General features: G+C 40.5%; 9 protein-coding genes and 1 long non-coding RNA gene across 22 annotated transcripts; 5 read left to right on the plus strand and 5 right to left on the minus strand.

Moving 5' to 3' along the window:
• The first annotated feature begins 12,600 nt into the window (after window positions 1-12,600).
• On the plus strand, window positions 12,601-31,469 carry LOC101483749 (desmoglein-2.1). The gene is made up of 14 exons (XM_004569337.4): window positions 12,601-12,683; window positions 12,936-13,061; window positions 13,691-13,846; window positions 14,911-15,049; window positions 15,499-15,668; window positions 16,030-16,164; window positions 21,580-21,765; window positions 23,179-23,750; window positions 24,734-24,876; window positions 26,077-26,298; window positions 27,207-27,452; window positions 27,764-27,897; window positions 28,110-28,418; window positions 28,534-31,469. Exons 1-14 carry the CDS (start codon window positions 12,642-12,644, stop codon window positions 29,293-29,295), a joined length of 3,342 nt encoding a protein of 1,113 aa, XP_004569394.3. The 5' UTR covers window positions 12,601-12,641; the 3' UTR covers window positions 29,296-31,469.
• A 218-nt stretch (window positions 31,470-31,687) lies between these two features.
• b4galt6 (UDP-Gal:betaGlcNAc beta 1,4- galactosyltransferase, polypeptide 6) lies at window positions 31,688-59,898 on the minus strand. Of its 2 annotated transcripts, none has more exons than XM_012924171.3 (9): window positions 59,135-59,898; window positions 53,815-53,931; window positions 48,497-48,610; window positions 48,199-48,380; window positions 47,049-47,165; window positions 42,224-42,411; window positions 41,980-42,102; window positions 39,940-40,041; window positions 31,688-36,609 (listed from the first exon to the last, which is right to left on the minus strand). In XM_012924171.3, the coding sequence occupies exons 1-9, from the start codon at window positions 59,247-59,249 to the stop codon at window positions 36,462-36,464; spliced, it is 1,206 nt and encodes a 401-aa protein (XP_012779625.1). In that variant the 5' UTR covers window positions 59,250-59,898; the 3' UTR covers window positions 31,688-36,461. The 2 variants fall into 2 exon arrangements, with proteins under 2 accessions (XP_012779625.1, XP_004569393.1); XM_004569336.4 differs by having other exon boundaries at window positions 48,199-48,323; window positions 59,135-59,897.
• A 10,010-nt stretch (window positions 59,899-69,908) lies between these two features.
• LOC101482674 (polypyrimidine tract-binding protein 1) lies at window positions 69,909-96,987 on the minus strand. 6 transcript variants are annotated; one of them, XM_004569334.5, is made up of 15 exons: window positions 96,881-96,973; window positions 93,245-93,275; window positions 83,619-83,679; window positions 82,945-83,117; window positions 82,559-82,705; window positions 82,339-82,467; window positions 81,696-81,806; window positions 81,441-81,615; window positions 80,842-80,919; window positions 80,262-80,404; window positions 78,722-78,755; window positions 75,169-75,261; window positions 73,679-73,895; window positions 73,502-73,579; window positions 69,909-73,063 (listed from the first exon to the last, which is right to left on the minus strand). In XM_004569334.5, the coding sequence occupies exons 1-15, from the start codon at window positions 96,886-96,888 to the stop codon at window positions 72,931-72,933; spliced, it is 1,611 nt and encodes a 536-aa protein (XP_004569391.1). In that variant the 5' UTR covers window positions 96,889-96,973; the 3' UTR covers window positions 69,909-72,930. The 6 variants fall into 6 exon arrangements, with proteins under 6 accessions (XP_004569391.1, XP_004569390.1, XP_076731549.1 ...); XM_004569333.5 differs by having other exon boundaries at window positions 93,245-93,278; window positions 96,881-96,969; XM_076875434.1 differs by lacking the exon at window positions 96,881-96,973 and adding an exon at window positions 96,740-96,852 and having other exon boundaries at window positions 93,245-93,278.
• A 1,261-nt stretch (window positions 96,988-98,248) lies between these two features.
• stil (STIL centriolar assembly protein) lies at window positions 98,249-110,218 on the plus strand. 3 transcript variants are annotated; one of them, XM_024805697.2, is made up of 16 exons: window positions 98,249-98,897; window positions 99,725-99,832; window positions 100,177-100,292; window positions 100,408-100,583; window positions 100,898-101,145; window positions 101,221-101,304; window positions 101,630-101,716; window positions 101,788-101,929; window positions 102,009-102,112; window positions 102,208-102,316; window positions 102,920-103,651; window positions 103,874-103,976; window positions 104,046-104,265; window positions 104,535-104,607; window positions 105,445-105,722; window positions 109,102-110,218. In XM_024805697.2, exons 1-16 carry the CDS (start codon window positions 98,833-98,835, stop codon window positions 109,676-109,678), a joined length of 3,222 nt encoding a protein of 1,073 aa, XP_024661465.2. In that variant the 5' UTR covers window positions 98,249-98,832; the 3' UTR covers window positions 109,679-110,218. The 3 variants fall into 3 exon arrangements, with proteins under 3 accessions (XP_024661465.2, XP_024661464.2, XP_024661463.2); XM_024805696.2 differs by having other exon boundaries at window positions 102,012-102,112; window positions 104,532-104,607; XM_024805695.2 differs by having other exon boundaries at window positions 98,250-98,897; window positions 104,532-104,607.
• A 1,913-nt stretch (window positions 110,219-112,131) lies between these two features.
• Window positions 112,132-123,335, plus strand: serpinc1 (serpin peptidase inhibitor, clade C (antithrombin), member 1). Of its 2 annotated transcripts, XM_076875814.1 has the most exons (9): window positions 112,156-112,202; window positions 113,777-113,848; window positions 114,608-114,968; window positions 118,243-118,458; window positions 119,069-119,206; window positions 120,077-120,295; window positions 120,876-121,050; window positions 121,643-121,707; window positions 122,294-123,335. In XM_076875814.1, exons 3-9 carry the CDS (start codon window positions 114,609-114,611, stop codon window positions 122,468-122,470), a joined length of 1,350 nt encoding a protein of 449 aa, XP_076731929.1. In that variant the 5' UTR covers window positions 112,156-112,202; window positions 113,777-113,848; window position 114,608; the 3' UTR covers window positions 122,471-123,335. The 2 variants fall into 2 exon arrangements, with proteins under 2 accessions (XP_004576429.3, XP_076731929.1); XM_004576372.6 differs by lacking the exon at window positions 113,777-113,848 and having other exon boundaries at window positions 112,132-112,202; window positions 122,294-123,063.
• A 215-nt stretch (window positions 123,336-123,550) lies between these two features.
• On the minus strand, window positions 123,551-145,452 carry zbtb37 (zinc finger and BTB domain containing 37). 3 transcript variants are annotated; one of them, XM_076875813.1, is made up of 4 exons: window positions 145,358-145,452; window positions 133,611-134,549; window positions 133,389-133,488; window positions 123,551-131,244 (listed from the first exon to the last, which is right to left on the minus strand). In XM_076875813.1, the coding sequence occupies exons 2-4, from the start codon at window positions 134,528-134,530 to the stop codon at window positions 130,723-130,725; spliced, it is 1,542 nt and encodes a 513-aa protein (XP_076731928.1). In that variant the 5' UTR covers window positions 134,531-134,549; window positions 145,358-145,452; the 3' UTR covers window positions 123,551-130,722. The 3 variants fall into 3 exon arrangements, with proteins under 3 accessions (XP_076731928.1, XP_004569386.1, XP_076731927.1); XM_004569329.5 differs by lacking the exon at window positions 145,358-145,452 and adding an exon at window positions 141,895-142,272; XM_076875812.1 differs by lacking the exon at window positions 145,358-145,452 and adding an exon at window positions 141,783-141,853.
• Window positions 145,453-151,650: 6,198 nt separating this feature from the next.
• On the minus strand, window positions 151,651-156,848 carry s1pr1 (sphingosine-1-phosphate receptor 1). The gene is made up of 2 exons (XM_004569328.4): window positions 156,596-156,848; window positions 151,651-155,059 (listed from the first exon to the last, which is right to left on the minus strand). The coding sequence occupies exon 2, from the start codon at window positions 154,947-154,949 to the stop codon at window positions 153,819-153,821; it is 1,131 nt and encodes a 376-aa protein (XP_004569385.1). The 5' UTR covers window positions 154,950-155,059; window positions 156,596-156,848; the 3' UTR covers window positions 151,651-153,818.
• Window positions 156,849-172,181: 15,333 nt separating this feature from the next.
• Window positions 172,182-177,505, plus strand: LOC101481228 (uncharacterized). Its single transcript, XR_191698.2, has 3 exons — window positions 172,182-172,256; window positions 172,493-172,588; window positions 176,085-177,505. It is a non-coding gene; the product is annotated as an uncharacterized LOC101481228 (long non-coding RNA).
• Window positions 177,506-179,726: 2,221 nt separating this feature from the next.
• Window positions 179,727-193,373, plus strand: dph5 (diphthamide biosynthesis 5). Its single transcript, XM_004569327.3, has 7 exons — window positions 179,727-180,028; window positions 181,976-182,100; window positions 182,680-182,788; window positions 188,528-188,648; window positions 190,661-190,700; window positions 192,272-192,375; window positions 192,667-193,373. The coding sequence occupies exons 1-7, from the start codon at window positions 179,894-179,896 to the stop codon at window positions 192,897-192,899; spliced, it is 867 nt and encodes a 288-aa protein (XP_004569384.1). The 5' UTR covers window positions 179,727-179,893; the 3' UTR covers window positions 192,900-193,373.
• Window positions 193,374-193,497: 124 nt separating this feature from the next.
• On the minus strand, window positions 193,498-205,302 carry slc30a7 (solute carrier family 30 member 7). 2 transcript variants are annotated; one of them, XM_014410287.3, is made up of 11 exons: window positions 205,122-205,302; window positions 204,743-204,844; window positions 203,065-203,178; window positions 202,892-202,979; window positions 201,462-201,591; window positions 200,479-200,697; window positions 199,933-199,983; window positions 198,477-198,612; window positions 194,725-194,815; window positions 194,138-194,287; window positions 193,498-193,957 (listed from the first exon to the last, which is right to left on the minus strand). In XM_014410287.3, exons 1-11 carry the CDS (start codon window positions 205,199-205,201, stop codon window positions 193,910-193,912), a joined length of 1,209 nt encoding a protein of 402 aa, XP_014265773.1. In that variant the 5' UTR covers window positions 205,202-205,302; the 3' UTR covers window positions 193,498-193,909. The 2 variants fall into 2 exon arrangements, with proteins under 2 accessions (XP_014265773.1, XP_014265776.1); XM_014410290.3 differs by having other exon boundaries at window positions 203,065-203,173; window positions 205,122-205,279.
• Window positions 205,303-210,230: the final 4,928 nt, after the last annotated feature.

Genomic DNA, 210,230 nt, shown 5'->3' on the forward strand with positions numbered 1-210,230 from the left:
TGAAGGACCAAAAAGCTCTCCAGAGAGTGATCCGTACCGCAGAACGCTGCTGCAGGATTGCTCTCCCCCCGCTTCAGGACACCTACACCAGGAGATGCCGGACTAGAGCAGCGCAGATACTGAAGGACCCGTCCCATCCTGGCAACAAACTGTTCCAACTTCTGCAATCTGGTAGAAGGTTCCGCATCTTCCGGGCAAGGACAGAGAGACTCAAGAGGAGCTTCTATCCCCAAGCCATCCGTGCCCTAAACACACACACCCGCCCTCTCACATCATCTATAATTGACTGAGACAGGACTCTCTTCCAGACACTAAACCAAGGCACAATGTACATTTCAATTCCTTTAATTTTAAATATGTTTATATTGTCTATCCTGTAAAATAGTCAGATGTCTATTCATATTAATGTACAAAATTCACCTGCTTGCTGCTACTACTGCACATTCACCCAATGTATATACTATATATATATATAGTATATAGTATGTGCAACGATACACAAAATTCACGGTTCGGTTCGGTTCGATACTTTGGTGTCACAGTTCGATATTTTTTCGATACAAAAAAAATGTTCATGCCTTTTTAATTTGTCATTTATTAAAATTATAAATATATATTTTAACTCAAAAGTACAGTTTTTAAATTTAACCCTAACCCTTGTGCGTGTTTTTTATTTTGACAGCGAATGCGCACCTGCGGACCACTTATGTGCAGCCCTGGTTATTTAGCTCGTCATATTGCAGCCACAGAAATTCTTTTGTCCATGAAACCATAAAGCTGCACTTTCTTTTTGCCTTATAGTCTGATTTGTCATAACTTCTCCGTTTTGTGGTAAGCTTTTCTTTGGCTGTCACTTCTTCACCCTGACCTGTCTTATTTGGCTCAGCAGAACTGAAATATATATCCTGCTGCTTTTACACACGCACTCACATAAGCTCAGCGATTCTCTGCGCGATCAACCTCTCACATGTTTAAGCTGTGGGAGATTTCACTTGTAATGTTTGCATAGTAAGCTAACGATTAATAAGACGATGTCAGAGGAATTGGTGCACAAATTATCATCACTCACAGATCAGTGCTGTCGCTCTCTATACACAGTTCGCGCGATTGCAAAGTGAAAGCAAAAAACAAGCGCAAATTCAAACGCGATTTCAATATGTCACATTAGAGCTGGGCGATATATCGAGTTTTTAAAACATATCGATATATTTTTATACGAGATATAAGATGTGACAATATCCTTTATATCGATATAGTCTATGTTACGTTATAATTATAGTTGTGGAGCCGCAAGTTTGCCTCTCTTTCGTCCACTTTTGTCTCTACACAACGTTACTCCGCCTCGCCTTCACTGAAGACAACTCCCCCTCCTCCCCCATCGCTTCACGTGCAGGCAGCGACAAGACGGACACGGCAAATCTCCGTTAACGAGTTACTGCGCATCGCCCCATGCGTGGGGCTGGACGGCGTCAACGTGTTAACGAGCTAAACATGCTAACGAGCTAACCGCGCTAACGAGCTAACCGCGCTAACCCTAAAATCCTTTCATTCTCTCAAAAGTTGATAGCGCGCCTTATGTATGAATTCTGGTTGTGCTTGATGGCTGCGAACCGATTTTATGTGGTACACGGCGCTCAGCAATCTGTCAAAAATGTTTGAGTACGACTTTGGTAAGCTACGGAGCTGCACCGCTTGATAGATTGTCGGCGCATTACGGCTACCGAGGAGCTTCGCGGAGTGATACGTACTGTGCATCAACGTAATATTACCATATTGTGTGTGTATAAGGACCATAAATGGCACCTGTAAGAGACGTGGTTATGAAGCGGATTTCAAACTCCAGGCTGTCAGTCACGCAGTAAAACTTGGAAATAGAGCTGCTGTGAAATCTGTCTGTCTTTGTTATTACGCTCAGCGTCTTTTAGTTTACATTTTGACTGCACAATTGTGAGCTCTTTGTTTAGCACAAAAACAACCTTGTTTTCTTTTATTTATGGAGCATTATTATTTAATGAATGCTCATAATTTAATTTTGAGTAATTTTTCATGTACATCTGTGCTGTATGTTAATAAAAGTGCCTGTGTGACATCTGGGACACAGCTTTGACTAAGAACTCTCTTTTTGTTCTTACTTTATGGCTTAAAAAAAAATATCGAGATATATATCTTATATCGCCATCCAGCTAAAAAATATCGAGATATGAATTTTGGGTCATATCGCCCAGCCCTATGTCACATATTGACAGTGGCTCACCGATGCCAATGACATAACTACCCAGCTACATTTCTGAAAGAATGCAAAAGCATTGACATATATTTTTCCTTCCTACAATAGCCCGACGGGCAGGGCAGAGATAGATTTTGGTAGCCCGACTGAAAAAATCGCTAGCCCCGGGACGTCGGGCTAGCGATATTGCGAGCCCGGTATCTGATTGAGGAATCACTCATCTTTGGAAAAGAGAGTTTATTATAGAGAAATGGCTCTTTCCAAAATAAAAGCTATACTATACGCTTCTTCTGGGCTATATTCTCAGCAGCATATTAAACATATCAGGACCCCATAAGGAGAATCATGTGCTAACAGCTGTCTAAATGACTCGGCTAAAGTTAGTAGCATGCTTGCTTGTTTTTTTTCTGTTTCCACTTGTCTTTGCACTAAGATGATGTCGGCGTAAATGTGCAGTCATATTCGTTGTGTTCCCACTAGTGCTTTCAGGTTAATCTCGTTGAAATGACCTTAAAGCCACAACACGGCAAATCTCCGTTAACGAGCTACCGCCGATCGCCCCGTGCATGGGGCTAGACGGCCAACACGTTAACGAGCTAACTGCGCTAACACACTAGTTCCCACCCATGTAATTGAGCATTGCATGGCACATCCAACATACTGTTTTACTTTAGTCCATGACTCGCTTACCTTCAGGGTCATACGTCACATGAAAACCAAAATAATTCCAAACGCCAGATCTGAATGAGGGTGGGGGAGGTCCATGTTGCAAGGAGAGCTTAACTTCTGTCTCACTAGCTTGCCCTGCGCTCTTCCTTCTGACGATGCTGTCTGTGTTGAGCGCTCAGTGAATCTGCATTCGACTACTCCGCCTAGGCTGCACTGTCGAGCCTAGGCGGAGTAGTCGAGCGCAGATTCACTGAGCGCTCAACACAGACAGCATCGTCAGAAGGAAAGTTGATAAAATAAATTACAAATTTTGTATTGTTCGATACATATGCGTACCGAACCGAAAGCACTGTATCGAACGGTTCAATATCGATACGAATATCGTTGCACCCCTAATATATACCGTAATTGTCGGGCTATAAGCCGCTACTTTTTGCACAAGCTTTGAACCCTGCGGCTTTTAGTCAGGTGCAGCTTTTCTATGGATTGTCCGTGATTTTTGTCATATCGTAAGACGATTTGTTTTGTTTGTTCCGCTGTTGTACGGCACTACGTTGCCTGGCGGAAGGGCATGTGATCAGACACACAGTATCTGGGTTCAAGAGTGGTATGTTGGTCACGTATCCATCCGCCAGGCAACATAGTGCCGTACAAGTAGCGCGAAAAACAAACTTCAAATTAACGCTACGCGTTCAGCGGGAGTCGTGGATGACGAGCGGCGATAAACTTGCGAAAAGCAAGTTATGCTCAACTCCACCGGTGGAATCTGACAGCGTGGAAAAGTGTGAAAACATCCACGATCACCAACGGATTTCGAAGGGCTGGACTGCTGCATGATGGAGAGGAGGACACCGCCACGGCCCTTCTGAGGGTGTTTGACTCTGACACTGACAACGAGGATTTCTTTGGTTTTGTAAGTGACAACGAAGGAGAGAAGCGGAGAGTGGATGACGAAGCCATCCTGAGCCTGTTCGTATCCGACACTGGAGAAGAGGACTTTGGTGGTTTTTAGTGTGCAGGAAGAAGAGGAAGATGGTGGTGAATGACTGACTTTTCTTCTTGTTAAAGCCGTGTCACTGCACCTGAGCCTAAAAGGTAGTCTGAATCTATTTTTCTGGTGTGCTGTAGGTTATTGTTATGTACTACATTTGTTACTCATTTATGAAGCACAGTACATGTTTCGTACTTGTAATTACCGCTACTTGTACATATACCTAAAAAGTTATGCAAATATGTACCCATAACTTGTTTTTCAAAATATTAATAAAAGGGGTGTGTCTCCAAACAGCCATCTCTTTCCTGACAATTCCCTTTGTGCATATTCTCTTACATATGATGAGTCAACATTGAAACACCTGCGGCTTTTGGTCAGGTGCGGCTAATGTATGTACAAAACAGGATTTTCCCCTGATTTTAGCTTGTGCAGCTAATATTCAGGTGTGCTTTGTAGTCCGGGAAATACGGTATATATATATATATATATATATATATGTTCTTCCTCTACACCCCCCCCCCCCCCCAATTTTTTTGCACATGTCGAGGAGCGTGTCAGGCTACATTTCACTGTGTGTTATACTTGTATAACTATGCATGTGACAAATAAAGAACCTTGAACCTTGAACCTACTCCACACTCAACCAACGTGGAGACAGACATAAAGACACGCTGTACACACGATCACACTCCCCAAGCGTACTCTACGAACCGGGTCTAGGTACCCTTGCCCCTGGAGGGGAGAACTGCACCCAGACCCAGGTGGTGTTACCCTTTTCCCTGCGGTGGGGGGAGGCAGACCGCCCCGACTCCGCAGCAGCAGGGAGGCCCCACACTCCAGACCGCAGTCGGACGGCCAACTCCTCCTCCTAGCCCCCCCGCTCCAGCAGGCCGCAGAGAATGGGGGTGAGAGAAGACTCCAAACCTCCCCCCACCCGCTCATTGTAGTGTTGATGCATGTGTGTTCTAAGGTGCATTTAAAACCCAGGAGGGCATGGAGCTACCTGCCAGAGAGCAGCAGGTAAGCGCATGGTCCCTCCTGTTAGCCCTCAATGTCTACGTGTATTTAAAATTGAGAGGTGGGCAACGACGCCAGAGGTGAGGAGACAGGGTTCTCTCCAAAGAAAGGTTTTGGATTAAAGACCAAGGACCATGACTGACAATATATTTAAAGTAGTTTTACACATTATGAAGCAGAAACTTATCTCCATATTACACAATATAGTTCAATTAAAAGCATTTCATAAAGTTTAAAGAGTTGGCAACAGAACATAACATCACTGCGAAGGTTTCTTTAAAGTTGGAGAATGGCCTAAGGGCTGAACTCTTACCTTGGATGCAAGCCAGTTTCACTATTTTGACAGAGAAACATGTCTATAGCTCTTTATATGAAAATATAAGAACTGGTGGTTGCCTGCTAGACCCTGAGCAGCTGGCTCCTTAGAGCAATGACCCAGCTCCCTCTGAACTCCTAATCCATCCAAATAAGCTGTGTCTGTGAGGTAGAAATAAAGTCTGCATGTGAAGTATGACCTCACATTGAGGAATTCAAACTTCATGAACAAGCCATTGTTAATAAGGAACCTGATCTGTTTTGCCCAAAGGCAAACTGTGTACATTGCAGTGTCACACTAACGCCGTCATTTGCATAGTTCCAGTAAAAACACATGGATATCAACATCAGTCAATGTCTGTCAATCTGTTCTTCTCACTTTACTTTATTATTTTGTTATAGTTGATTGATTTCCATTTATATGCTTATTTCTGCTGTGTTATTGTTAATAGTAAAATTCCATACATCCATCTTCTTCCGCTTATCCGGGGCTGGGTCGCTGAGGCAGCAGCCGTCCTTCTCCTTAGCCACCTCCTCCAGCTTGACACCAAGGCGTTCTCAGGCCAGCCGAGAGATATAATCTCTCCAGCGTGTCCTGGGTCTGCTCCAGGGCCTCCTCCTGGTGGGACATGCTCGGAACACCTCACCTAGGAGGCGCCCAGGAGGCGTCCTTGTCAGATGCCCGAACCGCCTCAACTGGCTCCTTTCGTTGTGGAGGAGCAGCGGCTCCACTCTGAGCCCCTCCCGGATGGCGGAACTTCTCACCCTACTTCTGACAGTTTGCCAGAATCTCTTCGAGGCAGTCCGGAAGTCTTTTTCCATGGTCTCTCCGAACTCCTCCCACACCCGAGTTTTGCTTCAGCCACTGCTGCGTGCTGCTCGGCCTGTCGGTACCTATCAGCTGCCTCCAAAGTCCCACAGGCTAACCAAACCCAAAAGGACTCCTTCTTCAGCTTGATGGCTCCCCTCACCTCTGGTGTCCATCATTTGGTTCGGGGGTTACCACCATGGCAGGCACCAACTACCTTGCGGCTGCAGCTCAGTGCAGCTCAGTGCAGCTCAGTGCAGCAGCCCAAAAATCGATCATCGACCTGCGGCCTAGAGCATCCTGGTGCCACGTGCACTTATGGACACTCTTATGTTCAATTATGGTGTTCGTTATGGCCAAACTGTGGTTTGCAATGAAGTCCAATAACAAAACACCGCTCGGGTTCAGATCCTGGAGGCCATTCCTCCCAATCACGCCCCTCCAGGTCTCGCTGTTGTTGTCGTTAATAGTAAAATTATTCATGAAAATTCAAAGACCTGAAGTGTGTGTGTGTGTGTGTGTGTGTGTGTGTGTGTGTGTGTGTGTGTGTGTGTGTGTGTGTGTGTGTGTGTGTGTGTGTGAACAGTTGGTATGCCACTGATCTTGGCCTCTCTAATTGGTTGTGTGTGTGCGCCAGTGATTCTTCTTGGGGTTTTTTACATTTGGTAAGGACACACGCAGCACTTTCTGGACAGTTTGAATTATGAGGACAGGGTTGATGTCCTCAATCCAGGGCCGGGTCGTGGGGGCAGCAGCCCAAGCAGAAGACATGGCACGGGAGCCAGGGGAGCGCGCAGGGATTTATTGTTGGATTATTCTTTACCTCACTGTAAATAGACACATTGTTGTGCACAGAGTCCTGCATTTTGGGTCCACCTTCCCCACATCCCTACGGCTTGCACTGGCAAACCGTGACACTGATACTCTCTTTCTGGCCAGACACATGGCGGCACTTCTGCTATAATTTTGTTTGTATTTAACAAAATAAAAACGCTGACATAAGTGTACACAGTTTTTGACTGATAGTGAAAATTGTTTTTAAAGACCTTAATTTAACATTTCACTCAACAACAAACAAACCCTCCCTAACAAAAAAAGGAACTTCGAAGGCTAAATTACATCATATTTCTTCACGTCAATATACGGGCTGCAAGTAGGGGTGACGTGGGCTACAGGTGGCTTCTCGGACTGTGAGTTTGAGACGCCTGCTCAATTGATAAATTGCAGGATTTAGGTTATAAATACATGTTCATATTTATTTTACAATCAGAAAGAAAGAACAAGAGAAGGGAAAAGTGCAGGACAGACAGAAAGGTGACAGGTTCAGATTGTATAAACTACTACGAAACTGGCATTATATTTCCTGTTTGTGTTATTATTTGTTATAATAGGGGTACTAAATAAGGCGAGAGCTAAATTTAACCACAGTGTGGATAAGTTAGCACACTGGCCAAATGTGTGGCTCATGTGAATAAAATACCATTATGTAACTTAATGAGTGAACTGTCTGCACGTTTCTCCTTAAGACAGGGGTGTGGGAACTCCAGGCCTAAAGGGCCGGTGTCCTGCAGGTTTTAGATGTGTCCTTGATCCAACACAGCTGATTTAAATGGCTAAATGACCTCCTCAACATGTCTTGAAGTTCTCCAGAGGCTGGTAATGAACTAATCATTTGATTCAGGTGTGTTGACCCAGGGTGATGTTTAAAACCTGCACAAACCTGATCCATCTAACTTGAGTCCTCTCTTTTCACAAGCTAGAAACAGAGTTTACCCCTCATGTGAAAGAGAAAGTAAAAAGTGAGCTGTTGGAGCTACTATCCATGATGTAAAGACCCATCAGGATATCCAAGATGATGGCCCCATGTGATCAGCTACTTATTATATCTATAACTGGAAGTTTAGTAGAGGTTGGGGTCTGCCACACCAGGCAGGATGCCCATGAAATAGCACAGCATCTCTCAGCACCGAGTGAGATGTTAGCAGCCCAACTGGTCGCAGCAGATGGCCGCTCCTCCCTGAGCCTGGTTCTGCTTGCTCATAGGGGTTCATATGATTAGTGGGGTTTTCTCTGTTTACTGTGTATTATTGTAGGGTCTTGACCTTGTAATATAAAAAAAACCACCTTCAGGCAACTATTGTTGTCATTTGGTGCTATATAAAATTCAATTGAATTGAACTGAAAAAAACGGCTCATAAATAGTTTGTCTAATGTGCGGTTTGGTGTGCATCGTAATTTCCCTTTCATGTATCTTTCTCTCCCTGCTAAAGTATTCTGTTCACTCAAATGTGAAACCCACCTCTCATGGTTTGTAGAACACCCTTCTCTCCTTCTCTGCCGTCTGTCTGTCTTGGCTTCCTGCCTGTCCTCTTACAAACCCTACTTAGGAAATACCTCCCCAGATCTCAAGCAATGCTTCTAAACTCACAACCCACAATAATTAGTTTCAGCTTCACAGCTCCACATAAACTATGCCTCACCCTTTCCACAGACCCTCCCTTACTATAAGTTTTAAGTTTAGTGCCAGGTCAGAATATACTTCTCTGTTGATATATTTTATAATTGTAAATAAACCGAGTGAACACCAGCTCACTGAAGCCGTAGAGAGCAGGCAGACAAGTAATCATGTGGAGTGTAAGAGTCCTTTTCAGGGAAGGTTTTGAGAAAATGGGCACTGCAGGACTCAGAAGACATCAACATGAGGTTCCTGGCACACTTAATGAGTGAGGTAAATGAGGTATGTACAATTCAATTTTATGTTTACAATGCCATACGTTACCTCAATGTGCTATATATTGTCGAGAGAGCTCTAACAATCAAATGACCCACTATGGGCAACTGCTTGGCAGTGGGAAGGAAAAACTCTCCTTTTAACAGGAACAAACCTTTGGCAGAACCAGGGAGGTGCAATGACTGTGGCAATACAGAGTGGTGTATTAATGCATCATGCATCATGATAGGCCCCCAGCAGCCTAGGCCTATTGTAGCATAACTAAAGGAGGGTTCAGGGTCACCTGATCCAACCCTAACTACTCTATCAAAAAGAAAAGTTTTAAGCTGATATTAAAAGTAGAGAGGATGTCTGTCTCCCAAATCTAAACTGCGATTCAGGAGACAGGGTTCTCTCCAAAGAAAGGTTTTGGATTAAAGACCAAGGACCATGACTGACAATATATTTAAGGTCAGTAGTTTTACACATTATGAAGCAGAAACTTATCTCCATATTACACAATATAGTTCAATTAAAAGCATTTCATAAAGTTTAAAGAGTTGGCAACAGAACATAACATCACTGCGAAGGTTTCTTTAAAGTTGGAGAATGGCCTAAGGGCTGAACTCTTACCTTGGATGCAAGCCAGTTTCACTATTTTGACAGAGAAACATGTCTATAGCTCTTTATATGAAAATATAAGAACTGGTGGTTGCCTGCTAGACCCTGAGCAGCTGGCTCCTTAGAGCAATGACCCAGCTCCCTCTGAACTCCTAATCCATCCAAATAAGCTGTGTCTGTGAGGTAGAAATAAAGTCTGCATGTGAAGTATGACCTCACATTGAGGACCTTCAAACTTCATGAACAAGCCATTGTTAATAAGGAACCTGATCTGTTTTGCCCAAAGGCAAACTGTGTACATTGCAGTGTCACACTAACGCCGTCATTTGCATAGTTCCAGTAAAAACACATGGATATCAACATCAGTCAATGTCTGTCAATCTGTTCTTCTCACTTTACTTTATTATTTTGTTATAGTTGATTGATTTCCATTTATATGCTTATTTCTGCTGTGTTATTGTTAATAGTAAAATTCCATACATACATCTCCTCCTGCTTATCCTTTTAAGTGTGTGTGTGTGTGTGTGTGTGTGTGTGTGTGTGTGTGTGTGTGTGTGTGTGTGTGTGAACAGTTGTTACGCTACCTATCTTGACCTCTCAAACTGGTTGAAAGATATACCACCGAAAGTATGTGAGAGCGTTCTTGTCTGTACCTGCATGTAAAAATAAGAGTCTTAAACCAGCAGTATGCTGATTTTATCTTTTTGCCTGAGGCTAAAACATTAATGAGAAGGACTAGCATTTTCATTTAACACACTACGCATTGACGATAGCGTCCCTGGAGTCATTTGACTTGATTTATTTATTTTGCTTTATTTTGGAGAACGCCTTAAAGTGCCCAAAGGCAAACTGTGTGCATTGCATTGTCACGCTAACACCGCCATTTGCATCATTTCAGTAAAACTTTATGGATATCAACATCAGTCTAAATGTTGATCCATGATTGAAATGGAGTATTTCACAGTATGTGTGTAGGCACCAGTCATTTGATCAAAATACAAGGTTCCAACAATGATATAAGTTCATATGAATTAATTTTCAGATGACTTGCAGATTTACAGATGACTGTCCAACAACAAACTACAGAGATTACAAGACTACAGTATGAAATGGTGACATCATAGGCGCCATGGTCGATGGACTCAAAACTAGAGCAGGGCGATATGGCCAAAAATATTTATCACGATATATATTTGAAAATTTGCGATAACGATATAACCGACGATATAATTGATGCGAGACAAAATACAACTCCACAACATTACTAGCGCAAAAAGACAACCTTCCATTTATTTTCACTTAAACAAGAAGCTGGTTTTTATGTACATTAAAGCTTTATAAAAATGTAACAGTGCAAATGCAAATTCCTTGCTGAAAGTTTAACCAAAAGGCATTTCCAGTAGAAATGGGGCTGACATATCCTGAGCATAACCATGTATAATATCCACTGAAGTTAAAAAGAGGTGCTTTGCAACATTAAACTGCAGTGTGCAGTACGTATTTTTCGGACCATAAGGTGCACGGGATTATAAGGCACATTAAGCGAAACAAAGCAGTCAGATAAATCAAACTTTATTAAACTCATTCTTCTTGCTTCCTCCACTTCTGTACCATTGATTCATTAATGTTGAATTCTCTGGCAGCTGCTCTATTCCCATGTTGTTGCAGTATATTAATGACTAACCTCGTATTGTGGATGGATTATCTCAGTTGTTCTCCTGACTGAAGTTTGGTCCGTTTACAGTATCCTGCCATGCGATTGCATTTGTCTCTAACCATGAAGAACCTTCACGTTAACTTTTATAAGTGGAAAAGTGTTAGTGTTCGTCCTCCAGCTTCACTGTTTATGTTATGCTAACATAGCTGTGTCGCTAGCGATCACGTAGCACATCATTATATACCAGCTAGCCCAACTTCAGTAACCCTACAAACGTCACTGCTGTTTAGTTTCCTGTCTTCATTTATGTTGGAAGTGATAGCAGAGCTGTACGTTTGATTTTTTTCAGAAATCTCTCCGTCAGAACATGCTATATCATGCTTAGGTAACTAGCGAAACTAGCGAGCTAACTTCCGCTAGCTTCCTGCTAAATTCTAACTCCGTTAAATGTAATAACTTTTGTTTTCATGGATGCCTGGAAGTTAAACTTTATAGTTACACCTGGTAAAGCAGCAATGCTGATCGTTTTATTAAAGATGAAAGAATTTAGACAGTTTTTAACTCTAAGTGATGCTGCAGTGTTGTTTGACCTGAAGCATACGGAGTTTAGGACCCAGATTACTCCCAGATTTAAGAGCATCTTAGTCCGACAAATACGACAATAACAACGGCCGCTTGCATGTTCTGCAAAAAAATGTGCTTTGTCGTGTATCTGACGGACAAACACCAAACCAGTTCCACATCACTGAAGTTGCACCATTTTTACAAACCAATTCTGGTTCATCTGTTTCACTCAACAATCGGCCATGTGCGTATGAAAACAAAGGCACTGCGCATGCGCGTTTTACTCCCATTCTATCGCGATATTTCATTTTCCTATCGTTGCCTAACATTATACCGGTATTACCGTGAACGGTATAATATGGCCCAGCCCTACTCAAAACCCCTATACATGAAACAGTCCCTCATCTGATATTGCAGTTTTCTTTTATGAATGTTCTAGATTGATGATTTGGCCACTCACAAAGTCTAAAGTCTCTCTCTCTGATAGTTTTCAGCCCAGTTGATCCTTTACTTGAATGTTAAATGGTAACAAGTATTTAGTGGAAGGCCAACATCTGGAATCAATCTGGCGGAATTAATTTTCCATAAACTGCACAAAGACAGTCAGGAAAACTCAAAATTCATTTTGCCAGACTCTCTTCCCAAAATCAAAGAACTTATTTAAATTTTACCATGGAAAACACTGAAAAAAGCTAAACTAGTTATTCATTTATCTTTTTGAAAAGTAGCCTCTTCTCACGGAATGCCTTTGAAGTGTGCTTTAGGTGTGGATTACCTTTAAAATTATTGTGCTGATAAGACACACCTTTAACTCTCAAAAGTACATGCTGTACATGCTTGTGTTAAATAAGGACGCTAAATAGAAAGGGCCTGCACATCACAGAGTGTGTTGGCAGCACATTGTGAGGTAACATCATGTTTCCAAGCCCTATAGAGGGACGGACTTAAACGTGATGTGGGTGTGTCTTTACATTATTACATTATTAGATTACATACAGCCCATCGGTTTGTTCTTTTTTGAAAACCTGACTCAACACATCCCAACGCGTCTCTGCACTCATGGCGGAGTTAAGACTACTACTTCTATTTTTACTGGCCTTAGTGAGTATTCAGTCTTAAACTATTATCACATTAACATGCTAGGGCATCCTTCTTCTTATTTAAAGCGACAAAACAGCACCATGAAGTGGTGCGGTCAGATATTATTTATTTTACTGCCTAACACAGATTATTATTTATATGCTACAATCAAAGTTGGCGGTTCGCAGATAACACAGTGTAAGGAAAATAAGAAAGCCTCGCCCAGCGTTTTGTTGTGGACTGAGGGATTTAACTGTACTATTGTCATTACAGATGATGAGTTCTGAGGCCAAAGAGAAGAAGGTAAAGAAACTGAGGAGGAATCGGAGAGAGTGGATTCCTCCTGCTACAAAGCTGATGGAGAACATCGACTACACCCATTTGGAACACATTGCAAAGGTCTTCAGCTCATTGAAATCTTTATAGCATATACACATGTTATATGCACGTTATATTTTTAAGCAGTGGCTGAGTGGCTTCTATCACATCATTTGGTTATCTTCCGCTACTTTAGGATAGCATGTCATGAACATTCCTTTAAAAAAGTCCAGTTGTACTCACAGTTGAACACTTGAAAACAACCACAAGTCATAGGTTTGCTGTCAGTGCAGATTTCCTATTAAAAACTAATTGTTAAAGGATTTGCAAATCCAATATGATCGCAGTGATACATTTCAGGTGCAGACATTTGTAAAGTTCTGCATATACTCTTTCTTTTCAATAGTAAAATTAAAAGTTTAGACATCATCTATGTCTGTGCAGTATCTGTTGTACCTGCAGTGCTTTGGCATAGTTTTTGTATTATTACAAAAACAATTCCAGTAGAGAGTGAAAAACAGTTCTTGAACACATACTTGCTCTTGCTAAAAAGTATAACAAGGAATATTTAAGAAGCACCCCAACCTGACATCACTGTCTGAGACTTAAGTTCAACTTCAATAGTAGAACAATTTTTTACATGTTTACCATCTATTTTACCAAGTCTTACTATGTAATTTACAGTAAATGCTCCCCCTGTTTTATTTCAGATACGCTCTGATAAAGACAAATTTGAGATAGTTCAATATTTCCTTTCTGGAGAAGGGGCAGATAAAAATCCATTAAGCCTCTTTGTGGTGGACCGAGAGACTGGTTTTGTACGTATCACTGATCTGCTGGATCGGGAAAGCTGCCCATCCTACAATGTAAGTTTGTTTTGATGTTTGTTTGTTCATTTTTTCTTTTCTGTTTTTTACTCTGCATAGTTTTCTTTCACCATTTTCTCTATTATGTAACACCAAACAATATCATGGAATTCCATTCCTGGTCTCAGCTCCACTTCTGTGAGATACAGACCTCAGGGAACGTATCCACAGCAATCGCAGAAAAATAGAGTTAGCATTTTTGTATGGTTGAAGGAATGTACATTAGCTGCTACCATTAGCTACTAGCAGCTAAAATATATATTATGAATGTCAAACAGAAGTACAGTCATTGCATTTATTTCTGGCCTTTGTATTTCACCGAAACTATTAGAGTCAATCATTGCCATCCATTAGCTGGTGGCCAGGACTGCTGGTCATACTGCTGTTGGATGACAGGCAGCTCCAGCTGATTTGTCATTCTTACAATTGTAAGTCAGTCCCTTCTTCATGGCTTATCTTAAGCTTACACAATTTCTGATTGCTAATAGCTGGTGATAGCTCACTGATGCCAATTTGCAAACTTGCTTTGCAGCTTGTTTTATGAAGTAGGCCACAAAACCAACAGTTTCCAGTCCAGTCTTTTATCACAACAAGTCCACATAAATCCAATCTAAAATCAATCCTCCTTCTGATAAAATGTAATTATTTTTAAAAGCAAAACTACTCAGGCCAGGTTAAAAGTATTTTCCTTTAAAATGTCCTTTTCTCTCACCGGAGTGTTTAATTTCAACCACCTTCAACCTGCCACAACTGTGTCCAATAGCCTCCTTCCTTCCTGTTTTTCTCCCTAAACTCATTCTTACTCTCCCCTTTATAGAGAAGGGCCCTATCGCACCAGATTAATACCAGATTGCAAATTTTACTGAAGAAAAGAAATGACTTTTCTTCAGTAAAAGTTGAATTTTAAAGTTGAACTTGAAGGATCAATTTTAATCTTAGGCCATAGAACTCCAGGTACGATCTGAAATTCCGAAGTCATTAATATAGTTTCTATATATAATTGTATTACATATTAAAAGTTACATTTTAAAACTATCTCAGTCTGTCATTCACAATTTACACAGCTATCAGGGATCGCTAGATACAGGAATGGGACCACGGCAGAGGATAACATCCCACTGATTATAACAGTCCAGGACCAAAATGACAATGCTCCTTCTTTTGAGCTGCATACTGGAAACATTAATGAGGCAAGCGAAAAAGGTAATGATGGATTTTAAACACAGTTTTCTATATGTGATGGGATACAAATTGCATTTTAGCTTTTATGGAGTTCTTGTGAGAAAATCCCTGAAATCTGTCCTCTTCTGAAGATATTTCTTCAGCCTAGGAGTAGTGAGATGATATTGCACGAGCAATAGAGAGAGGGGGAGTCATGACAGACAGGGGAAAAGAAGAACAGAAGAACTCTGGGGTAGAAGCTTAACATTTCACAGACGACCTTCGACTTGCTTAGTCACAGCCGTCCGCATCATATTTACATCTTAAAAACTGTTAAAATATGTCTGCGTTCTATAAGATCCAGTTGACATTCATTTTGCGAATCAGCCTCTAACCTTCTTTTTTGTCGCATATAAACACAGTCTGCATATATTATGTATGTGAAAGTTGTTTGTCAAATGATCATGTTGAGCTGTTGTGCTCCACTGCAGGAACCTTTGTCATGCAGCTTAAGGGTAAAGACAACGATCAAGCTGGAACAATTAATGCAGAGATCTCCTACAGCATCGTCAGTCAGAAGCCAGAAGGCACAGGTCACATGTTCCATTTAGATGAAAAGACTGGAAAACTGTACGTCAAAGAGCCCACGCTGGACAGAGAGGTGAGGCTAGCAGTCACTGCACGTACAGCAAGACACATATATGCTTCTGCATTTTTGCACGAATTTCTTTCTTAGCTTTCTTAATATATTTCTTAAATATATACATTTTGGTTCAGGCAATCTTTGTCAGGTACAATAAAACAATGTTCCTGGACTGAAAATGTAATTAAAATAAAATATTCTTAAGAGAGACAGTGTGCAGATGTCATAATTGGACCATACCTGCTAAACGCGCAAAAGTGATTTTCTCATCGTGGAAGGAAAACGGGACCGACTGGTCCGACTCATCTTAGCTTAGTATGATTACAATTCTTCTGAAGTATTTGGATATAAGTCATGCGTTTTCACCTCCTTTTCACAGACTTATGACTTCTACAGCCTGGTTATAAAACTAACTGATATGGGAGGAGCAGCAAGTGGACTAACAGGAACTGGAACTGTAGAGATCAAGATCCTGGACATCAATGATAACATGCCTACTCTGGAAAAATCTGAGGTGATGAATATGGCCTTTACTTGTTCTTAAGGCATCCAAATTTATTCTTATATCATTAATCACTTTCAAAACAACTGTACATAGCTGTGTCTGTCTCATTATTTATGGATGGCTTGAGTTATGCACTTTACGTTAGTGGTATCAAGTGTGCTTTGGTGGCCCAAGCTGCAGGGAGTTTAGGAATATCCAGTAGCAGTAAAAGGCTGTTACTTCTGCACGCTACCTGTTCCCAGAGTTTTGAGAAGGAGTCGTAGATTCATTTCCATCTTCGTAGTATGAAAGTATTCATCTGCGTGTCAGACAAATTGTGGCAAAATGGTGTTTAAAAAATTCTTAAACTGTGTTGGCCCATTTTGGAAAGCTCTGGAGTTTGCTCCTTTGGACTGTCTATGTAATTTAGACATAGCTTATGGATTTGAAAAATAATACAGGAAGAAAGTTACCCTGCATTCTTTCTAATTGCCATGGGGTAAGTCCCTTGGTAGCAAAAACCAGTTTCAGTTGTTGATTTATTACTTCAGAAAATATTTCTGTCACAGTCTGTCTGAGGCAGACTGCATGTATTGTGAAAAGGACTCAAATGCAGACCAAAACAGAACGTGAAAAGTGACGTGGATAAACAAAAACAAGCCGTTTATTAAGGCCTGGGTGAAACTAAACAAAAACCTAAACTGGGTGAACTAAAACATGGAAAACTGGCATGGATACCTGGAAACACAACGTGGACTAGCAGACAACCTAACAAGGAATGACTGAAAACAAACGGACTAAGTACACACAGGAGGGTAATGAGGGAAGTGGGAACACATGGGGAAAAAAGCTGAAAGAAATGAACATAACCAAGGGGAGAGTAAAACTAAACACAATGAACACAGGAACACAGGACCGCTTCAAAATAAAACAGGAAACATAATGAAATACAGACATGAGAACATGAACTCAGTGGCGTGTCTAGAAACTTTTTGTTGGGGGGGGCAGGTAGGGACACAGATTTGGAGAAGGGTGGCAGATGTAATTGGCAGATAATGTTTAAAAAAAAAATTCTACCAACCATTAACCACAATTCAATAATCCTATAAACCTAATAACCGAATGAGCTTTTAACTCTTATTAGAATGAGATTTTAACCACTACGGTGCAAAGTTTTTAGATACTGCGTTGATAAAGTACAAGAGATACAATCAGTGCTTTGTCAGTGTTTACTCAGCATTCAAGGACAGCAATATTTGCATAGTATTTTTACTGACATGTAGTGCACATACGTATGTTTTGGGCAAAAACATTTTTGAATATTAAAATACGAACATTTGTAACAAACAATTGACAAATTAGCCAGTTCCAATGCAAAACTTTCTCTGCCTGTTAAAAAAAGAAGATAATCTTCTCACAAACTGGTGTTTGATTTTGAAACAGGAAAAAAGTGGGGAAACAACTGAAAAGACTAACATTTGAATGAAACCTGAAAGCAAGTAAATACTTTCTATGCTGCCTTATGGTAAACTTTGGTAATATTGATAAAGAACAACACTGGCTGATGATGAAATACAGTCAGCTGGCATGGTGACACTGCCAGTATTAACCTGCAGGGCTGGACTGGGACAGAAAATCGGGCATTTTGACTACAGACCGGCCCACCAGGTATTAAAACCATAAAGCCTTTGAATGAAAACAAATGCTGTTGTGACAGTGATGTACACTGTCTTGTTGGTATATGTATGATTTCTATACATTTTACATCAGATAAAAACTTTGGTTGTAAGATTTAGATAATTATTTAATAAAAGCGAGATATTTTAAATGAGAATAAGAAAGAAAAGTATTTCTTTGTGCCCCACCTCTCCCTGTTAATGCCCTACCTGGCCCCCTGGCATAACTTTGCTAGACCCGCCCCTGCACAGTTACCAGCTGTCAGCTACGTAAAAAAGGATCCTGGTGTTATTTGTCTCTCAGAAACAGTTCATAACTTCCCTTCAACTCATTCATGTCACCTAAACCTGTTTCTCCATCACCTGTTCAGCTCTGATGATTCAGTAAGGACATCTCCTGGTTTCATCTTCATGTTTCCCTCTCACCACATATCCAAACTGACATCATGACCAGCAGCTTTACAGCTGTGGCTCCAGCAAACATCAGCTGATACTGGAAATTAATATTAAATAAATTCTAACAACAGCTGATCAAGCTTAAACGTGCTGCTGTTGTTTAGCGCGACATCTGCTGGTTTCCTCTTTCTGGCACAAAGTGGGCGATAAATAAACAAGAGAGAAAAGCTGATCAGCTGATCATTGATCAGTTTCATGATTGAAGTAGCAACAGAAGAGGGAGGGGGAGAGAATGAGAGAAGAGGCAGCTGTGCAGCGTAACGACAGAATAACTCCAGCTTTGTGTCTTTTTCCATTCTAGCTAAAGTTCGGGACAAACTGCGTCTCTTCTCAGCTCAATACCAAATGCATAATATTTTCTCTGAATGAGGGACCATTCCATTTTTAAGGAGCCGTTGGCAACTCTACTAACTAACCTTATGAATAAAATAAAGTTCACTATCAGTAACATCATAGCAACTGAACAGCTGTACAGAAACTCTGTCATGCTAGCTCGGGCAGTATGAGTTATTGCAACTGACGGTAAAAAGTCAGCACAACAAAAATAAACTCCACCTAAACTTGGTTTATATCTGACCCAGATAGACTGCAGGTCATAACTTCTTACCTGAAGTTCAGTTCACCTGACACTCGGACTGGCGGCTGCCTCGGGGCTCTCCTCCTGCCTCCCCTTCCCTCATCCACCTGCTGCCTCTGTGGAAACCCCGCCATAGCCACCACCAAACAACTGAGTTATTTTTACACATCGACCTGCATCTGGCCAATCCACCACCTCTCATTGTTCATGCCCTTACAAAATAAAAATAAAAAATAAGTCACCGGGCATATGCCCGGTATGCCCGATGGCCAGTCCAGCTATGTTAACCTGCAACCAAATCTGCAGCTCCATACAGCAATGTTACGACTTAGATGATATCTTATAACTCATGACTCTTATGTTAGCTCCCCTCAGTAGCATACTGTCTGAAATATTCGAGGGCTGCAATAATTCTTTAAGTGTTATTTTTTCCTTGGTATTCTAATTTCACCGAAGTTTACTAAACTCAACAAACTTAATATTACTTACCGGGACATTTATTCTGTCCTCATTTTCTTTCACCGAAAAATTGTTTCCTGCAGTGCCATCTTTCGCGCTTGGCTCTCCTACCTTTGCTAACGTGATGCACATAGCGCAGAAGCCGATGCTGCATTCACTTACACTCGGATATCTGAGCTTCACCGTGAAAACATAATCGGACATTTGATATTTGATTGAATTGTATTGTTTTGCCTTTGGGGTGGCACCTGGGGTGGCCAGTCTGGTTGGCCACCCCGCTGGACACGCCATTGCATGAACTTGACAACAAAAGACATGAAACACATAAAGGACAAGGAAGACTTAACACGGGTTGAAAACACAAGGGAATCTAATAAACACATGAACTTAGATAACCCAATGAACTTAACCATCAAAATAAACTCAAACTCAAAACGCTGGGTCCAAAGACCCAGGATCGTGACAATTTCTCTCCTGAGCTCAAGTTCAATATAGTTTTAATGTTTGTGTTGGGTCTGTGTTTCCACAAGCCCCGCTAATTCTAGAGACTTATTCATCATGAAGAAAACAAGACAGTCAATCGATCGATTATTTGCGCAAGGGAGGCCTCGACTGTGTCCACCATGAAAATGACCTCCAGATCTGACCTCCTCCTGCTGCCTTTTATTGAGAGACAGTTCACACAAAACACGTCAGAACAAAGCCACGCCCCCTTAGTTAGACAGGCATTTTATGTATATGTGTGAACTTCTGTATTTAAGTAAGAGTGTGTGTGTGTGTGTGTGTGTGTGTGTGTGTGTGTGTGTGTGTGTGTGTGTGTGTGTGTGTGTGTGTGTCAGACCTCCTGCTGACCAAAGGGTCGTAAACGCAGGAAGCTTACATCAAAAGCACAAGGATGTGTCTGTGATAAAAGACTACAGCCCCCCACCTAGAACCTCGAGAATCTGGGGGGAAGGACAGTGGAATTTCTTTCATCAGAGTTAAAACGATGTACAAATGGTAAACATAAAAATGACAAACATTTAACAATTCACTCTAAAAGTTTGCTTTGTTGAGCATGGGCCAATTTTCAATAAAATGGAAGGAGTGCATGTTTTCAAGCATACTTACATTGTAATGTCATGTGAGTTGTTCATGTTGTTCCAGGTTACTGTTATAAACAGTTTTTAAGTCAGCTCTACCTTATTACTTATTATCCCTATTACTTACTCAGTATTATAGTGTACTAAATATGTAACGATGTCTGCTGTTCAGTTTTTATAAAGCATGCATCGTGTTTTAACTTTTAACCAAAACTAGCATCCAAGCCAGGAGAAAAACTTCCAAGCAAGACAGTATTAGTGCCTCCTGCTATGGATGAGCACACCATAAGCTCAGAGATTCCAACAAGCCTCTTACAGCTCCATAAACCCTGCTCCCGAGTACAAACTACACTGTGTTCATTAAGGCTGTTGTCTTTAATTCTTTGCTCTAAAAATGCCCTAAAAAGGTCAGTGATCACTGTTTTATTACCACTATTAATCTGCAGCATGTTTTAAAGCAGACAAAGAGCGATTCAGATAACCCATTTACGTTGTAATAAATCAAGGGTCCAGTGTACACTGTGCGGGACAGGATTACCTGGGTCCTACCCTGGTGCCTGGCCTGTCAGGCCTGTAGAGTTGGAGAAATACTTTGAGAATCTCATCAATCTCATCTCAGGCCTTCTATAATAGAAGCAGAGTCTGAGGATGAGGGGACGGCTCGATTTCATCTTTGTTTTTTGTAGATGATGTAGTTCTGTTAGCTTCATCGGGTGGAGACCTGCAGCTTCCACTGCAGTGGTTCACAGCATGGCATTCTGAAGGATGGACTGATGGATCGCTTAACACTGGGGTTATGATAATTATTGGTGAAAAAACAGAACTGCCGTTTTTCATCTGGTAAATACAAAACATCCTGTTTCAGAATGACACTGAAAAAACGGTGCATGAATTTTTGGCAGGATTTCATTTAATCTAAAATTAACAAGAATGCTAACTGTGAGAGACCACCTTACAGAAAGCTATAGAAAATTTAAGAAGGAACTATGTACAGTTTATCATTTCATATAATTTCAATGTTTTTCTAGTCTTTTGAGCACTGTAAGCACAATGATAAAGAAAAAACAGTACAAGATGACAATAGGATAAGTTTGAATTACTAAAATCATGTATTATTTCCAGGCACTTAACATCGTATTATTACAAAAACATTTTCATAATGGGGTGTATCTTTATCACGCTGTTCTAATTTCAGTATTCTGGCTCAGTGGATGAAAATGTTGACAATGTCGTGGTGATGAAAATCAAGGCTTTGGACAAAGACCAACAATACACAGACAACTGGCTGACTCGCTTCACAATTTCCAAAGGAAATGAAGATAATCTCTTTTCCATTGAGACAGACAAGGAAACCAACGAGGGCATCTTAAAGTTGATAAAGGTATTTAATACAGCGGGTAAACAACTACTGAACGTGTCACCAAGTTTCAATATTTTCGATATTTCAGTTGCACCTTTGTTAGTTTTAAAGGAGCTATAAAAGCATTTTCACCAGATGTCAGTCGCAACCAGTGTTGGTCAAGTTACTTGAAAACAGTAATTAGTTACTAATTACTGATTACTTCTCCAAGAAAGTAATCCTGTTACTTTACTGATTAAATATTTTCAAAAGTAATTAGTTACTTTATTACTTACTTACAATTTAAAAAAAACATGATACACAACCAGAATATGTAATATTAGAGACACTATAACAAACACAATCACGGTTTAGTAGCGCAGTATCGCAGCATGCTCAAGGGAAAGTAACAGTACTCTTATTACTTTTTTTGCAATAGTAATCCCTTCAATCGTTACTTGAAAAAAGTAATCAGATTACAGTAATGTGTTACTGCCCAACCCTAAACCTGACCCATGCAATTCATACCTGCAAAGAAAACAAACCACAGATGCAGGGACACCGCGAAAAAAGTCTTGAGCACATGAAGAAAGGGAGGTGCAAAAAGGAATGGAAAGTCATGACACCAGCTGAAATCTGTCGGTACTTAGAAGCAATCCTGCCCGCCTGCCTGAATGTTTAAGTGAGCACTGCTAGGGCCATAACCAGGGAGTGGAAAGACCATAGACCGGCCATGACCAGGTGCTCCCCCACAAGATTTCAGACAGAGTAAAAAGAATTATCAGCAGAGTTGTCCACTTGTTGAGAGCTACAGAAAAACCTGGAATCAGCAGGTTGAATTGTTTTAAAGAAAACAAGTAATGCACTCGAACTATGGCCTGTAGGCATGCTCACTGAAGAAAAAACATCTTGAAGTGCATTTAAAGTTTGCTGACCAACATTTAGGCAAGCTCGTGAGATCCTGAGAGAATATCTTCTGGTCTGCCGATGCCATGTTTGGAGGTCAAAAAGCACTGCATATCACCACATATATATGTTATCACTGTAATATTATGGGTCTTTATATATTGAGCGGTTTGTATACACTAGAGCTCTTTCTTAGATTTAATATAATTTAGTTCAGTCTGTCACTGTTCTTATTGTTACCACATTTCTCATTTTTACACATAACTCAATACTTAAAACTTAAAACCATGAACATCTATAGTTTGATTTCTCTACACGTGTGGATTGGTGGATTGGTTGTTCTCAACATCTGGTGAGAATTTCATGACAGTAGCACCTTTAGAAATTGGTGACGTGTTCAATGTTTTACACTATGTATTTGTATAAACTCACTTCAAACATTTTAATTTGCAGCTAGTTCTGGGTTTGTCTCTTGAATGTATTTCATTTTTTGTGTGTGTCTGTTTTCTCTCAAGTAACTCATTTTATCTTTTATCATTTATTTTGCAGCCTGTGGATTTTGAAGAAGTCCAGAAGCTTGAGCTTGGCCTTTTGATTGAGAATATTGCTCCGTTTGTGATTGGTACTGCTGTACAGATGGATGTGGATGTTCATGTTGGAGAGGGTAACCCTCTAGTTACTGGAGCTGGTGCCGGGGCAGGAGCTGGTGCTGGTGCTGGTGCTGGTGCTGGTGCCGGTGTGGGTGCAGAGACAGAGCTGGGAGTAGATGTGGAATTGGATGTAGGCGTGAGTGTAGATGTGGGCCTAGATCTGAAAGGCGAGGGGGATATAGGGTTGGATGCAGGACTTAAACCTGAGGTGGAGGCTGGCCCTGGAGTTGGACCTGAAGTGGGCACTGATGTGAAGCTTAAACCAGGACCAGGAACAAAGCTGAAGCCAGATGCACCAAAAAGCTACCCCATTAAAATATCAGTTAATAATGTACCAGAGGGTCCAGCATTTATACCTGACACCAAGATTGTTCATGTATCCGAGGACCCAAAGGAAGCACCTAAAGATGGCAAGATCGCTGTGTTTGCTGCCACTGATCCAGATACAGGAAAAACAGCTGAAGATGTCAGGTTTGTCAAGTTACAGTAAAATCTGTGAGACTTATGTTCAGTAATTGAACAGTCATCAGCTTTTGACCTAGTCATAATGATCCAGTTTTCAGTAATTTCCATTAATGGCAAAGCTACCAATGATATGATTCATATAAAAATGTCACTCAACAAACACCTATTTCATTTGATCAAAGTATAGCAGAGTGTTGCAGTAATGGCAATAATAATATAATGGCTAATGCTTTACATTAAGGTTTTCTAAGAACAGGCAGTAATGTGGTTAAAATTCATTACAAGATATTTATTAACACATGTGTAAATATTATGTGTCAAAAAGACTATAACTGGTTAACTAAAGTATCAATGATGACATTTTTTAAACTTTACTAAATTATTTTTAAATTTGGTAACATTTTATGATTTTAGCTATAATATACAAGAAAAGTATCCTAGTGAAGTCAAGAAATAAATTAAAGTTTTAGAAAAATGAATAAAATATAGTTTCTGTTGTTACTTGGTGCTATTTGAACAAAAATGAATTGGAAGAAATTGAATAGCTGTATTAATCTTAATGAGGGCTCTTTCCTTACTTTTACTCTGGTAACAGCAAAAGTTGTCAATTGGTGTAATAATACATTAACTAATCGTAGCAGGTAGCAGGGGTAGCTGTAAAAACAATAAAACAACGTTAACAGCTGTGTTCTTCTTAGCATTTAAAATATCTTTGATGGGTCTGTTTAATCCTATCAAGACACAAATTATGTTAATAATATAAAGTCTTTAATGTAAAGCATTACCAGGTATGATTATTATTTATTATAATTAATAAAATAGTTAAAAACTACTTTGTGTTAGAGGTTTTTTGTTTGTTTTTGAAGGTTTCATCTTTATCATAATGTTGAGCAGGTGTTTTATGTAAATGGAAACTTTTACTTCACTGATGCTCGTTTTTACTTTACTGATGTTTTTTCTTCTTTCTTATATATATTTTTTCATTCCAGTTATGCCAAAGCTTATGATCCAGATAACCTGTTTACAATCGATGCAGAAACAGCTGAAATTAAACTCAAAAGGACACCAGACAGGGAGTCACCTTACTTGAAGAATGGTACCTATATCGCTAAGATTCTAGCTATACCCAAAGGTAATTCTCTTGTCAACACTAAGACTTCACTGCTGCTTCCTCCACTTCTTATATTTAGGTTTGAAGGTTATCTTTTTCCCTACTGAAGGATTTCATTTCAGTTAACTACCAATAAAATATTGGTAGCAACAACTTTTCAGATCTTACTTGAAAATTTTCATTGTGGAGGGCCAAGGAGAATCAGGTATTTAACCTATCAGGTTAACAAGCCCCTAGAATTACTGGGTTGTGCTTGTAGCCAAGATATTTAAGGCAGTCAAAACAAATGTGTAACCTGCCTTCATATGAAGCCCTTATGTCATCAAACATTTTGGATTTGATTTTAAAAGCTTTTATTATCTTATTTCATATGATCAACATATAAGTGGAATCTAATTAAAATATTAGTTTCACCAGTCTAAATTGAACATATGAATAATTAGTAATGGATTAAAGGTCATCAGGGAATGGGAAACCGGAGGGAGACACAGCTGGGAGCATAACCAAACAGAGTCCACAGAGACAGTTCAGGAGGCCGACCCAGAAACTGAAATACTAGTAGAATTCAAATCAACAAGAAAATGTTTTAAAACTCTACAAACCTAATTCAAAAATGTTTAGGTATAGTCCTGATGCATGCTCAATCATCCAGGTAAGGAAGTCCCAAAAAGCTGATTCTGTTGATCTGGACACTGAAAATGCTACGTCCAGATGAAAGAATCAACTTTTCAGGTGCTTAGGTATAAAGCATTTATATGTACCCATGACTGAAAATTAGAAAGTAGAAAGCACTTCCTTCAACTTAAGGAAGGGCGATCGTGGCTCAAGAGTTGTGTGTTTGTCTTGTAATCGGAAGGTTGCCGGCTCGGACAGTCTCAGACAGTCTCGGTCGTTGTGTCCTTGGGCAAGACACTTCACCTACCGCCTACTGGTGATGGCCAGAGGGGCCGATGGCGCGATATGGCAGCCTCGCCTCTGTCAGTCTGCCCCAGGGCAGCTGTGGCTACAACTGTAGCTGCCTCCACCAGTGTGTGAATGTGAGAGTGAATGAATAGTGGTATTGTAAAGCGCTTTGAGGGGTCCTGAAAGCGCTAAATAAATGCAATCCATTATTATTATTATTATTAAATGGAAAGGTGCTATGTATACCAGTCCAGCAAATGGCAATCACGGCATTTGCTTCAAATTCTTACTGACATTTTTACCATATCTGCTTTTCAGACATGCCATCAAAGACAGCAACAGGAACAATAGCCATTCAAGTCACTGACGGCAATGACCACTGTCCAACCCTGACTACAAACCATGCCAGTCTGTGCTCTGATCAGAAATCTGTTTACGTTACGGGCATTGATGAAGATGTTAGTCCCAATGCTGCTCCATTCACGTTCAGAATAATACCTGATGGGACACAAGGCAGCTGGGTTGTAGAAGTCATCAATGGTAAGAAAATCTGGTTTGGGTCAAAAGAAAAAATGGAAACGTTTATTTTCGCCTCTGTCAGTACGCAACAGGGCGGCTGTGGCTACAATGTAGCTTGCCATCATCAGTGTGTGAATGTGCGTGTGAATGGGTGGATGACTGAACATGTAAAGCGCTTTGAGGTCCTTTGAGGACCAAGTAAAGCGCGATACAAACACAGGCCATTTACCATTTTAATTTAATTTATTTATTTATTTTTGCCTTAGTAATTGTAGCACTAATTTTATTATTATAGTGATTTACCGTAAAGACTTAAGCCTTATCTATACAGTGGGGGAAATGAGTGTTTGATCCCCTGCTGAGAATATGCAAGTTTGCTCACTTACAAAGAAATGAACAGTTTTTCATTTTAATAGAGAGAGAGATCATAAACCAAACATTTAGATTAAGAACAATTCCATAAAAGTTGATGGGCGCAGTAAACACACCCCTAAACCTTGTGGAAAGCCTTCCCTGAAGAGTTGACACTGCAAAGGGTGGGCTAACATGATGTTAAACTCTGTGGATTAAGAATGCAATGCCACTCAAGTTCATATGTGTGTAAAGTGTTTGGGAAATATAGTGTACATTTTCAGTTACAATACAATAATTATTTCCTCTAATCCTATTACAGTGGCACCAATTCACCCTATTCTAATATCATGCAGTAAAATAAACTAGCTGCTAGTTTACAGAAAAGAAATTTGGGCAAATTTTTATATGTTGTTTTTACTAAATGTAATGTAATGTAATTGGTTTTTCCTTTCCAAAGTATTTGCTTTGTTTGAGGAGGCAGAATAAATCCTGAAGTAAAGTTAATTCGAAGCTTGAGTTGCAGTGTAGTGGAGGGAAATTGTCTTTGAAAACTTTTTGTGCTTTGTTATCTCCAGAGACAAGCGCTGCTATTCATTCTCATGTGCCACTCTGGCCTGGACAACATAATCTCCAGGTAGAGGTGTTGGATGCCCAGGGTCTGTCTTGTCCAACCAAGGAAGTTTTTACGGTGAATGTTTGTACTTGTTCGGAAACAGAGGACTGCAGCCTGAGCCTGAGAACAGCAAGACTAGAAACTACATCATCTAAGCTTGCTACACCAGCCATTGGCTTGTTGTTACTGGCATTTTGCTTACTGCTATGTGAGTTGATTTTAGAACATCCACTAATGATATGTATAACAGGCCTAGTTGGGAAAAACATGTGTTTAAGATTTTCAATACATATTCAGGACTATTTGGTGTCTGTACAGCTATTTATTCTATAGTATTATTAAGTTCTATTTAAATATAATACTAGTTTGTTGCAACCTATTGTATTTTTACCTATACTGAAAAAGTACTGTGCATAACAGAAAAAAGGTTTAAATACATGAAAAGCCCAAACTTTTATGCTTTAGTTTGAATCTTTACATTTGAATTTAAATGTTTTTATCTATGTTTTATTTGTGCAGTTATCCCATTTCTTCTGGTGGTCTGTCAGTATGCAGGGGCAGACAAAATCTTTCCTGACCAATTTAATGAGCTACCATTTCTCCCCAAAGAAAACCTCATATCCTATCATACTGAAGGCAGAGGCGAGGATAAGGTGGGCATTCACGTTTGTCTGGGAAAATTTTTTTGTTTTATTTAATGTGGATATGTAGAAAACAAACTGATTTTTAAGGAGGAATGCGATAGCTTGTCAGTCATCCCTGATTCAATTTTGTTTTAAAAACATGATTCTGAAAACTGAAATCAATGTCGTTTCGTACAGAAGTTGTGTTCAAAGATAATTTTTTCTTCTTCTTTTACTTTTAGGAAATGTCACTCCAAAGTTTACCTGTTATGCTCCAAAAGGTTAAGATGGGACAGTCATCAAATTTCAACAGGAAAAATTCAAACATAATGGAAATTGATGAGATACAAATCCGCAGCGAGCAGAAATATCAGGCAGCTGGCCAGACTGTAATGGAGGTTGACAATGCTTACACATTTTCAAGGGAATCAGTGAACCTTGGCAGAGGGCGTGCGTCATTCAACAGAAAAGTGATGGGTATACAACACACAGAAGCCCTATATGAGGACATAGCCCTTCCTGATGCTTTTCTCAATGATTACTACTCTCAGGTACTATGGTATAATAGCTATACATGCAATTATTTGTCACAGTATCTTCTCTTTGGACTCCTGTGTAATGAAGCTTTTGATGCCACTGACTGTTTTGTTTATTTGCCTCAAACAGAAAGCGGCATGTGCTGTTCCTGTGGAGGATTCCCATTTGGAATATGATTTTGAGGGCCAGGGCTCCTCTGCTGGCTCTGTGGGTTGCTGCAGCCTTCTGGAGGATGACAATGACTTAGATTTCCTCACTGAACTTGGGCCAAAGTTCAAGACTCTGGCTGAGATCTGTATGTTTTCTACAGTGTCCCCCAAACCCATATTGGCACAAAATGTTGCAGGTGCTATCAAAAGCACAGCTGATTTTGTCGAGCCAGTTTTTAAGAGCAGACAGGAGCACATTGTTGAAACAAAGCATGCAGACATAAAAACAGAAAGAGTAACGTCCAATACAAATATACTACAATCATCTGTCGGTACTGTAAGTACTGCTCGATCTATGACACTTCCTACCTCTAAGAGTACTAGTGTCAGACGTTCCTCTCATATTAGTCATTATGATAAACTACCCAGTCCAGTTCAGACTGTCTTACTACAACAGGAACCAATTTACTACACCAGCTCTGTATCACAACCCATACAATATGTAGTTCAACCACATCTACAGAACACACTTTTGTTAGTAGATGGCTCCAACGGAACCAATCGATTTTTTATCCAGGACATTGAGAGGTCAAGAAATCCTGCTAGCCACAGTGTTCCAACCAGCCCCATTGCCTTCCTACCCATAAGCCCACCTATGCCCCTGGGCTCTACGAAGGATAGGAAACTAATGCAGCTAAATGGTCATTGTATGCCGATTAAGGATAAAAGTAGTCAAAAGTAGGAATTAGGAAGGCCAATTGGAACCAATCTCATCTCAGGGCATTTTGACAAGAGGTGTTATTCTGGTTAAAGAACCCTTCAGAGTGTGTTAGATTTGGCAGTCCAGTATGCATCATAGCCTACAAGGACATCTTCTTGCCAAACAAAAAAAAACAAACAAAAAAAGAGTTGGTGGTGGTTGTTGTTGTTGCAGTATGTAGACACATGGAGTACACATGGGCAGATGTGGTTAGGACCATTCTATGTTTTAAGAGGTTTGTGATGGTGGTAGTAACAAGGCAGACTTGTCCAGACGTAGTTGATCAAATCAGCATAACACTGCTCCAAGAAAATCTGCCATTGGTGTAAACAATGGCTGTCAGTAGCTGTCAACTGTATTCCAAAAACACATGAAGGAGTGGTAGACTGTGTGAAAGTCAGTTTCAAGCTTAATAATTTGGTCATATGATCAACAACAGTATTTAAGCAAAAGAAATAAATAATACTAGTCACATCAAATATAGTAATATAAAAACCTTGCATGACAATTGCATTCATGTGAAAGTTGACACTGGAAGTTGGCTCATAACATCAACTTAAATCTTTTTTTAAAGGCCAGTCATGTTCATTGCAATTGTGCTCATGGGAACGAGTGGCCCCCGAGCAGGAATACCATATTCATATGAGTTGTTCGCACTAAAGTAAAAAGCACCATCACTTCACGTGGATACCCTCTCAGCGACACCCTGATAACAACTGTGTTTAGACTGTTCCTTCCCATTCCATGCAAGGCCACCTGGGTTGGCTGGAAGACTGTTTACTTAGCCTGGCAGGGCGAAGGACACTGTCTCAGCTGAACTCTGGACACACACACACACACATACATATATACACTGATATGCACACACTCATCCCCGCTCCCTTCCCAAACGCCTTCGATGCTTATTCCCTTCCGATGTTGACGGTGGATCATGGAGACCAGCGCAAAGGGTGCAGGCCCGGATGTACTGTCTAATTCAGCTGTCTCTCACCCTTTACCCACCCCTGTTGCTTGTCATGTGTTTCTTTGGTGTATTAAGAGTTTTTTTCATTTGCTATGTGCAGAGGTGTTTATTTCTGTTCTCAAACTGATCTCCCTGTTGGAGTTCAGTCTGGGGGGAGTTATTTTTTTCTCCTTATCTTTCCTCATGTGGTGCATTTTTCCATTGTTATATAAAACTAATAAAGGTATATCAAATCAAATCAAATATCAAAACGAGTTCATCATGAACCTGAGGCTTAGTGAAAATGACAGTGAACCCAGTGGAGTGTTGCTGAGCTAAAATCAATAAGCTTGATTGATTTTCCACTCTGTAATGCATGCGCAGGATGAACTGATCCCAAAAATATAAATGCGGGGGAAAAGGTGTGGTGATTGTTGCATTTAGCATGCAAAGGATAGATGGATGTTTCTTGAACCCAAGAGTTTGTTTTCTCATTATGTGATAGTGCTCTCATTTAACAGGGAGTCAATGAATATAGGACAAATATGATCTCTCTTTCTAGTCTCTGTCAGTACTCTCCAGCTTATGAGCTATCTACTTTAAGGTGCGCATTTGAGAGTCAAACCAGGGAGTCAAGTACGTCTGATTTGAGGTTCCCTTTTTTCATAAGAGCTACAGTATCCAGAGTTATAGGCAATGAAGATGTAAAATTATTAACAAAATAATCAACCTCTGTAGATTAGCTGCTCTGCACTCTGTTGGCACAAGGCACTGAAGAAGAGCAGATGAATGATATCTTTAAACTTGGTAAACTGACTGCTTCTTATATAGCGCGTTTCTACTCTGAGTACACACCTTGACTCATTCACCCAGTCACGGCAGCACTTTTTTCCTATGCTCTTTCTCTGCAAGTCCTTTCTTTCTTTTTTCATACTCAGATGGATGCATGAGAGAGCAGACTTGTGAGACGTATTGCTGCAAGTGTACTTATACTTTCTTTTATTAGAATATAAGGGATTAAATGTTTAGTTAAATATCTTTACATTGACCAAAAGAGGAATTTCACTGCTCTGGTTCACTTAAGAAAGTAAAATTAGTTTGATATCCCTGTCTTAGGGGGTTGTCTGATTATAAGTTGTCTTACAGTGTAAAGCACATTTAAGTGACTCTTGTTGGGATTTGATGCTATATAAATAAAACTGAATCGAACTGATAGCTGGGACAGACCCTGCCTCATTGTTTGATTTCAAATCTACTTTCATGTTGTACAAAGTCAAACACTGACTCGTTGTTAAAACACACACACACACACACACACGGATCTGCATATCTAAGTCCAATTAAAGTTCATTCTTCACCAAGGCAGTCTGGAGATAAATGTCACAACAAATACATGTAATGTTATGAGGACAAGAAAGCAGATGAGACAGCTCACTTTCCAGAATATGCTGATGTGTTTATTTACTTTTTGATTGACAGAAAAAAAAAAGCTTTCACAAAGTAACAACATAAAACACTTAAATTGTTTTATACTGTCTGGAACTAAAGACCGCAGAAATCTGACAATATGAAGGGCTCTAGCACTTGCTAGTAAGAGGCACAACTCCAGGGAGTAGGTGCTACATTAACATTTTAACAGGTTTGGCTCATTTGTTCTTTTATAGAGATGTGGGCATGAAAAACGTGACAATTAGACAGTTAGGATCAAAGAGCTACAAAGAACACAGGCTACTTTGTTTAGATGAAACTGGGATGAAATCTAAAATACTCAGACCAACTTGAGCATGGCAGGGAGTACGGAAGAGGATTAGGGCCACTGGAAAAAAAAAAGTGGGCACGTCTTTTTCTTTTTTCTTTTCCTGAATTCTGAGAAAAAAGTCAGAATTCTGACTTTAATCTCAGAATTCTGAAAAAAAAATAATTTTGATGAAAAAGTCAGAATTCTGAGAAAAAAGCCAGAATTCTGAGATTAAAGTCAGAATTCTGACTTTTTTCTCAGATTTTTTTTCCAGTGGCCCTAATCTTCTTCCGTACAGGGAGTGATTTTGTTTTCTTTCTAATATTTCAGTTATTACTCTTAGTTTCATGACACAATTGGGCCATTATTTAGAAAATGTCTCTACTTTATCAACTCTGAAATAACAACCACTGTAGCTATAAACAACAGCAACTTAACATATTTTGGGTTTTTTCACCATATGAACGAACTTGACGGTTTATCACTAAAATGGTGAACTTACTGGCAATCACCCAAAGAGGTATGAACGTCCCAAACTGTCAAGGTCATAAAGTCATCACATCAGGTTCTTAGTAACCGCTTTCTACACAGTGGAAAGTTACCACCTGTGCCAGCCATAAAAGCAACAAAACCTCGTTTCTGCTTGTCTTCATGCACATGGAAACTAGTTATGGCCTACAATATCTTGTGCACAGATGAATTTTAAGACCGAGCCATACAGAATGAAGAAAATAAAATATGTTTTAAGGTGTAGCCATTGTTTTGATTAGCCTCAAAGCTTGAGGATCTTTGCACAAAATATGTAGTTGCCTTCAAACTATATTGTCTTGGAAGGATGTGAAACACAGATTGTTTATTTATTTATCATTTTTAAAGGCACCTCAGCTACAAAGGACATGGATAAAATGTCCACTGCCCTGACAGCTCAGTCTTAGTGCATCGTTGGCAAGATTTTCTTAAAAATGACCCACAGTTAGTCATGGTAGATCATTAAAGGATGACAGGACATCAAGGCAAGAGAGGACAAAGTATGCAAAACATTCCATCAAAACCTTTTGGATCTGAAACATGAAAAACATACTGCATATTCTTTTAGACTTCATATAATTAATATGAAGGGTGAAAATCACTGATAATTCAGTAAAATAGAACATTTTCTAATATCTATGCTAAAAATGTAAAGTCCTAAAGTAACATAAAAACTCAAGGCACAAATACTACAAATAGAATAACCATTGCCCAATGGTGAACACATTACCTGAACAACCTTACATACTTTTAGACTACTGATAATCATGTGATGAAAAAGTCAGTTTCACCTGATACTGAGACCCAGTGAGCTGACAATCAAGAAAACTCTCACCTACTTCTGTATATGGATCAGTTTTGGCCAGTCAAGTCACCTCCTAAAGGAGCTATATGTTAGCTGCCCTGTCAGACCATCTCTTAGTTCATAATGGAAAATACTCTTATTACACAGACTGACTTAAAGCAAAAAACAAAACAAAACATACTAGAGACTTGCAATGGATTCAGCCAGCAACCACACCTACCTATAGGTCTTTAGTCTATCTGGCTGTTTGAACTGCATACAGTTTCCATTTCCTTCCAGTTAGCATGCTTGTGTTAGGCTTTAGCACCACAAAAAATATCCCAGCAAAGGGGTATAAACTTCAGTTGTACACTGATAATGGACATGGGTAATGTACCAGATGATCTAATCCAATCCCATGTGAAACAAGGTTTTTATTCTGAATACTGCTTCCCAAAATTTTAATATTTTTCTACAAGTTGGAAATTAAGGCATTAGTACTGTCACTGGAGGATCACATTAATACAAAATATAACCAAAAACAAAACATGACAGCAGAGTCACAAGAAAGACAAGTGCATGCCTTTAGATCCTGCAGATCCTACTGTGATAAAGCAGAGTGTTTCTGAAACCTGAGCCTGGATGGGATTGTAGGTTCTCACTAGTCTTTCCAGCTCAAAAACATGGAACATACAGAAAATATAAAACAAAATTCTCTCCATCAGTGGGATATTTTAATTTCAGCGATCAAGATAACTTTCTATGAACTTAAAAAAAATATAAATATGCAAACAATAATGCATCATCTGTTGCCAGTTGTTTTGATGTATTTTAATTTTTTCTTGTTTAAGAGTTACTTCTTAGCAAAAGTACCTTAAACATCTGTTACGCAGTTTATCTGCAGATTTCAAACTTTTAACATAATATAAGCCATCTCCTTCCACTTCCAATTTTACAAGAGGCAAACCTCACCAGCTGTTGAAAACCACATAGAAAAAATAGAACGCAACGATGTATATGTTTAAAAGTTTTAAACGAATTGATTTTCGTTTAAATGAATCTGATGCTGATGCGTTCTTGATTTTTCCCTAAATAATTGTGTGCTTTTATTGCAATATTGCCTGAGGATCTACAGATTGAAACATTCAACAATTTCCAGCCAACCAAAACACTAAAATTAGTTATACTATATGGATATGCCGTTGTACAATTTTGCATTAAATCCAAGTTTTAATTTGCAAATCACTGATTTGGTCTTTTTTCTTACGTGGTACCCATTTACACAAAATCAGGCTGGACAGTTTGTGTTCATATCTTATTCTGACTAACTGGTCTCTAGGTAGGCATGAATCGCAGTTACAGAGGTAAACATATTTGGTCACCAATGCTCTAAATTAGTGGGCAATCCAAAGCAGGAACACCATTTAGGCTGACAACCAAAAAACAAATTGACACATGTATAGGAGAGTAAGAGGTTCATTCTGAAGCTGTTTAACAGGATTCAATAATCAGCAAAAAGTCCAGGACAAACGTGGGCAGAGAACTATTTAACAACATAAAATCTCCAAACATACAAATCATGGTCAAATTTAAATCCTAGCGACACAGAATCATAACGGTCAACATGTCACCAAAAATTCTGTGTACACATTTCTATCATTACGCTCTCTAGTGCTTAGGTTTAGAAAAAAACCTGTTTTCACAGCATGAATACCTATGAGAAGCTCACACCAATGTTCTCTCGTTCTGGCTCTTCTCACTGCTTGGCAACTTTGGAAGAAATAAAAAAAAAAAAAAGCCCCAAAACATTTAAAGCCACAGTCCAGACACATCATCCACACATCAAATTGCCATGCTTCATTACATGGTACAGTACAATAAAGAGGTCTATCATCTCGTCCAGCACTTGGAAAAAACAAACAAACAAAAAAAAGCATAGAAAATCATAAAAAACAGAAACATCTGAGACAAAAAATATAGACTTATGTGAAACCATGAACCTGTACTGAGCATGTTGTGTGGACACGATGGCCAGCCATGCTCTTTTTACAAAGTCATGGAGCGCCTTAGTCATGCTTTATCTAACCTTTATTTGTACAGTGCACATTTAAAAAATAGAAATTAAATCATTTAAATACGCAGATCTCTACCTGATGAAATTAATTTATGTTTGAAAAAAAATGTAAAAAAAAAAATTAAGGCATGCAAAAGATGCTAACAAATAATGAGATGTGGATGCTTTTTGACCCAAACATCTTACATCGTTAGAACTTCCAGCTGGAAAGGAATGATTCACTCTTATTAAATACTCAAATCAAGGGTAGCTGCCAAAATAAAATTCATGTCCACTGGAATATCACTGTATTTGCTCAAGCATTCAAAGACTATTTACATATCTGTGTTCTGTGATCATTAAGAGGCTGATATTTACATACATGTTCATGCAGATTCAGCAGCAGTGCAGGAGAAAAAACAAGACAAAAGAGAAATACTAAACATCCTGAAACAGAAAATAAATACAATTTATCAAAATAAGAAAAAAAAATGTACATCATACATATATATGTATATAAATGTTAACAGTGTGTCCCTCTTTTAAAAAGATTACTGTTATAACAAAATGATATGTATCAAACAAATGAAATAAAAGTTGAGAAAAAAACAAACATGTTTATTGGCTTGTAAGGTGATGGTTTTATACATCAGACGTGAAGCAGTGCAGAGCCGAGAGCAGGGAGCTGTGGTTTTGCCACATTAAGGCTTTGCAGTAAACATTAGAGTTGAGATCACTGCTGCTCAAGATTAATGTCGACTTGTAGTTAAGCTGGTACAAACAAAATGACATGCAGCAACAAACCCATCAATTCACACTCAGCACACCCACACATTTTTCAACTGACACACAGAATGAATTGTTCATCTTTAGAAACTAGCCACTGCCTTTGAAACGCAAAAAAACTTTTTTATTTGGATTGGATTTTTTCCACAGCAAGATTTCTTGGCAGCATTATATGGCGCTTCTCTTTATCCCTCAGAGCCTGTGCCACCTCTTCTCCACAGCTTTACCTCTGAACTGCTGAAGATAACACCAGGAGGTCAGACTGGAAGAGAACAGGGTGAGCTCAGGGAGTGCAGGAAGATGTGGCTGGGTCAGTTCAGTACTCTGTGATAGGGGCAAGCTCAGGATAAAGGTCCACAGAGATGTTCTTGTAGAGACTACTAAGCGAGATGTGTGGACTGTAACGCAAGTTGTTGAGACCATCCAAGTGTTGCCGCTCTTTGGAATATCTTAGGAGTTTATACCTACAAACAAAAAAGTGACACAGTATCAGTACACTCTACCTGCTCTACTCCTATTTGGGCATTTACGAGATTGAAGCATCAGGTTATTAGACCCAAAGTGTCTAAACTGGTCCAACATTGAGGTAACGGTTATCTAAATATAGTCAGGTCCGGAAGTGCTTGGTCAGTACTTTTGTAATTCTGCCTCTCTACACCACCCCAATGGACTGCATAGCAAACAGGTGCTGCTAATCAAATATACTTGCGTAACTGATCATCAGCAAATGTGAACACATTTACAAAAGCAGATGTTTAGTCAATTTGCTGGTCTGGAGCACTCAGGTGCATCTTGGACTCCACAGGCCCCAGTTACTGTTAAATACCAGAGTTCATAACAGTACAATTACACAAAGACTAAACAGGTATGGCTTGTCTGGAAGGGTTGCCAGGAGAAAGCCCCTTCTCTCTCTAAAAAAAACCAAAACAAAACAAAAAAAACATGACTCGGTTTTGCAAAGTTAGATATAAACACACCACAGATAAGACCAAAAGTGAAGATGATTGGCTCTAATTCACAAGGCCAAATTTTGTGAAAACAGCATATTAACAAAAAACACACTATCAAGTACAGACTTGGAGGATTGAGGACTTGTGAGTCAACCATGAACTCCTCTGTATAGCAAAGTATTCTAGAGTCAAACATGGGGCTCTCTCCCTCTGACTACTAAATATAGAACAGAATGACTGAAAATGAAAGAAAGGAACCACGGTATTGCAACAGCCCAATAAAAGTCCAGATCTGAACTTGACCGAAATGTTCCGAACCTCAACAACGTCAGGTACAGACGGCCAAATTTCTACTGTACTTAGAGAAACTGATCATACTGAAAATGATTACTGGTTGCAGGCCTTTACTGCAAACAGCTTCAGTTGTTGACTATTTGAACTGTGTCGCTTTATTTTCAGTCACTGAAAATCATAAACTCTGTTGGACTGAGATCAGTTGACTTACTTGATCATTAAAGAATATCTCATTCCTTTGCCCTAAGAAACTCTTGGGTTACTTGTAGTAGACTTTTGGTCATTATCCATTTGTACTGTGAAGCACCATTTGTTACATTTTGCAGTATTTAGCTTAATCTGAGCAGGGAGTATAGCCCTGTATACTTCAGAATTCATCCTGCTACTTCCATCAGCAATCGCATTATTTTATTATGCGATTATTAAAAAATTCACATGGTTCCACATTCCCAGGCCATAACATTTCCGCCATGTTACACTGGTGTGTAGTTCAGATGGTGTGCAGATCAGCGTAAAGGCAGATACAGTAGATGTACTCTAAGACCTCAACACCATTACCAATGGTGTGACTTAAGAAAGTCTGAAGTTAATACAAACACCTCTTGTGGCAACTTTAAATTGTGCATACAGTTTCCTCTCATAAACAGACCCATAGACAAGTGAACACATCAGGGTACAAAGATACAGACCGGTGGAAACCATAATCCAACAAACCTATGTTTCAATTACTGGATGGCCTGCTCTGCTCTTTTTTCTAAATTATGTTTGTGTACAACATATTTGTACAGTGGGGCAAAAAAGTATTTAGTCAGCCACCGATTGTGCAAGTTCCCCCACCTAAAATGATGACAGAGGTCAGTAATTTGCACCAGAGGTACACTTCAACTGTGAGAGACAGAATGTGAAAAAAAAAATCCATGAATCCACATGGTAGGATTTGTAAAGAATTTATTCGTAAATCAGGGTGGAAAATAAGTATTTGGTCAATAACAAAAATACAACTCAACACTTTGTAACATAACCTTTGTTGGCAATAACAGAGGTCAAACGTTTACTATAGGTCTTTACCAGGTTTGCACACACAGTAGCTGGTATTTTGGCCCATTCCTCCATGCAGATCTTCTCGAGAGCAGTGATGTTTTGGGGCTGTCGCCGAGCAACACGGACTTTCAACTCCCGCCACAGATTTTCTATGGGGTTGAGGTCTGGAGACTGGCTAGGCCACTCCAGGACTTTCAAATGCTTCTTACGGAGCCACTCCTTTGTTGCCCGGGCGGTGTGTTTTGGATCATTGTCATGTTGGAAGACCCAGCCTCGTTTCATCTTCAAAGTTCTCACTGATGGAAGGAGGTTTTGGCTCAAAATCTCACGATACATGGCCCCATTCATTCTGTCCTTAACACGGATCAGTCGTCCTGTCCCCTTGGCAGAAAAACAGCCCCATAGCATGATGTTTCCACCCCCATGCTTCACAGTAGGTATGGTGTTCTTGGGATGCAACTCAGTATTCTTCTTCCTCCAAACACGACGAGTTGAGTTTATACCAAAAAGTTCTACTTTGGTTTCATCTGACCACATGACATTCTCCCAATCCTCTGCTGTATCATCCATGTGCTCTCTGGCAAACTTCAGACGGGCCTGGACATGCACTGGCTTCAGCAGCGGAACACGTCTGGCACTGCGGGATTTGATTCCCTGCCGTTGTAGTGTGTTACTGATGGTGACCTTTGTTACTTTGGTCCCAGCTCTCTGCAGGTCATTCACCAGGTCCCCCCGTGTGGTTCTGGGATCTTTGCTCACCGTTCTCATGATCATTTTGACCCCACGGGATGAGATCTTGCGTGGAGCCCCAGATGGAGGGAGATTATCAGTGGTCTTGTATGTCTTCCATTTTCTGATGATTGCTCCCACAGTTGATTTTTTCACACCAAGCTGCTTGCCTATTGTAGATTCACTCTTCCCAGTCTGGTGCAGGTCTACAATACTTTTCCTGGTGTCCTTCGAAAGCTCTTTGGTCTTGGCCATGGCGGAGTTTTGAGTCTGACTGTTTGAGGCTGTGGACAGGTGTCTTTTATACAGATGATGAGTTCAAACAGGTGCCATTCATACAGGTAACGAGTGGGGGACAGAAAAGCTTCTTACAGAAGACGTTACAGGTCTGTGAGAGCCAAAGATTTTCCATGTTTGAGGTGACCAAATACTTATTTTCCACCCTAATTTACGAATAAATTCTTTACAAATCCTACCATGTGAATTCATGGATTTTTTTTTCACATTCTGTCTCTCACAGTTGAAGTGTACCTGTGGTGCAAATTACTGACCTCTGTCATCATTTTAAGTGGGGGAACTTGCACAATCGGTGGCTGACTAAATACTTTTTTGCCCCACTGTATGCACTATCTAGAGGATGTTAGATCTGCTGCAGTTAGAATCTGAACAAAATAAACTCAAATTAAAATTAAAGGTTTAATGCTGTTTAAAAAAGATATTATTCATTAGAGTTAGGACATTTTGTAAATGTATTTTTTAATATGAAAAAAGAAACTTTACCTCCCAAGAAACTGCACCTCTCCTCTGTGATGGTGAGGAATTGATTTATACTTGCCAATCTCCCCCTCTGGTCGTGTCACATTCAGATCGGCATACTGAACCCTGCAAGGTAATCAAGCTGCATCACTATTTACAGAATTAAAACCAATATTAGTGTATACATAACATCAATAATAATTATGGGCTTTTAATTATTCCTGTTATTATTATTTTAATTATTGAGTGCACAAGTTTGAATTTATATTGGACTTTTTAAGCACGGGAATCAAAAATATGTTTTTCCGTTTTCTATCTCGTGCATGCAAAATGTATAAACATTCAGAACTTATGTCAACGACGTTGCTGAATTGTGTGAACAAATGTTTTTCAGTACATCACTGCAGGAGGGGCTTGTCAGTCGGAAGGTTGGTGGTTCAATCCCTGGTATAGAAACAGCCACTCAAAATTGCCGGTTTCAGCCAGACGTCAGTCGGCTGTCTGTTAACTGACAGCCGACTTTCAGCTAGCAGTCAGTGGTTGGGAGTCCCCTCCTCCGTCCTTTGGTGCGTATCTACTTTCCACTATAAACAAGCCCCTTTAACTTAATTGCAGAGTGTCACCAAGAGATTTCTTCCAAAAAAACTTTGACTTGGATAGTTAGCTGCAGATGATTTTCTCAGTATTACTGTAGGGTCTTTGCCTCATAATTAGGTCTGTAAGTGTTAACGTATCAATGCCATCATCATGATTAACGCGATTAAAAAATTTTTTTTAACGCAAACAACCCATCTGGAGCACAGAATGGACCAACTGCCCGAAATGCATTGACAGAGACTTCTCAGGGATTTTGAGTCATTCTGCACTCCAGATGGGTTAACTACGTTAAAATATATATTATATATATATATATATATATTATATATAAATATATATTAGGGGCGATTGTGGCTCAAGAGTTGGGAGTTCGTCTTGTAATCGGAAGGTTGCCGGTTCGAGCCCCGGCTTGGACAGTCTCGGTCGTTGTGTCCTTGGGCAAGACACTTCACCCGTAGCCTACTGGTGGTGGCGCCAGTGTCCAGCAGCCTCGCCTCTGTCAGTGCGCCCCAGGGTGGCTGTGGCTACAATGTGGCTTGCCATCACCAGTGTGTGAATGTGTGTGTGAATGGGTGGATGACTGGATGTGTAAAGCGCTTTGGGGTCCTTAGGGACTAGTAAAGCACTATATAAATACAGGCCATTTACCATTATTTACATTTTTTTCTTTTTTTACACACACACACACACACACACACACACACACACACACACACACACACACACACACACACACACACACACAGAGCGTTAATCACGATTAACGTGTTAATGCTGACAGCCCTACTTATAATAGAAAGCACATTGTGGCCACTGTTTTGAGTCCATATAAATAAAATTGAATTTCACATTCTTTTGACAGCTTTCGTTGTAAAAAAAGAAAAAAGAAAAAAAAAAGTAAAATTAACTTAACAGGCAGTTTGACCATTTTACACTGCAAATCACCAAAACTATTTCCAGTAAACAGCTTTTCCTTGTGTTCCATTTTAATTTAATCTAATGAACAGATACAATTTAAAAGAAAATTAAATACAGAAAAAATATATATTCTTGCACAGAAGCTTCCTCATAGATCCCAAACCAGATGTGGAGGTTATTTTTGAGACTATTGTTTGCTGGGCTGTTACTTCTTCAGACTTCAGTTTCAATTATGAGTATGTCCTTCTTTCCTTTTCTCTGTTAGGTTGCAATTTAATATTTTATTTTTTAGATTTCTTCAGACTCTTATATTGTGCAAAAGTCTTGAATGACCCCAAATTTCTCTATATTTTGCTACATGGAGGCCAGAACTTCACCTAGTTTCTTTAGGTGCTGTCCAGGCTTTATGAAGGCATTTCAAAGTCATTTTTTGGACAGTGGCTACTTGTCCAAGATTTTTAGTAGATCACACATTGCAAACTCAGCATTTTATCTAGCAGCTTCCTTGGTAGCTAGTAAAGTAAGAACACAACGTAGTTGGTAATTCACCTGTTCCATAAGTCATCATCCTCTCCACCCCAACCCCAAAATGCATTGGGAAAACCATTAATCTTCCAGAACTGATCCACAGTGAGCCCACTCACACCACCAAAGAACTCACTATATGGAAGACTGAAAACAACAAAAGAACACGTTTAATAAAAATCAGAAACTTTCTAGTTGGTTAATAATTCCAGGTCTGTTGCAATTAAATTATTATCCTACCAGTCTGGTAAATTTTCCACATACTCACATGTACATGTATTTGTCCAGCTTGGCAGCAAAGTGGCGTGGCATCTGACCACAACCATAGTAGTTTCTGTCATTTTCAGGGATATGGTCAACATCATGGAAAATCAAGCAGTCCCAGTCCAAGTCCTTCATAGCTTCCATGAATCCCACATTAAATAACATGGCTCTGTTGAATGGCTGGCTTCCACTCTAAAAAGTACACATTTCTGGTGAGCATGGTGCAGTTTTTTTATTTTTTGCCAATAACAATTCAGTTTAGTAAACTACATTAGCACTTATTTAAAGCAAGCACACTGAATTGCAAATGAGATCTGAAACAATGCAATTAGCAAATTGCATAGCTCACAGTAAAACAATAACTTTAACATATGAACTAGGCAAAAAAACATTATCAGTCCTAACTATATGTAACTTTTGCACTACATCAGACAAGTTATTGCAGACAGTACATTTGGTTTTTTTAACAGATATAAACGTAACAACTGATTATTTTCATCTCACTTGTACTCAAACTACTATGAGGATGGATGCATGGATTTTAACAGTATTTATAATAGTTGGGGGGGGGGGGGGGGGGGGGTCTCCCATGGCAAATTGGTCCTGGGTCAGGGACGACACAAAGAGCAGTTCATGAGAAGAAGTAGTAGTATAGCTGGTACTGATGAGGGAAAAAAGCAAAGAGGATGTTTGGTGTATCCTCTGGAGCAAAAAGGTGCTCTCCGATGCAACCATGGCAGCACTTAGGTAATGCTTACTTCTTAGATAGAACGGAGAGCAATCTACAGTAAGCCTCCAGACGTTGTATTGAAAAATGCAGATGAACGGTTAACAGCTTGCTATCCTGTTTCACATGGAAGCAAACAGGAGTAACTCTAAATGGAAGCATGGGTGTACTAGACCATATTTATTTCACAAGCTTTCCCAACATTTTTTAGATTGAAAGTGATATAATATAAAAATACAGCGTTAATTAAATTGCATTAATATTTAAATCTATGAAAATAAAACTTTCTTCACAGATCAGCAAAAATGCACATGGGCCAGTAAAACTTTGAGACACTGGGTTTTTAGGCTGGACACTAAATTATTATTAATTTTAAATAACATCTAGACTATCATAATGTCTTGCACAAAAACTTCAGAATACTGATATGCTCACTTTTCTTCACTGCAGCTACAACACACCTTTAAATGCTTACAGACACAAACTGACTCATTCACTAGCACACTTAAACAAATCTACCAGGAGATAAAACATTGTTAGAACACTTTTTGCCTTCTATTGAAGTAAGTAAGTCTTCCAAGAAGACAGAGTAAAGGTACATTTCTTTATGCCTTAGTTTAGATTGCATACATATCTAAACGACTTAACCACTCAGGAGGATTGTAAAGAAGACCTGGACAGTTTGCAGCAATTTATTGACGAGTGTTGAGTGCATTGTTATGGGAAAACCAGGTAACAAGGCACTGACTCCCTCCAGCAGCACAGGAACAGCGTCCTCGAATTGAAGCCCCCCTGAAAACTCACCAGAACCAGCTTCTCCACCAAATGGCGACATGGTGGACATTTTGGTGTCCATAGACCCAAAAAACAAAAAACAAAAAAACAGTCCAACTTTGACGCACGCTTTGCATTCCTGGAAATCCTGCATAAAGATTTTTAGACACTGCACGTGGAGTTCTGCCAGCAGCAGGTTTATCACTACTAAAACAACACGGCATGGCTGTATTGAGTCAGCTGATCTGTATCTACACATACGTCTCTTTCTACTTTTACATAATAGACATGTCTGTAGGACAATTACTAGGGGTGGGCTTTTACCAGAAACATCAGAATCTCAGCTTAAAGCTCACAAAACTATTTTGACAACCACTAAACAGCAAAAACAGCAAACGATTAAAGAGCAGGTAAACAGATTCTGCAAACAGATGTAAAAACAACTGTCGGGTCACGTACACGGACACGTCGTCGGTGCTGAAAGCAGATATCTCACACATTCTGAAGCTGCAGGTTTCATCACTGTGACCAGAATTCACTGAACCAGCAGCATTAGAAGATCAAAACTACGCTTTACATTTGAAAAACATTGTCATGAATTTTGTCTTCGCTGTTTTGCTTCCACCACAATAAAAAAAATCACACTTCTTGCACATCTCTCTCTCTCTCAGTTTACCATAAAAGAAATCTCTATTTTTTGCATTATTCACTTGTTTATTATGCACCAGTCTACCGTTGTGTACAGTTTTATGTGCAGTGCTGTCGGCCAAATTAACATTGGCCGACAGCACTGTGTGTTCAAAAATGGTATACTGGGGACAAACCAAGCCAATTCAGCGATACCTGGTGCGCAGGGAAACATTATCAATATGCTTTTTGCCACATTTTGGTTTGGTGGTGTGTCATGTGATTTTTCTAATGTGAAATATGTGCCTTGGCTCCAAAAGGTTGGGAAACACTGATCTATGTGACATGTTCCCTTACTTTCAGTTTTAGCAAAGTAGGCCTATTTCCAAGCTGCCTTTACTTTCCAAGATTTTAGAGAAGACTGTTTTTAGTCAAATGAAAGATTTTCTAGATGATAATGGCATCTTTGAGGTTTTTCGGTCAGGTTTTAAAACTATTCATAGCAAAGAATCTGCATTATTAAGAGTTTTTAATGACATCCTTCTGGCATGCGATTCTGGTAACCATGTTGTCCTTGTCTTGCTTGACCTAACTGCTGTTTTTGACACTGTAGACCACAATATTCTAATTTCTCGATTAAGTGATGTAGTAGGTATTGGTGGCACTGCACTCAATTGGTTTAAGTCTTATTTGTCAGATCGAACTTTCTCTGTCAGCCTTCTTGGTTCCGAATCATCCTCTGCTCCTCTGTCATGTGGTGTCCCACAGGGCTCAATTTCAGGGCCACTACTGTATTTATTGCCTCTGGGTTCTATCCTTAGAAGGCATGGGATCGCATTTCATCGTTATGCCGATGACTGCCAAATTTATTTGCCACTGGACCCAGTGGTCCCTGTGAGTCCTCCTCTGCAGATTTGGGACCTCTGGAAGTTTATTTTAAACTTGTTGTTACTGATCTTGGTTTTAAGTTGGACAACCAAATTAGAGCAGTGGTGAAGTCCAGTTTATATCATTTAAGGCAACTGGCAAGAGCAAAATCTTTTCTTTCGAGGCAGCACCTTGAAATAGTGATCCATGCTTTTATTTCTTCCCGCCTGGACTACTGTAACGCGCTTTATGTGGGGGTCAGTCAGTCGTTGCTCTCATGTCTGCAGCTGATTCAAAATGCTGCTGCACGACTCCTAACAGGAACTCGTAAAAGAGAGCACATAACCTCTGTCCTGGCCTCACTGCACTGGCTGCCTGTGTCTTTTAGAGTTCATTTTAAAATTCTTATGTTTGTTTTGAAATGCTTTCACAATCTTGCCCCACCTTACATCGCTGAGCTTCTTCATCCCCACACACCCTGTAGGTCTCTTAGGTCAGCTGACCAGCTGCTCCTGGGCATACTGAGATCCAGGACGAAGCTCAGAGGGGACAGAGCCTTTTCTATCGTGGCTCCTAAATTCTGGAATAACTTGCCCTTGCAAGTTAGAGAGGCCCCTTCACTGTCCACTTTTAAATCACGTTTTAAAACCCATTTTTATTCTTTGGCTTTTAACCTCAGTGAGACTTAGTTATTTAATTAATTATTTTTTTTTTCTTTTTATTTGGCTTTTATTTATATCTTATGTAATTTTATTTTATGGTTCCAATGTACAGCACTTTGTGTCAGCTGTGGTTGTTTTAAAGTGCTTTATAAATAAAGGTGATTGATTGATTTCTTATGCATTGCTAAGAAAACTATCATTATGAACTGGATATATAAAAAAATATGTACTCATAGATCACATCAGTCTGGAGAGAACATCTGCTTCCTCAAAAAAAGAAAAAAAGAAAAAAAAGAAAGAATTTGTTCCTCTCTGATCCCTACTGATCAATCCCATTACTTTGTGGAGGTGGTCGGCTGTAATATTTCCCTGTATGCCTTGCACATAGATGAAGGTGAGTATCAGGCAGTTCTTGTGCGCCTGGAGCCCTGGGACCCTGCTTCCACCAGGGTGGCCGGCCTCTAGTGTAGTCAGCTGCCCGTGACCTCTGGTTGTCTGGGACTCCCACCCTTTGGCTGTGGGCACCCGTCCTACTCCTGCTCAGATGCATGCGCACAGATATCGCCGAGATGCATGGCCTTAGGTTTTAGGTACTCTTGGGGGCTGCGGATTGCCCGGTTGTCCTTGATCTGTATCCATTTACCCCCTGCCACTCTACTCCCCCCCCCCCCCGTTCTGCCTTAGACAGACAGAACAGGATTTTGAAAAGGAAGAAAAAAATCTATTGCATATATTTATTATTATATTTGACTTAGACCTTTGACTGTACTTTATTTACATATTTTTGCATTTAAGAAAATGTTTTCTTTAAAAAAATGATATGGAACAATCAAGGAGTTTACTTTTCTGGCAGATGTATGCAGTTAAACATTGCAATTTCTAAAATGGAAACTAGTTTAGAAAACATTTAACCCAACAAAGTTTAACCCAACCAGGAAAGTTCACTTTGAAAGACTTTGAATATTTATTGTTGCTATTTCGATTACTACAATCAAAAGTTGCAATCCTAGTATCAAGAATGTCATGTGGTAATGGTTCATCCCTACAATTGGTTTTCATTGGGAGCTATTCCTTGGAAAATGCTTTTTGCACATGCTGAGCTCAGAAGAATCACATTCAGTTGAATAATAACCGTATACCCTTCAGTGCAATTAACAGACAACTCACTGTACCTGCTCAATGACGTAGAAGCCAAAATGCAGTCGCTGTCTCTGAAGCATGGGGATAAGGTGTTGGAAAAGGATGGGAAGATGTTCATGGCGATTTCTAAATGGAATAAGGATGGCCACCTATAGGTGTCAGGGTAAGAATCAGCACAACAATGTGCAGTTATTAACTGAAGTTAGTAGCCCAACAAATATTCTCAGTAATAGTTTCTCACTACTCATTTCCTCTTTCACCCCACCAAGTTTGTGGCAGATGCCTGTCCACCTTGAGTTTGGATCTTTCAGAGTTTTCCTTCAGTTAAAAGGGAGTTTTTATTGCCTGTTATCAACAAATGCTTTCTTGTAGGAAAATCATTAGGATTATATCTATAGTAGAATAAGGTATTAGCATGCATAACATGGATACCATCTTTACTTTTATTCTCTGTGAGAGTAAAATATTTCTTTGGTTATGTGACATGAACAACCACAAGAGTATTTACTAATAGTAACATACAAAGCAGGAATAACAATCTCTCGTGCCATGTAAAGAACATGCAGGATTTTGCACAGTTTGAACAAAAATTAATTTTACTGTCACTGATTTGCTGTTCATCGACTGTTTGAATGTTTTATTCCTTAATCTAATTCAATTTAATTTAATTTAATTTAATTTAATAGGAAAACACTTTCAATAGAGTCAAATAAGGCATCATAGACACTTCACATGCTTACTGTTACATATAGCCCACTTTAAGCCAAGAAAACTATCTGGACAAATTTGGAAATGGAAGAATTGGTGATCATTTTGGCTAAATATACCACCACAACTGAGGCGAATCAAAAAATTATCCAAAGCCAAAAGAAAAGCAGACTTCCGGCTTCCAACTTCCAGTCAAGATACAAAATTTATTTTTGAAAATTAAATTTTAATATGCCACATAAGCACAATCAAAAGGTTTGTTTTTTGTGACACATGCTGGATTCACTTATTTGTCATTAATGCCTTTCTTCCCGAATTACTCGATTAATCAATGAAATAGTTGATAGATTATTTGATTACTACAATCATCTATAGCTGCAGTTCCGCCAGAAGCCATACCAGCCAATACAAATGTTTTAGTACGTTTCATCATTAGTCTTTACAATATACAATTACGAGACTTGTAAAACCCACCTTCCAGCGAGGTCTACAGTCCTTTGGTTTCCACTGGCCTCCAAACTCGACGCCAAAAAACTTGGAGAACTTCATTTCTATCACCTCCATAGGGACCTCTGTCATATTTACTTCCATAAGGCCCTCTGAGGAGATTATTTTTAAGCGGGAGGTTATTCCACAAATATACTTGGAATGAAAAACTTAAAAAAAGAAGAAAAAAAAAAGAAAAAACTACAACAAAATATTTTTTCCCCTTTCCCCCCCAAAATCTTACTGAGCCACTTTAACACTTATCTTCTGATATCAATGTACTCACTCATAGAAGGTAATCGTTCTGGGCAAGGGAGGTTCTGAGCGTAGGTAAAGTTCTCAGGGAGGTAAGTAGTTGGTTGGGCCAGGTATTCACTGGAGTTAGTGCCATCAGGATAATCTGTAGTATAAACAACCAAAATAAGGTACAACTTTATCCCAGCTACATAGTAATATGGCCCCCGAAGCAAATGCTAAATGCGTCAGAGCAGTACCCTTTCACTGGCTCATTGATATACTTAATGTTCCAGTGAAGAAGTAAAAGCACTACTATGAACAACAATGACTGAGGCAATCGCAACCGGTTGCTGTTGTACAATTGTTATCCAGTACTACAAGTTTACTACCTCTTCTGTACTAAATGTGATTAGTGTTGCTTGTGTGACTCAATGAAACAGAGCAATACAATAGAATAGTTCGGCATCTTTCCTAGTCTTACTGGGGATTTTGCTACAGAGCGTTACACTACAGGCCACAGTCACCTTGTTCTACACATACTCTGGTATAACTCTCAAATGCACACAGTAAAGCAGATAACTCAGAAGTTGTAGAGAAAATGGCATATCACAATTTTAGAAGATCATAATTTAGCCTGGAGAAATAATTTTGTTCCATTATAAGGAAGCCCTCTTTAAAGCTCGAACCTTATACTATTTATCATTGATTGAAGAAAATAAGAACAACCCTAAGTGTCTCTTCAGCACTGTAGCCAGGCTGACAAAAAGTCAGAGCGCTGTTGAGCCAACCATCCCTTTAACATTAACTAGTAATGACTTCATTAACTTCTTCACAAATAAACTTCCAACCATTAAAGGAAAAAAAAACAACTCATAATCATTTCACAGATGTAACATTATCTTACAGCTACTTTCAGTACCATTGATATTTATTTACTCTTTTTCTCCAGTTGATCTTTCTGACTTTGAAGTAATTACTTCCTCCAAACCATCAACATGTCTTTTAGACCCCATTCCTACAAGACTGCTCAAATAAGTCCAACCATTAATTAATGCTTCAATCTCTATTAATCGTCTATGTGTCACAGGCCTTCAAGCTGGCAGTAGTTAAACCATTACTTAAACCATCTCTTGACCCAGCAGTCTTAGCTAATTATAGGCCAATCTCCAACCTTCCTTTCATTTCAAAAATACTTGAAAGAGTAGTTGTCAAACAGCTAACAGATGATCTGCAGAGGAATGGCTTATTTGAAGAGTTTCAATCAGATTTCAGAGCTCATCACAGAAACAGCTTTAGTGAAGGTTACAAATTATCTTCTTATGACCTCTGACAGTGGACTCATCTCTGTGCTTGTCCTGCTAGACCTCAGTGCAGCATTCGATACTGTTGACCATAATATCCTATTAGAGCGATTAGAACATGCTGTAGGTATTACAGGTACTTTGCTGCAGCGGTTTGTGTCATATCTATCTAATAGACTCCAATTTGTTCATTTTAAATGGAGAGTCTTACTAACACACTAAGATTAATTATGGAGTTTCACAGGGTTCAGTTCTAGGACAAATTCTGTTTACATTATACATGCTTCCATTAGGCAGTATCATCAGAAGGCATAGCACACATTTTCACTACTATGCAGATGACACCCAACTTTATCCATCCATTAAGCCAGATAACACACACCAATTAGTTTAACTGCAGGAATGTGTTAAAGACATAAAGACCAGGATGAACTCTAATGTTCTGCTTCTTAATTCAGATAAAACTGAGGTTAGAAAGTCATCATCAAAGATGATAACCCAAGCAAACCTGCTGCTGCTGCTGCTCTAGACCCACGATTATCTGGACCCACAAATAAAATAAAAACTTTTGCCCTGCATTCAATGGAAGCGAATATGAAAAACAAGATTGATGAAGCTACAACCTACAATCTACAATCAGGTGATAGGAGAGCTGATGAGCTCTTGAATCACTCTTGAATGGATGTGATTCAACAAAAAGCTCGAACAATTAACAGGATTCACACAATCAGTTGATAATTAATGAAGTATGATTTTTTTTCAATTGAAGTATTAGTGGTGCATATTAATGACCATTTAAAATCAAATTTAACATGTCATATTTAGCCATCAGGTTAATTTTCATCTGTTGTACCATGGCAGGTGCTGATCAGTTTCAAATTAATGTTTCATGGGTGATTACTTTAGTTTGCTGTGGGAAGAGACAATAAGGTTATTTTAACAGGTGGGCAGACTTGAAAAGGTGAGATAAAGTATATACTGGAGCCTAGAATAGGACTAATCGACTAATCAAAAATAAATAAATAAATAAATCAACAAGATTACTTTGGAACCAAAATAATTTTTAGTTGCAGGCGTGGCTGTAGCTCAGGAGAGCAGGCCATCTACAAATCAGAAGCTTGGTTTTGGTCCCCGATTGCTCCAGGCTGACAAAAGCTCTTGTGACCAAGCATTCCTTAAGGTTAACTAGTAATGACTTCGTGAATTTCTTTACAAATAAAATAGTAACCATTAGAGAAAACAAATACTCATCTCACAGACGTAACATTACCTAGAGCTACTTTCAATATCATTGATATTTATTTAGACTCCTTTTCTCCAATTGGTCTTTCTGAGTTAACTTCAGTAATTACTTCCTCCAAACCATCAACGTGTCTTTTAGACCCCATTCCTACAAGACTGCTCAAAAAAGTCCAACCATTAATTAAACCTTAAATATACCAGGTATTAGGGCTGGGCCATATCATACCGTTCACGGTAATACCAGTATAACGTTAGGCAATGATAAGAAAATGAAATATCATGATAGAATATGGGTAAAACGCACATAAGAAGTGCCTTTGTTTTCATACGCACATGGCGGAAAAAGCATGGCGGCAACGAAGAATGAGAAGGGTAAAAGCGGATCGTTGAATGAAACAGACGAACCAGAACTGGATTGTAAAAATGGTGCACCTTCAGTGGTGTGGAACTGGTTTGGCTTTCGTCCGTCAGATACACACCAAAGCACCGCTTGATGGACTGTCGGAGCATTACGGCTACCGTAGGCAGGAGCCTCGCGGAGTGATACGTACTGTGCTTCAACATAATATTACCGTATTGTGTGTGTATAACCTCTTTTTAAGTTTTGTGGATATATTATAAATGGTTATGAGGATCAGGATATGTTGGCCAATTTCCACTGGAAATGCCTTTTGGTTAAACTGTCAGCGAGGAATTTGCATTTGGACTGTTAAATTTTTATATAACTTTAATCCACATAAAAAGCAGCTGCTTGTTTAAGTGAAAATACATTGATGGGTTTTTTTTGCACTGATAAAGTTGTAAAGTTGTAAAGTATTTTGTCTCGCATCAATTATATCGTCAGTTATATCATTATCGCAAATTTTCAAATATATATCACGATAAATATTTTTGGCCATATTGCCCTGCCCTACCAGGTATATCTTGGCATCACTTGTCACCTTATAAGTGATGATTATGAGTTCTTTAGCTTTTGCCTCACCACCATGCCAGCTGAACAATGACACACTAGTGGCCCACAGCTACAATCTTAAATATAATCAACCGATCTATATTAATCAGCTATGTACAACAGGCCATCAAGCTGGCAGTAGTTAAACTGTTACTGGAAAAGCCATCACTTGACCCAGATGTCTGCTAATTAAGCCCCTTTTCCATTAGTACCTATTTGGATTGACTCGCCATGGATCGCTACAACTTCACTTGGATCAACTGGTTTTCCGTTATAATCCAGTACTACCTAACGCGCATGGCTTTTGTCATTGCAACCTCCCACGATGTAAATAATATGTGACACGAAGGCTACAAAAAAGGTGGAGGTTGAGGAAAGAATATAGCTCCTGATATACCTGCTTGATCTGTTGTTTTTTTGTCAATATTGAGGATCATGGCATAGTCTTTTGCAGCCTTTTCCCTCGTTGCCGGGTTTTAATGACAGTTTAAATTTTCTAACTCATCAAGTGATGCTAATGACCAGCCAATCGTCTGACGATATCAGATTTTCAGGGTTTTCCATTAGGTCACTTACTTTTTAGTACCTGCTTGCCTGGGGTTCCAAGCGATCCAAGCAGGTACTAAAAAGTAAGTGACCTAATGGAAAACCCTGAAAACTGTGGCTAACCATGCCAAGTCGAACAAAATAGGTACTAATGGAAAAAGGGCTTTATAGGCTATTCTCCAGCATTCCTTTTATTGCAAAAACTCTTGAAATGGTAAAACATGGTCGTAAAACAACTAACTGATCATCAGCAAAGCAATGGGTTATTTGAAGAGTCTCAGTTAGGTTTTAGAGGTCATCACAGTGCAGAAACGGCTTCAGTGAAGGTTACTAAAGTGTATGAATGTGAGAGTGAATGAATAGTGGTATTGTAAAGCGCTTTGGGTGCCTTGAAAAGCGCTATATAAATCCAATCCATTATTATTATTATTAAAGGTTTTATGGTCTCTGAGAGCAGACTCATAGTAGCATAGCAGTGCAGAGTTCAATAATGTTGACCGTAATATTTTATTACAGTGATTAGATCATGGTGTAGGTATTAAAGTTACGTTGCTGCAGTGCTTGAATCAAATCTATCTAACAGACTGTAATTTGTTCATGTAAATCGAGGGTATACTCTTCACACACTATGGTTAATTATGGGTTTCCACAGGGTTCAGTGCCAGGACAAATTCTATTTATATTATTACATGATTCCCTAAGCATACATTTTTCACTGCTATGCAGATGAAACCCAAACTTATCCATCCATGAAGCCAGATTTAAAACACCAAATAATGAACTGCAGGAATGTCTTAAAGACATAAAGACCCAGATAATCTCCAATTTAATATTACAAAAATAACACAAGTTGACACAAAATTCAGTTTCAAACTGAAGGCGTTTAGTATTAAGGGAAAAACACACTGGGTGGAAAACGTGATTGCTTTCTCCTATTCTCACATAAATTATCTGTGGTGTATCGCATCTTTGGAAAGCTGAGTTCAATTTCTCTAGCCACACTGAGGCCTGATTACTGCCACACTCGTTGTTAATCAAGAAAGTTTTAAAAGGTTATTGAGTTACTTCTAAAGCTGTGGAACTCATCATGTAGATCCAAGAAGTGGATAGAAAAATCCTGCTTATGTACCAGCCATGGATCAGCCAAGAATTGGGCAAGAATCTGTTAAAGTCCTGTCACAGACCACCCAGCAATTTTAAGTGGCTATGTCTGTACAGTCAGCATTATGCAAACAATTGCTCTACACTCTTTAAACTATATACTGATTTTTGACACGTCATTTCTTGGCTAGATACAAAGTCAAAGTGAGCACTTATACAACCCACCTGTCCCATTAAGAGTACTGTTCTTGTTTGTATACAATCTGATCATCTGGCCGATGGTCCTCACATTGTCCCTCAACATGATGCCTTGAGCCTGCACCATGAAGAAGTATGTGTTGGCTGATGGAAAGAGCAGACACATAGAATTTAGTGTTATTGACTTAGTGAATTACATAAATTCAAAAAAAATTACACATTCAAACTTTTAAATACTAATAATTACCATCTTGTAAATCTTTGCTTTCACTTTTCTTGGTATCCTTTCTTGCTATTGCCCACCTCTTACCTCCAGTGCATACTTCCACCTTTCCAGACTCTCATTCTCACTCCAGATCATAATGTTCTCTGCAAACATCATAGTCTATGGAGACTCACACCTGACCTAATCTGTCAGCCTGTCCATTACGAAGTCTAATAAGAAGGAACTTAGATCACTGATGAAATTCCCCCCCCCCTCCTCCACCATATATGTCTGCATAGGTTCTCAGTCATCCAAGTCATGGTAGTCTAAGGAGCTTTGAAAGAAAGCCACTGAAATCAAATCAAATCAAATCAAATCACTTTTATTGTCACATCACATGTGCAGGTACATTGGTACAGCACATGTGAGTGAAATTCTTGTGTGCGAGCTTCACAAGCAACAGAGTTGTGCAAAATACAATAATGTAAACAAGCAAAATACAAGAATGGCTACATCTGAAACTAATAAATATATGTACAATATATAATAGTATATGCATTTCTGGATGTGTATACTAAATATTTTTCTACGTGTGTGTGTGTGTGTGTGTGTGTACACATATTTTACAAATTAAATAGAGTAAACAATAAATAGAATATATAAAATAAATAAAATATACAGAGTGAGACATGTGCAAAACAGTGGCATTACTGTACAGTATGGAGTGCATAATGTTAAAGTTCCAGTAGTGAAGCTGAGGTGTCTATGAAGTGTTCAGCAGTCTGATGGCCTGATGGAAAAAGCTGTCTCTCAGTCTGCTGGTACTGGACCGGATGCTGCAGAACCTCCTTCTTGATGGAAGCAGTCTGAACAGTTTATGGCTGGGGTGACTGGAGTCCTTGATGATCCTCCCCGCTTTCCTCAGGCACCGCTTCCTGTAGATGTCTTGGAGGGAGGGAAGCTCACCTCCAATTATCCGTTCAGAGCACCGCACTACTCGCTGGAGAGCTTTGCGGTTGTAGGCGGTGCTGTTGCCATACCAGGTGGTGATGCATCCAGTGAGGATGCTCTCAATGGCACAGTGATAGAAGGTCCTGAGGATGCGGGGGCTCATGCCGAATCTTTTCAGTCTCCTGAGAAAGAAGAGGCGCTGCTGCGCCTTCTTCACTGTTTTGTTTGTGTGTACTGACCACGTAAGATCCTCAGCCAGGTGTACGCCAAGGAACCGGAAGCTGCTCACTCTCTCCACAGCAGCGCCGTTGATGGTGCTGGGGGTGTGTACTTCTCTGCACCTCCGGAAGTCCACTATCAACTCCTTTGTCTTTGCGACGTTGAGGGTGAGATGGTTGTCTTGACACCAGTGGGTCAGGGCGCTGACCTCCTCCCTGTAAGCTGTCTCATCACTGTTGGTGATAAGACCCACCACTGTAGTGTCGTCCGCAAACTTCACAATGATGTTGGAGTTGTTAGTCGCTGTGCAGTCGTAGGTGTAGAGTGAGTACAGGAGTACTGGACTTCTTTAAGCTGTTTCACTTCTTATCCAAGAAGCTTCTTCAGTTCTAAAACTACATGGTGAAGAGTCCCAGAAATCCCTAATGGAAGTTGTAATAATATAGTAATAATATAGTCAGTAAACCTTCGGGTAGTTATGGTAGTTCTGTTCAAGTCCTGCTGAAAAAGGAAATCACCATCTTAATAAAATTTGTCAGCAGATGGACACATGAAGTCTAAAATCTCCTGATAGCTCTACTTTTCTTCCAGATTCCATTACCTTGATTTCCAAATCGAACACAAAATACACTTTTATCTTAAAAAATGACTTTGGATCACTGAGCAACAGCCCACTTTGTGAGTGAGATACTTCTGATATCATCTGTTTCAGGAGTGGCTTGATATTAACAGCGTGACAACTGAAGCCCCTTTCCTGAAGATGTTTGAATGCAGAGAAATGAGTGAGAAGATCACCTTTCACTCAATCGGAAGTTGGCGTCAAAAGTCTTACCTATGATTTCGCTTTTCTCTATTGAGCAATTATTAGAGTAATACACAGAATTTATAAAATCTAGAAATGTATTCAAATTTGAAATAAAATATTCTAATAATAACAACAACAACAACCCAAAATCATCATAATTTTTTTTTAATGTTATTTTTATGCAATAGACAAGGAGTGCCTCCTTGTTCAACAACAACAAGTTCTATTCTATTGTAAGATATCAGCAGAGTCAGAATTAAACATGTAACATTAAAAGTAAACATTTTAGGGTAGTAGCTATCGATTAATAAAGTTCGTATTCTACAGATCAGTGGTTCTCTACCTGGCTTTTGGACCCACCATCACCTTCATATGACAAACTACGACCCCAAATTTTCCAACATCAAATTTTTTGAATGACAATGTTGTGCAGCTTGAACTGCACAGTATTACCAAACAGATCTGCAAGAGGCGAACTCTTCTACACCAAAAAGACCGCTATTTCCGATCGTAGTTCATAAAAACGGGACAGCACCTTTCCCCACCAAAGCCAGCATACCTCTGCATGATACAAGAGCTGCACATGCTCATTGCCAACATCTTGGCACAGTTTTAAAAACATCTTAAGCTCCATTTAATGTAGTCCACTTGGATGACATCATTTAATGTCTCTGGAAGCTCGGGAACCATATCCTTTGTTGCCAGGGCCTGCTGATGCAGAAAACAATGGTTCCGAGTTGCATTTGGACCTTCCTCAAGGATTCTCCTTATGACCCCAAGATTTTTTCTGTTATGGAGGCAGCACCATCACTTGTGATACTGCCGCACAAATGGGGCTTCTTTAACTTTGCAATGTCGTGTGCCACCAGGTTAGATGCATTGAGAGCCTGTTCATGCTTCAAGCATGAAGATTTGAGTCTGATATAATCAGACATGAAAGACCTTTGTCTTATTTATGAGCATGAACAAATATTCAAAAGAGAAAAAATAGATCTTTTAAAATAAACAATATTTTATATCCTGGATAAAACTGGTGTGTGTTCATGACATGTCTGTCAGCAGGTGTCATTGCGGCTGTCGTTGGCCTTCAGCTAATTTAAACATGGCATCAGATGAATCAGTATCAGTTGATCTGCATATTTTAATCCAACTTTTGTAGCTTTACTGTAGATCTTCCCTGTGTAAAACTAAACGTGGTGGACAGGACCAGCTACAAAGTTAGCTTTTTTAAATTTTACATTTGATAAAGGCCTACCACCACCACTAAACTTTAATGGTGATTACAGTACCCCTGTTTTGGACCCTAAAAAAACTGTTTTAGTTCACTCCACCTGAGCTCAACGTCTCAATACCTGCTTCACCTCTTTACTCTTCATGATGTGTATGTGTGTAGACACAATCATTGTGTTGTCAAAAACAAACAAAAACACAACAGAGGGATGCAATGGCTTAATGTTGTCATACTTTGCAGCCTCCAAATCACTGAGTGATCTGAAACTGGCATTGGGTATTGAACTTCAGTTCAGGTGACATTTTGACCATCTCATACTGAATGTACGTATTCATAAGAATCAACCTACTAGTAGTTACTTTTAAACCATAAACCACATTTATATTTTAGATAAAATAACCAGTAATATAGTTAATTGTGCACATGTGCTCTAGGTGGCTAACATAACTTACCTGGAGCAATGCCAGATGGACTACAAGGTAGGCAGTCAAAAACGACATTTCTCAGACTGAATATGATGGACATTCACTAAACGTTTCCACAGAATACTTGTGTTTCTGCCTTTACAAACAAATGACCTGTTGCATTTGAGGCAATAAGCACTGTCAGCACTGACTCCAGCTAAGCACAACCAAACTTTTGAACATTTAATTCTCTCCACCATCCTCACAAAGACCAGGGTCTGCGGGTGTGTGTGAGACAGAGCTGTGCCACACCCGCCCCTCACATGCAGGCTCTTTTATGCTGACAACTTTTATGTAGAGATAATATATCTGTTTTCTTAATTTCTCCACTAACAAAAGCAGTGCTTTCAATATAATGTTGGTTATTGATACTTTGGGTCTTCAATAATTTAGCCCATTCTCTAGTCAACACAGTTGTATTTAAAGCAAGCTGTAGTTAAAAACAATTAAAGCGAGGTAAAAATAGAATTTGTTCCCCTCAATAAAAACCACAGTGCATACACTAATGTATGCACTGCAATTTCTAAAATTCAAACATATGAGCAGCCGATTTTACATTACCCGTGTTTTTTCTCTTTGAATATTTATTATTGCTCACAAATAACACAAAAGTAATTCTTATCAGATTACTCAATCAATTGCATAATTGATAGAATACTATATTACTAAAATAGTCAATAGATGTAGCCCTACTACAGAGCAAGTTCAAAATATCCAGGATCTCTTTTCCTTAACTGGCTTCAGCTATGCCAACAGAAGTAGTTATCAACTTGTCAGCAAAGGGGGTTGCCAGCTTAGTAAGTTAAGTAAGGGTTTCCCAATCTAGGTGCGAGCATGTTAGCATGAAAGGGGTGGTGCTGCTACTATACAACCAGTCAGATACATAAAAGGACTGGAAATATGCTACTAAGTTGATTAAGTCTGGAATCTGCCTTCATTCAAAAGTAGATCTAAACAGAATATTGAAATGAGTTTTTTCAGGTAAGGCAGTTTTGGAAAGTCTTAAGCAATATTGCTCAAATGCTGGGATAAAATATAATCAGTTTAACAAACATTACAACACAGTTCCAGAATTCAGCGCCCATACCTAACAATACTTTTTTCAATTTCACCAAAATAACACTATGTGCAAAATAAATAGTACAAATAAAATAATAATCATTCCATCCCATTCATAAACCAGCAATGTAGTGACAATTAGTGTCAAAACATTACCCTCTTGTGCGTATTTTATTATTTCAATGTTTTAATTCAATAGACACATTTGACTGATTAACATAGCAAAATTATTAAGTCCAAATAAACCTAAGAGCCTGGTATCACACTTGAAACAGTGAGCCTGTTAGCGACCTTGTTTACCGTTAGTATCAACTACAACAGCAGCAGATGGTTAAGGTGCAGAGGGTATTTCAAACGTAATTAAATTAACTGTTACCGTCTTAGGTAGTTAGCGTAAACTGCTGATTACTAACCTATTCCGGGAGCCACGTAAATGAAGTAGAGACAAGTGGTGGACATGGAGAAGATGAATATGAAGGCCAAAAATGATCGGTTGGACATTCGCAGCAGCCGCCTCCAGTTCACCATTTTAGCTTATGCCCGCTTCTCTCTTCGCCGATAAGAATCCCATAAAAATACTTTTTGAAGTTAAATGTTCCTCCAGTTGGTAGATGTCAATGCACAGGTGTGGCCAGAGGAAAAAAACTGCACTATCAAAAACTACAGGTGCAGTGCGGAAAAGGCTAACGCTAGCAGTGCTAGCTGGCCTGCTCTCACCTGCCAAGAAATTTCGAGATGGTAAAAGCAGGCCTGTAACGTTACTATCAGGCTACTGTGAGCTTCCAGCTGTACCAGCAGCCGGGCATTGTGAAAGAGTTCCACGACCGACTTAGTGGCAGCAGTAGTTAAGGGATTTCATGGTACTGGCCCATAGTTAGAGTGTCGCCAGCGAGAACTTTTATCGCTAGCAGCTGAAGATGGTCATTGAGGGGGGCAGGACCGCTCTGCCTTCTCCATCAGTCTGCTCTCAGCCGGTGCAACGTTTTCCACACAGTCGGCACCCTGTTTCATCAAATCAAGCTGATAAGCCTATTCATTCCACAAACTGTCGACACTGTGATCTCGCACGGCTGGGGCATTCAACACTACTAAGTGCAGAATGATTTGAAAAATAAACTCACGAAAAAAGAAAAGTAATACTTCCGATTCATTTTCTGCTGGCACTGCACTGTTTCCGGGGGGTGTGCTCCTCCACATTTCCATGAAAACCAATGAGCGTGACGTGTCTGTGTCGGTTCTCAATCATCCAGGCCATAAGAATAAGAAATAATAAGAATAAGAAATAATAAGAATAACTATTGATCTCAGAGGGAAAAATCATATATCTGCTAACTGTATGAGAATTGAAAAGCCTGATGGCTGTGGGGGCGAATCATTTTCTGTATTTCTCCGTTTGACAACAAAAAGACGGGCGACTTCCAGTATTGATTTGGGGTTTTTTTTCGTCTATGAAGATGTTATAAATTGGGTTATTGGAGTTGTTCAGGATGGCATCAACTGTCTAGTTTGTTATCTAGGTGTAAACGTAGATATTTATACTTGTTACTGCTCAGAACTTTCCTATCATTTCCTTCGTCTTAGAGGTGTTCAAAATAATAGCAGTTTTTGTGACTCCAGTCACTGGAAGCTTTTACAAGATCCCTGTATTTAGATTCTGTCTATTCCTGATGCATGCCACTAATGGCAGCATCATCTGAGTATTTCTGGATGTGGCAGGAGTGTGCTGTATAAAATGTGAAAAAGAAATAGACCTGGAACGGTCCCCTGTGGCGCTCCCATACTGCTTATTAACATTCCAGAAACAAAGTTCCCCAGTCTCACAAACTGTGGCCTTTCTGTCAGGTAGTCTGTGACTTAGAAAACAAAGGAAGAATCTGTTCCCATCTCTGTGAGCTCGTCTTTGAGTATATTTGGTTGAATAGTATTGAAAGCGTTTGAAAAATGAACTCTCATAAAAGTGCCAGATTCCTCCAGATGAGCTAGGACATGATGAAGCATGTAGAGGACAGCATCATTCACTTCAATGTGTTGTTTGTATGCAGATTGCAGGGGAAGTCTGGTTTTTACCTCGAGTTTCAGTTGGTGTCATAATCAGCTGCTTTAAGGTTTTCTTGACTACTGGTCTGCAGTCGTTCAGTTCAGCTGGAGACTTTTTGTACCGGCACAATACAGGATGTTCTCCACAGTGCTGGCCAGAGTACAGACATTCTGTACTTAAGTAGAGGTACAGATACTACTGTTAAACAATACTCCAGTAAAAGTAACAAAGTATTTGTTACCGTACTTAAGTAGAATTTTCAGGTATCTTTACTTTACTTGAGTTTTTCTGACAGCTTTTACTTTTCTCTCTACATTTCTAAACAAATAGCTGTACTTTCTACTGCTTTAAAAGAGGCTCATTATTTTTGGTTTAAGGGATATGGGAGAAGTCATTATTTCACGTCACTGCGGGCCTTCAAAAATCAAACTGATTTAAGCCTGAACAGTAACACGTGAAAGTCAATCCTGTTCGTGTATTAATCACCAGGGGACGTCGCATAAAAAGAGATCAAAGACGCACAATCATGTGCTATAGTCAGGGGTTAAAGAGGGTGTTTGTGTTGTGTTTTCTTTTTTCTTGCACAGCACCAGAATGATTGCAGACAGAGAGGACAGGAGTGAAAGAAGAGAGGTTAGATTTAATGGTAAGGACTGCTCAGTGATGCTTGATAAACTGCATATGTTAAGCTTGCATGTAAAGCCATCAATTTAACCATGTACTGGATCTGTATATGGTGTGTTTTGATAAATTATGTATTTTTATGCTGTAAACAATTTTGCAAATCAAACTAAGCTATACCAGCTTTGTGTTATTCAAAAATATATGCAGTCCTGTGGTGAATTCACGGTAATGCTGTTTGTTTGACTGGTGCTCAGTGGCTGTGGTCCTCGTGGTCAGATTTAGGTTACATCAAGTGTAGCAGAAAAAAGGGGAGGGGGTAACCTGATCACAGCCTGTACACTAAGAAAATCTGCTGAAGCTCTTATAAGAAATTATTGGAGTTGTGATTCTTTTCCTTCTTTTGAACTACTACACAGATCTTAGGGTTCCCCTACCTGCTGAATTCCACTGTAGCCCTTGACTGTACTCATTTTACTTTTAAGGTGTGGATGCAAAGTCACCCTATACAATGTAGACAGCAGAAAATTGTTATTTTTTAAAATTCCCTTTCACTGCTTGTGTGCTACATTACAGATTCAAGCCGAGTACAGTCCTTAGAGTTAGAATTTAGATTTGAATAACATTTGTAGTATCATGTTCTATCTAATATTGTTTTATTATTATATTAACATAGCACAAAGTTAAATTTTTACAGAGATGTTTAGTAGAATTGTCCTTCAAGAAGCTACTTTTTACTTTCTTACTGTGAGTACATTTCAGAGCCTGTGCTTTTCACTTTTTTTGAGCAAAGAAGTTGCTTCAGTATTTCAACTTTTTACTGGAGTATTTTTTTAAAACAGCTATCAGTACTTCTACTTAAAGAAAGTCTGGGGCGATCGTGGATCAAGAGTTGGCAGTTCGTCTTGTCAATTGGAAGGTTGCCGGTTCGAGCACCGGCTCAGACAGTCTCGGTCGTTGTGTCCTTGGGCAAGACACTTTACCTGTTGCTTACTGGTGGTGGTCAGAGGGCCTGGTGGCGCCAGTGCCTGGCAGCCTCGCCTCTGTCAGTGCGCCCCAGGGCAGCTGTGGCTGCCACCAGTGTGTGAATGGGTGGATGACTGAATGTGGTGTAAAGTGCTTTGGGGTCCATAGGGACTAAGTAAAGCGCTATACAAATACAGGCCGTTGACCATTTTTTGCCACCTCCGTCATGTACAGAGTGAATTGACTATTGGCTACTTTGTTGTGTTTTTTTTAAGTAGTATTCAGGAATAATTCTCCAGACTTCTTGAAGGTTATTGAAAATCTGACCTTTGGAGGCTGACCACCTTTTGTTCTGTGTATTGTCAAGATGATCCCACACTGCTTTAATAATGAAGATGTCAGAGCTGTGGAAGTCCAGTCCATTAGTAATACTGTGCCTCTGTGTGATGTGTTTTACTGCATTAGTGGTGGGCTTGAGAATCTGAAGTTCCTCCAGATTCCCTGAATCTTTTAATTACGTTATGCACCGTTGAAGGTGAAATATCCAAATCTCTTCCTTCTTTCTTTGAGGAACATTGTTTTTACACATTTCAATAATTTTCTTCACGTATTTGTTGGCGATCCTCGGTCCATCTTTGCTCCTAAAGGGCTAGATGTTTCTTGAATGCTACTTTTGTACCAAATCATAGTTACAATCACCTGTTAACATCACCTGTTTCAAATCACATTATTATTTAACCAATTTACCTGATTACTAGTTGTAAATTGCTCCCGTCCCAACCTTTTTTTGGAATGTGTTACAGGTCTGAATGACAGGAAAGGATGAACATTTACAAATGAAGTTGACCAGGCAAAACTTTTTAAAGAAAAATTTGTGTTTACCATACTGTTCCAATGTTTTCTGATATTTAGTTTTTTTTTTTTTCTGTGCTGCATAATTCCATGTATCTTGCTTCACATCTTTGTCTTCAATATGTATCTACTATGTAGAAAGCAGTAAAAATAAAGGTCAGCTGTTTAAGGTTTGTATGGTGGAATAGTTTGCACTATTGTAATATTGTAATGCAGGTTTCCTTTGCATGAATCTTCCACTGCACCAAGGGCGTAGATTTGGTTTTGGCATTGGTGGGGACGGATGATTCAACCACCGAACCCTGCCCTGTTTCTTTTTTTTTTTTTTTTTTCTCCTTTTCGTCTTTGCTTCTTGATTTAATAAATAAAAAAAAAAAAAAGGAGAAATATACTTGCCTACATATGCTATTCTACGTGCTTTTAAACCATTTAAAATTACAATTCATAGTTTTATATGTGAATTATATAATGTTAAGTTACTATTAAACAAATGACTAAGTATTTTATACTTTAGTTTACTTCAACCATATTTCATATAAATCAGATATCATACAAAAATAAAAATAGCTTAAAATACAGTCATGGCAATAAAAGAATATGACTTTAAGGACTTAACAACATTACTTCAGTTATATTACACCAACATCTCTGATACATTAGCACTAAGGGAACACTGAATGACCTGGTGGTTTTTGTCCATAAAACTACTCATCTAAAATTACCACAAAGTAAAAGATCTCTTAGCAAAATTATGCAACATTTTAGGCACACTATTGCCCCTATCAAGTCAGTGAGCTGGGGTGTTTTACTCTAAACATGAACTACTGTTACAGCAACAGACATGGACTACTGGTGTCCCACACAACAACTCAATGTCCACTATGTGAAGGAGCCAAACACATGCCTGCTCCTCTCATTAACTGAGAAACTGCTGGCATATTTGTTTTACATCTATACTGTCCAGTCTCTCCTGGTGGACATGGCAACAGGTTATTCATGGTTACATACAATTTTAGACTGATGTGGGCCAAAGCCTAAAACGATGCGCCGGGAGTTTGCTGTTCTCCCCGGTTCAGATATTTGAAGTTTGCACAGCTACATTCTCGCCTGAAAATTTTTTAAAAGTTTATTTTGCAACCCAGAAAGAGTAGGGGAGACCGGGGATAGTTGTAACATTTTTGACATTTCTGTCTGTAAATTGAAGCTCTTTTAAGGTAGTGGATTCAAAATGTAATGCAAAGTATTTACATGTCTCTGCTATTAAATAATGCAGCTATTTTCTCTGCAGCACAATTACCCATTGCATGGTATGGTCTCAAACACAAAGAGTGAAATGTTACAATTAACCCCATAGTCTGGGTTAGTTGTAACACATCCTGGGGTGAAATGTAACACAATGAAATAAGGGTACTAACAAAACATTAACATGTAATCTTTGTTTATTCAACACATGAATGCACTTACATCCATTTATGTAGCTATGTGTGTGTGTGACAGAATGCAGAAATCTAGCTTTTGAACATATTCCAACCCCCCAAAAAAAACATATTATGGAATTTTCTGCAACTGAATATTTCATTAATTTTGGTTGGTCTTCCTTGAGTTTGGCCTCATTGGATCAGTGGGCATTATAACTTACAACTCTTGCACCAATTTTGAACATAACAATGAAGCTGAAAAAATGTAGTTGTTCACCAGCATCGCAATTCCATTACTTTTTATCATGGCTTACCTTGGTGTGGTTTGCAAAGTGCTTCAGAAAGATGAGGGAATCTGTTTCTTGCACCCATCCTGATTTATTTCCACTACCAGTACTTCCTACTGGTCCATCTCTGACACAGTGGTCTGCATAATGTATGCGTGGGAACACAAACAGTGGAGGAATTGTGTTGCCAATGGCATTAACCGCATATACAAATGCGACCAGTGAACCTCTCTCTGCTGATGTCGTTGCCCCAACTTGTTTAATATAAGTTAAAGTAATAGTGTGGCAAGTTGTAACATCTGCATTATTGTTACAACTAACCCAGACTGTTGCTGTTACAACTGACCCAGACTCCTATAGCCACGAACTAGCTAACATTACAGCCAACGGCTAAAACATTAGCACTAAAGACCTACACAGAATATATCCCCACAGACATACAAATAACATAATTTAAGTTTGATGAGTTTAACTGCAAAGCAGATAATGCTATCACAAATTGAAATAAAGTAGAAAAACTTACTTTTTGGCATACAAATTACTTTTTTTCATGTTAAATTGTCTGTGTTTGACAAAATGTGCTGATTTTTCACGTGTGATAGCAGAACTGAATTGGGCATGCACAGGATGAGTCACATCATTTGAAACTTAGCCCTGATTGGAGAAATTGGAAGTGTTACAACTGACCCACGTTACAACTATCCCCGGTCTCCCCTAATAAGAGGGGCACTGAAATTCGGGATTGTCCGAGAAAAAACGGGAGGGTTGGCATGTATTGCCTTGCATTGCCTGTAACGTTATTATGATGTACAGGTTTTATGAGTGAACTTTACGGTGGCCCCTAGAGACAAAGCACGTACAAACTCCAAAACACATGCAAATTCCAAAACACATGCAAACTCCAAAACACTTGCAAACTCCAAAACACGTGCAAAATCCAAAACACTTGCAAAATCCAAAACACTTGCAAAATCCAAAACACTTGCAAAATCCAAAACACTTGCAAAATCCAAAACACTTGCAAAACCCAAAACGCGTACAAACTCCAAAACACTTGCAAAACCCAAAACACTTGCAAACTAAAAAACACATGCAAATTCCAAAACACGTACAAAATCCAAAACACATGCAAACTAAAAAACACATGCAAATTCCAAAACACAACGGAAGTGCTCCAGGACGCTAGGGGCAGTGTTGAGCTCGATTTGCAAAATAAACGGCAAGTTTGTCTGTATGGGACGGTCTAGTCTCCGTCGCGCTTCCCAGGTTGCCTAGCAACCGTGATGCTAACCGCTGGAAACGTGTCATACAACTTGGTTTGACAGAAATGAGGGAGAACATATTTTGTTCATTTGTTTTTTTGTTTCTACATGAGCTTTGTGTGATTTGATAAGTATCTGAGGCTGAGACCACAGGACAGTAAAACATGATTTTTGGGCTTCATTTCTCTACTGAACAGTCATTTCAAGATTAATTAGTAAATAAGAATTAGCTGATGTTGTTCATGAGACTAAAGTCCTATCACTTTGGTAATGTAAATATAATATGGCCAATATTCTAGTTATTATATTAATCATTATTAGCTATTACAGCAGTGAACATGAACTCTGTGTCAAATACTGAGCTTCAGTACAGATTCAAGTTGCAGCTATTTATATGTCTTATCACCTTAAATCTTCACTCAAAGACAAGTATCTTTGACAGTGCATATATAGGTGTATCATATATAAGAGACAAATGTTGTTCCTTCATGCTGGCATTACTAAATTTGGCTCATTGCTTACATATATTTATAAAAAGAAAATGTACAAGCTGTGATAACTGTTTCTGATAAAATGAAGAGTAGACTGATATATGAAATATTCCTTTATTGGGTGAGAAAATCAGACCATGTCATAACTGCTTTAAGTCATACAGAATAGATATCAGAGCCTTAAACAGGCTGGCTTCTGCTAAATGGGTCAAACTGGGCAGAAAGTCTACAAACACATAACATCCTTACAGAATATGATGTAACACTATAGATCAACTTACCTCAGAATATATAAAGCATATAAACAATTACAGCAATATGATGCAACAAACACAGCAGTGCTACTGATCCAAAATACTCAAAGCTTCATAGAACTGAAACAAACATTTGTTTTTAGTTCCATTCTGCTGCTGATACATACTTTAGGTTTCTGAATATTACACTTGTTGCTGCCTTTCATAGTGTGTAACTTGAAGGCCCTGAGTACTTTCTCCCACACTGAAAACACTGGAATGATAAAATTATTTGAACATTACCTAATAAGACTGATTCAGGACAGACAATTAGTTATTTTAAACTGTCCTAGCAGTCCTTCACAAACAGGGAACAGTCTGTCTATTCTCTCCATCTGTCAGCTGCTGCTGGCTCTTCCTCCTCCTCTTCCTCACACACTGTTGAGTTTGTCCTGGTGGATCATTAGGGGTGCAAAGCCTCACAGATGATGTAATGCAGTGGGTCCCTCAGTCTGTCCTCACTCTGGACACTTGCAGTTGTCACACATGGAAATCAAATGTGTGATAAGCTGCAGGATTCAAACACAAGTGTAACTTATTAACACATGTTCATATTTTTATTACACAATCAGAGAGAAAGAAACAGAGAGAGAGTGCAGGACAGACAGACAGGTGACAGTCTCAGGTGTATACACTGCTACAAAACAGCACCAGAGAAGGAGGATTTAGTGTTTGTGTTATTACGAAACAAGAGGAGTTCCCAGATGGTACAGTGAACACATGTGTGACTCCTGTGATTAAAGCATCTTTCTTTCAGCTTAACGAGTGAACCGTCAGCTCGTTCAAACACACGTTAAAGTCCGTTTGGCTTGACACCACCGAACAGAGGCAGCAATATAACATAGCTAACATTAACAGTGCAGTGAATCTTCCTTGTGCTGTGATATTCAGGACTGCAAACCGAGCAGCATCACTGACTTTCAGCTTGTTGTGTTTGTGGATATATGACTGACTTTAATTATCCACAAAATCATCACAATCTCTGTAAGATTAAGATCGACTATATATATATTTTTTTAAGTAAAGGCTTTAAAACCAAGTTAATTCTGAAAGTACAGACATGACTAATGTCACATAACTTTCCCGACATGTGGCCAACAATAATGGTTTAATGTTCTTCATTAAAAAAATATTTGCGCATAAATAAGTGACATAATATTCAGTACTTACTTCTGAAAGTTTACACTTCCTCCGCTCCGCTTCCACCGTTTTTTTTCGGCAAAATTATCCACACCACCACCGCACTATGAAATCTGGGATATGTTGGGCCATGAAGGCTACACCGACCCATCCTTAAAATTCAGGGAAATTATGGACGCATTTGAGGGCCGCATTTCGAGCAGCCTTTGAATTGGGAAAGCCTTCTCTTGTCGCTGTGACGTAATCGGCCTTAAAATGCGGCCTTTAAGGCTGCAAACCCCAAATCCGGTCATTGGTACTTCCTGGCTTGTGTAGTTACTAGGTAACAAAAGCTCAACACTGCCCCTAGCGTCCTGGAGCACTTCCGTTGTGTTTTGGAATTTGCAAGTGTTTTGGAATTTGTACGTGTTTTGGAATTTGTACGTGTTTTGGAATTTGTACGTGTTTTGGATTTTGCATGTGTTTTGGAATTTGTACGTGTTTTGGATTTTGCATGTGTTTTTTAGTTTGCAAGTGTTTTGGATTTTGCAAGTGTTTTGGAATTTGTACGTGTTTTGGAATTTGTACGTGTTTTTTAGTTTGCAAGTGTTTTGGATTTTGCAAGTGTTTTGGAGTCTGTACGTGTTTTTTAGTTTGCATCTGTTTTGGAGTTTGTACGTGTTTTGGAGTTTGCAAGTGTTTTGGAGTTTGCAAGTGTTTTGGAGTTTGCAAGTGTTTTGGAGTTTGCAAGTGTTTTGGAGTTTGCAAGTGTTTTGGAGTTTGCAAGTGTTTTGGAGTTTGCAAGTGTTTTGGAGTTTGCAAGTGTTTTGGAGTTTGCAAGTGTTTTGGAGTTTGCAAGTGTTTTGGAGTTTGCACGTGCTTTGTCTCTAGGGGCCACCGTAGAACTTGACTTTAAGTGACTTACAGGTTTCTTTGAAAAATACTTTCTTATATCCAGGTTCTTTTTGCTGCCATCCTCCTCTCCTGCTCGCAGCGCAGGATTGCCGCTGCTAAAACTAAACTGAGCTCCCTGAAAGGCACAGCCAATCACATTGGCCATATTTGTCACATGATATAGGACTCCAGTAGAGAACGTAATTTAACTCTTTCTGCACCGCTGGGTGAATGAGACGTTTACTCGAAGAGATCAAATTATTGGTGGGGACATGTCCCTTCCGTCCATGCCAAATCTACGCCCTTGCACTGCACCCAAGTCTTAATCAGAATAATATGTGCACACTGCTCTACAATTCCTATCAGTCATTTCTTATATCAAAAGCATATTTATTTTTCTTCAGCGTCCTCTCATTTATTAGAATTGCCACACTGTTTTCAGAGAGAAATGCGTGAAACCTGCTCTAACACTTTGTTTTTCAGTCACTATGTTCTGCTCTTGGCATAATGGTTGTTTTTACTGATGTGAACTGGCTGAATCTTTGTATATGAATTCAAATGTATTATTAATGGCGACATTGCAGTAATTTCCCTAAATTAGTCCATCTCATAGAATATAAGTAAAATACAACTTATTTTCTTATATTTTCCTGCACTGATCCAGTGTAACCCAGTAACCTCCTGCCTGTTTAAGTAAAAAGTTAGAAGCACCCAGTGTAAAGCCAAAAGTTACCTTGGATCAGACTAAATTCTGGTTGGCAGTATAAGCTTCAGGTACTTCTATCAGAAGTCATATCATCAATAAACACTCATTAAAAAGCTGTTAGCCATGACTGATCAATGTCATCAAACAAAGTGATTAACATGAACAAACAACTCTACGCACACAAGACTTGTGAAAGACTGATATAAACCGCACTGATGACAGATAACAAAAGCTTAGAGGTTTAGATTAAAAAGTGATTTAATCTTTCTTTTAGACACAAACAATGTAAGGCTCAGAACCGATTTCACACTTTAATCAAAATATACAGATTTCATCAGATAGAAAACTGACAATCGCCTTTTAGACACTGAACTGTGGTATAAAACGTGTATGTACAGCTGAATGCCCCTCCCTCCTGTTACTGACTGGTCCCATTCCCACCTCACCTGACCAGGTTTTGTGATGCATTCCAGTCACCTGTGGGATCTGTCCCAATGGAAAGGCTGCAGTTATAGATTAAAGGGAACTGTGTCCTAATATGTCTCCCAGCCTCCATGTAGTGATGAACAGCATGCAGCACGTCTATCAGTTTGACAGGTGAAGGTCCCTGACACTGTGGTAACCGCAGTCAGGTTCAGCTCAGACTTGCACCTCACATAATCAGAAAGGTTTGAGCTTTACATTGTGTGAACTGCAATGAGCTGGTTTATCACAACCCTGAACTGCACATCACAGTCTGATAGTGGAAGAAAATGGACAGTTTAAGTTGATCAATCGCCAATACAAACACCCTCGTGTTCAGTGAACATGTGTCTTCAATATCTGAGTTGGGTTTTTTGGGATTTTTTTTTTTAACACGTGTGTTTAGGAGCTCAGACTTCTCTTGCCAACAATACGAACTTGAGTATTTTAATTCCGCAGTAAGAATTAAAGCCAATTGAAAAGTTAAATGAAAGAAGATGGTAAAAAGTGTCAGTACATGAGGGTTTGGTTGTTATCGTTGACATGTCTCAGAGTCCTGATGGACACATGTGCCCACCTGTTACGTATAGCTGTGAATTTTAGAAACCGTCTCAAATTCCTCGCACATCCATACAAACTCCGTAATCACAACGTGCAGGGACCTCGTAAGATGTACCTTTAGCCCCTTTTCCATTTGATTGACTTGCCAGGTTTTCCATTAGGTGATAGCTCCTAATGCCAGGTACTAAAATAGTACCTACTTGGCAGGGATTCAAAGGGATCCAAACAGGTACTAAATGTTATTTCAGACTGCATGCCACCGACTGGCTGGTCAGTGCTGTCATTTCATTTGATGAGTCATGAGACCGTCTCATTCACAAAAATCTAAACCGCCACTTTTGAAACCCAGCAACGAGTGACATAGCTACAAAAAAAAAAAACCAAAAAAAAAAACCAACATGTCGTGGTTCTGAGTCTGACAAAAGGCCACAGACTGACCAGCAGGTATACTGTTGCCTCAACTGCCACCTTTGTTGCAGCGTTTGTGTCGCATACTAATTACGTCACAGGGCCTTGGGAGGGGTTGCTATAACAACGATGACGCACATTAGGTAATACTCGATTGTAATGGAAAACCAGTCGATCCGAGTCGGGTTGTGGCGAGTCAATCCGAGTAGGTACTAATGGAGAAGGGGCAACGCGGCTAGTTTATTTGTTTGACTCTGAAATGACCCGCCCACCTGGACCTTTGGTCTGGGTATGTAGGGAGGGAGTAAACAGGGACACAATCACCATTTTCTCCTCACCTAGTGACAAAGTGAACACACAAACCCTCCCAGCTCTACTGAAGGCACCACAATGAACCTGTTTAAATGAACCATGGTCAGTGAAGAATCTTTGTCTTTTTGAAGTTCAGTTGAACATCTGAGCAGCTGGAATGACAAAATAACAATATTCATATTAAGACACAAACAGATCAAACCAGCATTTTATGGTTTCGGAGGACTGTGGGCTTCCTCCCTGCCAAACTGTCACATCAGTATACAGATAAATTAATGCCTGATTACAACTCAGTGCTGCGTCAAAGGCACTCCAAACATCTGGTTTTGCGATTAAGAAATGAATAAAAACGTTCCGCATTCTCACAGGAAAATAAGAAAGCTGAAAACAGCTTGCAGTCTTTCTGTAGTCCATAAAACCAGAAACCTGAGGCAGACATATTTGTTTGCATCCTGAAGGCCATTTTTGGTTTCAGCTGTAGTGGATCACAAACTTATAAATAAAACCATCCAGAAAGGCGACACACAAGACAACCTGACCAGATTCACCAACTAGACAAAACATTCGTCTGCACGCCGTGAAAGGCCGAGCTCACAAAAAAAAAACCTAACACAAAAACAGTTATATCAGGAATGATTAAAATATTGCTACAACATTTGATTAACACATGATTGCAAACACAGAAATATAGAAATCAAAAAGAAAAACAATGCATTTAGGACTAAAGACCCAACAAACCTGCTAAAAAGACAATCAGTTCTTGTTTCACACTACAGTAACACAGTGGTACAAAACACTAGAGACAGAAAACGCAGATATATCTGTAATACAGCTCATTAACAGTAAACCTTTTCACTTTTTTTTCCCTCTTTCTCTTAAACATGACATAATCACGGTCATTCACACTCCAGGAATAAGGCACAGGGATCATGTGAAGGTCTAGCCAGGCTTCTCTTTACGGGGCCACACTTGGACCTGCAGGCCTGAGCGGACATCTGACCTCTGATTGATCGTTTACAAGCAGAGCTGGAACTTTTAAAGAGAGCTAAAAAGGAACAGGGTCACGTGTAAAACTTGGGCTAATTTAAGATCAAAGTAAAAGTCTGAATCTGAAAAACGTAACATCTTTGGATAAGAAGGTCGACTTTGATCCCTCGGTGTGGGAACAAAGCCCAAAGACGAGATAAAAAAAGTACATTGCTGTCTGAATTCTGACTAACCGAAGAACTCCGGCTTTATTGCAGAAAGCCTGAACAGGTCAGAACTACAACTTTATTCTCTAGTTTATAAAATTTGAGAGAATAAAGTCAGATTTCTCCTCAAGAGACCTTAATTCTGTCAGAAGGCAAAGAATCAGAAAAAAAAAAGCAGAAGCATAATAATAATAATAATAATAATAATAATAATAATAATAATAATTTAACATTAATCCAGACTCTGTGTTTTCTACAGACATGTGGTGGAATGATTGGAGTGTGGTAGATACTGTCGTGCTGACTCTAAGGATTCAGATGGTGGCTCAGATTGAGGATTTGGAGAAGGAGACTCGCAGGTGGTGGTTCTCTCCCAAATCATGGTTGTGGAATTCTATGAGGGACTCGATGGCCTCCTCCACAGAGCCCACCTGGATTAGAGCCATTTTATGGTCCTTCCTGTATGAGAAATGAACAAGAGCTTCCATTCAGACTGTTTTGAGGCAAAGCAACAACAGGACATTCAGGGGAAGGATGAATAGTACCGCACACACTGAACAAGCTGCTTGGACACTCCAAGAGGAGCCTAAAAGACTGAAGGAGATTTTGGTCTTTTACTGCAAGGGGGCACAAAGTCCACAACCAAACCCATTTACTGACTGGCCAGCAATTACAGGCCATTTAAGAAATAAATAGGAGCAAACATCAGCCGGCACAATGTGTTTTCACAACATGTTCCTGAAAACAAGGACTTGTACATATGCTAATCAAACAGATTAACACGACGAGACAGACAAACAGACCGAAGGGTGTGCAGGGCTTTTTTTTTTTTTAAATGGATGACACGAATCAATAGCCACGAGTTTAAGAAGCTGAGACAGTAAAGGAGCGACTTACTGGAAGAATTTGAAGGCTTTGACCACGGCTCCTGAGCTGGCAAACAGCATCTTCAGATCATCTTCAACCACAGAGGGGCTACAAACACAAGCAAAGTAGATTTGAGGAATGCAGTTTTTTTTCCCCCATCTTGGGGTCAGCTGCACCTCTCAGTTTGGAGTAAGCTGAAGGACTTACGGAATGTTGGAAAGGTGTAAGGTGGCAGAAGGCGGGAAGATGTTGGAATAATTCTTGGAGCCGGGCTTCTTGAAGCGGTGCAAGGGGGAGTTGCTGTAGTCTTTGGTCAGGCCCTGGTCCTCGTGCCCTTCGCGAGGAAGCTGAACGCTCATGTGTTTGGACAGAGTGATGCGCAGAGGCTTCCCGTGCAGCCGCTGGCCATTCAGGTGGCTCATGGCTGTACACATACAAACACAGCCTTTTACAGCCTGAGTCTAGTTCTTCTGGTCTCCTTTTAGAGACACTGTTCCAATGCAATGAACACTCCTCATCTCTTCCTTTTGTTTTAGTCTGGAGTCAAGAGCATTTCTGATGAACTGAGGGGAAAATTAAATCTGAAGACTCATAAAGCACGGATAAAGGTTAAAACCTTTTGCGTTACCATTTGTGGGGTAAAACTGTGGAACAGTTTTCCTGTGGACCTACAGCAATGTTCAATCATTAGTCAGTTCATAAAGATGTTTCAAAAACTGCTTTTGGAAGAATATGAAACTGATAAAGTTGATCACCCATTGTATATGTAACTATACTAAATTGTATCTATCACTGTAGCTATGTTAATACATGTCCTTCATTCCTTGTTTATTGTGTGGGGTAAGTGATGATGGGAATTAGGGGTAACAATGAATAGTGGGATTCAATAGAATGTTGAACATGGGGTAGGGACTAATAAGTATATTATACTTCTCCCTACTTCATTTCAGACTTAATAATTGTAATTTCATGTCATTTAGACTATTTCATTATATTTATTTTCTTTTTTTTGTTTTGTCTGAGCACATATGTGCGTGTATTTACATATATATTTGTATTTGTACATTTAAATGCAAGTATGTGTACTTGTATATATCGTTTTTTTTCCTGTATGTCTGAAATAAAGATACAATACAATACAAAAACTGACTTTATAATGAAACACGTTTGCTTAACCCAATGCTCACGACAACATTTCAGATGTTGAATAAACTTTACACTTCAGTTTGGGAATGTGTTTTGTTGCCAAGCTGAGGTTGAGAGTCGTGATCACAGATCACAAGTTGATCACAACAATTATCAACTTGTATCAGTACCAGTTTATTTGACTGTCAGCCTTAGTCAGTTCTTCTTTAGTATGTTAAAATTGGGCAGGTAAAAAGACCTGAGGGAATCAGCAGAGGGCCTAATTAATGGCTGAGAGCAACGTCAACAAAATAGCAACAACCCATGACGTGCTCCCCGTCAGTGCACCAGCAGAGGTATGAGGGTATTAGTTTTGTAGACTCCAGACTAAGAATGGTTTTTATGGTAGATGAAAGACCACTGTGACAATCTGGGTTCATCAGTCATTTAAAATTAGAAGATGCAGAAACAACACATTTTTAGACATTTCTGCAACACTCATGTAGCAGCACTAACTCTTTTAATACTCTGCACATGTGTGGTTCTCAGGTGTCTCAAAATCAGAGTGTTACCTAGCTGAGCCTGTGTGCTGTCAGACATCTGAACCAGAGCGTTTTCTTTCTTGTTGAACAGAATCTTCACTCTCATGACATCTCCATAGACACCTTAAATAAAGAGGACCGGGTTATTTGGCACACAGGAAATAGAAAAGCAACCCTCCCTGCCACCAAGCCCTACAGGAAGATGTGTATTGGACTGACTGCAGCCTGCCAGGCGACTGACCCTCTGTCTCAATGCTCAAATATGGCTTTTGTGTTTGAAGGGCTGCATACAAACCCCAGAAGTGAGGGGAGCAGCAGCAAACATGACTAAAGGAACTTACAAATGCGTGAACTCAGCAGGAATTCCTGAATGGTTAAATACAGGAAAATTCAAGTGAGGAAAATTAAGGGTCAGAGGGGAAAACCCAAAACAAAACAAAATCAAACAAACAAAAACGTGTAGGAGCTATGAATTATGGGACAAAAACTAAATAAATAAAATAATAAAACAAAAGCACTGATTGAGCACTGAGGACATGCAAAATGTAAGAAACCCCAGCATGCAAAATTAAAAACAGACAATCAAATGACAAGACACAATAAATGCAGCTCCTCACAGTGTTAGGCCCAAACTAAAAATTACATTTTTTAAAGAATTAAAGCAAATATTTGCTTTCAAACTTTCTGACTCCAACTGAATGATAACTGTGTACTCAGAGCACAAAGTTTGAAAGGCAGCGCTCGTCTAAGAGCTGGACCCTGAACTCGAGAACAACACGACACATTAACGCAAAGTGTTTCCTGTTGTGTTGAAAATTCCCATTACTGCCAAAATGTCCTAGAAAACAGAAGAGTGCCCTCAGCTGATGACTGTCTCTTGAGCGATTTTCTTATGAAACTGTAAAAATGTTGCAAATCTCAAAAATATGACAAAAGTTCTTTGCAGAGTGTTCTGGCTAAATACAAGGATTATTTATCTGCAGAGAGTAAAACTACTCTCTGCAGATAAATAGTGCAGTAATGCAGCGCTGCATTAGTAATGTTCCAACTCTTATTACCACAGACTTCTTTTCAGCGTTCAGTTCTGTCTTTCATTGGCTTCATATCCATTTCAATGCTTTTTTAAGCATTCAGACTACAACTTAGTCACATATACACTAACCATCAAAAGTTTGGACACACCTTCTCATTCAATGATTTTCTTTATTTTAACTACTATCTACTGTGGAGATACAGAAATTCTTTTATTGCTGCCATATAATCTGCATCATTATACCTGCATTAATAACATTCTTTACAGCATTATTTCATCTAATAATATTTCTCACAGTATTGATACTGCATTACAGTTGTTTATTGAAGATGTCCATTTGAGGATCCTTCCATTATGTTAACTTTTATTACAAGTACGGTTGGAAGTATTTTATACACATTGCATATCTGTGCTTATTTTGAGTTGATGTTGAGTTCATTAAGGGTCTTAAGCTTCACTGGCGTGACTGTCCAGGTGATACATGCTGATGGAAACTAGAACATAGAAGGATAACTGCAATGCATGCTTACAGTACATATAATACATATAATCTAGGAATGTGTCTGGCCTGAGGCCTTAACTCATTTGGTGTCTCACTATATTTTATTCTACTTGGTAACAGATGATCAGAGTCAATAATTAGCCTCAGAGACCCTGAGGGCTTGAAGTTTATTACCTTGTATGGAAGCTGTTATAGAAAAGAGAAGTTCTATGTCTGCTTATAGCTATTAAAAATGTACGATTAACTGTGACTAATGTCTGGAACCTATTTTAATCTGTCATTGACGCCATGGGGGGGCGTGTACCCCACTGCTTTATAAGTGTCCACAACATGTATTTTGGTCAGAAGACATATGTTGATGTTTTCTCCGGGCTGTTAATAAACTCAACGTTTGATTGCACTTTTCTGGGGCCTCCGTGGTTTGTGACACTGCTCTACATTGATCGATTTCGCGACACTACATAGTAGATACATACTGAAGATGTCAAATATATGGAATTATGTAGCAAAGAAATACTAAATAACTCTAAATATGTCTTAGATTCCTCAAAGAAGCTGCCCTTTGCTTTGTTGACAGTGCTGCAAACCCTTGGCCTTCTCTCAATAAGCTTCATGATGTAGTCACCTGAAATGGTTTTCACTTCACAAGTGTGCCTTGTCAGGATCCATTTGTGGAATTTCTTGCCTTCTTACGGTAATCAGGTTGGAAATATCAGTTGTGTTCTGCAGAAGTCAGGTTGGTACACAGCTGACAGCCCTATTTGACAACTGTTAGAACTCATTGTGGCAAGAACCATTCGGCTAAGTAAAGAGAAACAACAGTTCATCATTACTTTAAGAACTGAAGTTCAATGCAGTGACATGCCATCCCATCCAGTTTGCGTTTAGTTGAACCATCATTTATTTTTCAACAGGACAATGACCTTAAACACACTTCCAGGCTGTGTAAGGGCTATTTGACCAAGAAGGAGAGTGTTGGAGTGCTGCACCAGTCACCTGACCTAAACCCAATTGAGATGGACTGCAGAGTGAAGACAAAAGGGCCATCAAGTGCTCGGCATCTCTGTGAACTCCTTCAAGACTGCTGGAAAAACATTTTAGGTGACTTCCTCATGAAGCTCATCGAGAGAATCCCAAGAGTGTGCAAAGCATGAATAAATATGTATGGAAATAAAGAAAAACAATTAAATGAGAAGGTGTGTCCAAACTTTTGACTGGTAGTGTATGTATAACAGAAAACTACTGCACACCCCTGATTCAAATCCCCAGGATTGAGCTGCCACACTGAAGACTCATTTTTTTGAATGGACTGGTATGTATATAGCTTGTATAGCTCCTTTCATACAAAGAAATAAAGTGCTTTGGTGAGTTATTGCTAGAAGCTGTAGACTACTGCCAGGTAAAGTCAGTTACAAAGAGGGTGCTGTACCACAAAGAGTCTCACGATCTTCCACATTTGGTGGTCTATTTGCATCGACGCTGGTCTTCAGTTTACCCCAAAACTTTTAAATGGGATTAAAGTCAGGGCTTTGTGTAGGCCAGTCAAAAACTTTACTTTGGCTCTTCACCGAGAGTGACGTATGTTTTGTTTCAATTCCAGATACACTGAAGCGTCTCCACATCATAATACTCCCCCCACGGTTTCATCGTGGGGACAGTGCTCTTCAGGTTGTATACGTTCTTTTTCCAAACACAAGCAGTGTGTAGTCTCATCTCATCTGACCAAAGGATGCACTTCCTGAAAATTAGAAGAGGCTTTAAAAGCCTCTACTGCTATTTAGTTTCTACTTGGTAAGAAATGAAGGGTTCTGTACAAACATGACCTTTTTTGGCAAGAAAACCACTGAGGAAAAGCTGCAAATATTGTGAAAATTTCAATTCAACACACAAAATCTGACAAGACCAGTACACACCATTTTTCATTAAACCAAAAATAATGAAAAAGAGGGGGAAAAAAAACCAAACAGAAACCAGAATTTTAATAAAAATTAAATCAGAACAACCATGTGGTACTGATAATTCAAAATAAGAAGCTAGTAATAACATACCGAAGAGAATAAAGAGGCAGTGGGGCGTAACTCTCTTTAAAGACAGCAGAGAAGGCAGCGGAGGGACAGGACAGGTAAAGGTGGGAGGGCAGGACAGGTGCAGGGTCCGAGGTGTTTCCATGGCAACAAATTAAAGGGGAAAAAAGACAGGTGCAGGGTCAATCAGAAGGTTAATTACCTTTGGAGGAGGGATCACATACAGATAATGTCAATATGAGAACAACATTTTTACATGAGTGCACAGGCGTGTGTGTGTGTGGTAGGGGAGGGGTCATGACATAGTTTAATATGAAAAAAAATTCCCGAATCAAAGGCAAAACCCATCTGTGAGCAAAACATCAGTGTCAGAGGAGACGAACAAACATGAAGTCAAACCGTTTAATGATGAGAATTCAGAAAGATTTCCCATCATTTAACAACCAGACTGAGGTGCACCGCTCTGTTAGTGGGGATTTCTGCTGCAGTGGCAAATCTACAACATTCCTATGCTGTAAGCGCAGGGGGTATCTGACCTGCAGCTCCCTGCAATGCCACTAAATGTCAGGTCAGGACAGCGATTGGCCTATTCAGTACCATGGATTCCTCCTTGCAGTACTTTGATGTAGGAGATGAACAGCTGGCTGAGTCACAGCAGAGGGACATAACTACTGGATCACTGCAGTGTGTACACAGGCACGTGACTGCTGCCACACACACATTTAAGAATGTGACGAATGCTTTTAAATGGATTTTAAAGACGGAGTGTCTGTATAGACAATGCTTAACCCCTTCCATTAGATTGGGAACATCCCTAACAGTGACACTCTGTTGGGGATGTTGGACTGTTAAGAACTTGCTTGACAATAGTCACATGTTTTCTATTTGGGCATATGAACCAGAGAGTGTGGGCTCCACATGACCAAGATCCTAATCCTAATCTGATCAAAAATGGACTGGAGTGGGAGGCAGACCCACCATCAGCATCCTGATGAGTTAGTCAACTGGTATCCCAACACTGCAGACTGGTGCATGTACAGCACTAGGCAGGTAGGTTTAATGTTGTGGCTCAACAGTCCATCAGCGTCATACTGGTCACAGTGGGCCTGTATGCTGCTCACAGCTGTGGATTATGTGGTAGCGTTTAGAAATAAACCGCAGTGGTGAAGAAACCACAGATGACATCAAGCCGTGTCAGAGAGAGGCGGTTCTGAGGACCACCGCTGTGCACGTTGCAGCTGAGCTGTGATCCAAGCTGCCTTTTTTTCCTTTTTTAATTCCTGTGCACTCACTGCTCCACTTCCACTAACTGATTCAAACATGAAGAACTTTAAAATCCAGGTGGAACAGAGCACTGAAAACACTTTACATCTCACTCCATGTCCAAAATACTGAATGTTCAGACCAACTGAAGCTTTAGAAAACAAAATCCTCTAAAAAAACAAAACAAAACAAAAAAAAACATGCAGGCTAGTCCAAAGCTGTAGCAAGACTGGTGACATCAGTGCAGGTTAGATACAATCAGATACATGAATTAACAGCCTGTAGGGAGACAATCACTAACCTCAGGATTGAGATTGCTGACCAGCAAGACAGAGTGTCCAGCAGGGATTGGATGGAATCCCAATCTGGTGGCCCCAGGGAGGGACAGAGAGGCCAGGGCTCCGGGCAGAGCGGGGACCGCAAGGCCTGGATAGGGGGAGGACACTGGGAGAGTTGAGACAAGTAAACAAAAATCTGCAAGCTGCCAGAGATGCGTCACACAACCCACAGTCATACACTAAGGCTTCAACACTTCTGGTATGTGGAGAACAAATGATAATTGCAGATGAACTGATATGGAAAATATTTGCATCCCTGAATTAAATCATGAGACCTAACTTCCTCAGGTGCAGAGGAAGGAGGGAATGCAACAGGTTTCCCATGCACAGTGATCCTGAACCTAACCATTATTTCCACACTGATAAGGAACGCGTAGACTCCTCCCTAAGGATAAGCAACTGAAAACCCTCTAAAGGCTTCATCACAATAACTCAGCTGCTGGGTCTGTCTGCAGCTGCAAAGGTCATTCTCAAAAAACAAGGTGATCACTTTTCAAAGTGTGTGTCATCTAACAGACATCCTCTCTTAGCACTGACACTCACCAGCAGGCTGCAGGGTGAAGGCTGGTGGGAAAGCGTGAGTGGCTCCAGCGTACGGTGCAGCAGAGATGATGCCTGGAGCTGCAGACAAGAAACACCGGCTGGATTTTAACTCAGCAAAGTAGTGAGATTCCACCACAAATCAATCATACAATTTTTAACCAGGATGTGTCCTTCAATGCACATATTAAACAAATATGTAGGACTGCTTTTTTCCCCCCATTCGTGCAGTATCTCTAAATAAAACTGAATTGAATTGATTTACTGGACTTTAATCAGTTTAGGTTATTACAGACAACTAGAATGATAATTTCAACTCAGTATTTTTATTCTTGCCATCTAGAGTAGTATTGCAGGATTCAGTTTGGTAATTGATCTTCTTTTGAGTTTCTGCTCATTTCACTGACTGAAACGAGCACTGAGAGCATTCTGATGCCCTTTTGACTCACATGTCATGTCTGCAGTGTCTCTGTGTGTGTCAGAGAACAACTTCCATACTAAATCTGTCCCTCAGTTCCACTGGTGTAGTACTTTTTTTTTTCCTCTTCTGCCTCAGCTGAGCACAGCTGTAGTGATGTTACATCAGTATGGTGGGATCTTACTAAAGGCTGCCATGGCCGTATGCTCCATGGTGGGCTGGCCGTCTCCAGTGGGAAGGTCTGGTCTGGTGAAGTCTCGGCTCTTCTCGTTGTTGTATTTGACGTTGAGACTGGTGAGTTTGGAGAAGCTGATCCTCAGAGTACAGCAGCCATTATAGATGTTTTGACCGTCCAGAGACTGAAACAGCGCAGCAGTAACACTCGTTACTTCTACCATTTAGTAGAAGCGACAAAAGCACTGGGAACCATCATGCTCACCAGTTTGGCCGCCTGGGCTGACGCGCCGTCCGGATACTGCAGCAGAGCCTGGAACTGATTGTTCTTTGTGAAGATGATGATCCTCAGCACGGTGCCAAACTTTGAGAAGATCTGAGGACCAAACAGCAGCTTAGTTTAGTCACTAAATAAACCAAATCCAACAGGCAGGACAACATCACGCTCAGCTCTTCCCCACAGATCAGCTGATCACCATACCGTCTGCACACCAAACTGCTAAATCTCATTTATGTTGTTTTAGCCTGCCAAGAGTTGCTGCACATCTGCAAGCCTCTTGCTAACCAACCTGTACTGCAGGTCATCATTTTATGCTGCATCTGGTTTGTTTGTGTTGTTGCTCTGTTTTGTGCCGAGTGTTGCTCGGGTTATCTTCTCTTTTCCTGCTAAAGTAATTTGTTACTTAACTACTTCTTAGCGGAATTGACAGCATGTCATTAGTGCAAACACCTGATGCTGGAGTAAAACAGGTAGAGCGAAGCACAGAAAAGGTGCGTGTTTAACTGCCGTTTTATTATAGATGAACTTTAGAACAGTCGGTTCACAGTTATTCTCCATCTGTCATGACTTTGATCAAAGCAGTGATCTACATACATGCACGCACACTGCTGTGGTGCACTACAGATACCTGGCACAGAGCATCCAGGGTAACGGGATAGATGAGGTTCTCCACCACCACCCTCAGTACTGTGCTCGGAGCCACCGCCGCCGTGTCCACGTGAGATGAACTCAGAGCCCGAAGAGCCGCCTGAGCCCTCTGAAAGAGAAGAGAGGAAAGGGGGGGGGGGGTTAACAAGGTGCTAGCAGAGGGACGGAGCTGTTAAGACGCTAACAGTAGTATGTGTTACCTCCTGGTTTGGGGAGTTGTCAGTCTTGAGCTCCTTGTGGTTGGAAAACTGTACATAGACTGGATGGTGCCTGATGATCGGCACCATGGTGGAGTAATAACCCACCAGGTTCTGAGCTGCTTCCTCTGAGTTCATCTCTAAAAAGGCCTAAGAAGAGACAAGAGACACAGAACATGTAAGTTCTGCTCACGATGCAGTTCCTCAACACACAGATCTGTAGACCTGAGAGCCTTAGTATTGATCAGTGTCTCTTTGTACATGTTTAAAAAAAAAACAACAAAAAAAAAACAACACACATCTCAATTTGAGACTAAGTTATGTTATCTGGATCCTGTGAACTGTGGATGGAAAAGAAATACACTCTCACAGGACGCTGTAGTGTGTACCTGGTTCTTGGCTTTGAGCATCAGCAGGTTGGTGACGTCTCCAAAAGGCACTCCGAGGCTGATCACCTCCGCCTCTGTGATGTCGCTGGGAAGCTTACGGATGTGGATGACCCTGGATGGCACGCTGGGACCTCTTATGTCACCTTTGAACTTTTTGCTGTCGTTGCCATTGGCTACAGAGGAGAGGAAACCGTTTTTTATTAAATGAATCAAAGCAGAGACAGGAGTCCTGGTGCTGAACACTCCCATCAGTTTGTGGTGTTTCAAACTTATTGTGTTAACACTGCTGATTCTGTCTTTATCATCCGCCTGTAAACCGGCATGAAACCATTTCTGTCCAATATTTTTTACATTTAAAAAAAAAAAAAAAAAAAAAGTATTTATATGAGATTAATGGATATTTCAATCTGTTCTTTCAGAGTGCAGATAGTCTGTCTGAAAATCTGAATAATAATTATTTTTCTGATCATTTTAAATACATATTTTCACTCCTGGACTCTAGAGGAGTTTTGTGTCATTCATAGTCAGGAATCTTAAGTCATCTTACACTATGAACCCCTTACTTCATCCCATGTCTGGAAAAACATATAACTCAAAACTCAATAAGCTAATATTGTCCATTAAAAGTTGTGCATTGACACAAACACCTTCGCGTGTGCAGAGTGGGTTCTGACCTGTGGTGCTCATGATATAAGGGCTGTTGGAGACGCTGGAGCAAAGTTCGTCAGATCCTCTCTGAAACAACAGAAGCACTTCAGTTTGACCTCTTCTCCTCAGTCAGTATGCACCTCATTTATACATGACAGGACAGAATTAGGATACCAAACAAGAAGTGATGCCTTTGCATTTTTGACGGGGACAGACGAGAGAAGATTTCATGAAGAGCAGTGAATGAATCTCTCTCAAACATGTGAAAAGCTCTCGCTTGCATGAGATCCTGTTTTTGCTCTTCATTAGCAAAACTTTAGAACAGTTCTGTGATTAAACTGCAGTTCCACACAAGTGAGGTCCAACGGCTTTAATTATAAAGACATCTCGCCATCAAACCAAAAAATTCGAGGATTCAAACTGTTTACAACTGTTGGGATTTTCATACATCTCAAGTTAAACTAAGTGGTGCATCGCTTAGATGTAATCCAAGCCTTCCTGGACAACAGCTGGTTAGCACAAGAGCACACAGACCCCAGCTGCTGCATTTAATTTATGCACTTCCTCTTCCGTCTACCTGCTCTGCAAAACAGCCATGCACCGACTTTTGGGATAAAATTCTGAGAGTCCTGGTACCAGGGCTTCATTTATATCTCCTTTATGATGATTATGGTGGTGGAAAATACTTTTGTTACAACAGTTGCAATAAAAATAATAAAATAAATGAAAAATACATAAAAATATTACAAATATATCATAAAATAATAGTCATCATATTTGGCAGATGGCTACAGCATATTATAGAAAGTAATGACATATTTGTTTCCCCTTTGTAAAACTGCCTAAATACAAACGAACATACACAGGATGTAAAACTATTTGCTAACATGTGACCCAAGCTGTCTCAGTGAAGTCCACATCCAGGTTTGTTAAAACCTGCTTTCCTCTGCAGAACCCTGAGCTGTACCTGACATCATCCAGCCCGGGGCAGGTTCTGGACTGCACTTCCACTGACTTCGTGTTTTAGGTTTAAACAATGTGATCAGACAGCTACTTCTTTATCCTTTGCACCAACTGTACACCGTGACATTAAGCTCTGCTGACAGGCTCAGAGTCTGATCCAAAAGTCGTTTAGTCCCCCTGCCGTGTAACTGATACATCGATTAACAGTTTGATTGTTTGTTTGTTTTTTTCCCAGGTCACAGTGGGTACAACATTTACAGCAAAAGGCAAAAGGGAAGAAAACTACACAACTTGTAGAAAATAAGCAGAATTGAGGGGCACAGTAATGCTGCTGCCACTAGATGTCAATAAAGAAACAGTCTATAGCGGCCATGTCTTAGTCTTAGAAAGCAAAACAAGATGAATGGTAAACGCACCTTTCTGCTGTAGGTCATATTCACCCAGTCACACACAATCATACAGCACCATTAACTATGCCTAAACACTTTCTAACACACAATAAAAGACATGCTAAGCTCAATCGTTGCCCTTTCCAGCACACAATGCTTTCATGCCATTATCACTTGCTGCCTGGACTACTGCAACTCCCTATACTTTGGTATTAACAGTGATCTTTTCACCACTTGCAGTTACTCCAAAATGCAGCAGCTCGGCCCTTAACAGGTGTTTAAATGCATGAACACATTACCCCGGTCCTGTCGTCCCTTCACTGACTTCCTGTACGTTTTAGTATTGATTTTAAGATTTTATTGCCTACTTTTAAAGCTTGGCACCTGGGTAGGGCTGGACCATATCATACCATTCACGGTAATAGGACTTTGGAGTTGACGTCACACCGCAATGCATTGTGGGAGTGCGGCGCCATTTTCGGGGTCTACGAATCAAAACAAACACACTGTGTTGGAACGACGACTACAAGAAAGATGCTTAAAAGCAGCTCAAAAGAGAATGGACTGTATAGAGACCGATTGCGTCCAGAGGCGAAGCAGCGGTACTTGCAGAAAATAATGTGCATTGGAAACATGGACCCGTATGAAATACGGCCGTGGAACCCCTGAAGACCAACCGCTATTGACGTAGTCTGACATATTTTCGTACCTTGTCCGTGGAGTCAACGCGTACAAGTCATCATTCAAACAAAGGTAAGTCAGCTCGAGTACTGCGTGTGAAATGCGTTTGATTTCATCTTATTTTATATCAGGGGCAGCACAGTGGTTAGCACTGTTGCCTCACAGCTAGAAGCTCCTATATACTTTTTTAATGTGCAGCACTTTGGTCAACTTCGTTGTTTAAAACGTGTTATATAAATACCGTCACCTTGACTTGAACTTTAAGCCAGAAAAACCAACACTGAAAGCTGGTTGCAGCTCCAAAATCCGTAAGTACCAACTTTGTGGAGTGTGGTATTAGTTATGCTAAAATAGAGCCTGCCTCTATCTATCTATCTATCTATATATTTTTTTTTTTTTTTATTAAATGCACTCACTGGGACAGATTTAACTGCTCACTGCCAGCTATTTAAAAGTGACCCCACAGTTGGCTACAACCGTGAGGTCACACTGCTCAGTTCTGAAACCTCTTCTCCAAATTTCACTCTTTATTAGCTTGGATGAGTTCATCACACTCTGAGCTCTCTCATTAGTTCAGCCACAGTTCTCACTGCTCTGTACAGTCAGCAGCCTGACAGCCTCTAAATGTATCTAATCCACTAATCCACCAACAACGCTCAATATTCCATCTGTGACCTGTTCAGCCTGCAATAATGATTCTTTTATCCAACTACAGTCTGCTAGCCACTGTACTAATGATAACAGATGGCTAATAATAATAATAATAATAATAAATTTATATAGCGCTTTTCTAGACACTCCATGTGCTTTACATTTCCACTATTCATTCACTCTCACATTCACACACCGGTGGAGGCAGCTACAGTTGTAGCCACAGCTGCCCTGGGGCAGACTGACAGAAGCGAGGCTGCCATATCGCTCCATCGGCCCCTCTGGCCATCACCAGTAGGTGGTGGGTGAAGTGTCTTGCCCAAGGACACAACGACCAGGACAGAGAGCTGGGGATCAAACCACGGTCCCCCCCCCCCAATGTAGCTATCATGTAATTGCTAATAGTAAACGGCTAATGTTACCATATGTGTCAGCCAGGTTAACATGTATGAAGACCCTTTAATACTTCAGTGTTAATGAAACAGGACCTTTACTGACCTCTGAACTTTCTCCTTAAGTCCTGTTCAGTGTTATGAACGTTAACTACTCTAGCTGTTAGTGAGGACGAGCTGTGTGTCTGTCTCTGAAGTTGTGTTTCAACTAGAAGAGGTAAAGACAGCACTGCTATAGATGTTGTTCCAAATCAGGACCTTAATTCAATATTAAATGTTATTACTGAGAGTAGATTTTCAAAAGTCAAAACTACTAAAACACCACCATGCATGTCCTACATATTCTACTGTGCACCAAACTTCAGGCTAAAGTCGTCACTTTAAATTCTTTAAAGAACCTTTAATTTGCACAAAGTTTATGTAGTTACAATTAACACATTGGCACAGTTACAAGTTACCTTTATCACAAAACATCCGAAGCACTCGAACTCCTGAGCTTTTCAGTTGCCTACAGCTTTGTAAACTGTATTTTTGTGACTGCTTATAACAGGCAGGTTTTTATTCAGCTGCCTCGAACATGCAAACCTGGAAAATAAGTTTGTCTGTGTTGTAAGAAATGCAGATTGGGTGTGGAACATGACCTGTGGGGATTTAACATGTACTTATTAAATGGACTGGTTCTTATATAGCGCTTTTCACAACTTGCCTCATTCACATCCATTTATACAAGCACTTTCTATCATTCACACACACATTGACACTGCTCATGCTCAGTGTCAATATGTGAGCAGATTTACCACCGCCCCGCCAAAATATGTTTCTGATATTGCCAGAATCTTTCCTCATACATGAGCCCAAGCAGGAGGTTTTATGTTCACAAATTTGTTGTCAACTTCGTGATCAGATGAATAATAAAAAGCTGCAGAAACCTGAGCCCTGCTCTGTCTCCTGTGCCACCCCATCCAGCCCCTCTATCGCCATCTCCATCTGTTGTCTGACAGATGCCAACTGCCAGCCTGCCCCATAACTGAGGAGCAAAACAAAAGAGCCATAGCTGTGCGCATCCACACAGACATCTGGTTTTGACAGACTGTTACAGTCAAACCACAACTCTGTTTATCCACATGTAATTACAGAGGACCTGCTGCTTCCTCTGGAGCCATACTGCAAATGGAATAAACTCAGGGAAAGCTCATCACTAATGTACAGACCAGAGTTTGGATGATCATTATGTGCCCAACTGTAATCCATTTAGACTGAGGGGGAGTTGTTTTTGTCTTAGTTATGTGCCTGCCAGTGATTAACGCAATGGCTGACTCACCCCAAAAACACTTTAAGGGGAGGATGAAGTACAAGAGAAGAAAGAAGGTGACAAAGACAACGCAGACAACAAAGACAAAGGGGATGAAGACAACACATTAAGACAACGTTAAAGCAATAGGTCTTCCACTCATCCATCACTCAAATTCAGGTAAAGCACATTACTCTACAGTGAGTCATTAGGAAAAGTACATTTTTCTCCATGATGGAATGTGGACCGAGAGTCGATGACAAAGTCATAGAAGCACTAGAACCTGCCTGTAACCAGGTAGGACAAATAGTTGACTCTCTCTCCAAGGCGCTCGTAAGGAAGTTGCTTCGTGTTAAAGGGTGTTCTTCTTCACAGTCGACGAGTGCTCAAACATCCCAGAATGCAGATAATCAGATATCAGCCAAATGTCAGGAAGTTTCCCACATGTGGGAAAGATCTTGATCGTCCCAGAATTACAGCATTCCAAAACAAGGATCCCAATGTAGTATTCCCCTCTGATCGTAGCGGAAGTTCAACACAAACACAGCCAGTGTTGGCTTTGTGGTGGCTGGCTTGATAAAACCTAACACTCCAGCTGAGCCCCTTTTCCATTAGTACCTACTCGGATCGACCTGCCATGGTTTTCAGGGTCTTTCATTAGGTCATAATAACGGGTACTAAAATAGTACCTGCATTTTTCTCAGGGAAATGGCCACAAAAAACAATGCCGTATTCCTCAGTCTGATGAAAAGTCACAGGCCAAGCAGCAGGTACATCATCGCCTCGACATCCACCTTTGTTGTAAAATTCGCATTGCAAAATAATGACATCAAACTCAGACATGCTGATATAACAATGACCACGCACAATCGGTGGTACAAGATTGTAATGGGAAACCAGTCGATCCAAGTAGGCACTAATGGAAAAAGGGCTTTGGAGATAGAAGGTATCACCACAGTGGTTCTCAGCTTTCTTCATTAAGAAAGCTGAACCCATCTGCCATGTTTTCTCCTTCAGGCTCTGAGTGTTTATATAAAATGTGGTATTTCACATACCATGCAACTCTGCACAAAATGATCCCTATGAATGCAGCCATTAGAGCTCTGACTAGATGCATTTAAACATTACAGCTTGATGCCTCATGGCCTAATAAAGGAGACATGGTAATTGTTTGACACAGATCAAAATTAAAGAAATGTGATTGATTGACAATAAATACCATGATTAAGTTGCTTCGCTGCAATTTCAGCAGTATGAAGGTGCTGCACGTATTCTAACGGAATACATGCAATACCAGCTCAGAATGGTTTTAAATGACTTGCCTGAAGACAGAAAGAAACAGGAGAGCTGTAATCATCAAAGAACATCCCTCCTTCTCAGATCTCCTCCTGCTCTTAGATCGCAGCTATTTGTTACCTTCACGTGATTTTGGCTTAGATTCTAGCTTGTATCGACAAACACACTGAACGTGACTGCCAAAGAGTGACCTGAGGAATGTGAGTATTGGCTGCTGAGATGTCACACACATTCACAACTGTGAGCAATACTTTTTCGGTAACAGAAACCTTAATAAAACAACTAGAATCACATGAACTGCCGGGCTTCAACTCAAGCTGCGACTTTATTTTGGTAGGACCATGCAAACAGTGGTCCAAAGAATCTGAATTTATAAAATGATGATAATAATAATAATAATAATAATAATAATAATAATAATAATAATAATTATTATTATTATTATTATTATTAACAATAATAATAATAATAATAATAAGGCTGCAATGATTTATTAAGTAATTCTAATATTAAAAAAAATACAAATAAAAATTTGGCACAATTTCTTTGCTCTGTAGCTCTGTTGTCACCATGGAAACACGAATGCAAGCGTTTCACCCCGATCTGCGATTAAAAGCAGACCTGCAATACAAACGTATTTAACAGCTGCATGTGAAAATAAAGTCTGAAAACATTAAGCCTAAAGTTTTAAACACACACATGCAGAAGAGTAAAGAGGCGGAGCAGTTACCGAGACGGGAGATCGAGATGAGTGAAAGAAAATGTGTTTCTGGAACCCAAAAACAGCAGCGCTGTTCCTGTAACCACCATTAAAACCTTTACTGGGAAAAAGCTCGCAGGAGCCCTTCATCAAAGCACCCGATCAACAAACTCCAATTTAAATCCAATAAGGACTATTTGTTTTACATAGAGACAAATCGGCAGTATGCCTCCAGAAGCTGTATTAAAATATGCAGATCAACTGACGACTAACAGTAGCCATTCTTTTATACATATAGCCATACCACAGCAAACAGGGGTGAGTCTAAAGGGGGCCATGGGGTGTACTAGACCATATTTACTTCAAGGCTTTTGAAACATTCTTCAGATTAAAAGTGAAATAGTGTAAAATATTTTATTAATTAATTTACATTAATATTTAAAAATGCAGAAAAATGTTTTTTTCACAAGCCAATAAAAATGTACATTGGCTAGTAAAACACTGAGCGACTGATTATTATTATTATTAATTTTGATCAACATCTACACTATCATAAAGTCCGTTTTCAGCAGCACAAAAACCTGTCTCCTATTAATGTCAGAAACTCTTCCAAGAACACAGAGTAAAGGTTAATTTTTATGCCTTAGTGTACATTTCATGTCTTATTTTTATTTGACTGTACTTGACATCATTTATATATTTTTACATTCAAGAAAATCGTTTCTTTAAAAATTTTGACTTTAATATGGCATCTTGATGCATTCTCAATAATGAATATTTATTATTGCTCATTAATAAGATAAGCATTTCTTACCCGATTAATCGATGGAATAATCAGTAGATTACTCAATAAAATAATAGACAGCTGCTGCCTTAAAAAATGTGTAAAATAGAAAATTAATGCAATGTTTAATTAGCACCATGATTAGTTTTGATTACTACCTTGAATGGCCTGAATAAGAATAAGGATGCGTTTATGTAGAAATTAGTGTTGATAAGGGGAATGTGCTGATGCTGTCAAGGGGGCCTTTTCCATTAGTACCTATTCGGATCGGGTCGGCACGGGTCGACTCCATTTTTAGCGCGTTCTATTAGGTGGTGGTACCTGTATGAATCGATGAATGAAGCAAGATGTATAAAGCTATTGAGTGCTCAGGAATAGAAAAGCGCTATACAAGAACCAGTCCATTTAATAAGTACATGTTAAACCCCCACAGGTCACGGTCACAGATCCACACCCCATCTGCATTTCTTACAACACTGACTTATTTTCCAGGTTTGCATGTTCAAGGCAGCTGAATAAAAACCTGCCTGTTATTATGCACAATAAGGATGAGTACTTCACATCTACTGCTTACAAATAAACGTCTCTGATGCCGCTATAATATCATGTTCTATTATTCATTGTGCTCCTGAAGAATGAAAAGCAGCAGTCATGTACCTGAGGACTTGTTGTAATCTGACACGCGGCTTCAATGCCGGAAAAGTCAGAGAGATCAAGCAGCATTCCAGTTTAATGACTGAATACAGACCTGCTGAACACCAGGGAGTCACTGTTTACGATATTTGTGCTTATAGTGTACTAGCCAATCACTAAAGCCGAAGGAGGCACTTCACTTCAGACCAACTTATTTTTAAACCCAGACAAGGTTTAGGTTTTAATAAGCTAAAGGAAAATTCTTATTAAATAAATTTGTGAATCATCTTATAGCAACTTATTGACACTGCTGGGTTATGAAGAATATGGGGAGTTTTTTATTAACACCAATATTAATAGTGAAAATTATTACATAGTCAGCCATACAAGCACTTTTTCTATGCTCAAGTTCTTTCTGAGGCATGTTGTATAAAGTGCTTTGAGTGCTCAAGTAGAAAAGCACTATATAAGAACCACTTACAATCACATGTGGCTATATTGATACTCCTCTCCAAACACTGGTAAGGACAAAATAGTGGTTGTAGCCACTTTTCACACACTCTTCATCTTAACACGAAAGCCAGCAGGTACGAGTTTGATATAGGCGTCTGCCAGCTAGCTACTAGAAAATCTGTCATTTGTGCAAACATTGGTAAGGACGACTGAAGGAAGAGCTTCAAACCATTACTCTTTTTTTTTTTAATTATGCATCTAAGAAAACCACTCTTTTAGTTTGGTATTTGCACTGGAGCTTCAAGGCTATGTTGATGATGCTGTTCCCTTCAAACAACATCCAATAATTTACAGATCAACATTCGTGTTGCCTCATTTACACTTTCACACCATTTTAGTCAGTGAGTTCGGCTGCACTTCAAATGTAGTACAGCAAGTATGTCACAGCACCATTTCTGCCGCAGCACCACACTCCTACGGATTTTAACTCTGGACTTTTTGAGTCCTTGCACTGTGTCTGACCTCATTGTCGGAGAAGCAGAGCATAGAATTTGGACACAAAATCACCTGTGAGAATCACCTCTGCCATCAAATTAAGAATGAAAAACAGTCTGCTGTTTGTGTATTAGTGATTTGGTACTTGGACTATTTTAATACGGATTCCTAGTTCTTATCCCTAATGCTGGAGGACGGCTCTGACGAGATCTTTTAGCAGTTAGGAAATACAGGGAAATATCGGACATTTCAACATGACACTTCATCATTGTCCATTTTTCCCATCAGACTGTACATAGGTTAAATAGGGGATTTGTAAAGTTCAAGACACTCCCAGATCAACACATTTCTTAGACATAACTGGACCAAATGACCTTTGCCCAGCTGTGAGAGTGTTCTGAGCACAGCTGGTTTAGTCAGTGCTTTTTAGCAATCAACAGCATCTCTGAGTGGACTCAGAGAAGACTTGATTAGGAGTTACAAAAACACTCTGCAGCCCATCTAGAACCTGAAAAGCACTCACTGCAGGAGACTACTTTCAAAGTGAAAGTTCTGATGTGATGGACTTTTCAACAGTCCACAGGAATGACAACAAACATCCACAGGGTCTTTGCTGAGTGGCTGATTTGTGCAACAGCAGTAGCATGCTGCTTAAGAGTGCATGCATGCATGTGCATGTTGCTGTTGAATAAACTGATTATCCACAGACCAGTTTTGGACTGTACCTGAGGTCAAATTACTGCTGGGCTTTGGGCATTCAAAAGACAGACAAGGGAGCCACCTCCACAACGATTAAAGGAGAAAGCTCTGCACTGTTCCAGATGGCAGCATCTCCATCTATTCAGACACTCAGTGATGACACAGCAGCAAACAAAGCAAGAAACCAGACAGAAAGGAAGAGGAGGAGGAAGCAGAGGTGCCTACCTTGGTGCCAACTGTTATATCGTGGTGGACACTGCTGTGAAGAAAAGACAGCGTGTTAGAGGCAGCCAGGGAAAACTCGAACACAGAATGAGTCTCACTGAGGTATCAAAAAAGAAAAAGAAAGGTGATGATGTTGAAGACTGTGCGAGAGCAGGTGGACAGAAGCCGAGAGAGGCCGAGCAGGCAGCAGCGATCGGCAAGGGACCGATAGCTCGGTGGGTTGGTTTGCCCTGCAGATGGGACATCTCTATTCAGCACCTGCTTGCCTCAGTGTGCACCTCACCTTTTCCATAAAAACCTCACGGCAACCTCAAGTGTTTTTCATACAAGATCCAAACGGTGATAAGAGAATGAAGCAGAGTCTGAAGCAGACCTTTTCCACAAGCAGCACATGGATACTAGCTCCACGCAGCCTCCAACTGCTCTGACTGCTACAATAGTTTGGTGACGGTGGAGGTGCTGCCTATTGAGACGCAGCTTTTTGAAGCCAGTCAGAGCCACTTGCACCTCACTGAACCCTGCACCCTCTTTTCCATCACCAACCTTTTTCCTTAGGTCAGAGGTCACAGGAGTGGCCGCTCAACCCAAAAGCTTGAGAAGTTCTGCTGTTTTTGAAACCAATTTTTGCAGTTGGACATTAGAACACTTGAGGCACTTAAGACCCGAAACTTGTGTTTATTGCTTATTCACTATCATAATTTCTCATTCAGACCAAATCATTACAAAGCTCCAGCAACCAACCAGTAAAGGCGGCTGTGAACACTGAGCAGCTGAAGCGTCTTGCCAGTCACATGGGATATGGTCACTCAGTACAGGAGATACAGGATGCGAATGTGCTCCACAGCTGCTTTATCAACTATGGATAGGACTGAAATCCTAGACCAAGTTCAACTAAAACTAAATCAATAAAAAGTGTGATGGATTCACAGTGAACAGATGAAGAAATTTTTTTTTACTGCCAAAGCAAACCATCAGCTCTTATCAGCAAATCATCAGATGACCAGGCTTTGATAAGCCGGGATGTGTAGAGAACTGACAGAGTGCACTGACCCGTGGTGTGAACACAGTCAGACACACACACACACACACACACACACACACACACACACACACACACACACACACACACACGATGCTCCTTTGGTAACAGGAGTGCTGGTGTCTTTCTGTCCATCAACACTAAGCTTTGACTTCAATTCTAGTTCCTGTCTGTCGGGAACATGGTGGCATCCCGACGGCTCCTGTTACACAGTCTGTAGAGTCACAGTTATCAGAACAGCTGCTCCTAACAAAAAACAAAATAAAACGCACAGACATTTATCCCAAATCCGTGTGGAGACATCAGCATTGCACTACAATGCATTTGAATACACGGATATTGCCGTGAAAGTCAAGCAATGCTAACAAACTATTAGAGGGCTCTGGGAGGTCTTTGCAAAGAAAATACATTTTTTAAAGAAAATACATTTATTGGCTTGTGAAGAAAATTTATTTATATATTTTTAAATATTAATGTAACTGAATTAATAAAATATTTTACACTATTTCACTTTTAATCTGAAAAATGTTACAACATGTTACAAAAGCCTTGAAATAAATATGGTCTAGTACACCCCTTGCCCCCCTTTAGACTCACCCCTGTCTGCTGCGGTATGTCTATATGTAAAACAACAGCCTGCAGCAGGCTGTATCATTGAAACATGTATCAGACTGAATGAATAGTTCATCTGCATATTTTAATACAACTTCTGTAGGTATACTGCAGATTTATCTCAGTGTAAAACGAACAGTCTTTACATATGGAGTTTGTTAATCGGGTGCTTTGATGAAGGGCTCCTGCGAGCTTTTTCCCAGTAAAGGTTTTAATGGTGGTTACAGGAACAGCGCTGCTGTTTTGGATGCTACAAATAAGTTTTCTTTTACTCATCGTGAGCTCCCGTCTCGGTAACGGCTCCGCCTCTTGTGTGTGTCTGTTTCTGTTTAAAACTAGAGGCTTAATGTTTTCAGACTTTATTTTCACACGCTGCTCTTAAATGCGTTTGCATTGCAGGTCTGTTTTTAATCGCAGATGGGGGTGAAACGCTCGTGTTCTTGTTTCCATGGTAACAACGGCGCGCTACAGAGCCGTGCATTAATTGAAGCAAAGACTTTTTTGGAGAATTTTTCGAATTACTCGATAAATTATATTCCAATTCAAGAAATTCCTTTGTGTAAAAAAAATAAATAAATAAATTTAAAAGCACTACTATAAGCACACAGTGCACAAGTCCACTGAACAGCAGTTTGACTTTCTCACACACAGGTACTATATCTACATCCTTTCTGCTGCCGCTTTGACTTATCAACATGGACTGCAGGCTATACTCCAAACATGACTTGTTGGTGTTGTTCACCCCCCCACAAACACACAAACTTCCATCCAGTATGCTCAAGTTCCTCACTTTCCCCTTAAAGAGTATGTTTGCCTGTAGACAGAGGTGAGAGTTACGTAATTGTGGAACTGATTTATCGGATGCAAGTCAAAGGAAACCGGCTGGCCAGGCTGAGGCCCACACCACTGTGCTCAATGAGGAGCAGCTGGAAGAGGAGCCCTCGGGGCAGGGATGAGTCCTGACGAAACACAAATATTCCATCAGGGCCGTGAATGCTCCACAGCCCCCTGACTGAAGCTGAAATGACACGCATTATATTATGAGTGGACACAGCTACCGGTGTGATCAACGCTAATAACGCTGCTATTTTTCCCCGTCAGTCCACACAGTTTAACAGCAGCAGGCTTACAGGCCTCACATTCCCTCCCTCCACCAACAAAGCTGCTTTCTCCTATTCACCATCGCTGCAACTGAACTCTGTGAAAAACAGCCACTTTTAGGCCCTTTCCCTAATCCAGCAGACTAAAGCAAGACCATCTACTTTACATCTAAACCTGAGCACACACTCAAAACAAAATCACCCCCAGAAAACAACACACGCACACTCCTGATGGCGACTTATACGAGTGTGTTACAGCTTTTAAAAATGCATTCCAGATGAAACATGACAATTAGGAGTTTCACAGCAGTCCTCTCTCGCTCACACACACACTTTAAAGTACAGTTTCCGCATTTAAAGGATTAGAGGGCCAGCTCCATATTTCGGGACACACGACACAAGTGACGCTACTTTATTAATTTATGCTTTTATTAGTTTTTTAAATTTTAACTGTTACTGTTTCACGTGAACGACTGCCTGGCAAGATAAACCAGAATGGGCGTGAGCCTCTAACCTGTGTGCTCTGGTTACTTCTCACCGCTCATGTATCCTATACACATCACCAACAACCTTCCAAAACGTCCCCGAGCAGAGCCTCAGCGGGTAACCGGGTCGCGCTTCAGTGCGGCCGTGATGTGGGACTTTGGAAAAGAGAGGTAGGTGCCCGCAGAGCACGGCCCATCGTGAGCTAACAGCACAGCTAACTGTGCTAGCCTCGCTTCCTGCTCCCAGCACAAAACTCACTTCTGCGACTACTCCGCGACAGCAGGAGCGCTCCCTGCACGCTACAGCGCCTCCGACAAACCCCGGTGCTCCCGGGTTTCCATGAAAGAGCAGAAACGACATTTAAGCGGAGTGTCACCGTGAGACTGTGGAATAACTCACCCGTCCATTGCACAACACGGAACTACAGAGCAACAGGTCCCAACAGCAGCCAACAGGGACCCCGAGCACCGCCGCTTTAAACGGACAAGATGGCGTCCGTCGTGAGGACTCGCTGATTGGACGGCTCGCAAAACTGGTGGGCGTTCATGGGCAAAATCGTATGTTGATTGGCTGGTTGGACCCAAAATACAACAACAAAGAAGCGCTATTCCAGCGAAGATTTGCTATGAGTAAGATACACGCATTCACGGGAAAAAACGGATACACGTTTTACTCTGTGAAAGTGGGCGTTGTCCCGACAAAACAAACTGATTATATGTCCGAAAGGGCACCTGAACACTTTTATATTTGATTTTGAATCTGCAACATTAATGACAAAACACTAAAAAACATTTTGAGTATACTGACCAGAAAACGGGGAGGGGGGGGGATTTAGAAGATTTAGCTTGTATGTGACAGTGAATTTTATTGTGTGGTGTAAATCACAGTTCATTCTGTTCATTCGACAATAAAACCTCTTACCTTTAAACCTGGGGAAAAGGGGGATGCTTTGTATAGTAGTAACCCTGTCTTTTCCGTGCAAGCAAGGCTAGCAGTGCTTGCCCTGTGAAATCTGAAAATACATCAATTACAAAGTACCAGAGTCCAAGATCAAGACGATTAAAAGAAAAAATAACAATAAAAGACAGGAAGCACAAAGTAATGGAAATATATATTTTAATTTGGTCCGGTTTGACTTTTTAAATTGTGTGGAATAATGTGTTTCACTGTCCCCAAGACATGATAACAAAGCCCAGAAGTGCAGGAACTTGGTGGTATCCAACTTTAATCAACCTATTTCTGCGCTTCACACAGGAGCCTGTTGAACTGGTGTCATATAACAGGTTGATAAATAATTCCTCCATGTGCTGCTTTCCAGGAAACTACTTGTGTGCTTGAAAATGATACAGCTGAACACACAAATAATTCAACAGATTCTCATACATAGATCATGTGTTTTTAAACGGAGACCACCTGGCTGGCTCAGACTTTTCTCTGGTAGCCCATGCTTTTTGCTGGTCAAGGTAAACTTAAAGAGGTTGACAGAAATAAAACATTTTTAAAAATCACTAACTCATCCACACCAGACATTTTAAAGCGGGTGTAAAGAACTGTAATCTCCACATTTCAGCTTTCTTTCTTTTCTTTTCTTTTTCAAAATAGAGTTACGACCTTAACCTCGAAATGTTGAATAATATTTTTTCCTTATGTGGCCCTAATACAGAGGAATGGAAGACAGAAAAAAATACGTGTGTGAATGAAGGAGCAGAGGTAGTGAAGGTGGATACCTCGCGCTGGCCATTTAAAGAAACAGCGCACGAGCGAGGTGAAGAAGAGACTGCAGGCAGGTGGAGTGGGTGGAGACGAGTGTTGATCTGTGACAGAGGGATAGCAGCAAGAAAGAAAGGGAAGGTTTACAAGATGGTAGTAAGACCTGCAATGATGTATTGTTTGGACATGGTGGCACTGACACAAATACAGGAGGAAGAGCTGAAGACTTTCAGATCTTCATTACGAGTGAGCAGGATGGACAGGGTTAGAATTAGAAGAAGAAGAAGCGGCACGCCATTGGCCAGAGTGGCTGCAGCGGAACTTGCTATTGGCTGATTCTGTTGCCCCGCCAGTCGAGTCGGGAAACAGCGCCATAATTAAACTGTAGCAGACCTGTGTTTTCTGCGGATTGTTTGCGGCCTGATTTACTAAGATAGTAACAGTCAAGAAATTTGTTCCAGGACGGTTGGAACTTTTTTAATCTTTCAGTGACCTTCCCGAAGAGTTCAGCTTTGTTACGTTTAGGCAGGTAGCAAGGGCGCTAATATGGCCCGATCGCTAGGCTAACGCAAATACCCCAGCAGTCGGTAACAGCAGGCTCAATTTAGCGCTCACAGTCTCTTCTTTCAGCGACAACAGCGATGAACTACCCGCGAAGCCTCCAGGGACTGCCGTGTGAAATGTTCCAGGAGACTGCGAGAGCACGGTGAGTTAATGTTAGCACACAGCTAGTCGTCGTTAAGCTGCTCCGTTACAGGGCCCGTTCCTTTGACAGCAGGTAATAGTTTAATAACCCACCCCCATCTCCCAAAAACGACAAGAGAAATGAGAGCTGTCTGTTCAGCAGTGGTTTGATCTGTTATGGATTATATCACAGGCTGTGAACCTCGCGTGTTCCCCTTTATGACAGCAGCGAAGGAGGTGATCAGATTCTGAGCTGGAAGAAGGTTGTAACTTTCGTGTTGACTTGACTTGGCTTGGTAACGACAAACAAACAATCTTCCTTCCAGGCCAAAACACTGCTGAAAACCCACAGTCTCTAGTTTCCTCTGGACCTCTTTTCCCCAAGCCTCAATCAGCATGGATGCCATTCTCCCATTCCCATTTGGGCAACTCTAGGAGTATGATTGTTAAATAGAAAGCACTTAGGTAGAAAAATGGTGATTGAGGCAAGTTGTATAAAGTCCTTTGAGGGCTACTCAGAGTAGAAAAGCGCTATATAATTTACCATCTAGATATCTCTTTATAAACTGAACTGGTCTGTGAGTTTCCGTGAGCTATAGCTAGCCTAGATTTAACAGTGAATTGAATAAGCTCTTTAAAAACTTTATGTCAACATCGGTGAAGATGACCAGAATATACTTTGACACTTGGACTCTGAATACAAAAAATACAATTTCTTGTCATCCTTGTATTTTAGTCATTCTTTAATGATTAGGTTTTTGTGACTTGATTAAAATGTGAATTATTTTGTTATGAAATATAACAAAGCTGTTTTTGGAGTGTCCCCATCTTATCTCTTGTGGTGTACAGGAACTCGGTGAACCCTCGGACACCACTGAGTTTCCCTAAATCCAGATCAGCTCTGTGGGACAGCAGCCCCATGGGCGAGAAGCTCCGCCTTCACCTCAGCTCACACAGGTAACTGCTTCCTTGCTGATCAATAGAGCTGGTTGTGCACTGTTGTAGTGAGAGCACATTGTAGCTGAGATCTAGACTCACTGCTTGTGGTCTGCTAATGTGTGCAAAAGTCTGCTGAAGGAAAAGACTGCATACTAAGTTATTAAGATGGTTATTAAGAATGGATACTTTTCACATTTGAGTGAAAATAAGGAAAATAAGATGCTTTTTTTAAACCACGTAGAGCAATAAAAACATGACAGACTTTTACACTTTATATTTTATTCACTGAATCAATAACAAATTTAACCTACTATAATCTTGTCATACTTAAGTGACAACAGATGAGGTATGTGTCTCTGCAGGAAGCCTCAGTTGGTGCTATTAGAGAAAACTCTTCGTCTGGCGCATCGTCACGCCCGTCGCAGTAACAAGCCCCACCTCCACTGTTTCTTATTGGGAACGGTTTCTGTCGATTCAGGTCAGAGGTTAACTTCAGCTCATCCTGAATGCTGATTCAGCTCTTTTATAAATGTGTCTGTGGCATCGAGCACCTTAGTCCAGCTGTCTGTCCTCTGTGTGTTGCTGTGGTTCAGATGAGGAGGGCATCACAATCACCCTAGATCGCTTCGACCCGGGTCGGGATCAGGCCGGAGCCTCGGGTCAGGTTCCCTCTGCTCCTCTGCCTGGAGACGTCCTGGTTCCCTGTTTATTCTCCTCTCAGACTGAGACTGTCGTCCAATCAGAGGCCGAGCTCCATCACTGCTTCAAGGTGAGTTTGTTACCCTTCAGCCCTTCCGCTTCCTCTAGTGGCCACTTGAAACTGCCTAAAGATTACACAGACAAAACATTTCCCAGTGAATGCAGCACATGATCAACTCTTCTTACTACAATGATCTTGGCATATGCATGCTTAGACTGACACAGATGTGGTTTTAGGTGGAGCACAGCAGCTGCTGGTGTTCAATTCAGCTGTTCTTGTGATTTGGCTGAATTACAAGAACAGTTGCCTTAAGGCACTTTATATTGTAAGGTAAAGACTCAACAATAATACAAAACTGTGTTGACTGTGTGTTGGTGTTTTAGGTGTTGCAGCAGTTTGTGAGCAGCCGACAGACTCTAGATCTGTCTCAGCTGCTAAAGGTCAAAGGGCATGTGGCCTGCTGTGAGCAGAGTGATGCTGCAACGTTTACCCTCAGCTGGTCAATCATCAGTCCGTCTGTCAGCGTGGAAGTGGAGCCGGTCAGAAGTGTCCCCATCATCCCGACTGCTCTGTTCAGGAGTCTAACCAACGTAAGCAGACCACTGGGGCGTGACAGCAGCCGACAGAGAGGGTGAGAGAGCGAGAGTTCATCACCACACGTCTCGGCCTCTGATCACGTTTGCTGACGTCTTAGTTCTCTTTTCAGGTTTCTGACCATGGACCAGACCAGGAAGTTGCTCCTGCTACTTGAGTCTGATCCGAAAGCCTCCAGCCTGCCGCTGGTCGGACTGTAAGCTTCACCTTTCATCAGACAAGCCTGGGGGGGAAAAAGTCCAAATTATCACCTGGTAGTTCTTTTGGGATGTGATTAGCACTGATGTATGAGTTCTTTTAAAAATTGTTCACATTTTAAGAAATTCTGATTTTAATTTTCTAATTATTAATGAGAGGCACTTGTATTTTTTATGAAATGTTCTACTCCGAGTAGGAGTACCGAGAAAAAATGATGTGAAAGATTTTTTTTTTAGATGAATTCTAACAGTCCAGATGTAAGCCCAGATGTTTTTGCTTCTCTTAAGTGGGGGTATTTCTTTCTGCTTCCTGTCTCGTGACAGCTGGCTGAGTGGAGTCACACACATCTACAACCCTCAGGTGTGGGCCTGGTGTCTGAGATTCATGTTCAGCTCCACCCTCCAAGACAGGTGAGGTGACGGTGGCAGAAAGGAGTGGATTGGACGTGTTCGCGTGTCTGATCGGCTGTGCTGTGTTTCAGAGTGCTGTCCGACGGTGGCTTCTTCCTCCTCGTTGTGTTCGGTTGCGCTCGCAGAGCTCCTCAGTTCTTCCGCTGTCGAGGCTCAGGACCACAGCTGGACTGCCAGCTGCTGACGGCTTCACACACAGCCACTCTCTACCAGGTAACACAGCACCTGTTTTAAACTCTTTCTCCTCCTCCTCAGTCATTCACTCATGATCAGCTGTGCTGTGTATGCTCAGCAGGCAGTGCAGGTGGATGGGAAGACTCTGCAGGTGGAGCTGACTTCAGAGGATCACAGCAGAAAGTTGGAGGTCTTCAGAGAAGCTCAGATCTCCTTCAGCAGGCAGGCCAATGAACTAGTTAGTACTTGTCAGACAATTAGCAGTGGTGACTAAAAAGTGTGTTAATGCTCGTGTGCTGATTTGTTTGTGCCCTCAGAGCGCCTCCACCCTCCGCTGCCCTTTCTGTCACTGATCAGGACTCTGGAGTTGAGGATGATGATCTTTCTCCACGGCCGTCCCCGAGCCCTCATACTCCAGCTCACCAGGTCAGTCACAGAATGGGCTCGGGTCAACGCTTCCGTTAACACACTCTGGGGTGGTTTGGGTGGTGTGGAGATGTTTTTCTCAGATGTGGAAAATGTTACGTGTGTGAGATGTGAGGTCTGACCGTTCTGCGGATGTGCTGATTTAACATTAGTTTTCCCAGCCCTTAGGCTGTCTCAGGCTCAGATGTTGGGAATATTTTACTTTTGTGCGTCACGCAACTTGCAAATCCAGTGTTTCGTGTTCATCTCCTTTTTCCCAGCCTTTTTAATAGAAATCCACAACATTTGATTCAAATGTGGGTGTACACTTTATATGATACTTCACTCCTGCTTGCTGACAAAACAACATTCTTCCTCTTGTTCTTCCTCCTCTCTGGTTGGGGTTAGTAAATGGTTAGTGCATGTTGATGTTGCTGATTATGTAGTAGCAACTTTGTGCTAGGTGGGGTTTTTTGTGGTCTTTGTTTTTAATGTGGTGTAAATAAAGTTGTGTTAAAAGCCAAAAGTGTGTGTGTGTGTGTGTGTGTGTGTGTGTGTGTGTGTGTGTGTGTGTGTGTGTCTCTCTGTGTCTCTCTCTCTGCAGTAATCTGTTGTTCCTTTCAGGCTCGGCGGGTGGAGCCATCTGTTCCCGAGCTCTCTCTGCTGATTGACTCCAGCTTCACCTGCACTCAGCCCAATCCTGCCTCTGCCTGCAAGCCTCCAGCTCATCCACGTGGAAACTCCTCTTCAGCCCCTAGAACTCCTCTTTATCTTCAAAGCACCCCCAACCCCAACTCCAACCCACAGCAGCCCTGCAACTGCTGCTCTAACCATCCCTACAACTGTACTGCCATTATCGCCTCCCCAGGTCTCCTTCCTGCTGCTTCACCTGTGTCCCATCATAATGATCCTTCTCCTTCTAGTCTCATCCATGCTCCTCCTCCTCCTCCTCCTCCTAGCAACCATCCATCTCTTTCTGTACCTCCTGCCCCCACCACTCGGTCTGTTCCTCCATCATTCACTTGCCCTGCCCCCTCTCCATCTCATCAACATGTTTCACCTCCACACTCCTCCAGCCACCCAGCTCCCCTCAACCCTGATGTCTCTACTCCCCTCTCCACCCACCACCACTCTCCTCCCTGCACACTTGTCTGCCCTCCTACTCCTTCTTTCCCGTGCAGACCCCCAGCCTCCTTCCCACACTCCTATGCAGCAGCAGACCCTGTGCCCTCGCCCTGGCTTTCCCAACCCTCCTGTATGAATCAATGCTGTTATCAGGCGGGTAGAGTTGTACCGCCAGACACCTACCAGCTCCTCCTCCATCAGGAGCACCAGCTGCGCCTGCTGCAGGCTCAGGTAACAGATGTACTCTTTCCACACAACACAACCAGAATATATACGTCATGAATAAGAACAAGGACTTATCATTGGCACACAGGGAACCAGGAAGAGGCCTGAAACTGGAACTGTGGCTGTATTTAAAGGCTTCTGTGAATAGTATTGCTGGCTAGTTTCAACAAGTACTGTTTAACGTGGCTGCATCCTTGCTGCAGTTAATATTTTCTGATAATCGGGCAGGTCCAGATGCTCCTGGAGGCTCAGAAGAAGCTTCAGTCCTCTAACCAGTCCCCAGGCGACATACACACACCCATGAGTGTGGCCAGCATCGCCGTAGAGACGGGTGAGTGTTTACTGAGCAGTCAAATCTCCAGGAAGAGGCTTATAGCTCACATCATCACCATTTTTCCAGGTGCTAGTCTGTTCTGGGGGAGTCCTGCACAGTCCACCTCACATCAGGAAGAGCAGGTGCACCCTCCCTCCTCTACTGGGCCCCCGTCTACACCCAAGCCTCCACCTTCATCTTCCTCCTCTAGCCCCTCAAACTCTTCATCATCACTCATCAGGCCTGCGGGTAGTGCTGACAGTGACAGAGGTCATTCAGCTCCCTGCTCCCCACCTGGTGTGCACAGGTGAGACCAGGTGCCATTTAAAGAAACAAATTATTTTCAGCTCAAATTTCTCTGTACTGCAGAAGTACTGACAACCTCGTGCAACTGAGATAAATCCACTCAGTTAATGGGTCTTAACTTCTGCTTTCATGGTTTTCTTTTTGTAAATTGATGGTTTGATTTGCAGTGACACTGAATAAACCTGTGGTGCTACTGAAGTTTAGCGAAAAGTTTTAACCGCTGTTGTGGAGCTATCTCACCAATGCCTTTGCTCTTTTCCACATCAGCAGTCCAGTTCTGGGAGAAAGTCTCAGCATGTACAAACCAACAGAGGAACAGCACACCTTCTACCACAACCTCATGGTGAGACAAAATAGTATCTGCAAACCTGTTTGATGCCAGGTCTAATAAAAGGTAACAGTTTGACTCTGCAGTCAGAATGATAGGAATAGACCCTTCCTTTCCAGAAAGCACTGCATGAATCTCTTTGTGACTGGGTGAATGAGACTTTTGGTAAAAAGCGCTTTAACTGCTGAGCTGAGTAGAATGGCGTTACAGAAGTACCGGTCCCTTTAGAAAAACGTGTTCACCTGTTGAATCCAGAAAAGGGTTAAGCCTCCAGAGTCAGAGAGAAGCCATGTTGCAGAAATTTTTCAAACCAATATCACAGCAAAATGTGTAATAGAGACTGTGTCTACTTTCACCCTTTGCCTTCCTAAAACGTTAAATAGACATGCACGCAGAAGTTTCATTACCAGCAGGGAGAGATAATGTATTTAAAGTGTGCTTTAATGCACAGGTACACAGCAGCACAGGTACGAATGCTCTAGGCTGCATATACTTTGCACTGCCCACTGCTGGGGAAGCGTTGCCAGTCATTGGTGTAGGGCAGCGTTTTGGATTCATTGTACAGAATTCCTTGATTTTTTTATTTTTTCTTTCCTCCTCCTGATGAAAACATAATATGTCAAACATTAACAGAAAAACCCCCCACAAGGATCAATCAAAGGACATCACTGTTCAGTAAAAGTAACCTAAAACACAAAGATTGTGTATCATTACATTTAATTCCAAATTGAACTACTTTTTTTTCCTTTCCATTGGTCAGTATTATTAACACAGGGTTCATTTGTTCTCTGGGTACAAAGGACAGAACTGTGCATGTCATATAAAGATAATTACTTTTGCTCTGTGTCTCAGACTCAACTCACCAGTCGTCTTCAGGAGTCACCTAGCAAACAGGAAGTGGAGGACGAATCCAGGAGGACGAGGAGTCTGTCAGCAGTTTCTGATTGTTCTCAGTCCTTCCAGTCCATGTCGTCCTCTTCATCCAGCAAGAAGCAGCAGCAGCAGAGTCCAGTAGAAGACCCGGTGGTCAGTGCTACACTGCGGCAGCTGCAGCAGCTCGGAGTCCACGTGGACGAAGACGTTCTGACAGAGTCTGGCAAAAACCATCGGAAAGCTGTGGAAACTGCCAGGTACTGAAACGCCTCACACACGGATATGTGTCTGCTTCACAGATAATTGGGAAGTTTCCAGGAAAAACCTGATCTTGTTTGGAGAGATGGCACACTTTGATGAAGCTGCTCTCATTTCTAGAAATCTGTCTAAATTTATTAAACCCCCCCCTAAAATGTGACTATTCAGTGTTGGGACCAGCAAACAGAGTTTCAGTCTTATACGCCTCTCTGCTGCTTCTCTCTCTCTGCTGATTATTAAAACCAAATATATCACAAAGAACAATATGACATCGTCAACTGTAAAATGGTGAAATGTGGATTAATAAACATTAGGTCTCTTTTCCATGTTAGTAAATGACTATTGTAGGTGAGGTTTTTTTTTTGTTTGGTTTTTTTGGGGTTTTTTTAAATATCCATGTAAATGTTGAAAATGTCTGCCACAGCATGGCATTTATTCTATTATTAGACTCAGCTTCTCTCGAAATTTAAGTGATCTCACCACTTGAATCACATGGTCCATCTTGTTCTGATGTATGGCCTAGAAACTGAACATTTAACAATATTCCTTGAAAGCGCTGTTTTATTTTTCTTCTAAAGATTTTCTAGTCAAATTGAATTTTACAGTAATGCATTACAAAGCAGTGGGGGATAAATTGAATTGCAGTAGATATCTTTCTGAAAGCTCTGTGTCATTTTAGGGATATGATTACTTTTTTACTGTTATGTTCTTAAACGCCATGTGCAGAAAAGCTACCTAAACTCTACTCCCACTGAGGTTGACTGGCTTTTTTACAGTGTTACATTCATCACTGCATACAACTCTGAACACACTGTGTACTCTGAAATTGAAGGCAACAAATCAGAGATGCCTGACTCCCCTGTAGGGCTGTGCGATATGACCAAAATCTCATATCCCGATATAAGAATTCTATCATCCCGATAACGATATAAATCACAAAAATGTAACATTTTCTGTAAATTCTGAGAATCTCGGGCAGCTCGACTTGCGTGAAGTGTTTCCAGCTGCGCGTCATGTAGTCGAGTGTTTTAACAGATGCATGAAACGATACATTTTTAGACATAAGTTGTAAAGGCCGCTGTTTTCTTTGTGAGTATTTATTACACGGCGTGCTGCGGGAAAAAGCCTGTTCTAACGTTTGAGTCTAAGGTTTATTTTTTTAGCACCTGGCGGCTCTTTTTTACTTCTCATCCCTAAATAATCTGCTCTTTCATGTGATTCAGTTTATTTTCAAAAGTCTCAACAGGATCTTGAGCTTTATTGTGAAAGGTTTATGTGGAACATAAACAAGCGGACACGCGATGGTGTTACTGTCGTTGTTGCTAACGACAACGCATAAAAACAGGCGCTTGTCCGTCCGTAGTGTGGTTATATTAAATATAAGAGAAAGAGAGAACATTAAGAAATTAATATAGCCACTACAGTGACCATCAAAACAATGAAAAAATATTGCCATAAACAGTTTATTTTGCAACACCACGAAACAAACGATAGTGTAAAATGAAACGATAGACGTTTTTATATCGTCATCCGATATATACAGTGGGGCAAAAAAGTATTTAGTCAGCCACCGATTGTGCAAGTTCCCCCACTTAAAATGATGACAGAGGTCAGTAATTTGCACCAGAGGTACACTTCAACTGTGAGAGACAGAATGTGAAAAAAAAAAAAATCCATGAATTCACATGGTAGGATTTGTAAAGAATTTATTCGTAAATCAGGGTGGAAAATAAGTATTTGGTCACCTCAAACAAGGAAAATCTCTGGCTCTCACAGACCTGTAACGTCTTCTGTAAGAAGCTTTTCTGTCCCCCACTCGTTACCTGTATGAATGGCACCTGTTTGAACTCATCATCTGTATAAAAGACACCTGTCCACAGCCTCAAACAGTCAGACTCCAAACTCCGCCATGGCCAAGACCAAAGAGCTTTCGAAGGACACCAGGAAAAGTATTGTAGACCTGCACCAGACTGGGAAGAGTGAATCTACAATAGGCAAGCAGCTTGGTGTGAAAAAATCAACTGTGGGAGCAATCATCAGAAAATGGAAGACATACAAGACCACTGATAATCTCCCTTGATCTGGGGCTCCACGCAAGATCTCATCCCGTGGGGTCAAAATGATCATGAGAACGGTGAGCAAAGATCCCAGAACCACACGGGGGGACCTGGTGAATGACCTGCAGAGAGCTGGGACCAAAGTAACAAAGGTCACCATCAGTAACACACTACAACGGCAGGGAATCAAATCCCGCAGTGCCAGACGTGTTCCGCTGCTGAAGCCAGTGCATGTCCAGGCCCGTCTGAAGTTTGCCAGAGAGCACATGGATGATACAGCAGAGGATTGGGAGAATGTCATGTGGTCAGATGAAACCAAAGTAGAACTTTTTGGTATAAACTCAACTCGTCGTGTTTGGAGGAAGAAGAATACTGAGTTGCATCCCAAGAACACCATACCTACTGTGAAGCATGGGGGTGGAAACATCATGCTATGGGGCTGTTTTTCTGCCAAGGGGACAGGACGACTGATCCGTGTTAAGGACAGAATGAATGGGGCCATGTATCGTGAGATTTTGAGCCAAAACCTCCTTCCATCAGTGAGAACTTTGAAGATGAAACGAGGCTGGGTCTTCCAACATGACAATGATCCAAGACACACCGCCCGGGCAACAAAGGAGTGGCTCCATAAGAAGCATTTGAAAGTCCTGGAGTGGCCTAGCCAGTCTCCAGACCTCAACCCCATAGAAAATCTGTGGCGGGAGTTGAAAGTCCGTGTTGCTCGGCGACAGCCCCAAAACATCACTGCTCTCGAGAAGATCTGCATGGAGGAATGGGCCAAAATACCAGCTACTGTGTGTGCAAACCTGGTAAAGACCTATAGTAAACGTTTGACCTCTGTTATTGCCAACAAAGGTTATGTTACAAAGTATTGAGTTGTATTTTTGTTATTGACCAAATACTTATTTTCCACCCAGATTTACGAATAAATTCTTTACAAATCCTACCATGTGAATTCATGGATTTTTTTTTTCACATTCTGTCTCTCACAGTTGAAGTGTACCTCTGGTGCAAATTACTGACCTCTGTCATCATTTTAAGTGGGGGAACTTGCACAATCGGTGGCTGACTAAATACTTTTTTGCCCCACTGTACGGTTATATCGAACAGCCGTACTCCCCTGTGTAACTCTCAAATGCACAGCCTAAATCAGACAAGACACAAGTTATCGAGGAATTTGCATTTCACTAAGGTAGATGAAAGGTCTGCGTTATCTTAACTATGCTGCTACACTTTATCCTGTCAGTGTTGGAATGTAATGCATCTGCACAACAAGTTTATAGCCGATGTCATGACTGTTTTTCTCTCTGTGTACTGTCAGCACTCTGGCCAGCATCAACCCGGCAGCAGTACTTTCTAGACTGAGTGTTTCTGAGCCGACAGCCAGCGCTCTGTGTCCAGGAGGCAGCGTGGATCTGAGCCTGGAGGCCAACGCCATTGCCCTGCACTACTTGAGTGACTCTCAGCTCAGCAGGCTGTCCTTGGGAGGCCACATTCCTCATTCTAGTCTCACTCCTTCCTCCACCAGTGATTCTCTGCCATCACCTAGTAACATGTCTCTGGCCACCAGAAAGTACATGAGAAAGTATGGGTTGATCGAGGAAGAGGATGGCGAAGATGAGGTGGAGCAAAAGGAGGTGGGAGTTCAGGAGACATCAGATCGTGAGCCCCTGACAGAAGCTGTGAATGCGAGGTTCCTCCCACAGAGTCAGCTGATCCAGGATCTGCGCCCCAAAATGCAGCTATTAGCCAACCACACTGAACCACATACCAGTGACAAAAAGAACCATTCCAACAGGCAGCCATCTTTTGTCAGGGCAAACCTCCGTCAGACAGAGGGATCACTGGGAAACATCCTGGACCTGAGCCGCCTGAGACAGCTGCCCAAACTCTTCTGATGCCCACATCACCAGTAAAGCAACCCCATATTGAACTGTAATATGCACTAAGCTTTTATAGATAGTTGAAGCCTGGTGTGTCCTAGGTACTCTCAGCTGGTCTGATAGACGTCCTGGTTTCCATGGACACTGGCTGTCACTGGAAATTTGCCGTCTTTAGTCCTAGCAATTCTCTGGGATGCAGAAAAATGCTGGAGGGTAAACTATTTAAGATAGCTGCCCAAACTCTTATGACACCGTGTAAACCAGACTAAACAAACCTCTTAAACTTTAAGTGGAATTTGCTTTGCTCAAGGAGCTCAGGACTGTTGCTAATACGATTTTATTTTCTTTTTTTTACTGGAAACCTGGTTTCTTTTTAAAAACCATTAAAGTTTGAATGGTGTGCTCTGTGTTAATGAACTAATAGTCTATTGAGTTGGTCAGATTTGTGTGTTTCTGTCATATTTTCCTCTTCTGTAAAATGTCTCATGAACAATTTGTTTTAGTATTTATGAATCCACAAATAAAGTTTTCCCAGGAAATTCTATTAAAACTGCAGCTGATGGTGTTGCTTACTTCAGACGTCATCTGGAAATGTACTCTGTTAGAAATGAGTATTTCCACACCCACCAGAGCTTCAGAACCAGAACTCTGTCCGTGCCGGAGCCAAGGAAACGTGATCGTTCTAGAAAAGGTTTTTGTTTTTGTTTTGTTAAACTAACGATCACCTAGTAAACATTAGCTATGGCATTACTCCACATAAATAGTAGTCAGCATGTTCGTTACTTGATATGGAGTTTTCTAACTCCTAGCTTCATCTTTTACAAAGTTCCTCATTACTGTAATGCATTTAGTTCAACCTGCTGCCTTCAGTTACAATCTTGTCACTTAGTGGTGCCCCGTGAAGCTTTGCAGTCTCTCTGATCATCTCCTGGTGACTCTGTTGGCTGTCATCTCCCGGCTTGCAGCCAACCCCTCTTCTGTCTCACCTCTGCGGTATCCTGAGCAGCAGGTCCATTTGGTTTCTCCAGATGAATCAGGATCCCCTTTTCTTTAAATCCTCTGCTCCCTTGCTTGCGCTGCTGTACATTACCAGCCTGCTTTTGTACACATGTAGTTTGGCAGGAGGCGGTTTTCCCTCTCCCACAACGTTCTCCTTATTGGTGCCTAAGGCTCTCTCTTTGCCAGAGTTTCTGTGGGTTAATCATGTTCAAAATGTGTCCTCCAGTCACCACGGAGTATCCCCGTCTTTTTCCATGCAGTGAGGAGCATCGTTCTTTGGTTTGAAATTCCTGAAAGCAAACAAACCATTGACTGAGGCTACACTACTCTGGCCTGAGAGCTCTGTGGCATTGTTGTATTTTGAGTTTCACTTCATCTTGGGGCACCAGCTCCTTTTAATAAAGTTGTCTTTATGGTGCTGGATGTCCTTCCAAAACTTGTTGTATGCCCTCCCGGTTAGTTAGCTTCATTTGTAGGCTTCATTGTTTTTAACTTTAATTCTGAGCATTTTGTGGCTTATGGTACTTTGGAAAACTGTAAATAATGACTGAAAGGCAATAATGAATATAATTATTACTGCTTATTGTAGTAGTGGTGGTAAATTTAAAGGCTTGTGTATAGATTTCTAAGGCAGCCAGGCTGCTGATTTCTTTGCTAAGTTCAAATGAATCCAGGTATGAAAATATAACAGATTAATAACTGATTTTTCCATGAAATGTTTGTATGCATAATTTATGCGGACATTTGTGCCTATGAACTGTTCGTAAATGACACCCACAACAGGAAATAAGAGCCAATGTTTTTACAAGTAATCCTTGAAGCTCAGAGGACATCCCTAACATGGCCTTTTCATAGTACACAGCTCTGACCTTGAACACCGACTGTCCAACCACCTGCTGTTGAAATCCGTTTTCACATACAGACAGTCAGAAGTAATCGGGTTTGGGGCCATGGTTTAACTCACCAGGTTGAGCAGTTGGCCCATTTGCTGTCGAAGTGGCCCGGGTTTAAATCTGCCCTGTGTTGCCTTTTGTTGTGTTGTCCTCCTGCTCTCTCTCTCACAGCTTTCCTGTTAAGGTAAAGACTAAAAGAGTCCCAAAGTATTTGGAGAAGAAGGCTGTTTCAAAGAGATTGTGGAGTTGAGTTTAAAGATCGTTTATCAGACAGGATGAACTGAGGTGACTCACCATGTCAAACCTGTTTTAATTCAAATGTAACATTTTCCAAGAATTGTTTCTTAAAATATTTCATAAAATCGAATATTTAAATATGTGATTTGTGATCATAAGAAGACATTTTGTTCCAGTAGTGGTAAAGAATTTGTTTTTCTAAGGATGTTTTGTTGTGGGATGACTGCTCCAGTCGTCATTGTGTGGGCGAATGCGTCTTTCTGTTGATGGGTGCAGATTGTTCTGACTAACAGTGGATCAATGTCTCAAAGGTTGATTTGTTGTTTGTGCGCTCTGCAGGACACTGACCTGAGTTCAGCTCAAACCGCACAAATCTGCCTGTGTGAACACTCACGGCTCTACCTGGTCAAGTAAGACCCAATCTTTAATTTTATTCTTTTTCTGCTATAACAGTGAAATATGCATATGGTAGACTAGAGTAGAATATCGTGTTTGTGATGCCACACAGCAAACATGCTTTAGTGAAGGAAATGTCTCATTTTAAAAATGTTGATGATCGATCGATGATAGGGAAAATGTTTCTGGTTGTTTTGAACTTTACACACTTGTGACTTTATGCTATCCTTGTATTCAGTATTGATGTTTAAAGAGTATATTGTATTTTTGTTGATCCTGGCTGCTGTTTTTAGCAAAGTTAATGCTCCACATGTTCCTGGTGTTTTGTGTTAGTTTATTGGCTTTGGGGTTATTTTAGTTCTCTCTTAGATTGCGTTTTGTCTCTGTGCTAGCAGTGTTTGGAAAGTTTGTCTAAAAGAGCTGACGGTGGATAGAAGATCCGGCTTTGTACAAATGAGCAGTTGAAGATGACAAAGATGGAAGGAACTCTTCTATTTGTCTTGTTGTTATTCTAATAGTGTATGTTCATTCTATAAAAGACATACAAAATAATAGATCAATGGAAAAGTTGATATATACATCCATATATGTACATACAGTACATCAAAAAACTATATTCCAATCACAGAGTCCAAAACTACAGTTCAATTAAATTTTGTTTATATAGCACCAAAGGTGAAGACCCTACAAGAATATAGAGGAAAAAAAAGAGAAAATCCCAACAATTAAATGAACCCATATAAACAACCCCTTGGTGACACTGGGAAGGAAAAACTCCCTTTTAACAGGAAGAAATCTCTGCCAGAACCAGGCTCAGAGAGGGGCAGCCATCTGCTGCGACCCATTGGGAGTGAGGGGAGGGAGACAGGACAAAGCCATGCTGTGGAAAAGAGCCAGAGATGAATAATAACTAATGACAAAAAGCAGAGTTGTGTATAAACACATAGTGAGTGAAGAAGAAACACTCCCCCAGCAACCTGACTATGGGAGGATTCAGGGTCACCTGATTGAGCCCTAACTATATGCTTTATCAAAAAAAGGAACATTTTAACTCAATCTTAAAAGTAGAGAGGCTGTCTGTCTCCTGAATCCAAACTGAGAGCTGGTTTTAGAGAAGAGAGGGCTAAAAGCTGAAGGCTCTGCCTCCCATTCTACTTTTATATCCCATAGGAACCACAAGTAACCCTGCAGTCTGAGAGTGAAATGCTCTATTGGGGTTATATGTAATATGAGGTCTTTTAGAAAAGATGGGAATGATTATTTAAGACCTTGTATGTGATGATAAGGATTTTAAATTTGATTCTGGATTTAACAGGGAGCCAACAAGAGAACCCAGTATGGGAGAAATATGCTCTCTCTTTCTAGTCCCTGTCAGGACTCTTGCTGCAACATCAACATGCATCAACCGAAGACTTTTCACAGAGTTTTTAGGACATCCTGACAATAATGACAAATGTCCAGCCTAGAAGGATTAAATGCACAAACTAATTTTTCAGCATCACTCTGAGACAGGATATTTCTAATTTTAAAGATGTTGTGCAAACTGAAGAAAGCAGTCCTACATATTTGTTTAATATGTGCATTGAAGGACATTTCCTGGTCAAAAACAACTCCAAGGTTCCTCAGAGTGTTACTGGAGGCCAAGATAATGCCATCCAAAGTAAGTATCTGGTTAGACACTGGTTAGACGTTTAGGGGTTTTGTCTTAATTTAGAAGCAGGAAATTAGAGTTCATCCAGGTTTTTATGTCTTTAGGATTTTCTTGCAATTAAACTAATTGGTGTGTGTTATCTGGGCTCATGGATAGATACAGTTGTTTGTCATCTGCATAGCAGTGAAAAATGCTATGCTATGCTATGCCTTTGATGTTACTGCCTAAGGGGAAGCATGTATAATGTAAACAGAATTGGTCCTAGCACTCAACCCTGTGGAACTCCATAATTAACCTTGGTGTGTGAATAAGACTCTCCATTTACATGAACAAATTGGAGTCTATTAGATAGATATGGTACAAACCACTGCAACGCAGCACCTGTAATACCTGCAGCATGCTCTAATCTCTGTGATAAAATATTATGGTCAACAGTATCAAACTCTGCACTGAGGTCTAGCAGGACAAGCACAGAGATGACCCCCACTGTCAGAGGCCATAAAAAGATCATCTGTAACCTTCCCGAACTGAAACTCTTCAAATAAAACATTCCTATGCGTATGATCAGTTAGCTGTTTTACACTCTTTCCAGAGAGTTATCTACTGTTGATTTCATTCTGACTTATGAAAAATGCACTCAATTGTATGTGGTAATAAATACAACTTGTGCTTGAAATTGGCAGACTTCCAATAAAATCTTAGAAAACTGAAGTCAAATGGACTGAGCTGCAATATTATAAGCTCACTTCTTGCTCGTCCTTTTTCCAGGATGAGGTTTGCCGATTGCCTGTTGGTTCTGGTGTTCCTGCCATTCCTCTCTGTTGCCATCGCTATAGACATCTGCTCTGCCAAACCCAAGGACCTCTCTCTGGAGCCATACTGTGTCTATCGCAGCCCTGAGTTCTCTGACGGACCATCGCTGGAGCCTGAGGCAGTCCCTAACTTCACCAATCCCCGAGTATGGGAACTGTCAAAGGCCAATGGACGCTTTGGTCTGTCACTGTACAAACAGCTGGCTCTTGGCAGGAGCCCCGAGTCTAACATCTTCATGTCCCCCATCAGCGTCTCCACCGCATTCGCCATGACCAAACTCGGAGCTTGCAATGAAACGCTGAAGCAGATCATGAAGGTGAAATGCTGCATCATTGTGATCCTTTAGTTGTAGATGAAGACAACTGCACCCCCAACCCAAAGCTTTTGTCAAAATTTTCCCAAGTGCTTTTTTAACAGACAAAGGGATTTTCAATATAGCATTTTGAATCATAAATCATTTCTGTTTGCACACAATATTAAAATAATTTCAGAAAAAAACAAAATTTACCAGTATTGGTAGGTCTTAACATCCAGCTTTATGTGAATTAAAATGATCAGCGTGCTAAAACAGAGCTTTTAAATAAAGCATTTCAAATAAATCATAAATCAAAACATAACTTTAATCTAAGAACACCATCTGCACAGTAGTGGGAGTGTTATGCTGTGGGAATGCTTCTCTCTGTTTTGAACTGGGAATCTCATTTAGATGGGGGCAATTATGAAGAAAGGATATATGAAGATTTTGACAGAAAACGTCAAAGAATCCATATCAAAACTGGGTCTCAGTCATTGCATTGCCTTCCAACGCAACAACAACAACCCAAACATACGTCGCTCCTGGTGAAGAACTGCAGGCTGCTATCCAGCAAAAAAAGATACACGTTTGACTTTTAGCATTGCAATATGATGATGATCATGATAACATCATGATAATGATGTTATTGTGTGCAAATAGAAACAATTTATGCTTTCTGAAGGAAACTAGTATGTTGGAAATGCTATCATCTGCTCTGTTAAAAGCACACTTGGGAAATACTTTTTTTTAAAATTACATTTTCGTAGGGTGACTAATAATTCTGTCTTCACCTGTTTTAGTTTTGAAAGTTAGTCTGTCCATTTTTACACAGGACTGAAGCAATATGTTTCACGCAGTCAAAACAGCAGAAATCTTTGCAGCAGACAGACTCACACATTCAGTGAGCCGCTATATTTGCCTGAATTCAGTTTTTGAATAGAAACTAAAATCTTACCAGTGATAGCAGTGTCTGTTTGGAGTGGTTCAGGTGGGTTGTCTATCAATCGGAACGTCGGTGAATCAGTCCTTTATTCTACAGTCCACGTGTTGAAGTGTCCTTGGGCAAGATACCCCTCAGTTCCCCTATTCATTGGAGTGTGTCTCTGAATTTTAGATAAAAGTGCTTAAGTATAGATAAAAGCACTGCATGAATGTGTGTATGTGATTGAGTGAATGAGACTTGTATTAGAATATCCTTTGAGGGGTCACAATTGAGTAGAAAGGAGCAATATAAGTACCAGTCCATTTACCACTGGCACCACATACCCATGGCATTATGGGACAGTCTGCTTCAGATCATGAGCTGTTTCTCTCCTTCTTTATAATGTTTTCTTTCCATCATTCTGGTACCAGTTCATCCTGGTTTCTTCTGTCTGCCTTTATGGGAGAGGACCGTAGAAAGGACCGTCCTCAATCGCTCTCTTAAGCACGTGACTGTTTATTTGGCAACCTGTAGAGCTTTTGCTATCTTTCGGATATCTTTCAGACCACATATCGAAAGTTTCAATTTAAAACTATGAAATGGAAGTTTAGCACTTGGTATCAACTCCAGGTTTTACAATCTGCCTAGTTTTGTCATGCAATACCAGGGGAAGAGGTCTTGCTGGGCCATGAAAATGCTTTTCATTAAACTGTCCAATAACTTTTGAGCCTGTAAAAATTCAGGGAGTATGCATGAAAATGGTTGTAATTCACAAACAGTTAATTCACAGTTAATTGACCTACTTGAATTAAAGCTGAAAGCCTGCACTACAATCGTATCTTGATTGTTTATTTAAAAGGGTTGTACATGGCCTGGTAGACGAAGCACCTCACGCAAGAGATGCATCCTAGTCAGATACCCAAACTACCTCACCTAGCTCCTTTTAATGTGGGAGAATAGCAGCTGTACTCGGAGTCCCTCCAAACTTTCTGAACTATAAGAGAAAGGCCAGCCAATCTTCAGAGAAAACTAATTTTGGCAGTTTGTATCCATGATCTCATTCTTTCAGTCACTATCCAGAGCTCATTACCATAGATGAGGATGGGGACGTAAATCGCTTTTACTCTCACACACCACAACATACCTGTACAGCTTCAGCATCAGTGCAGAAGCAGCCACAAACCATCCCCAATCTCCCCTCTCCACTCACTTTTGAACAAGACCCGAAAGATACTTGCTTAGATACTTGAGGTGGCAATTTGTTCCTGATCTGGAGTGAGAGTTTCACCCTTTTCCAGCTGAGAATCGTGCCCTAAGACATGGGAGGTGTAATATATCTACGTCAATCCTGAAAGCCAGAGACTATATTCTGAGACCGCCAAAGCCTTTCACCATTTGGTAATACTTAGAAGTTCTGTCCATAAAAAAATGAACAGAAGTTGTGACAAAGACAAAGCTGGAAAAAGTTCAACACTCATCAGGAACAAGACCATCTTACTGACAGCAATGAGGACTTTCTGTGGCACCTCCCACAGGATCCCATGAGACACAGTCGAAGGTCTCCTCCGACTCCACAAAGCACATGAAAATGGGTTTTTCATGCATTTTCGAATATTCTTAAAAGGATAACAAGCTGCTCCAGCATCTCAAGACTGTGAGAAAAACTTTCAGTTAAGTTAGTAAATTTTATTTATATAGCTCAACCACACCAGGGACCTGCAACTGTGACTTCATCCCCAGTAATCACACTCATCCTCAGCCTCTGCTTATCCTAGGGCTTCTGATGCTCCCAGTGCACACTCACATACATTCATGCAATTACCTTTTTCTATACCTAAGCACTTTTAACCCAACATTCACACACTTACACTCTGATGGATGCACTGGGGGCCACTCGAGGTTCAGTGTCATGCCCAAGGATATTTAGCCATGCAGGCTGGAGGAGCCAGGGATCAAATCCCTTTCTTGTTAGTAGATAACTAACAAGAAACGGGGCGATCGTGGCTCAAGAGTTGGGTGTTTGTCTTGTAATCGCAAGGTTGCTGGTTCGAGCCCCGGCTCGGACAGTCTCGGTCGTTGTGTCCTTGGGCAAGACACTTCACCTACCGCCTACTGGTGGTGGCCAGAGGGGCCGATGGCGCGATATGGCAGCCTCGCCTCTGTCAGTCTGCCCCAGGGCAGCTGTGGCTACAACTGTAGCTTGCCTTCACCAGTGTGTGAATGTGAGAGTGAATGAATAGTGGTATTGTTAAGCGCTTTGAGGGGTCTTGAAAAGCGCTATATAAATGCAATCCATTATTATAACTCCCTCTACCCCCAGAGCCACAGCTATCCCAATTTTGTAGCTCAAAATAAACTTTTGATTTTCTGCAGGTATTTGAGTTTGATACCATCAAAGAAAAGACATCGGATCAGGTCCATTTCTTCTTTGCCAAACTCAACTGCCGTCTGTACAGAAAGAAGGATGAAACCACTGAACTAATATCTGCCAACCGACTGTTTGGAGACAAATCATTAACCTTCAACGAGACATACCAGAACATTAGCGAGACAGTGTACGGAGCCAAACTGCTGCCTCTCAACTTCAAGGTAAAAAGGAAAAGAACTCAATTTGAGACAACTTTGAACTCTGGAGCCTAGAATTTATGATGCTGCCAAATATGAATAATAATAATAGTCAAAGAATCGACATCCTACAATAGCCCAGAGTAGAGTGGTTGGTCGTTATGGCCTTTGTCTTTTCTTCAGGTTTATTTTTGAGAGGTCAAACGCTTTGAGGTTTGACTTCAACCACACCGACTTACGACAGCTGTCGAGTTTCCAGAAAGCCAGTCGCACAAATACAAACAGTTTATACTGATGAGATGATTAAATGAACCAGCAAGCCTGGAAGCCTGGATCCCCCAGTGTAGCAAATGTATTCACACTGTAAGCTTATAAAGATAGTGGGTGGACCTTTATATTGTATCAATATATAGTATATATGTGAACTATTTAGTTTGAACATCTGGATACTTTAAAATTCAGGAAAGTCAGGCTTAGAAAAAAACTTTGTACTGATTAGGATTGGGAGTGGTGTGAAACAGAAACTGCCTCGCTCAGTTTAAGGTATACTGCACCTTTAATGCAGCATTATTCACAAAAGGGCATTGATCTGTCTTACACCAGTTATACTGATAACCTTGTGTCTGTGGTGTAGGAGAACCCAGAGAACGCCCGGGTTACCATCAATAACTGGATTTCCAACAAGACAGAGAACCGAATACAGGACACGCTGCCAGCTGGGTCCCTGGATCCCACCACAGTCCTGGTGCTTGTGAACACCATCTACTTTAAGGTACTTGAATACCAAATACTGCAGCTCAAACTAAATTATTTTTGTCTGCATGCTCCATACATCATTATTGCAGGGTTTGTACCTGTAAAGTGCCTTGAGGCAGCTGTCATTGTGATTTGGTGCTATACGAATGCTGCAATTTGATCAAAATGTAAAAAGTTCTTCCTTGTTTTTACACTAATATCCTTATAGAAAGTAACCAGAAGGGAATATTTATATGTTAGTCAGGACCATCATCTCAAAACATGGAATTCTAATGGAAATATCGCTGCATTTCCTAAAATCCATATTACATTTTTTTCTCACTCTAAAACACCTCACCCATTGAAACTTTGTATTTTAAGATTAAGATCTGAGATTGAAATAAGGTTTTTAAAGATGTAAAATAACAGGAATTTAATCTCTGGGCAACACATTGGTGCAGTGCTTGGATTAGTGGTTGATGAGCGCGTTATAGCTTCCACTTTCTTGAGTCTGCTTATGTCTCAGTGAGTAAATTTCATGTAGTGAGGATAAGGCACGCTCCAGTTCAGTCTATGAACCAGCTTTTTCTTTTTGGACATGTACTTTATTTGATTTAGTGAAATTACGAAGCCTTTTAAGTGGTTTTTGAACCCTCCTAATGTTTTCAGTACAGCCACATACATTTTCAGCTACAGGCACAGAACGGTAAATGGTTGGGGGTGATGGTATGGAGGGAAACACACAGCATAATTGCTTTCTCTAAAGTCTCAGTATCAGTATCAAGGGATATGCATTCATTAAACATGGGTCAGGGGTCAGGTGGGAACGTCAGAATTGTCAGACTTGGAGTGAGCCAACAGGGAGCTTGTATAATAAAAGAAAGTGAGCACACTTTCTGCCTTTTAGGGTCAGTGGAAGCACAAGTTTGATAAAGACCAGGTGTTCAACACAGACTTCCATGTCAGTGAGAGTCGCACCTGCTCCGTCAACATGATGTACCAGCAGACCAAGTTCAGGTACAAGTATTTCCCTGATGATCATGTGCAGCTGCTGGAGATGCCATATCGTGGAGACGACATCACCATGGTGATCATCCTGCCAAGCAGAGACACCACACTCAGTCAGGTAACCCGTCTGTGTTTTCAGCTCATCTTGTCTACTGTTTATAATTATGTTTCAGTTATAAACGACTTAGAAAAATACAACCATAACATTTTCTGTCCCTTTCACACAACATGGAAAAGAGCAGTTTCAAAATGATAAGATTATTATCATTGCTATCAGACCTACACTGATGCTGCTTATTATTGTTTTTAACAAAACTTTTGGGCTTTTTTGCCTTCATTGAATAGTACAGTGAAGACACATAGGAAAGCAGGGAGAAAGCAAATGGGGAAAGACACACAATTAGTGGCCTCAGGTCAGAATTGAACTAGGGCCCCTGCTACTCCTACTAGTTATTTCACACTTAAAGTGGCCATAATACTAATTAAAAAGGAATCATTATTACATTAAGCAGAAATTCAGAATGTAAGTAACAAATAAAAACTTTTGGTCTTTTGTCCTGCTACTTTTTCTTTATTTTTGAGCTACAGAAAAAATGCCTTTTTAAAGATATGTAGTAATTTAAGAGTCAAATGTTGACTGGTGCATATTTCATTGCTGTTGTACTTCACCTCTGTGCTATGTGTACTTGTTTGTTGAGGTGGAGGAGAGTCTGGACCTGGCAAAACTGAACAGTTGGTTGGATCAGATGAAGGAAACAACTGTCTCTGTTGAGGTCCCTCGCTTTAAAGTGGAGCACAGCTTCAGCTTGAAGGAGAAGCTTAAGGAAATGGGATTGACTGACCTGTTCAGCTCTGACAAGGCCAGCCTGCCAGGTACTTAAACCTGAACTTTGGATCTCAGTCCAAAGTCCACATCAACTGAATTAAAAGTGAATTTGAGTATTATTTTTGATTATACCATTACATAATCAAATATAATTGTTATACATGTTATTCAATTATATTTGGTCAATCTGGTCAAACATGATACATTTGGTCCAAACATTTAACAGTCTGAACATGTTTGGAATTTGGGGAAACCTGCAGTCAGCGGAGACTCAAGAAGTCACTTGGATGAGTGACGAAACATTGAAAACGCTACGTCCAGATGAACACAATCAACTTTGGGGGATTTACTTACCTGGATGATTGAGCATGCATCAAGACGAAAGGAAGACTCTCTCCAAAGACCAAATTATATTATTTACTGAAGATTCATGTCATTTAAATCAGGTTTTGATGCAAACATAAATGGAGGAGACCCTGCAGCATGGTGTGTTTTCATGGCTTCTATTAAGTGGTCTGCGTTTTTATTCTGAATATAGAAGGGAAGCAGAAAAAGTCAACTTGACCTGTTGTTGGTTTTGATTATGGCAGTTATAAATGAACAGTTAAGAAAAACCACAAAATTCCTTCTGTGTTTCAGGGATGCTGGAGGATAGCAACTTTGGGCTCTACATCTCAGATGCCTTCCATAAAGCTTTCCTGGAGGTCAGTCAAATACTATCTACATCACTTAGAGCATGTTTTACATTATACAAGTCCTTTTTTCCAAGTGTGGGTCGGGACCATTGACTGTATTCGAATGATCAGCGTAGCTTCCAGGTCTGAGAAGCAAAGCCAATGCAGAAGTATAAAAAGAAATTGTTTTCCTATGAGCTTGCAGGTTTTCTTGGTTATTTCAGTCCTGAGATGGTAAAAAACATGACAAACTGGTGGGTGATGGCTACATACATTTCTACACACTATGATCAGGACTAAGGGGTGAGGGGTGCTTCTGTAATGAAAGACCACATTTGAGTGGTAGTGTTTCCATTTTAAATGTTTTTTTTATTTTATTTTTTTTAACGATTTGTCTTGAATTTCCAGACCTTTTTTGGAAAAAATGCTTTTGCCTTAAATGTTATTTTGGGCCTTTTTTTGTATATCATTTCGTTTGGTATTAAAACATAAACATCTAAATCCATATTGGTATCCTGACAGTTGATATAAATTCAGAGAGATGCATTTATACGAGTTCATCTCTCAGACACAGGTTTTAATTTGAGTTAATAAGCAACTGTGTGTGCTGTTGCAGGTGAATGAGGAGGGCAGTGAGGCGGCAGCAGCCACCGCTGTGGTGGCCGTTGGACGCTCCTTCAATCCGTACAGGGAGGTTTTTACAGCCGACCGGCCGTTTCTGCTGCTCATCAGAGAGTCCATCATCAACACACTGCTATTCACCGGCCGTGTGGCTGATCCCTGCAACCAATAAAACCCTACACATGAAGCGATCACTGCTTTGTTAAAAGCCGCAAATCGTAAAAATATAGTAATAAATATTTCAAAATGTAAATATACTGCATAACAATTCGGCACTGTGCTGTATGATGTGGAGCTAATGCAAACTTCATTTTACAACATTATACACTACACACTCAAGAGTGGGGTTTTTGATTTTTAGCCAAAGTTTTAGACGTTTGTTCTGTACTTCAACTTCATTTCATTTAATTCCATCCATCCATCTGCGGTGGCAGCAGCCTAAGCAGAGAAGCACAGTCCTCCCTCTCATCAGCCACTTCCTCCAGCTTGTCCAGGGGAACACCAAGGCGTTCCCAGGCCAGCCCGCTGGTGTATGGTGCCTTGGTGCTTCTCCCTCATTTCCCAACAACACGTCACAGCAGTTAGATTTATCCAAGCTTGGGACCGGCGCCGGGAATCCACTAGCTGATCACCCCTGACGATGGGTTCATGTCTCCTCTTCCCGGTCTCAAATCAGCGATCAGGGTGACTTAGAAAAGATGCAGCTTTCAAAAGTGTTTCCACAGTAAATGATTTAAGTAAATAAATGCAAAACAAATGAAATAACAGTGTTGTTGAATATCTCTGCCTTGAGATACTCACCGTGGCTTCAGATGAAAAAGAACTGAACATGAAAAGAGACCACATGAAGGACAAGAAGCATCTGCCCTGTCAGCCCGAACTCAGCTTACTGAAAACCATCCAGATTCTCCACAAGGACTGGAAAAAAAAACCCATCCACACCTGACAGAGTGCCAAGAAACGAGAGGATTTACATCCAATAACTTAAAATATTAAAGAGCAGAAAATCTTAACGCATTAAAATACTTTAATTCTGAGCGTTTTGCTGCAATAACAACAAACTTTTTTTTATTTTTATACATTTTTTTTATTTTTAGTAGTAGTAGGAGTAGTTGCAGTATTCAGTTTGAGGCACTTCTAAACATGTTCATGGAAAACAGGTGAGAGAGTAGTGCTGAATTCCAGATGTGTGTGTCACGTTCACACGCGCACGTTTGTGAATGCTGCTGGAGACAGAGGCGAGTCGGTGGCATTTGTCACTTAAAGTGCTTTATTTCCTTTGAAGGAGATGCAACCTGTGAGTGATCTAGTGGTCATAGTGAAAGTAAGCATCTTCACATTTATCTAAACTAACTGACCTTTGGCCTCACATCCCCCCACCCTCCCACACCCTCCACCAACATGATTTAGCAATAGACATGCAACATAAAAGATGTTCACATAAAACCTTTCAGGTTCATCTACTACAGAACTTAAGTACTTCCTCTTCAAGAAAAAAAAAGTACAGTATTAAAAGTTAATTTACTATCTAAAATTTGTTTACTTTGACTTATTTTCTGCATTGATATATTAGGATATACTCTGAGGAATCAACATTAAAGAGTTATTACGTGAATATAGTTAAATGATCAGATTCATGGTTAGGCATGTTGTTGTCAATGTTACTGGATATTCATGTGCTAAACACTGGATTTATCCAGGTAGGAAAAAGAAAATTTAGACTGCACCTATTACAAGAGAATTAAACTTTAGCATTCTGAATAAAGCAAATGAGCTGGAACCTTGACTGACTCAAAGACGTGAGGATCATGAGGAGGTTCTGCTGTTTTTCACAGTTTGAGGATGAAAGCGGATCAGGACATGAGAAATCACTGAGGAGGAAAAGTCTGATTTGGGCCGTCTGTGTTTAAAGCAAACGTAGCTGAAGTAACGGTGAACACTGCGATGAGCCTTAACATTTACTCATGTCTGACTCATTACTGCGTCGCTCGTGTTGTTGAGCATAATGACAGAGACTGTTTGTGACTCCAAGGGATTGGGCAAACAGCAGATACAGGCCAGTTTACTTCAAAAACTAACGAGTGAACAACATTTAAGAATGCTAGGCGAGGCCATTTCACCGAGGCTGGTTCAGTTGAGCACCTTCCCTCTTACAGTTCAGTGTTCGCTACACTTCACAACCCATTTTGGGTGAATTGAGACACATTTGCTTGCTTTACCAAGTGTTTCTTAATATTTTTGCGTATAACTATACAAGTCTGATGTACAACAGAATGATAATTTGAATATAGACTGAAATCTGTCGCATCTATTTCCACTGGACAGATTCATGAAGATTGGCTTGTTGTTGGTGCCTTATAGGCAAACTGAGCAGAGAAAGACTTGGTTGAGCGATTCTCTTATGATCAAGTTTGAAATGCAGTTGTTTCTGAATGCAGCTCTAAGCCAACTTTTCCTGCTGTAGATTTCTCAAGTAGGACCACACTGAACCAGAAGGGAGCAGCTTGTTACCAGCAATAACTTGAAATGATGTATTGCTCAGTGAAAGTCTTCCCTGCTTTCCTTCAACTCAGGGCAAAGAGGAGGAAGCAGAAACAGAACGTGAAACACAAAAAAGAAGGCCAATCTGTTTGTTCCTGGATCTACGGTGGTTGGAAACCCCAAGTTAATGTCTTAATGCTGGAACAGGTCAACATGTGCAACTTGAATCTTTTGTTCTTTGTCAGAAATGTCTCTTTGAAGTACTTCTCATGATCACTGCTCTAAAAAAATTTCTATACATTGGATAATTCCTGATAAATGTAAAACACAAAGTGAACCAAAATGAACCGGACTTCTTATGAAACACATGAAGAAACGCTCAGGTCTTAAATCGTCTACATGATGTCGGTAATTGAATCAATAGAGGGGCTGAATCCTGACCTGTGCAGAAAATATTATTGAAGGTGAAAAAGTGTTTCGGGCTACGCTTTCTGGTACTGGACTTTATATATGATAAAACAAGTATATGCATCTGGGATTTTACGAAAATGGTGGCACACCCATTTCTTTTAGTTTTTTTTTTTCTTTTGGGTGGGGTTTCTCAGAAATAAAAGGCATTTTTGTTGGTCAATGGCCAGAAACAGCAATACAATGCTGAAACAGTCTATCCTATGTCTAGTTGTTACCCTGAAAAGGCCCACTCTGCAGCAGGAAAGCCCTGTACCTGTGGATTTGTAATTCACGTTTAAACACAAGAAGAAATAGCAGGTAATTGCCAACGTCTTCTTTTTAGCCTTATATCAACAAAACTAAAGAGTTCCACACTTAAAAGTCCTCAACTGCTATAATACCTACTGAGTATGGATTACTGTTGGGTCTACCTCACAATATAAAGCGCCTTGAGGAGACTGTTGTTGCGATTCGGCGCTGTATAAACTGAATTGAAATTGAGACGAACATTATTTTGCTAACATAACATGTTAAGACTACAATAAAATGGATACATTTGACCTGAAAAAATGATGCAGGAAATAACACGAATACACAAATGTACTGTAAAGTCACGTGTTGGCTGCTGCTAGATGCGGGTTCAGGCAAATGACTTGAGCTGCTCTTTGTCATGTCACATACCTCCCAGCACGTTGCACTGTTTAATCTGTATAATCACGGCAGGTTTTAAAAAGTTTTTAATCAGCTCCTGATTTGAATGTGATGGAGCCATGTTGAAATACTAAATACCTTCCAAAAGTAATGTCCATTTAGGGGAATTTGTTCAAAGAATTTGATTATTAATTAGCAGCTAAAATCATTTGATTGTCACTTTATGGAACATGAAATATTCTATAAATGTGCTTTTCCCCGTTATTCTGTAGGGTACAATACACAGCACCTTGGGGTGACTGTTGAATGGAACTTAATTGAATAATGTTTGCTTAATTTTATGCAATATTTCCTGCACGAGTCATCGTATTCAGCCCCTTTTGGTTGCTTCTAAAAGTCGCGATTTCTCTCAAAACACCTGCTCAAAGTCACGTTCCAGCCCAACACAGCAGACAAAACTTAAACATCTGTTAGAGGCAAGATCACCACATACTTAAACACCGACCCAGACTGTGGGAGACATCCACACAGTCTGTGGAAAGAGGTCTTGAGGTCACCATGCTCATTTCTGTTTCATATTTCCCAGTCTTGGTTTTGCCGACCTCTACGGCGACTCATGAGGATGCCTTCCCTGCTGCTTTTTTTTTGTTTACAGGTAAGTTTTATTTCTGCAGCGTGCATACTGCACTGAGGTTTAGCTGTTAGCATACTGCTACGTGGGAAAGGTAAACATCCAATTCTTTGAATAAAAGAAAAGAGTTTGTATACCTGATATCCTGGTTAGCCTGAAGTGTGAGCCTAGCGGCAGTGGCTGCAGTGGCATCTGGGACAAAATCTCCAATCACTCGATTGAGGACAGAGCCGCTGGCTTCACTTGCATAAAAAAATTGACCATCCACTGAGAATCTGTTTCACAGCTCTGTAGAAGAAAACAGTAACAGTCCATCTGTGTGCTACCTGCCTACTCCTAGCTTGTTTACATTAATCATATTTAAAAAACAAAACAAAAACATCTTAGTAGTTTAAATACATTTGTCTTATAATGTGTGTAGATTTGTTATTGTTCTCTTGTTACAAAAACTTTGTGACCTTCTCGTTCTCCCTCATTGATAAGAGGTTTAGTTGTTTTGGCGTTTTGAGGGGCCCACACGGCCACGCCATCTTTCCTTTGGTTGCCAGATAGTCCGACCTGCTCCCGCCCGCCAACAGGTCAACTCTGATCACAGGAGGCTTCTGAAGTTCAGCTCCATGGCCTGGCCACTACATCCATCTGGTCTATCAGGGTTTGGCTTGTCAATATCCAATCAACGTTCATCCAGATCAGAACCATCTATTGTCAGTGACGCATTACCTCTACTGCACTCCGTACACAAAAACGAAGCCAAGGTCGGGTAACGTGTGTTCTGTTTATACATTCAAATGTATATATTTTGTGGTCTACCTTTTTAGGTGAAGACTCCATTTCTGAATGTTTAGACATTTATCCTCAACAGTGTCACAGTTTCATGTCTGTGACATCAGGAGTGAAGGTGAGGTCATCTGTGGCAGTGCTGTGGTGCTCAACAAGTTACAGAAGGATTTTTGAACTCTCACAAAACTAATATTTTTAATAGGTTAAATAAGGCAAGCATATTAATGTATTATTTTATGATCTTTACTATCCGGTAAAAAACAAACAAACTTCAAGACATGTTGAGGAGGTAATTTAGCCATTTGAATCAGCTGTGTTGGATCAAGGACACATCTAAAACCTGCAGGACACCGGCCCTCGAGGCCTGGAGTTTCCCACCCCTGTTCTAAGGCGAGGTATTCCCAAAGGAGACCCGAAGAGATCATTTCCCTTTTCCTGACACTTTATGGTGAGTTTTTTTTTTTTATAATAATGCATGTTTTTAGCTATGTCAGTGGGGTCTGGCCCCCTTATATATAAGGCTTTCTCCCCATTTATATTGTTTTTTAATCTACGAGTCATGTTTGTAGTTTTTTGTTGCACTACAGCTGTTGGAGCCATGTTGTCTCGTCTCTCTGTACACTGTGTTTACAGTAGCGATGGCAATAAATTTTGATTAGACTTCGGTGTGCTGACTATAATTGGAGTCACTTCAGCAGACCTTTCTACTGTGTCGGTGTCTTGAATGCCTGTGCTTCACCTGTTCTTCACTCTTAGTTTCAGTCTGATTTTTTTCCCTCGGGCTTGTTGGTAAGTGCAGTAGATTAAATGCGTCACTAACTGTCACACAAGATACTGATCGGGTCTTCCCAATATCTTGTTCTCCTCAAACAACAAGCTGTCTTCCATCACACCCGTTGTCAGAGCAAGAAAGTGTCCAAGAAAACTGAAGAAAAACAATAAATACATGTTTGTTTATAAAAATATCTGAGAAAAGTGACTGAGATCTCTGTGGGAGTGGAGCAGAGCGCTTCCTGGTGGTGCTGTGCTGCAGCTGTATTGCGTAGTGATGAGAGGTAATTGAGCTGTGTAGCTTATCTGAGGCTGGACCATGTCCAGTTTTCCTGCTGTGAGTTTGTTGGTGGTCAAGTGTGATCTAAAACCTGCTGTAGAAGCTGAGTTCAACTGCCACAGTAAAAACACTATTGTAAGGAAGTTCTATTCAATTCATGCGCCAAATTCATTAACCCAGTGTGACTGGAGTCCCCACAGACCTTTTTCCATCCATTTTGCCTGCATGAAGCGTGAGAATGCCTCTCAATATTTGTTCTACGACACATCCCGTGTACATCCAGAGAAGCGGAAGGCTGATGGAGCCGTCCGCATTCGATTCTCAGGGCCATACTTGTGCATACATACATACAAACTTGTGACTTTATCACAGGGTCACATGAAAGCATGTAATAGTTTTCATGTGACACAAATAAGTCACATGACCTATGTTGCATTCGAAGGCAATGGGATATACTACTGCATCTCCAAAAATTACAGTGAAAAAGTGATTATTTTGGCAATTTCATTCACAATGGTGATTTTCATATATTCTATATTAATTACACACAAAGTCAATATTTTCAAGCATTTTTGAAGTTTGCTTATAGCTCAAGAAAATTAGAAATGGAGTATTTCAAACTGTCCGAGATACTGCACTGAGGTCTTTATCATTTTAGAAAATTTCTATTCAAACCACAGTATCTGTCTCAGTACACAATCACAGTCATGGGGAAGACTGCTGACCTGACGGCTCTCCACATGACGATCATTAATATCCACCACAAGGAGGGTAAGCCACAGATGGTCACTGCTGAAAAGGCCGGCTGAGTGGAGAGTTTTTATATGTCAAAGGATAAACTTCCAGGAAGACGGCTGCATTAACGGAGTTCATGTTTCTATCTAGCGATGCCGGTGCAAATTTCCTTTGCCAACAGGACTGACCTGACTACAGCTCCACCACTACTACCACATGGTTGCCAACAACGCTATTACTCTACTTAATTGTCAAGCCAAATCACATGACCTAAACCCCACAGAGACTCTATGGAGTATTTTCGAGGAAGATGTGAAAACCTGATCCAAAAATCCACACGAAGTTGGCAGAGCAGCTTCAATAGGATCTTAGCAGAGCCACACTTTTTCTCCATATTCTATTTTTGTGAGATGCACTAATAGTTAAAAACTTTGTATACAGCAGTTCAAAACCCCAAAATACTCCCCAAAGAAAAATTTAGTTCACAGTGACGAAGGCAAATCTTCTCTCTTTTAAAATGCAGGTATTTGGGTTTTTGACTATTCTCGATCAAAAATAATAACATTAAACATTTGCAGATTTTTATCGGCCAAGTATATATTCATCTACACCTGCAAATTCTTCCATTGGGCACACACGGGTGGCTATGACTTAAGAGGTAGAGCAAGTCACCCTCTAAATGGAAGGTCGGTGGTTCGAGCCATGGCTGCTCTAATCTCCAATCCAAATATCCACGGGCAAGATATTAACCCCAAGTCGCTCAAATGTGTGTGACTGTTAGATAGAAAGCACACAGCAAAGTGTTTGTGTGAATTCGTGGATGAGGCAAGTCGTATAAAACGCTTTGAGTGCTCAGAGTAGAAAAGCGCTACATGAGAACCAGTCCACTTACATCGTCTTTCTACCGTCTCGCAATACATTTTACAATTTTTGATGGATGGTCATATTGTGAAACAGAAGATTGTGCCTGCAGTTTTTTGTGCTGTACAGTGAGGTATGTACGTAGTGTCAAAGTGTGTAGTGTAATAACTTTATCTATCCTGAATCGTGCCAAATGCAGGAAAATGGGGAAAGACCAGTAACTCCAATCACACTGGGATGCACCGTCAGCTAAATAGTTTTAAGTTTCTCATTGAACTTTTTTGTGCAACTATATCTTTTAACGCCATTATGGCACTTATAGAACGCATAAGATTATTATTACTACTACTATTATTATTATCATCATCATCATCCAACGGCTCCAGATTGTCTCAAGGCAAATATGAGGGATTTGAATTGTTTAACTGGCACTGAGTAGTTTGGCAAAGTCTCCACCAGACATACTGTTGTGATGCTGTATTGTGGACCAGTAATACCTGTAAATATAAAAGTAGAAATCTGTAACATAAACTAGACGGAGGCAAACGAGAACCACTGAACTTTGTGGCATATGAGGTTGTTGGAGTGTGTGGAATTTCTTCATTTTAGCTTAATCTGTTCGGTTTAGTAGGTGAAGGTAGATGCGGTTTAAAGCGGATAAATCTCATTTCAGACTCTGAGGGGTCCTTTGACTTCAGCGGGTTTAACATCCTGTTAGCTTTGGTTACAACAGGATCATGCTGCCCCACTCACCCCCCACCCCATGTTCCTTCCTTCACTGGGGTCAGTCTGGTCCTGTTGTAGAAACAGAGGCTTGGGGACCCTCTCCATATTGCCCTCCAGCACTATTACCTCCTCCACCTTCAGATTCCTCCTGACTAGGGGAGGCCTCATCACTGGGACCACCCCTGGATGTAACTGAAGCGGTGGTAGTCTCAGGAGAGGCGCTGTGGGCTTCCTGGGGTGCGCAGCCTGGGTGGTTCTTGCGGAAATGCTGGTTGAGGATGGCCTGGAAGGGGAAGCTCTTCCCACAAACGTGGCAGTGGAAAGGTTTGTTGCCAGTGTGCTTGCGGATATGGTACTCCAGCTGGTCTTTACGGGTGTACTTCTTCCCACAGATGCGGCAGACAAATGGTGTTATACCCATATGTAGGCGCATGTGACGGTCTAGGCTCCCTTTCTGGTTGAAGGATTTGCAGCAGTAGATGCAGGTGAGGCGTGGATTGTAGCGGAACCAGCGATCTCCTACCTGCTCCCTCAAGTAGTCCTCGTAACCGCCCATATCAAACGTTGTATGCTCCTCTCCCTGATGGGTAGAATGAAATGCAAAATTAAACGTTAACATAGTGGACACCATGACAGAATGAATCAAATAAGACTTTAGATCATTTTAGATAAACATGCCCTGAACAAAACTGTCCTCCTGCATCACACTCTGTTGTCGGTCAAATTTGCGTTACCTGAGTATGTTAATGTCCGTAAGAAACTGCCAACAGATTTCTCTTTTAAAAAAAGTGAAAACTTATTATTGTAGTGTCTTTATGTTACAACATAAAGCACCTTGAAACAACTGTTGTTATGATTTGGTGCTATATAAATAAAACTGAATTCAAACTATAATAGATTCCTTGGGACATCAATCATCTCGTCAACATAAAGACCAGATGTTGTTAGCAGTGCGTATGAGTACAATGAGGCCATACACACTACTAACCCACATTATGACGCAAGCCTGTGGTGATATTTTTTATCTTTCATTTTTAGTGAGTCGAGCCCTCAAAGGGTGGATCAGTTTTTCCATTTACACTGACAGTTGTATCTTTTATGATAACGTATATCAGTAAAGACTTTCAACTCAATTTAATTCAATATGTGATTTAAATGTACCCTGATTGTTTTGTATTACTGCACAATAAGGAGATTTTAAAAGTCCTTTAAAAGGTTAGATTCAGCAGAAAAGGTCCAATCAAAAGTTTAAGACCACTTGAAAAATGGCAAAAAAATAAATAAATCATATTTTGCATGGTTAGATCTCAACAAGGTTCCAAGTAGAGCTTCAACATGCAACAAGAAGAAATGGGAGAGAGACAAAGGGTTTCCAATGTTACTGGAATGGCAAGCAGATCCCACCTGAGATGTTTTCTGCGCGCCACAGTGGAGGGGGCACCATAACTGTCTGGGGTGCTTTTTCCTTAAATGGAACAATAGAGCTTCAGGAGGTGTAGGGGCATCAAACGGCCGCTGGCTATGTCCAGATGTTGCAGAAAGCATCCCTCATGACTGAGGGCTCTCGTCTGTGTGGTAACGACTGAGTTTTTCAACAGGACAATGCTACAGTACACAATACCCACAATGCAAGGGATTTTTTCCAGGAGAATAACATCACTCTGTTGGACCATCCTGCGTGTTCCCCTGATCTAAATCCAACTGAGAACCTTTGGAGATGGATGGCAGGGGAAGTTTACAAAAATGGACAACAGTTCCAGACAGTAGATGCCCTTTGTGCAGCCGTCTTCACCACTTGGAGAAATCTTCCCACTCACCTCATGGAAACGTTTGCATCAAGCATGCCGCAACAGATTTTTGAAGGGATCAACAATAACGGCGGAGCTACTCATTACTGAGTTCATGTTTGGAATGTTGATTTCTGTTTTAGGGGGTTTTCTGGTTTTTTGCAGTCTTAAACTTTTGATCAGCTGTAAAACAGCTCAGTAAAAACTACAATTTGTTAAAATTTGACCAAAACTGACTTTTTGCCATTTTTCAATGATGTACAAAATGATCACACATTACTTTAATTTTTGTTGTTATGGGATTCAGAAAAAAAACAGTGCTTTTCTTTAGGTTGTTGCATATCTACAGGAAGAGTCTAGTGATCCTTTATCATGACTAGGCTGGTAATCACTAAATAGACTCTGTATCTATTTAAGAACCACTTTGTAAGCCAGTAACCACGAGCCACTGGGTTTCCAGTTTCTTTGTAAATCATTACATATTACTATATAAGCTTAGTGAAGTTGTATTTAATAATTAAATAACACATACTAACAGGATGCATATAAATTTAAAAAAAGTATTTATTATTCACTTCATATATCTAAATTTCTTTACTGTGTTTCTCTGTGATTTATGTCCACCCTAGAAGAGTCCACATTGCTCTCACTTTCAGTGTGAACACCGCACTTCCTCATTTGGCCATGAGAGTAACAAAACATTCCCAATAAGGTGTCAAACGTAACATAAGAGAGCAAGAAAAGGTGAAAGAGAGTGACAGGGACAAATGTGACACATCTCCATATTGCTGACTCTTTCCTGGTAACTTCCTCCATGTTTCTTATCCATGGAAAAGAAACATGGTGTTTTAATAATTTCAGTTGTCTGTAAAAGAAGAAGAAAAAAAAAAAGGTTGGTCTCTACTGGCTTACTAACTATGACAGTTTGTGTTTGTACCTGTGAGTTTGGCTGTCGCAACTCATCTGCCCTGCTAGGAGACTCGCTCTTTGCTCTCTGACGTTCTGTGAGGACGACCACGCTGCCAGTGGGACTAAACCTGACATCAAAAATCAGTTAATTTAAAAGGAAAGGGGAACAAAACCCACACACAAATCATCATCATCAGGTGTCTGCAGACCAGTCAGTGAACCATGGAGGAATATCTTAGCTATGACTCACCTGTCTGTCTCGCTGAAGCTGGAGGATGGCTGGATACTACGGGCCCCCAGCGTTCCTACTGGTCCAGTCACCAGTGTACTGCGTCCTGATGTGTCAATCATCACCGTGGCCCCCTCTTCCACTGGCCCTCCCTCCTCCTGGTGCTCTTCTGTTCCAATCCATTCCTCCATCCTCTCTGTTTTTATCCTGATCCCATCCATGCTGCTCTCCTCAGCGCTGCCGGTCCGTTCTGGTTCACTGCTGGTCTCCACATACCACTGACCAGCTCGGTTGATGCGTAGTATCGGTTCTTTGCCTGCTCTTCCGCTGGTGGTCCCTGGCCCTTCTAGCCCACTGTGCTCCACCGCTGGAACTGGGCTAAGTGGCTCTTCTGCTGGACTGACTGCTTCACATGGCTCTGCACCTCCCCGTGGGCCAAGCAGCCGCAGACCACTGTGACCCCCTCCTCGCACCACAGCCTCCAATGTCCTACTATTCCTGGAGCCCCGTGCCCCCTCCTCATCCCTGGACTCTTCGTCCAGGTCAGCCAGACTGATCTTAAGGTGGATACCCTCAAGAATTTGGGTGCAGCGGTCAATAATGTGCTGCATCTGCAGGAAGCTGGCAGCTGTCAGGTAGCTGATGATGTCTGCAAGCTGCAAGCAGAGACGGCCCGTGTAGCAAAAGGACAGCAGTTGCTCGAACACTGATGGATTACGGATCACTGTCAGTGACACAGTGCTCATCTGACTCAGAGACATGTGGTCCCGAAAGTATGGCGAGCTGGCTGCTAGTACGACCTTGTGTGCACGAAAGCTTTGGCCCTGAACATTGACCACAATGTCACAGAGACGGCCTTGAACACGCAGCTGGTTCAGGTGAGAAAGAACAGAGTTACTGAAGTCTGGGATGTCCAGCTGTATGCTGCCGGTACGCTCCATGCTGCAGCCTGCAGGGACACTGAAAACACAGCAACACATCAGTGCTGACCCACACCAGGACCTTTTTGCTTAAAACTGGCAAATGATTCCAGATTAATAATATGGGAGCTCCTTGTCATGCCAGTAACGTGGAAACCATCAAGGACACCCCGTTTTATTAATCTGATTCCAGATTAATAAAACAGGATGTTTTTTTCATCAATCTTCAATGAAACAGTGACATTACTGATTGGGGGTGTTGTGACTAATGCTACCTTATCATGGAAAGCAAATCCGCAAAAAGCAAAAACAAGTTACAGCCATATGGAATTTGCAGTGCATAATTCAGTTCAAGTTCTTCCACTGTTATCTTTTTCAATGTCATGTGCCAAAGTAGTGCAAAGAAAGCAAGTAAACTCTGCCCCTACAGAGTCGATTATCTTGTTAATAGTGTTACACCCTTGTCTGCGTATAACTCAACATACTGTAGGTCCTCTAAAAAGAAAGCCTCAAATCAGAAGTACTAAACTCCCTGGTGTAACTCTCAAAGGCACACCTTAAAGTAAATAGCCCATAAGTTGGAGAGAAAATGGCAGAAATTTAGAAGATCAATGATTAGTCTGGAAAAAAAGTTTGCAGTTCTATAAAAAAAAGCCCCCATGTAAAGCTAGAACATCGGACTATTCATCACTGACTGACGAAAAGACGAACAGCCCAAGATTTCTCTTCAGCACTGTAGCCAGGCTGACAAAGGGCCAGAGCTCTGCTGAGCCAAGAATCGCTTTAAACTTAACTTGTAATGACTTTGTGAATTTCTTGACAAATAAAATTTTTACCATTATAAATCAATAATAACCATGTCATAGATGTATTACTATTTACAGCTACTTTCATTGATATTCAATTAGACTTTTTTCCTCTCCAATTAATTTCTCTGAGGTAACTTCAACAATCACTTCCTCCAAAGTGTCGATTACGCCCCATTCTAACAAGACTGCTCAAAGAAGTTCTTCCATTAATGCTTTGGTAATGTCTCTGTGGAAACTCTGGGTTAACTTATCGAATTCATAACCAGCTTTGTGTAACCTGATCACCAACCGATGTTAGGGTAAGTGAATCCAGAAAATGGAAATATACCCTGGATATGTTACACTCACTTTGTAGTAGAGCGCACAGACCCCATCATGCTGCATAACTGCCCAGTGAATACTTCAAAGTAGGGACTTAGCAGACTAATTGCTGATGTCTTCTCACTGGTCGATACAGATTAGTCATTTAATCCAATTGTTAAAATGTTAATTACCCAATGAAGGTAAATTATTGTGTCCTAAATGTTTGCACCCATCTGTCACCAGTTGGCGCATTGTTGTGGAGAAATACCATAAATCTGTTAATCTTGGTCTCATCTTTTGTGAATGATAGTAGATACAAGTGGCGGACAAGGGCTTTCTCCGAAAGGTAGATGGGCTTTCCCTTAGCGATAGAGTGAGGAGTTCAGTCAATCAGGAGAGGTTCATAGTGTCGAGGTGCTGCACGTTTAAGGCATGATTCATTATTGAAGAATATAAATGTTATAAGAGTTTGACATTTTCAATTAAACGGTTCTCAAATCTACCTTAATACGCGAGTATTTCTTAGTTTTAGGCTAATGGGTTAGTCTAATTTTCTTCCACCATTAGTGGACTATTAAATCAGTCGCCAGGAACATCCCTACTTGAAATCCTTCTACTTGCCGAGAACCATCATCTCTCAGAACCTAAACCTCAGCTCCTCCTCCCTCTACCCATCCCTTGTGTTGTTCTTCTTGAATTTGGTCTCCAGCTTCCTCCCGTACGAGCTCTTGCATATCCTTAGCTTCACCCTTAGATCGTGCGGCACTCTCCTCAGCTCTTTTGTTCCTGGACCTTTTCGTCTCTTTGTTCTTTCAGGTTACTACTGATCAAAGGCTTATTGTTCACAAAGCATACAGTGCTGGCTGGTCTGATGGTGTGTTCACAAAATTGGACATATTCTATTCTTTAGCCAGTCAAACTTTTAAAACCCATCTTCCTATGCCTCCACAGCTTCATCCATCCACCTTCTGACAACTCCCATAGACACAGGTTTAATTTACAGTGGGGCAAAAAAGTATTTAGTCAGCCACCGATTGTGCAAGTTCCCCCACTTAAAATGATGACAGAGGTCAGTAATTTGCACCAGAGGTACACTTCAACTGTGAGAGACAGAATGTGAAAAAAAAAATCCATGAATCCACATGGTAGGATTTGTAAAGAATTTATTCGTAAATTAGGGTGGAAAATAAGTATTTGGTCACCTCAAACAAGGAAAATCTCTGGCTCTCACAGACCTGTAACGTCTTCTGTAAGAAGCTTTTCTGTCCCCCACTCGTTACCTGTATGAATGGCACCTGTTTGAACTCATCATCTGTATAAAAGACACCTGTCCACAGCCTCAAACAGTCAGACTCCAAACTCCGCCATGGCCAAGACCAAAGAGCTTTCGAAGGACACCAGGAAAAGTATTGTAGACCTGCACCAGACTGGGAAGAGTGAATCTACAATAGGCAAGCAGCTTGGTGTGAAAAAATCAACTGTGGGAGCAATCATCAGAAAATGGAAGACATACAAGACCACTGATAATCTCCCTCGATCTGGGGCTCCACGCAAGATCTCATCCCGTGGGGTCAAAATGATCATGAGAACGGTGAGCAAAGATCCCAGAACCACACGGGGGGACCTGGTGAATGACCTGCAGAGAGCTGGGACCAAAGTAACAAAGGTCACCATCAGTAACACACTACAACGGCAGGGAATCAAATCCCGCAGTGCCAGACGTGTTCCGCTGCTGAAGCCAGTGCACGTCCAGGCCCGTCTGAAGTTTGCCAGAGAGCACATGGATGATACAGCAGAGGATTGGGAGAATGTCATGTGGTCAGATGAAACCAAAGTAGAACTTTTTGGTATAAACTCAACTCGTCGTGTTTGGAGGAAGAAGAATACTGAGTTGCATCCCAAGAACACCATACCTACTGTGAAGCATGGGGGTGGAAACATCATGCTATGGGGCTGTTTTTCTGCCAAGGGGACAGGACGACTGATCCGTGTTAAGGACAGAATGAATGGGGCCATGTATCGTGAGATTTTGAGCCAAAACCTCCTTCCATCAGTGAGAACTTTGAAGATGAAACGAGGCTGGGTCTTCCAACATGACAACGATCCAAGACACACCGCCCGGGCAACAAAGGAGTGGCTCCGTAAGAAGCATTTGAAAGTCCTGGAGTGGTCTAGCCAGTCTCCAGACCTCAACCCCATAGAAAATCTGTGGCGGGAGTTGAAAGTCCGTGTTGCTCGGCGACAGCCCCAAAACATCACTGCTCTCGAGAAGATCTGCATCGAGGAATGGGCCAAAATACCAGCTACTGTGTGTGCAAACCTGGTAAAGACCTATAGTAAACATTTGACCTCTGTTATTGCCAACAAAGGTTATGTTACAAAGTATTGAGTTGTATTTTTGTTATTGACCAAATACTTATTTTCCACCCTAATTTACGAATAAATTCTTTACAAATCCTACCATGTGGATTCATGGATTTTTCTTTCACATTCTGTCTCTCACAGTTGAAGTGTACCTCTGGTGCAAATTACTGACCTCTGTCATCATTTTAGGTGGGGGAACTTGCACAATCGGTGGCTGACTAAATACTTTTTTGCCCCACTGTAAAAACAGGAACATACTATGGTGTCAGTAGGACTAGATTATAGTCACCAGGCACTGCATCTATTAACGGCATTCTGCTTCGTATTTGCTATTCCCAAAGATTTCTATTTCACGATTCTCTGAGTGCCAAGTCTCTCACTTTTGTCTCTGAGCAGTCTTGTGTTTGTCTTTGCCTAGTATGCCCGTGGCTACCTAATGGTCAGGGAAGGGTTTAATCAGATACAGCCAGAAGTAATGGAAACAGCAGAGTTCCTCCAGCAAGTCTAATCTATGACGATTCCAATTCATCAGATGATTTTCAATCTTCATGAGGATAATGACATGCTGATTGGACAAAACTGATTTTATTCATGAGCAGCAGAATAAGAACCCTCTGGTTTATTTTATGGTGCACTGGAGTGTTGTCTGCTGAATCAGGTCCGGAGTTTAAAGTCAGAGTTCTTAGTGTCATCAAGAGGTCTCTTTTTACCATGGCAACTTCTGCTGAACACAAAACCTGGTTATGAGCAGGTTATGTTCCAACTTTCGATTTAAAATCAGCCGGGCCCTCCACAGTTTTATTCTTTTACTTACAGCATCTTTTCAGCGATTCTCTGTTGGAGAGTAGGGAATAGCCATGCCTTACTAACATCATCAAATGAAGCCCAACTGTGAAGTTACAGCAGCACAAACGGTCACTGGAATCTGAATGCATTCAGTTAGTGATGTGCAAACGTATACATGTTTAGTGGTTTTTACGCTGCTGGAATTACAGCCAACAGGGCTAAGGCTAAAAAAGTCATCATCTACATTTGTAGGCCAATACTTTCCAATTAGTAAGATTAATTTTGCTCTGATCTGGTGATAAACTAAAGTGATTTCCATGTCTCCTGTACAATAGGCGATGGAGGAGCGTCAGACGTGAACACACTAACATTCAATGTTTCAGAGCTCTAATGTGCAGCTGTCAACAAAAACACATGGCAAGTTTTAGTTCACAAAATTAACAGTCCTCCTAAACATTTCTCTCTTATTTGCAGCACCAGTGTTGCAGCTCATTGTTATATATTTTAATATATTTCTTGTAACTTTTATTACCTGTTTGTCTGCTGATGAAACCTATTGGAATAAGCAATGCTCAGCTGCTGAGGAAGAAGAGTCAAAAGATACATTTTCTTTTCCCTGTTTTCTGTGAGCATGCACAGAGCCTGGACCTGAAAGCCCTGGATAACAAAGGATGCTGATAACCATTATCGCTGGCTGGGCTTTTAGGTTTTGTTAGTCGAGCTAATGCAGAGAAAGAAAGAAGGCTTGGCTGTGTTAAACTGCCCCGTAGCACTCAGTTAACTATCGAGTTATCCCATCAAAGTTTTCTCATGTTAGTTATACTTTACACTAGAGCAGGGCAATATGGCCAAAAATATTTATCACGATATATATTTGAAAATTTGCGATAACGATATAACCGACGATATAATTGATGCGAGACAAAATACAACTCCACAACATTACTAGCGCAAAAAGACAACCTTCCATTTATATTCACTTAAACAAGAAGCTGGTTTTTATGTACATTAAAGCTTTATAAAAATGTAACAGTACAAATGCAAATTGCTTGCTGAAAGTTTAACCAAAAGGCATTTCCACTAGAGCATAACCATGTATAATATCCACTGAAGTTAAAAAGAGGTGCTTTGCAACATTAAACTGCAGTGTGCAGTACGCATTTTTCGGACCATAAGGTGCACGGGATTATATGGCACATTAAGCGAAACAAAGCAGTCAGATAAATCAAACTTTATTAAACTCATTCTTCTTGCTTCCTCCACTTCTGTACCATTGATTCATTAATGTTGAATTCTCTGGCAGCTGCTCTATTCCCATGTTGTTGCAGTATATTAATGACTAACCTCGTATTGTGGATGGATTATCTCAGTTGTTCTCCTGACTGAACTTTGGTCCGTTTACAGCATCCTGCCATGCGATTGCATTTGTCTCTAACCATGAAGAACCTTCACGTTAACTTTTATAAGTGGAAAAGTGTTAGTGTTCGTCCTCCAGCTTCACTGTTTATGTTATGCTAACATAGCTGTGTCGCTAGCGATCACGTAGCACATCATTATATACCAGCTAGCCCAACTTCAGTAACCCTACAAACGTCACTGCTGTTTAGTTTCCTGTCTTCATTTATGTTGCAAGTGATAGCAGAGCTGTACGTTTGATTTTTTTCAGAAATCTCTCAGTCAGAACATGCTATATCATGCTTAGGTAACTAGTGAAACTAGCGAGCTAACTTCCGCTAGCTTCCTGCTAACTTCTAACTCCGTTAAATGTAATAACTTTTGTTTTCATGGATGCCTGGAAGTTAAACTTTATAGTTACACCTCGTAAAGCAGCAATGCTGATCGTTTTATTAAAGATGAAAGAATTTAGACAGTTTTTAACTCTAAGTGATGCTGCAGTGTTGTTTGACCTGAAAGATACGGAGTTTAGGACCCAGATTACTCCCAGATTTAAGAGCATCTTAGTCCGACAAATACGACAATAACAACGGCCGCTTGCATGTTCTGCAAAAAAATGTGCTTTGTTGTGTATCTGACGGACAAACACCAAACCAGTTCCACATCACTGAAGTTGCACCATTTTTACAAACCAATTCTGGTTCATCTGTTTCACTCAACAATCGGCCATGTGCGTATGAAAACAAAGGCACTGCGCATGCGCGTTTTACTCCCATTCTATCGCGATATTTCATTTTCCTATCGTTGCCTAACATTATACCGGTATTACCGTGAACGGTATAATATGGCCCAGCCCTACTTTACACATATTACACTAATCAACAATTACTATTCACTAAATAACTGCAGTTTTTCTCGGTTTCCTGTCACATTCATTGATGCTGTGTTTTGTAGGTATGAAGGGCCATAGACAAACATGCTCGTAGGTACAGACACGTGAAAGGCCTACCTCTACCACACAGGGGACCCAGATCCTTGGTGGCTGCTTTGTGTTTTTGTGTAGTGTTGTGTCTGCATGGTTGTTATTGCATGTCTGTGTGGTTTTAAGTTTGGGTTTGAGGTTCATCCTCCGTCTGTAGTTTTGCCTCTCTGGAGTTGTTTTGCAGTCATTCTTCATATTTCTTTTTTTTTGGAAAATGAGTTTTGTTTGTACAGGATGTTCAGTTTGGTGTGACCCCGCTGTTCAGCACTTTCTGTGATCAGGAGCACTTTCAGTAAGAAGTCTATTTACGCCACCTCCTCAATAGAAACTCAAGTACTCTATCTGCTGCCAGGCTTTGCATAAAGCAGCTTCACACACTTTTAATTTGTATGAATCTGTACAGTGTGTTGAAACTCATTGCACTGGCTCATTGCGATGTGCAGGGAAAATTTAGACCAGGCGCCAAAATCACACAAAGTGTGCTTCAGTCAGGGTCATGTTGCACCACAGTCCCACCCAAACCTGCCTGTACAAAAGGCTGACAGACACCAAGGACCTCAAGTTACATCAAGACCTGATTAACCGATCAAAATGGAGGAGTCGCGTTGAAATGACAGGTCACAGGGTAGATCACCTGTACTCTGATCAGGTCCAGCCTGCTCACAGGACAACTACCAAACCGATGCGAGTCGCTGTGTCTCGGGGGGGGGGCAGGTGAACCTCCAGGTGTGCAGCCGGATTCTCACCTGAGGGGGAGGGAGCAGTGAAAAATGCTCTGGTCTGCTTTCGGGTTGCCGATACTTCAGTTCTGCAGCTTGCTGAGCATCATTAACGGACGGGAGATGACAGCAGCTCGGCTCGGCTCGGCTCGGCCTGACAGGCTGCAGCTCCACCCGCGGCTCCTCCAGGCTCCGAGGCTCCAGCGGCGGTAGCGAGCTGTTCAAGACCCCGGAACGACAGCTGAGCGCGGGCTCCGGTCCGTCAGCAGGCGCTCTGCTGCCATTCCACTGTACCTGCGAGCTGGTTCAGGATCGGCTCAGTGACGGCGGACAGCCCAGACTTCACAGCCTCCTTTTCACGGCAGAAGGGCCGAGACTGCAGGAAGGAAGGAAAGGGGGAAGAAAAAGCGCGCGGCGCGATGGGAAATGTAGTCCTAGCAGGGCAGAGCGCTGTTTTCAGCACAGCCTAAACACTACGGTTCCCTGCGTGCATTCGCCCAGAGACCATCTCCTGGTATTTGGAGTTTGACTTCAGCAGACCTAAAGTAAAACAACCGGACATCCTCACAGCTGGATTCAGAAAAGCTGTTTCTCCTTTCATAAGATATGAAACTTCATAAACCCCGGCATGTGGCAAAAAGCCTTTTAGGTATTCAAAGTTCTACATTTGTACATTTCAACAACTTTTTCAGACACGGGAAGTCAAATGTACAACTTATAAACACCAGATCATTATAATGAAAATGTATTATGGCAAGGTATGAAGACTCGAAAGTTATTTTTACATTTTTGTTGACACCCGTAGTGAGTCTACAATAATATAATAATAATAAATAATATAATATTCATCCCTGCATGCAGGAATTAAAGGAGAACAAAAAGCACAGATAATGGGCCACAGATTTAAGAAAAGCTAACCTACAGAAATTGGTTTTTTTTAAACGAACCACAGATTTAGCACACCTGATGGCTGATGAAGGTAGTTTTGACGTTTGGCCATTACAAAGTGAAAGCGCGATCTCCTGTGGTTTCAAAATAAGAGTGTGGAGCAGTTAAGGGGGGCACAAGGGGCAGCGGTGCCCTGGTTAAAGCCAAGTATCAATGGTACAAAAATGTCTGATTTCTGAGAGGTAAAAAGGTAATATACTGGTAAAGGACCTGAAGCTAAGAAGGGAAATAACTGCTGAACTGTCAGGCTTTGGCAGTTTCACAGAGCACATAAATTATATGATTAATTCTGGATTTAGAAATTTGGTTTAAAAAAAATAAGACTATTAATTTTGTGCCCATTATTACAGTGATAGGTTAAACTGTAGTATCAGTAAAATATGAGGTTGGTGAGCGATCATAACCAGGTCATTTTATCTTTATTTTTGGCTTAATAATTGAGAAAATGGGCAATGAGAATGACTGAGCATAAGGAATGGGAGGAGCAGGTGTGAACATAGGAGGGCAAAGCAGAGTACTCAGTTAGTGAAACCTGTAAGTGGAACTGGTAGATAAAACAGAACCCACCACTATCTGGAAAAGAGGAAAAGGCAGGATCTAAACAGTCAGTCAGATGTAGCAGACTGGACAGTCTGGCTGTAGAACCAGGCTGAGCACCGGACAAATGTGCTGGAGGACCTGGTCGCTCAGTCTGGCTCATCGCCGACACCCCTCTACTAACCCCTGCCCTGGCAGTGACACTCCATCGGATGGGGGAAGAGGTCGACCCCTAGCCATTCCAATCCAGTTGAAGAATGGGTCCTGAGGTTGCTGCCATTATTATCAGAGGAGGACCTCAGCCTCCCTGCAGCAGCAACCATGTCATTCAGTTCATTTCAATTAAATTTTATGTATATAGGGCCAAATCACAACAACAGTTGCATCAAGGTGCTTTATATTGTAAGGTAAAGACCCTGCAATAATACAAAGAGAACAGGGAAAACCCCAACAATCATATGACTGCCTATGAGCAAGAGCTTTGGCGACAGTGTGAAGGAAAAAGTCCTTTTTAACAAGAAGAAACCTCGAGCCATGACAGGTTGGAGTGAGGGGAGAAAGACTTATAATAATAACAAATAATTAAATGCACTCACATAGTGAGTGTAAAAGGTGATGGCCCTGATGTAGGGTGAACAATGTTGGACAGGCTGGGCCTCTCCATGGAGGACCATCACTGCCTCTTCAGGGAGGGGCAGATGGGACCAGAAGACTGACCCTTCTTCTATGGCTTGCACCCTGGCCCTGAGGAAGAGAAGGCCGACTGCTGAGCATCCGCATTGCGGGCTGCAGCCGCCAGCATCGATCAACACCTAAACATGAGATTCAATATGTTCTGGACCTGAGAGCAAAGCTGCACACATTGAGCAGATTATATCAGGAGGAAATGTTAGCAGCACCTGTACAATAGAGTCACTAGGCTCAGGCAATTTTCACTGAGAGACATAGTACTTGTATTACTTCCTTCTTCTAGCTCAAAGTTATTCGCCAAGTGGCAAGGACACTTTGTGCGATGATTTTTTGGACAGGGGAGGAGTCACAGAGACATTTCACCTCAACCTGACAAAAGCATGGAGAGAGGCTGAAGGCCAGAGGTGTTCAGGACCCTACAGGTTACCTGAACATAAGAGAAAAATTGTACAGAAGGAATTGGCTGAAATGCTAAAAATATAGTAATATTAATTAAACTAATGTTATAAATATTATAAGAGTCAGACAGTGCGTGGTGTAGCCCAATAGATTTTGTGGTAAAGAAAGATGCGTCTATACGGTTTTGTGTTGACTACTGCAAGGTGAATGAAGTCTCAGAGTTTGACACTTATTACATGCCCCAGGTTGACGAGCTCCTGGACTGGATAGGCTGGTTTTTTCACAGTACTGGATTTAACTCATTAAAACCCGATGGGAGTGCTGGCTTTGTATGTCAAATTATCGTGACTCTTGAACCACTGGCACAATTTAAAAAAATTCCAATTGCTCCTGAAGGCATCAACTCCATCCTTTTTCAGTGATGTTAGGGTCATTACAGTAATCCTAGGCGGGGTGCAACATCCAAATATCTGCAAATAAAACAAGACAACACAGCAAACAGCAAAAACAAAACAAAACAAAAACAACTTAAAACAGACAAATGCCTGATAAAATGTCCGTTTTCTCCTTTCATCACACTCACTCTCTCTTCTCTCAAGTGACCTTTGCCTTCGTTGGGCTGCTGCGAGACTTGAATTTACCGTAATGACCCTAATATCACAGAAAAGCGTAGAGCTGGTGCTTTCAGGAACCGCTGGAATCTTTTCAACTGAGCAAATGGTTCAGAAGTTACAGGAGTTACAGATGTTGAAAACAAACGTCACAAAAACCATTCTGGTGCTAGTGATAAGTTGGATAACCAAAGGCTACTGGCAGAAAAAAAGGGAAAAATGGCCTTCTCCACTCTGTCCCACATAGCAAAATTGGTATGGCCCGGATCTGGCCCACACAATGTGCTTACACATGGCCCACTTACCGCAAAGAATGACGGCCTTTTGGTGGCCCAGATCAGGTTTGCCAGAGGTGGGCCAGCGCAAGGTCAGTTGCAGACACACTGGTGGTCCTGTACTGGCCCAGAACAGTTTCAGCTGTGGCTCCAGATGTCAGTCTAATGTGTACCTTAATCAAGCCATGTAATAACAACATGTACCATATTTAGCACAGATTAAAAATGTCTCAACAAAGGTAATGCAGCAAATTTATTTTGAATTGAATAATTTTGATAATTTATAATTAACAATATATCAATTAATACTGCTGCTGGAACTGTTCGGACAGTGAATGGACTGATTCTTATATAACGGCGTTTCTACTCTCAAAGCAACATCAACAGTCGCCCAATCACTTTCTCTAAACTGAGTGCTGAGTACTACGTTCAGACACATTCACACTCCAATGATGAATTGGAGAGCAGTTTGGGTTAGTATCGTGCCCAAGGATACTTGACATGCAGACTGGAAGAGCCAGGAATCAAACCACTAACAAACACAAACATGAGTAAACTCTCACAAATAAGTGAACACTCACTAACCTGTCAAACCTGCATTTGAAACTGTGATGGCCAAACCCATGGCCACACTCTAAAGTCGGTAACTTTTGTATTTTCATTCATTTGAACATAGTAATACATTTTAGTTGCCAATAACTTCATTGATTGGTTTGGATACATTTTGTTCTATTTGTAAGCGCGCACATTTAGTTTATTTATGTATTCATACTTCTTCATTTCTTTGCTTTCTGACTAACTTTTGTCTTTTTATTTCTTACCTGCCATCATCCCTGGGAGTTGCTGGACAAAAGATGGTAGCCAGCGTTTGAAACCATTAAATATGAAGGAAGATAATTGGACCACACCACCACTTCCTGCTGAAGGGGGAATGTGTGTTTTCTTTACCTTAAAAACAAAGTATTTGTATTTAATTAAATATTTGAGTTTAGGGTTTAATGGGGTTTTTTGATTTTCTTCTTTAGTGGTTAGTTTATTAACAAACTAGATTGTACTGCATTGTTGTGATTTATGATTGTGTTTTGTTTGTTACCCCTCATGTGTCACAATGGTCTGATCAGCCATTATATATACCCTAGTATGTCATTTCAGTTTTAGGGCAATTATGTATGTTTGGGCAGTCATTTGGTTGGTTAAGGTTGCAGTCTTTGCCTAAGTTCAGCTTTGTTTCTTTGACCTCTTTTATGAGCTCAACATTTGTTAGTCTTGTAAATATAATTTTGTGGGGGTTAAACAAATGGAAACTATGTTTTTCTAATAATTCCTAGGCTCCTCCTGTTTTTCAACTCGGTCCATCACAGAAACATTGGCTACCATAGCAGTATAGTATTGCAACATGGTATTTGGGTCTTCTAACTAAAATAGGAACATAAAAAGTGCCATCATTGCCACACCTGGACCACACCTGGTTGGCATACACCCTGCCATGACACCAGTCAGTCAGACGTGCCAGCTTGATGCCGGATCCAGGCCAGACCTGTTTTCTATGAGCCTGGGCCACATAAACCAAACCATAATCAGGCCAGATGTGGTATGCCATCACATAAATAATAATAATAATGGATTGGATTTATATAGCGCTTTTCAAGGCACCCAAAGCGCTTTACAATGCCACTATTCATTCACTCTCGCATTCACACACTGGTGGAGGCAGCTACGGTTGTAGCCACAGCTGCCCTGGGCAGACTGACAGAGGCGAGGCTGCCATATCGCGCCATCGGCCCCTCTGGCCAACACCAGTAGGGTAAAGTGTCTTGCCCAAGGACACAGCGACCGAGAGCCAGGACAGAGAGCCCGGGGATCGAACCAGCGACCTTGCGGTTACATATACGCTTCCCAACCCCCTGAGCCACGGTCGCCCCAAATAGAGCCATCTACACCAGGGCTGACCCATATCTGGATGACATAGCAGTTACCATGCCAGAAGTCAGCCAGCAGTGTCGGCTTGACACCTTATCTGGGCCAGACCTGTCTGCTATGTGGGGTATGGTTTGTAGCAGTCTGTGACACTTCAGTTCAGCATGTCTAGAGCCAGCCACTTTCCAGGGCCTCTTGGACTGGGTGCTGGGTCTGCATGCTCCATATGCTGATGGCTATCTGAAGGGCATGATCATCCATAGGTAACGACTCTTCTGTGGCAGGTGTAGTTTGTGCCTCAGCTGCAGGTGATTGGTGGAGCAGTGATTCAGGGTGTGGTGTCAGGGGAGGCTGACCTACAAAGCTGACCTCCATCATCTGATCATGCCTTCCCTTTCGAGTAGGACCCTAGAGCCTAGTGGGAGAGCAGTGTAGTGTGCAGCTGGAAAGCTGCATGAGCAGAAAAATGCCTGTGTGTTGGGTCCTTCTTATCAGACTTTCAAATACAAACATACAAACAAATGAAACCATAGATGTCCATAAATTTAACTATGCATAATAATGTGAAATGACACAGGGAAAAAGTATTGAACACATAAAGATATGGAGGTGCAAAACGGCATATAGTCTTCATAATCAGGATACGATGGGAAAACCAGATTAAGGCTTTGTGTTCTTATGCAAGAGAAGAATGTGAGCTACATTGTGTTTAGAGAGGAGAATTTTGTGACAGGGTATCAGGCAGAGTCTCTGCTTATTTGCCTTCATGTAGGGGTGGTTGGCCCCTTGAGTGCTTTCAGCCCCCCACGCACATCCAGTACCCACCATGTAGTTCATGTATTTGGACATGAGAGGTCACAAAAAATTTGTTTTGTCTTTTAGTTCTTCTGCTTCTTCTTCTTCTTCTTCTTCTTCTTCTTCTTCTTCTTCTTTGTTTTTGGAAATAAAGGGAGATTCAACTGAATATAATAAGCAACATATTTTCCTCTGACGACAGATGAATTCATTCAAAGTCATCTGACCTTGCTAAGATTCAAAATTACTGTCAGAAGTGATGAATGATGTAACAGATAACAGAAATACCCCCCTCCCCTTTTAATCATCTTAAAGCATCCAGACAATAAAACTTTCTGACTTTGATCTGGTGAGTTAAATAGTGCAAGGGTTTGATACTCACCCACTAAACACTGGACATTGGATAGTGCAGATATTGTCTATATTGGGTCAGTCAGTCCTTGATTCTGGACATGACTAACTATCAGCAAAATGACATGCAACTTATGGTTCTGTGTTTAACAATTACAACACAGTTAATACCATTTCTCTCATTCAGAATCGTGTATAATGACGGCCTGCAGACACATTTCTTATCTTTTCACGTTCCTGCAGCCACACACAGACACTAATCTTCCGCGGTCTATGAATCAGGTCTACGCAAACAAAATCAAGACATTAGAACAGACGTTTTCGTCACTTAAACTGCATTTCTCATTCATAATATTAATTCAAACTATACTTTGATTATATATTTTATTAAGAATAGAAATGATTTACTATTAGCAAAAGCACATTTAGATAAACTCTGTTTAGCACTCTGTATCGCTTTAAACATAAAAGGCTGGATGTTAAGTCTTTTTACCTTTTCTCAGATGTAATGAGAGGTAACCCGCATAGCAGACAGGTCTGTGCCGATCTGGTGTCAAGCCGGCACTGCTGGCTGACTGCTGGCATGGTAAGTGGTATGTCATCCAGAAATGGGTCAGGCCTGCCATAGATGGCAGTGTTTATGTGATGGCATGCCACATCTGGCCCGATTGTGGTTTGGTTTATGTGGCCCAGGCTCACAGAAAACAGGTCTGGCCCAGATCCGGCATCATACTGGCACTGCTGACTGACTGGTGTCATGGCAGGGTGTATGTCAGCCAGATGTTGGCCAGGTGTGGCAATGATGGCATTTATGTTCCTATTCTCCTATTTTAGTTAGAAGACCCAAATACCATGTGAGTGATTTTGTAATGAGGGTTACACTCAGAGAATTACTTACATTTGGATGTAGAAAAGATGAATGAAGTCACAATTTAAAATGAAAGGTTTTTCAGATAGTGGTTGTAATTTTTAATCAGGGTTAGTGTTATAAGGCCTACATCTGCTTTAAATAGTTTTAGACTTATTCTTGAAAGAATTAATGATAGCTTATCACTAAAATAGGTCTGGCTTCAAAAAGTGTTTTTCTGCTTAAGAAATATTAACATGTTTTAGTTTCTGGGCCATTAACCTTTTTAGGTTCAATAATACTGTCAAATTTCTATAGATGTGCTAACATGATGATGAAATGTGATGGTTTGTGGTTCCATGGTGGAGGTAAAACTTCTTTTTTTAGAGACTAGCAAAGCACTTCCTCAATATCATTCCAGCCCATAATATACCCTAATCTTAGATGTTTGTGAAACCTTATTTGGCCCATTGCCAGGTGATTGAGGAAATAAATGCTTTGTAATGTTCTGTGTCATGATTGCTTTTATGAATGAAAAATAACATTAAGTGTTGACCTAACAGACTTCCGATCAGTCTGGATTAGATGCAGGGCATCAGCTGACCATCGACTGGGCCTCATTCAGAGGAAAAGGTTTTAGTTATATTTATCTCTCCCTGTGGGCTCACAGAGACAACCCCCTTCTTAGAAGTCAGGGATCAGCAGCTGGGATAGTCAGTGAATCTCATTAACAATGACACTCTGAAGCAAAAGACAAGCTGAGAACCACACTATACATCAAGTGTAATTGATTTTTATCCGTCTCTCTTTCTCTCTGTCTAGAAAGACAGAGAGAAAGGGATCGAAAATCTATCAATCCATCTTTTGCATATATATATATATATATTTTTTTTTTTTTTTTTTTTTTTTTTATGTATATACATACACACATATATAGCACTTCAGTTACCACTGGCACCCATGTTACCTGTTATCTTCTCGTCTCGAGCTCTTGTCTGAGGCCTTGGTACTTCTCCAGCTTCTCGTCTTCCTTCTTCCTGATGTTGCTGTCATTCGGTATCACTACGTCTACCACTACGGCTATCTTCCTCTGCTTGTCCGCCACTACGTGCATGTAGTAGTAATAGTAGTTGTTGTAGTTCTGCTTTTTCTTAAAGTGATATTACAAGATAAAAGCAGCAAATTTGTGGGACCTGTTTGTTCAGCTGGTTTGGTAAAGTGGTTAATTTATTTATTAGTGGAAGCTTGTTAGGGGCTGTCTGACATTATTATTTATGTATTTTTTTCTCCTGTTTTGAGGCCACCCAAGGACTTCAGGCGATATATCTTTGGTTTCAATCTTGAGAATAGTGTTTGTGTACTTTCTATTAACAGTTGGAGGGTTTTGTGGCCTAGGAGACCCTGGTGTTAATTTGCTTCCCTTTTCTTCTCCTATTCATTTTCATTGTGTAAGTTAATTTTAAATAGTTAATTGTAAAATTGAAAAAGTTTTTTAATAATAATAATAATAATAAAATTAAAAAAACCTTTTGACACAATGGCTAATTTGTTTGGAGGCTAAGTCTATGGTTTGGTCTGTTAACACTTACTGTTACTGTGTTACTGACACTGTTTTACACTCCATAGCTCCCCTAGACTTCTCAGGCAAGAGGACTGTAACAATCATGGATGAAACAACAATTCAAAGTTTAATTATAAATGGTTTACATGACTAAAACTGGTGCTTGGACAAAGGGTTGTAACTGTTTGCTAAAATAAGGATAGCTGTTAACTGGGAAAAACTAATTAACAACCTCAAATTAATGGCTCAAGAAAAGTGGAAATGTTGGTGTTTCATGATAAAAAAAGAAACTGATAAATTAGGAATACCCTTTTCATTCTAAAATGAATGATTCAAAAAAAGAGAGAGTAGTGGCTACATTGACAACACGTGAAATACGTAGTTTAAAGCATAGTACAGCTGTAAGCTATCACTGAACATCTGGTTAAAATTTCAATCACTTTCGTGTAAATAATTCTTCCTTCTCCTTTCTTTCATTGTTCTCATCACATAAAAGGTCTTGAATAATCAGGCCCCATCTCATCTGAAAGACCTCATAGTACCATATCACCCCAATTAACCCTCAAACTGCTGGCTTACTTGTGGTTCCCAGGATGTTTAAAAGTAGAATGGGAGTTAAGCTGCTGGGGGGCTTCCCTTGTTGCAGTGAGCATTCCTTCTTCTCTCACCTCTTTTCACTCACTGCATTTAATTATTAGTTATTGATAATCTCTGGCTTTCTTCTACATCATATTTTTGTCCTGTCTTCCTCCCCTAACCCCTAATCTTTGTATTGTCTGTATATGAATTTCTTTTGGAAATTGTAACATCAGTTTGCAGCCTTTCAGATGTTATTTGTGAAGAACAAAAACAGCGTGTTTCTATTTCTGTCTTTATTAATTGCTAAAAAACAAAACAAAACAAAACAAAACAAAAAAAACCCATCAACCGAACATTTGGGAGTTAAAGAATGCACAGGTCAGCTTGGACTGTGTCAATGTTCTTGATAACACACAATTTAATTAATTAATTAATTGATCTGCTCCTGATAAAGGATGAGAGAAGTTGAAAGGGACCGTTGATCTTGGTAACAGAGAACAACTGGCATGAACGCCCTTTCCTGTCAATGACTAAACACAATCATTACGATAAAAATGGCACATTTCTCTGTAAGCATTTCAGCAGCAAATTTAAAAGAAAAATCCTAAAATTGCAAAAATCGTCTCATCACAGAGACCAGTTTGCATCCTACTCATAGCTTTCAATAAGATTATTTGTTCTTTTGAAGATAGTTACCAAATTAACAAATTTACAGGAAATGTGGAAATTACATTTTTTCCTTTCGGCTTTAAAATAATTAAAATACACTGACATCACTACTAATAACAATGGGAACACTGACGGAAAGCAGAAAATACATTCTGACCCAAACTTTTCTACAACTTTTGCACAGTTAATTCTTGTCACATCAAAAACATTCATGAATTCAGAGTTCAGTTGCTTCTTGGACAAAAAATAGTTTTTTATCTTATTTGGGTTTTTTTAATAGATAGTGTTTATTGAAGGGTTTTAGATGAGGCTAGTATTTTGAATATAATTTTTTATATCAATATTTTGTCAAATATTTAACGTTCCAAATGTTTTGTTTGTTTTATACTACAATAAACTCAATAGTCTAAATAACAATATTGGTGATGGTTTAAAGAAACATTTTTTATGATGACCAAGACAAAACAAGACAAAAAACGTTTAACATTTCTGTGCTTTGTCTTTATTATTTCTTATTATTGTTATTATAGATTGAACAAATTTGGACTTCTGACTTCTTTATTTGATTATTTGTTTATTTAGTTATTTATTTTTCAAGCCACTTTTGGTAAGGCTCTATTGTGGTTTTAAGACCATTTCATTTCTATAACAATATTAAAATTAAGCAAAATTCTAAAAATAGAAACAAAATTCTGACAGAATCGCATCATTTTGGGAAAAGAAAATTTGACAAGATCAAAAATGATCAAAATGTTTTTTTAAAAAAAGTAAATAAATACAAAGAGTTGACAAATGAATTATATTTGACCCTTTATCTGAACATTTCCACCTTATTGAGGTTTTTAAAATTTAATTTAAAATACATGGAAGGCAAGTTACTTATGATTAACAGGAAAATACAATTACAGTTTAATTGAAAATTGGGGTTAAAAATAGTTTGTTTAAATAACAAACTGATTTTATTTATAATCATGACTTATGTGATTTTTTTTAATAGGTAAGTAAAGTTTGCCTCAATATTATTTTTCTTTTTGAGCAGAGTAGACTTCATATGTAGAACAATAATAAAGCATTGGTAAAAGATTTATTCATGACGATTAAAGAAAAATGAACTGTTGTTTAAAGCAGCTGAGCTCTGCATTCATAAGTGCGTCCCTGTATGGGAAGGTAAAAGGGGATAGAGGACAGTTTTCTTTAATTCATTTTCATATTTTAAACATCTGATAGTAAGTGCTACATGTTCTAGTTGTTCTTAGAGGGTGAGTATAAAGTCTGATTCCTCTATGTGGATCACTTTCTATGTATGTCGTAAGTGTTATTCAGTAAAATTAACCTTGATGCATCAAAACACATCAATAAGTCACTATTTTATGATGCTTTGACTGTCTGGTAAAGTGTATTTTGCAGAGAAATGCTGTGTATCAGCATGTTTGGATATCTGTATAAAATCTGAAGAAGCACTTTATGTTCTGACCAGGTCTTGAATGACGCAGGACCACAATGATCCACATTAAGCAGATGAGATGAAACACAATCCATCCCAGCCTACAGGAGTTATAGCCACTGACTCTCCAGTAGGTGCTGCGACATGACGGTTTGGAACTACAAACAGTGTCTGGACCTCTTTTACTTTCCAATCAGTTTGAAAGTCTGTGAGTCCTGGTCAGCTGGAGGTTTCGTGACTTGGCTACATGGCAGAGTTCACATGTATTTTGTGTACAAACACGTACTCCTCATCTGACCCTGAACATCTGCTTGTTTGTCCTGCATGTTTAAGATGATGAGGTGACATTCCCCGAGGACACTACGGTTGTCTCCCTCGGTGAGTACTCCACTTCCTCCTTGTTGGGATGAGAGGAGTTATCAGACTTGCTGCGGCTAAACTCCGCCCCCATTATTGGTCCTGTGAGCTTGGTGCGTGGTCGAATGAAGGCAGTACAGCACAACAGTGTCTTTAGGAATGCACGCCGCATCTCGTTGCTGGTCAGCGTGTAGATGAGTGGGTTCATGGCAGAGTTCAGGACTGCAAGTGCCAGGAACCACTCTGCCTTGTAGAGGATTGGGCAGCTTAGCGTCTCACAGGCCACATCTAGCAGCAGGAGGATAAAGAGTGGTGCCCAGCAGGCAATGAAGCAGCTGAGAACGATGATGACTGTCTTCAGGAGTGCCATTGACTTCTCTGAACTCTTACTGTTTGCACTGGCATTGCTGCGACCATTGGACACTTTGCGGAAGACCAGTTTGCGGCTACGAGTGCGCACCAATGCATAGATCCTGGCATAGAGCACCACAATGGCCATAAGAATGATACTGAAGACAGTGGTGCAGAACAGGATGTAGGCTTTGTGGTAGAGTGGTAGCACGGTGGAGCACTGTGTCATACTCTGGATGCAGTTCCAGCCCATCACCGGCAGACCACCTAGAATGGCTGCGATCATCCACACAGTGCTGATGAGTAGAAAGACGCGGAAGGTGTTCCCATTGTTGTGCAGCTTCATCTTCAGCATGGTGAGGTGGCGCTCAATGGCAATGGCAAGTAGGCTGAAGACAGAGGCCGCCAGCGCCACAAACATGCTGCCTTCCCTGAAGAACCACTGGGTGGGTGTCAACTTGTAGGTATTGGCACCTGACAGTAGGATGTTGGCAGTGTAGACGACACCAGCCAGAAGATCAGACAGTGCGAGGTTCCCAATGAAGTAATACATGGGCTTGTGGAACTTCTTGGTCCTCCAGATTGTAGTCAGGACCAGGATGTTCTCTAGGATGATGAAGCAGCACACAATGATGAAGATCACAGAATCAGCCTTCAGACCTGAGTCCTGCTCCGTCTTCCGGAACTTGCCGGTGTAATTGTAGTGTTTGGCAATCAGATCAGAGTAGCTGGGCTCAGCCATGGCCTCCATCTGCAGCACTAGTCCAGCAGGGGGCACCGTGTCCTCAGACTTCAGTCCTTCATGTTTGGTAGTAACTGTGAAGAACAGCAGAGAGAGTCCAGCTGAATGGTGACATGGCCCTACAGAGAGAAAGAAAAAAACATTAATAACTGGTCTCACATCAGCATATTAGACAACAAATAGTCTTAAATCAGAGTCTACACTACAGAAATATTCTTCTACAGAACCCTTCTCATGCACTTTGATTAGAAACTATTCACTGAGAGCCAGAACAAACAAAAAATGTCACTTCAATTTGTGATGAAACAATGATCCAGCAAAAAAGAGACTAATCTTAAGTAAGCAACTTAAATTCAAGTCATTTAAACTGTAAGTCCATACGAATACTCAACTAAAAGTATCCTTTAGAATCATAAGATAATGAAACCTCAGATGACATCCAAAGCTTGCTTCATCAACCTAGCTGCTCCTAATCAGCTGGTTTGAAAGCAAAGATCAGAAAAAAACTAAACTACTTTTAATCTATATTGTAAGAAAATCTTTCATTTTAGAGTTAAAAAAATGCAACAAATGAAAACAAAAATGAAAAGCAAATCTCAAGTCTGTCTTCAATCTGATGTATTAAGAGAAGGATAGAAGCTTTAGAATGCCTAAAACACAGTACAACACAACATTGCAGTATATTTTGTTATATTTACCTTTTAATCATTAAATAAAAAAGAAATGTTGAATTGTGCAGCTGTATAAACTTTGCTTTCTTGAGTCTGGGATTTGATTTAATTTAACCAAAAATATATGGAACACCAAATAAAAGAAACCACCAAATGATTAATCTGTCATTCCTGATGTGTCAAAAGAATCTTTTTTGTTTACAACTTACTTTATAACTAATCCTTTACCTATTTGTCATCACCCCCCCCCCCCAAAAAAAAGCTTAAAAACAAACAAACAAACAATGTGTATATGTGTATATATATATATATATATATATATATATATATATATATATATATACACATATACACACACATATATATATATATATATATATATATATATATATATATATATATATATATATATATATATATGTTGTTTAATTATTGGAATTATAACTGTAACCTAACTAGCATTCTGGTGATTTGAACGCTCTAAATGCACTGAGGTATGGTGATATCTTTTTCCTATTTTTTGTTCAGAATCATAAACTAACTGAGGATTTTGTTTAGACGGATAATTTATTTGCAAACGGTGATTTTTCTTGCAAACTGAACGCATAGCTTTTATAAAGGAAATGGAAAAAATGTTGGTGTCTTGTAGCTCAAAAGCGAACAAACATCCTTTAAAAAAAACTTTAAAGCCCAGAAATTGATTTGGGTTCAGAAACTCGTCTCTCAGATGTGTTTTATCAGTCTTAAAGAGAAGTCCTCGCATTTCTAACGGTCGCGCCTTACAAGACTACTTATAGAAAAGGTTTCAAATTATTAATGAAATATTTTCTCGGTGATTCCCTGTTCGGTGAAATCGGTTGGTTAGTCCTTGTTCATATTATAAAGTACTTAAGTTACTGCACGACTGCCTTTTGAGGATTTTTATAAAAACTGTCTGCGATTTTTTTTAAATCTCTAAAATTCCATTTATTTGATCAAACTGACCTGAGTTCAGATGAACGCGGAGTTCTCCTCTTCACACCAAATGAACGCAAAACGACTTCACGACGATCCGCTTCGGTTTAATTTCAGCTAAAACAGCTAAACAAAGTTTCTATTGCTTGAAGACAAGGTTGATAACACAGACACTTTCCCCCCTTTTTCTTTTTACATCTTCAGTCAGAGTCCCAAGGAAAACAGCCCGCGTCGGAGTGAAAGACACCAGAGACGCACAAACACAATGAAACACACGCACACTCTATCCGAAACACACACTGAAGATGAGGATGGTATGATGACGATACTTCCCTCCTTCGGATCCACGCGTCTTTTTTTGCCGTTTTTCTGCCTTCTTATTATCGTTAATCAAACAAATAAATGAATAAAACTCTTATAAAGATTATTATTAACAGAGACCTGAGAGTAAAAAACATTAGAGTGAACACAAAACAAAAATTGACCTGAGATGTAATTTAAGTAAACAAAGTTTATATTAAATAAAAGAGTAAAAATTAATTAGATGCAGAAACAACATTCTAAAAAATATAATAGCATTTTAGTTATCATACAGTATGTCATTTAGTTTGTTTGTGGGAATCAACCATATGCACTCCCTATACCATGTCCCCCCTCAATCCAGACTTGGTTTGCCCCATAATGAGTCTGTAGCCTCTGTGACCTACATCATATCTTTCATGTCATGGTGTGGGTGTGGGTGTGGGTGTGTGTGGGGGGGGGGGGGGGGCTGTTATGGATTCATCATGGGTTCATACACTTTCAGCTAACTGTCAAATTATTATTAATTATGTTTCCTGCATCTAACAATGAAGACACTTTTTTAGCACTTAGCGCTAGCATAGCACTTTTAGAAGTTTTCTTACACATAACATAGTAACCGGATGTGGGTGCAAGATCTCTTATTGATGCCTTATTTTGATATTGTGCTTGTATTGTGTCATACTTTAAAAATTTTATATAGCATATACTGTATATGACACACTGACACGCTTAACTGAGTGAGTAGATTTTATATCTGTCTAACCAATTGTATTAAACATTTTGTTGTTAGATATTTCCTGAGACATTATGTATATCTTGTCTTCTGTCTGTCGCTGGGTTTGTGGAAAGATCTCTCTTCATTAGAGATGGACCGATCCGATATTACGTATCGGTATCGGTCCGATACTGACCTAAATGACTGGATCGGATATCGGAGAAAAATAAAAAATGTAATCCGATCCATTAAATATCACGAAAGCACCTCACAAAACTTGCAACACGCCATAACTCACCTCAGAAGTTAGCACGTCGGAGCAGTATGCATCACGTGATAGAGCGGCTGTGGCATGCATTTCATCTCCGACAAAGTTATCCCGAGAGAAGTAAAGCAAGTGTGTAAGTCCATCTCTGAATGTTTGTAAAGCATTCCTGCGTTAAGCTTAACAAGCGACTGCCTCTCCTGCTGCTACTTCAATCATGAAACTGCTTAAATCAGCTGATCGGCTTTTCTGTCGCGAGTCCGTGTCTCTAGTTTGCTTTTGGCCCACTTTGCACCAGAAAGAGGAAACCAGCGGCTGAACAACAGCAGCACATTTAAGCTTGATCAGCTATTGTTAGAATGTATTTAATATTACTTTCTACTCGAGGATCTTTTTCTACTTAGCTGACGCTGGTAGCTGTGCAGGGGCGGATCTAGCAAAGTTTAGCCAGGGGGGCCGATAGGGCATTAACTGGGAAAAGGGGGCACAAAGACATACTTTTCTTTCTTATTCTCATTTAAAATGTCTAGCTTTTAATAAATAATTATCTGACACCCAAAGTTTTAATTTGATGTAAAACGAATAGAAGTCAATTACTGTATATAGTGACTATTAAGTCTAATATATATACCCTAGTAAGCTATAGTACATTTTCCTTTGGGAAGGTACCATCTGTGCAGTCTGCAATTTTGTTGAAGAAAGCTGTTGAATCTATTTAATATTTCTTGAAAAATAATTGATTTCTGTGCATTTTTTTTCACACTGCATCAAATTAAGGTTGATTACGTCGATTAAGCATCATGAGGTGGAGCGTGAGGGGTGGTTCCCTATTTTTTATTTATTTATTTTTGTTGTTGCTGGGAGTTGGAACACTATTAGTTAGGTTGCTTAATATTTATGCTAAGTACTCTTTAAAATACCAGAATAGGGAGGATGGTGTAGGTTTAAGTTTATTAGATTGATCAGTATTGCTGAACTATGAAATATTTTTTTTTGCATACAGGTATAACAGAATAGCTTTAGTGTAGTTGTTGTTTTAAACTTGAGTATGAACTTATACAAAATGCAGCAAGATGTTTAAAAAACAGTTTTGTTGATTAAAAAACACTATATCGGATTCATATCGGTATCGGCAGATATCCAAATTTATGATATCGGTATCGGTATCGGACATAAAAAAGTGGTATCGTGCCATCTCTACTCTTCATCATCCTAATTTGTTTTCCTTTTATTTCAAAAATTCTTAGAGTAGATGTCAAGCAGTTATATGATCACTTGCAAAAGAATGGTTTATTTGAAGAGTTTTAGTCAGGATTTAAAGTGAATCATAGCACATAATACAGAATTACAATAGTCCATCCTAGAAATAATAAATGCATGAACAGGATGTTTCTAGTTTTAGAGATTTGTTTAATATGATCACCGAACATATCTTGGGGAGATGGGTAATGCCATCTAAAGTAAGCATCTGGTTGGACACTATATTTTTACATTTTTTTGTTCCGAGTACAATAATCTCAGTTTGGGAGTAAGGGTAAGACAGCTGGGTCAAGTGACGGCTTCTTACATTTTTTTTCTTCCTATCTTTCTCCATTCAGCCATTCGATCCTTATACAATCGTTGTAAGAGCTTGGTCCGGACTCATTCCTGGTCAGTGTTGGACTCTGCCAGACTTGCCCTTTGTCATTGATTCTGTTCAGTATTTTCATGGACATAATTTCTAGGTGTAGCCAGCTGGCAGAAGTGTCATTGTACTGGGTTCATGGCTCAGTGTTTCTATGTTTCTTATTCTCTCATGTGGCATTTAGTTTCAGTTTAGTTTCTAGTTCTTAGGCTTTTGTTCATTTTAGTCTGTTCCCATTTCTGCTTCCCTGTGTAGTCTGTCATGTCTATCATGTGTGCCAAGTCTCCATGTTTATTCATCTGTTTCCTAGTCGTGTCTCTCTTGTGTCTTACTGTGTGTTTCATGTTTCCTGTTTTATTTTGAAAATCTCCTGGCCTGTGTGCATTATGTTCAGTTTTGTTTCCCTTTCTTGTTAGTCTGATTGATTCCAGCAGCGTTTCCCTCCTGTTTCTCATCCCTTCGTTTTCTTGGGTGTATTTAGTCCTCTGTCTTCCTCTGCTTGATGTCGTTGTTGTTGCTGTGTGTTTCCTTGTGCCCCTCGGTTTCTTTGTTATTTCTAGTCTGTTCTAAGTTTCTAGTTTCAGGTTGTGTTTTTCTGTATCTAGTGTTTCAGTTTTTGCACAGCCAATGATACACCTTGGTGTTTCCCTAGATAAGCTGGAGATGGCCGAGAGAGAGAGAGGTCTGGGCTTCTCTGCTTAGGCTGCTGCCCCCTGGCCCTGGATAAGCAGGATGGATGGATGGATGGATGGGTGGTCTTTTTCCAGTCCCCAATGAGTCACACCAAATGACTTCCCCTTCCTGATCCTGGTTCTATTGGAGGTTTTTTCTTTTTAAAAGGGATTTTTTTCCTTCTCACCGTGACTAAGTACTTGGTCATAGGGGGATTATCTGATTGTTCATGTTCTTGGGACTATAGATATTTTTAAGAAACCTTGATGATTCAGAACACAAAGTTACATCACAAAAGGACACGATGACATCAAAAACATTACCCCTCTTAAGAATAGTGAAGATTTTATCTTTTTTACCAAGAAAGACACTGACAATAGCTCTGAAAGGCGCCATCATTGGGATCATTTCTGTGAGATGCCTGCATGATGACCTTACTTCCTGTCCAGGCACTGCCATTGTTTGAGATCTGCAGGTCAACCGGTTATACAGAAACTGTTGATAAGAATATTGAGATAATGACAAATTATATAAAATGCATGAAACCTTGGGACCCTCCAGTAGGTCTATCTAGTGGCTGTTATGCTGAATGATGCATTTTGCTAGCAAGCTTTGGTTCCAGGTGCCCCCTTAAAGGGACAGCAGTGGTACCGTGTTAACTCCAGGTAGACGGCAGACTGTCTGTCTCCCTGCAGAGAACATCTCTTTTCAGACAGTGTCTAAAATATGTGGTACAGGCAGACTGTGCTCTTGTTTGTGCTGTTATTGGAACGTCAGTCAGCTGTGGGGAAACATAAAGTACTTATGAAGAGCAGACATGAAAAATGAGTGTTAAAAACAATGACCACTGCAGAGATTATCTGTGCTTTTCATGCCATATTTTTTTATTTTTGACATTATTTCCTGGTGACCTGCACTGTTGCTTCCCTTGACCAATGCACAGTGTCTTACACATTAAGCAATTTGCAGTTAGGATTTTGGAGTACTCCATGGGAGCAGCATGGCTGAAAACCCTCTCCATAGATAAACTCACAAAATCTTGATAGCATACATTTTGTACTAGAATGAAGGAGCACAGCATGTTGAAACAGAATTTAGACTTTATCATATGATAAAGAATTTCTATCTTGAGGCAGTGTGTAGTGTACTTCTGACTGAACTGAAAATGATGTGAATGAAATGGTGTTGCCTTCACAGGTACCAGATCTCGACCCAACTTAGCACTTTTGTAAGATGCTTGATTGATGTCCTAGAAAACTGAGTACATGTAAAGGATGAGCTTCTGAGAATTTACAGTAAATCCAGCTCTCTGGCTTTAAAATTAGATTGGACTCCTTTCTAATGACTGTTTATTACAAATTAAATTCCAGTATGGCTTCAGCGCATTTCTTGTTTGTTGCCAAACAAGAAATGTATAAAAAATGTACAGAAAAACCAGAATGCAATAATTTGGAAATAATTTAAAGCCTTCATTTCATTTAATACAAAATAGTCCAAAAACATCAAATTGAATGTTGAACCTAAGAAATCATACTACATATCTCATGAAAAGAGAAATGTTACTGCATATATGTTTTTGGACCATACTGGGGCTATATTGGTGTATTTGGTAAATGCTGCTGCTGGGCATATGACCGAGGTTCGATTTTATTTTGCTGAAGACGAAGCTGACATTAACAGAAAGTGTTCAAGGGTGAGAAAAGGGGAGGACAGAATAGGAGGTAATGGGGGTTGAGGGTAACAAAGGCCTCTTTCCTCAAAGCTGCTAACTGTATTCAGGCTCTGCATAGCTGAGCATCACCATGACGACAGCTAGAGAACTGGGAAGGAGCACTCTGAAACTGTGGAAGAGAAATCACCAACAAGCCCACAGACAAAAATAAAATAAAATACAGTCCAAACAAAATGAATTAATTTCAAATGCAGTGGATCAAAGGGGCTGAACATGAAATTTGAGATTTTACAGCAAATCGTGATCCTTTTGTTGGATATGGACATTTTTCTTTTAAACGGATTTCAAATTTTTGATGAGTAATGAAAAACTGAGTGCTCTTACCAGTGTGCTGGCCCTGTTAGGGCTCTAACATTCTGCTCCAGTGAAATTTTAACTGGTCTTCATCTACAGCCTGTAATTATGGTTTTGACAGACTGACCTTCTGGTGTGTGCGTGTGTGTGTGCGTGCGTGCGTGCGTGCGTGCGTGCGTGCCTGTCTGTCTGTCTGCCTGTCTGCCTGTCTGTCTGTCTGTCTGTCTGTCTGTCTGTCTGCCTGCCTGCCTGCCTGCCTGTTTAACAGAGAGAGACCACACTACCTTTTGTAAGGACAATTAGAGCTAGATTGAAGAATTGAGTTAACATTAGGTTAGCCAATTTGTTATCTGTGAGTGGGCTTAGTTCTGAAACATTAACAGCAAAATACTCCTCCTGATTTTGGTTGTGGTCTTGGGCCCCTTTAGGTCCCTTTTACACCTTGTTCTACTGGTTCTCTTGTTTGCGTTTTTCTCTATTTTCTCTATTGTGTAAGCCCTGCACCTTGTCCTTTTTTGTCCCGCTGTTTCTTCAGTACTGCTTGTCCATCTTTTCTTTTCTTTTCTTCGCTATGGTCTAACATGATCTTACTCTGCCTGTTGGTATTTAAGGAATTTTAATAGTCAGTAGTCAGTGTTGCATTTACTGTAGGTTCTCAGTCCTCCAGGTCATAGTAGTCTAAAAGCCCATTTCCATTTCTGCCTTCTTGGCTGGACTTGGTTTTAGAGTTTTGGGGGTAGTGTGTATGCTGTTTAGCTTGCTGAATTCTGTGGTTTAGCTGCATGTTCACCTTAAATTGCTGGCTGTTTGAGTGGTGTCCAAAAAAAGACTTTGAATGGTGCAGCCCTCAATCCCCCCCCCCCAATTTTCTTTCTGAGATTAAGGCCAAAAGTATGAGGAAAAAGTCAGAATGCTTACTTTAATCTCAGAATTCTGTGAAAATGTGATCATTCTGAGAAAAAAGACAGTCAGAATTCCGAGAAATAAAGAATTATGAGGTTAAAATCAGAATTCTGACAGAAAGTGAGAATTCTGAGGGAAAAAGTCAGAATTTTGAGAAAAAGGGCTTCTTTCAAAATGTAAAAGAACCCACCCACCACTTTAATGTTGGGTGGGATCTTTCTCTAGGCCCAGGATCCTCCAGCAGACACCACGACCAGGCTCCAACGGCCACCAACAACTAAAAAGGTTAACTCTTTTACATGTTAATCGGGCTACATACAAAATGCCACCAAAGTCTCTAAGGAAACTGAGAAACCTCTAAATTAAATGTCAGGAGAGCTTTCTAATATCTCCAAACAACAGAAGTTGCTATTGGATATGATGGGACAGATTAAAGAACTGCAAAAGGTAAATGAGGAAAGGACAAAAAAAATTGCTCTACTTGAGTCATGAGTGGCAGAGCTAGAGCAGTATATCGACTCTTTGGAGCAACAAATTGTAAATTTCTTCAGAGGCAAGGGAATTACTATTAATAGTAAAGATGTTAAGGCTTGCCATTCTCTGCCTCGAAAAAATAATAATGGAAAACCATCTATAATCATACGCTTTGTGAATAGAAAATCAATGGATGTAGGGCTAAAACCCTTTGAGTATACGGACAGACCCTGGGGCTTGGAAAACGATATAGACCCTGAAAATAATTTTTATACCCATAAACATGATCAAATGAGCAGTTTAATCAAAATATAATAATGGATAATGTAATATCGATCATACATTTTAATAGTAGAAACCTCAATTGAAATCATTTAAAAATCCTAGGCTATCTAGCATAGCTTTCAAAGAAATTCACTGTCATTGCAGTTTCAGAGATTGGTTAGATGGGGATCAAAAAAATTTGTAAAGCTTGATGGCTATGACACATTTTGCATCAACAGAAATAAAAAAAAGGAGGGGTTGACTTGTATACTGACAATAATTAAAAAAGTAGAATCATCAGTGAACTGTCACTAGCAGAGGATAATATAATGGAGTGCATAACTATTGAAACAGAAGCTGAAAAGTCAAAGAATCTGCAAATCAGCTGCATTTATCGGAGCCCTGGATCATGTATAAAAATGTTCACTGAGGAAATGCTGAAGATGTATAATCCTGTTAACAACAAGAAAATGACATTTATTTATGGTGATTTCAATATAGATTTGTTTAACCTAACCATGAATTAACTATGCCAAAAGTGTGACAACAATGATGCCTGACCTGAACATGATAGTGAGCAGGAGCGTGATAAAAACTGTGAGGAAAAACCAAAACTTAAGACATGAACGTGCCCTGAACACAATCATGTGAAAAATGCTAGAAACACTGACATGACATAGGGGAAGTACAACGGATGACCTGAGGATGACCAAATGGAAACACGCAGAGTAAATTCACACAAGGAGTGATCAGGAGAACTGGAAACACATGAGGGAACAGCTGACTAGAATGAACATAATGAAGCCACAGTGAAAGTGGAACTAAAACAATGAAGATGGAACCCCTTCAAAGTAAAACTGGAACCATAATAAGACACAGACATGACATGAGACAACATGAAACACAAGACAGGCAATGACGTGGACTTAACATGGTGGTCTGACGAGGAGCACGAACACTGCTCAGACACACATACAGAGGGAAAAGGGAAACTGGAAATCAGGCAAGGACATAACTAAGCACCTGAAGGGTGAGGGACACTTAACACAGGGGTGAAAACACAAGGGGAACCTCATCAACAAAAGAACTAACATGGAAACCTCGAATGCACTTTGGACAACTAAATGACAGTGAAACATAAACAAAGAATATCAAAATACCAGAAAACTCAAAAGACTGTGTCACGAGACCCAGGACCCTGAAAGAAATTGTAAAAACTGCACACCCTCCTAAAACTAAAAATATTAATGTAGCAAACTCAGTGTTTATGATGGGAGTAGATGAAGAGGAAAATATTGTTGTAGTTACATCCTTTAAGTCCAAAGAATCTACCTACTGTAATGGCATTGATATGGATTTAATTTAAAATATTATTGGATGTGTTGTGAAACCATTTACCTAGATGTGGAATCTGTCATTACAAAATGGTTTAGTCCCTGACAAGATGAAAATTGCAAAGGTAGTTCCAATATATAACACTGGAGATAAACATCTTCCCACAAACTATCTGCCCATCTCTTTACTGCAGTTCTCTAAGATACTGGAAAAAAATTGTTATAAAAGATTGTATGACTTTATCACAAAAAATAATGTACTACATGGACATCAGTATGGATTTAGACCCAAAAAGAACAACCACACATGGATGTCAAAGTTTTTTTTAGGTAAAAAAAAAAAAAAAGCATTAACTACAATCAAGCACAACCTTTTACTTAACAAACCATACACATATGGGGTCAGAGGAGTGGAGTTATTACTGGTTAACAGTTACCTTGAAAACCAGAAACAATTTATCAAAATAAATGCCATGAAGTCACAATTGAAACCTGTTGTTTGTGGGGTTCCCCAAGGATCCGTTTTGGGACCAGTGTTTTTCATATTGTACATTAATGACATACTGTCACGACCGCGCTGGCAGACGTGTGGAATTGGAGAAAGGACCCAAAATGCGGCAGCTCTGGTGCAGATGAGTATTTATTTAACAAAAGAAAATACAAACAGCAAAGGCGTGGGTGAAGGTGAAACAGGAAAACCTAAACTGGGTAAAACTAACAAAACAAACCAGAAACGAAGATGCAGGGAGGTCCGGGGAAATACATACGGAGAGACGCAGGGAGACCGAGGGGAAACAACACAGACGAACCAGCAATTACTAAGACAGAAAATACAACTTAAATACACTCAGAGAACACAGGGAGATTACACACAGGTGGGAAACACAGCTGGGAGTGATTAACATGACGAGACTAGGGAGGCAAACTGAAAACACTCACATAAGACGCAGACCTTCACAATAAAACAGGAACTTACACATGAAAGGACACAAACTAAGAAACGCGGACTAGATACAGGAACACACGGGGGGAACAGGGTAAACACTAATCAGAGGAAGAGCAGAACCAAAATCGTGAAGAGAAAAACACAAAACGCTGGGTCAAAAGGACCCAGGATCATGACACATACAGTATGTGCAATTTCAAGTCTTTGAAAATAATATTATTTGCAGACGATGCAAACTTACTGTGCTGTGGAAGTAACTTGGAATAACTTCTGAATGAACCAGAAAATGAATTAAATAAATAGCAAAATAGCAAATTCTCTGTATTGTTCTATTATACTCCCTTACATGATATATTGTGTGGAAGTGTGGGGAAACATGTAGACACACCTATCCATTATACATTCTGCAAAAAAAAAAAAAAAAATCAATAAGGATCATAAATAAAGCCACTTCAGGAGAATCCACTTTTTATTAAATTTATCCATCCATTCATGCATCTTCTTCCACTTATCCAGGGCCGGGTCACTGGGGCAGCAGCCTAAGCAGAGAAGCCCAGACCTCCCTCTCCTCAGCCAGCTCCTCCAGCTTGTCAGGGTGAACACCAAGACGATCCCAGGCAAGCTGAGAAATATAATCTCTCTCTAGCATGTCCTGGCTCTGCCCCGGGGCCTCCTCCCGATGGGACATGCCCGGAACACCTCAACCAGGAGGCGCCCAACAGGCATCCTTATCTACTCTGAGCCCCTCCCAGGTGGCGGAACTTTTCCCCCTATCTCTAAAGGAGAGATAAGCCATCCTTCTGACGAAGCTCATTTCTTCCGCTTGAATCCGCGATCTCGTTCTTTCGGTCACTACCCACAGCTCGTGACCATAGGTGAGGGTAGAGACATATATTGACCGGTAAATTGAGAGCTTCGCTTTTACACTCAGCTCTCTCTTCACCATGATGGACCGGTACAGCATCCGCATCACTGCAGCGGCAGCACCAATCCGTCTGTCGATCTGATGCTCCCTTCTCCCATCACTAGTGAACAAGACCCCAAGATACTTAAACCCCTCCACTCGTCCCTGACCATGGGTGAGCACTCCACCCTTTTCCAGCTGAGGACCATGGCCTCAGATTTGGAGGTGCTGATTCTCATTCCCACTGCTTCACACTCGGCTCCGAACCATTCCAGTGCAAGCTGGAGGCCATCACCCGATGAATCTAACATAACCACGTCATCTGCGAAAAACAGAGATGAGATTCTGAGACTACCCAAGTGAAAGCCTTCCGCCACATGGCCATGCCTAGAAATTCTGTTCATAAAGATTACGAACAGAATCTGTGATAAAGGGCAGCCCTGGTGGAGTCTATTACCCACTGAAAATGAGTCTGACTTCTTGCAGGCCAAGCTCATGTTGTATATGGATCAAATGGCCTGTAGCAATGGGCTGGACACCCCATACTCCCTATGCACCTCCGACAGGACACGGTTGAATGCCTTCTCCAAGGCCACAAGACACATATAGACTGGTTGGGCAAACTGCCATGCACCCTCAAGTATCCTTGAGAGGATAAAGACCTGGCCCAGTGTTTCACGACCAGGACGAAAACCACATTGTTCCTCCTGTATCCGAGGTTCAAATAATGGATGGACCCTCCTTTCCAGCACCCTGGTATAGACTTTCCCAGGGAGGCTGAGGAGTTAATATTCTTAAATTTAAGGATTTGGTTGACCTCAGAACTGCAAATAAATCTTTACCCCACAAGACACTCAAACTCACTCTCTCTCTCTGTCTCTCACACACACTATAGGAAGTTGATTTATACATCTGTGTATTTTCTCATTTTTTGCGTTCCAGGTGCGATATGTTTGTTTTGCTTTGTTTTTGTGTTTTTTGTCTCTTACAGATGCAGGACTTGGTGATACATTGTGTATTTCTGTTTGTTTCTATCACCCCATTTCTACCCACCTGCTCTTTTTTTTTTCTCTTGTCTGTCTTACCTTAGACATCATCGTGTAATATGATGTCTAAGCAAGCAAGTTATTTCAGATATGACATATAATGTCATATCTGAAATAACACAAAAGAAATTAATAAGTCAACAGATAAAAGATTGACATATACAAGATGAGCCTGTAGAAACTTTACATAGCAGTTGTTGCAAAGCACAATGTGTTCGGCACCACCTTGCATTCAGATCACAATTCTGATTGCAAAAGTTTCCAGGAAGGACAAGATTACAAAAAAGGGACATCTCTTCCTGTGAGAGAAAGGTTTTCTTTAAAACCATTGCAAAGTGCTTGCCCATAGAGTGTTGTATAGTTGTTGCTGTTCTTTCAGACTCCCATGTCCTTCAACACGAAATAAAATCTATGTGGTTGATCTGTGTGATCTTTTCAAAAAATCTTGTGTTCACAACAAACACCACAGAGGAAATGCTCCAAAACCATCTGCCATTCGGGATCTTTTGATCCTATCATCAGTTTCTAATGCTGACAATAAACAGAGTTTGCTTCCATACACACTAATATCCTGCTGTAAAACCATGTCCTGCTTTCAAAATAAAGAAATTAAAAACAAAAAAAAACCACAGTTTATATGACTAATGATATTAAATCTAACTTTTTTTTCATTGCGTCAGTCATGATTTCATCGTTTAGATATTCATGTAATGACCACAGCAGGGTGATGAGATACAGCTATAAAAGATTAAGACAAAAGGAGTTAATTAAACGCAGTGCTCAAGAGTCAAATAAGTACGTACAAAAAACAGGAAGAAATAACAATAACTGAAAACAGGGAAACAGACACACACAAAAGATGGGGGTGGGACCAAGACTTAAACAATGAGTGTAGATAGATAAGAAAGGTAGGGCTATACTCATATGCACACTGTGGAGGAGAATTAAGGAACATGTTGACACCAGGAGGACAGGGTGTGTGGACTAAGACCATCTTTTTCTAACTTCAGCCAAGTAGTTTCTATGCCATGATGTGTTATATGTACCTTCTTGCTGCCAACTGGCCAGTCACTGGTGTTAATTGATGAATAATAATTACAGCAGCTCCTTCACAAAAGTCTAACACATATTTGAAACCTGGCAACAACCGAAAGAGCTGTACACAAACCAACACCTTGGTCCAACAGTGAGGTGCAGACCCATCACTCTAGCAGCAGGTATACTGTACCATTGCCTTGATGTCATCCATTGTTGTGTTGTTTGTGTGGCATACAAATGATCTCATGGGGCTTTTTAATCAATTTGCCATAATAACCCCAAGCACAATGAGGTGGTACTCAAACCTGAACTCGATACCATGTAAAAATAGATTTCCGAATCTCTCTCTGCAGACATCATTCGTCCATCCTCCTCTCCTCTGGGTGCAGGGTTCTTTTCTGGTTGAGAAGAAGGACGAGTCCCTTCATCCGTGCATTAATTTCAGAGTGTCATTAAACATACATCTTTTGGATAAGCTGCAAATTTTTCAACTATTTCACAGGCTTAGTCAAAACCTCTGCATCCATATCTGCTGTTGGACAATATTCAATGACTACCTTTCTGTCACTGACAGCAGAGCTTATATAATGATATCTGATGTTGACATGTTTACATGTCTGACAACAACTTCTTTGACAAAGCAATTGCATTTTGCTTGTCTTCAAAGACTGACTGTACATCTCAGTCAGTAACTGTGAAAGATATAAATTTTCTCGTGTATTGGCAGCCAATGCCATATACTCTGCTTCATATGTAGATAAAGCTACGGTTGGCTGCTTTTCAAACATCCATGAAATGATAGGACCACTTTCAGTCAGACTAAAACAGTATCCTGTTGTGCTTCGGCTGTCATTTAGGTCTGTGACCAGATCAGCATCACTATATGCACGTTTTTCTTCCCTTTTCTTATGACACAACTCTTGTTTCATATTTCCGTTTAAGTACCTTGGTCCTGATAGGTATTGTGATAGTTTCCTGACAACCCAACTGAAATCAGGTCTTGTACATGTCATTGCATAAATCAAGCTGCCTATCATCTCCCAATATTTCTTTGGGTTAGCAGGTTCTCAATCACCATCACAGTTTGGTTTTTGTTCACATGGAGTTGATCTACCCTTGCAGTCAGACATTTCAAACCTCTCCTTGGTTCATTCTCACTTCTCGTTCTCTGTCTAAAGTCAATGGCTAGGAAATGTTTAAGTCTTCCAAAGCCTTTCATCTTAAAATTTGCCCTGTAGCTGTGGTCAGCGTGTATTGCTGTATCATCCCCACAAGTCACTTTGCACTCATAGTCCTTCAGCTACTGTGGGCTTTTTCGGTCTCTCTGGGGATGGCGTATGCTTTGACAGTTTTCTTCCTGTCCTGCCAGAATGTCACTCACCGGTGTCTCAATTTGAAGCCCTTTTATCTTCCCTGGATTTTCATCAACCTGATCAGTCTTTACCATAAAGGATTCTAATCTCTTCCCATGTGTATCAACATCATATGTTTCCAGATCTATCTGGGTTTGTCATTCAACTACATCTCTTGTAACAAACTGCACTAGTCTGTGTTTAAGGAGTTTGCATGCATAGCAAACTCATCATCAACTCATCAAATTGTTGACTTCAGTCTCAATTGTTTGTTTTTGCACTGTTCTTTTTTTCATCTTCCAGCATTGGAAGGTGAGATTTCTGTTCCATTTGTCTGCCGTTGTCGCAGGATCTGGAGGGTCACCCAGGCAGCCTTTTTACGGATGAAGGAACAAAATAAGCACCTCGCTGACCTTTGTTGTACCTCTGTGCCCTGCTATTACCCTGGCCAGAAGGTCTGGCTGTCCACAAAGCACACTCCTCTCAAGTCAGAACCTAAAAAACTCATCCCCAGCTATATCAGTCTTTTTGAATTCGACTGATATTCAAGTCTCTAGTCCATCTTGTTTCTGTCCAGTTAAAATTAGCAAGCAACATTAGCGTCCACTATTCCTTAGTCTTTGTACTGCAACCCTATTTTGCATCTCATAGTTTTGTTTGCCTGTGTTTTGACTCTGTTATGGAAAGGACTGGGACTGTTGTCTTCAGAGAGAGGAGGTGAAGCTTAGATGTCCCGATGCAGAGCGGTACAGGAGCAACTTTGTGATGTAGGTGCTGCATGGGGGAGGGAGGGTGAGGCCTCTGCAGCACCCAGGGGTCCGCTTAGTATTCAGCAAAACACTCATTAGACATGCAAAGCTGCAGAGTTGGCGCTTGAAGCCTGAATGAGTTGCCTTTGTCCTGTAATTGGAGATGGTTCTGTGGGAGCCACAAAGAGAGCAGGGCCTCCTCACCCTCCTCACCCATTCCACTTTTCTCTGATCCATCCTGTCCTTCCTCCTCACTTTGTTGTGTAACTTGTGGCACAAAGATTCAGTTTCCAGGAAATTATCCAAGTAAAATCTCAAAAGTAGAGAAGCAACCAAGCATCACAGGTCAAGTCTGTGATATTTAAAGTAACTCTGACGTTCTCACCTGTTAACCTGCAGATGGCAGACACCACATCTTTTTAACAGCACAAATGAGCATTCATTTTGAACAAAATTCATTCATTCTGATATTAATTCCTATGCAATGTACGTGTATGGACAAACGCTGCTAAGTGGAAGTGAGATTTGTATTGTTATCAGACCTTTGTCTGAGGATCAAAGCATGAAACTGAAAATATTTTACATATTAATTTCATTAAAAATGTGTCAAATTCTTGAAAACAGTGTAGTTATATACTTAAACTCTGAACTTCTTTATTTGAAGTTCATAGTTTTTGCCGACAGCAGCATAGTAAAAAACAGCAATAAGAGGCTTCAGAGCATATAAGACCACTCTGCTTCATGGATTATTTTTGTGGGTACAAAACCAGAACAAAACACACACCAGGAGGTTTTTGCTGGGCCACAAGCCCATCTATTCCTAGTGCCAAGAAGATCTTTACTAAATCAAACGTAAATCATCAAGATTTCCACACGGAACTGGTTGGGGCCTAGGTTAACTGGTCAACATGGTTCCAGTGGAAAGTGTGCTACTGCTGGGCAAAGACAAAAGTTTGGAGGCAGTGAGAGAGAAGGAAAGGCAGTGGGTGTAGTGTGGAGGTGGAGTAGTGTAGGGACTTTGAAAGTAGAAACTATGACTGGTAAAGAGAGACAGCTGGTTGATGGAGAGAAAGAAGGTAGGAATATTGTATGTGCAAGAGACAAGATGTAATGAAAGCAGGGCCAGGAGTATTGAATGCTGATTCAAATTATTCTATCATGGTGTAGATAGGAAAAAAATAGATTAGGGGTCATCTTTAAGAAGAGGATGTGAATAGTATTGTGGAGGTAAAGCAAGTGTCAGACAGGATCACGAGTTTGAAGCTGAAAATTGAATATGTGATGAAATGTGGTCAGTGTGTATGCCCCACAGGTTGGATATCCATCAGAAGAGAGAGAGAGGAATTCTGGGGAAACTCGAACCAAGCTCTCACTACAATAGAGACTTGATACCGGGCCCAATCCGCAGGTTCGTTTCTAGTTTACCTTTATTTGCACCTGGCCAAATTTTGATTGCACATCCAGTCTCCTTCATTGCAGCTACACTATTGTTTTTTCCAGTCTTCTTATGTGCTATTGCATCTGCTTTACCAACCACTGGCATTAGATCAAAACTACAACACTATACAAATTTATTATCCATCCAGATACATGGAAAGGCCTTAAGATTTATGTATAGTAATATGTTCCCATCCCATTTTGGTCCAGACACGTGGCTCTCAAAGACTGTTTTATGCAGACAGTCTTTGACATCCACACATTTCTCCCAAACAGCATTCACAAATGGCATGTTTTCAAAATTCCAACAAGTAGTCAGTATTTGCTGATCTGAGTATCTGCTAATGCTTTCGTTCTTTTGGGTCAATGGATGAAAAAAGTTGCAAAAGCAGATAATTTTGCAATAAACACTTTCAGATCAGTTTCTTGCAGAACACCCGTGCTACAGGATTAGTTTTAACAGGGTCTATATAGCAGTGTATATAACAATGGTGACACAGTGATTAACGCTGTTGTCTCACAGGACGAAGGTCTTCAGTTTGACCCCATCATCTGGCCAGGGCCTTTCTGTTTGCGTGGGTTCTCTCCAGCTACTCTGATTTGAGGGTTATGAGTTGTTTGCACCTTGCAGTGAACTTTCTGTATTTACTTTCATGCAGTCTTCTCTTTATGGTAGATTTGGATATGGATACACATACTCCCTGGGGAGTGTTGTTCACTTGGATGGCTGTTGTGAAGGGGTTTCTCTTCATCATGAAAATGATTCTGCGATCATCCACCTCTATTGTTTTCCATGGTCGTCCAGGTCTTTTTGTGTTACTGAGTTCACCAGGGATTTCTTTGTTTCTCAGGATGTACCAAACTGTAGTTTTTGCCACTTGTAATATTGTAGCAATAGGTAGGTTAGGTTATAACAAAGTTAAAATGGCTAAAAAGCAAGGCCCACTTTGCTTGCACCGCTCTGTTAGTATGATAATGTACTATGAGGCCTTTAAGATTTGATGGTGCCCATTCAAGATTTTATTTGTGCAGAAAAGTTATTTAAATTTAATTCTGGATTTAACAAGGAGCCAATGAAAAGATGTCATTATAGGGGATATGTCTCTTTTTCTAGTCACAGTTAGGTTTGCGGGTTCCCTTCCTTCACCTTAGTCTTTCTATGGCGTTAATAACCTTGTTTTGAATCTTCATCTTCATAATAACGGTACATCTTCAGTTTATTCTCTTTGCCTCAGGAGTCTGCACTTGTGGTTCTTGACACAGTGAAATGATCTAAGGTATGATTGACCTTCACCAAACATTAAACAGCTTTAATCCTGCCCTAAGTCTTTATCTGTTTGAGCCTGTTTCTGTCAAACAGAGACAGTCTGACATCAGATTGCATCGCTGGTAGTTTCTGAAGCTGTGAGCACTTTACAAACACAGAGCACAACTGTCACTTACATTTTTAGAATTGCAACTAAGCTCATGATCTAAGACTAAGATAAATATTATACTAATATAGGTCTAAAGTATTATTAGTAAAACTTAAATGCTCCATCTTCATAATGTGTTTTATGAAAAAAGGTTAAAATATTTTGCACAGGCCACAAGTTTTCCCAATGTTAACGAGAACTTGCAGAAAATCTTCAGACCAAGACATTAAAAAAAATTCAGATTACTTCTTATTTGTCTGCCAATTTAAAAATTGGAAGAAAAAATTGGACTTTATGGATCATTTTGCAAACGTTTTAATACTTTGAGCAGCGCGGAGCTCTATGCCCTATGATAAACAGACTCTCTGGGCCCTCGTTCTTTCTTAATCCCTATCTCTTATGTTTTAATTGTTTTTCAACAAATAATTGAGCCATGTACATTACAATCTAAATAACTAACAAATACTAGAAGCAGAGTAAAGGGAGAAAATAAACAAGAAAACATGAAGACATTTAGTACACAAACAGAAACCTAAATACAAGGTAACAAAAAAAGCTAATTACTCAAATACAGAAACACAGGAATACTAAGAAATATTTCTGATATAGGCCACATACGCTGATAAAAGCTTTCAATATCCCAGGTGAGAGCACCCACCCTGCAGGTGGCAGGTAGAATGGGAGCTGGGAAGAATTGTTCATTATCTGAGGAATACTGGTGGGAAAGTGCTTCTGGCTTGGTATTCTGAGAGCCTGGGTGACAGGAGAGAGAGAGATTAACTTGGATGAAAGACAGAGACCAGCGAGCTTGCTGGAAATTAAGTCCTTTAGCATTTCGGAGCTATGGGCAATCGTGGCTCAGGAGTTGGCAGTTCGTCTTGTAATTGGAAGGTTGCCGGTTCGAGCCCTGGCTCAGACAGTCTCGGTCGTTGTTTCCTTGGGTAAGACACTTCACCCGTTACCTACTGGTGGTGGTCAGAGGGCCCGGTGGCGCCAGTGTCCGGCAGCCTCGCCTCTGTCAGCGTGCCCCAGGGCAGCTGTGGCTACAATGTAGCTTGCCATCACCAGTGTGTGAATGGGTGGATGACTGAGTGTGTAAAGTGCTTTAGGTTCCTTAGGGAGTAGTAAAGCGCTATACAAATACAGGCCATTTTTTTAATCTGTCCATATGAGAAACAACTGTATGGCTCCCTCCAGCCAGGGATGCCATCATTCCAGGGTTAATTTATAATTTCCAGAAGCTCTCTATCCCCCACGTTATAGTTTTGCTTGGTGGGGGTGAGGTGACATAAATAGAGCTGGCGTTTACCTTGAGGTTCGTATCTGTGGGATAGCACTGCCCCTACTGCTACGTCTGATGCATCGACGTACACGATGAACTGCTTATTAGTACCTGGGTGAATTAGAATGGGGGCAGAGGCAAATAGCTGCTTTCATTTAGTGAAGACAGTGTGGGCCTCCCAGGGCCAGGTGGATGGTATCTTAGAGGAGGTGAGACGAGTGAAGGGAGCAGCAACTTGACTGTAGTTTCTGATGAAGTGTCTGTAAAAGTTAGCAAACCCAAGGAAGCAGGGGAGTTCCCTTCATGGCTTAGGAACGGGCCATCCCTGCACTGCTTTGACCTTTGCTGGATCTGTCTTCACCTGTCCACCCCATGTTAGAGGACACCTAAATGATTGTCTCACATGATTTCAAGTTCAGCTGATGATTGGCTGTTTGTGGGCAATAGTTAAACAACTCACATGTCTTAACGAAAAGGACATCCCATAGAGTTTCACTCTGTGTTTCTGTCTTGCGCTTTGGTTTACTGTGTTGTTAATGTACCACAGGACATAGTTTGATGTTTTTCTGAGCTTTTATAAACTGCACAAATTAAAATCGAATGGGGCAAAAACACCTGAGCTACTGACTCATAAAATCTACTTTGATCTTTAAAAGAAGGACATGATAAATGAAATCTGCTAAATTGAATTATGAATCACAGGGCTGGAAATTATTTTAATTGTTTGTAACTGTAAATTTGTTTGCTTTGCCTTTTCCTTTGAGGGGCAGATCCAGATCAGAGTTTGTCAGGATTTGAACCTGAAGAGAAACAGTTAACAGAGACAGAGTGTCAATTCTCTGGATGACTGGACTCCAACAAACCCTGAAACACAGCAACAAAAGACCACAATCTGCCTCTCCAACCACCCTCCTCTTCACCCCATCGCAGAAAAAAAAAAAGGATCCCATTATGTAACCCACCAACCATCTCACTCATTAACTGGTTCCCAGTTAAAAGAGTGAAGGGGATGGGAAGGATCACGTGGTGCAGGGGCTTGTTTACCAAAACAAGGGTTGAACGAGGGAGAAACAGACTGTGAAGAAAAAAAGTAAGAAAGGGAGTTAAAAAAGAAGAGGCGAAGCAGCTTTTCCCACCAACTCATTCACAACTCAAATGCTTTCAGTCGCTGTGCTGCTGACCGCCGTCACCATGGAAACGACTGCTCAAGCAAAAGCAGCAAGGGGTGGGAGGGTGAAGGAATGGGAGTGGGAGCAGCAACAGTTTCACATCTGTCCATGTGTTTGTCCACTTCATGAAAACTACACGATTAAAATTCTAAAGACACCTGAACGTCCTTTCTGTGCACCACAGTGTAGCCCGAGGGGGGCAATCTCAGTCCACAAGGGCCGGTGTCCTGCAGGTTTTAGATCTCACCTTGGGTCAACACCCCTGAATCACGTGATTAGTTCGTTACCAGGCCTCTGGAGAACTTCAGGACATGTTGAGGAGCTCATTTAGCCATTTAAATCAGCTGTGTTGGTTCGAGGACACATCTAAAACCTGCAGGGACACCGGCCCTCGTGGACTGAGATTGCCCACCCCTGGTGGGTGTAGCTACTCTGTGGATGGAAAGGGGAAATGAAATTCAATTCATTTCTGTTTAATTTTCTGTAGTCTGTTTTAATCTGTTTGCTATTCATAGTCTCTCTTCTCTTGCCTCTCAACTGTGACAGACTTATTTTAGGATAAAGTTCATAGACTTTCTGAATGCTTTCTGTTTTATTTCAATTTTTTGCATGTTTGTTTGGCTTTAATCAGATATGAATGGTAATTATATGCATGCAGTTTTTATGTGACCATTAAAGTTCATTTAAATAGTATGTCTGCTGGGTGGAAAGCCCAAAAAGGATCTTGCTGTTACCATAATATCAAAATATTTCCCATGTGTGGGACTAATAAAGGTTTGTATCTTATTTTTAGTTCATTCAACTGAAGGACAGATGCATTTTTCAGTAGCCAGTCATCTGTTGTCCACCCATCCCTCACACACCATGGTCGTCCAGGTCTTTTTGTATTACTGAGTTCACCAGGGCTTTCTTTGTTTCTCAGGATGTACCAAACTGTAGTTTTTGGCACTTGTAATATCGTAGCAATAGGTAGGTTAGGTTATAACAAAGTTAAAATGGCTAAAAAGCAAGGCCCACTTTGCTTGCAGCTGGCCCTGCCCAGTCTGCAAGCAAAGTGCTCTGTTAGTATGATAATGTACTATGAGACCTTTAAGATTTGATGGTGCCAATTCAAGATTTTCTTTGTGCAGAAAAGTTATTTAAAATTAAAAAGCAGCAAGGGGTGGGAGGGTGAAGGAATGGGAATGGGAGCAGAAACAGTTTCACATTAGTCCATCTGTTTGTCCACTTCATGAAAACTACACGATTAAAACTCTAAAGACACCTGAACTTCCTTTCTGTGCACCACAGTGTAGCCGGGGGGGGCAATCTCAGTCCACGAGGGCCGGTGTCCTGCAGGTTTTAGATCTCACCTTGGGTCAACACCCCTGAATCACGTGATTAGTTCGTTACCAGGCCTCTGGAGAACTTCAGGACATGTTGAGGAGCTCATTTAGCCATTTAAATCAGCTGTGTTGGTTCGAGGACACATCTAAAACCTGCAGGGACACCGGCCCTCGTGGACTGAGATTGCCCACCCCTGGTGGGTGTAGCTACTCTGTGGATGGAAAGGGGAAATGAAATTCAATTCAGTTCTGTGTAATTTTCTGTAATCTGTTTTAATCTGTTTGCTATTCATAGTCTCTCTTCTCTTGCCTCTCAACTGTGACAGACTTATTTTAGGATAAAGTTCATAGACTTTCTGAATGCTTTCTGTTTTATTTCAATTTTTTGCATGTTTGTTTGGCTTTAATCAGATATGAATGGTAATTATATGCATGCAGTTTTTATGTGACCATTAAAGTTCATTTAAATAGTATGTCTGCTGGGTGGAAAGCCCAAAAAGGATCTTGCTGTTACCATAATATCAAAAATATTTCCCATGTGTGGGACTAATAAAGGTTTGTATCTTATTTTTAGTTCATTCAACTGAAGGACAGATGCATTTTTCAGTAGCCAGTCATCTGTTGTCCACCCATCCCTCGCAGTTCGCAGAAAACCTCCAGATTTTAGTGAAATACGACTAATTTGTCTGTTATACAACTCTTTGTTACTCTCCTTGACATCTCGGAGGGGTGGTGGGATTACTGTTCTATATATTTAAAAAAAGTTTAGTAATAACTCTGTATTTCTGCCTGTATTAGTCCTCACTATATATCATCCTCCTAGACTGAGACATGGCTTCTTGGAAAAATTGGTCAACTTTTTTTTTCAAACTTAGAATAGAATAGCCCTTTATTGTCACTGTACATGTACAACGATAGGTATGCTATAAAACTTCTTTTTTTTAAAGCGACATGGGACATCAATGTCGTAATTCGGACAGCTTGTGATCTAATGATAAATAATGTTCTTTTACTAAAACTTAGAGACCAGCCGTTCCAAACAGATTCCAGTTTGTAATAATGTAGCTCTCCACTGGAGAAATCCTGCACTCCACTCAAGCTGCACTCACCCCAAGCTACTTAGGAGTTGCTTGGGAGGTAGAGAAGGAGGTACAGCAGGTCATCTACTAATTGGAAGGTCGATGGTTTGATCTCTGGCTGCTTCCAGTCTGCATGCAAAAATGTTTGTGGACAAGATACTAACCACAAGTTGTTCTCTGATGTATTCATCAGAGTATGGATGTGAGTGTTGTATAAAAAGAACTTGAATAGAAAAAGTGCTGGTGTGAATGAGGTGCTTTGAGTGCGCAGGGAGATTAGAAAACTGCTATGTTGGACTGTTTTCTCTCGGGTCCCCTCCCCAATCACATCATTTTGTACTGCTGTGTACAAAACGATGTGAGTTTTTACAGATAATTAGGAGATTTTCTGTATCAAAAACAACGGCATCCATCCCACTTTGGATGGATGGAGCAGCTGTCATTTGTGGAAATCTGAAAAGCCCCCCAACCGGAATAATCATAATAATGCAGTCTTACATGCTTACATGCCTCTCTGCTGCTCTGTCTCCTTGAAGGAGGAAGTTCATTGTCACACTGATACTTTCTACTTTTAGCCATTTCTGCTTCTCCTGACACAAAAATGAAGTTCATTGAGCTGCTTGTAATTCAGAAGTAAGATATACACAAGTTTTACGGTTATTTCCAACAGAAAGACTGCTGCCATGATGGACACATGCAGACCCGCTTGTAAATCAAGCTCTAGTAAAACTACTCAAAGCTCCCGCTTAACAAGAAACTAGATCAAGTTGTAAACATATGCGAGCCATGTATCAGGGCTTGCCGTCGGCTGAAGACTTAACCGTATCGCGGCTGTGGCTGTCGCAACTGTAAACAGTTCACGACAAGCCGTATTCCAAGTAGCGCAGCGAGTCCCCACGTGAATACGGGAAAGTTTCACGCCTGGGTGCTTCTTTTTAAGAAGTTTTAGCTCCGTTAAGTGCTGCGGCAGTAACACGGACCCTGTACGGAAGGCGGGACCGGCAGGATGCTGTATCTGATCGGTCTGGGGCTCGGAGACGCCACAGACATTACAGTGAAGGGTTTACAGGCGGTGAAGAGCTGCTCCAGAGTTTACCTGGAGGCCTACACATCCATTCTCACCGTGGGCAAAGAGGCGCTGGTGAGTCCGGAGCATTACGACCCGGAGGATTTGGACCAGAGCTGAAATGAAAGCTCGTCCCAGGAGAGGAGCTGCTTGTTTTGGCTGTAGGACTGATTCAGAACTAGGAAGAAATGTCTTACTTTTTACATAAGAACTGGGTTTCAGTACGTGTTACTCGAAGACATCATATGATTTACAATGAGTAATTATAGTAAATCAAAAGGATGAATCCCGTCGGGTTTTTTAACTGCATATTCAGACCTGGGTCCTGAATTGGATAATTCAATGAATTAATTTCAACAAATAAATGTAATTTCTTGCTTTCTTCAGACGATCGGTGTACGATTAGAGATGTCTAATGTCTCTCATATTAATTTATCTAGGACTTCCTCACATTTTGATCAAATTAATACCACAAGCTCAATGTCCTCATTCTCACCTGTAAATGCTAACAATCTGGAAGAAATTATTCATCAGTTAAATCTTGCATCTCTTTACTTGATCCCATCCACAACAAATTGTTCAAATCTGTATCTCACTGTTTTACAAATGATGTAGTACGTATTATAAGCAGTTCTCTACAGACTAGCATTTTCATTGTTTCTATTAAATATACTTTAATTACTCCGATTCTCAAGAATAATAACTTAGACCCACTGGTTATTAATATTTATAGACATAATATTTTCTAATCTAAGAAATTATTTGGAAAACTGTGTTTTTTTGCTGGGACATGTCGGTCCTGCTGACTCAGAAAGTCCCTGCTGAATTGTGCTGCAGGAGAGCTGCCAAAAGTGTCCCTACATGATCTGCATGCTGGAGGAAGTGCAGAGTGTAGTCGTGGAGACCAAATTCAGGGTCTGATTCGTCCACGGGGGGGGGCGGGTCCAAAGATCCGGAGTATGGGCAGACTGGAGATCCCGGCAGAATCTTCTCCACCAGCCTGTGGAAGTGCAGGCTGTTCATGATGAAGGCCACAATACTCCGACCCCTCCAGATGCCGATGCCTGATCTGTCTGTCTTTGCCGATGAACTTCTATGGATGAGTCTGCATATATAGGTTTAAAATCCTAGAGCGCCAGGCCAGCTTCTTGGCTGACTCCGTGCTGCTGATGTGATGGTAGGACGGGAAGCACCCTGCGCTCCAGCGGACGATCGCGGAGGACTCTAAGAAGTAGGCTCGGCTCTGCTCCAGCACGACCTTCTGACCCCCATGAGTGTGCAGCGTCAGCTCCCAGCTCACATTCAGGTTCCTGAGCACCCACTCATGCTGCCAGGGCAGCACGGTGTATGGGCTGATGTCTCTCTATGCAGATGACACCCAACTTTATCAGTCCTTAAAGCCAGATAAACCACACCAGTTAGTTAAGCTGCAGGAATGTCTTCAAGACATAAAGACCTGGATGACCTCTAATTTCCTGTTCTGAATTCAGATAAAGTTATTGTATGCGGCCCTAAAACCTTCGAAATATGTAACCATATGCTTACTCTGGATGTCATTGCCTTAGCCTCCAGTAACACTGTGAGGAATCTTGGAGTTGTATTTGACAACGACATGTCCTTCAGAGCACAGCCCAAGGTGCAGTCAGCAGGTTACTCAATTGATCCCCAGCTGCTCCAGTCCACATGTCAAAGTATTCTTGGGCATGATACTAAAGAGCGAGTTGCCCTCCAATTATCATCGGAGTGTGAGTGGGTGCATATGACTAAAAGAAAGTGTTTAGGTATAGACTAAAGTTGAGTATGAATGTGGGCCTGTGTGATTGGGTAAATGAGACTTGTAGAAAGTGATCTGAACGCTTCAATTAGTACTTTGTAATCACCAGTCCATCCATCTTTTGCTTATTCAATGCAGGGTCTCAGGAGAGTGAGAACTAAATAGAAAATGAACATCTACTTGAATAGTACGTGTCTGCTCTTAGTATTCTTGTTAAAATATCCTAACAGTATATTCCTTTGCTTCAGGAGGAGTACTATGGGAAGCAGCTGATCCTGGCAGACAGAGATCTAGTTGAACAAGGAGCTGATCAAATCCTGGAGGATGCAGATGTCACTGATGTGGCATTTCTGGTGGTGGGCGACCCATTTGGGTGAGTCACAGTGTTTCTGGACTGTGTAAGCAACAGCTCCAATTGATCCCACAGATCTGAAGTATGCTCTGTCAGCACACGCACTGTAGTGGGGAGCAGCAGAGGAAGATAAAACCACAGAGTTTGTGTCAGAGCAGAGTTTTTACATTTCAGCAGATTTCTGCCCAAAGCCACATTATTCCTCTCAGACATAATAACAGAGTGCTGAGCAGCTCGCCTGCTGAATGGAATATACAAGCTCTATAGTCTTGTCCGTGGGAATTTCAGACTCGGTTTTTCATCAAAAAAAACATGGGTTCTTTTTTGGCCCACTGAAAACTATAATGAAGCTTTTTTTCATCACACTGAGGTTTGACCTGTCCGTGACCTCAGCATCTATACATTACTCTGTCATTCAGTCTGTCCAACACAACACTGGGGAAAACCTGTTATCTTCATAGGTTAGTTTACTGTAATAATAATGAGTCAACTCATTGTCAGCTAGTTTGCTGTTACATAGGCACCAGGCATATAGCAGCTGAATAGATTTTGTGTATTTTATAAGAAAAGGCTGCCCTTGTTTTCTGTGTCTTTCTGCAGAGCCACCACACACAGTGACCTAGTGCTGAGAGCAGTGAATGCTGGGATACCATACAAAGTCATTCACAATGCCTCCGTCATGAATGCAGTGGGCTGCTGTGGTTTGCAGGTAATTATTTCCTGAACTGAGTCTGTGAAGCAGAACTTCCAAACACAGGCTCAAACACATCCACTTTCTTTTTCTGCATTTTTTTAAACTTCTTTATATTTTTCCACCTAGTGGCAAGCAACAACAATAATGTAATGATTCCATGGGGGACTAAAGTCCAGAGATGAAACTGGTTTGAAAATGCAGGAAGAAAAACTGCTGTTTATGTGTGTAGCCTGATGGTTTCTACTCTGTTCACTGCATAGGAGTCAGTGCTGATAATAGAAGGAATAGAGTCACTGTGACTCCAGTGCTGGGAGTCCTCAGTGGCTTTTGGCTGCTTTCGGGGTTTTTTTTTTTTTGTTTTTTTTTTTTTTGGGGGGGGGGGTGCAGAAGTGACCATATTTGGATGCAGGGTGGAGAGTTGTCAGCTAATGTTTTCACAGTTGTCAATCAAAACACCTTTCCCTAACTTGAAGACATAATGAAAATGAAAAGGCGGGTTTAAAAAATAAATGAACTGTATTCTCTTCACTATCGCTCCTCTGTGCATGTCCAAACCTTCTTAGCCATGTTGCTCAAACCTTCTGTCTAAACTGCTCAACCAGAGCTGGCCAGAGAGTGCCTGGTGGCCAGGCCTTAGCCTCTGGGGCCCGGCCAGGTAAAGCAACCGAAAAAGACTTTGAGTCTGCTTCCAAGTGATTCTAGCAAACTGTCAGCCCAACTCAGAAAGGGAAGGTGGTGCTCCACTTACATTCTGTTTAGTGGGGGTGGGGTGTAGCTGACTTCAACTGTGGACATAGTATTCTGTATTGGAAGCAGAGTCTGGGAATGAGAGAGATGACCTGGTCATCACTAGCAGCAAGGTTAATGAGACAGTTAAATAGTCCTTGGTGGCAGCTCCCCTGTAGTGCAGGGCCTTCCTGGTCTTTTCCTGTGTGTTATGAATAAATCTTTTTTGGGGGGTACCGGTACTGGTTTTATTTTGTTGTATTTATCCGCGAAACCTTAAAGGGCAGTCCGTGAAAATATTGTCGGACATAAACCGGTCCGTGGCACAAAAGAGACCTGGTGTGGGTGACCGGTCTGGTAGCTGTGCTGCTCCTGGGTGAGTGCGGGGTGGGCTTGGTGACTTGGAGTTCTGGGGGTGTACCACCTCCATGCTCTGGTTCTGGCTAGGCCCCGGGGGCTTGGGTCCTAGCTGGTGTTTTGACGGGGTTTTGGGTTGCTGCATGCACTGGGGCCTGGCCGTGGCCCTTTGGTGCATTGGTGGAACTGGGGGCCTCTTTAGCTGGCAGGGAGTGTTTTTGCCATCTTTTTGAAGGTGCTCTCTACTTTTGAGGAGACCACGCTGCAGGCAGAGAGGGGGGGGGGGAATCTACCAGAGTTGCAGGATGGACTCAACCTGGGTATCTAGATTAGAGATTAGATTAGATGAAACTTTAAAAATCCCTCAGGTGGGTTCCTCTGGGAAATTCAGTTTCCAGTAACACAGCACCGACAGAAGTTGCATGTTACAGATACATTGTCAGCTGTCTTATGTAGTCTGGTGTAGTGTCCGAGCCTGGTAGCTCGGGTGTGTACTGGCTTGCTCCTGGCACCTGCTTGCAGGGCTTGGGCCCCTGGCTCTGTCTGGCCCCCGCTGGGGGGTGGGATGTCCTTGGGTCTCAAGTCTCTGGGCCAAGAGCTCGGTCTGCTCTGGCGTAGCTGGCTGCTTGTGGAGGGTGCGGGCTCATCGTGGCAGCCCCCATGGTGCTTCCCCTGGAGGAGTTGTTCATGATTGACAAGCAAAGCATGGGTTTGACTGTAAAGTCAAGAATCTGTCATCCTTTCTAAGCCTACTAATGACCATCATTTCCAAAAGGGATTAAGCCCATTGAGTCACCAGAATAGTGTTTACTGCGGTGACAGATCAGGAGAGCTGGTTTTTATGCAACTGAAGGAGTTGGAAACCACTTCCATTTTTTTGCACAAACTGTGTTTGTATTTGTGTCATGAGTGCAGCTGCAGCTCATGACGAACCTTTTTGTCACAGTAAACACCTCTCAATAATTCCATCTCATCAATAACTGAACTGTCAGAGCAGCCAATCATAGAGCAGAACCCAGCTGCAGCTCCTCCTCCTGCAAACATGCAAAGATTAGCATTAATGTAAAGACAGCATTTCCAGTGGGAGTAGTTAATATGCTAATGAGAAAGGACACATGCAAATGAGCTCTATTCCTTCCTCTAGGTGCTATGCACTCACACTCACAACTGGAGTCCTTCAGGGCTTTTCTCTATAAAACAAACAGTACATTAATTTTCTTGATGGTGTTTTATTTATAGATAAAACTAATAATAATCAGCAAAAAACATTTATCCAAGAACAGCTCTTCAGAATTTCACTGTTCAGCACCTTTCAGACATGAGCTCTTTTGTGTTAATTTGCATTCAGTCACATTAGCACATGCACATTAGGACTCTGTCTCTTTTTTGCATCTTGAGTTGCTAGTGGCAGATGGTGCCCCCTGCTGATTGGTTCTGCCGGAGTTCTCTTCTCGATTTTAAAAAAACAAGAAAAAAAAAGAGTTCTTCTTTCCCACCTCTACCAAGTGCTGTTCATAGGACATTGTTTGACTGTTGGGTATTCTATCTATGTAAAACTGATTAACAACGCCCTCTGTTATTAAGCATTGGCTAGTATCTTGATGTGTGTTCAGTCAGGTCCAGGCACGTTTATAGAAAGGTAAAAAAAGAATTGCAATTTTGCTTCTGTAACCCACCACGGAGGATTGTAAACCAAGTTTTCCAGTCTTTCTAAAGGTCATTCAGAGTGTTTCTCTGGGCATTAGCTGCTTCTTTTTATTATTATTATTAATTTTCAGTCCAGTTCTTGTACCTAAACCATTTTCAAATGGTTTTTTGTTGTTACGCCACCCAATCATTCAAAAATGTAAAGCACTTAAGAGCCAGTGTTGTGTCTACACATAAGAAACAACTTACCAAAGAACCACTTTTTAATTGCATCTTTAGGAACTTTGTTACTAGCAGTGTGTCGCAAAAGCACATCATTTGCTCTCATTTCTCGAATCTAGTTGAATCTACAAAGGAAAAAAAAGACTTGACAGAACCAAAAAAAGCACTGTCGTATAGATGTCATATGTAATATCCTTGGAGGGGCTGCCATCTTGATGAGGCTTATTTTCCCAAAAGTCTTGGGGATCTTCAAGATGTTTTTGGCAAACACAAGCCTTTGTGTGCTTTTTGGTCAGCAGTGGTTTTCTTCTTGGAACTCTCCCATGAATGCCATTCTTGCCCAGTCTCATTCTTATTGTTAAATCATGAACTCTAACATTAACTGAGAGGAGTGAGGCCTGCAGTTCTTTAGATGTTGTTCTGGGTTTTTTATGAAGGTTTACCACTTTTCTCCATTTGTGGATAATAAGTCTCACTTTGGTTCTCTGGAGTCCACAAGCCTTATGAATGGCTTTATAATCCTTTCCATACTGATAGATGTCAATGATTTTATTTGTCCTATTCTTATGTTCCCTTTTGTATGATGTTTTCCCTTTTGAGACAATCAAGCCTATTTCACTTTGTTAGACATTTAAATGATTTCCAGATTCAAAAAGTCTGGCAGTATTTCAGAATGGGTGAAGTTGAGCTCAACTTTCCAAAAAATGTAGCTAATTGCAGTTAATTCATGATTTAACAAAGGGGTCATATAAATGGGAAGTATCTCACATTAAACTTAGTTTGGAGTTCCACACTTAAGAGCCAGTGTTGTGTCTACACATAAGAGACAACTTGGCAAAGAACCACTTTTTAATTGCATCTTTAGGAACTTTGTTACTAGCAGCGTGGCGCAAAAGTGCTAGAACCAATTCTATTTACATTTTACATGTAAGGCAGTATTAGAAGAAGGCAGCACAACATGCTTTATCTGTCCATAAAACCAGGTGGCACACAGTAATTAGTTAAACTGCATTAATATCTTAAAGATATAAAGACATGGATGGCTTCCAATTTCCTGCTTCTAAAACCAGACAAATATGAGGTTATTGTACTCAGCCCTAAAAATCCAAAAACGTGATGTCTAACCAGACACCTGCTCTGGATGGCATTACTTTGGCCTCCAGTAACAATGTGAGGACTCATGGAGTCATTTTTGAGGAAATGTACTTCAGTGTGCATATTAAAACTTCCAGAAAAGTCTTCAGTTGATCCAAAGTGCTGCAGCACTGACAGGGATAAGAAAGAGAGCGCCTATATTGGCTTCTCTTCATTGATTCTGTGTTAAACCCAAATCAAATTTATAATCCTTCTCCTCATATATTATCACCCCAGTAGAACACTTCCCTCTTGGAGTGCAAGAGATTTCTAGGTAGAAAAACATGAAAGGGAGGCAGAGCCTCCAGCTTTCAGACCCCTCTTCTGTGGAACCAGCTCCTAGTTTGGATTTGCTTGGATTTGCTCCCAACCGGTCATGGCAGATGGGTCCTCTCCCTGAACCTGGAGCTGTTCGAGTCTATCCCAGCTACCATAGGGCGAGAGGCAGGGTACACCCTAGACAGGTTGCCAGTCTGACACAGGGCTATAAATAACTGAATTAAATTTTATTTATTTATCATCAACCATTTTTGAGCAGTGCAGGATTATCTTGACCGAGAATTGAACAAAAAGTCGGCCAACATCCAAAGAACTATGGTGAACTATTCATGAAGACTACTTAACAAAATTAGAAGAAATGTTGTCTAACAGTTCAGTCTGTTGAAGAATAAAGGTGGTCATACCAAATATTGACTTTCAAGCTTTGAGACTTGAAACAAAACGTTAGCGTATATACTATATTTCTACTTATGTTTGCACCTTTGAAGAAACAACTGCACTTGTTTCCCGGTGTCCTAGCACAGTATAAGTGCGTTGAGGATAATTTAATTATAAAGAAATAACCCAAGACTTCTGCGCATGACTGCATAGTGCCCCATTTTTCAGTCTCAAAAGTATTTGGACAAACTAACACAATTTGAAATGGTAAAAATGGTAAATGGCCTGTATTTGTATAGCGCTTTACTAGTCCCTAAGGACCCCAAAGCACTTTACACAACCAGTCATCCACCCATTCACACACACATTCACACACTGGTGATGGCAGCTACATTGTAGCCACAGCCACCCTGGGGCGCGCTGACAGAGGCATCCAGTTTCTTTGGCTTTAGAAACTCGTTACTTTTGCAGTTTACTTTGGTTCATTGTCCATTTGTTATGTGAAGTTCTGTGCAATCAGTTTGTAGTTTTAGTTGTATCCAAGCCGATCGTACAGAAAGTCCTGTACACTTCACAATTCATCCTACCACTTCCAAAACAGTTAACTGGTTCCACTGGTAGCTGTACATGCCCATTAAATAACACTGCCACCTCCATGCTTTTCTGTTCCCGTCCTTCTGGTATGAGTTCATCTTGGTTTCATTTTTTCTGAACTTCACTGGCTCTTTTAGATGTTTTCTGCAAAGTCTAATCTGTTTCTCTGTTTTTCCATTCAAGACATTGATATCGCTACCTCCAGGAGTATGTTTATGTTTTTTAACCAGCGAAATACAAAAATGTCAATCAACCATTTTACAGTCTCATATTTGACTATACACTTGCTTACATTATCACATTGTGAGGGCTCGCTTCCTTTTGAGGGACAAGAAACTGTGATTCTCCTGGAAATAGCTGTTGGGGAAAAAGCCCTTTGATGTGATGGAAACATGTGTTTGTCTGTGTGTGTTTCAGTTGTATAATTTTGGAGAAACGGTGTCTGTAGTGTTTTGGACAGAGACGTGGAGACCAGAGAGCTTCTACGACAAAATTTGTAAAAACCGAACAGCTGGACTGCACACACTCTGTCTGCTGGGTGAGGCTTGCACACAAACACAGACAAATCTCCTAAAATAAAATCCACAATATCCAAGATAAAATTATAATGTAAAACAAAAAAATAGGATAATAGAATACAATTATTTATATTTGAAACAAAAACCGATACCACTGAAATTTCATGTTATTTTCTAAACTGAATTGAAATCATTTCATTAACAAAGTAGAAAAATATATATATCCAAGAAAAGTAGTACAATTTAGTAAAAAATAATGATGAAAGAAGGCATTTTAACATAAAACGTATTAAAAATGTAAAACATTATTGAAAATATGCAAACAAAAGGTCTGAATCAAAACACAGTCATTGTGAATTAATCTGAAATAATGCTGATGGCCATCTGAGGCTCTTTTATTTTTTTCTGTAATGAATATTTAAAACACACCCACTCACCAGCAGGTCATCCACCTCCCACTGGACTCCTAATTTATGGGCGTTTGGGGCATTTGGGGTCCCTGGGATGATTGATGCTGGTGTCCGTACCTCATCTATTACTTCTCCACACACACATTTACAAAAGAGCACGGCCATGTTTTTTGACTTCACAAACACGGCAGGACACCCAGATGAGCCATTTATTTATTTCAAGAATTCACTATGATTTTGGACATTTTTAACATAATAGGGAATTATTCATAAGTAAGTAAAACAGCAACAGTGATGAAAAAAGCTGCGTCATAATTAAAAGAGATTATTTACAGACACTGCACATCTTAAAATAGAGCATTAAATAAAATATTACGAAAATAACAGCCATACTGTTACGTGATCGGTGAGATTTCTCTTTAGCTGACAGAAAATAATAAGATTTTGCTGAAATGTTTCACCCTACTTTAGATTTTTAGTTGGCCAGAAGGGCAGGTTTCATGGAAACCCAAGTTTGTGAATGCGATGAATCAAGAATAGGGCGACACAGGAGCTTCAAATTGATACCATAGGTGTATTTATTTAAATAATCAGTGACCTTGACCTCAAGGTCAGAGGTTTTCTTAAAATTGTGTGAGTGAGATAACTCGGGAACAAGGTGAAATATTTTAGAAATTTGTACTATGGGTGTGTGAGGGATGGCACTGGCGGTCGACAGCATTTTTTTATATAATGTTTTTTTGTAATGTTATGTGGTTTGTTGTCGAAACCTCAAGAACCTTCAGTCTGCAATATGACAGAAATTGTTTATTTGTAAATTGGTAACTGGGTAGCTGTGGCTCAGGAGGTAGAGCAGTACTACTACTGTCCATGGATGCACTCATTAGAGTGAGAATGTTAGATAGAAAGCACTTAGGCACAGAAAAAGTTCTTGTATGACTCGGTGAATGAGGGTTGTACTTGAAGTGCTCTTAGTGCTCAACCAGAGTATTAAAACGCTCTATAAAAACCAGTCCATTTACCAGAATACTTACTTACATTCTTATCCATCCATTCTCTTCTGCTTAATTAATTTCCTGTGCTTGATTCTAGTAAAAATAAAAGCATGGTTTGGAAATGTTTTGTAAATTCTGTACTGTGCTTGCATGGTGCTTTTCTAGTTTGACCACTCAAAGCATTTTTTTTTTACCACAAGCCTCATTTACCCAACACACACACAAACACTTTTTTCTGCCTAAGTGCTTTCTATCTAACATTAACACACTCACAGTAATGTGTGCATCCGTGGCAACTTGGGTTTGACATGCAAATCGACGAGCCAGGGATTGAACTACCAACTTCCCAACCCACTCTGTTCCCTGAGCCGCATCCATTTTTAACGGGTGAGAATTTTTATTTAAAATAAAACTGACACATTTCTGTGCGATATTTTACATTGGATATTAATTTAAAAGGATATTAGAAAAATACAAACGGTAGATTTTTTTTGTTTGTTTTTTTTAAATCAAATGGTTTCTTGGGACTGTTGGGATGTAAGTGCACGTTTAGTTCTGAGATTAAAAGTAAAAACAGTGCGATATGTGTTTAATACAGTTTTCTTCTTGTTTTGGTTTTATTGTTAGATATTAAAGTCAAAGAGCAGAGCATCGAGAACATGATGAGGTAAGAATCAGATCCAGATCACATCCACAACCACCTCTGGAGTGTTAGAGATCTCACCATGTGAGGTCTGTTATTTTCTGACTTAACCCTCAGTCAGCATTTGTCAGAACCAGAAACCCAGACCATGTCCACATGACGTTTTTGCGTGGCTTGTCTGCGTAGCAATTTAATCAAAAAGATTATAGATGACATCTTATTTCATAGTGTATTCTTCACGTGCTCTATCAAAAGCACATTCTCTGCTGATTCACCCACTAATTACATTCACAGTATTCACTTACTGTGTCTTTAGGGATTCGCTATCTTAGCTCAGCTCGTTACCGACTCGCTAGCAGCATGGCCTCTTCACCTCCTGCACTTTCCTGTTCATCATGTTAGATGTTTAGTTACTCCTCAGCCTCCTTTAGTAATAACGATACTTGTAATGATTATAGCCTGTTTGCAGCTCCAGGATCACTGAATGGCAGACCCGGCTTTGCACACTCGGAAAAAACCCGTAGGGCTAACACAGAGACAACTACTTGCCATTTAGATTCACCAAGGACAGGATTCAGGGGACAGACACTATCTCTACTTTTAAAATTAGGCTTAAAATGTTCCTTTTTGATTAAGAACATAGTTAGGGCTGGATCAGTGACCCTAAATCCTCCCTTAGTTATGCTGCAACAGGTGTAGGCTGCTGGGGGATTCCCATGATGCATTGAGTATTTCTTCTTCAGTCACCTTTCTGGCTCAGTATGTGTTAATAGACCTCTCTGCATTGAATCATTACTTATTATTAATCTCTGGCTCTCTTCCACTGCATGCGTTTTGTTCCGTCTTCCTCCCCTGAGCTCGGTTCTACTGGAAGTTTCTTCCTGTTAGCTTTTCCTTCCCACTGTTGCCAAAGTGCTTGCTCATGGGGGGGGGGGGTATCATATGCTTGTTGGATCTTTCTTATTATTGTAGGGTCTACCTTAATATATTAAGCGTCTTGAGGCGGCTGTGATTTGGCGCTGTATAAATAAAATTGAATTGAATGACTAATTATTTGTGAACTGATCAATTGGCTTAAATCTGTGACTCTCCACCACTTGGCCTTAGAACTGAAAAAGCTCCTCAGATTAGAGGTGAAGCATCTTCGGGATATTTAAAGAAGTTCAGTGGCTTTTCAAGGTGATCAGGAGACCACATAAAGTTTGGAGATCAGTAGCAACTCTGCAGAAAGTTGGTGACCTCTGTGCAGTATGTATCTCAGTATCCATTATTTTGTTATAATAGCACTAACAGCTGATCGTGTAACATTTAGTAACAAGGAATTTTCACCACTGGACTTGTTGGAAAGGTGCCATCCTATCACGGTACACTCTGGGATTCACAGAGCTCCTGTGACCCATTCTTTCACAAATGTTTGTAGGTGTTTGATTTTATAAACCTGTGCCCATGAACACCTGAACTCAATGATTTTAGACGTGTGACTGAATACTTTTGGTAATATAGCATAGTTTCAAAGTTTTCTTGCACAGATGTGAAGGTTTGAATTAAAGGAGAATGACATGTGGTTAAAGTGAATCTTTGGTTACTGATTTTAGAGGGAAGAAGATCTACGAGCCTCCTCGCTTCATGACAGTCAACCAGGCTGCAGATCAGCTAATACAGGTCATCCAAAGGAGGAAGGAGGAGGGCGAGGAGTTGGGTGAGTCGTACCTGACATGCGAGTACTTTCTATCAATCCCATATTTGTTCAGATTGAAGTTCTGGTACAGTCATCAGGTAGAAGGAAAACGATAATCAAGTTTACAAAAAATATTGTAGTACTGTGTTTTATCTTTAGGATATTCTGAACCACGACTTAGGAGAACCAGTAGCATGCTAACAGTCTTGAAAGTCATGTGTCTGATTGGACCACTCCATCTTTCCTTAAAGAGCCAGTCAGCTGTGTTCGCTGCAGCTCTCAAACTCATGAGTCTTTGCCCCCCTTTTCCAGGCATGACGGAGGACACAGTGTGCGTTGGCGTGGCCCGACTCGGCTCTGACGAACAAAAGATCCGTGTAGGAACATTAAATCAGCTGGTGTCATGTGACCTCGGTGCTCCACTCCATTCGCTGGTCATCACCGGTCGACTCCACCCGTTGGAGGTGGACATGCTGCGAGTAAATGCAGAACCAAACGCACTGGAAAACCTGCACATGATTGACAGCTCAACCTACACCTCTTGACACACTTGTTCACCTGCTTGTCTACAACTACCATTAGTGACACACTATATAATCCCAGGCCCCAAATGGTAACTTAAACTGCACCCTGAGGCAGACCTTGAGCCTTCCCAATTAACTTTTTTGTTGTTGTTGTTATGTGATAAAAACAGCCATACAAGGCTGAGTCATTAGTCAGGATTCAGTGGCATTAATATTAAGCATTTCCCTAATTCCCAAACTCTGAATCTTTTTGGGGCCAAAAATGTTCCCTAACTGTGATGGATTTAAAGTAATCCTCACAAAGAAGTCACAAACACAGATGCAGAAAAAATGAATTAAAGTAATATATTTTAAAAAAAAACATTTGAAGGAGGCAGGAAATATGTTTGAACTCAGCTCCAACTTGTGATCATGTCATGTTAAACCTGCATGTTTCCACTCGTGCAGAGGCACCGCTGTTTACAATTCTGATATTAAAACCAAGTACAAATATTACTGCACGTGAAGTGAGAGCTTTTCTTTCCATAGGGCTCCAGTCCTCCTGCAGCTGTTTAATTAACTCAGTTCTATAATCAGTACTACAGATGTGATTATGAATAATCATTCTTAGAGAACCAGATTTATTTATTACAGCTGTAATAAATATTTATTTTTTTAAAAGAAAAAAAAAAAAAAAGGCTTAAATCCACTGGTCGGTCACATGGTTTGGCACATACAGAGTGACTTCACACGCACTGTCAACCAATCAAGTCTGAGCAGTGATGTCAGAGGTGCTGGAAGGGGCTCAGATTGTCTCATGTCAAAGGCACTTACCCATAATTCTTTGTGGGAGGGGCAGAATTTCCACTGTGAGCAGGATTATTATTATTATTTTTATTTTTAAGAAAGTGGGTGGGGCTGTTTTAGTTCATCAGTTCTGAGAGCCCTCCCCCTATTCCAGTCTGTGCTGTGGTGACTGTCGGGGTCAGAAGTCACCTGCAGAAGTAGACTGAATGCGATTGGTCCCAAGTGTAGTGGAATATTAGCAGCTTCTACATGGCAGCTGTGTCGATCTGAACATACAGCTGCCGAACTCCTGCCTGTGGAGACAAAACCATTCATCGTGGCTGAATACTATGTTGACATCCTACTACCATCAAACCATCAATACTGCTACTGAAAGTAAAGTTTGTAAGAATGGTGCTGCTGACACAACCCTACATCTACAACTTCAACTGCCACCAGGTACAGTGTACTTGAATGAAGCTGTGTTTAGGTACCTGCGTGAAGATGTGGTGTGTCTGGCTAAGGATCCAGCGGGTGTCAGCGTCAGGGGCGACCAGCAGCTTTAATGTTCCGATATAAACATCAGTACACAGAGTCCAGAAGTGAGGCTCCTGCAGATTATACACTCCCTGCAGTTGCTGCACCTGGCCACAACAAAACAAACATCAGACTTGTCCACTCCATTCAAGGGCTTGAGGTACAATTACCTTCTTAAATTAGTGCTACAATTGTTACTACTACTACTAAAACAAATGATTACTTACTAATGATAGTATCAAGAAATGTACAGTTTATACGCTAAAATACATATTTACAGAATCTATTCAGTGGCACCTTTGGTTTCTATTGTCATGAACTGCCAGAACCTGCAACAAGTAAAGAACTGGTTCTTATTCCACTAACTGCATCCTAAGACGATCTGTGCAAAATCAGACTTCCAGGAAATGCAGCTGCATACACTTTTAAATTATTAATTTGTCAAGTAACTGACAAAGTACATCAAAATCTAACTTTATGCTAAATACTGATGTTTGCTCAGTTCCTACCTCTTCTTTGAACATTGAGTATGGTCACTACTCACCCTCTGGTAGCACTCTGGTAGGGCATGGTCTAGTGAAAATGGAGTTCTCTGCATCAGAATCCCAATAGACTCCTTCAGTAACGGTACCACACTGAGGATCAAATGATAGAAGAGAGAAAGTTTAGAAAGTAGAGAGTCTTGTTTTTTTTTTAGTTACATTGTGCCAGTTCCTAACAACAGCCACCTCACGGCACTCTGCATTGTAAGACCCCACAATTTTGGAGAAAAACATTCCAGCAGTCAGACTATGAGTAAGCAGTGACAGAATCAAGGAAGAACTCCCCTTTAACACAAGGAAAACTCCAGCAGAACCAGGATCAGGAGACAAAAGTCAAAGATGTAACATAACAGGAAAACAAGGGAGGACAAAAAAAAAAAAAAAAACTTGCAATACTGTTCCACTGCTGTGCAAGAATACACTCGTGCAAACATCCATGCCACTAGTCAACTAATTTTGAAAATCATAGTCCAAGTCCAAGTTGTGGTGCATGTACCATGAACCACAGTTCAAAATTGTAGAGATTCTTAAGATGGGTCCGAGTTTAACTCATTTGCAGAATCTGTAGATTTACAACTGAAGTTCAGCTCCATGATGAGTTTGACTTTCCAGCTGCAGAAACCTGATACCTGCAGTTATGTGAAGGCCTCTCAGCTAACCACAGCACCACTCTGCTGACTCTTTAAATTGGCAGCTGTGCTCACTTCCAGCATATCAAACCACATCAGCACACATGAACTCCATTTATCTTGGATTTCTGGGAAATCTGACCACTGCATTCACATTCAGAAGACCAGCGATTCGAGAACAGACTCCAGGACTGTATAAAGGACAATACCAGTGGTTTGGCATGTTGGCTTCCATTAAATACTAATTGGACATTCTTTACATTAGTGGAAACCATTTTCCAAAGAGTCTGTCAGTTTTTGATTGATTTTCTTTCTTCCAGGCAGATGTTGTTTCCAGCTTGTTTTTCTCTGGAATTCGACTTTAGAGCTGAAACCTGATTGATAATCCATAAGCTCTAGTAGTCAATGAGGAGGATCTGTAAGATGTTAAGGAATGTCTGCTATCATCTGAAGGAAATGAGCTTCTCTAACATATGTTTCTGATAAGACAAAGTTACACATCATGAGCACTACTAAAGAATGTAAAATACTCAAGGGATCATTAAAAGAGAAACCAAAAAAAAAAAGGTTCTCACAGTCCTGCAGTGACTTCAGGCCTGAATCTGGGTTTTCATTATTAGAGAGTGGTTCACTTCTTTTTGGCGTACATCACTGTTATGCCACAGACCAGATCCGACCCAAGAACAGTTCATGTTCCAGATAGGAAAATGTGAAGTAATCACCTACTGACCCATCAGCTCCCTTAGATCTTCGGGTGGATACAGTTACTGCCTAAAAGTTTTAAAGACCAAGTATTTGCCTTTAACTGATGGAAATTAAGTAATATAGATTACTGGGTGGTAAGGTGGAACAGTGGTTAGCGTTGCTGTTTCACAGGAAGAAGGTTCCTGGCTTGAATCTTTGCTTAGGCTTTAATTTGTGATTTTAAATTGGTCATGGATATGAGGTCAAGTGCTTATGATATAGAGAATACAATGGTTAATAACTTTAATTTAAAGCACTCCGAGTGGTCAGCAAGACTAGAAGAGTCCTTTATAAAGGCTCAAAAGCACTATATAAAACTCATGGAAGGGAATATTACTTGCTGTTAAATGTTCATAGAAACTGAGCATTTAACAGTGTTTCCTGAAAACCCTCGTCTTATCACTTCATGATAACATTTAAATTTACAATAAATAATTACACAGCAGTGCAGAGTAGTTTTAGTCACAGTAGATGTCTTTCTTAAAGTGCTGTAACTAAGTTTAAGGATATAATCATCCACAGTTATCTTCTTCAATTCCTTGTACCAACACAGAGCAGAGTAGCTGCACTAACACTACTCCAACAGAGGTCGATTATCTCGTTAATAATTTTACCCCTTCACTACGTATGACTCTGGATGCTGTAGCTCCTGTGAAAAAGACAGCCTGACTAGTATTTGACTCCCTGGTATAACCCTCAAAAGCGCACCTTAAAGTAGACAACTCAAAAGCTGGAGAGAAAATGGCATATCACAAATTTAGAAGATGATCATTTAGCCTGGAGGAATAGTTTGCCGCTTTATAAAAAACCCTCCGTAAAGCTAGAACAGCTTGATTGATTGATTGAAGAAAATAAGAACGACCCTAGGTTTCTCCTCAGCACTGAAGTCAGGCTGACAAAAAGTCAGAGCTCTGTTGAGTCAGCCAGTCCCTTGACGTTGACTAGCAATGACTTCATGAATTTCTTGACAAATAAACTTTACAGTCCATGTACTGATCTTAAAACGGAACACCTACACTGTGCTTCCTGACCCCACATCAAATTTGCACGTAGAATAAAGCTTTTGTTTGATATTTGTTTGATATTTAATCTCAAAACAGCTCTGAGTCTGCAGCAAAGGATCTAAACTGAAATTGTCAGGAGCAGGTTGTGTTCAGAGTTTTAGTTTAAAAATCAGCTGGGAGTGCCACATTTTCACTGTTTCTTTTATTTACGGCAGGTTTTAAGCTTATTATAGATTCTCTGCTAGGGGAATATGTTTTATATGTGCAGCTTCTTAAGCTGTTCCTTTCTAAAACCGTTGGGTGAAGCTCAAACTGTGTGCCGCACTGTTAAAGGAAGGTCTGTTTATTCATTTGGTGAATTTGAAAATGTATAAATGTTGTTATATGTGATTCTAATCTGCTGAAACACAGGACACACATCAAGTTAATCAAATTAAATTGTTCAAAATTAATTTCACTTTGATATGCATCAAACTGAGGGAATTTTCACATCTAATTTATCAGGCTGGGATACTACTGGGATGATACTGGGACAGTAAGTTTCACAGCTCAAATGTGCAGCCATCATCTTAGAAATCAACAGCAGCACTGAGAGAAAACTCCGTGATAAAATAATTAACTAGAATTAAAATGTTTATTTCACTGCACTGTGCACTAAATCATCCGATCATGGGCATGTACACACATGTATTCGGGTGTCTTCTACTGTGCGTATTTTGCCCTGTTACTGTCCCCAAGTGGTCGCAGCAGGTCGCTGCCTCTCCCTGAGTCCATTTCTGCCAGAGGTCTTTCCTGTTAAAAGGGAGCTTATCCTTCTCACTGTCATCTGATTGTTCTGGTTTTCCCTCTACTACTGTAGGGTCTTTAACTTGCAATATAAAGCACTTTGAGGCAACTGTTGTGACACTATGTAAATGAAACTGAATATAAAATACCAGAGTAAAAAAAAGGCACAGTATTACTGTCCAGACCAATACTGGCTGATCAAATCACTTTACGAATTACTGGCAATTTCTGCTGTAGCGTTAAGTCTAGGCCACAGTTTTTGTATTCTCAGTAACACAAAAAAATCATCACTTCAGTATAAGAAATAATAATAATAGCATCAATATAAGGACTCACATATGTCAGCAAATCGCTGACCACAATGACGTGAGGGGCATGCACATAGAAGTTGAAAAAAGTCCAGCATTTTATTTGTTTCTATCAGCTGGCAGCATGTGTAAAACACCAGCACATACTTAACCCACATGCACTAGCACACGCAGAAATGGCAGCAACGACGGCAGCCATTTCTGTAGGTTACATCATAGCTCTACGTAAATTCCCTGGCCAAGGCTAACTCATTTGCAGTAAGAAGTGATAAGGAAGTATCACCTGACTCCAATGAGGATGGCGATCAGCATGGAGCAGATGGGATCGGCAATCATTAGATCATATTTCTGCATCAGCAGAGCGGAGATGATCACACCGACACTGCCCAAAGTGTCTGCAATAATATGCAACAGGACTCCTGGAACACAAAGATACAACACACATCGATACAGTTTTGATACATGGTCATCAGAATACAACAAGTTCAGACTAGTTTATGTAAGACAATGAAAAAGATACTAAAATAGGTTAAAAAATAAGTGCAGAAACTAATAATTCTAAATGGTTGGCATAAATTAAATTCTTCTAAAATACTACAAATCCAACTGTAAGTATAGTTACGAAATTAAGCTAAATAAAAAATAGAACAAACTGCTGCATGTACAGTGATGGAATCCAACATGTAGCGTGAAGTTCTCAAAGACTTACACTGGAGGAAATTTATAATTATACTCCTTCAGAGCTAGCTAGTAATAACTGTAGTTACTGTACACCACTGTTAAATCTGACAGAATTACTTTCACAAATGTGACTGCTCAGGAGGAGGAGGTACTTTAGCTCTTTACTTAAGTAAAAGGAGCAGTGCAAAAGTTTGAAAGCACTCTGGTTTAAGTCCTGATCACTATTTATTTCCACAAGAAGGACCAGAGCAGTCTTTTCTGAGGCGGCTGAGGTCTTAACATCTGTCGGACAATGCTAAGCAGTTTCCAGAATTGTGCTGTGACCAGTGCCATCCTCTATTCTGTTGCATGCTGGGGCAGCAGGCTGACACTTGCAGATGCCAACGGACTCAACAAACCGATCCACAAGACCAGTAGTGTTGTGGGGTGGAGGTGGGCTCTCTTAAGATGGTGTCGGCGAGGTGGATGTTGTCCAAGATAAGGACAATGCTGGACAATATCTCCCACCCACTTTATGACATGCTGGCCAGTCACAGGAGCACGTTCGGTAAGAAACTGAGATTACCCAAAATGCACCACTAAACGACACAGGAAATCATTCCTGCTTGTGATCCTCTTGCTGTACAATTCCTACATCTAAAGTACAAATAAACACTGCAATAGCACACACTTCCTATCACATCCTCTACAGAGAAAATAAAGTCGGTATGAAAGGGGGCACCATAATTTCAACTTTGTGTAACATACTGTGATAGTTATATATTAGAGCCATTTTAATTTATTAGAGATATTCTATAATATATTGTATTATTTAATATTGGTACTATTGCTATTATATGTATTAGTGTTCTTACTGTCTTGGAGCACATGTGACCACATAATTTTCTCGGGGATCAGAGAACAAATGTACAGGGTACCAAATGCTAAGATGATGAGGATGCTATGTACTGCATGCTCAGAAGACACAGCGCTTTGGGAGCACTTTGGGAACGCCCCTCCACCCCAGTAGTTTAGTGTAGCACTGTGTGTGTGTGTGTGTGTGTGTGTTCATTTCTCACCCTGCAGGATCTGTTTGCTGGAGCCTTTTCCCGGCAGGTGTTGCAGTTCGTCTAAAAAGCAAAAAATAAATAAATAAATAAACGCAAAAAGTGAGGTTGGAGGAAGTCTGTACCACGCAGGTTTGTTTTACTACTAAATGAAAAACCGTGAGATTCTGATGGCAGTTTATTAAATCTACATGAGCATTCAAACATTTTTTTACAATATACCGTATTCACAAATTCACATACCATGCCTGTGCTAGATAGAAAGCTTTCTAACATTCACACACTGATGACGACACGGGCAGCACCTTTGGCATGCAGGCCGAGGCAGCCAGAGATCAAACCAACAATCATGTTCATGTTGTATAAAAATGACATCACGGGACGTGCGGCCACATTGCTATAATGACCCTCACGAGGTGGTCCTCAATTGTAATAGAAAATTAGCTGAGTCGAACTGATCCAAGCCAATCTAAGTAGGTACTAAGGGAAAAGGGCTAGAAGTGTCTAAATTGTGTTTGTGGCATTCTCATGCAGCATTTTCCTTTGTCAGACTCTCACCATTATAGTGTGGTTCCTCGTGTCCTCCATGACTGTGCCAATCTGCATGTTTGTCGTGGTGGTGATGTCCTCCATGACTGTGGCAATCTGCATGTTTGTCGTGGTGGTGATGTCCTCCATGACTGTGGCAATCTGCATGTTTGTCGTGGTGGTGATGTCCTCCATGACCGTGACCGTGACTTGTGCTACCATTAAACAGAGAGTGACTGTGTCCGTGGTCTGAGGATGGAGAAGGAGACGTCAGACAAGCAAAGATCTGCAGTGAAGTTGTACAAGGCTGCACTCGACCTGTGAGGTTCTGCACAGATGTATCAATGTTCTAGTGGCATGCAGCAACGTTTAACTGAGCCTGAGTTTAGTTCACTTGATTTACAGAGGGTCTACAGAGTTGCAGAGTCCCTATAAAAAGCTTCGAACATCTACCAGGTTTACAATATCAAAGTTTCAGAGACCTGCTTTAGTGTTTGGGTCTGCAGAACACATTTTAGAGAGTTGCAACAATAATGTAAAAATGAGACGTGTGGTTACATGTTGTATAGTTGCACTCAGATGCCTGATCTGTACAGGCTCTACTTGATTGAACAAAAGAAGCTATGAGGGTTCCACTCCAATAATGTCATTTATTTATTCCCAACTCCATTACAATGAGGCTTTTATGTGTAAAGCCCAGGAATCCATGAAAAATGTAGGATATAATGCTGGGTAGTTGACACTAAAGATGCCATATTCTAATTTGGCTGAGGTATGACTAAAACTTTCTGTGGAAAATGGCTGGTGAAGGTACAGCGTAACCGCAAACCTTTCTAACACCCCATGTCGTATCTGCGCTCTAGAAATGTAACTACACACTGGCATCAGTGCAGCCTGCACAGCTATGAATGCTGAAAACAACATCATTTTCACTGGATCCAAACTGCGGAATCGACTCAAAGCACTTTAAGAGCGGCAGAGACACTCTAGGCTCAATCCTTCAGGTGTATTACCTCCCTCTCCATGTGAGTGCCCATGTCCTCCATGCTGGAACGCAAAGATCCCGACCAGGTTCACCAGCAGACCGGCTACAGAGACAGGAAGCAGCCGCTCATGGTGAACATCTGGAGGCTCTAGAGCTCTCTGACAAACAGAGACAGATGGTCACATGCTGGCAGGCGTATTTTCACTAAATTTCAGCATGCCCTGTTAAAGCTTAAGGTTATGTAACTACAAGAGTAAAAATGATTTGTTTCTACCCCAACTTTTGCAGTATTAGGAGAACTGATACAGCACACATGATCAGATGCAAAAACCTACACAAGGGACTCATTGTTCTTACCTTGTTTAATCAACTGGGTGATCTACTGTATATACTCTTGTTATATACTCAACAAAAGGCAAGTCTGACTGTGCTGTCCGATTTGTTGTTGTTGTTATAATAAATCCATCTATTCTCTTCCACTTATCCAATTCAGCATCACAGGGGGATGAAGCCTCATCTCAGCTGCCACAGAGTGAGACGAAGGGTACACCCTGGCAATTTAGAATCACCAATTAAACTAACCCAACTAATTGCATGTCTTTGGACTATGGTCCTTTTAGTAGAAATGGGTAGGGGATAACTGTTCTTGAGTACTGGTACTGAATATATTATTTGGCTCATCTGATAAAAGGATTTCTTCTGCTGAAGACTGACGGATGCGACTTTACTTCAGGTTAACTAAGCTCCATCATCATTCCTGCCATTATGTGTGTAATATGAAAAACCGTGTAGTGAAATTTTGTTATTTCATTGATTTGATCAGTTTTTATGGACAGTGACAGGAAATTCTTTTTTCCTTACATGGGTGCTAATAAATTGCACATAAGAATTATTTCTAGACTGAAGTAGTACCTCTCTGACAGTAATGAATCAGGGTGTGCAGATGTCGCAGCCATAGCTGGTCAATGTCATTTAAGCCATTATTTAACCTCGTTTACAGTGAATAAACCTAATCCAGAAAAGATTTGACTCAGAGTCAAAGAAAGATTGTTCGACTGGTTCTCACAGCAACCAATCAAACAATCTCATCAAATCGAAGGCTTTCTCCCTATAGGCTTCCATCCGCATGAAACTATTGATGCTGATGTTAAAGCTTTATGATTTTCATATCAGTAGACTGATCCCAAGTTGCTCTCTGATGCATTCAATGTAGTGTGAATGTTAGATACAAAGCACTTAGGTGTAGAAAAAAGCATTTGTGTCAATGGGTGAATGAGGCATGTTGTATAAAGCATTTTGAGTGCTCGAGTACAGAAAAACAAAAGAAGAACCACAAGAACCAGTTCTTTTAATCCATTATGTTGGCCTACTTGTAATGCTATAACAGGCACTGCATAATAAGCAGACACACCTTGTAGATGTGATGGTTAAACTTAGGTAAAGTGGCAAATGTGTTACCTCAACTCCTTCCGAGAAAATGAAGAAAGCAGTGAAGATGAGGAAGAGCCCATTGACAAAGCCTGCCAGAACCTCTGCTCTCACATAGCTGAGACACAGACAGGACACAGACGGATTAAACACACTGACTGTCAGTGAGAGACCAGAACAGAGCTCAGAGTGGATGTTCTCACCCGTAGGAGAAGCTATCGTTGGATCTCCACCTGGAGATGACGGAGGCTGCCAGACCTGCCAGCAGGGCAGTGCAGTCAAAAAACATGTGGAAAGAATCTGAGATCAGACCTAAACTGAACACATGACAAACATGTAAAGAGATTCATTAAGGAACAGGAGCATCTGAAAAGATTTTAATGCTGCCGCAGATAAAACGACGTTTTTAAATGGTTACGACACCCATCACCCTTTTCCTCTTTTTTTCTGTCACACATACACTACCAGTCAAAAGTTTGGACAAACCTTCTTATTTAATTGTTTTTGTTTATTTTCATGACTTTTAAATTGTAGATTCTCACTGAAGACATCAAAACTATGAATGAACACATTTGGAATTATGTAGCAAACAAAGAAAATGTGAAATAACTCTAAACATGTTTTACATTTTAGATTCAAAATAGCCACAGTTTTCTTTGATTACGGCTTTGCACACTCTTGGCATTCCCTCGATGAGTTTCATGAGGTTGTCACCTGAAATGGTTTTCCAACAGTCTTGAAGGAGTTCACAGAGAGGCTGAGATCTCTTCTCCTTGTTACGTTTCCTTAGTAGTGGTTTCTTAGTAGCTATTTGACCATAAAGCCCTGATGTGAGACTTTGATATTAGATAAAATGAATATTGATAAAGTTTACCTTTATGTGTAGAATCTGAATATCGCAAAATATTTTAAAAAATTGCAATAATATCGTATCGTACGTTAAGTATTGTGATAATATCGTATCGAGGGATGTATGGTGATTCCCACCTCTAGTGGATACCCCCTAATATGGTCATTTCTGGCACACAGGTTTGGCTGTGAGCACAGATCCACCCACATGCTGCTCAAAACTTCTGTTTGCCAATCAAAAGTTTAAAGGGAGAGCAGCAGGAGGAATGAAGCAGCTTTTTTCAGACAATGGATGAAGTCCCAATGTAAGTCAAACAGGACTATTTTGAAATGTGGCTTTTGTTAAATTCAAGAATCAATAAAATGGAGCTGGAAATGAGCAGAATAGCTCCACTTAAAAAATATATTTAAGACATGCGGAAATATTCTTTGCAAGAACGGGGAGCTCTGTTCCCTGCACATGTCCAAACCATCTGAGCCTTTCCCATGCAGCTGTGCTTCAGCGCTGGAATATTTTGAGTTTGGAAAGGCTGACTGATGATTTAATCCCTTACTTTTTCACTCTATTACTAGTTAATATTGTTCATTTTCCATCAGGTCACAGTATTTTCTCTCTGTAAATCCTGAAATAGTCAAAACGAATCATTCTTAGGTATAGACAGACAAACATTTATTCCCCTTTTCTTCTTCTGTTAACAGTAATAACAACAACAACGATGATGATAATAATAATAATAATAATAATAATAATAATAATAATAATAATAATAATAATAATAATGATTTGCTATTCATTTTGGGGGTATTTTTCAGGATGCACTTTTAGAAATATTGGGAAGATTTGGAAAGTTTGTGTAGTGTGGGTTATGTATCTGCTGGCTAATGGCAACTTCTGCTTTCAGGTTAAAGACGTCCGACACTAACACACTCTGGCTTCCTCCATGCTAACACGAACACATACGTGGCACATCCTGAAAACAGCAGATTACACACACACGTACACTGCCTGATGCTAACGCTATGTTAGCCTACCTGTTACTCCAGATACCATACGTTAACTCCACAAAGGCGAAGGACAGGTTCAGACATAGGAAGAAGAACAGATTTCTGGAAGTTTTATCGGCGAGGATAGACCTACAAAAAGCACACAACAGTATGAAAACCAGCAGCACAGATCATAGCATGAGCCACAGACCGCAGACAAATCCCTGTCATCAACTCCTAGAAATTATATATACGTATAACTGTCGTTCAAGAACAAACCCTGAAGGCTGACAATCTTATAAAAAACATTTAATGCAGAGGAAGCTAACAGTGGCACAGATTCATTTAGGCTAGCCGGCCAGCAATAGGCTAGCAGCTTATCATTAGATGGCTCCCTTTTAGCCGCTATTAGCAGTGCGAAGATTACCTGAACCATCCGGAGAGTTTCAGCAGCAGGTTATACTTGGTCGGCTTATACTCGTCGTCTTTAATAGATAATGGTAACATTTTCACAACTGGAGACACACACTCACACACTCACTTGATAGTTTAGCTACGGAATGCTAACTGTCAATTTCCGGTTTGTGAGATTTCACAATAAGGCGTCATTGCTGTCACAGTTTGTGCTCGCCTGCCATAAGTAATGTTGAAATGATGATGATGATGATGATGAAGATGAAGATGAAGAGTACTATTATAATTATTGTCATTATGAATAGTAATAATAATAATAATAATAATAAATCAACTACACTGCAGTTTTGGAGAGATCACAACAATCACAATGGGATTTCTGTTATTGCTTTGTTGCTTGTTGCTAAAAATAAACAAATTTGGTGATATATAGTTTGGCTAAAACGAGTGGGAGACAATGGATAGTATAGAGCAGTTAATGTGTGAGCAGGTGAGTAGTGAGCAGGGGCGCTATAAAGTGGAGAAAAGTGATTCTAAGGGTTTGGCAACAAAGAATAGCATACAGCCAGGGTCTGACCCCACTTCCCCCTTTCTTATTTTGGTCCAGGTGCACGCGTACTGGTGGCTCAGTTAAAAGGGAAGACTGGATTTCAAAAAAGAAAAGAGGGACAAGTGGAAATTAAACTCATAGCGAAGTCCATACGAAAGAAATTGCTTAACTTTCCTGTTATTATTTAGTTTCATTTCTAATAGAAAACAATGTGTTTGAGTTGTTTTAGCATGTATTTGGTGCAGGCAGACTTTTGTACATATGTATACTAAATTACTTATCTAACAGATCAAACCTTTGGCTCAGGGTTAGCTGTACCACTCCCATCTCCACATATCCACACTACTGACCAATACTGAAGCAGTAAAAGAATTACCTTTGTAACATTTTATAGATGAGAATTTAAATTTTCTTCCTTCCAAAAATCTATGGCCTCAAATCCCTGGTGATTTTTACGCTAAAACAGAGATGTTACTGTTGTTTATCTAAAATTAACTTATTGAAAAATTAAAACACAACTTTTTTCATCCATCTTTAGGATGAATGAAAATTCAAATCAAGAATCAAGAAATTACCTGGAAGGTAATATCTTTACAACCAACCAGTCCTTCCTGTTACACACCAGTATGTGTAAACTCACAGTATTTTAAACTGTGAATGGCACCTCACATACTTGAAGCTGTGATGATTTTCCTTTAGAATTCATTGAGGCATGAATAGGAATTAAATAAATTAATCAAAAATATTTGTGTTTTCACATGTCTATATTCAAAATCACAGATGTTCAGTCTGTGTATACACGTGTGTGTTGATTATTAGACAAGGCAGACATCACGTATGGAGTTTATATTTTCTTTTTAAATAACTGTCATGTCTGGCAGCTCTTGCAATCAGATTCATCATCTGAATACACTGTTGTGTCAAACATATTTGCTTTTCCAAGATAAGTTTATAGGATCCTATTGTTTGTGATTTTCTTTTCTTTTATGTATTCATTTCCTACTATTTACTACTATGTAATATGACGAAGCCAGAGTTGACGGGCAGGAAGAAGAGTGAAAAGAGAGACAATACATGAAAAGATAAGAATAAGAGGACAGATCACAAGTGGAAAAACCCAATCGGTCTTTAACCTGCACCTGTAAGGAAAAAAACAGAAAAACATACAGCACTTAAAAATAAAGAAAATAAAGAAAAAGGAAAAGAAGAATATGAGCAATGCGCAGCAACCCAGAATACTAAAGGCCTGAGGCCACACACACCCCACAACAGGAGAAGAAGTGAGGCTGCAGACAGATCACTAACAGCTAAAGGGAAGAGAGGGCAGCACTGCACTGTCATAAAGCTCCTAGCCTGTCAATGAATATTTGAATCCAGCCTTTACATTACTGCCATCTTGTGCTTGCAGTTAGCTATTGTTGCCACTATTGTGCATATTTCATTTCGTCTCTGTCTCTGAGGTTGTGTCCAACTATAGTTGACACTGACTGGAGTTGGCCAAGCTGAAGGGCCAGCAGCTATCTTCTGTTGGTTTGTGCATGCGCATTGTATATTAACCTCTGGCCTGACTGTAAACTAAAGAGAGACCAGAATGAGAGGCAAGTTGCTGCTGGTCTGCTTTCACTGCTCAGTTAGTACAATCTGCACTTTGTACGGACACAACGAGCATGATCAAGAAAGATAACCTTAGTGACTTATGATCGTAACAGATGAGTCTCATCTTGCTACCTACCTTGCCTAACATGTATGATGTAGAGAAGATGGAGTGTGAATAAGTTGTTAATAATTCCTTTAAACGCCACCATACACCACTGATATTAAGTAATACATTTTTTATATCAATTTATGAGGATAGTTTTCTTAGTGATGCATAAGACTGTAGAACTACATGTGATTGTTTGCTTCCATAGATAATTCACTTACCGTACGTTGCCTAAATTAGGGCTGAACGATATATCGCATTTGCGATAATATCGTGACATGATCAAGTGCAATTTTCTAACCGCAAAGGCTGCGATTATACTCTGGACATGTCCAAATTCATGGGCTGCATCCTCCTGAGGCCGCATTTGTAGACCGATTACGTCACAGCGACGCGCCGAAGGCTGTCCAAATTACTACCATATCCCAGAATTCATAGCGCGGCCCAGCCAAACTCCAGTTTCCAGCAATGGCGGCCGCTACTAAGTTTTAAAATTACTCATACTAATCTTTCTGGGTCACAAAATAAACTTTTAACATATTTTCAGGCGAGAAAGTAGCTGTGGAAACATCAAATATCTGCTCGGTTTATCAAGATATCCCATATTTGCAAAAGTGCTTCGACGTTTTCAGAGGCGTCTGCTACCCACCAGCTCGACAGCTAGCCGGGAGCTCGAGGGTTACTGATGCGGCCGAGAACGGCACAACTCCCGGCACATCATTTTCAGATCACCGCGGAGTTTCGCTGCTCGGGTTAAACGTAATATATAAGTCACTTAGACAACCTAAAAATGTTATTGTTGGGCTTTTTTCAGTGTTTTGTTTGTTCGTGAGTAAATCGGTTTGGCTGAGATTAAAGTTATTAGATTAGATAAAATAAAACTATTAATCCCCCGGGTGGGTTCCTCCTTGGTTTTCACACAGCTGACTAAACGTCAAACAGAAAACTTATTAAACAGAAGTATGAGACAGTCGAGAATTTACACCAGTGTCTGGTTATATTTTAGATAGCAAGAAGCAGACGGCCGAGTTTATTAAACTCCACCGAGACAGCGGTGACGCTAATCAGAACTAGACCGTCCAATTTCACGCCTTTAAATTTTAAAGGCGTGTTTGTGTGTGTGTTTATACAATTGCTATTATGTTTGCACTTTATGTGTAATGTTACTGACTGCAGAGATCAGTAAGATGTGTGTATTTTTTATTTATTAGTTTTATTTATTTAATATTATTTTTTAATTGAATGACTGTCTAGTAGTTCACAGATGTCGAAAAACTGAGTGTGGTAAAGCCACTGATTTTGTTTATGTATATTTCTGCAATCTGCACATTGTACTGACTTTCATTTTAATGTTTACACCAGGGTTCCTTGTCAGCACTTTATGCTCAGATGTTTGTAAGCTAAAAATAAACTATTGTGTATGTTCAAATATACTGTTGTGATTGAAGAAGTTAAATAAAAATGTCAGTCATCAATTCATGCATCACCTCATGTCATCATAACAGAGGTCTGTCTTCCAGGAAAGAACAGTTTAAAATTAATGTAATATAGTATTGGCCATACTATATGATGTATTGCTTGTCTTTGTTTAATAATACAGAAGACAAAGACCTTAAAAAATAATCGCATCGCAATCGCAATATTGGGGCAAAAAATCGCAATTAGATTATTTTCCATAATCGTTCAGCCCTAGCCTAAATGCATAGTTTGGGTGAGGTTGAGATAGAGCAACAAAACTATTTGGATGAGTCTTCACATATCGTTCTCAGCAGAGTTTCCTGTACAGTGGATTCTTATGTTTGAGCGTGTAACCCATTTGGGAACTCCTTTGTCCTGTTTAGAGATATCTGGATTGTTCCAAATGGATGATACCGTGGAGACAAAGACTATCACAACGTTTCCCAACCAGAAGCCGTGGGTGGATAAAACCATCCGCGACGCTCTGAGATCCCGCACCGCTGCCTACAACACGGGACTCATGACGGGGGACATGGACCCGTACAAAGCCGCGTCATATAACGTGCGGAGGGCGGTGAAAGAGGCGAAGCAGCGCTACGGGAGGAAACTAGAGTCACAACTCCAACAGAGTGACTCTAGGAGCCTGTGGCGGGGACTAAGGACAATAACGGACTATAAAGCACCAACAACCGGTATGACGAACGCGGCCGTGACTCTGGCAGACGAGCTGAACACTTTCTATGCTCGCTTCAAGGCTGCAGCTAAGGTCTCCAACAATGCTAGTGTTAGCGGCGCTAACGGCTGCAGACAGGAAGATACTGCCAGCACCGGAAACGTGCTCGTCATCTCCGAGCATGAAGTAAGGAGAGCCTTCAAGAGAGTGAACACCAGGAAAGCAGCAGGACCAGACGGCATCCCAGGTCGTATCCTAAGAGACTGCGCATACCAGCTAGCTCCTGTGTTCACTGAGATATTCAACATCTCTTTATCTCAGTCGGTGATCCCCACATGCTTCAAAGAGTCCATCATTGTTCCTGTCCCGAAGAAACCCCACCCTGCTTCTCTCAATGACTATCGCCCTGTAGCCCTCACCTCAGTAGTGATGAAGTGCTTTGAACGCCTGGTCAGAGACTTCATCATTTCTTCACTACCAGACACACTGGACCCACTACAGTTCGCTTACCGTCCAAATCGTTCCACAGACGATGCCATCTCTCATCTCCTCCACACATCACTCACTCACTTGGACACTAGAAGGGGGAATTATGTTAAAATGCTCTTCATAGACTACAGCTCTGCATTTAACACCATAATTCCCTCCACACTCACCACCAAGCTGGAGCATCTGGGACTCAGCTCATCTATGTGTCAGTGGATCTCCAACTTCCTAACTGGCAGACCACAGGCAGTAA

This window comes from Maylandia zebra, linkage group LG17 (assembly GCF_041146795.1).
Source record: "Maylandia zebra isolate NMK-2024a linkage group LG17, Mzebra_GT3a, whole genome shotgun sequence".
In the NCBI taxonomy this organism is placed as follows: Eukaryota; Metazoa; Chordata; class Actinopteri; order Cichliformes; family Cichlidae; genus Maylandia; species Maylandia zebra.

Bases quoted from the DNA above. Each gene is read 5' to 3' on its own strand.
- dph5 (XM_004569327.3), top strand. From the start codon at position 179,894: ATGCTGTATCTGATCGGTCTGGGGCTCGGAGACGCCACAGACATTACA. The intron at 188,649-190,660 runs GTGAGGCTTGCA...TTTTATTGTTAG, and splicing joins GCACACACTCTGTCTGCTGG to ATATTAAAGTCAAAGAGCAG. The intron at 192,376-192,666 runs GTGAGTCGTACC...CCCCTTTTCCAG, and splicing joins GGAGGAGGGCGAGGAGTTGG to GCATGACGGAGGACACAGTG.
- LOC101482674 (XM_076875432.1), bottom strand. From the start codon at position 96,841: ATGTCGTTTCTGCTCTTTCATGGAAACCCGGGAGCACCGGGGTTTGTC. The intron at 75,262-78,721 runs GTATGTTATTAC...TCTTTATTTAAG, and splicing joins CTGCCTCTTTATTCTCTTCG to GTGTCTATGGAGATGTCATG. The intron at 73,896-75,168 runs GTAACACTCTGA...GTATGTGTACAG, and splicing joins CAGCACACAGGCTCAGCTAG to CCATGAGCCACCTGAATGGC.
- serpinc1 (XM_004576372.6), top strand. From the start codon at position 114,609: ATGAGGTTTGCCGATTGCCTGTTGGTTCTGGTGTTCCTGCCATTCCTC. The intron at 114,969-118,242 runs GTGAAATGCTGC...GATTTTCTGCAG, and splicing joins CGCTGAAGCAGATCATGAAG to GTATTTGAGTTTGATACCAT. The intron at 119,207-120,076 runs GTACTTGAATAC...TCTGCCTTTTAG, and splicing joins TGAACACCATCTACTTTAAG to GGTCAGTGGAAGCACAAGTT.
- LOC101483749 (XM_004569337.4), top strand. From the start codon at position 12,642: ATGGCGGAGTTAAGACTACTACTTCTATTTTTACTGGCCTTA. The intron at 16,165-21,579 runs GTGATGAATATG...TTCTAATTTCAG, and splicing joins CTACTCTGGAAAAATCTGAG to TATTCTGGCTCAGTGGATGA. The intron at 23,751-24,733 runs GTTTGTCAAGTT...TTTTCATTCCAG, and splicing joins AAAACAGCTGAAGATGTCAG to TTATGCCAAAGCTTATGATC.
- zbtb37 (XM_076875813.1), bottom strand. From the start codon at position 134,530: ATGGAGCGTACCGGCAGCATACAGCTGGACATCCCAGACTTCAGTAAC. The intron at 133,489-133,610 runs GTGAGTCATAGC...TTTTGATGTCAG, and splicing joins AGCTTCAGCGAGACAGACAG to GTTTAGTCCCACTGGCAGCG. The intron at 131,245-133,388 runs GTACAAACACAA...TCTACCCATCAG, and splicing joins TGCGACAGCCAAACTCACAG to GGAGAGGAGCATACAACGTT.
- slc30a7 (XM_014410287.3), bottom strand. From the start codon at position 205,201: ATGTTACCATTATCTATTAAAGACGACGAGTATAAGCCGACCAAGTAT. The intron at 201,592-202,891 runs GTAACACATTTG...TCTGTTTGTCAG, and splicing joins TTTTCTCGGAAGGAGTTGAG to AGAGCTCTAGAGCCTCCAGA. The intron at 198,613-199,932 runs GTGAGAAATGAA...TTTGTGTTCCAG, and splicing joins CAGCAAACAGATCCTGCAGG to GAGTCCTGTTGCATATTATT.
- s1pr1 (XM_004569328.4), bottom strand. From the start codon at position 154,949: ATGGAGGCCATGGCTGAGCCCAGCTACTCTGATCTGATTGCCAAACAC.
- stil (XM_024805695.2), top strand. From the start codon at position 98,833: ATGAACTACCCGCGAAGCCTCCAGGGACTGCCGTGTGAAATGTTCCAG. The intron at 101,146-101,220 runs GTGAGAGAGCGA...TTCTCTTTTCAG, and splicing joins GACAGCAGCCGACAGAGAGG to GTTTCTGACCATGGACCAGA. The intron at 102,317-102,919 runs GTCAGTCACAGA...TGTTCCTTTCAG, and splicing joins CTCATACTCCAGCTCACCAG to GCTCGGCGGGTGGAGCCATC.
- b4galt6 (XM_012924171.3), bottom strand. From the start codon at position 59,249: ATGGTGAACTGGAGGCGGCTGCTGCGAATGTCCAACCGATCATTTTTG. The intron at 42,412-47,048 runs GTACAGTGAGTT...TGTACTTTTTAG, and splicing joins GCTTCTACGTCATTGAGCAG to AGTGGAAGCCAGCCATTCAA. The intron at 40,042-41,979 runs GTGAATTACCAA...ATTACCTTGCAG, and splicing joins GATGATGACTTATGGAACAG to GGTTCAGTATGCCGATCTGA.